The sequence below is a fragment of the Mesoplodon densirostris genome, chromosome 10 (assembly GCF_025265405.1).
Source record: "Mesoplodon densirostris isolate mMesDen1 chromosome 10, mMesDen1 primary haplotype, whole genome shotgun sequence".
In the NCBI taxonomy this organism is placed as follows: domain Eukaryota; kingdom Metazoa; phylum Chordata; class Mammalia; order Artiodactyla; family Ziphiidae; genus Mesoplodon; species Mesoplodon densirostris.
Genome location: NC_082670.1, coordinates 105,967,606 through 106,191,056, shown reverse-complemented (window position 1 = coordinate 106,191,056; position 223,451 = coordinate 105,967,606). Strand labels below are relative to the sequence as shown.

Genomic DNA, 223,451 nt, shown 5'->3' with positions numbered 1-223,451 from the left:
TGTTGTCACGTAAGGTACCATCCATGTACGTAATCCAGTGTTATTTCAATATACTAATTGCAACAATGAATACAGTTCTGTTTTTCTGCAATATCATATGCACAAGATTTACCTCAACTTAAAATGGGGATCTAGATATTTAAAGCCCAAAGTACACATGCTTTAAAAATAATTTGACATTTCACATTTCTAGGGTTATTCAATAATTGACATGTTAGGATGCACACTCAAATATGAGGGATATTTAAGGTAAGTAACCTTGGGGATTCAGCACATTTCTCTCACATAATGAAATAGCTTAGAATTCCTATGATGGATTTATAAATAACCTAAAAATTGATCAATTACTTGCTATTCTCAAACCCTTTATGAATTTACATCCTGTGGTGAAAAGACAAGCCTGAAGGTTATAGTTAACACGTGTCCTATAAGAATGGACAAGAAGTCTTATTTTGGGAAGGAAGCCATCATATCCTTGCCACACCAGTTCCAAGGGGAAGAGAGCACGTGTTCACAGAACACTTCTGTGTCCTGGGGGGTTTGCACCCCCAAGGGAAGGGGGCTATTTCCAGAAGTGAAATCAAGCCTGTGCAAGCAATGCACAGCCCAGGGTGTGTTGCTCATGTGAAGCCAGAGCAGTGTGTTGGGGTGACAGACCACAAATGTACAACCTCCTGCAGCCAGAACCTGGGCCACTTTACCAAGGCTGCCCCCCTTGGGGTACAGCAGGGAACAGCAGAGGGAGAGCTGGCCCTGGGGCCAGCTGCACAGATTCTGTGGCCTGAGACGGCTGCCCCACTGTGCATGTGTGGGTGGCATCAGGCTCTTCCCGTGGCCCACCCCTCTCCTCTGGGGTGCCCCTCTCTAGGTCTACAAGTGCCCTCAGGAAACTGTGGACAGGCAAGTTGGGGATCCAGGGTTGGGAGGGTCTGGGAAGGTTTTCAGAGTAAAAACTTAGTCCGTGGGCAGTGACCTCAGCTTGTGGCCAGGCTTGGAGTCTGTGGTACCAGTGTACAGGGTCTATCTGCAGTGTATAGTCAGATCCTGAGCTAAAGAAAATGAGACCTGAGAGTGTCTGAAATGATGTTTTAGGCACAAGGGCTGTCACTAGTATTGTCAAACAGGAGTGCAAGGCACCTTTTAGAATTCCACGCTGTGCCAAACGTTATCAGGAGGAATATACGACTGAGGTAGTGAACATCTGAGTGGAAGCCAGCCTAACTGAGCCAGACGCCTGACTACAGAGGCAGTGCCCAGCATCACAACATCCCCTTCCTCCAGAACTCTCTCTGGAGAAGCTTAAGGCCCCGTGGCCACCCTCACAATGTCCTGGTGATCATGGAGTGATTTTGCAGACAAGTTCTCTACATGGTCTGGGTCTCTTCAGTGCACAGATGACGACGATGTCTTACAGGGAAGGGCATTCTGTGTTGACAGAGCAGAATGACGGCGAGCCTCTTCTCTACTTTGATCATCTTTCAAGGGTGCCATTAAACTAGAGCCCGTGTAGAGAGCAAAAGAGAGGCTTGGACAAGAGAAAAGCTGTATTAAGAAAGCGCAAGACAAAAGAGAAAAGGAAGAAAAAGAAAAAAGGAAGAAAGCACCATAAATGAGTTTCTTTTATTCTTGTTTTTCAAACTGGACAGTATCCCCCAAGTTCCAAGTGAGTTATGAAATCAATGTAAATGGGTCACAACCAGGACCCGACCCTTGCCCCACACACCAAAGAGCAGAGTAGAAGGCAGCAGAATATTCCATCATCCTTAAGGACCATTTTATGACATCTTTGTTTCAATCATACGTGTATGTATATACTATGTGATATGCTGCTTGTTGATAAAAATGTATTTATACTTATAGATCATGGTCAAAAAATTTTTAAACCACTAGCCTAAGAGTATCAGGTAAGGAAAAAAAAATGAAGAGCACAAAGTTGCGGTCAGACATATAATGAGCCAAAACAGAAAATTAAAGACACATATTCAAATGTAATGACACTTTATTTTTTGAATGCTTCAAAATATTACAAAGAGGAAAACATGTAAAATTCATGGAAAAGCTATCCAAATTCTTTCAGTTATTCTGGAAACTGACTTTACATCCTGTGGTAAAAAGACAGACTTTGCTGATTGAAACTCTGAAGACTTTGCTGATTGAAACTCTGATACGCTCATAAACAATGACTTTCCTAATACAGAGAAATGCTGATTTACCTAAGTCATTTCTGAAACGTCTGTGAACAAGTCAAATTTCATGTTGAAACCTGAGCCTCAAGAAACACCTAGATCATCGGGAAACGTGCATTTCTTGGCTCCTCCCAAAACCTACTAAAAGGACAGTAAATGAATAAAGAGGACAAAGAAATAAAGGATAAATAAATAAAGGACAAAGAAAATCCAAGAGGCATAGGGTATGGAAATGGTCAGCTCATTTTTGGAAGATATAACGTGTGGACAGTGGCAGCTAACTTGGCAGAGGAGAAAGCTAATACCATAGTGCCCCCGGGGAGAGATGCCAGTGAGACATAACAGCCCCTGCCTCCGCAGAGGCTTGGAAGCCGGAGGCACCGTATCTAGGAAGGCCATTGTGGGACTAAAGGCCATGGTGGGACTCAACAGGAGCACCAGTGGAGTCTCTGTAAGAAGTCATGAGACCCTCATCCCCTGACCCCACCCTATAGACAAGTGACTGCCCTGGAAGGAGACAGGAAACACACACACACTTTGGATTCAACTTTTTTTTTTTTTTTAATTTTATTCTTGGCTGCACTGGGTCTTTGTTGCTGTGCGCGGGCTTTCTCTAGTTGGCAGTGAGTGGGGGCTACTCTTCGTTGCGGTACACTGGCTCTAGGCGCGTGGGCTTTAGTAGTTGTGGCACGCGGGCTCAGTAGTTGTGGTTCGTGGGCTCTAGAGTGCAGGCTCAGTAGTTGTGGCGCACGGGCTTAGTTGCTCCGCGGCACGTGGGATCTTCCTGGACCAGGGATCGAACCCGTGTCCCCTGCACTGGCAGGCAAATTCTTAACCACTGTGCCACCAGGGAAGTCCCTGGATTCAACTTCTCAATGGGGGACTCCTGTTTCCTGCCTGCCAAGTTCCCTCTCCTTGAGATGAAAATGTGTGCTCAACAGAAGGAATCAAAATTCTTGAGTTCAACAGTTTTTTTTGTTGGGAGACTACCCCTGAATGACGCTCTAATCTGAAGGTGGCTGAAAAGACCCATTATGAAGGACTTTCATTTGCCCTGACTGAGGAGTTTGGATTTTATCTGATTAGTCCAAGGTCCTAAACTGGTTCTGAGGCCCAGAACCATGCTTAAGAGATGCTGCTTGGCCTGCACAGTTTAAAAACCATTTGCAAATTGCCAACATTTTAAAGTTAAGAAATTTTTATGTTTACAAATCTGGATTTCTGGTTTCTCTTGAGAAATCTGAGATGCGTCATCTCTGGACCACATTCCAGGAGCTGATGAGGGTTTCTACCCCTTTAAGTGGGTACTGAGCTCTCCAGGTGTCACTATTACCATTTAGCACACTAACTGTGTTTGTATCAGTTTATTAACCTCCCTTAGATTGTCTGCCAGACTCCTACACCCTCCCCCAAGGCCCCACCTGAGGCATCTGAGTTTTAACTTCAGCCCTAAGCAATGCAGAACTATTAAAGACCTTCATAAATAGAAGAGGGCTAGGAGAGGCTCTGTTTCAGCAGCAGCACAAAGGGAGCAAGGAAGGATGAATGAATGAATGAATGAGGAAGGCAGCTAGTTAGACTGGTTAGGAAGGCTAGGAAACTACACAGTTCAGTGAGATGAAGATAAGACCTAAACTAGGGACCAGTGGAGGAGGGGCCAAACCTGAGGGTAAAACCAAGGGGATTTGTTGTTTAGACCCTCAGTCTTAACAGTGTACCCAGAGTCTCCTGAAAGACTCCTTTCAGGAGTCTCCTGAAAGGCAGAGGCCTCAGGCAGCAGCCCATCTCTCCCCAAGGGAAAGGGCAGGATCCAAAGCAAAGCACTTAAGGGAGACGCTTTTCCAAGGAACCTCTGCTTCGAGGTGCATTCCTTGGCCTGCAGTGAACGGGCTGTGGGGTGGAAATAATTTCTTTAAGAAACTCAAGGAATGCTACTATTTAACTTCTAGACTTCATCAGTGAAAGGCTGGTAGTCCCAAGTGGGTTAGCTCTTGAGATGGTGCTGGGTTAGTAAAGAACTCCAGACCTAAACACTGAGAGTCCCAATTAGACGACATTTAAAAACAAGACATTCTCCTGAGCATATTCTAAAATGGGACTAAGGGCAGGTGCATTTTTCTGATAATCTGATTTTCCATCATGTTTCCAAGATACTTAAGCCAGGTACAACTTATTAAGGCATGGGAAGCCCCAGGTCAGAAACCAAATGGTCATAACTCTCAATAAAAGCCATTCTGGAGGGGCTCAGGACTCTGGCAGTGTTCCTGTGTTCCAGAACCATCCATCCACCGCAGGGTCGGTCTTTCTCTTCCTGGGAAGAACAAGGGCCATTGATGCAGAGGTTGAGACCTCCGCAAGTAACCTTCTACTGTGACAGAGCCTGACTGTGACAGAATCACGGAGGTGGGCAGAAGAGGGTTTTCTTCCTTTCGAAGTCCCATAGGACAAAAGAGAAGCAAGCAGCAGAAATAACTATTAATAAACGTTCCACCACTTGCTAGCCACGTGACTTTGGAGGAGTTACTCTTCCTCTGTTAAAGTCCTCTGCCTCTTCAGTTGTAAAAAAGAGACAAAAAAGATAACACCGTCTACTTCACAGGGTTATTATGAAGATTAAACAGGATAACGTGTAAGTGTAAGGAATGTGCAATCTGGTATTCAATGATTACGTCTATTCGGATACCAAATTCTTAAAAAAAAAAAGGCTAGTAACAATTACGTGAGGTTTAAAAGTTTATTTTATAAACATGTCATAATTATACAAATGACAAACAAGTTTCAGAAACTGATTACTGTATATAGTAATACAGTATAAGCTATTATAGAAAAATGGACATATAGATGTACGCAAGTACTTACGAAGGTAATTATTGTCTTCCTAGTCTATGAAAATAAAAAAAACATTATTTACGCTATCACAAAAGCCATACCCTTATAGGTAAAAAAAAAAAATCTCTACTAGATAATAGTAATTTTAAAAATTTAGCACATCTACAACTATTGTTTAGTCAAAACTTGATTTTCATTGACTCAACATTTATCATTTAAATGCAAATTCAAAATAAGCTCGGATGGCAAAAAACATTTACTCTGTTAGGTACAAAATGAAACCGCATGATCTAGTTCCTGCTCTCAGTTAATGATTGCAGAACAGACTGCTTAAGTGTTGTGGGAAAAAAGACCTGCCCAGAGGACCACAGAGGGCAGAGGAGGGAACACCTGGATCTCATTCACAAGTACTGTGTAGGGAGCTAGAAGCCCCAGGCTCGTATCTCAGCTCCAGGAAGTCACCAAAACCTTTACAGAGTTCATCTGTAAAAATGGGATGATGATATGAACACTGTTTACCATACACTGTTGCTGTGAAAAGCATTCATTCAATAAATGCCCACTGCAGGACTTCCCTGGTGGTCCAGTGGTTAAGACTCCACCTTCCGACACAGGGGGTGCAGGTTCGATCCCTGGTCGGGGAACTAAGATCCCACTTGTTGCACAGTGCAGCTGAAAAAAAAAAAAAAAGGAAATGCCCACTTCATGCCCATTCTGTACTTCTGTACTAGGTACTGTGTTAAGGGCTGAGATAGAGCAGGACAAGACACATTTCGATACAGGGCTCAGTATGGGTAGGTGCTGAGGCGACGCACACACAAGGGCTGGGTACTGCTGGATATATCATTCCTACTGAGCCACTGGCCCTGTCAATGAGTAATCTTCAGGCATAGTTAAGGAGTTAAAAAAGATTCTTTTAAAAGGTTAAACAGAAAGTTTTGTCTCTTTTTTTTGCCACATTTTTGGAATTAGATCAGTGATTTGGGCCTGTAGTGTGCATTAGAATGATCTGTGATGCTCAGTAGAAGTGCTGATGCCAGACCCCACCCAAAGCTTACAGTTTCAGACCCAACAGGGGGCCTGGCAGTTCTGAAGTACACTCCGCAATTAAGAACACTTTATTTTAAAGGCTGATAAAACGTTAAAAGCACTGTTAACGCAAATGTGGATACATCATATTAACAGTCAAAAAGTATAGCTAGTATAACACAACATGTATATTTTTGTGATTATAAAGTCCATCAAGTGTTACAAAGCCATTTAAGAGTTCTCACTAAAAGCTTCTACCAAAAACACAAAATGGAACAAAAAATAGCACTATGGCAGTGGTGCCCTCAGCTTGCAGAAGCCTTTTACCTGCTGATATCGTTTGCAATCTGTGTGTGTATGTACATGTCCTTCTGTCCTTCAGGGGAAGAAAAGAGCTCAAGCCCATCAAGATTGTGAACTTTGCTATTACTTTTAATATTGAAAAACTAACCTTTTAACCCAGTGGTCCCCAACCTTTTTGGCACCAGGGACCGGTTTCATGGAAGACAGTTTTTTTACAGAAGGAGGGGTGCGGGGTGGTTCAGGCAGTAACGCGAGCGATGGGAGAGCGGTGGAGAGCGGCAGATGAAGCTTCGGTTGCTCACCCACCACTCACCTCCTGCTGTGCGCCCGGTTCCTAACAGGCCATGGACTACTACTGGTCCACGGCCCAGGGGTTGAGGACCCCTGTTTTAACTGGAAATTTTACCGAATACTACTACAAACAGAGCAAACTGATGCAGCATGGTTTACAACATAAACCATAAGGTGAAAAGGACTAAATCAGAGCCCTGGCTTCACTTTCTGCACCTGTAGCACTGGGAAGGTTGCTTAACTTATCTGGGTGTCAGTTCTTGCACCTCAGTAAAATGAAATCACAGTGCCTTGCTCACAGAATTGCTGAGTATTAAATGGAGAAAATTAAGAAAACTATAAACCATCACAGAAACATTAACTATTTTTAGTATTCATTTCAAAATCTAGTACAATTGTAATTTGTTTGCCAAAAAACCCCTTAAAACTCATTTAAGTGTGTATTTTAAAGCTATATCTAGAAGGATTATATAACATTAAAAACAATTTTGAGGGAAAAATGTACACAATTACAAAGCAGTCCATGTTTACAAGGATTTACCATCAAAGTACTGTGTTCCCTCAGGCATATCATTTGACCTCTCTGGTCTCATCTGCCTCTCCTGTAAAATCTTTCTGCCAGAAGAGGATTTAACCATATCATCTCTGAGACCCCTTCCAGCTTCAGGATCTGTGGTTCACCATGACATAATAAATTTAACTCTTTCCTCCACTTACTTCCTTGCAAGGTGAAAACAAGGAAGGAAAACGGGTGTGTTTAAAGCATCTCCTATCAAATAAAAATTTTACAAGATTATGGACAAAATACTCAAATTTGGGGTCACACTGATAAAAGCCCAACTGGCCACTGTTTAAGAAAAAAGCTTAAACGATCCACCTCGGAGTCAGTATTCATAATAAAGATGAAAAGTGCAGGGAAAAAATCAATTAGCAGAGATCTTCGGCCTACAAAGAAAGCATAGTGATCAAGGAGTCTGGCCTAAGCACTTCAGGGCATCCTTGATAAAACAGTGGTCCACACCTTCCAAAGCAAGTCAAAACCACTTAAAAGAGAGAAGTAGCTAATGAAAACCTACAAGCCAAGATTCATAGGCTCAAGAGAAGCAACTGTATTTATATAATTTAAGCAATTCTGCAAAGAGTTTTTTAATAACACACTTAAGCATGGTTTACTCGTTTCAAATCGCTATACTCTTTATGCACTTGACCTGATACTCTGAGAAACTGGTGCCTCCTCGGACCATCTATACCGAGTAGGGCACAAACAGTTCAATACCCACCCAACAAACCACCCGCTTCCTCCGCTCTGTCACTGCTTCCTCAATTAACACAGAGGTTTCAGCTCCGCGGGGGCCGGGGTGGAGGACGTCACAGCAAGAACACAGCCCCTACCCGGCCTCGCGGGCCCCCAGGAGGGGCGGGTTGGCCCCCGAATAACGGTGCCCGGCGTTCCTGGCCTTCGAAAAAGACCAACCAACCCTTTACCCCGACGACCTCGGCCCTACAGCGGTGCGGGCCCAGCCGGGGCAGACACCCCGGCGGACTACGCGAAACCCTGCGCCCTGCGCCCGCCGCCGCCGCCGCCGGGCCGCCAAGGGGCCGGACGAAGCGCGACCGCCGCGTTCCGTTGCGCGCGCGCGCCTCAGCCAATCGCGTGCTCGCCCGCCCCCCGCGGCCGCGGCGAGGCTGGCTCTGGGAAGAGGAAGAAGAACATTCGCCCTCCTCCTACCAGCGCGCGGGCGGCGGCGGCGGCGGCACCGGGGTCACGAACTCTGACCTTTCACTGACAAAAACAATAACAAACCCCTCCTTCCCCGCGACCCCGGCGGCGCCTCCGGGCCCGCCCTTGCCGCCCCGCTCCCACCTGGGCGTCTCGTCTCTCGCCCGCTGACCTGCGAGCCCGCGGCCCGGGGCTCCCGCCATCCGCCGACGCCGGGAAGCCGGCCTCCCCGCGCCCTGCCCTCCGCGCCGGGGGCCGCCCGCCGCAGACACGGGACCTGCTCCGAGGTCGCTTTGGCGCCAAATCCTGAGGTAAAATTGAAAAAAGGCCGGGGCGGGCTCGGGCCGGCGGCGGAGGGGGCGGTCCTGGCGCGCGGACATGGAGGCGCCGCGGCGGCGGCTGAACCCGACCCTTTTACCTTTGCCACGGGGCGGCGGCGCCGGCGCCAACCGCTTTGCATAGTGGGCCGGGCCGCTCCCCTCCCCTCCCCGCCCGCGGCCGGCGAAGCGAGCGGGCTACCCCTGTCCGGCCCGGCCGGCACGAGGGTGGGGGCGGAGGGGGACGGCCGCGGCCCCGCCTCACAGTTGGCCCTCCGCCAACGCCGCCATTTTGTTCTCGGCGGAGATGGCTCCTGCTGGGCCACGCACCTCTCCTCCTCCTCTATCGCCTCCTCTTTTCTGCAGTTCCTCCTTCTCTCGCTCCCCGGCTCCTCTACCCTCCGCTTCCCGCCCGCAGTTGGCGACCGCCGCGGCCCAACCGCCGTTTTTTCCTGAAGAGGAGGGTGGAGGAAAGGGAGGAAGGCGGGTGCGGGGCGCGAGCTTGTGAGCGACAGCTGCGCGGGCCAGTTGGCGCCCAGATAGGAGGGCCGGGGCCCCCCGCGTTGCCGCCCCCCGAGGCTTTGCTGACTGGTTCTGTCGGCAGGGGGCGGTCCCCGCGCGTCGCGGGAGCCCTGGCGGGGTGGAAGCAGAAGCTGGGGCGCGACGTGGGGCCAGGGCGCCGGGGGCGGGGCGGGTGCGCGGCCGGGTGAGCGTGGAGCGCGCGGCTAGGGCCCGGGCGCGTCCTCCGCGTGGAACGCGTCCAGAATGAGTGCTGTGGAACAATAGTAATAAAGGTGATGAAGCATCCTGAACCCAGGGCGCTGGCTCGTGGGAAGGGCTTTTTGGAATCTGGACAGCTTAGGGCTCCTGCCCGTATATTCCCCTTGAGGCTCAGTTTCATCGACTGTGAAATGGGAGGATGGTCGTTCTTGCCAGGCCGGACCTCCCTTCTCAGATCGTTTGAGGGGCTCAACTCAGAAAATGGAGTCTAGGCTACTTTTCGAACCTCAGAGTAATGCAAAAATGGTGTTGTTGTTGAAAATGGAGTGTGGAGCCACCTGGAGTGGAAAGCCTAAGGTTATTGAGGGCTTGAGAGAACAGAGGGGAATCTGGAGTGTTCTCATCTTTCGTTGATTACATACGTATTTGCTTAGTCTGAGGCACTGGGGATACATCCAGAGAACCAGCTAGACCAGGCCCCTGTCGTCCTATAATTGGGGGTAGGGTGAATAGACAATTAAAGAGGTGATTTCGGAGAGTGGTAAATCCTGTGAAGGAAGTGAAGTGAAACTGGATGTGTTGAAAGCCTGAGGCAACTGCGATTGAATGGTCGGGGAAGGTCTCCGTGAGGACGTGATGTTTGAATGGAGGAACCCAAGGAAGGAATAGCGTGAGAGAGAAAACAGCAAATGCAAAGCCGTAGGAGGGAAGGCGTTTGGTGTGAGTGAGGCTGGAGAACTAGTTCGTTGTCCCGTCCATTATTCCCCTCTACTTCCAGGCTGAGGTCTGTGAAATATGACAAAGGTAGTGGAGAATAAATCTCTAATTTAATAATCAACGAGAGAGTCAAGGAAAATATAGCCATGAAATGAATAACTGTTGAATACATGACTTGGTGGAAAGCCTCAGAAAATCACTTTACTTCCAGTTCAAATCCTTTGTCATTCCCTTGTGTTCATCCTCAATTCCTCAAATATTTGCTGAGCCCCCCTATTACCCAGGCGCTTGTTGACTAAGACATTGGTGGGTGTCAAGTATGTGAATATAGTTCCAAACACCTGAGTTCTGTTCTCTCCCTATTTCCCTAGTACATCTGCACACATACACATACCCACACAAAATGTTGTAGGCAGAAGCTAAATAGTGTTGTGGTCAACAGTGCCAGTATTTACTAGCCCTGGAACTTTGAGTAAGTTATTTAACTTTTTTGAGGCTCATTGTCCTCATCTGGACAGTAAATAGAATCTTCCTTCTAGAATTGAGGATTAAATGAGTTTAATGTAAATAAGGAGCTTAGAAAAGTGACGTATAGTAAATGCTCACAATTGGAGTTATTGTTGTCATGAAGCACTAGCTGTCTGGTAAAGACATTGGACTGGTTAAGTGATGCAGACAACGAGATGTTTAGGCAGTGTGGTGTAGGAGCAAAACGCTGCGTTAGAGCCCTGGGGTACTAGTTTTGGCTCTTCTGCTTTCAGCTAGTCACTTGGCATCCAGACCAAAAGTTTACTAGAAAACAAAGAAGTGCAATTAATACTATTAACAAAAGTGTGGGGTGCTTTACAATTTACAGAATTCTCTTGCAGGCATTATAGTGTTAAAGCCCTAGCAGGATATAATGGTAGAGGTCCTTTTCCTGCTCCCTATTTTAAAACCTTTCTAAGACTTCACATCATTTTCTTATCCCTGTATCCCTAGCTCCCTGTGCACGAAACACACTGGCCTGCCTTCAGTTTCCTTGAAAGTGTGGCTTACCTTTACCCCAGGCCCTTTCAGATGATGTTCCCTCAGCCTGAAATCCTCATTTGCCCCCTGCCCCCCCCCCCCGCCCCCATACACCTTAGTCCTGCAGATGTCAGCTTAAGCATCGCTTCCTCAGGGAATCCCTCTCTGATGCCCAGTGCCAGTCTAGATCAGATTCTTTTACTTTACATTGTGTTCTTTTCCTTTTTTTTTTTTTTTTTTTTTTGCGGTACACGGGCCTCTCACTGTTGTGGCCTCTCCCGTGGCGGAGCACAGGCTCCAGACACGCAGGCTCAGCGGCCATGGCTCACGGGCCCAGCCGCTCCGCAGCATGTGGGATCTTCCCGGACCAGGGCACGAACCCGTGTCCCCTGCATCGGCAGGTGGACTCTCAACCACTGCGCCACCAGGGAAGCCCTTCTTTTCCTTTTTAACATTTATCTCATTTCGTAGTTACACTCCATAATGTGATTGTTTGATTGATACCTGTTCCCCTTACCTTATGAGAGCAGGAATCATTTTGGGCACGATTATACTTCCAGCACTTAGCAGAGTGCCTGGCACTACTTGTTGAGTGAATGAATTGTTTATAATTTATGATATCACTGCTAACTAAGTTGCTGCTCATTGATGGTGCCTTTTTATGTGGGCTTGTTAGCAATTCAGAAGCAGTGCCAGCAATAAAATAAATATCTGTTATGGTATTTGGATGAATTCAGGAAGTGGTTCCTCACGGATATGGCACTGCCTGCAGACTTGAATATGGGTAAGATAACCCACATAAGTCCTTTTTTACACACTTAATATGTTGATTTATGGGGGGGTCTTTTTGAGACAAGAAATAGATAATTTAATAATTAGTTGTATTACAAGGTAAATTACATGAAAGTTAATGAGTTCGCATGGAACTCATTAATAAACAGCCAAATATGATCATGCCATTTACTTTAACTGAAGAATCAAAGCACCAGTGTGATTTTCTTGAAATAAAAAATGCTGGTCTTGTTCTATCACAGGGGATCAAAGAACAGAGAAGAAGACTTAATGGGTTTGCAGAGAGTTGGGAGTTCAGCCTCTGTAGCCATTAATTTAAAATAGTTATCTTTCCAAAGATAAATTGATTCATGCAATGGAATTATTGAAAATCACCTTGTAATTGCTTTACCAAGTTTAAAAGCACATTTTGCCAGGTATATATCAAGCTTCTGCTTAAAAGCGTGGTAAATAGAAAATTTTTGTTGACTTATATAATACAGATTTTACAAATAAAGTGTTCTGGTATTTTTAAAACAACAGCCACCCTTTTATTTATTTTTTGGATGTTTCTTTTCTATCCTGTTCAAGGATTTTTTGGTATCACTCGTTCAATCCAACACTTTTGATTCCTTGAACTACCTAATTCAGGGTAACCAAAGAACTGATAGTTTAATGAAAAAGCTAAATATATATATATATATTTATATGTATGTGTATATTATCTTATAACATTAAATTACTTATTTATTGCTTTCAACAGTTGTATTTATGGTGGCCTTGAAGTTTTGTTTTCATGAACATGCCTTTACAGAAAGAAGGAAAACCCTATGTGTAATAACGTCACTTCATGAGGACTTCTGGGAAGTTTTAGCATCTGTCTCCAAGGAGTCGAGTGACAGTGCATCTCCTGTCTCTGGAACCTTGAGTGGGTAGCCTCTCTGACGCTTATACATTCCCTAATTGTAAAATGGGGAGGCCGGGAGCCAACACTGAGATTTGGGTCAGAAACAGGGACCACTTGTTATCCAGATGGCATAGAGAGCAAGGCAGGTGGTCCTGTGTGGATCAACCCACCTTCAGCGTTGGCCCTGAACACTGGCTTCATGTGTCTAGCTGCCTGACTGTCTCCACATATTAAGGGTTTTCATTTGGGATTTTTATCCTTGAGTCTGCTTACCTATGTGCCATATGCTCCTTTAGTCCCAAAGCACCTCCTAGAGCAGATACTAGTCCCCTTTAATCAATACTGCATAGGGGGAATTTGGGAAGGAATCCGTCTTAAGACTCATCAAGTCTAGCCTCACACCTGATGCAAAACTCACCTGTCAGAGGTTAGTTTATCTCTTTTCACTTTATTGCTGGTTATGAGGAGCTTAGACGTAGACTTTTTCCCTCCATGTATGATTATCATCTTTAACCTAATCTGTCACACGTTGAAAAAGATATGCTCTTACCTGTTGGAGTTTCACTTGCCTCAACCTAATAGGCCTGGGGGCTGAGATTCTCTTTGTGACTCTGTCCCATCTCGCCATTCCTTCCCCATATCCCTTGTCATGCACTGCTGCTACTTGCTTCCCATCCTTTCTTCAGGTGCCCTGAGTGCTAGAGCTTTAAGCAGCAGGGGCTCTGTACAAAAAGGCAAGACTCCCTGGGAACAGTCAGCTAGCATAGCTCACAGTCATGGTGGAGGGAGTGGATAGAAGACATTAAAGTTCAGATCAGGGCATTGGCATAGGGCACTGTTAGGGGGATAGAAAGAGCAGATTCATACCCCAGCATCTGGGAGTCTTGGAGCAGAGGGATGGGAAGGGAATTACTAAGGATGGGAAAGGCTAGCTCAGATGCTCAGCTATCTTTCTGATTACCCCTGGGCTCCAGGTAGCCTATAATCATGAAACCCAGCCTCAGGGACAGAGTATGATACCTCTTCCACTCTAATAAGAGGCCTGAAGTCCATAGTAGGAGGTGAAACCTTTCATTCCAAAATTATCGACAGTAACCCTGATGATTCTAATCCCTGGAAGTGTTAACATGTTGATAGGAGGGAATTTCTGCCAACGATAGAAGAGCATATCATTCTCTCTTTGGATTAGTGGAAGGTATGAGAGAAGGTGTTGGGGCCTGGAAAATGAAGTGAATGCTATTCAAAGAGTGGGGAGAGAAATGAGAGGCCGGCAGGGCCAGACACAAACTTGAAGGCTTTATTATTTTACTGGGAGCCACCTTACTTACCTTTATTGTTCATGTTTGAATAGAAGCTATGCCAAAAAAAAAAAAGAAAAGTTTCTTACCTGGCTGCCCACACATGCACCTCCAGTAAAAACTCCAATAACTGCCTACCTCTATGTGGCAGGCAGGTCTCCACTGAGAAGGATAGACAGTTGAGATTGGATGGCTCTTAAGAAGTTAAACAATGCCAGCAGGCTTCAGGATGCATTTCCCCTGGTGGTATTTATTGTACAGTGAATCTGATTATGTATTATTTGTAGAACATTACAGAAATGTCATTTGTACTGCCCTCATTCTCTTTCTCTCCACTCCTCCATTGCTTCTGCAATAATGCTTCCTTCTACTAGGTTGATGAGGTGAATAAGCCTAGAATTACTGAAAAATCACCTTTTACCAAGATTAAAAGCACGTATCTCAAAGTGCATGTCAGCTTTTGGCTGAAAAGAGTGGTAATTAGAATATGTTTGATGACATAATTAATACAGTACAGATTTTTTTTAAGATTTTTTTTTTTTTTTTTTTTTTGCAGTACATGGGCCTCTCACTGCTGTGGCCTCTCCCATTGTGGAGCACAGGCTCCGGACGCGCAGGCTCAGCAGCCATGGCTCACGGGCCCAGCCGCTCTGCGGCATGTGGGATCTTCCTGGACCAGGGCACGAACCTGTGTCCCCTGCATCGCCAGGCGGACTCTCAACCACTGTGCCACCAGGGAAGCCCTTTAAAGAAATTTTAAATTTATAACATTCGTCTCTTTTCTGAAGAGGTAAAAGACAGTCAATTTTTTAAAGTAGGAAAATTTTCAAGTGAAGAAAAGGTAGCATTACATCAAAAGGCACGTACAGATCTTCCTTGACTTATGATGGGGTTATTTGTAAGTTGAAAATATATGTCGAGGGGACTTCCCTAGTGGCTCAGTGGTTAGGAGTCAGCCTGCCAATGCAGGGGACACGGGTTTGAGCCCTGGTCCGGGAGGATCCCACATGCCGCAGAGCAGCTGGGCCCGTGCGCCACAACTACTGAGCATGCTCCCTGGAGCCCACCAGCCACAACTGCTGAAGCCTGCGTGCCACAGCTACTGAAGCTCGTGTGCCTAGAGTCTGTGCTCCGCAACAAGAGAAGCCACCGCAAGGGCAAGCCTACGTACCGCAACAAAGAGTAGCCCCCACTCGCCGCGACTAGAGAAAGCCCACGCACAGCAACAAGACCCAACGCAGCCATTAATTAATTAATTAATTAATTAAAAAAATATATTCGAAAATGCATTTGATACACCTAACCTACCAAACATCGTAAGTTAGCCTTGTCTACCTTAAACATGCTCAGAACACTTACATTAGCCTGCAGTTGGGCAAAATCATCTAACAGAAAGTCTATCTTATAATTAAGTATTGAATATCTCCAGTAATTTATATTGAAAGTTAAAAACAGAACAGTTGTAAGTGTAGCGGTTGTTTAATCACGTGGCTGACTGGGAGCTGTAGCTGGTACTGCCCAGCATCATGAGAGAGGATCGTAACTTTATACTGCTAGCCCGGGAAAAGATCAAAATTCAAAAATCAAAGTACAATTTCTACTGAAAGCATAATATCACTTTCACACCATGATAAAGTTGAAAAATCGTAAGTCAAGCCACCCTAAGTCAGGGACCATCGGTACAGGAGTGTTCATAGGAACACCAGTCATAAGAGCTCCAGACTGGAAACAATCTAAATGTTCATCAGCTATAGAGTGCATAAGTAAATTGTGGCATAGTCATATGTTGGAATACTGTACAGGGACGAAAATGCACTAAGTACTCGTGGTTATCACAACAATGAGGAAAAGAATCCAGACACACAAAAAATATATTAACATACAGCTCAAAAACAAGCAAAACGAATCCATGATAGTGAAAGTCAGGAGAGAAGGGAAGTAAGGGACTCTTGAGGGGGTACAAGGGAGCCTTTTAAGGTGCTAGTAATGTTCTATTTTCTGAGTGAGTGGTGTTCGCATGTTTGTGTTCTCTGAATGAAAATTTATTGAGCTGTTTCATTTATGATTTGTGCACTTTTGTATTTGCATGTTATACTTCAGTAAAAAATTTTACTTTAAAAATGATGGTAGGGCTTCCCTGGTGGCGCAGTGGTTGAGAGTCTGCCTGCTGATGCAGGGGACACGGGTTCATGCCCCGGTCCGGGAAGATCCCACATGCCGCGGAGCGGCTAGGCCCGTGAGCCATGGCCGCTGAGCCTGCACGTCCGGAGCCTGTGCTCCGCAACGGGAGAGGCCACAACAGTGAGAGGTCCGCGTACCGCAAAAAAAAAAAAAAAAAATGATGGTAAAATTGTAAGGGAAAGGTGTGTTCAAGTTCTAAAGGAACTGTCATGTTACTGTCCCGGTGGAGCTAGGTCAGAAATTTCTGTGAGTAATACTGAAACATCAATCACATATTTAAGAATTAGTGGTTATATAAATGAGTTATTAAATGATCAAGCTTATTGATGGAAGCAGTTTGTTCCTTTGGATAATTAATTGGTCTCCTGTCACTCTTTAAAATTCTCTTCTCTTGACTTCCTCTTCTGGGAAACTATTTTGAAGGGCGCTGTGGTGCAGAGGTTTTATTTTTTATTTTATTTTTTTAGAATATTCACTCATTCATTCATTTATTTGACTGTGCCGGGTCTTATTTGCGGCACGGGGGTTCTTCATTGCGACATGAGGGATCTTTAGTTGTGGCGTGCAGGATCTAGTTCCCTGACCAGGGATCGAACCTGGGTCCCCTGCATTGGGAGCACAGAGTCTTAACCACCAGGGAAGTCCCTGGTGCAGAGGTTTTAGAGTCAAAGAGACCTGAGTTAGAATCCCAGGTTTACCTCTTTCCAGCTGGATGACTTGGAACAAGTTGATTAAACTTCTGAGTCTCCGTTTTTTTCTGTCTGCATTGGTGCAGCTAATAATACCTACTCAGAAGGTATGTTAAGGATTAAACGATGCCTAGTTTGATATAAGGCACGTTGTAGGTTCTCAGAAAATCTGTCCTGCTTTCCTTCCATCCGTCTACCCCTGGGTCACACTAATAGAAACAAAGAAGGTGTGTTTCACCCTTACACTTGGGCCCTTGGTGAAACGAGGAAAGCCACCCACACTGTACAATGATATTTTTGGAAAGGTCTCCACACAGAGACCTGTAGCACTGCTCTGGTAGCTAGGAACTCCATGTAGATGAGAGCCACTTCTCTTCCCTGCAAGTCACTACTCACTCATCTCCCCAGCCCCAGCACACACATACCATCGCTGCCCCTTTCTCGTAGCCCAGACTTGTAATATGGAAGAAACAAGTTTCCTGTGGGGGCAGGAAATCACCTTACCCAAAAGGTAAGTAATCTTTGAGTCTAACTAGTGTCAGGGTTTCTGACAGACAGGATGTATATCTCAACTTGACCTTAGAGGCATCCCCGTAAGCATCTTTTATGTTGATGAACATCTACTAAATTATACCAAATCTGTCACTTGGTTTCCATTTCCTGTTTTCAAGTCTTGATCTATGATTTCAAGTCTTGAGCTATGTATTTCTCATTTTTTAATTCTCAGGCTATTTTTATTTTTGTTTTTATTTTCCCATGAGTATAAAGAGACGTCTGACAATCTTAGCATAGTAAAACTTACACTGAATACCTTGTGCCTATCAAGAAGTTCTGTACCCAGTAGTATTTTGCAAATAGTTATTCGGTATTGGTTTATTTTTAAATATTTGTGAGATTTATCCTAATTCAGCCATTTCATTTCACTCAGTTGTGCCGTTTAATAGAATCAGTTATAAATGCTGTATGAGCATATAATGCATATACATATGTAGTTAAATTTCATGTGGCTCTTATGTCAAAATGAGAGCCATATTCCTAATTATGCATTTTACAGTTTGTTGTTGCTTTCACATTTCTTTGAAATTTGTGCTAGTAGAAGCTCCCATGCATTGCATGCCTGCTGTGTGCCAGGCACAGTGTTAGGCCCTTTACGTTGTATTAAGATCTATTCTGGGCTTCGCTGGTGGTGCAGTGGTTGAGAGTCCACCTGCCGATGCAGGGGACACGGGTTCGTGCCCGGTCCGGGAAGATCCCACATGCCGCAGAGCAGCTAGGCCCATGAGCCATGGCCGCTGAGCCTGCGCATCCGGAGCCTGTGCTCCGCAACGGGAGAGGCCACAACAGTGAGAGGCCCGCATACCGCAAAAAAAAAAAAAAAAGATCTATTCTTTTTCCTTATTAATTTATTTTATTTATCGATTTTTGGCTGCATTGGGTCTTTGTTGCTGCACACAGGCTTTCTCTAGTTGCGGCGAGCGGGGGCTACTTTTCATTGAGGTGCGTGGACTTCTCATTGCGGTGGCTTCTCTTGTTGTGGAGCGCGGGCTCCAGGCGTTCAGGCTTCAGTAGTTGTGGCGTGTGGACTCTAGAGCGCAGGCTCAGTAGTTGTGGCACACGGGCTTAGTTGCTCTGCGGCATGTGGGATCTTCCCGGGCCAGGGCTTGAACCCGTGTCCCCTGCATTGGCAGGTGGATTCTTAACCACTGCGCCACCAGGGAAGCCCCATATATTAAGATCTATTCTTAACGATAACCTGATGCAGTTCAGTATCAGAGAAATTAGCTTAGTGCCTGCCAGAGCCTCTAAACCCAGTATATTTGTTCAGAAGAGAAACTACCAATATTTTGAATGTTATATGATTATGGGCCACGTAATACATAAATGAGGATGATGTGAATCAGTTGACTGTGAAGGGAAAGGTAGGCTCACCCATTCCTGTTAGTGAAGACAGAGTTTCCTTGTCCCAGGATTTGTTTATTGTTATTTGAGACATTGGCTTCTCAGCCTGCCCCTGTGGAGAACATAGCTGGCGTGTTCTCTAACTCACTGGGATTCAGGTGCTCCCGGTCCAAGCCCAGCTTTCACTGCAGTGGGGTTTGTAGCCCTCCACTGAAACCAAAGACACTCTGGTTGCAAAGTTTGGTCAGCTGTACACTTTTCATAAGTCTGGAAGAGTTGATTAAAGTCACCATTGTGTTCTCTGTATCTTTGCTGTTAAGAGGGATATTGATCTACTTGTATTTGAAAGAATTTATGTTTTAAAACCTACTGCCCCATGAGACCAAGCAATAATAGTTTTACTTCCGCCATTCTGTGGTCTGTATGACAGTTTTTATAAACTATGCTCTGTTGTCATTTCTGCGCTATACAGCAAAGACTCACTAGTTCACGTTAAGTTTAAGAGTCTGCCTGCATCCATAGTCTTTGCTGCCACCACTTTCTAACTGGCCTCCCATAGACCGCCCTTTTCTATCATCTCCACACTGTCACCCAAAGAATTTTTTTTTTTGAAGATCCAGATGTGATCACTACATTTCCCTACCAAACTTCTGATAGTTCTCATTGTCTACAGTGTCGGCCTCTCTCCTCCCATGACCTCTCCAATAATCCCCACCAGATTGCCTGCTGTTCCTCTACTGTGCCATTCTCATAACCTGCAGTTTGAGCTCTGCTTAGAATTCTCTCCCATCCGCCCTCTGTTTGCTTGCTAAATTCCCACTTTACTTCAGGACCAGTCTAAATGGCTCCTCTCCTGTGAAACTGTCATTGCTCTCAGAGGTGCTTCTTCCTTCGGACACTCTGTAGCATCTACATGGCACAGCTCTTAGTAGTTTCCTTCTTAAGTTCTTCAAGGACAAGGACTTTCTCCTCCTCTTCCTCCTCTTTTCCTTCTTATTGTTGTTACTAATTCTCAGCGGTCAACTTATTGCCTAGTTATTTTTAAAGGGTTGATGGTGGTCGAACTTGATTAGTTTAAAACCACCATAGGAAAATATTCTGTAGTGTTTGTGGTTGTTGTTGTTTTGTTTTAACTTAAGGTACTTGGTTTTTTTTTTTTTTTTTTTTTTTGCGGTATGCGGGCCTCTCACTGTTGTGGCCTCCCCCGTTGCGGAGCACAGGCTCCGGACGCGCAGGCTCCGGACGCGCAGGCTCCGGACGCGCAGGCTCAGCGGCCATGGCTCACGGGCCCAGCCGCTCCGCGGCATATGGGATCCTCCTAGACCGGGGCACGAACCCGTATCCCCTGCATCAGCAGGCGGACTCTCAACCACTTGCGCCACCAGGGAGGCCCTAGGTACTTGGTTTTATAGCTCTTTGGTTAATGAATTGGGAAACATTGTGGTGGTTGGGGGCAGTCCTTCAGGGTTAGGAGCTGAGTGGGTCAAGCGCCAGCCTTTGAAGACTCATGTTTCTGTTCCAAGAGCTACTTTAGTGTTCAGTCCAGAGTACTTATGAATACAGTGCCTGGGGTATAGTAACTACTCAGTAAGTGTTAGTTACTATTTACATTAGCCTGCTTAGCTCTACCAGCAAGGCTGTTTTGAAGTGCTTTGTCTAGTTTGTACTGGCAAAACAATAGGCCACTGTTCCCTGGAGCTTTTCATTCTTGAAGGACACCCCCTCACTGATAACCACCTCCCAGTACCCTTTCCAAAGCTTTACCCTTCCTTCTCACTATGTGTCTCAGCCTGTGGCTGCGGTAGCCAGTAAAGCAGGCTCTCAGGTGAGTCTTACTCCCTGACATCCTGACATCCATAGTCTTTGTTAAATGTTTTCCCTCACTTCTTAACATCACCAGAGGATGTTGTTTTACTTACTTCTTACATTGTGATACCTTAAAACTTGGAGGATCAAGCACCTCTTTTAGGGAAACCCAATAGAAAGATATGCCTTTCTAATACTTTGTTATTTCTGTACTCTAATACTCAGTAATATTTCCCTAACAATATTTTTGTAGTACTCAAGTTCATGTATTTCTTGCATAAAACTGCAGTTAACAGCAATACAAATGCTAATAACGCCTAAAAGTGATAAAATTAATAGTCACAGTTGCATATTTGGGTTATATTTCTTAATATAATCTATTTGCTATCTTTATCCATTTGATTCTTTAGAGAGCTCTTATTTACTGTTTTGAGAAAAAAAGATTAGAACTCTAGACTTTTCACATGCAATAGTTGTGTTTTTAACAACAGTTGATTGACTTTTCTGGTACATGTGAAGTGATGCTTTTTTCCTCTATGCCTTGTTAGTTGGAATCAAACTGTGAGTAGGGGAAAAGACCAGTGTTTCTCTGTGCTTTTTCTTCTAGAAACAAAGAAAAGTAAACAGAAGTTAAAAGTCTTAAATACTTATTAAAAGAATAAATAGCCAGAAACACTGCCTCCCCAGTCTTGGACCTAATCCTGTTCTGTGAAGATGATTCACTGGCACTGGTGACCTGGTATCGTTATAGCAGTTGATAAAGTATGTACGCTTAGAGGATATTGATTCTTGAAGGCAGGGCCGATTTCTTTTATATTTGTCACTCATGGTTTCATGCTCCCATTTCTCTGTCATTACCATTTTGCCAATAAAATAATCTGAAGGGGAATTATGATAATAGAAGTGGCTGCCTAATAGTGGATAGAATAATGTAGAAAGTTACCAGAGAGTGAAAAAGTTTATAGACATCAGTGCTTATAAATATAATACTTTAGGTGAGAACTATAGGAAAGTGTTTTGTAAAGTTGCATTGCAGAATAGTCCAGTTTGTGATTGAGGAGGGGCCAAGCAAATGAACTGTGTGTGCATTTTATGTGTTACACAGTTGGAAGGACTATATAGATTTTATGTATAAATGCTGAAAATAAATTATACAAGAGCTTTAAACTCCTATTAACCATAGGATCTGTACAGTCAATAATGAAGTCTTTGCTTTGTCCAGGAATTAGGTCCAAAGTGGAATCCCTTTATCCTGAATTCTTTGTGGTAGAGTTCATTGGAAAAGGTTTAGGGACTATTCAGGGGACCTTTATGTCATGCCCTGAAGAGACCAGGGGGTCTGTTTGATCAACACTGCTTGCACTCAAGTGATTCTGACCCAGGAGACTAGCATGCTTTTTGGACTTTAGATGATCTTCCTCAATTTAAGGCAAATGATGGCATAACTTTTCTAATAATATAAAGCTGAATTATCTGGGTTTCTAATTTAATGAGGACTTAAAAATATAAATTGATGAATTTATGAGTACCGTATTCTTAGCCCACTTTAGTAATGCAGTCTCCTTACTTCTTTTCTTACTTTGTTAGTGATAGTGTTTGCCTTTAAACCCGTGAGTGAGGTGTGTTAGCACCTGGGCAGGGTTTTGCTCCTTGCTTGGTCACTAGTAACAGAAGTACAGTTGCTGATAGCAATCTAATGCTCTGTATTGAAGTTGACCTTACACCTTTCTCAGATAGCCACCTTCTTATTGAGCACACTGTGACAAGGAGCTATCCAAAAATGTGCGATTCCCACCTGCCTGAGAGGTGAACCAAGCTGTTACAACCCAAGAGTTCCAAATTCACCTTGTCTGTATTTACCAGGGCAAGTCTTGTTTCCCAAGTGAAATGTTACTACTGATTAATATTAGTACCTATAATCGAAGAAGCTGGTGCAGCCTATCCAGATATGCTTAGTCTGCTAGCTCGTTGTCTGTGGAGGGCAAAATCTGCACCAGATGGTACCAAAGAAGAATTTTGATTACTGATGTTTTTCAAGTAGGCTGGTTTCTCTCCACCTGATAGAAGTTGCTACATCTTTCCAAACAGGTTCTCTAATGATCTTGCTTCACCATGGCTACAAATATGGAGGGGCTGGTTCAGCACAGAGTGGGGACCCAGCAGGTGGCTGAGGTGAGTGACAGGGGCTAGCAAAATAGCTGGCACCCTTGCTTTTAAAAGGAAAAGTACATCAGTGTGCGCTGTTACTTTCAAAACAGTCCCAATGAAGTCAGCATGTGAGCCAAATCCAAAGCACGATGCTGCCATTAAAGAAAAATGAAAATGACAAGAACATTTGCTCCTAAAGTTTCTTTGCATGAATAGGGTGGCCTAGCTGCATACAATGAGGTGACTTTAAAAATTTTACTTTGAACAAAAACTAAGAGTCTAATGATGCTTGTCAAACTTGTGAGTATAGTTTTAAGTCAGAGGTTCTTAGTTTCTTGCACATTTGATACTCTGTTAATACTGTGTATGGTGGAAAGCGGATTCTGTGCATTCTACAGTCATTGTTGACCTTCTTCCATGTACTGGGGATTTTGCTAAGTGCTAAGAAATATGGAGGTGAATGAGCCATTGGTCCTTCCTTTAGTGTTCTCTGGGCCTGGTTAAGGAGTAATTTTAAAATGGTAAGACGTGAAAATCCATGTGAGGAAGGTAATCCTGGAAGTGGGTCTTGCATTGCAAGTAATCATTTGTTAGACAGACCTAAGGAAGCAGGGTGGGAAACTGGCAGATGCTGAGGAGGGTATCCTAAGTCAGAAACCTATGCAAAGACAGGACAGAGGCATGAAGTAGCTTGGAATGTTCAGGCAACTCGAGGTGTAAAGGAGGGAAGTAGGGCCAGATCTTTTCAGTCTGTACCAGGTCCTCTGCAAGGGCTTCAGTCCTCAACAACCTTTTGAGGTTTGGTGTGATTGCTATTCCCATTTAATAGGTGAGGAAACCAAGGCTCAAGGACAAGTAACTGGCCAAGGGCACACTGACCCAGTTCTGTTTCACTTCTTCCAGAGCTCCTCCAATAAACCATGCATCGTGCTGCAAACAGAAGCCATTAGAAGGATTCAGATTTGTGTTTTTGAACCAATAATCGTATTTCTAAGGTGAAGACACAGATTTATCAAAGGATGGACATTTAAAGAAAGGATTTTTTAAAATAAAAAATAAGTACACGAATGCCAGTTTATACCAGTAAAATTGGTGAGCAGACTTTTCAGAATTTAGATCAACCATTGACTTTAAGGCAACAGTGTAATAATCATCCCTTTCACCCAGCAAATAAGGGTTAGTGTTAACTGAAGATGAAAGCAGATAGATTTTACAAATTTTTAAATATTATATTTTTGGAAGAGCTAAAGAGCTGTGAAAGCATTGGGGTTAAAATGCTTGTGTTTATATGTTGCTTTAGTTTGTCTTAGGAACAATTACCTTGAAAATCATTGTTGGCTTTTCAAATATTTAGGGTTATTTTGCATTTAATACAGTTTCCAGTTGAGACTGACTTGGAGACTAGTACGTGGATCACTGCCTTAAGAAGTCATCACTAATTCTTTAGGAGAAGAGGTTAGTATAGTAACCTATAGTACTGACCTATAGTAATTTATAGGATAATACAAGTTTTGTGTATGTATTCAGAAAGTTTGCTAGGTAAAATTTTCTGTCAGATGCCTTACTTCCATCAAGAAATGGAATTTCATGTATTAATGTAGTGCAACTATTGTTTCCCATGGCAAAAAGCACATTTTGAGGAGACATCCAAAATAGTAAGAGGCATTATTAATTTTGAAAACAAAATCAATCTTCCTATTTAAAATATTCCCTAGATTTCCATGCTATTATTTTGAAATTTCAAGCTTAATGACTTTAAACTACATGTGGTAGCTGTATATAATACTAGATCAGCCAAATGAGTAAGAGAGCCTACAGTTCATCATGTTGGTGCTAAACAATAATTGAGTGGGAATGAAGTTTTTAAATTAGGGGTTATTAGCAGTCATTTGGGGACAGTTGTTTATTCAGTCAGCAGACAGTGAAGGAACATACCTCTTCCCTGCTTGTTTGCCAGAAACACACGCAGGTGAGTAATAGGACTGGGGATCCACTCACCAGAGCTCTGTGTTGCAGGGATCAGGCATGAGACAGGCTACACCAGAGGATGGGCTCTCCATAGTGGAAAGGGGGCTCTCTAGAGATCAGACAGATTGGGGTTTAAATCCAGGTCCTGCCATTTGCTATCTGGGTGACTGCCTTTTTCCTCAGTTTTCTCATCTAGAAAATGGGAGTAGTAGTAGAACCTATTATCTCATGGGCTTGTTGTGAGAAGTCATTGAAATAAAAACATGTAAGGAGGGCTTCCCTGGTGGTGCAGTGGTTGAGAGTCCGCCTGCCGATGCAGGGGACACGGGTTTGTGCCCCGGTCCGGGAAGATCCCACATGCCGTGGAGCGGCTGGACCCATGAGCCATGACTGCTGAGCCTGTGCATCCAGAGCCTGTGCTCCACAACGGGAGAGGCCACAACAGTGAGAGGCCTGTGTACCGCAAAACAAACAAACAAAAAAACACATAAAAGGAGCTTTAGCAGGTCCCACGCTTTTGCTCCATAAATGAGATAGAGCAACATTGTCAATAGTGTAAATGGTTTTCTCTCAAGTCCCCAGAACAGGCTTTTCCCCTATGGACCAGATAAGTCACATTACCAAAATAAACTACAAAAGTTGGATCATACAAACGAACAACTTGATGTCCTATAATGTGCTCCGTTTTATTCAGTTATTCACAGAGACAGTTTAATATAGTGGTCAAGAGTATAGACTCTGGAGCCAGATTGCCTGGTTTAAATCCTGATCCTGCCACTTGCAAACTGTGTGACCTCTCTGTTTTTTGGAATTGTTTATGAAGAGCTAATATTAATTCTTCTTTAAATGTCTGGTAAAATTCAGCAGTGAAGCCATGTGGGCTTAGGCTTTTCTTTGCAGGTAGTTTTTTAGTTCCAAATTTAGTCTCATCACTTGTTATAGGTCTGTTCATATTGTCTTTTTCTTCTTGAGTCAGTTTCAGTAGTTTGTGTCTTTTTGAGAATTTGTTCGTTTCATCTAAGTTATCTAATTTATTGTCAAAACAGTTGTTCACGGTATTCTTTTATCCTTTTTATTTCTGTTAAGCTCAGTACCAATTTCTCCTCATTCATTTCTGATTCTATTTAGTAATTTGAATCTTTTTCTTGGTCAGTCTAGCTAAAGATTTGTCAGTTTGTTGACCTTTTCAAAGAACCACCTTTTGATTTCATTGATTTTTCTCTATTGTTTTTGTATTCTCTGTTTCATTAATTTCCACTCTCGTCAAAACCACAAGGAGATACCATTTTACATCCACTAGAATGGCTGGTGGGTGGGGAAGGTCCGATAACAAGTGTTGGTGAGGATGTGGAGAAATTGGAAACTTCCTATATTACTGGTAATAATGTAAAATGGTGCAGCCACTTTGGAAAACAGTCTGGCAGTTCTTCAAAGAGTTAAATATGAAGTTACCACATGACCCAGCAATTCCATTCCAAGCTATATACCCAAAAGAAATGAAAACATACGTCCACACAAAAACTTGTGCACCAATGTTTGTAGTAGTATTATTCAAAATAGCCAAAAGGTAGAAATAGTCAAATGTCCATCAGCTGACGAATAACAAAATGTGGTATACCCAGACAGTAGAATCTTATTCAGCTATAAAAAGAAATGAATTACTGATGCATGCTACAGCATGGATGAACCTTGACAGCATTATACTAAGTGAAAGAAACTAGTCACAAAAGACAACATATTATATTATTACATTCATATGAAATGTCCAGAACAGGAAACTCTATAGAGATAGAAAATAGGTTATAGTGGTTGCCTAGGGCTGGATATTGGAAGTGATACCTAAAGAGTATAGGGTTTCTTTTTGAGGGGATGAGATTTTTCTAAAATTTACTGTGGTGATGGTTGTATGTATGTGTGTATATACTAAAAACTATTGAATTATACACTTCAAATGGGTAGAATGTATGGTAGGTGAATTATAGCTCAATAAAAGTGTTTCTTAAAAACAATACATAACAGCAACCAGATGCCACTACCAAAATTAGGAGGTATTTTCCAAAATAAAGGAACAAAAAGAAATGGAAAAAAAAAAAACTAGAGGGATTTGTGACTTCTACTTTTTAATTAGAATTATATACTTTCTAAAACAATAAAGCATGATTACATATGCAGTATATACAGTTTGATTTCAGTTTTGTAAGGTATTTATTTCTCACATGTATCTGTAGCTACATAATACAGTGTGCCAGGTGTTATGCTCAGCTCATCACCTCATTTAATACTTCCTTTAACACTATAAGGAAAGTATTATTATTTTCCCCACTTTAAGTGGGGGAAACTGAGAGGTAGAGAGATTACTTTGCCATATCTGAGTGACTTCAGAGCCTAGACTTTTACACTACACAGTAAGTTCATTTTTTATTTTATTAAAAACATTTTTTCTTCTAGAGGTTTTTTTTGTTTGTTTGTTTGTTTGGGTTTTTTTTTGCGGTACGTGGGCCTCTCACTGTTGTGGCCTCTCCCGTTGCGGAGCACAGGCTCCAGACGCGCAGGCTCAGCGGCCACCGTGGCTTACGGGCCCAGCCGCTCCACGGCATGTGGGATCTTCCCGGACCGGGGCACGAACCCATGTCCCCTGCATCGGCAGGCGGACTCTCAACCACTGCGCCACCTGGGAAGCCCTAGTTTTGTTTTTTTTAATCAGTGTTAGACATTGCCCTTTTTGGGAGAGAGGTGTTTTTTTTAGTTTTAATTGTGGTAAAATATAAAATTTACCATTATAACCATTTTTAAGCATATAGTTCTATGGCTAACTACATTATTCTGTAACCATCACCCCTACCCATCTTCAGAGCTTTTCATCTCCCCAAACTGAAACTCTGTACCCTTTAAACACTAACATCCATTCCCTCCTCCCCTCTATCCCTGCAGTATTTTATTCTTTTTGAGGCTATTGTAAATGGATTTGTTTACTTAATTTTTTTTGAGCATCATTGTTAACAGTGTAGAAATGCAACTGATTTTTGTGTTGATTCTGTATCCTGCAACTTCGCTGAATTTGTTTATTCTAGTCTGTGTGTGTGTGTGTGTGTGTATGTGTGTGTGTGTGACATATTTAGATTTTCCTATGTAGAAGATCATGTCATCTGTGAATAAAGATAATTTTACTTCTTCTTTCCCAATTTGGATGCCTTGTACTTATTTTTCTTGCCTAATCATTCTGGTTGGAACTTCTAGTATATTGAGTAGAAGAGGTGAAAGCAGTCATCCTTGGCTTCCTGATCTTAAAGGAAAAATTTTCAGTCTCTCATCACAAAATGTGATGTTAGCTGTGGGTTTTTCACATATGACCTTTATTATGTTGAGGTAGTTTCCTTCTATTCCTAGTTTGTTGGATGTTTTTATCATAAAGGGGTGTTGAATTTTGTCAGGAATAAACCCCACTTGATCATGTGTATAATCTTTTTAATATGCTGCTGATAACAGTTTGCTCGTATTTTGTTGAGGAATTTTGCATTGGTATTCATAAGGGATGTTGATCTGCAGTATTCTTTTCTTGCAGTGTCTTTGCCTGACTGGTATCAGGGCAATGCTGGCTTCATAGAATGAGTTTGGGAGTGTTCCCTCTTCTTCAGTTTTTTGGAGGAGTTTGAGATGGATGGTGTTAATTCTACTTTAAATGTTTGGTATAATTCACTAGGGCTGGTCCAGGGCTTTTTGAGGGGTGGGGAGGCTTCATTACTGATTCAGTCTTCTTACTAGTTATAGGTCTACTCAGATTTTCTATTTCTTCATGATTCAGTCTTGGTAGGTTGTATGTTTCTAGGAATTTGTCCATTTCGTCTCAGTTATCCAGTTTGTTGGTATACAGTTGTTCATAGTACTCTCTTAAAATCCTCTTTATTTCTGCAAAATCAGTAATAAGTTTCTGCTTTCATTTCTGGTATTAGACATTTTTTTTGCTTTATAACAAATTTAATCAGTTATACATATACATATGTTCCCATATCCCCTCCCTTTTGCGTCTCCCTCCCACCCTCCCTATCCCACCCCTCCAGGCGGTCACAAAGCACCGAGCTGATCTCCCTGTGCTATGCGGCTGCTTCCCACTAGCTATCTACCTTACGTTTGGTAGTGTATACATGTCCATGCCGCTCTTTCACTTTGTCACAGCTTACCCTTCCCCCTCCCCATATCCTCAAGTCCATTCTCTAGTAGGTCTGTGTCTTTATTCCTGTCTTACCCCTATGTTCTTCATGACATTTTTTTTTCTTAAATTCCATGTATATGTGTCAGCATACAGTATTTGTCTTTCTCTTTCTGACTTACTTCACTCTGTATGACAGACTCTAGGTCCATCCACCTCATTACAAATAGCTCAATTTCATTTCTTTTTATGGCTGAGTAATATTCCATTGTATATATGTGCCACATCTTCTTTACCCATTCATTCGATGATGGACACTTAGGTTGTTTCCATCTCCGGGCTATTATAAATAGGGCTGCTATGAACATTTTGGTACATGTCTCTTTTTGAATTATGGTTTTCTCAGGGTATATGCCCAGTAGTGGGATTGCTGGGTCATATGGTAGTTCTATTTGTAGTTTTTTAAGGAACCTCCATACCGTTCTCCATAGTGGCTGTACCAATTCACATTCCCACCAGCAGTGCAAAAGTGTTCCCTTTTTTCCACACCCTCTCCAGCATTTATTGTTTCTATATTTTTTGATGATGGCCATTCTGACTGGTGTGAGATGATATCTCATTGTAGTTTTGATTTGCATTTCTCTAATGAGTAGAGATGTTGAGCATCCTTTCATGTGTTTGTTGGCAGTCTGTATATCTTCTGTGGAGAAATGTCTATTTAGGTCTTCTGCCCATTTTTGGATTGGGTTGTTTGTTTTTTTGCTATTGAGCTGCATGAGCTGCTTATAAATTTTGGAGATTAATCCTTTGTCAGTTGCTTCATTTGCAAATATTTTCTCCCATTCTGAGGGTTGTCTTTTGGTCTTGTTTATGGTTTCCTTTGCTGTGCAAAAGCTTTTAAGTTTCATTAGGTCCCATGTGTTTATTTTTGTCTTTATTTCCATTTCTCTAGGAGGTGGGTCAAAAAGGATCTTGCTGTGATTGATGTCATAGAGTGTTCTGCCTATGTTTTCCTCTAAGAGTTTGATAGTGTCTGGCCTTACATTTAGGTCTTTAATCCATTTTGAGCTTATTTTTGTGTATGGTGTTAGGGAGTGATCTAATCTCATACTTTTACATGTCCCTATCCAGTTTTCCCAGCACCACTTATTGAAGAGACTGTCCTTTCTCCACTGTACATTCCTGCCTCCTTTATCAAAGATAAGGTGACCATATGTCCGTGGGTTTATCTCTGGTCTTTCTATCCTGTTCCATTGATCTATCTTTCTGTTTTTGTGCTAGTACCATACTGTCTTGATTACTGTAGCTTTGTAGTATAGTCTAAAGTCAGGGAGCCTGATTCCTCCAGCTCCATTTTTCGTTCTCAAGATTGCTTTGGCAATTCGGGGTCTCTTGTGTTTCCATACAAATTGTGAAATTTTTTGTTCTAGTTCTGTGAAAAATGCCAGTGGTAGTTTGATAGGGATTGCATTGAATCTGTAGATTGCTTTGGGTAGTAGAGTCATTTTCACAATGTTGATTCTTCCAATCCAAGAACATGGTACATCTCTCCATCTATTTGTATCATCTTTAATTTCTTTCATCCGTGTCTTATAATTTTCTGCATACAGGTCTTTTGTCTCCTTAGGTAGGTTTATTCCTAGATATTTTATTCTTTTTGTTGCAATGGTAAATGGGAGTGTTTCCTTGATTTCACTTTCAGATTTTTCATCATTAGTATATAGGAATGCCAGAGATTTCTGTGCATTAATTTTGTATCCTGCAACTTTACCAAATTCATTGATTAGCTCTAGTAGTTTTCTGGTAGCAACTTTAGGATTCTCTATGTATAGTATCATGTCATCTGCAAACAGTGACAGCTTTACTTCTTCTTTTCCAATTTGGATTCCTTTTATTTCCTTTTCTTCTCTGATTGCTATGGCTAAAACTTCCACAACTATGTTGAATAAGAGTGGTGAGAGTGGGCAGCCTTGTCTTGTTCCTGATCTTAGTGGAAATGGTTTCAGTTTTTCACCATTGAGGACGATGCTGGCTGTGGGTTTGTCATATATGGCCTTTATTATGTTGAGGAAAGTTCCCTCTATGCCTACTTTCTGCAGGGTTTTTATCATAAATGGGTGTTGAATTTTGTCGAAAGCTTTCTCTGCATCTATTGAGATGATCATATGGTTTTTCTCCTTCAATTTGTTAATATGGTGTATCACGTTGATTGATTTGCGTATATTGAAGAATCCTTGCATTCCTGGAATAAACCCCACTTGATCATGGTGTATGATCCTTTTAATGTGCTGTTGGATTCTGTTTGCTAGTATTTTGTTGAGGATTTTTGCATCTATGTTCATCAGTGATATTGGTCTGTAGTTTTCTTTCTTTGTGACATCCTTGTCTGGTTTTGGTATCAAGGTGATGGTGGCCTCGTAGAATGAGTTTGGGAGTGTTCCTCCCTCTGCTATATTTTGGAAGAGTTTGAGAAGGATAGGTGTTAGCTCTTCTCTAAATGCTTGATAGAATTCACCTGTGAAGCCATCTGGTCCTGGGCTTTTGTTTGTTGGAAGATTTTTTATCACAGTTTCAATTTCAGTGCTTGTGATTGGTCTGTTCATATTTTCTATTTCTTCCTGATTCAGTCTTGGCAGGTTGTGCATTTCTAAGAATTTGTCCATTTCTTCCAGGTTGTCCATTTTATTGGCATAGAGTTTCTTGTAGTAATTTCTCATGATCTTTTGTATTTCTGCAGTGTCAGTTGTTACTTCTCCTTTTTCATTTCTAATTCTATTGATTTGAGTCTTCTCCCTTTTTTTCTTGATGAGTCTGGCTAATGGTTTATCAATTTTGTTTATCTTCTCAAAGAACCAGCTTTTAGTTTTATTGATCTTTGCTATCGTTTCCTTCATTTCTTTTTCATTTATTTCTGATCTGATTTTTATGATTTCTTTCCTTCTGCTAACTTTGGGATGTTTTTGTTCTTCTTTCTCTAATTGCTTTAGGTGCAAGGCTAGGTTGTTTATTCAAGATGTTTCCTGTTTCTTAAGGTGGGATTGTATTGCTATAAACTTCCCTCTTAGAACTGCTTTTGCTGCATCCCATAGGTTTTGGGTCGTCGTGTCTCCATTGTCATTTGTTTCTAGGTATTTTTTAATTTCCTCTTTGATTTCTTCAGTGATCACTTCGTTATTAAGTAGTGTATTGTTTAGTCTCCATGTGTTTGTATTTTTTACAGCTCTTTTCCTGTAATTGATATCTAGTCTCGTAGCATTGTGGTCGGAAAAGATACTTGATACAATTTCAATTTTCTTAAATTTACCAAGGCTTGATTTGTGACCCACGATATGATCTATCCTGGAGAATGTTCCATGAGCACTTGAGAAAAATGTGTATTCTGTTGTTTTTGGATGGAATGTCCTATAAATATCAATTAAGTCCATCTTGTTTAATGTATCATTTAAAGCTTGTGTTTCCTTATTTATTTTCATTTTGGATGATCTGTCCATTGGTGAAAGTGGGGTGTTAAAGTCCCCTACTATGATTGTGTTACTGTTGATTTCTCCTTTTATGGCTGTTAGTATTTGCCTTATGTATTGAGGTGCTCCTATGTTTGGTGCATAAATATTTACAATTGTTATATCTTCTTCTTGGATCGATCCCTTGATCATTATGTAGTGTCCTTCTTTGTCTCTTCTAGTAGTCTTTATTTTAAAGTCTATTTTGTCTGATATGAGAATTGCTACTCCAGCTTTCTTTTGGTTTCCATTTGCATGGAATATCTTTTTCCATCCTCTTACTTTCAGTCTGTGTGTGTCTCTAGGTCTGAAGTGGGTCTCTTGTAGACAGCATATATATGGGTCTTGTTTTTGTATCCATTCAGCCAATCTGTGTCTTTTGGTGGGAGCATTTAGTCCATTTACATTTAAGGTAATTATCGATATGTATGTTCCTATTCCCATTTTCTTAATTGTTTTGGGTTCGTTATTGTAGGTCTTTTCCTTCTGTTGTGTTTCTTGCCTAGAGAAGTTCCTTTAGCATTTGTTGTAAAGCTGGTTTGGTGGTGCTGAACTCTCTCAGCTTTTGCTTGTCTGTGAAGGTTTTAATTTCTCCATCAAATCTGAATGAGATCCTTGCTGGGTAGAGTAATCTTGGTTGCAGGTTTTTCTCCTTCATCACTTTAATTATGTCCTGCCACTCCCTTCTGGCTTGTAGAGTTTCTGCTGAGAGATCAGCTGTTATCCTGATGGGGATTCCCTTGTGTGTTATTTGTTGTTTTTGCCTTGCTGCTTTTAATATGATTTCTTTGTGTTTAATTTTTGACAGTTTGATTAATATGTGTCTTGGCGTATTTCTCCTTGGATTTATTCTGTATGGGACTCTCTGTGCCTCCTGGACTTGATTAACTATTTCCTTTCCCATAGTAGGGAAGTTTTCAACTATAATCTCTTCAAATATTTTCTCAGTCCCTTTCTTTTTCTCTTCTTCTTCTGGAACCCCTATAATTCGAATGTTGGTGCGTTTAATGTTGTCCCAGAGGTCTCTGAGACTGTCCTCTGTTCTTTTCATTCTTTTTTCTTTATTTTGCTCTGCAGCAGTTATTTCCACTATTTTATCTTCCACCTCACTTATCCGTTCTTCTGCCTCAGTTATTCTGCTATTGATCCCATCTAGAGTATTTTTTATTTCATGTATTGTGTTTTTAATCGATGCTTGATTCATCTTTAGTTCTTCTAGGTCCTTGTTAACTGTTTCTTGCATTTTGTCTATTCTATTTCCAAGATTTTGGATCTGGGAAATAGAATCTTGGATCATCTTTACCATCATTATTCTGAATTCTTTTTCAGGTAGACTGCCTATTACCTCTTCATTTGTTAGATCTGGTGGGTTTTTATCTTGCTCCTTCTCCTGCTGTGTGTTTTTCTGTCTTCTCATTTTGCTTATGTTACTGTGTTTGGGGTCTCCTTTTTGCAGGCTGCAGGTTCGTAGTTCCCGTTGTTTTTGGTGTCTGTCCCCAGTGGCTAAGGTTGGTTTAGTGGGTTGTGGAGGGGACTAGTGCCTGTGTTCTGGTGGATGAGGCTGGATCTTGTCTTTCTGGTGGGCAGGTGCACGTCTGGTGGTGTGTTTTGGGGTGTCTGCGGACTTTTTATGATTTTAGGCCACCTCTCTGCTAGTGGGTGGCGTTGTGTTCCTGTCTTGCTAGTTGTTTGGCATAGGGTGTCCAGCACTGTAGCTTGCTGGTCGTTGAGTGAAGCTGGGTGCTGGTGTTGAGATGGAGATCTCTGGAAGATTTTTGCCGTTTGATATTATGTGGAGCTGGGAGGTCTCTTGTGGACCAGTGTCCTGAAGTTGGCTCTCCCACCTCAGAGGCACAGCACTGACTCCTGGCTCCTCAATTTGGGATGATTTGTTGTCTATTCATGTATTCCACAGATGCAGGGTACATCAAGTTGATTGTGGAGCTTTAATCCTCTGCTTCTGAGGCTGCTGGGAGAGATTCCCCTTTCTCTTCTTTGTTCTCACAGCTCCTGGGTCTCAGCTTTGGATTTGGCCCCGCCTCTGTGTGTAGGTCGCCGGAGGGCGTCTGTTCTTCGCTCAGACAGGACAGGGTTGAAGGAGCAGCCTCTTCGGGGACTCTGGCTCACTCAGGCCGGGCGGGAGGGAGGGGCACGGAGTGCGGGGCGAGCCTGCAGCGGCAGAGGCCGGTGTGACGTTGCACCAGCCCGAGGCGTGCCGTGCGTTCTCCCAGGGAAGCCGCCCCTGTATCCCGGGACCCCGGCAGTGGCGGGTTGCACAGGCTCCCGGAAGGGCGGTGTGGACAGTGACCTGCGCTCGCACACAGGCTTCTTGGCGGCGGCAGCAGCAGCCCCAGCGTCCCACGCCCGTCTCTGGGCTCCGCGCTTTCAGCCGCGACTCGCGCCCGTCTGTGGAGCTCCTTTACGCAGCGCTCTTAATCCCCTCTCCTCGCGCACCAGGAACCAAGAGGGAAGAAAAAGTCTCTTGCCTCTTCGGCAGCTCCAGAGTTTTCCCGGACTCCTTCCCGGCTAGCTGTGGCACATTAGCCCCCTTCAGGCTGAGTTCTCGCCGCCAGCCCCAGTCCTCTCCCTGCGCTCTGACTGAAGCCCGAGCCTCAGCTTCCAGTGCCGCCCGCCCCGGCGGGCGAGCAGACAAGTCTCTCGGGCTGGTGAGTGCCACTCGGCACCGATCCTCTGTGCGGGAATCTCTCCGCTTTGCCCTACCCAGGTACGTGGGGAGTTTCTTGCCTTTTGGGAGGTCTGGGGTCTTCTGCCAGCGTTCAGTAGGTGTTCTGTAGGAGTTGTTCCATGTGTAGCTGTATTTCTGGTGTATCCATGGGGAGGAAGGTGATCTCCGCGTCTTACTCTTCCGCCATCTTCCCCGGAAGTCAGACATTTTTTGACTTAGTATATAAATAAACTTTAGTTTTCATTCGGTGCCTCACACGCCCATATCTTCCCTTCATTCTCCCAGTAAAAGTATATCCTCTTTGCATAAATTAATGTTCTGTTACCTAACTATGACATTATCACATATACTTCCTAGTATCTCCAATACAGTTGTAGAACCCTCTGAATACTATTCTTCGTACAAATACATCAGAGGAATTTTCAGTTTCCTTTATTTTCCTGTGAAAACATTCCTCCTAAAGTCCTCTGACCTCCTGCTCCAGTCCCTACTGATTGCTTTTTCAGCCTGCTGCACAGCTGTCATCCTTTATTTGTCTCTTGTTTGGGATTCTTTCCTTGAATTCATGTTTTTTTTTTTTCCTTTTTAAAAAAGAATGTAAATAACATGCTCCAAAAACTTCCTAAGAAAGAGGGCATCAGAGATGAATTGTTTTTAGATCTTGCATATCTAAATGTGTCTTTATTTACATCCACATGCTTGAGTGATAGTTTGACTGGTGATAGAAATCTAAGTTGAAAATAATAATTTTACCTCAGAATTTCAAGGCATCATTTTATTGTCCTCCAGCTTTGAGAAGGCCATTTACTTCTTGACTCTCGTAGGTGTCTCTCTCCCTCTTTCTCTCTCTTGCCTTTTCTGTCCTCTACCTCCATTGTTAAGATCTTTTCTTCATCCCTGTTGTTCTGAAATTTCATAGTAATGTATCTTAGTGTAGTTTTTCTTTTATACATTATACTGAGCACTCAGAGGGTCCTTTCAATCTAGAAACTCACGACCTCCTGTTCTACGAAATTGTTTTACAGTAGTTCTCTGATAATATCTTCCCTCAGTATTTTTCCAGTCTCTTTCCAGAACTCCTAATTAATTGGATACTGGAGCTCCTGAACTAATCATTTCTTCATTTTTTTCTCTTCTGTTTCTAGCTCTTTCTGCTGCTTCTACTTTCAGGGAGATTTCCAACTTAGATCTGTCTTCGGGTCTTACCAGTTGCTTGAGCATATTATTTAATCTTGCTGTGCCAGTGTCCCCAACTATCAAATGGGGTTAATGATTATACTTATTGTAGAGGATTATTGTGAGAATTCAGTTAGTGTGTCTAAAGCATGTCACGTAGTAATAATACAGCGTGGCAAATAGTCACTGCCCAGCTTCTGCTGCTGCTGCTGCTGCTGTTGTTTTTTCAACATTGTTTTCTCTTTCCTATCTTATTTTTCATTTTAGGAACTTTTTTCTGTTTTTCTTTTATAGCAACTTTTTCTTTTTTTCTTTTATTTTCCTTTCTTAATTGAAATTTTATTGGTTGTTTTGAGCATCAGTACACAGACATTTCAGTTTGTACACAATTTGTAACGTATGTACCAAACATCTAAAAAACCATGTAGTTGTCTTTCCTAAAGTTATTCCAGCTTAAAATTTGGCAGCAAATTTTTCTGTAAGAGGATATCAAGTACGAGTATCTTCAAGTGTTGATAAACTGTTACACTGTAAGTCCGATTAATTCACAATTTTTAATATCATATACATACTCAAATTTTCAGTCTTTCACAGCACATTAACAAAGTTACTAGGAAGATGGACCAGCATGATGAAAGATGTTACAGAGAGCAGGCAGTTCTAACAGGCAGGGCCAAGATCAAGGGGTGGTTTTCTTTAGGAAACAGTTTTACTGAAAACAACATGAGAACAGAAGTAATTTTAAATGTTCAAGGCGTATTAAATGCATGACTAGGACTCCAAGTTGTCATTTAGTATGATTTATATAGTAGGAAATGTAAAGTACCCCCATCCTTGGCATGTTAAGCTGAACATCCAAGACAATCAAAGCCTCCTGCACTCAATACCCCACTATTTTCTGGTTGTATCGAAAAATAAGCAACAGCAAATGACTCACCTCGCAAAAAAAGAAAAAAAATTTAGTCTTGAAAAATTGGATGTGGTGGGATTTCCTCCTTCTTAGAAATGTTTCTAGATATACTTTAAAAAAACTTTGTGTTTACGAAATAGTTGATAACGTTATTCCTCCGCATTGTACAAGAAGTGAGGCAGGGACCACTGATAAGACTTGGTGTGTGATATTCATCAGACTTGGCTTCTTTCTCTCCTCCTTCATCAGAGGCTGGACTCTCCCCCTTTCAGTTCTCTGTTTTCTGCAAGTAAACCTTCTTTAGTTTCTTGGTTCTTGAGCCACTTCGGCCTGTTTTCCCTTTGATCCCCTGTTCTCGTTTCCCTTTTTGGCTTTGTTTCCACTTTTGCAGGAGCAGGTTTAGCTGATAACCTTGCCCATCTCTTGGGTACCTCCATCCCCACCCCTTGGGGAGAGCTGCCCTTCCTTTGGGTGGAGCCTGGGCCGCTCCAGATCCCGGAGGAACTGGGCCTCCTGCGCTGTCCCTTCCTGCCCTCTTCCGCCCAGGCCTTGCAACCCGGTGTGGAGCGGTGGGAGAACCAGACCAAACCGTGTGGCAACTTTTTGTTGTCTCATGTATGCAGTAGTTTGTCCTCTTTTTGTGAAGGGTGATAATTGCAGTTTTTTGCTGTTTTTACTTTTCTTTTGCTGCTTCCATAGGTGCTGTTTTATCCAAGTTCCTTTTTGTTTCTTTTAGTTCCTTTATTTCATAAGGAAGCTTTTCTCAAGGGGCTAATGATCCTTATTGTTGGTTCACATTTTAAAATGAAGCACTTAAAACTGAAAACAAAAACAAACAAATGTTTTTTGTACAGGAGTAAGGCTTGTCAACTTTTGGTTTCATTTTACTTTGGGGTGACTAGATAGGCACCCACACATTTTGTTTGGAGGGTGCCCCAGGTGTCACTATCCATAGGTTTCTTTTCTGGGGCCATTCAGGTTTTGGAGGCAAGAATTCTTTGGGGGTGGGGGTGATTTATGCCTTTTCTCCAGTATTTTTATTGTTGTTGATTTTAAAGTTATGGCACAAAGTGAGGGTTTGAGGTTCAATATTTAATCTACTCTTGCAAACTGAAGAAGGGTGGCTCCCTCCTCGCTGTGAAGATGTTTTGATGTCTCTGGTCTGGGGCCTGGTACTCTGCACTTTCCCTGCAGGGGAATGAGGAAGTGGTGGTCATGTGATGAGTCACATGGCTGCACCAAAGGTATTCAGCCAGACTCTGGTTTTCAGCCTGTTTCTAAACCCAGCTTTCTGTGGAACTGAGGGATCTAGTACTGAGCCCTTCCAGGGTTCTGGGGTGGGAATTAGCTTGTTTCTCATTAGTAGTCCCCTCTATAGTCATTTGGAGTTCAGCTTTGTTCATCCTGCTGAGTCAGTTTCCACTCCACCAACTACTTTCCCTGTTCCTAGAGTTTGTTAGTATTTGTGATCCACTGTCATCTCCTTGACTATTCTTTTTGTCCTTGTGGATCTGTACATTTTCTTAATCCTTTACTCATGCTTAAATGTGATTTGTTAAAGGAATAGAGATAATAAATGCATGTATTTGCTATATTTAACTGGAAGTAAGGGAAAGTATTACTAGTAAAGCAAATTAAAGTTGTTCTCTGATAGACTTCAAGGTACTTCATAAGTATGCATTTATCCATTCAACGAGTATTTAAGGAGGGCTTATTGTGTGCCATGTGCTAGGCATTGTTCTAGTTTTTAAGATACTCTGCTCTCATGAAGTTTCTATCCTATTGGGAAACAACCAACATCTAAACAAACGAAAAATGTCAAGAGAGCAGTAAGTGCTATAAAGAAAAGTGAAGAGATAGAAAGTGATAAGAGTACTATCTAAGCACATTCAGGGAAGACTTCTTAGAAGGTGACAAGTTTTTTTCAAATTATCATTTTTTAAAATTTATTTATTTTTGACTGTGTCAGCTCTTATTTGTGGCACGTGGGATCTTCGTTGAGGCATGCCGGATATTTTGTTGGGGCACACGGGCTTCTCTCTAGTTGTGGCATGCAGGTTTTCTCTTCGCTAGTTGTGGCGCGCAGGCCCCAGGGCGTGTGGGCTCTGTAGTTGCGGTGCGCGGGTTCCAGAGTACATGCGCTCTGTACTTTGCGGCATGCAGGCTCTCTAGTTGAGGTGCACGAGCTCAGTAGTTGTGGCGTGTGGGCTTAGTTGCCCCGTGGCATGTGGAATGTTAGTTCCCTGACCAGGGATTGAACCCGCGTCCCCTGCATTGTAAGGCGGATTCCTTACCACTGGACCACCAGGGAAGTCCCAGAAGGTGACATTTAAATGGAGACCTGAATGAAGTAAGAGTGATTCAGATATGAGTATCAGGGCGTGGGGTAACATTCCAGGTAGGGGAGAGGGGAGCATGCTTGGCACAGTAGAGGAACCATGAAGAGACCTGTGTGGCAGGAGTGCAGGGGGCGAGGGAGAACGTGGTGGGAGATGAGGTCAGGGGGGTAGGTAGGGCCAGGTCTTCTTGGATTATATAGGCTATGGCCAGGAATTTGTATTTTATTCTGTGTACATTGGGTAGCCATTGGAGAGTTAGAGCAGGAGATTGGCCTGTCTTTGAGGGTTGAACTAGGAGCCTGCTGATTGTGCAAACTGCTACAGTCAGACCCTGACCTGACAGACCATACTCTCTTCATTGAAGGTGGGCAGTTAGAGGTACTCCCCGGTTTTAAACCATGGCTACCCATAGTCCCTGCTGTGGAATTTACCTGCGTGGCCACGTCCATAGCACATTACCCCTGGGCTCCTTCGTCTACAGCTGATTCAGCCAACCTGTATCCCTCATGGACTGATTGAACTGATAAGATTCCTACTCTTAAGAATTGGAAAACAAGCATTTTTGTTTTTACATGAAATACGCGTTTCTGGAAAACCTTGTGTTCTACACACTAAAAATAACAGAGCTGGGCTTCCCTGGTGGCGCAGTGGTTAAGAATCTGCCTGCCAACGCAGGGGACACAAGTTCAAGCCCTGGTCTGGGAAGATCCCACGTGCCATGGAACAACTAAGCCCGTGCGCCACAACTACTGAGCCTGTGCTTTAGAGTCCATGAGCCACAACTACTGAGCCCACATGCCTAGAGCCTGTGCTCTGCAACAAGAGAAGCCACTGCAATGAGAAGCCCGCGCACCACAATGAAGAGTAGCCCCCGCTCGTCGCAACTAGAGAAAGCCTGCACACAGCAACAAAGACACAGCACAGCCAAAAATAAAAATAAATTAACTAACTAACTAACTAACAGAGCTTATGGAAAAATAGCATTCAGGGTGGCCCAGAGCACTAACAAAAATAGCAATCCTAATAAAAATGCTAGTATAATTAAAAAGACATGTTAAATTCCTAATAATCAAACATTAGAGTAAGTATAGGATTTTGTCTTAAAAACAAGGTGAAAGCTTTATGGAAGAAGATATAAGGAAGGGTTAAAGATGGTGAATTATTGAATAAATGCGTAAAGATTAGGGAGAACCATGCAATGAGCTTTTCCAAGACACAGAACACATGGCCAGAATGAGACAAGAGGATGAACCTGGTATGAATAGGCATCGTGCATGACACTGAATTCCTGTTAGCTTAGATGCCGATGTGCTTTGCATTCTGTGGCTCTACACTGTGATACAAAGCATTAAGGAATTGGGAGCAGTCACTTGTAAATCAGTGTGATTTCAAGTGTTATACTGCCATCATTTCTCTGTTTACAACTTTGTAGAATCAAAATCACATTACAGAAATAACCTTGCAACAGAACATACTTTGCTAACAATGATACCTGTTGAACCCTTACTATGTGCTAGGTACTGCACATAAGCTCTGTATCATCTTGCTTAATCTTAACATAATACCTGTGAAATGGTGCTCTCACTTTTCATAGTTAAGGAAGCTAAGGCACAGGAGAGGGTTAAATAACGTGTCTACTGGCATATGGTCAGTAAAAGGTGACATTCGACCCTGGAATTAAAAGATCATACAGTGTCAGGGCTTGAGATGATGCCATGTGTAAGCCCAAGTTGTTGCAGAACGTAGAAGCAGAGAAAGGTGGTCCTCAGAGAGAAGCCGGAGAGTGACTCTCAGACTCTCAGAAAAAAACAAAGGGGGAGTGAGCGGGTGGCCCGAGAAAGAGATAGAGAAGCTGCCTCACAGCTCTCCCCTTCCCAAATAGCACAGTCATACATCCTGAGACTGGGTTCTGTGAGTGTCCTTCCAACGAATTTCCCCTTTCATTTGAGTAAGTTTGAGTGTCATTTGTAACCAATCACTGACAAAAGCACCCATACCCTCCCAATTCTATTTGATATGTATCTGGCATGTCCCATTTTGGGGATATAAACCTCAGTTTTCAGTAAGTAGATTAATTTGACTCATTTTCCCTATGAAATTGAATAAGTTATCTCTTGGGGTTCAAGCCCATGGCGCTCAGATACGCCCATGGATTGGTTTTGGGTGGGGAAGGTGCTGTGGAGAGGGGGAAAGTCAGGAGCAGAGGGAGAGGGCTTGAATTAGCTCCAGTGTTTTGTCTTAGTTTCTCTTTGAAGGGTCAAGTGAAATCTATTCTGAAGTAACAGTGTGTGGCCATCGTCCTGAATTTTATGGAGCTATTTCCTTTTGTCTATGACTTTACCACCTATGTATATATTGCTACATTCTTTTTCTTTTTTAATTAATAAATAATTTAATAAATAATAATAATTAAATAATAAAAATAATAATTTAATAAATAAAATTATTTATTTTTGGCTGCATTGGGTCTTTGTTGCTGCATGCAGGCTTTTCTCTAGTTGTGGCAAACGGGGGCTACTCTTCGTTGTGGTGCTTGGGCTTCTCATTGCGGTGGCTTCTCTTGTGGAGCACAGGTTCTAGGTGTGTGGGCTTCAGTACTTGCAACATGTGGGCTCAGTAGTTGGGGTGCACGGGCTATAGGCGTGCAGGCTCAGTAGTTGTGGCTCACAGGCTGTAGAGTGCAGGCTCAGTAGTCGTGACACATGGACTTAGTTGCTCCGTGGCATGTGGGATCTTCCCAGACCAGGGCTCAAACCCGTGTCCCCTGCATTGGCAGGCAGATTATTGTTTGTTTATTGTTTTGTTTTGCGGTACGCGGGCCTCTCCCTGTTGTGGCCTCTTCCATTGTGGAGCACAGGCTCCGGACGTGCAGGCTCAGCGGCCATGGCTCACGGGCCTAGCCGCTCCGCGGCATGTGGGATCTTCCCAGACCGGGGCACGAACCCATGTCCCCTGCATCGGCAGGCGGACTCTCAACCACTGCGCCACCAGGGAAACCCTGGCAGGAGGATTCTTAACCACTGCGCCACCAGGGAAGCCCAACGTTTCTTTATTACATGAATAAACATGTTCTTTTTTGGTCTTTTTTTTTCACATGCGTGTCATCCAGTTGTAATCATCCTGTGCATACAACTTTGTATCTTATGATTTCACAGAATGTTAATTTCACAGACTAAATGTCATCATCCTTTCCACAGGTTACTACATAGCCTGCGTGACCATCATTTTTCATAGCTACATAATTTTGTATCAAGGGAGCATAGCATAATTTACTAACCCATCTCCTAGTTTAAGACATTTAAGTTGCTTTTGACCTTTCTGTATTATAAATTAACACTGATAAGTATATCCATGCTTTACCAGTCAAGGAATCTAATAGTAAATAACATCAGAAACCAACTGTTGCTGATATAAAGAGAAATGAGATTTTTAAAAAACATTGACTTAGAATATATGTGAGAGGGCTTCCCTGGTGTCGCAGTGGTTGAGAGTCCGCCTGCCGATGCAGGGGACACAGGTTCGTGCCCCAGTCTGGGAAGATCCCACATGCCGTGCAGTGGCTGGGCCCGTGAGCCATGGCCGCTGAGCCTGCACGTCCGGAGCCTGTGCTCCACAACGGGAGAGGCCACAGCAGTGAGAGGCCCGCGTACCACAAAAAAAAAAAAAAAAAAAAAAAAAAAAAAAATGTGAGGATGGATGGATGGATGGATAGATAACTTACTTGACAGAGTTACCAGGAGAGCTGGAGAACTAGCTTTGCATCTAGGAACTGCACCCAGATCTCACTGAAGAGCTGGTCTGAAGCTGTGGCTGCACACCACACTGCCAAGGCCAGACATGGGGCTCCTGCTGCTAGTGCAAAGTCTCCGCATCTGATCGACCCCCTGCCCTCCTCCAAGGGAGGCCAGACCTCCAAGTATCTGGTATTTTCTGCCTCTACAGTTGGAGATGGGCTCTGCCTTATCTGAACCCCTGAGAGAGGAAATTGTAATGTGGTTTCCTGAAAGTAGAATTACCAGGCCAGAGGGCATGAACACATTTTTTTGATGAGAGGAGCAGACCTGTTGACCTCAACAGTTGGGCCTTGGAGCTTTTTGCTTCCTTGGATTCATCTTTTCTTTAACATGTCATTTACTGGCTGTACTTAGTGAATAGAGTGTTATGTTTCTTAGGACTTTAAATAGTTGTTGAGGTGGAAGGACTTTAGTCACTGCTTTAAAAAAGGATAATCATCTTTTTACTCTTGATTAATTTTTCCCCTTTCGGTTGGGGTGCCTAGGTTTGTGCTAGAATCTGAAAAATGGATGGCATATTCTTTTAACTTAGATTGTTTTAAGTTTCCACTCCACATACAAACTTGTGGAGTGGAAATTCATTATTTATGGCAGTGTGAACTTATTTATTTTTAATTTCCTTCCTCTTTCAATTGCCTCCTCCCATCCTACATAAAAGTAAATATCGATATATTTCTTCCTACTCTTCCCCCAGGCTTTCATTTGTTTTGTTTGGTTTAGGGTGATTGACCAGCATTCACTCCTTGTCATACAGGAGGCAAGTGCTCTTATTTCCCAGCCCCACCTCTCTGTGACCTCCCCCAGGAGCTCCCTTTCCTCTGTGGCCTTGGGGAAAGGGGGAGGCTTAGATTTGAAGCCATTCCACAGTCTCTCATTTGCCCTGACGACACGTGTTCATCTTCTCACCAGAATAGGAGGCTTTGGAGGCTAGAGTTCTGACCTGTATTCACATGCCTGTTAAGTGTTGGGTGGATGTAGTAAAATGTTTGTTAACGGAGCCCGGTGCTGTTATTCTTATGGGTGTTTTTATATGTAATGCAGATGGTTATGATGTTGCCTTCCCTTTCAGTGAAGGAGGAACTTGCAAAGACCCCATGTCTTTAAAAATATTGACTTAATGTACTGTGAAGTTGAAAATGCTATATGCAGAATGTGGTATTTCTGAGTTCTCCAAATCTTCCCTTTACTCCTTATAGTTTTAAAACTGTTTTGAGTTGGTTGTACTCCAAGGTAACGTTCTCCTGAGCTGTCAGTTCAGGAAAGGTGGTCTGGGGTGGGGGCCAGCATTTAGTAAAGGCAACAATCTAGGTGAAGGGAGAACTTGGTAAAGCAAAGTTACATCTTCCCTGGAAACAATTAATCATATTATTAGACAGACTGCCTCAGCAGCTGGTGAAACAGCAGGAACATGACAATTTTGCTTCCTTAGTTACAGGGAGTGATAGTGTACTTGACCTTCAGCAGAGCAGGGTCATAGAGAGGGCATCTTTAAACAGCTCTGTCTGGTTTTGGTGAATGGAATCTGCACTGGCAGTTTGAAAGCACATGCCGATGAGTTCCACCACCAACCCTGGCTGTTTTGGTTGGACTCTTTGGCTGGGGAAGTTGCTGAGAAAAAATGTAAATAAAGCTGCAGAGAGCCATTGGCATGGTAAGTGCAGTGTTCTGCAGAAAAATAAGATTAATTTTGAAGCCTTTTCTCGTTCTCTCTGTTTCTGGAGGCAAGTCTCCTTGTAATGCAGTATATTTCATAGGCAATTGTTTTTATAGCAGGTGGTAAAAAGCAGTGGATTTAGATGCCTAATATGTATTTGAAGGAAGTCAGTTTAGTGTCTATTGCTGTGCTTAGCACCTAGCAAATTATTTCTTCATGGGAACTTGTATTTGAGTGTGCTGGGTAGACCCAAGTGGAGCAAGAGCTGTTTGTTTGTGGTTGTTGTTGTTTTCAGTAGGTTAACCTGCCTCTGAACAGAGTATGTGAACCTGTTCTTAAATACCTCTTTGTTTTATATAATTGGGGGTAGTAGTCATTGATTTTGGATCTTTGTTTTTGTGCCAAGAAATTTAGGGCTGTAGTTTTATCTTTTTAAACATACTATCAACTTGAAAATTTTCAAACTGGTTAATCAATTCTGATTTAAGTGAGGTGGATTTATGAATATTGAGGTTTGATTCTTCCACTGGCTTTAGTATAACGAAGAGCTGCCCTTGCCACTCAACAGGAGTAATTCTTTAGGAACATGGACACTGGCAGTATAAGGTTCTCGTCCTTTGTATGAGGTGAGCCGCGAGCATTTCAAGACCAGCAGCCTCCTCTGGCTTCCTCCCTCTGTGGTACAAGTTGCTGAACAAAGAGAGGTTAACTCTTTGCCCATTGACCCTTCACCACACTTATTTGGTGGTCCTTTGAAATAAAAATAAAAGGAGGATGTGGTACATTTCAGTTCAGGCTGGAGGTGTCCCCTGCCTGAAGCCCTTTACCCACTTAGGCAGTTGTTTACATTGTTCATTATTTCACTGGGAATGTTAAGGAGAAGTGGAAGTTCCTGATTGAGATCAGTAACATGTTGAGTCTGCAGGATCTGTTATTTCCCCCACCCCTACAGGGTGTGAACTTTGTTGCCCTATTAATAACCCATGGGAATGTTGCAGCCAAAAATCAGGATCAGAATAAATTATAGATTTAGAAACTTAATTTTTGCTTATTAGCTGAATGCTTTGGGCATTCTGTTCAACCTAGAAGTTCATCCTTTACTGAATGACTGCATGTTAACACAGAAATTTTTCCTAAAAGTTATTCCCCCAAAAATGCTGCCAAGGCAATGTCATGTTATGGTGAAATAGAGAAGGTTCTCACTCCAGGTTAAAAAGGTATGTACTTTCCCATCAGCCACATATACTCGTGTGTCAGTGGAGGCAATATGCCTTGGTTTATTTATATGATAAACTGCCAAGGCAGGTGTCGTACATACCTGCAGGATGTTTAACTAGCAGATAGATACAAGAGTGGAGTAAAACAAAAAGAGGTCTAGGCAGAGTCCCAGCATCAGGACTGTAAAAAAGATGACTTTTTTATTCTTGAAGTTAAAAAGTACTCATTCTCTAACCAGTCATTGTGGGGCCTGATACGTGCCTGGCCTTAGGAGCAAAAGGAACTGTTCCTTCCTGCCCTCTGAGGTAGACTTGAGCAGGTACTATGAGGGCCCTGTGGAGAGTGCTAAGATACAGGCACTCTGGGAGCCCAAAGCAGGACTTGTGCACCAATCCAGGGGGTCAGAGACAGCTGACCAGACGAGCTGGTCTTTCATGAGCTCTTTAGACAGTAAACATTTGTGTGTTGGGTAAAGCATGGTTAACTTCAGAAAGGATGTGAAATGGAAGTGCCGATTTTACCCTTTAAGTGTGAGTCAGACACCATGCCCTGGAAGACCTGTATCCAAATGTACTTTCACACCCTGCTTGCTCATGGTTTAATTGAGTCCTTTGGACTAGCTGTTTCCGTGTCAAAGTGCAAGTGCTCTGGTCAGGTACAATACACACCTGGGTGTTGCTGGGCATTTACACTTCACTGTGAACTAAATGAGCGTGTCCTTCGTAGCTGGAGCAGATTGAAGGGGTAGAAAGTAAGCTAAGGCAGAGGGCCAAGACTTACTTCAGGCACTGAAAAGGTAGGCAGGAAAGGATGGAAAGGAGATGCTTCTACCGGTCAGAAATGCATCTAATATTTTTATGTCATTGAGTTTTTATCATTGTGCTAAATAATATTCAACAGAATGCTTCAGGAAAAAAAGTGGACTTCCTGCTTTGATGTCTGTTCATAATATTAGGCTCGAAGTTCACACAGCTGCAAGAATTTCTGGGAGATCCCATCAAGACATCACTTTGCCTTCAAGGCAGATCATATCTAAACTGCCCGTGGTGCCAGTAGAACACACCTTCTTTCTAAAGGCCACAGGAGTAGGGGATCCCAAGTATTTTCCCATTTACCTGTCACTTCTGGAGTTAAGCATCCTTCCCTTGAATCCCAGGGATATTTAAGACTGTTCACCCAATCTAAATTTATTACTGAGGGACTTCCCTGGTGGTACAGTGGGTGAGACTCCGTGCTCCTACTGCAGGGGGCTCGGGTTCCGTCCCTGGTTGAGGAACTAGATCCTGCATGCATGCCGCAACTAAGAGTTCACATGCCACAACTAAGAAGTCTGCATGCCTCAACTAAGACCCGGTGCAGCCTAAATAAATAAATAAATATTTTAAAAATAAATAAATTTATTACTGAGCCCATCGCCAGCATGACCCTTGCCCCCTCTCAGCAAATCTGTGGAGGTCTTTGGGATTCTCATGTAAAAGGAATCATAAAATTTGCAAGCGTATTCCTTAACGTGGGGGAACCAGAGTCCAGGGGGTTTAAACCGGAGCTCAGGCAGGGTCTGAAAGCTGGCAAATAGTCTTGGCACCCAACCCGCACTTCGTCCCCTGTAGCTGTCCACCCGCCGCTGCAGGTGCTGGAAGGCAGGGCCACTTCCGGTTGCTGTGCACACCCAGTGTGCAGCGCCAGGGTGGCACAGGGTCAGTGCTTAGCAGGTTCCAGTGAAGCGTGGACAAGGGTCACTTTGGCCTACTGACTTAGAAAGCTTCTCTGAGTCCCTGTGAAATACTTTTTGAATACTGTTATTCTTTTAAATAAAGTTTTTATTGTATAACATACATATGTTCACAATTCATAAGTGTGTAACACAATAAATTATCATAGAGGGAACATTCCCATGTAACCACCACACAGGTTAAGAACAGAATAGAATTTCCTGTCCTCTCCCAATCACTGCCCCCACTCTGCTCCCTAAAAGTGACCTCTGTCTTTTTTTTTTAAATTAATTAATTTATTTATATTGGCTGCACCGGGTCTTAGTTGCGGCACGTGGGATCTTAGTTGCAGCATGCATGTGGGATCTAGTTCCCTGACCAGAGATCGAACCTGGGCCTGCTGCATTGGGAGTGTGGAGTCTTACCCACTGGACCACCAGGGAAGTCCCAAAAGTTTTTAATTTTGACAAAGTTCGTTTTATCTTTCGTTTCTTTATTTTGCTTTAAGTGTAATAGCTAAGAAATCATTGCCTAAGGCAAGGTCATGAAGATTTACACCTATGTTTTCTAATTTTTGTGTATCTGCAAGATTTGAGCCTCATCACACCCTCTCTAAAATGGTTTGTGCCTATTCTGCCTATCTCTTTACCAAGAGAAAACTAATATATACAAAGCATTTTGTAAACTAAAAGTCACTATGAGAATATTGCATTCTGTTGTCTTTTTATGGTGAATTTTTTGTTGGTAAAATTAATGCTCATGAAAGAAAAATTTTTTTCAACTACCCCAATAATCATGCTGTGCTTTATAAAATTGAGATATAATTCACTTACCATAAAATTCACCCTTTTAAAGTGTACAGTTTAGTAGTTTCACAAGGTTGTACAGCCATCACCACTGTCTAATTCTAGAACATTTTTATCATTTCAGAAAGAAACTCCAGGGAATTCCCTGGCTGTCCAGTGATTAGGACTCCATGCTTTCATTGTGAGGGCGTGGGTTCGATCCCTGGTCAGGGAACTAAGATCCCACAAGCCACGCAGTGCGGCCAAAAAAAAAAGAAAGAAACTCCATATCTATTAGTAGTTATCTCCCCTTTCCCCCATCCCTTCAGTCCCTGGCACCCACTAATCTACCTTGTATCCCTATGGATTGCCTATTCTGGGCATGTTATATAAATGAAATCATACAATATATGGTCTTTTGTGACTGATTTCATCCATGTTGTAGCATGTATCGGTACTTCATTCCTTTTTATTGCCAAATAATATTCTATTGCATAGACATACCACATTTTCTTTATTCATTCATCAGTCTATAGATATTTGATTGTTTTTACTTTGGGGCTATTACAAATAATGCTGATGTGAACATTTTTACACAAGATTTTTGTAGACATATGTTTATCTTTCTCTTGGGTATATACCTAGGAGTGGAATTGTTGGTTTATATGGCAACTCTGTTTAACCTTTGAGAATTGACCACACTGTTTTCCAAAGATGCTGTACCAATCTGTATTCCCTCCAGCAGTGGATTAGAGTTCCAGTTTTTCCACATCCTTGCCAACACTTGTTATATATAGTCTCATCTTTTTTATTGTAGCCATCCTAGTGGGTGTGAAGTGGTATTTCATTGTGGGCTTAAATTGAATTTCCTTAATAACTAATGATGTTGAGCATCTCCTATGCTACTGGTCATTTGTATATCTTCTTGGGAGAAATTTCTATTCAATTCCTTTGCCTCTTTGGTTTTTTTTAAATATTAGCTTACAATAGTTCTTTATAGTCTATATGTGCATGTCCATGTATCAGATACATGATTTGCACAATTTTTCTCCCATTTTGTAGGGTGTCTTTCCACTTTCTAATTGATGTCCTTTGAAACACAAAACTTTTAAATTTTGATGATGGCCACTTCATCTAATTTTTCTTTTGTTACTTATGCTTTGATATCATATCTAGGAAACCATCACCTAATCCAAGTTCACAAAGAGTTATACCTATATTTTCTTCTAAGAGTTTTATAGTTTTAGCTCTTACACTTAAATCTTTGACCCATTTTAAGTTAATTTTTTCCCATTTTTTAATTGTAATAAAATACATATAAAATTTACCATTTTAACTATTTTTAAGTATACAGGTCAGTGGTATTAAATACACTCATAATGTTGTGCAACTTTCACCACTATCCATCTCCATAACTTTTCATCTTGTAAAACTGAAACTCTATACCCAGTAAACACTAATTCCCATTGCCCACTTTTCCTAGTACCTAGGAACCACCACTCCACTTTCTATCTCTATGAATTTGACTACTCTCAATACTTCATATAAGTGAAATCATACAATAGTCATCTTTTTGTGACTGGCTTATTTCCCTTAGCATAATGTCTTCAAAGTTCATCTGTGTTGTAGCATGTGCCAGAATTTCCTCATTTTAAAAAGCTGAATAATATTCCATTGAATGCATATACCACATTTTGCTTATCCATTCATCTGTACCTGGACACTTGGGTTGCTTCCACCCCTTGAGTATTATGAACAATGCCGCTGTAAATGTGCGTACAAATCTCTCTTTGAGGCACTGCTTTCAACTCTTTTGTGTATATCCCCAGAAGTGGAATTGCTGGATCATATGGTAATTCTAGCTTAATTTTTTAAGGAACCGCAATACTGTTTTTTATAGCAGCTGTGCCTTTTTATATTCCCACCAGCAGTGCACAAGGGTTCCAATTTCTCTGCATCCTCACTAACACTTGTTATTTTCTGGGGTGTGTTTTTTTGTTTTTGTTTGTTTGTTTTTTGATAGTAACCATCGTAATGGGTATGAGATGGTATCTCGTAGTTTTGATATTTATTTCCCCAATGATTAGTGATGTTGAACAGGCTTTCATGTGCTTATTGGCCATTTGTGTATTTTCTTTGGAGAAATGTCTATTCAAATCTTTTGCCTATTTTTTAGTCAGGTTGAGTTTTTTTTTAGTGTTGTTGAGTTTTAGAAGTTCTTTATATAATCTGGAAATTAGTGCCTTATCAGATACATGATTTGCAAATGTTTTCTCTCATTCTGTAGGTTGCCTTTTTACTCTGTTGATATTGTCTTTCGATGTGCAAATTTTAAAAGTTTTTATGAAGTTCAAGTTGTGTGTGGTTTTTTTTCTTTTGTTGCCTGTGCCTTTTCTGTCATATTCATGAAATCATTGCCAAATCCAGTGTGTGATATTTTTCTCCTATGTTTTCTTCTGAGAGTTTTATAGATTTAGGTCTTTGATCCATTTTGAGTTAATTTTTGTGTATGGTGTGAGGTAAGAGTCCAGCTTCATTCTTTTGCATGTGTACCAGTTTTCCAGTTTTCCTAGTACCATTTGTTGAAAAGAATGTCTTTTCCCCATTGAATGGTCTTGGCTCCCTTGTCAAAAAATCAAAACCTTATATGCAATGATTTATTTCTGGAATCTTTTTTCCTTTGGTCTGTATGTCTGTCTTTATGCCAGTACCACAGTTTTGTGACTATAGCTTTGTAGCACGTCTTGAAATCAGGAAGTGTGAGTCCTCCAGCTTTGTTCTTTATCAAGGTAGTTTTGTCTATTTGGGATCCCTTGAGATTCCATATGAAGTTTAGGGTGGATTTTTCTATTTCTGCAAAAAAAAAAATCATTGAAATTTTGATAGGAATTGCATTGAATCTGTAAATCACTTTGGGAAATATTGACATCCTGGCAATATCAAGTCTTCCAATCCCATGAACATGGAAAAGGTTTCCATTTATTCTTTAATTCCTCTCAGCAATGTTTCATAGTTTTTAAGGTACAAATCTTTTACCTTTTACTTCTTCTTTTCCAATTTGGATGCCTTTTCTTTCTTTTGCTTGCCTAATTCCTCTAGCTAGAACTTCTAGTACAATGTTGAGTAGAGGTGGTGAAAGCAGGCGTTCTTGCTTTTGTTCCTTATCTTAGAGGAAAAGCTTTCAGTCTTTCACCATTGACTGTGATGTTCACTGTGGGTTTTTCGTACATGGCTTTTATTATGTTGAGCTAGTCTACTATCCTAATTCCTTGAGTGTTTTTATCATGAAAGGGTGATAAATTTTGTCAAATGCGTTTTCTCCTTCTATTGAGATGATATTGTGGGTTTTTTTCCTTCATTCTGTTAATGCAGTGTACTACAGTGATAGATTTTTATGTGTTGATTCATCCTTGCATTTCAGGAATAAGTCCCACCTGGTCATGGAGTATAGTCTTTTTAATATGCTGCTGATACAAGTTTGCTAGTATTTTGCTGAGGATTCTCGTATCAGAGTTCATGAGGGATATTGGTCTGTAGTTTTCTTGTAGTGTGTTTGCCTGGCTTTGGTATCAGGGTAATGCTGGCCTCAAATGAGTTTGGAAGTGTTCCTTACTCTAAAGTATTTTGGAATACTCTTCAGTATTTTGGAATAGTTTGAGGGGTTTTCTTTATGGGAAGATTTTTTTTTTTATTATTGATTCAGTCTCCTTAGTAGTTATAGGTCTCTTCATGTTTTCTATTTCTTCATGATTTACTCATGGTATGTTTTGTTTCTAGGAGTTTGTTCATTTTGTCTAGGTTATCCAGTTTGTTGGCATACAATTAATCATTCTTATAATGTTTTATATTTCTGTAGAATTGTTAATGTCCTCACTTTGATTTCTGATTTCAGTAATTTGAGTCTTCTCTTTTTTTCCCTTAGTCTACCTAGCTAAAGATTTGTCAATTTTGTTGATCTTTTCAAAGAATCAATTTTTAGTTTCATTGATTTTCTGTTTTCTATATTTCTTTTTTCTCTTCTATAATCTTTATTGTATCCTTTCTCCTGCCAGCTTTTGGATTCAGTTTGTTCTTTTTTTATTCTAGTTGTAAAAGTTAGGTTGTTCATTTGAGATCTTTTTTTTTTTTAATGTAAGTACTTATAGCTCATAAATTTCCCGCTTAACACCACTTTTGCAATGTCCCCTAAGTTTTGGTATGTTGTGTTTTCGTTTCCATTCATCTCTAAGTTTTTTATAATTACTCTCGTGATTTCCTCTTTGATCCATTGGCTGTTTAAGAATGTGTTATTTAATTTCCACAGATTTGCGATTTTTGCAGTTTCCTTCTGTTGGTGATTTCTAACTTCATCCTGTTATGGTCGGAGAAGACACTTTCTATGATATCTGTCTTTTAAAATTTGTTGAGATTTAATTTGTGGCTGAACTTATGGCCTGTCCTGGAGAGTGTCCCATGTGTACTAGAGAAGAATGTGTCTTTGTTGTTTCTGAGTAGAGTGTTCTGTATAGTGTGTTCAATCTAGTTAGTTTTTATTGTGTTAAGTCTTCTGTTTCCTCATATATCTTCTGTCTAGTGGTTCTGTCCATTACTGAGATTGGGCTATTGAAGTCTCCAATTATTATTGCAGAACTGTCCATTTCTTCCTTAAGTTCTATCAGTTTGGGCTTCACATATTTTTCTGGTTATTAGGTGTATAAATGTTTGTGATTGTTATATCTTCTTTCTGTGTTGATCCTCTTATTAGCATCCTTTGTCTCTTACAACCTTTTAAAATTTCAAGTCTGTTTTGTTTGATTTTAGTATAGCTACCTCTGCTGTCTTTTGATTTCTATTCGCATGGTCTTTTCCCTTTCATTTTCAGTCTGTTTGTATCTTTGGTTCTAAAGTGAGTCTCTTATAGGCAGCATACAGTTGGAACAGAGTTTCTCTATAATATTCTGCCGTTATCTCTTGATTAGAGAGTTTAATCCATTTGCATTTAAATATTTACTGATGAGGAGGGACTTCTGTCATTTTGCTCTTCATTTTATATATGCCTTACAGCTTTTTCTGTCCTTCATTTCCTGCATTCCTGTCTTCTTTTATGTTTAGTTGATTTTTTTGGTATTGAAATGTTTAAATCATTTCTCATTTTTTTGTATATATTCTATAGCTTTTTTCTTCATGGTTACCATGGGGATTACGTATAACATCCTAAAGTTACAGATTCACTCTAGTTTGAATTTATACCAACTTAACTTCAATCACATAGAAAAACATTCTTGCTTTACAGCTCTGTCCCCACCCCTTTCAGTTGTCGTTGTCACAGATTACATCTTTATGCGTTGTGTGCCCAAAAACATAAGCTAATAATTCTTTTACATACATGAGTCTCCTGTGTAGAAAACAAGAGTTAAAGTCACAACAGTACTAGCTTTTACACTGATAATTGAGGGTTTTTTTTTCTTTAAATGTATTTGTAGAAAATAAAAAGTATAGTTGTAAACCATCACTACAATAATACTAGCTTTTATAATTGCCCACATATTTACCTGTATTGAAATCTTTATTTCTCCAATGTCCTAGTGTTTTTTCCTTTCACCTTGCAGGACTCCCTTGAGCATTTCTTGCAGGGCAAGGCTAGTGATCACAAATTCCCTTACCTTTTGTTTATCTGGGAATGTCTTGGTTTCTCCCTCAGTTTTAAAAATATTTATTTATTTATCTATTTATTTTAATTGAGGTATAGTTGATTTACAATGTTGTGTTTCTGGCGTACAGCAGAGTGATTCAGTTTTTTATATATATATTCTTTTTCATATTCTTTTCCATTATGGTTTATTACAGGATATTGAATATAGTTCCCTGTGCTATACAAAAGGACCTTGTTGTTTATCTATTTTATATATGTAAATATATGTAGTATATATATGTGTGTATGTGTGTATAGTTTGAGATAAAAGAAATTTTCACGTATTGAGATACAGGGAAGTCATTCTGGCTTATGCATGAGTTAACTTGAATTTTATGCTAACTAAAATAGCCTGTTTGTGGCCTATCAAACATACATTGTACATCTGCTTTAATTATTAAAGAAAAGGGCACACTGACCAGAAGTAAAGAATGTCCATGTCAAAAATAAAGATTCCTCTCTTCCTTAGGCGCCAATGCTGGGCCTTCTTTGATGATAAAACTCCCTTCCCAGGTGCCAAGGCCATGCTGACTTACTGATCTCTGATCTTCTTGGGGTTTTTTGTTTTTAAACCTTGAAGAAATGTAATGTTCTTTGTTCTGACAAGATATAAAACTGTGCTGGAAACCATGCTTCTCCAGAGGAGCTTCTCAGACTAATCTGGGAAGCTGGCTTCTGGGCTCGTCCTTAGTTTGGCTCAAATAAAACTCTTCTTACTATAGATTCTTTATTGATTATTTTCATTGGCACTTGTATCTGCTAATCCCAGACTCCTAATTTATCCCCTTCCCCTTTGGTAACCATAAGTCTGTCTTCTATGTCTGTGAGTCTGCTTCTGTTTTGTAAATATGTTCATTTGTATCATTTTTTTAAAGATTCCACATATAAGTGATATCATATGCTATTTCTCTTTCTCTTACTTACTTCACTTAGCATGATAATCTCTAGGTCCATCCATGTTGCTGCAAATGGGATTATTTCATTCTTTTTTATGGCTGAGTTGTATTCCACTACATATATATATATATATACATACACTGCATCTTCTTTATCCATTCATCTGTCAATGTACATTTAGGTTGCTTCCATGTCTTGGCTATTGTAAATAGTGTTGCTGTGAACATTGGGGTGATGTTTCTTTTCGAATTAGAGTTTTCACCAGATACATGCCTAGGAGTGCGGTTGCTGGATCATATGGCAACTCTTTATTTTAGTTTTTTAGCAAACCTCCATGCTGTTTGCCACAGTAGCTGCACCAATTTACATTCCCACCAACAGTGTAGGAGGGTTCTCTTTTCTCCACACCCTCTCCAGCATTTATTATTTGTAGACTTTTTAAAAAATATATATTTATTTTTATTTTTGGTTGCGTTGGGTCTTTATTGCTTCAGAGGGACTTTCTCTAGTTGTGGCGAGCGGGGGCTACTCTTCATTGTGGTGCGCAGGCTTCTCATTGTGGTGGCTTCTCTTGTGGAGCACGGGCTCTAGGCATGTGGGCTCAGCAGTTGTGGCTTGCAGACTCTAGGGCACAGGCTCAGTAGCTGTGGCGCACAGGCTTAGTTGCTCTGAGGCATGTGGGATCTTCCCGGACCAGGCCTCAAACCCATGTCCCCTGCATTGGCAGGCGGATTCTTAACCAGTGTGCCACCAGGGAAGCCCTATTTGTAGACTTTTTAATGATGACCATTCTGACTAGTGTGAGGTGATACCTCATTATAGTTTTGATTTGCATTTCTCTAATAATTAGTGATGTTGAGCATCTCTTCATGTGCCTATTGGCCAACTGTATGGTCTTCTTTGGAGAAATATCTATTTAGGTCTTCTGCCCATTTTTTGATTGGGTTGTTTGCCTTTTTCTGTTATTGAGTTGTATGAGCTGTTTGTATATTTTGGAAATTAAGCCCTTGTCAGTCACATCATTTGCAAGTATTTTCTCCCAGTCCTCAGGTTGTCTTTTTGTTTTGTTTATGGTATACTTTGCCGTGCAAAAGCTTCTAAGTTTTATTTTTGTTTTTATTTCTATTGTCTTGGGAGACTGACCTCAGAAAACATTGCTATGATTTATGTCAGAGAATGTTTTGCCTATGTTCTTTTCTAGGAGTTGTATGGTGTCAAGTGTTATATATGTCTTTAAGCCATTTTGAGTTTATTTTTGTGTAGGGTGTGAGGGAGTGTTCTAACTTTGTTGAGTTACATGCGGCTGCCCAGCTTTCCCAGCACCACTTGCTGAAGAAAGTCCTTTCTTCATTGTGTATTTTTGCCTCCTTTGTCGAAGATTAATTGACCATAGGTGTGTGGGTTTATTTCTGGTTGATCCATATGTCTGTATTTGTGCCAATATCATGAGATTTTGATTACTGTAGCTTTGTAGTATTGGCTGAAATCTGGGAGGGTTATGCTTCCAGCTTTATTCTTTTTTCCTCAGGATTGCTTTGGCAGTTCTGGGTCTTTTTTTTTTTTTTTTTTTTTTTTTTTGCGGTACGTGGGCCTCTCACTGTTCTGGCCTCTCCCGTTGTGGAGCACAGGCTCTGGACGCGCAGGCTCAGCGGCCGTGGCTCACGGGCCCAGCCGCTCCGCAGCATGTGGGATCTTCCCGGAATGGGGCACGAACCCGTGTCCCCTGCATCGGCAGGCAGACTCTCAACCACTGCGCCACCAGGGAAGCCCTCTGGGTCTCTTATGGTTCCATAAAAATTATAGGAGTATTCGTTCTAGTTCTGTGAAAAATGTCATGGGTAATTTGATAAGGATTGCATTAAGTCTGTAGATTGCTTTGGGTAGTGGCCATTTTAACAATATTAATTCTTCCAATCCAAGAACATGGGATATCTTTCCATTTCTTTGTATTATCTTCAAATTCCTTTATCAGTGTTTTATAGTTCTCAGCATGTAAGTCTTTCACCTCCTTGGTCAGGTTTATTCCTAAGTATTTTACTAAGTATTTACTTTTTAATGCGATTTTTAAAGGTTTTTTTTTTTTTACTTTCCCTTTCCAATATTTCATTGCTAGTGTAAAGAAATACAACTGATATGTTAACTTTGTATCCTGCTACCTTGCTGAATTCACTTATCACTTCTAGTAGTTTTTATGTGGAGTCTTGAGGGTCTTCTGTATCTTAGTATCATGTCATCTGCGTATGATGACAATTTTACCTCTTCCAGTTTGGATACCTTTTATTTCTTTTTCTTGTCTGATTTTTGTGTCTAGGACTTCTAAAACTTGTTGAATAGAAGTGGTAAGAGTGGGCATCCTTGCCTTATTCCAGATTTTAGCAGGCAGGCTTTCAGCTTTTCACCATTGAGTATTATGTTGGCTGTGGGTTTGTCATAAATAGCTTTTATTATGTTGAGATATGTTCCCTCTATACATACTTGGCAAGAGTTTTTATTATGAATGGATGTTGAATTTTATCAAATGCCTTTTCTGCATCTATTGAGATGATCATGTGGTTTTTTCTTTTCTTTTGTTGATGTGGTGTATCACATTGATTCATTTGTATATGTTGAACCATTCTTGTGACCCTGGGATGAATCCAACTTGGTTGTGGTGTATGATCTTTTTTATGTATTGTTGGGTTCAGTTTGCTAATATTTTGTTGAGAATTTTTGCATCTGTATTCATCAAAGATATTGGCCTGTAATTTTCTTTTTTGGTGGTGTCTTTGTCTGGTTTTGGCATCAGGGTGAGGTGGCTTTCTAGAACGACTTTGGGAGTGTTCCCGCCTCTTCACTCTTTTGGAAGAGTTTGAAAATGATAGGTGTAAGTTCTTTTAATGTTTTGTAGAATTCCCCAGTGAAGCCATCTGGTCTTGGACTTTTGTTTGCAGGGAGTTTTTTAAATTACAGATTCTATTTCACATCTAGTAATCAGTCTGTTCAAATTATTTCTTCTCGATTCAGTTTTGGTGGGCTGTATGTTTCTAGAAACTTGTCCATTTCTTCTAGGTTGTCCAATTTGTTGGCATATAGTTGTATCCTTTTATGGTTTTTTTGTATTTCTGTGGTATCAGTTTTTACTTGTCCTCTTTCATTTATTTTGTTTATTGGGTCCTCTCTCTTTTCTTTATGGTGAGCCTGGCTAGAGGTTTGTAGATTTTGTTTACCCTTTCAAAAACCCAGCTCTTGGTTTGATTGTTCTTTTTCTGTTGTTTTTTTAATCTCTGTTTATTTCCTCTCTGGTCTTTATTATTTTCTTCCTTCTGCTGACTTAAGGTTTTGTTTGTTCTCCTTTTTCTGATTCTTTAGATGGCAGGTTAGGATGCTTATTTGAGATTTTTTCTTGTTTTTTGAGGAAAGCCTGTATTGCTATGAACTTTCTTTTAAGGACAGTTTTTGCTGCATCCCATAGATTTTGTATGGTTGTGTTATCATTGTCATTTATTTCAAGGTATGTTCTGATTTCATCGTTGACCTGTTGATTTTTTAGTAGCATGTTGTTTAGTCTCCATGTAATCGTTTTTTTTTTTCTCTCATTTCTCTTTGTGTGGTTGATTTCTAGTTTCATGCTGCCATTGTGGTCAGAAAAGATGCTTGAAATGATTTCTGTCCTCTTAAATTTGTTGAGACTTGTTACGTGTCCTAGTGTGTGGTCTGTCCTAGAGAAAGTTCCATGTGCACTTGAAAAGAATATGTATTCTGGTTTTTTTTGATGTAATGTCCTGAAAATATCAATTAAGTCTAACTGTTCTATTGTGTCATTTAGGATCTCTGTTGCCTTATTGATTTTCTTTCTGGACAATCTGTCCATTGATGTCAGTGTGGTGTTAAAATTTCCTACTATTACTGTGTTCTCATCAGTTTCCATTTATATCTGTTAGTATTTGTTTTATGTATATAGGTGCTCCTATATTGGGTGCATATGTTAATGAGTATAATAGCCTCTTTTTGTATTGATCCTTTTATCATTATATAGTGTCCTTCTTTGTCTTTCTTTGTGGATTTTGTTTTAAAGTCTGTTTTGTCTCATATGAGTATTGCTGCCCCCTGCTTTCTTCTCATTTCCGTTTGCATGAAATATCTTTTTCCATCCCTTCACTTTCAATCTGTGTGTGTTCTTCGCTCTAAAGGGTTCCTTGTAGGAAGCTTATTGTAGGCTCTTATTTTATTATCCAGTCTCCCACTCTGTGTCATTTGATGGGGGCATATAATCCATTGACATTTAAGGTAATTATTGATAGATATATATTTATTGCCATTGTAAATGTTTTCCAGTTGATTTTATATTTCTTCGTCGTTCCTTTTTTTTGTTTTTCCTTTTGTGGTTTGATGGTTTTCTTTTATATTATGCTTGTGTTTTCTTCTTTTTGGTTTTTGTGAATAATGTTTTTGATTTGTGGTTACCCTGTTTTTCAGGTATGCTAACCTATTACTGTTATCTACTTGCTTTAGACTGGTTGTCATATAGGCTCCAGATACATTCTAAAAAAAAAAAATCTACAATTTCTTACTCTCCCACATTTTATGATTTTTATGCCTTCTTTTTTTTTTTTTTTTGCGGTATGTGGACCTCTCACTGTTGTGGCCTCTCCCGTTGCAGAGCACAGCCTCCGGCCGCGCAGGCTCAGTGGCCATGGCTCACGGGCCCAGCCGCTCCACGGCATGCGGGATCTTCCCGGACCGGGGCACGAACCCGTGTCCCTTGCATTGGCAGGCGGACTCTCAACCACTGCGCCACCAGGGAAGACCCTATGTCCTCTTTTATATCTTCATGTTTATATTTTTGCTGTTCATTGTAGTTATCACTTTCACCCCCCCAAATTTTTTTTTAATTTTTTAATCTGTGTACTGGCTTATTTAAGTGATCTACTTTCCTGTTATGTTTTTTTAAGTAATTTATTTATTTATCTATTTATTTATTTATTTATTTTTGGCTGTGTTGGGTCTTCATTGCTGTAGATGGGCTTTCTCTAGTTGCAGCAAGTGGGGGGTACTCTTCGTTGCGGTGTGTGGGCTTACTGCGGTGGCTTCTCTTGTTAAGGAGCCTGGGCTCTAGGCACGTAGGCTTTGGTAGTTGTGGCATGCAGACTCTAGAGCACAGGCTCAGTAATTGTGGCACATGGGCTTAGTTGCTCTGCGGCATATGGGATCTTCCCGGACCAGGCTCGAACCCCTGTTCCCTGCATTGGCAAGCAGATGCTTTTTTTTTTTTTCTTTTGAATTTAAATAACTATTTATTTTTCATGTTCTGACAACTTATATATAATGTGCCATAACTGCATAAACATGTTTTAGAGGTAAGGTTTCTAAGTGGAAAAGAGCAAGTTTTTATATTCAATAAAATCACATGCCTCCAGGTACAGCATCTTACTTCTATGTGTAGTTGTTCACTGTTTGGGAACTAGTTGCTTGTCTCTGTATGAAGTGATTTAATCAGACTTTCCAGAGTGGCTTCAATGCCCAGCACACCCAGTAGGGTTCGGAAGCTGAGAGGAGCAGTTTCTATGACTCCGTTCTTGTCCAGTTCCAGGGCTTGCAGCGGCACTTTGTTGAGAAGATCCAGCTTTGGCAAAACCTTCCCTTCTTCATCTATTTGAATCCTCCAAACGATTACTAGTTCAAACCCTGGTCTACTGGGGCTCCTGATACCCATGCAGCTGGACAAGGCCCCCTCTGAAAGGTGCACAGCCTCTGGGTACTTTTCCTTGAAACGTTTAAATGTGCACTTACGATATTCACACCATTCCACAAAGAAGTGTAGGCTTCGGAAAAACATAAACAGATCTCTTCTTTCTTCTGCTCTAGACACAAATTCACTTAATTCTGAATATTCGGTGGGTTCCATTATTATGCTGAGGTCAGTAATAACAGAAGATAAACTCTCCTTATTCTGGATTTCCAGAAGCTGAAATTCAAGTTGAAATGTAATCATGTGGCAATTTCCTGATAATCTGTGTCTCTGCAGAACTTTCTTTATACTCTTTTCTGTCATCTCAGTGCTCATTAGGTCCTCTGTCTTCTTGGAGTAATGTCTTATACTGATGCCAGTAAGCGTACTTAGAAACTGAAGTTCTGATTCTAAATGTCCAAGATGACTTCTCAGATCTTTTGACAATTCCCATCCTTCAGAGTCTGCTTGGTATATTGCTTGAAATGATTTTTGAACTCGGGAGGTGTCTTCCCCGGGTGCCAGCGGCTCCACGCACGCCCGCCTCAAAGTGATCTCGGCTTCCAAAGCGCGAGCCTCAGCCAGCTGAGAATCCATAGGGCCGCGCTGACAGGAAGCTGCCTACGGCAAGTGGATTCTTAACCACTGCGCCACCAGGGAAGGCTCCAATTGTGGAGTTTGTTTTTTTTTTTTTTTTTTCTTTCCTATAGATTCTTGCTGCTGCTGCTGCTTTTTTCTCTTCTTTCTTTCTTTCTTTTTTTTTTTTTTGCTTCTTTCTTATTTAGAGAAGACTTTTTTTTTTTTTTTTTGCGGTATGCGGGCCTCTCACTGTTGTGGCCTCCCCCGTTGCGGAGCACAGGCTCCGGACGCGCAGGCTCCGGACGCGCAGGCTCAGCGGCCATGGCCCACGGGCCTAGCCGCTCCGCGGCATATGGGATCCTCCCAGACCGGGGCACGAACCCGTATCCCCTGCATCGGCAGGCGGACTCTCAACCACTTGCGCCACCAGGGAGGCCCTAGAGAAGACTTTTTAATATTTCTTTTAGGTTACAAGTTTAGTATTGCCGTATTCTTTTAATTTTTGCTTGTCTGTGAAATTCTTTGACTCTCCTTCTATTCTAATGATAATCTTGCTGTGTAGAGTATCCTAGGTTGCAGGTTTTTCCCTTTTAGGACTTTGAATTTATCTTGCCGCTCCCTTCTGGCCTGCAGCATTTCTGTAGAGAAATCAGCAGATAGCCTTATGGGGGTTCCCTTATAAAATCAACTCTTTGTTTTTCTCTTGCTGCCTTTAGAATCCTCTCTTTTATCTTTAACTTTTGCCATTTTAATTATAATCTCCCTCACTTTTGAAGGATAGTTTTGCCGGGTATAGTATTTTGGGTTGACAGGTTTCTTTTCTTTGAGCACTTTGACTGTATTGGCCAACTGCCTTCTGGTCTCCAAAGTTTCTCATGAGAAATCTGCAAATAATCTAATTGCAGGTCCTGCGTATGTGATAATTTGCTTTTCTCTTACTGTTCTCAAAATATTCTCTTTTTGTCTTCTGAAAGTTTGATTATAATGTTTTGATTTCGGTCTCTTTGAGTTCCTATTACTTGAAGTTTGGTGAGCTTGGATGTTTATGTTCATGTCTTTGATCAAATTTGGGAGGTTTTCAGACATTATTTCTTCATATATTCTTTGCTCACTCCCCTTTTTGTCCTCCAGACTCCCACAATGCTATGTTGGTCTACTTTTTGGTATTCTGTAGGCCTCATAGGCACTGGTCAGTTTTCTTCCATCTTTTTTCTTTCTGTTCCTCAGACTCACTAATTTCTATCAAGGTAACTGATTCTTCTGCTTGTTCAAATCTTCCTTTGAATCCTTTTAGTGAATTTTTCATTTCAGTTATTGTAGTTTTCAGCTCCAAAAACATTTTTTTGGTTTCTTTCTAGGGTTTCTATCTGTTTATTGGTATTTCCATTTTGTTCTTACATCGTTTTCTGAGTTTTCCACATCTTCCTTTAGTTCAGTCTTTGTGTAATATATTTGACATGAGATCTTTTTCAGGGATAACTTATGTTGATTTTTTTTTTCCTTTGAATGGATCATAATTTCTTGTTTCTTTGTATGCCATGTGGTTTTGTTGTTGTTGTTGAAACAACATTTGAATCTGGACATGTAAATCTAATAATGTGGTAACTCTGGAAATCAGATTCTCTCCCTTTCCAAATATTTACTGTTTTTTGTTACTTTGTTGTTTTTGTTGTAAGCTGTTTCTCTTCCAAGGAGCATCCTGACATGTAAACTTAAGGTCTTTTCTAGGGTCTTTTCTAAACCTGTGCCTTTCTCTGAGCATGTGTATTTACTTTCTAATTGTCCCTGTATATGCAGTTAGTTTTGAATGTCCTTGTCTTTAATGTCTGGTTCCCAATAGAGGATAAAGAGAAAAATGGGGAGGGGGGGAAGCAATCCAGTCTTTTAAGTCCCCTGGAAATCACTTCAGCAGAAATGGAGGGGCTTGCAACAGTAGGAGGAAGTACAGAGACCATGGATATCCCTTCTTTGTCTGCACCTCTGGGATCAGAGGAAGCACGTGATTGGAGCACAGATCCCCAGTATTTGGAGGACAAGGGCCCTTTTTGCCCACCCTGGCTCCCACAAGCTGTGTGCAAGCTGCTCCTGGAACATGTGCACAGCTGCCTGTTATAGGGTAGATGTGGGGAATGGGTAGCTGCTGCTACTGTGCTAGGAGCTGGAGTTGACCAAAATTAACTACAATTTATGGTCCAAGGCTTCCCCTGGAAATTGCAAGCCTCCAGTAGACTCCTGAGTTCCAAAATAGTTACATCAGACAGATTCCACCAGTGCATTTGTGGTCTAGGTAGGGAAAGAGATTCCTGGTGCTTCCTACTCCACCATCTTCCCAGAATTCTCTCTCTTGAGTTAATTGTTTTCCATATAGTAGGAGGGAGGGGTCCAGTTTCATTCTTCTATGTTGTGTCCAGTTGTTCCATCACCATTTGTTGAAAATACTGTTCTTTCCCCATTGAATTGCCACGCCACTTTTGTCAAAAATCATCTGACCACATATGGGAGGGTTTATTTCTGGGCTCTTTCTTCTGTTTTGTTGGTCATTGTGTCTGTTTTTATGCCATTGCCAACAGTTTTGATTACTGTAGCTTTATAATAAGTTTTGAAGCCAGGAAGTGTGAGTCCTCCAACTTTGTTCTTTTTCAAGATTGTTTGGCTATTCTGGGTCTCTTGCATTTCCATGAATTTTAGGATGAGCTTGTCAATTTTTTTTTTTTTTTTTTTTTTTTTTTTTTTTTTTTTTTTTTTTGCGGTATGCGGGCCTCTCACTGTTGTGGCCTCCCCCGTCGCGGAGCACAGGCTCCGGACGCGCAGGCTCAGCGGCCATGGCTCACGGGCCCAGCCGCTCCGCGGCATATGGGATCCTCCCAGACCGGGGCACGAACCCGTATCCCCTGCATCGGCAGGCGGACTCTCAACCACTTGCGCCACCAGGGAGGCCCGAGCTTGTCAATTTATGCAGTGTAGGCAGCTAGAATTTTGATAGCAGCTATATTAAATCTGTTGATCAATTTGTGTAGTATTGTCATCTTAACAATATTAAGTCTTCTGATCCATGAACACAGATGTCATCTAGGTCTTCTTTAATTTCTTTCAACAGTGTTTTGTAGTTTTCAGTATACAAATACTACACTTTTGTTAAATTTATTCCTAAGTATTTTCTTGTGTTTGATGCTATGGTCAGTGGGACTGTTCCTTTAATTTTATTTTCTGGTTGCCCTTTGCTAACTTATAGGAAGATAACTTATTTTTATATGTTAATCTTGTATTCTGCAACCTTGAAACTCATTTACTAGCGCTAATAGTTTTTCTGTGGATTCTTTCAGATTTTCTGTGTACAAGATCGTATCATCTGCAAAAAGAGATAGTTTTCCTTCTTTCCAAATCCGGCTGCTTTTGTTTCTTTTTCTTTCTTAATTGCCCTGTCTAGAACTTCCAGTACAGTGTCAAGTAGACATGGTGAAAGCAGACATCTTTGTCTTGTTCCTGATCTTAGGAGAGAGCTTTCAGTCTTCCATCACTAAGTATTATGTTAGCTGTATTTTATAGATACTCATTATCAGATTGATAGAATATCAGTACTTCTATTCTTCTTTAAAATATTTAAAATATTTTATTTTTGGTTGCATTGGGTCTTTGCTGCTGCAAGCAGGCTTTCTCTAGTTGCAGTGAGCGGGGGCTACTCTTCGTTGCCATGCACAGGCTTCTCATTTCAGTGGCTTCTCTCGTTGCAGAGCACAGGCTCTAGGCACACAGGCTTCAGTAGTTGTGGTGCACAGGCTCAGTAGTTGTGGTGCACAGGCTTAGTTGCTCCTCAGCATGTGGGATCTTCCCAGACCAGGGCTCGAACCCGTGTCCCCTGCATTGGCAGGCGGATTCTTAACCACTGCACCACCAGGGAGGCCCAGTACTTCTGTTCTTATTTTCTTGAGTGTTTTTATCATGAAAGAGTGTTGAATTTTGTCGAATGCTTCCTCTGTACGTTGAGGTGATCATTTGGCTTTTGTCCTCTGTTCTTGGGTGTGTTACATTGTTTGATTCATATGCTGAACCAACCTTGCATTCCTGGGATAAATCCCACTTAGTCATAGTGTATGATTCTTTATATGCTTCTGGATTCATTTTGCTAGGGTTTTGTTGCAGATTGTTGCATCTATATTCATAAGGAATATTGATCTGTAGTTTTCTTGTAATGTCTGTCTGGTTTTGGTATCAGGTAATACTGGCCTCATAGAATGAATTGGGAAGTGTTGCTTCCTCCTCCTCCTCCTCCTCTTCTTCTTTTTCCTTTTTTTTGTTTTTTGTTTTTTTTTTGAAGTTTGAAAAGCATTGGTTCATGATATATACTTTTTGTGTGTGTGTGGTACGCGGGCCTCTCACTGTTGTGGCCTCTGCCGTTGTGGGGCACAGGCTCCAGACGCACAGGCCCAGCAGCCATAGCTCACGGGCCCAGCCGCTCCACGGCATGTGGGATCTTCCCGGACCAGGACACGAACCCGTGTCCCCTGCATCGGCAGGCGGACTCTCAATCACTGCGCCACCAGGGAAGCCCCATGATATACTTTTATTCAAGGAAAAATATCTGCTCACTTCAGGTGCCCAAGTGACCATTCAGAACCTTGAACCTTGACTTTAATGGGTGTTGACCTTGTGTTATTGATGAGCTTTTTCCGATTTTATCCCAGTGAGGATGGGAGGTTGCCAGACTCTTTCACAAGTATTAATCCCAGTAATTTCCAGTGTAATTCTGGTTGTTTGCCATCCTCAACAGTATTGTGAGAGCCTGTCTTCTGGAACCTGTCATCTTAAAGGAGTGCTTTATAGCTGGCTTTAGAGACAGTGAAAAAAATTCAAAGATGATCTCTAAGAAGTTATTTTGGTAGCTTTTTATTTTATTGATGCTGTGCAGAGCAGACCTGAAAATACCTTTCATTTTTTCTTGCTTTTCAACATTAGAAACAGCTATTTTAGCTATTTCTCAGGATCAATCTGTGGAAATATCTCATTGATTCCTTTGTCATCGAAAACTATACAATTTTATCACTCAAAGCCACAGTGAAAGCAAGAGGCATGGTCCTCAAACCACCACTGGGCATCTTTCTGAGCCCCCTTGTGATGCAGCCCTCTTCTCACCCACAGGTACCACGTACACAGACTTCTCGGCCGGAATCTCCAGGGATGACCAGCCCCTCCCCGCGCATCCAGATAATCTCCACTGATTCTGCGGTAGCCTCACCTCAGCGAATTCAGGTACCTGCACCAGTCCCACTTGGTTCCAGCCACCTGCCTGAGGGCAGACCTGCCTTCCCTGAATTGTTTCTGAAAACAAACCTGCCTCAGGGTTTCACTAAGGAGCTGTGCTTCTTAGGCATCAAGTATAGTACAATCTCATTTATTTTTTAAAAGATAAAAGGAGAAAGATTTTACATTTACTAAGCTGACTTACTTTTAATCTAAAAGTCTGAACTGTCACTTCAAACTATTGGAATGAAGTACCATTTATTACTTGTGTGCTTCAGAACTGAGAGGTAGTGTGTCTTAGTAGTTAAGAGTGTGGACCTCCACTTGAAGTCAAATCCAATGCCCCATTTTATAGCTTTTCTAATGTCTCACTTTCTTCATTTAGAAAATGTACATAATAGTAGTACTTACCTCATAAGGTTATTAGGAAGAATCAGTGAATATTGCTTGTAAAATGCTTGAAACGGTGCTTGGCATATAATAACATTCAGTATGTACTAATTATCTATAATAACTATTATTGCTAGTATTGTTGTTATTGTTAACTAATTGATGATATTCACTTATGGGAAGTTGAGTCTTCCCAGGGCTCTGAACCTGCCTCTTTCCCACTGAACAAAGAGAAGGTACATGTATCATGATCAACAAGCAAGAAGAAGGGAAAATTATTGATGACACACATACATTAAAGATTCATATACACTACCAAACGTAAAATAAATAGCTAGTGGGAAGCAGCCGCATAGCACAGGGAGATCAGCTCGGTGCTTTGTGACCACCTAGAGGGGTGGGATAGGGAGGGTGGGAGGGAGACGCAAGAGGGAGGGGATATGGGAACATATGTATATGTATAACTGATTCACTTTGTTATAAAGCAGAAACTAACACACCAATGTAAAACAATTATACTCCAATAAAGATGTAAAAAAAAAAAGATTTATAGTTATCTCAAAAGGCCAAACCAAAACACATGAACAGAAATGAATGGCAGAAAAAACTCTAGTTATATAACGTAAGTTTGAGAGAATAGCAGGTGGACAGGTATTTGAGTGAATAAGTAAAAGATTGCTTTCATTTACAGTTTCTTTATTTTAAAACTCACTCTAAGTGAGTAGTATGCTGTAATAACTAGATGACTTCCATAGTGTTCACCCATTCTTAAAAGTGATTTTATGGATTATTATAAACTAAGCATAGAAGAGTTCTAGTAAGTAAAGTGAAATGAGTTGTTAAAAATTATATTTCCATCATGTGTGCATTACATAATATTTTATCATAAATACCAAAGTTCATACACTTCTTCTAACTTCACACCAAGTAGGAAACATATATCTGAATGTCTAGAAATTCAGAAGTAATTGGTCCAATGTTAATGAGATTTTACTATTCCTCAGAATTAGAAACTTTATATAGCTAAGTTATTTTTTTCTCTTTTGCTTTGTTCTTATTTGCTGATTGTGACTTGAAAATGAGTCCTTTATAGTTTTATGTAGCAGGTGTTAGGATCCTGCCTACATAACTCTCCCAACTCTAGCTAGGAACTAACTTTGTACATTTAACCATGGATGTTATATTATGGTTTCACAACCATCTGAGGGTAGATGAGAGCATAGAAAGTTCTTCCAGAAAACTCCATCGGTAGCTAGTTTGTGTTTCAAGAGAGGGTATACAGCCCCCTGTATTTGTATAAGAAGGATCTTTCTGTTTTCTTGAGGGGTATTCAGGCACCCCATTCTGTACACTGGGGCTGTTCCCAAGCCCTGGTGCTTGGCCCATGGTTCCACCACTGTCCTAGCTAAAATGCAGTAAGTTTCTTGAGCAGCAGTCTTGTAGAATAGATCTTTGGTGTTGAGCTTTCAGTTTCTCTAGGGAAGATAACCCATTAGCATGAGTTTTATGTAAAGTAAGTGTAGTTGAAAATCTTTTCATTGTGCACTGTCAATAAAATTAGACATACCTCGGGACTTCCCTGGCGGTCCAATGGTTAAGACTCCATGCTTCCACTGCAGGGGACACGAGTTCGATCCTTGGTTGGGGAACTAAGATCCCACATGCTGTGCTGTGGGGCAAAAAAAAGAAAAAAAAGGGACCTACCTCGGTGCAACAGAACTGACTGTTTTTCAAGGTTTGGTTTTTTAAAGAAAAGTTATTGGTCATAGGTTCGTTTCTGGGTTCTTGATGTTGGTGCTGATGGCTTTGATGAAGTTTTCATTTCTAGCCCTGACTTCAGTGATGGATCTCTGATCCCCTGAGGTGTGGGGAAAGAATACATTTTCTGATATTTTAATGAATAACAGTGCTCTGAACCCAAATAGTGGCTTGTGTGATAAGGTTGGGAGGGAAAGGTTATTCAGTAAGGATGGCAAGCTCTGCAACATTTAGGAGCTTTGGCTCTGAATGGAACAGATTTTAGGGTCAAATCTTGCTTCCACTCAGCACTGTGATCCTGGGAAACGTTTCTATAACATCTATAATTGTAAAGTGACAGCAGTAATAGTACCTGTTTTACAGGATTGTAAAAGGGTTAAGAGATACTGCCTATAAAGCTGTAGGGAGTAGACGTCAATAAATGTTAGCATCTGTGTTATAATTTTTTAATGTTTTATTTTCATATAAGTTCAAACTTAAGGAAAATAATACATACAAATCCTGTGTCCCCTTTACACGGATTCACCAGTTGTTTGCTGTAACATTCTGAATGTATGTATAATGTGTTTTTTCTGAATCATTTGAGAATAAAGTGGAGACATCATGCCTCTTTGCCATGGATACTTCAGCATGTATTTTCTCTTACATAATTACAGTTATCAAAATCAATAAATTTAATATTGAAACATGCCATTATCTAGTCCATAGTCCATATTCTAAAATTTCATCAGTTTTCCCAATTAAATCCTTTATAACTATTTTTTCCCATTCCAGGATTTATTTTTATTGTTTTTAATAATGATAGCAAAAATTAAGGTGTCAGTCAACGCAGGCCCAACATATCTAGTTGTGCAGACCAACAGAGGGCTGATCTGATGATGGACTTGTGTTCATCAGTATCATGTCATCCTAATGGCTGCAAAAGGGCTTTGGGGCCAAGTGCGAAGGGTGGTGGTCCTCAGAGCAGGAGAGGTAGCCTTGTGACTGGGGTTGAGAGCTGTTGTTTTTTGGGGTACAGAGGTCTAGGGCAGAAACTATGGGAGGAAGGAGATGGAGATAAGAAAAGCTGTAGGAGAACACCTGCTTGTCTGAAAATGAGGCTTAGTCGGAGCCATGCCATCACAAAATCTAGCTTCTCAGTAAATTTCATGGGTTTTCATCATATGTAGTCTTTTTAGGCCATTGGTTTTCAAACTGTGTTCTTTACTGTTTCCCAGATTACACAAACATTACGTTCAAATTTCATTTTTTAGTCCAGCTTTCAAAGCAATTAAAGTAGATTTAAAAAAAATACACTTGAACATGTCATATACCAAATTTGACATGCTGGAGGTCACTGGTGCACTCACTTGTAATCTATGTTCATTTTCTTTGGGGCAGATCTTGGCTTAAACCTTCTTTTGCCATCTCCGTGGATTTTAAGGTTTTCCAGAGCTATTCCTCCACACTCCGCATTTCACATTTATGTTTTCGGGAGAGTGTAATTATACTCATTGTGTGACTGAAGGAAATGTTTAAATTTGAGCTTATAAAATACATTTATATAATACAGTGCTTTTTATCTACTTTATTTTTTGAGGTTTCACATGTTACTAGAAAAGACTTCTGCTGTTTATATGTTTTTTACAAGTTTGAAATCCTTATTACGTTCCCCAGGGGACTGCATCTTGGGCTCTTGTAGCATCCTCCTTCCCTAGGTCTCTCTTCCACCAGCTCTTTATTTCTGCACATCCTTCTTGAGCAGCCAGTACCTGTTCTTTGTCCTTTCTCCATCCACAACCATCTGATATTTCCTTTCTTGCTCTAATATTCTAGTGGCCCCTCTCAGGTACTCATAGGAGTTGTCTGTTTGTATGTGCTGACTGGGTAGTAGTTGCACACTGTAACAAAGTTACACCATACAGAGTAAAAGACAAGTCTCCCTCCCTCCCTCTTCGTGGAGTCACTTACGTCTCTCCCAAGAAAAGCCACTGTTACCATATTGCATATTCATTCTTTGAGAGATGGGCTCTGCATCTACACCTGCAAGCATACATGTGAACAATACAGCATATTGTTACACTCCTGTCCACCTTCTGCCCACACTGCTTTGCACTTCACTCTCTTTTGGAGGTATTTCCCTGTGGTACAAATAAGCTGCCTCTTTCTCTTGAGTGGCGGTTTGATATCCCATTTTTTGGATGCTGCAATAAATAACCTTTACCTGCTTAATTTAGGACATGTGAGAATATTTCTGTGGGATCAGTTCCTCAAAGTAGGATTGCTGGAAGAGTGTGTCATGTGTAGTTTTTTTTTATTGTTTTATTGTTTTTTAAGAAGGAATGTTATCTTCTATTTAGTTAGTTAGTTTTGGCTGTGTTGGGTCTTCGTTGTTGCATGGGCCCCCTCTAGCCGCAGCGAGCAGGGGCCACTCCTCACCGCGGTGTGTGGGCCTCTCATCGTGGTGGCCTCTTGTTGCGGAGCACGGGCTCTAGGCGTGCCGGCTCAGTAGTTGTGGCTCACGGACTCTAGAGCGCAGGCTCAGTAGTTGTGATGCACGGGCTCAGCTGCTCCACGGCATGTGATATCTTCCCAGAAGAGGGATCAAACCCGTGTCCCCTGCATTGGCAGGCGGACTCAGAACAACTGCGCCACCAGGGAAGTCCCTTATGTGTAGTTTTTTTTTTTTTTTTTTTTTTTTTTTTTGAGGTACGCGGGCCTCTCACTGTTGTGGCCTCTCCCGTTGCGGAGCACAGGCTCCGGACGCGCAGGCTCAGCGGCCATGGCTCACGGGCCTAGCCGCTCTGCAGCACGTGGGATCTTCCCGGACTGGGGCACAAACCTGTGTCCCCTGCATCGGCAGGCGGACCCCCAACCACTGCACCACCAGGGAGGCCCCCTTATGTGTAGTTTTGACAGTAGTTGCCAGACTGCCTTCCAAAGAGGTTCCACCAACTTACACTCCCACCAGCCTGGTATGAGAGTGCCCGTTTCCTTACACACTAAGCTATATATTTTGATATATATATGTGTGTTTGATACATGTCTTTGTGGCCCAGAATGTGGTCTGTCTTAGTGAATGTTCCACGCAGGCTTGAGAAGAATGTATATTCTACTGTTGCTAGATGGATGACTTTATACATGTCAGTTATATCAAGGGGGTTGATAGTGCTCCTCAGGTCAACTATATCCTTATTGATTTTCTGCCTGCTTGATCTGTCAGTTGCTGACAGAGGAGTGATGATAACTCCAACTATAATGGTTGATTACTCTATTTCTTTTCAGCAGTCCTATCAGTTTTGTTTTGTTTTTTAAATTTTATTTATTTATTTATGGCTGGGTCTTCTTTGCTGCGCACGGGCTTTCTCTAGTTGCAGTGAGCGGGGGCTACTCTTCGTTGTGGTGCACAGGCTTCTCATTGTGGTGGCTTCTCCTGTTGTGGAGCACAGGCTCTAGGCGCACAGACTTCAGTAGTTGTGGTGCACAGGCTTAGTTGCTTTGTGGCATGTGGGATCTTCCTGAACCAGGGCTCGAGCTTGTGTCCCCTGCATTGGCAGGCAGATTCTTAACCACTGCGCCACCAGGGAATCCCCTTAAAGGTCTTTTGGCCATTCACTTGGAAGTGATGATGTGCTGGGACTTGTGTCCAGCCTGTGGCTCTCTGGTCTTGCATTCACTGGGCCCTCAGCCTGCAACCCACTCTGTCACAGCTCTGCACGGCTTCCTCTCTTGCCTCATTTGGGTCTTTGTCCACTGTCACTCCCTAGAGAGGTCTTTCCTCTTGAAGCTGCTCCCCTGCCTCCTTCCCCATGTCATGTTTTGTCCATTACCCTGCTTTTTTGTTTCCTCTGTGGCACTTGGGCGCTGACTGAACTCTTCATGGCAGGGTGCACAGTCTGTCTTTCCTCTAGCAGGCGAGCTCCCCGCCATGTTCACACTTGCATCTCTAGTACCGAGAATAGTGCTGGTCACCTAGTGGGTGCCCAGTAAACACGTGTTAAGTAATTGACTCTTTCCTTGCTTGTGTCATTTTCTTTTGAACCTACCAGCATCGTTGGATTTTCTGTATTGGACTGTTGGCAAAGCTGTAGGACTCTGTGTGAGTTTGCTGTCTGAACCTTGGGATGCCATGACCCAAAGCAGTTCTATCAAGAGGTGTTGCAGATTCCAGACATGTCCATAAATGTTCTGTAGGGAGCTGGGGTCCAACCAGAGACACAGTATGTCTCCCTTTCCCAAGGCCCAGCGCACGCACCCCAAGAGTCCTGTCTGCAGTGAGGGCCTGCTGGGGTCCTCAGAGAAAAGGTGGCCCCATGCTCCAAGTTGGGCACTTGGTCTGGAAGAGAGACAGGAACGGGATAGAACAGCTTCAAAGAACTTCACGACCAGGAATAAGAGAAGTCGCTCTTACATAGCAGCTATCTTAATTGTGACTGATGCACTTAGGCAGGGATGCAGGGAAGAGGTGAGCTATGGCAGTGGGCCTCATGACTGGTGGCCGTCCCTGGAGAAATGAGGATCAGGGCTTCTCCGGAGTCAGCGCCCACTGCCTCCAGGGCTTCCACAGTCTTTTATTCACATCTTCTCTCCATGTGCCAGGCCCTGTGCTGGTCCTGGGGATGCAGCCCTGAAACAGGTGTTATCTCTATGCTTAGAGACCTCAGAGTCAAGAGGTGGGAGAAGTTGGATGTGTGTCAGCAAGGGGCTCCCTGCATTCTGTCACTCCAAGGCAGGATTATTTATAGGACCTTCCCTTCAGAAATAGCCCTTTAAAGCAGCCATTCTCAGGTTTTGGGGTTTCAAAAAGTTAGGGTAGGGAATTCCCTGGTGGTCCAGTGGTTAGGGCTCCACGCTTCCACTGCAGTGGGCCTGGATTCAGTCCCTGGTCAGGGTACTAAGATCCCGCATGCCGTGCAGTGTGGCCCCCCCGCAAAAAAAGTTAGGGTTGCCCACATTTCTTATTATGCCTAGGACAAGGATTTTTTTTTCTTTTTTTTTTTTAGTTAAACCTATCATCTACTATTTATTACTGTCTTCATTTCATAACAGAAAGGGCCTTTCTTTGTCCAGTTTTATTGAACTGTAATTGATATGCAGCACTAAGTTTCAGGTGTAGAACATAATAACTTGATTTACATATATTGTGAAATGATTGCCACAAGTTTAGTTAGCATTCACCATCTCATATACATGTAGAAAAAATAAAAAGGAAATAAGTGTTTTTTTCATCGTGATGAGAACTCTAAAGATTTACTCTCCGGACAACTTCAAGTTGACCACCTTCATACAGTTTCCCTTCCCTCCACTTCCAAAGGGCATTTTAATTCTAAAAGTAGGAGGGATGATATCATCCTAGAATAAAATGAGTTGTATGAAAACCAGTTTCTGAAAAGCTCCCTGTTGTTTTCTCTTTCCCATTTCACCGGCACTGGTGAAACTGTCCTGGACCAGCACTGACTCCGGGCCGGCGTTGGCAGCCACTGCACATGCTCCGTGAGAGCAGCCTCCGTGTTGTGTCTTGTAGATTGTGACAGACCAGCAGACAGGACAGAAGATCCAGATAGTCACCGCAGTGGACGCCTCCGGTTCCCCCAAGCAGCAGTTCATCCTGACCAGCCCAGATGGAGCTGGAACTGGGAAGGTGATCCTGGCTTCCCCGGAGACCTCCAGTGCCAAGCAGCTCATATTCACCACCTCGGACAACCTCGTCCCTGGCAGGATCCAAGTAAGACCTGCTGACAGGTGTTTGTTTCAGCACTTCTGCTACTGCACTTGTTCTTGACTCTTACCTCTACCATGGAGGCCAAATCCATCTCTAGTAGGTCCTTTGGGGACCTCAGACATGGTGGGTTGCTGCCTCGGCTAAAGTAAAAAAACAGCAAATGAGTGGCAAGGCCCAGAAGGCAGCCGCTGCAGTGCTCAGATGGAATGGAATTTGAGCCAGCAAATCAGCGGCCCCACAGGAGACTGACCTGAGCAGTTGGCATGAGCCACTGGAGAATTGTTCTCAACCAAGGCCACGTGGTGGCAGCCCTTGGCCTGTGATGCTTTAGGGGCACTACCAAGGGCTGACCACAGTCAGATGAGGACCGACTTGTTCTAACTCTTACTTCGGACTGGCCCAGCTCTTTATTCTGATCTTGTTCCTGCTGCCTGTGGGCCCCTCCGTTCTGCACTGGTTCTCCCTCCTCTGGCAGGCGGGATGGGCTTGGGGCAGGTACAGGAAGGAGGAGAGCAAGGGCTGGAAGAAGAGCAGGGTTATTGGGAAGCATTGAACTTCCAAGTCCAACACTCAGAGAAGCAGGGACTCAAGGCCAGTGTCCCATGGTGGCCAAGCATGGAGCATGTTTAGTCCAGGTCAGGGTGCAATCCATGGTCTTGTTTGGTTCTGGTTTTTAAGTTTTTTAAAAATTTGTGGTAACATATAAAATTTACTATCTTAATAGTTTTTAGGTGTCCAGTTCAGGGGCATTAAGGACATGCACACTGTTGTGCAGCCATCACCACCACCCATCCCCAGAACTCTTCATCAGCCATCACCACCACCCATCCCCAGAACTCTTCATCAGCCATCACCACCACCCATCCCCAGAACTCTTCATCTTCCCAAACTGAAACTCTGTCCCCTCTGAACAACTCCCGTTCCCCACCCCTCAGCCCCTGGCTACCACTATTCCACTTCCTATGGGTCTGACTACTCTAGGGACCTCACATAAGTTGAATCCTGTAATATTTGTCCTTTTGTGACTGGCTAATTTCACTGAGCAGAATGTCCTCAAGGTTCATCTGTGTTTTGTCTTATTATGTGTCAGAATTTCCTTCATTTTAAAGGCTGAATAATATTCCACTGTATGTATAGACCACGATTGGTTTTTCCATTCATCTGTCAGTGGACACTTGGGTTGCTTCGACCTTTACTGTGAATAATGCTGCTAAGAATCCATGTGTTTTGCAGGGAGTTTTCTACTATGGGGAAAATTCAGGAAGGAAAGGGTTTTTTTGCCTTCCACTGAAGCTGGGTTCAGGACACCAATATGTTCAGCTTCCAGAGCTGTACTTCTGAGACACCTCATAATGCCATTAGTAAATACTTCTTCATCCTTCCTTTCCTAGTGTACATCTGATCCTCTGGAATCAGAGTTCCTCCCTGCTTGCTTCGACTCCTTGTTTTTGAAAGGATGGCTGGTGATTCTGTTGCATGTCTTATAAGAGGTCATTGCACATAATGATTTCTATATATATTCTCACTGTACATAAATCATTTTAAGGCTCATTGTTAGTACATGATTTAATAACAGCTATTTTTCACTTTTTCATGTTGAAGCCAGTTACATTACTCTTCCAAGTGAGCAGCACTGTGGGTCACCTAGAAAGTCACCTACAAATGAAGGAGAAATAACAGGTTTCAGAGGCCACCTATCCTAGTCCCTCCACTCCCAGCTGCCTCACGAGAGAGCTAGTTATTTAGTCAATAAAGCTTAATTATTTTTCTGCCAAGTAAACCTCTCTGTGTACTTTCAAGCTGTTTCATGAGAATAGAGAAGCAACCAAGAAGACCTTGAGTATCTTCATGTTGGAGCATCTGCCGTGAGTCCCCACACGGCCCCTAGTCCTAGGTGGTTGGGGTGGCCAGATAGGAGGGTAGGTCCCTGAAAACCAGTGTCTGACCCTGGACAAGCCCACTGCCACCCACCACCACTGAAGGGGCTTGGTCCAGATGAGCGGCCGTGCCATTCCTGGTGGCAGATTCAGTTGTCACGTGGCATTTTCCCAGTTCTGCCCAGAGTTCTTAGAAACCCGAGATTAGGAATTCACAGTTGAACATGACTTTGCTTAGTGCTTTGTTTTTTCATCAGCACCCTGCTTATTTCCTGATTCTTCTTAGATCGTCACGGACTCTGCTTCTGTGGAGCGTCTTCTGGGGAAGGCCGACGTCCAGCGGCCGCAGGTGGTAGAGTACTGTGTGGTGTGTGGCGACAAAGCTTCAGGTGAGTAACCAAAGGCCATGCTGGGTGCACATCAGGGCCAACATCATGCACCAAATCTGGGACGGGGGAGGCTTGTAGGTTTCAAAACATGAACTCCACTCTTCTTATTGGGGTGGTGATGTAAATAAGCAAATCAGTTTGTCAGATTATAAGAATCAAAAGGAAAAATCAAGAAACTATTTCTGTGATTTGTAAATCTTGGTTGGGTGTCAATTATTTTTGTACTAGTAAGAAAGAAATTGGGACTTCCCTGGTGGTCCAGTAGTTAAGACTCAACGCTTCTACTGCAGGAGGTGAGGGTTCAGTCCCTGGTTGGGGAACCAAGATCCCACATGCCATGCACCTGCCCCCTCCCCCCAAAAAAAGAGCAATCATTTAATTAGTCTGGTTAATATCTGCTCAGTTCTTTGCTGTTTCACAAGATGTGTTTGTTGTCTATCCCTCCCTCGTCCTAACTGTAGCTGCCTCTGTCATGCCCTCACTATAACCCAGTGTGATAAACAGGAGGGGGCATGTGATTTTGGCTGTAGTCCCAGGGTCAGGAAAGGCCTGAAGTCACACTGGTGACCTTGATGGTTGAGTGTGTGCTGTCAGGTAAAGCCAGAAGGGTGTTCCAGCTGGCGGGACCAGGGCCTGGAGAGTTTAGCATCCATACCCACCATGTCTCTGGGGAAGCACTCCTGAGCTTCCATGGTTAGGAGGTGGGTACAAGAAGACTAAAGAAGATGTCTGGCCCAAAAGCTCAGACTTCAGCCTGCTAACAGTGGGAGCCATAGAGGGTAAGTGATGCTAGGGACACTGACCTGAGTCCTGAGATGACCACTTGGTTCTGCTTTATTCTTTGGTCACTACATTCATAGGAACTTTGGATACTTTGTGGTCGTGGTTTAAAAAAAAAAAAAAGGAGCCAAGCCTCTTAAGAGGAAGACAACCCCAGGCAAGCACCAACTGAAGGCCGGAAGCTCCAGCCCCGCCCGCTCATGCCTCAGGTGCTGTGCTCTCGCCCCTTCTCTGAAGCCCTCATCTGCCCCACAGGCAGGGGCCAGCTCTGCCTCTGTCCTCATCACCCTTTTGTTCAGATCTCTGGGCACTGGATGTGTTCTTTTCTAGTTGCTTCCTTACAGGCCTGTCTTCCCCTCCAGAATGTGCTCTTTTTTTAAGAGCAGGAACCATGTCTGACCCCTTCATCTCTATATCCCCATCTTGTTGCTCAGCAAGAAGAGACTTTCTGCAAACTTTCAAACAAGTGAATGAAGCATGAGCATAGCAGAGGCCACAGAATCTGCTTGGCTTTCCCTTCTGGGCTTAAAGCTCATGACAGGCTTGCAGTGCCATTGTCTCCAGATATTAGAGATCACTCTAAGGCCTAGAGAACCCAAGGAAATCCACTGCAAGGAAGGAAAAATGATGTCCACAGAGTCATTTCAGCATGACTCTTCTTAAAGGCACACAGTTGAGACCCTCTAAGTGCAGAGTTGGAGAACGGCTCCATGCGCCAAAGCTTAGGGCCATGGGTTGCTCTGCAGCTGCCGTCCACAATGACCTTGTGAACTCGGACCCTGCAGTGTAGTTACGACCCTGGGTTACATGAGACCAAACCAGGAGAGCATATGCGAGGGCAGTCCCAGCTGGGAATGTGAGGAAGGGTAAACTCATGTGCGGCTCTTTTTATTTTTATTATTTATTTATTTATTTATTTTGCGGTACGCGGGCCTCTTACTGTTGTGGCCTCTCCCGTTGCGGAGCACAGGCTCCGGACACGCAGGCTCAGCAGCCATGGCTCTCGGGCCCAGCCGCTCCGCGGCATGTGGGAATGTGGGATCTTCCCGTACGGGGACACGAACCCGCGTCCCCTGCATCGGCAGGCGGACTGTCAACCACTGCGCCACCAGGGAAGCCCACGGCTCTTTTTAATGTGGGAGGGAACTAGAACTTAGAGACCCCCCCAAAGTAAACAAGCTTAGAAAAAAGAACTGGCGGCCTTCCTTTGGCCTGGGCTCACACAGTCATGCTCCCCACCCTGGGTCAGTCTGGGGCCCAGGACGTGATGCACACAGAGGGAGTAAATGCAGGATGAGACCCTTTGGGCCAACAAAACACGAGCTTGTGTTTGCTCTTTGACACTCTTGACGGCACAGGGGAGCTGAGGGCCTTTACCAGGCAGGTCTGCAGAGCCGTGCCCAGTGAGTACAGCAGACGGTGCAGCCCAGCCATCATCCGCGAGCTACTGCTGTGCACTCGGAGCATTGAGGTCATGCCATTTACCAGCGGCCGCATAACCTGTCTGAGCTTCCGTTTGTCCATCATGACCTCACAGGGCTACTTTAAAGATGGTAGAAAAATGTGAAGGCCCTGCGTGCCGTGCTCAATGCTCAGGCCTGTGGTTGGCCCGTGGTTGCTGGCATCTGACCCTGCACACCAGTCCCCGATAGACTTACCTTTCTCTTTCAGGCCGTCACTATGGGGCTGTCAGTTGTGAAGGTTGCAAAGGTTTCTTCAAAAGGAGCGTCAGGAAAAATTTGACCTACAGCTGCCGGAGCAATCAAGACTGCATCATCAATAAACACCACCGAAACCGCTGTCAGTTTTGCCGGCTGAAAAAATGCTTAGAGATGGGCATGAAGATGGAATGTGAGTAGCTATTAAAAAACCACGTGAGTTAATAAGGAGGGGCGAAAGTGAGGTTTCCATGCCTGGCCAACAGTATCTGTTGAGGCTTCATTTTGGTTCACCTTCAGGGTCAGCTCAGTGATGCGGTGCTGATACCACTAGGGTTGGTTGGTTTCCACAGTGGAAACCTAGTCCAGATAATTTGGGAGGCAGCATGTGGAGTGGGATCAACACAGGCTTTGGGGTAAAGCTGATACCACGTCAGCTCCAGCCCTGCCCCCAGGAGCCGGGAGGCCTTGGGAAGTCATGTGGCCTCTGAGCCACAGGTCCCCATCCATGAAATAGCACCCTTGCCTTCCTTACATGATGCGTCTGGGGTCCTCTTTTCTTTCTTCTGCAAAGGTCTGTTTTCTTCATTTGCTTCTGGCATGTTTTCTTGCTCTTGTACCAGATGATGAAGGAAGAGGTCACTGGTGTCACGTAAAATTGAGCCCCACTGACAGCAGAAGCGGTCCAGCTCGAGTTGGGCATTAGGATGCTTCCTTTTCCACGTGGGGCATGGGCAGATCTCTGTTAAGGGCCCACCTGAGGGGGTGTTTCTCCTCCTGGAGAGAGTCCTGTGAGCAGCAGGAAGTGACAGAATGATACCCACACAAATGCCACTCGGTCCTTTCTCGGCCATGGCACCCGCCATCTTGAGCTCCTTTAGATTTGACAACACTTGGGCTTTGAGCCTTTCTCTCCTTTGGCTGCGAAGTCCACTGTGGAAGTTGAGCCAGGCGTGTCTAGCACTGAGCTTATCCTTACAGCAGTGGGCTTAGTCAAGAGGACTCCTACCTCTCCCGTGAAGGATGTGGTTTTTAAACATGGGTATTTCTGTTGTGATTTAAGCTGTGCAGAGTGAACGGAAGCCCTTTGATGTGCAGCGGGAGAAACCAAGCAATTGTGCTGCTTCAACGGAGAAAATCTATATCCGGAAGGACCTGAGAAGTCCTCTGATAGCCACACCAACATTTGTGGCAGATAAAGATGGAGCAAGGTCAGTCCCTGTGTTGACAAAGGGCGACACTGTAATCAGCCTTTGGAGCTGATTAGGGGAAGCACAGATATTCCTTGAAAGGGGGGCTTATGTGGCTCCCCACCTGAGGGCCACAGCCTTGAGTCTTATCTTGCCTTATCCCACCCTTTTTGGAGCCACTCTAGTCACACCTCTGTCCAGGCCTGAGGATGGTTGATTTAGGATGGGGTCAGAATTTCTCCTATCCCAGGTGCTGGGATTATGTGCTGTAGTTCAGGCATCATTCTTGCAGGAAAACAGTTGTTCCATGATTCAGGATTGGGGCTTTTTTGCAGTAGAGATAAAAGGCCTAAGATCCAGGTGGTCTAGATGGTGCCACAAGTCAATTTATATGTTTTTTTTTTCCATGTAATCTATCAAAGGAACAGAAAGAGGGAAACAAGAAATCCAAAATGTATCATGGCAGGCGCTAGAGTTGGGAATGCCCTGGTGATACTCTGAGATCAGGTTAGCATTACTGGCACAGCAGTGGACGTGGAAGCCCAGGGGGATGTGCGGTCTGTGTCATCCTGTCTCAGGCTGCAGACCCGGCTCTGCACATCTCATTGTAGAGAGAAGGGGGTTGGTGAGTCACTCAGTGGCTGAGTCTAGTTAGCTTTTCTATTGCTCAGCCTTGCAGATGTGGATGGGACAGGTAAACGCAGCCTGATCACACTGTGCATTAAATGTTGGAAGCTACTCTGGGTTTCTTTATGTCTTAAATAGACAAACAGGTCTTCTTGATCCAGGGATGCTTGTGAACATCCAGCAGCCTTTGATACGTGAGGATGGTACGGTTCTCCTGGCCACAGATTCCAAGGTGATGTTCTCTCCTCATGCCTTCTCCACTTTTATGTCTCAGTGCAGGCCGCTTCTCTGAATGTGTGCACTCACCACCTTCTTGGCCTTCAGACTACGTTGAGGCCATGGCCTTCTGCATCTCCATTTACTTCTGATACAGCCGTGCTGTGATTTGTTTCAGGGATGCCAATAGCTTTTTGGCAACTCAGAGCTGGCGGGTCATGGTCACTTAACATGTCAGGGTCTAGAGTTCAATTTGGTGAAAATTCTGTGGTTCACTTCTAAGATTTTTCCTCCCTAGGGATGCACATTGGCAAACTACGGGCAGGAAGAGCTCCTTATCCTAAGATAGCCTTTTGCAAGAGTCCCTGGTTCCTTTTTATTAGATGACCTGCAGGTCCCTAGTTCCTTTTTATTAGATGACCTGCAGGAAGAAGTCCAGCCAGGATTCTGGCAGCTCCAACCCGGACAGAGCAAGTCAGCTACAGGGAATCCAACTTGCGGACAGAGATGTTTGTCACCCCAAGAAAGACAGCTGGCTGCCTCCCATGGAGATACCTGAGGAGAGGCAGTTTTATCCAGGCAAGGGAGCCCATCGCTTCTCTCACCTTATTGTCCCTGATGTAACTCGAGCAACGATGAAGCGGCAGCAGCCCCACTGAGCCCCAAAGTCTCTGCTCTGGAAGGAGCAACTTAGAACAGCGCTGGCGTTGCTGCTGCCCTCAGAGCCAGAGCTGGGCCTGCAGGCTCCCCTCTCATATGCTCTCATGCACATGTGGCGCGTTAAGGAACGTCCTCTTCTGGGAAAGGAAAGGCAAAAATGAGAGCCAGTGGACAGCTGCCCTCCACCCATCGGTCCCTGGCTGGGCTTTGAGCCTGTTGTCCTCGGGCGGTGGTGACGAATCATGCCTGGCTCGTTGCCTTAACCCGGCAGACGTGCAGGACAGTGACTGACCACCTGGTGGGGTGGACACACCATAAGCCTGAAAGTAAGGCCTGAGTACCCTGAACTCCTGATGGCAGGGGGTTGCGCAGCCCCTGTCCCGTGTGCCACCCGCACAGAGGCTGGTACAGAGCCGGCCACCCTGTGTCCTCCCATCCCCACCCCAGCACCCACCAGGCAGGGGTGTTGGGAAACCTGAGTAAGTTAATTTGGTAAAGCATGCAGTGCCCACTCCGTAAACGCTGACTGCTAGGACTTGTTGTGGTCGCTGCATCCAGAAGGAGCACAAAGCTGTGCGGTGGTGAGTGAGGTGTAGTGAAGACAGCAGCTGCGGGTCATAGCCAGGCCCTACCCGCCACTCTTCCAGGACGTGGAAGTGACAGGACCCACCCCAGAAGCTTGTCATGAATAATAGAACATAGCAGAGCCCCTTAAAGGTAGCTATTTTCAGAAGCTGATTTTTAAACTTTTTACTATGAAACAATTCTACATTCAAAATCATTTACTTTGGGGCCTCCCTGGTGGCGCAGTGGTTGAGAGTCCGCCTGCCGATGCAGGGGATACAGGTTCGTGCCCCGGTCTGGGAGGATCCCATATGCCGCGGAGCGGCTGGGCCCGTGAGCCATGGCCGCTGGGCCTGCGCGTCCGGAGCCTGTGCTCCGCAACGGGAGAGGCCACAACAGTGAGAGGCCCGCGTACCGCAAAAAGAAAAAAAAAAAAAAAAAAATCATTTACTTTGAATAAATACAAAGATACCACAGTGCTGCATGCTCCCTTCCCCCAGTCTCTCCCGGAGGCTGTGTCTTGCAGAGCCATAGCACAGGATCAGGACCAGGGCAGGATATGGGGACGGGGGTTGGTATCGTTCTTTTTCTTTTTTTCACCCTTCAGCTTATCTATCCTGACGACCTACATCTTTCACCAGCTGCATGATATTCTGTTATGTGGTGGTTCTGTGATTTATTAACCACATCTCTGTTTACGATCTTTTCTACTGATTCTAGTTTTTCATTTTTTTTTTTTTTTTTTTTTTTTTTTTTGCGGTATGCGGGCCTCTCACTGTTGTGGCCTCCCCCTTTGCGGAGCACAGGCTCCGGACGCGCAGGCTCCGGACGCGCAGGCTCAGCGGCCATGGCTCACGGGCCCAGCCGCTCCGCGGCATGTGGGATCCTCCCGGACCGGGGCACGAACCCGTATCCCCTGCATCGGCAGGCGGACTCTCAACCACTTGCGCCACCAGGGAGGCCCTAGTTTTTCATTTTTATAATCAAGATACAGCAGACAGGGCTTCCCTGGTGGCGCAGTGGTTGAGAGTCCGCCTGCCGATGCAGGGGACACGGGTTCGTGCCCCGGTCCGGGAGGATCCCACATGCCGCGGAGCGGCTGGGCCCGTGAGCCATGGCTGCAGAGCCTGTGCGTCTGGAGCCTGTGCTCCGCAGCGGGAGAGGCCACAACAGTGAGAGGCCCGTGTACCGCAAAAAAAAAAAAAAAAAAAAAAAAAGATACAGCAGACATGTTTGTATACGTATCTTGGTTTGTTTGTTTGTTTGAGTATATCTTTGGCTTTCTTTTTTTTTTTTTAGTTGAGATGTAATTCCCATACCAACAAATTTACCCTTTTAGTGTACAATTCAGTGGTTTTCAGTATATTCACAAGATTGTTACAGCCATCCCCACTATCTAATTCCACTCTCTAATTCCAGAGCATTTTCATGACCCCAAAAAGAAACCCTGAACCCATTAAGCAGTCACTGCCCCTTCTTCCCACTCCCAACCCCTGCCAGCCACTCACTTTCTGACTATGGTTTTGTCAATTCTGGACATTTCTTATAAGGGTAATCATACAATATGTAGTCTTTTGTGACTGGCTTCTCTCTTATCATAATGTTTTCAAGGTTCATCCATGTTGTGGCCTGTATCAGTACTTCATTCCTTTTTATTGCCAAATAATATGCCATTGAGTAGCTATATCATGTGTTATTTATCCATTCGTCAGCTGATGAGCATTTGAGTTGTTTCTACTTTTTCCCTATTAGGAATAATGCTGCTGTGAACATTGTGTACAAGGTTTTTTGTGCACATATTTTTTTTTTTGTGGTACGGTGGCCTCTCATTGTTGTGGCCTCTCCCGTTGCGGAGCACAGGCTCTGGATGCGCAGGCTCAGCAGCCATGGCTCACGGGCCCAGCCGCTCCGCGGCATGTGGGATCTTCCCAGACCGGGGCACGAACCCGTGTCCCCCTGCATCGGCAGGTGGACTCGCAACCACTGCGCCACCAGGGAAGCCCTGCACACATATGTTTTAATTTCTCTTACATATGTACCTGGGAATGGAATTGCTGTTGTCATATAACAACTCTACGTTTAAACTTTTGAAGAATCGCCACACTGTTTTCCATAGCGCCTGCACCATTTTACTTTCCTTCCAGCAGCATATGAGAGTTCCAATTTTTCCACATCCTCGTCAACACTTGTTGTTATCTGTCTTTTTCACTGTGACCATCCTAGTAGGTATAAAGTGATATCTCACTGTGGTTTTTATTTGTATTTTTAACTAGCTTATTTGTCTTTTTCTTATTAAGCTGTAAGAGTTCTTTAGATATTCTGGCTACTAAATCATTATCAGATGTATAATTTTCAAAAATTTCCTCCCATTCTCTGGGTTGTGTTTTGTGTGTGGGGAGAGAGAGATTGTCTTTTTACTTTCTTGATAATGTCTTTTGAAGCACAAAAGTTTAAATTTTGGTGACATCCAGCTTATCTGTTTTTGTTCTGTCATTTTATCGCATGTGTATGTTTGTGTAACTACCATCACAATCAAGATACAGAACTGTTTCATCACCAAAAAGCTCTTCCTCTCACTGCCCCATCATATCCATACCCCCATAGAAGCTGTTTTTAAAGCAACATTAAACCTTCATTGCCCTGAGAGTCTTGTATGTGTGTTCATCTTTAATATTATTATTTTCTGATTAACAGGCTGAAACAAGCCAGGGAGCCCTGGGCACACTGGCAAATGTAGTAACTTCCCTTGCCAACCTAAGTGAATCCCTTAACAATGGTGACACTTCAGAAATGCAGCCAGAGGACCAGTCTGCAAGTGAGATTACTCGGTATGAACCCATGAGGGTGGAGGCCCCTCCTGACATACACACAGGTGCGGTGTTGTGAGGGTGGGTGGCAGCATTTTGACACCCACCCTGTATTTAATCAAGGATTGCAAAATTGTCCCAGTGCCCCTGTCTGTCTTCTTTCAAATTTTAACTATGGGAATGTGGACCTATTTTATTACACAATATAAAACAGTCTAAAAATTCTTTTCATTCCAGATAATAAACTAAATTGAGTAACTCAGTGGAAGCAGGGGAAGAGATGTTACTTGTATTGGTCACTGCTTATGGTGCCTAAACATCAGTAGTGCATCCCCTTTCCCCCTTCTGTTTATCTTATGTATCTTTTTTTCCAAGTACTGAGTTTAGAGCTTAAATCGATTCATCAGGGTAGACAGAGATTAGCTGTTAGATGGCACCAGCTGGTCCAGACACCTGTGCCCGCTGCCAAGGGTGTGTTCTCTTTGCAGCTGGGCCACTAGGTTTGCTCCTTTCCTATTGGACCGGCCACTCCTGCCCCTCTTGCCAGGCCAGGCAGGTGCATGGCCGGGGCCACTCAGGTGCACCAGTCCTCATGTTCACTTGTGGTCTGGTAGAAAATTAAAATCTGGATCCAATGGAAAGAGGATGGGATTTGAGTTAGGTCGAATTCTGGTTCTACCACTTACTAGTTGGGTGGTCTTGGAAAAGTTAGCTTTCACATCTGTAAGATGGAGAGAATTCTACCTTGGAGAGTAGTTGTAAAAAACAGAAATTATGTGTGAAAATAAATATCTAGCTTAGCACCCAAGGCACCATGGAGACAGCATGTGGAAGCCGCTGCCCCTCTCAGCAAGTCACAGTTAATTATCTTTTCCCCAATGTGTTGTTCCCTAAATTACGTGTCAGCTAGAGCTCTTCTCATAGAAGCTGTGGACTCACAACGCTTGCTACATTTTTGCTTGCAGGGCTTTCGACACCTTAGCTAAAGCACTTAACACCACAGACAGCTCCTCACCTCCAAGCCTGGCGGACGGGATAGACGGCAGTGGAGGAGGGAGCATCCACGTCATCAGCAGAGACCAGTCCACACCCATCATTGAGGTCGAAGGCCCCCTCCTTTCAGACACTCACGTCACATTTAAGGTGAGTGTGTGTAGCTGGGAGAGGAGCTCTGTGCCCAGGCTGGTCTCAGTTAAAAAAATCAAACCTTGAAGTGAGCTCATTTTTCATACGGTTGTGTTTGATCAGGATCTTGTGTTCCAGAACAGTGTTCCCATTATGAAGCATTTTCACTGTCTTGCTCACTTGGCTGTTTGGCTTTGCCGGTAACCCTGAAGCAGGCGTGGCCACCTGTCACTGCCAAGACAGGCTGATGCAGGCGGCTCTGCCGTCCGCCTTCCCATGATGACCTGGCTTCAGCATAGGCTCAGGCAGGCCCTGTGTCTGTTCCAGCAGGCTTTCCCAGCCATTGGGCCTGACCGCTAGAGCCACAGAAAGTAGATCTCAGATATACTTGAAGACTGGTCAGGTCCTCACGGTCTTCCCTGCACTCACCTCCCCGGCCTCACTTCTCCAGGACACTGCCAGGCTCCCTGAGCCCTTGGTCTCTAGGTCTGCAGATTGAGTCTTCAATTCCCCTCGTATTCTCCACTAGAGAGATCTGGCCAATCACTTAGGAAGACTGAATCCCTGCCCATAGTTGTCCAAGGGTGCCAAGAACACAGGTCACTAGTGGGATTCCAGCTTCAGAGGCATTCAAGCCTCTTCTAGACAGTGGGGCTCCTGGAACCCAGCCCGACATCCTGGTGGTGGTGTGTACTCCTCCTGCCATCAGGGCTCCTGCTCGGCTCTCATTCACTGTTCCCTGAGGCCACCTGCCAAATCCCTGCTAACCTGTGGAGCTGACCCGTCCCTGAGTTTGAGTTAGACTTGAACCTGTGGCTCAAAATGGAATTGCCTTAGAACAAGTACCAGTGTAGTTGAAGCAGAGTTGAGATGTATGTTTTTGTGTGGATAAGCTGGGAGGTCCCCATCCTCCCACATTCTAGGGACCATCAGACCCTAGTTCACTGGGCAGGACCCCACAGGGAGTCAGTGCCGGCCCCCCTGCAGAGGACGTATGCTTCACAAGGATGCTCTGCACGGGGGCTTCAGTGTCAGAGACTGGTGTTGACAAGCTGCCCCCATCATTTGGTCACCCCAGTGCTGTGTGCTTTCTCTCCCAGCTCACGATGCCCAGCCCGATGCCCGAGTACCTCAATGTGCACTACATCTGCGAGTCCGCGTCCCGCCTGCTCTTCCTCTCCATGCACTGGGCCAGGTCCATCCCGGCCTTTCAGGCACTTGGGTAAGTGGCTTTTTTCTCCATGTGTATCCTTGGGCAGGGCTTTTCCTGCTCTAGGAATGGCCTGGAAGATCTCTGAGGGCCCTTCCAGTTTGTTCCTTTGCCCCGATTTGCTTGTTAAATACAGTTGGTGGAGTGGTAGCAAGGGGACAACCTTGGTGGCCAAGGCTGCAATGTTCCTCAGACCTTTATCATGCCTTCTCCATGTGCCTTGGACTTGGTGCTAGGAGCAGGGGATGGAGTGGAATGGAAGGCAGGAGTCGTCCTGTGATCTTGAGACAAATACGGGGTACTGCGTCTGGGGGCTTCTGAGATGAAGACAGATTGTTTCGAGGTACATCAGCCGTGCTGTCCTGAGTGTAGATTCCCCCCTCCTCCCTGCTGCAGCCCCAGCTCCTCCCTGGCAGGCTGGGTGTGTCTGTACCTTTCGGAGCCCACCCTCGGCTCTCAGTCCTTTGATCACTGCAGCCTTTTGTGACAGAACCACACCAGGGCTGTTAAGGGAATAGTTTCTCTTCAGAGGGACTTCAATTAAGGCAGTCACGGACAGTGGTGTTTGTGAAGAACAATCCTGGGCATTCCATAGGCCTTCGGCAAATACATGGTGACACGACTTGTTTGGGACACGCGGGGGCTTGGAGGAGTGCCACCGGCCCCCGCACCCACCACGCCTCTGTGTCCCCAGGCAGGACTGCAACACCAGCCTGGTGCGGGCCTGCTGGAACGAGCTCTTCACCCTCGGCCTGGCCCAGTGCGCCCAGGTCATGAGCCTCTCCACCATCCTGGCCGCCATTGTCAACCACCTGCAGAACAGCATCCAGGAAGGTAGGGCGGGGGCTGTGGGCAAGGACGGCTCGGTCTCGGCTGGCCCGCCGCTTAGCCAGCCTGTGTCCCACAGCGTCCCTTACCTGTCAGAATGTTTAAATTTCTACCCGACTGCCTTCTTTTCACATAATGAAGAGGAAAGGAAAAAAATAATTGGGAAAAGGTGCTGATTTCCGACATACAGACATTGAGTGATGTTTTCAGAATAGTCACAGCTTCTGTTTTCAACTTCATTGACAGGTTGCCCTTTCATGTATCTCACAAATCCTCACAACCCTGTAAAGTAGAAACTGTTATATCAGGGTTACATATGGGAAGACCAGGTCCCAGTAAGGTCCCTGGCTTGCCTGGTATAAAGCAGCAAGTGGAAGAGTTGGGGACTGGGGCACAGACCTGGGTCATGTGACCCCCTAGTCCAGGGCATGAATGAACAAGTGAGTCTCTTATTATGAGATCTGTGCAACCACCTGACATCGGGTGGTCAGGTCCCAGCCGTATCAGGACTGGGGAGTAGCCGGGGCGGTCTCCACAAGCTGCACATCCGTGGCACACTGAAGACACTGTCAAGGGAGCCCACGCTGCCCAGGGTCTAGACTATCCCTGCAGATCACACTTGCATCTGAGGTGGAGTTGAATTGCTCTTTTAATCAGGCATCCCAGTGTTTGAGACCTAGGAGTGTGAGTCACCTAGTCACACCTTCGTTTTTCTAGTTATTCCTTTGGAATAGTTATATAATGGTGATTTTTAAAACCCTGTAACATTTTATTGAATTTTAGGTTTGTTCGCAAACGAGCTTTAGTTTTATTTTTAACTGAATATAATAATACTGCCTTCAGCAAGATACTGTCATGAAGACTAAATCAGACAACAGATAAAATTATTTTGACAACTAAAAAATGCCAATGTGTTCAGGTTGGCAAATATTTATTCAGTGCCTGCAGAGACTTGGAAAGAATTGACCTTGATAAGAACTGGCATGTGGGCCTTCAGCACCTGCAGGCCAAAGGTGCTGCCTAGGGTGGGGCCGGGGAGAATCACTGGTCTCGGAGGTCGTTACTGAGGCAGAATATTAACAGAGTGGAATCTGGGTGCCTGTTGTCACTTCACCTATAACTGGAAAATGAGGCTCTTGAGATAACTGGTTTTTCATTTAAAAGTGAAACTATTCTCTCATTTTTTTCAATCTGTGGCCCCTCAAAGCAGCTCATGTTATTGCTCTCATTAGCCTTTCTCAGAGGATCTGTGATGTTGATTTCTAGATAAACTTTCTGGCGACCGGATAAAGCAAGTCATGGAGCACATCTGGAAGCTTCAGGAGTTCTGTAACAGTATGGCGAAGCTGGATATAGACGGCTATGAGTATGCATACCTTAAAGCTATAGTTCTCTTTAGCCCCGGTAAGATATGCAGTGGTCACAGTCACTCAACGACTGTTTTCCACCTGTGTCTACTGGTATTTCTGAACATGAGCATGTTTGTCGGGTTGTCAGCAGTGTAGAGAGAGCCCTGCCACACTGTGTGTGACTGAATGTTCCCATAATATATGTGCTTTGCTAGCTAACATAAATACATACATTCTTTTAAAGTCCTGTCTTTATATTACCAAAGAAATATGCTGTAGTGCCGGGTAACTTCATATGCTAAATAGATATCATCTGTATCCTAACTAAGCCATTGGCTAAATAAGACTACGGCAAACAAAGTTGAGTACACATTTGGCCCTCTGTGTCCACGGGTTCCGTATCAGTGGATTCAACCAATCGTGAATCAAAAATATTCAAGGAAAAATATATTCCAGGAGTTCCAAAAAGCAAAATTTATTTTGCCATGCACCAGCAACTAGGTACAACTATTTACATAGCATTTATAATGTATTAGGTATTAGAAGTAATCTAGAGGTGATTTAAAAGTATAAGGAAAGATATGTGTAGGTTATATGCAAATACTATACCATTTAACGTAAAGGACATGAGCATCAGTGGATTTGGTATCCATGGGGGGTTCCTGGAACCAATCCCCTGTAGGTGCCGAGGGATGACTATACTACCACCCAGTGTCCTTTTTTTGTTTTGTTCTGTTTTGCTCTTTGCTAATTTTTAGGTATGTTAGCACTTATAATCCAGTACAGATCGAAACTGCACAAGTTTACCCACAGTCTCTGTAGGACAGTAGCAGCAGCAGCTGCAGGGCATGCCAAAAGGTGTGGTCACAGCAGATGAAGAAGAGGCAGCGAGACTGTTGGTGGAAAGTAAGAGTCGACTGGGCTGGCCTCACTCACTCCCCGTCAGCTGTTCTCTCTGAGCCTCCTGAGAGGCCACTTGGTGACTGTTGTCCTCGACAGCAGGGGTGGACGCAGCTTAACCTCTCTGTCCCGCTGCCCCGGCCCCCTGCTCATGAATAACAAAATAGCTAATAAAAGTGGGAGACACTATGTGATTAAATATCTAGAGAGCAGATGGTAATTTCTAATTTCATGTGGTATATGTTGTCTGGAGTAAGGAAGGAAGCCACAGGTCTAGAACCAGCCCCAGTGGGGCTGCTGAGGCTGGTGTGAGCACCCAGGGGCCACACCTCTCCTGGGAACCTTCAGGTCGTGGCAGAGCACAGAGGAAGAGCCAGTGTTCTAGCAAGAGTATGCAAACTAGACCAGCCTTCAGAGCTCAACCTATTGCACTTGAGAAATTTGTCAGAAGTTTTACTAAAAATAAGTACTGAGAAGTCTGCAAATGAGGCTTTCCAAATACAGAAGACAATTTGGGGTACTTTTATTTTTTCAGATCATCCAGGTTTGACCAGCACAAGCCAGATTGAAAAATTCCAAGAAAAGGCACAGATGGAGTTGCAGGACTATGTTCAGAAAACCTACTCGGAAGACACCTACCGGTGAGGCACACGGGCACGATGGGGCGAGGCTGGATCTGTAGCTGCAGATATCAGTTACATTGGCCTTCCCATTTCTGGCAGCCTGGTAGAGCCTCCATTTGATCACACTTTAATTCTTGCATTTTACGGCTGAAAATGGAGTGGGGAGGGTCAGGAGTCCCAGGCCATCCCAGTGTTGCTGGGTGACTGGGTGAGACCTTGGGTTGTTGCTCTTTAATTTGAGGGGTTGAGAGCCTTGATCTCCTTTGGGGCTGATGTTGTGTGTGAGATGAGTTCTCACGGAGACTCCGCTTGTCCAGAACAGTCGGCAGCCCTGCCCTTCTGCCCCACATTCACTGAGGAGACGGTGCTAGACAAAAGGGTTTCCTTGACAGAAGCCAAATCTGACCCCTAGAAAGAGTGACTGGGTTGGACAAAGTAGTAATTTAATCCTCACGTAAACTGATTTTTTCAAGTTCCTTTATTTGGGTGAAAATTTATAATGTTTGGGCAGCAGGGAAAAACTGTTATCTGTACGCCTTTCTCATGCAGCTTTGACCAGGAAAGTTGTTCTGAAATAGGGCAGAATGTGCTGGCAGGCTTTCCCTCCAGCTGAGGAGTGGGAGAGCTCTTTGCTCGTGACCTCTTCTAACCCACTGGAGGCTATGTGAACTTCTGGGGCCTGTCAAGCATAGTGTTTCCCTCCCCACCTTCCCCCGATCCTGTACTCTGCACAGACAGACCTCAGTCAGTAGGTGCCCTGTGGGCCTGAGTGCCCCAGCCCCAGGGGGACAGTTTCTCTGGTGTGACTGGGGGCCTGTGGCAGGCCCGGCTGGCAGAGAGCCTGCCTCTGCTTTAGGCACGCCGCCATGGCCAGACACAGCTTTTGCCAAAGCAGGATCCATTTTCTACTGGAGTCACTTAAGACCTCACAATGAATCTAGAATGGCTTCAGCCTCAACGCATACAAAGTGGTAACACACCCACACCAGAGCTCATACAGCCAGGCGTGTGGGCATGCTGTCCCCTGAGGAGGCTCTGGGCCCAATCCACACCAGAAGAGGCTGAAAAGGCTCCTCTGGGGCTGCTGGCAGAGCCCCAGCACACGGGAATTGCCTTGACGATGGCAGCTCTCTGGCCTTTGAAAGTAGATGTTTCTGAAAAAGTCCTGAGTCACTACTCCTGGTCCAGTCAGGGACCCTGGGGGAGAAGAGGGCAAGCCAGGTAGGTGATTTGGGGCCAGAAATGAGAGCTGGGGGTGGGGGCTCTCTCATAGCACTCAGAAACACTCAGTTCCCAAAGAAAAGGCCCTGGAATGGTTGCGTCCTCTTTATACAGTCATGGCTTTAGTCTGTCCCATCCTTAGGCCTTTTCTCACGCTGTTTGTTCCTCCTGAAATCCTCTCCCATCCTTTGCATCTCTGCTGACAGGAACCTTAGCCAGCGTCTAAGGCCCAGCTAGATGTCCTCCCTGACTGGCCTTTTCTGACTTCCCGAGACCCTTCAGCCTGTCGGCCCCTTGGCACCTTTGGGTGCGCTGCCAGACACCGTGGCTGGGCAAATGGATGATTGTGCTGGAATACTGCTTTCATAATACAAAGATATTTTCCCCTTTTAAAAATAACGTTCACTGTAGAAAAAAATTAGAACATTCTGGAAAGCAAAAAGAAAACTTTTAGCTCTTTGTAAATACCACTTCCCTGTTAACATTTTATGTATTTACTTCCAGTAATTTCTTAGTATGTGCAATTGGAACCAGAAAATAGAAAACAAGGTTTCATGACCTTTTTTTCACTTAATATTCAGTGAGCATGTATACATTCTTCTAAATCATTTTCCATGGCTAAGGAGATGCCATAATTTCATCATTTCCCTACTTATGAAAATGCCAGTCGTTTCAAGACTGGGCTGGCCCTGCAGTTTGCATCCTGGTGCCCACCGCTCTGGGTGCTGGCTGTGGAAATGGCCCATCCACGAGATGCTTCAGATAGTGTCCAGTGACCTGCCAGGACAGGGTCATGGTGTGCCCTCCTGGGGTTGGGTTCCTTCCAAATAAAAATCTTACTGCTTTATTTTTAATTACAATGCTAAAAGAACACTGGAAATTAGAGCAATATATAAAAAGTTTTAATTGATGTAATCACTTCCAAATCCCAATATACCCAGAGGTCAACCATTAGCATTCTGGTAACCATCCTTCCAAGTACTTTATTTACACACATACATACAAATGAATATACGCAAATGAGGTCACGCTGTACTTGCTGTTTCACATCCGCTTTTTTTTTTTTTTTTTTTTTGGCTGCGTTGGGTCTTCGTTGCTGTGCGCCGGCTTTCTCTAGTTGTGGTGAGCGGAGGCTACCCTTCATTGCGGTGCGCGGGCTTCTCATTGCAGTTACTTCTCTTGTTGCGGAGCACAGGCTCTAGGCGCGCAGGCTTCAGTAGTTGTGGCACGTGGGCTCAGAAGTTGTGGCGCACGGGCTTAGTTGCTCTGCAGCATGTGGGATCTTCCTGGACCAGGGCTCGAACCCATGGGATTCTTAACCGCTGAGCCACCAGGGAAGCCCTCACATCCTCTTAAGTTTTTATTCAGCTATATGTCATGGAATTCTTATCAATGAATATAGACCTTTATTATCCTCTTTAATAAGCATGTAGTGATTCATTATATGGAGACACCATAGAGACACCATACTTTATTTTAACCTACCCTCCTCTGACAGGTTTCCAGATTTTTCTTTTTGGTGGGGCTGAGGAGAGTTGTTATAAACAATGAAGGGAACATATCTGTACATAATCTTTGTGCTCATGATAAATTCCTACAAGAGGAACTGTTGAAATCAGAAAAGCGAGGGTGGACAGTGAATGTTTTTGTTTGATTCAGTTCCGAGCAGAGTAGACAGGGCCCTTGGGAGCCTATCCAGGGTGAAGTCTGAAGTGCAGCAAACCCCCTTCTCTAATGACCCTTCCTTTTACAGGTTGGCCCGGATTCTTGTCCGCCTGCCAGCACTCAGGCTGATGAGCTCCAACATAACAGAAGAACTTTTTTTCACTGGTCTCATTGGCAATGTTTCAATAGACAGCATAATCCCCTACATCCTCAAGATGGAGACAGCAGAGTATAACGGCCAGATCACCGGAGCCAGCCTATAGCGCGCACCTCACACCTGCCGAGGAGCACAGGATCCACCCAGGACCGCTCAAATACAAAGAAAATAAAGTAGTGGTATTTTGGTATGTGCAAATATTTCTAGTATCTTAGCTATTTCCTACCTGGTTTCTTCTTATCTGTTAATCCCAGACAGTAGCAACTAAAAGACTAGTAGGATCCTTTCTTGCCATAAGAAATGTTTTAATGCCTTTTGATGAAGCAGCAGATTTTGGAACAATCTTTTAACTCAGTTTTTATTTAGAAATTCTCAAAGGGCAAAAAACAAAAGCAAAGTTTTATAATGTCAGAGACTAGTTAAAGAAAACGAAACCTAAGAGAACAGTATGTGTGTATATATTAAAAACGTCCTTGGAAATTAATAGCTACTAATTACCAGGGTAATGATATTAGCACTTTCTAAGCACTTCTTATCAATGTGTAATGTTAGCAACATCTTGCCTATGTGCAGGGCAAATGGAAAACTGTGTATGTCTTTTGCCGAAATACTAACGATTTCTGTGAAAATGCAATAGGGTTACAGGAGACAATCATTTATGCTTAAGGAAGGAAGGCATCATTCCTAACTGTACGCACATATTGCTGGTGTAGAGCTAAACTCCCGGGAATGAATGAAGATGCAGCTTATCTGTACGTGCAGTCAGGGGGAGTGTGGTGGCACAATCGTGGTGACCCGAATTCGAAGCTTCCTCAGCCAGAGCTGATGCTTGTCAGGTTCCCTGACCTCTGGTCCTGGTCTGTGACGGGCATCTGCAGGCTCCTCTGAACTTGGGGCTCTTCTAGTGACTGGTTCTCAGAATTGGATTAAACCAGTCAGATGTTAACTGCCAATTCCTGCAGTAACTGAAAACATCCCCGAATCACCTCCACCACTCACAGCAGTTGGAGCGTTCTGACCAAAAAGTGCAAGGTGAGCATTCTGAACCCTTGCCGGGACCTCCCGACTACAGTGTGGGGTGGTTGCATGTTTTCCAGGTGGAGTGCGAGGGCTCCCTTCTCAGCAGTTTCCATCCCAAATGCCCCTTGGGAAGGGCCTGTGTTCCTGCACTTGCGGTCCGAACTGGGAGGTGGACTGTGGTCTTGCTGCCTGCCCAGGCAGCAGCTGTGGTGGAGCTGAGTGGCATGTTTCTCAGTGTCTCCAGGCTCAGCACCTCTGTCGGCAGGTTTCTCAATGATCCTGGCATACCATGTACGCACTTGGGTTCCCCCGGTTGTGCCAGCAGACGAACTCTGGAGCATTTTACATGATGGATGCAAACAACCTTTAATCCCCAAAGTTATCATCTTCTCCTTGTAAGTGATAGCGACCACTGTTTACAAGAACAGAATGCGGTTATTGGGAAGTTTAGTCGGAGAAAAGCGCCCATAGTTCCCCTGGTTGTGAAGAAGCAGCACACATTAAGGCTGCCTCAGGTACCTGTACTTTCTTTCTGTGTAGCCCAGATTAAGAAAATACAGTGTGAGGCTAATTGTATTTCTTGAACCTTTTGATCAGATGATACCCCAAAAGACCCCAGTGCACTCACTCCCCCGCCTCCAGGCATCCATGGCCGTGTAAAGCTGAGGAGAGCAAGGTGGGTGCCTCGTGTGCTGCGCGTGGGTGCTGGGCCGCCGCCACGGGCTCACGGCAAGATGGGACTCTATCTGAAGCTGTCGGCGGCACTTACGGAAGTCACTAGTGGGAATTACTGGGAACAGTGTCTCCAACTTGGAAATTCCTGTTTGGATCTAATTATATCATTTATCGTTCATGCCTTGGGAGCAAATTTTGGAGAATAGTTGGGGGGGGTACCCGCTATAAAATAATGGGAAGGATTTAATTTTGACAGCTTAAATTTTTGGTTTTCTAACTTTGAAGTGATTTAAGTTTCAAAATTAAGGCAAAAAGTGGCTAAGGATTTTCGCAGAGGGCATTTTGTAGCACTTGTGTGCATCTTACATAGCGAGTTGCCTATTTTTCTGTTCGTTTGACTTTGGATGTAAGCATGTCTGTTGATCCTGTAGCAGCTCCCTGGGAACACGTATTGTGTCACATCTTTCAGGTCTGAGTTCTCGGTGATGGTGAAAAGGTCCACACTGGCTGGCTGCCCTGGGCGTCCTGTGTCTGTGAGGCTTTTACACTCAGGTTGCTTTAAGGTATGAGGGCAGCTTAGCCAAGACCTAGACTGAAGTCTGTGCTGGGAACAGAAGGTGGTACCAGCAGGGAGACAGTGAATACCTGGATAAGCACATGCCCCACTCCAGCAGGACGGCCCGGGAGAAAAGCCGATTCTAAGCCGGTCCTGCTCCCTGAGTCCCTTCGCTGCTGCTGGCTGATTCTAGTGGACCATGTTGGGCTTTGAACACTCCTCATTAGTTTCCTAGATCCCCTTGGCCTTACTTTGAAGTGGGCTTTTCCTTAAAAATCAGCTCCACACGACCTGAATTCTCGCCGCTCCAGATCATCTCAGGCCTTTGACAGCAGGTCCATTCTCTCGTCAAACTGGTTAAAAGAAGCCCAGAGTCAAGAATTATTTAGAGATTGCAAGTAAATATTTGGGCTCAACTTTCACCAGGCTTTTAACCCTTGTTAGTAGTTTGTGAAACTCTGATTTAGTGAAGTGAGACCAGCCCTGAGTAGTCTGCATCTGAGTGAAATAAGCCAGGGTCAGGATTCTTTGCCACGAGAATCCTGGCCCAGCCACCCCTCCCTCCCTCTGTGAGGAGAGTACGTAAGGGAGGTGGGGACAGACGTACACCACTGCTTCTTGATGAAGTGGGCTCTTTTCCATCGGTATTTCAGATAACGTTGGACAGTTATGTATTGAAATTTGTGGAGTTCATTACATATAATCATAAAACAGGGCCGGAAGAGACGTAGAGAAAGACCAAATTACTCAAGCAAATATTTTCCATGTTATTCCTTGAAAGTATTTTTAAGGAAGTATGTTACTTACCACACTTCTGATTTGTGTGTGAGTGTGTGTGTGTTTGGGGTGGGGTGGGGAGGCTACCTTATTTATTGTCTAACCTCTGCCATGAGGCTGTGGTCAGGGTTCTTTTGTTGTTTGGGTTTTTATATTTAATTTCAGGTGTAGTCACTTGTAAGATGTTATGTAATTGCTCTCAAGAGGGATCGTTTTCTAGCCTGTTGGCGTCAGTATTAAATGCAGACTCTCTCCCGAGGTGGTGGCAGTGGACACACCCAACGGGCTCCCTGATCGATGTGGCGGCAGCACCCTCGCTGGGGCACAGGGCTGTAGCCACACTGCATGCTGGTTCTCTAGCTTGTTTGGGGGTAGCCACAGCAGGGAGCCAAGAACTAGAAGGGCTCTCGTTGTACCTAGTGCTCTTAATCCTGATCCTTTGAGGGAACACCAAGCAGAGAAGTCTTGCTCCCAGCCCTGCCTGACAAGCAGCCTTTGGATGGAGATCCAAGTTCCAGGGCCTGATCAGATTAGAGCCTGGAAACGCGTTGCCCACTCTCCAGTGGAAGTGGCCTTATGTGCAATGGGGCTGAAGGTGACATTACAACTCTTCTGAGTCCAGGTCATGAAAGGCGGCATCTTCTGATGCTCACCTTTATTTTTGAGGATGGTGCCCTTCAAAGCCTAGAAAGGCCGGAGAAAGCAGGGCACACACCCACATCCTTCACTGTCCCACTTCCATTCTCCATAGATTGTGCGGCTCTTGGAAAATGTCTTAACTTTGATGTAAATTTGCAAAGCTAGCCCCTCATCATGACTGAGTGGGATGAGTCTTTTGTACACAGAGTCCTGGGCCTCCTCACCTGTGCCTCCCACCAGCGGGCACTTCTGTGTGTTCAGCCCTGGGGTCCCTTCGGCGGCATTGTGTGTGTACAGATTTATAGGCTTGTGTGACTGACTGAATGTACATGTGTTTATACCTTCTCTATATGTACAGTGTATATAGCGTATGTGTACATAGATGTACATTATGTATACAGACATGTAGCCACATATCCAGACTTTCCTTTTGTTTTACAGAGAATCTATGATAGAGTTTTCACAGTAAATTGATGTGGGTGTTCCATGGTCCCTCAGCAGGATGGATTTGCTGAGACTTTTTAACTCCATTTTCCTTTGGGTGAGCCTGGCTGGGAAAGGCCCTGAGGTCAGTGTCCACTCTGCACCAGGGCAAGTTCCAGACACAAAGGCCCTGGCAGGATGACATTGCTTTCTATTCTCTAGGAAGCATGAATGTTGATGGCTGATTTCTATGGTATACAAATTACAAATCTTAAATTCTGTCTCTAACTATATATATATATATATAGCATGTGAATGAAATCCACTGACCTTATTATTCCTTTCTATAAATTATGATTCTAAAATTTTTTAATTTCAGATAAAAATTGCATTTTTATACAGATGTATACCCTTAAAGCTACAAATGCCAAATTTTCCTTGTCCAGGTCTATTCTGAGGAATTTTCCCATTAATCAGGCTTTAAACTGAGATACAGCACTCAGGAGCCAGGGCCCAGCCCAGCAGTAGTTGCTCATGCACCTACTAAGCAGAGACCTGAATGGTGGGAAGGTTGAAAGCTTGCCTGCTGAAAGAATTCACTGGATAACTGCAAAAACTCACATAATCCACAGGTTACTTTTTTTAAAAAAATAAGCTTACTGAAATGTTTGAAAATACTTCATTGAGACCACAGTACTCGGTGCCTTTTGTGAGATGGTGGGTCGTTTAGCCTTCAGCTTCCCATAGCTTTGATGTGACGAAAGCTCCTGCTACTTCACTGGCCTCATCCCACAGTGATTGTTCGACCTTTCCCATGTCCTTGCCTGTCGTGACAATCACACTATTGAACGTGGCTCTCCAGTTAAAACTCAAGTGGAAGCCTGACAGTCTCTAAATGAATCTTTAAAAGTTTTCTTCCTTTGGGGCTATTTACCTTAACTGTAATCTAAGAATAATTAAACTGTGAGTTTAAAAAAAGTATTTTGGGGGTGAGGAATGTCTGAGATATTTTTAATGCCCAGCTATACTTTCAGTTAAGAAGCCAATAATAATTTTGAAATGCTGGGGAAAAAGGCTCAGCAATATTTATCGATTGACAGACTGTGATAAAGCTTAACACTTGGGTAACAATTAGAAATGGTAGTCTTTACATTAAAAATGGCTTTTCTTTAGGAAAGTGTAGTCAATTACCATTTTAACCACCAGAGCTCTCATGGATTCAAATGCCGCTGCCACACACAACTCAAGTGCGGGAGTATTTTTCTACACTCTCTCCGTTCTCCCAATTATCTTGTAAACCAGTGTTCAACTAGTTTTATAACTGAAAACTGCACATTTTTCATAGTACAAACCATAGTTTTTACCTGTAGTTTGGAGCTGTCTGTTAAAATGTAGCTGCACTATCAGCCCTTTTAAAAGAAGTATGTTAAAGGAAAATTGGGGTGTTAGATTTTTGGGACCGTTTCTGTAACCTCTGCCCTTCACAATATAGAAAATATTGTTTATGCCATCACATTCTAATTCCAGGTTTAAAATCTGGTGAAAGCTGTATAGCTTGAAATCAGCTTTTTTTTATGCGATGGCATTTAAAAAACAGCATGTTCTTTTTAAACTGAATTTTGTATCTACTCAATGTCTTCAGTCTCGAAGAATTTGCATTGTTGTGTTTGTATATAGAGTATTGCAGTGCATGAATTAGCTTTATGCATTTTATTAAATGCTGTTTCAATGTGGCATTATTGTTGTGGCTTAATACTACTACCTAAAAGAGGTTTATACTATTAAAGTGAATTAAAAACTAATAATGTGCATCCTGCTCATTTCTCCTCGTAATAGTAACATCGGTAACGCCTGACCTCCAGAGGCACCCAGAATGCTCTGCCTGAACCCCAGGTAGGTGGCAAGGAGGCACCCTGGTCGTCAGACCCCCTACAGCTCGCACCCCACCTTAGCCTTGCCCAGAAGTGACTTAGCCCTTGATAGTCCACTGGATTGTAAATACCTTTAACGAAAATGTCGGCGGGACCATCCCCTCTGCATCCCTCCAGTGGAGCCACTCCTTGGTGTGGTGTCCAGAAGCCACGCAGACCTCCCTGGAGCGGAGCAGAGCACAGCTTGGGCCGCCGGACACACAGATCGCTGGCACCAGACAGATAGACGTGCACAGAGCCAGGCCTCAAACCGGCAGATGCTTCCTGTAAGGATATTTGCTCTCCAGGGTAAAAATGTCTTCTTAAAGTTTCAGAACTTTAGAACTTGCTCATTATGTCACCTGACCTCTCATTTTACAGATGAGGATTCTAAGGTCCAAAGTCAGATGCATGGCAGAACCCACAGGCAGCCAAATAGCTTTAAGTGGCTTTGCCAGGTACAACTCAAAATGAGAAGCAAATTGGTCACTTCAGGAGAACAAGGCCAAAAACCATCGGATGAACACTGCTTATGCGGATAAAATTAGAAAATGTCAATTACAAGATCCTCATATGAGAGGATTGCGATTGACATATACACTAATATTCAAAAAAAGATCCTCATAGCAATCTTCGCTACTAATTTCTTCCCATTTTTGTAAATTTAAACCCATCTTTTTTACCACTAATGAAGTAGGAAATAGATGGCAAAGGAATAATGCCCCCCAGTGGTGTTTATCTATCTCCACGCATGGTACCTGCTACCTATAAAATAGTCCACGCAAACAGTAACAGCAGCGCCATCGTGTCAGGCACTGGACATTTATTCTCTCTCTAAAGAGGCGTCAAAAACTAGCTCAGTTCAGGGAGATCCTCCTAGTTAGCAACCCTGGGGGCGCCCCTGTGGGCCATTTCTGTAAGTCCTTCTCTTTCTGAAAAGGCCACTCAGCCACTGTGAAGGCCATGGCTGCCACCAGCTGGGAGCAGTATCAGAAACATGGCGGGAACTGAGACCAGCACCCAGGGAGGGATTAGAAGGGGGGACAGGTTTTTCTAGCCGCCCTCGGAAATGGTGCTGGAGGAGAGAGCACCAAAGTGTTGAATTTCAGTTAAACAACCCTCGTAAGCCTGTGGTCATTCAGGACAGCTACCCATTACACATCAGACCCACACACCCACCTCCCCCCAACCCCGACGTTTACACCATCACCCTGAACACAGGTCTGGTTCAAAATCACAGTATACCATAACCTGAGCACCATATGTGAAAGGAGCCAAACTTCCCCCAATTTCATGAAGTACGCTGCAGCATTTATATAAAACATCCCAGTCGCACACTGGGATAAGGACTACCTTTCTTCCCATCTCACAGGGAGCTTTCGGCTTCAGTCCAAGTCCTTCGCTCTTGACCAAGTAAACCTAATCTTAAGGTGACCCTAGAGGGCCCTGGTGTCTCCTGAGGACTGAAACCAACACAACTGAAGTGACAGCAACATCAGTGTCCTGTGAGGAAAGAACTCCCAGGCAGACCCCCAGTGACACCTCACACCCTCTTCCAAACCTCAGTAAGTGAAGGCTGACCAAGCCAGAGGGTAGCGCCCTCCACCAGGGGGCGCCCTCTCCTTGCCAGGGAGCCAGGTCTGGGCCTCCACTGGGACCTCTTGGCCTCTGGCACAGCCTCGCCCCAGTGGTCAGTTGGCTTTAGTTTAACATGCGAGCGCTGCACACAGGCTTGCCCTGGGATTTCTGAAAAATTCCAAAGGGACTGACTGGAGAGGACGTCTATACCACCAGCCAGACAGCTCCGGCCAAACCCCCACGCAGCAGTTCTTCATTATTCTCCAGAGCAAGGCCTGGAAGAAGAGTCGAAGCTACTAGAGACCAGGAAAGGGCTGCAGGACTGAGACGAGATGTCACCAGGCTGCGGCCTTACACCTTCCCGACCCCAAAGCCCTGTCCCTACGAAGGCCTATCAGACCGGATTCATGCCACACTGCTCAGTGATTCTGAAGCACTTATTGCCCTGATGGCACAGGGTGTTCCCTGGGCAGTTTGGCTGCAGCCCAACTCCTCCCCTCCCCCCATGCACTTTTACACAAGTGTGTAAAGGAGACCCTTTTATTGCAAAGAGATTTTCAGTCTCTCGGGGAATAGGACCAGGGGCTTTTCTGGGGCCTCAGTCTTGGGCACTGGCTTTCAGAGCTGCTTTGTACTTCCCTGTCATTTCCCTGGGCAATGGCACCAGGCCCGGGCAGGGCACCTGCCCCTCCACCTCACAGATGCACTCCCGCAGGCAGTACTTTCGGGGACCGAAGTGGGCTGGGTGAGAAAGCTGTTTTTTCTCCTGCTCCTCTCTCTCGAGGGTTTTCCTGCCAAAGAACACAGACAGCAACAAGGCGTGGGTGACACGGCTCCAAGCCGCTGGGAAGTGGGAGACTTCTCAGCCGAGTGAGCCCCAGCATCTGCCAGGGAGACCTCCTACGCTGCTCCCTACTCCCCCCGGGCCTCCGGGGCTGGGGGGTGCACAGGAAGGCCTGCAGCCCGGTGAAGGGTAGCAAGGGGTGACCCCAGCTCTGAGGACAGGCAATCAGGACCAAGGGGCCTGGAAGTGCCTTTGTGCACTTTCTCAAGACAGACTTTCCCATCTTCCCTGCCTCCATTCACGGGAAGAAAAGCAATGTGTCACAGCAGGCTCTGGGGTTGGTCACCCACTAGCTCCAAGCTGAAATTCCCCAAGAGGGACATGGTCACAGCCATAAGGGTGCGCGTTTCAGATGCCTCTCAGCTCCCCGTGGACCCAGGAGGAAAGGACCATCTTTATCTTCACGGTGCAGGGAGCTGCAGCTCAGAGGTTCAGGCGCACAGACTCCGGCCCGCTCTCTGGTCTGCATCCGAGGCTCCTGCCAGAGTCCGCCCTCTCAACACCCCTCCCAGCGCGCCCATCTCCTCCCTCTCACATCTCTGGGCCAAGACGTTTGCACCCCTCCAGATCAAGCCCAACAACTCACTCATTCTTCCCCAGAATCTTTTTGATGTGCTCCATGATCTCCTTATTGCTCTTGGTCTCCACGTCCACAAGGACTTGCTCCCCAGAATCTGGAAACAGGAGGAAAGGGGGGGAAGAAAGCTGAGAACACAGCAAGGCACTGCCTGGCCTCAAATGATGGTGATTTGGGATTTGCTTTTAGAGGAGAAACATTTTAACGGTCAAGTAAGTGTTTATGTAACCAATTATGCTGCCCTTTTTCCGTATTTCTTTAGATGTGAGCATACATAAACTTTAGGTATGTAGAAAAGCATACATACTATTTTAAATAGAAACTCCATGTTCATGGATAGAAAGATTTAGTATTGTTAAGATGGCAATCCTACCCTATCAGTCTATGGATTCAGTCAATCCCTACCAAAAATCCTAGCAGGTGTTTTTGTAGAAACGGAAAAATTGAGCCTAAAATTCATGCAGAGGACCCAAAACAGCCAAAACAACCTTGACAAACAAGAAAAAGGGAGAACATTCACTTCCCAATTTCAATTTTACCACAGGCTACAGTAATCAAGTCAGTGTGGTACTGAGCAAAAGAACAGCCTATAGAGATGGAACTGAACTGGGTCTAAATTTATGGTCAACTTATTTTCAGCAAAGATGACAAGACAACTCAGTGAGGAAGAAGAGCATATATCTGATAAAGGACTTGTATCCTGACTAAAGAACTCTCACAATTCAATGTCAAAAAGACAATCCAAAGAAAAAAATGGGCAAAATATCTGAATAAACATTTAACAACAACAAAAATTGATAATAATAAGCACATGAAAAGATACTCAATATCATCAGTCATTAGGAAAATACAAAATAAAACCAGTGAGATATTAAGGTAGCTAAAATTTTTTTAAACACAATACCAAGTGTTAGTGAGGATGCAGAGTAACTGGAACTTTCCTAAATTCCTGGTAAAAATGCAAAATCTTACAGCCACATCAGCTAGTGAATTAAGACACACAAAAAAGAAATTAAAGGATTGGAAAGGAAGAATTTTATTTGCAGATGTAATGATTGTGTATGTAGAAAATCCTAAGGAATTTAGAAAATAAAAACTTCTAGAAATATGAATTACCAAGATTGCAAGACACAAGGCCCATGTACAAAATCAGCTGTACTTCTACAAAGTTGTTTGGTGCTGACCAAAGAACTGAAGAATGAAAAATTTAAAAATACCATTTACAGTAGTCACAAAACATACTCAATATTATTAAAATGTCCAGGGACTTCCCTGGCAGTGCAGTGATTAAGAATCCGCCTGCCAATGCAGCGGACATGGGTTCGAGCCCTGGTCCAGGAAGATCCCACATGCCACGGAGCAACTAAGCCTGTGCACCACAACTACTGAGCCCGCGCGCCTAGAGCTCATGCACCACAACTACTGAGCCTGCGCGCCTACAGCTCGTGCACCACAAATACTGAGCCCGCGCGCCTAGATCCCATGCTCCGCAACAAGAGAAGCCCCCGCTCGCCCCAACTAGAGAAAGCCAGCGCACAGCAACAAAGACCCAATGCAGCCAAAAATAAATAAATTTATTTTTTTAAATGTCCATTATCCTCAGTGATCTATAATTCTGAACAAAATCCCAGCAAGCTTTTTTTCTAGAAACTGGCAAGCAGATTTTAAAGTCAATATGGAAATGCAAAGAACCTACAAGGGCCGAATTAATCTTGGAAAAAAAGGGGGGGTGGGGAACAAAGTTGGATTTACACTTCCCGATCTTAAGACATATTATGAATTACAAAAACCAAGACAGTGTGCTATTAGCATAAGGACAGACATATAGATCAGTTAAAGAGGATGAAGAGTTCAGAAATAAAATCGAATAGCCAAAACAATCTTAAGAAAGAAGAACAGAGCTGGAGGAATCATGCTCTCTGACTTCAGACTACACCAGAATGCTACAGTATTCAAAAACTGCAAGGTACTGGCACAAAAAAACAGACACATAGACCAGTGGAACAGAATAGGGAGCCTAGAAATAAACCCACACATTTATGGTCAATTAATCTACCAGAAAAAAGGCAAGAACATACAATGGAGAAAAGACACTCTCTTCAATAAGTGGTGCTGAGAAAACTGGACACCTACATGTAAAAGAATGAAATTAAAACATTTTCTAACACCATCTACACAAATAAACTTAATATGGATTAAAGACCTAAATATAAACACTAGCTACCATAAAATTCCTAGAAAAAACATAGAACACTCTTTGAAATAAATCGTAGCAATATTTTTTGGGGATCTGTCTCCTAAAACAAAGGAAATAAAAGCAAAAATAAACAAATGGGACCTAATTAAATTTAAAAGCATCTGTACAGCAAAGGAAAACATAAAACAAAATGAGGGACTTCCCTGGTGGTCCAGTGATTAAGACTCTGTGCTCCCAATGCAGGGGGCCCAGGTTCGATCCCTTGTCAGGGAACTAGATCCCCCATGCTGCAACTAAGAGTTCGCATGCCGCAACTAAAAGATCCCGCATGTGGCAACAAACACCTGGCACAGCCAAGTAAATAAATAAATACTTAACCTGATTAAAAAATGGGCAGGAGAACTGCATAGACATTTTTCCAAAAGGAAATGCAGATGGCCAACAGGCACATTAAAAGATGCTCAAGATACCTAATCATCAGGGAAATGCAACTCAAAACCACAATGACATATCACCTCACACCTGTCAGAATGGCATTCATCAAAAAGACCACAAATAACAAAGGTCGGTGAGGATGTGGAGAAAAGGGGACCCTTGTACACTGTTGCTGGGAATGTAAATCGGTGCAGCTACTATGGAAAACAGTATGGAGGTTTCTCAAAAAAACTAAAAATAGAACTACCACATGACCCAGCAATTCCACTCCTGAGTATATACCTGAAAAAAAACACACTAATTCAAAAAGATACATGCATCCCAATATTTATAGCAGCATTATTTATAATTGCCAAGATATGGAAGCATCCTAAATGCCCATCAACAGATGAATGGATAAAGATGTACTATACACACACACACAATGGGATATTACTTAGCCATAAAAAAGAATGAAATTTTGCCATCTGCAGCAACATAGATGGACTTGGAGGGCATTATGCTAAGTGAAATTAAGTCAGAGACAAATACTGTATGATAGCACTTATTTGTGGAATCTAAAAAATACAACAGACTGGTGAATATAACAAAAAAGAAACAGGGCCTCCCTGGTGGCGCAGTGGTTGAGAGTCCGCCTGCCGATGCAGGGGATACGGGTTCGTGCCCCGGTCTGGGAGGATCCCATATGCCGCGGAGCGGCTGGGCCCGTGAGCCATGGCCGCTGGGCCTGCGCATCCGGAGCCTGCGCTCCGCAACGGGGGAGGCCACAACAGTGAGAGGCCCGCATACCACAAAAAAAAAAAAAAAAAAAAAAAAGAAACAGACTCAGAACAAACTAGTGGTTACCAGTGGGGAGAGGGAAGGAGGGAGGGGAAACATAGGGGTAGGTGAGTAAGAGGTACAAACTATTATATATAAAATAAGCTACAAAGATACACTGTACAACATGGGGAATATAGCCAATATTTTATAACAACTATAAACGGAGTATAACCTTTAAAAATTGTGAATCACTATATTGTACACCTGTAACTTATATAATATTACTGTACATCAATTATACTTCTTTTTTTTTTTTGCTGTGCCATTCGGCTTGCAGGATCTTAGTTCCCTGACCAGGGATTAAACCCGCTCCCTTGGCAGTGAAAGCACGGAGTCCTAACCACTGGACCTCCAGGGAATTCTCCCATTTTAACCAGCTTAAAGTGTAAAATTTGGTGGTTTTTAATGCCCCCACAATGTTGTGCATCCATCACCACTATCTAGGTTCCAGCACTTTCTCATGACCCCAAACAGAAACCCTGTACCCATTAAGCAGTCACTTCCTATTCCCCACACCACCCCAGCCCCAGCCCCTGACAACCACTTCCTATCCCTATGGCTTTGTCTGTTCTGGACACCTCACACAAATGGAATCACACACTATGTGGCCTTTTGCACCTGCCTTCTTTCCGTTGGCATGTTTTCAAGGCTCATCCGTGTTGTAGCATGTGCCAGTACTTCATTCCTTTTCATGGTTGAATAATATTCCACTGAATGAATATACAGATTTTGTTTATCCATTCATGGTCAATTTTTCTGACAAAGGTGCCAAGGAAACTAAAATAAAGGAAAGGATTGTCTTTCAACAAATGGTGCTATAACAGCTGAATATCCCAAATCTAAAACACCTAAAATGAACCTCAATCCTTATCTCACTTAATACACAAATAACGAGATCATAGACCTAAATGTAAATCTAGGACTCTCCCAGTTTTGAAACACAGGAGAAAAATCTTTGTGACTTTGGGGTAGGCAGAGATTTCTTGGACAGGACACAAAAAGTACTAAACATAAAAGTAAACAACTGAGGGCTTCCCTGGTGGCGCAGTGGTCGAGAGTCCACCTGCCAATGCAGGGGACACGGGTTCGTGCCCCGGTCTGGGAGGATCCCACATGCCGCGGAGCGGCTGGGCCCGTGAGCCACGGCCACTGAGCCTGCGTGTCCGGAGCCTGTGCTCCGCAATGGGAGAGGCCACAACAGTGAGAGGCCCGTGTACCGCAAAAAAAAAAAAAGAAAAGAAAACAACTGATAAGCTAGAATTCATCAAAATTAAAACTTCTGCTCTTCAAAAGACACCATTAAGAAAATGAAAAGGCAGCCATAGACAGAAAATATTCACAATACATCTGACAAAGGAACTGAATCCAGAATATATAAAGAACTCAGCAAGAAAAGAGCCCCCGCTTATTTTTTAATGGACAAAAGATCCAAACAGACTCTTTACAAAAGAAATAAATGAATGGCCAATAAGCACATGGAAAGATATAGGGAAATGCAAATTAAAATGTCAAGGAGATATATAGGCACTGGAATGGCTGAAAAGACGTATGTGATGAGAAGAATGGCCCCCAAAGGTACCCCCTAGTCCCCCAGAATTGTGAATATAACACCTGACATGGCCAAGGGGCCTCTGCAGATGAAATTAAACCTAAGGACCCAGAAATGGGGAGATTCTCCTGGATAATCTGGCAGCCCCATTAATCACAAGGTCCTTAAAGTTGGAGACCCTCCTGGGCTGTGGTCAGAGGAACGTGTGACTGTTGGAGAGGGCCAGACACGAACGCAGCTGGCTTCGAGGATGAAGGGACCACGAACCAAAGCGTGTGGGGGTCTCGGGCCTCCCTCGTGGCGCAGTGGTTAAGGATCCGCCTGTCAGTACAGGGGACATGGGTTCAAGCCCTGGTCCGGGAAGATCCCACATGCCGCAGAGCAACTAAGCCCACACACCACAACTACTGAGCACGCTCTACAGCCTGCGAGCCACAACTACTGAAGCCCGCACTCCTAGAGCCCGTGCTCTGCAACAAGAAAAGCCACCGCAATGAGAAGCCCGCGCACCACAAAGAAAAGCAGCCCCCACTCACCGGAACTACAGAAAACCCACGCACAGTAACTTAGACCCAACACAGCCAAAAATAAGACAGAAAGAATTTAAAAATAAATAAATTGAGAACGTGGGGGCCTCTAGAAGCTGGAAAAGGCATGGAAACGGATTCACCCTAGTGCCTCCAGGAAGGAAGGCTCTGTGAACACCTTGATTTTAGCCCATGTTGGACTTCAAACCTACAAAACTAAGATGAGAAATCTGTATTACTTTAAGCCACCAACCTCGTGGTGATCTTACAGCAGCCACAGGAAATGCAGATGAGCAACAGGACCCGTTTGGGTGACGACGGGGGGCCAGCAGGACCCCTCACCCTGCGGACTGCAGGGACAAATGGCATAACCATTTTGGAGGCCTGTCTGGGTGGTTTCTAAGAAGGTCACGTGCCTATGCTGTGGCCCAGCAAGCCCATCCTGAGCCTGTGCCCAGGAGAACTGAATACCTAGGTCCACAGAGACATGCACCTTCCCAAAACCACCCTCGGCAGGCAGCCGCTAACAACCCCCCTCGAGCAAGACCCTCCTTGGAGGAGTCTCTGGGACCCGCTGCAGCAGCAGAGCTAAGCCCACCCGGCTCTCCCAGGTCCCCGTCCAGGACCTGCCGCTTCTGCCCAACACGCAGCCAGAGCTTCCTACCGACCGGCCCCGACTTTCTCATCTGAGGCGTCTCCTGGCCAGACCTCCTTCCAGAGATGTCAGACGTGCTTTGACATCTGAAGACTCTCCCTGCCTGCCCCCCATCTCCAATAAACCTCATACTTGTAACTCTGTCTTGGCATCTATAGAAAACCCAAATGTTCATCCACAAGTGAATGGATAAACTGTGGTATGTTCTGATAATGGAGCACTACGCAGCAATAAAAATGAATAAGCTACTGATACACATAACATGGATGAATCTCGAAAAGACAAGTGAAAACCAGACACAAAAGAACATATGCTGTGAGATTCTATATTAGGTTCTGAAAAAAATAAAACTAACTAGTCTATGGTGAAAGAACTGCTAACAGAGGGAATTCCCTGGCGGCCCCAGTGGTTAGGACTCTGTGCTCACTGCTGAGGGCCCGGGTTCAATCCCTGGTCAGGGAACTAAGATCCCACAAGCTGTACACTGCGGCCAAAAAAAGAAAAGAACTGCTAACAGTGGTTGCTCCCCTTGGGAGTGGGAACTGGGAACTGGAAAGCAGTACTGGGAGACTTTTTGGGTCTTCACCAGGAAACAGTGACACAGGCCCGTCACATCTATCAGAACTCATCACTCCACGCACGTAAGACCTGTCCATTTTATTATGGGTAAATTATACCTCAATAAAGTTAATTTTTTAAAACGCCAACACGAAATATATACACGAAATTGCCAACCACCACCATTCTCCTTGCCTCCACCTTGCTCTAATTTTCTTTTCTCCATAGCACTCATCTTCTAACAAACCATGTAATTGAGTTTCTTGTTCATTCTATCTCCTCCTGCTGGAATATCATCTCTACAAGGCTAGAGATCTTTGTTTGTATGGCTCCCTGACACCCCAAGCACCTAGAACAGTGCCTGGGTCCTAACAGGAACTCGATACATATTTGCTCCTAACAGGAACTCGATACATATTTGCTGAATGAATGAAAGAACATCATCATTTTCCTTCCTGACGAATTTCCCAGTCTATACTTCACTTGATTCTCGTAACCGTGTAAGGAAGATGTTTGGCCTTCCCCTAGAAATATGTAAGTGGGAACATTACTCGCTCAGGATCAGAATGACTGAGTAGAGAGTTGGGCTAGAACATATGGTCTTCTGACTTCCAGGCACTGAGCCCAATTTAACTGAATAAATCTTCATGTTTGCTCCTCACAGGGACAGGAGAGCATCATGTAAATGCATATGGTCCACAGAGGACACACGCAGACACATACACTGTTCAAGAGAATGTGGCCAGCACTGAGAGACGTGCCCTGAGAGAAGGGAGAGGCCAATCTAAGGTGCAGGTAAGGTTTCCTGAGTGAAATGGTGCCCAAGCTGAGTCCCAAAGGATTTAATTTTTAATTAAGCAAAGAAAAGTAGAAAGGGGATTTCCAGCAAAGGAACCGACATGAGCAAAGGCAACAAAGCACAGTGCGGCAAGGGAATCTGGGAAGACTAGCCCATGTGACATGAGGCGTATGTAGGAGATGTGGCAGCAACAGGAGATGCGGCTGGAGAGGGACAGACCAGATCTGCGCAGTCACTGTGTGCCAGGTATAGGAGCCAAGGTGACAGGACCAACGTAGGTTTACAAGTGCTCCCATCTCAGCCCCCGCTGACTGCCACACAGGAGGAACATGGGAGGAAAGTCAGGCCTGGGTCACGGCAGAGGGTCCTGCACTCACCTAAATAGAACCGCAGAAAGGGTGTTGGCGTCATGTTCTTAAACATCATGATCTGTACCCAGGGGTTCTTGTACTGGATCTGAGGTATGTTGAAAAACACGAATTTCCTGCAAAACAGAAGAAATTAAACCCATGAGAGTTTTTAACCGAAAACTGTATGCACCTGTGTATTCTTCTAAAGAGAAAGTCCAGAACTCATCAGATTCTAAGAGGACCCTGCCCGCCCCCGAAAAGGTGGAGGTAGGAAAAGCAGGTCTCAGGAATCCACTAACGTGTTGTCTCAATGTGGGTGTTGGGACTCTTGGTTTGTCATTTTAGGGAAAAGAAATCTATATCCCTATCTCACGTTGCATATTAGCCTAAAACTCACCAAAACAGAAGTATAAATATAAAAATGAAACCATGAAATGTCCTCAGTCTTGACTGGTGTGACAGCTGCACAGTGTGCTCACATGAGAAGCTGTGTATCTACAGGTGAGCACTTTATGTAAATTATACCACAAGTTAAAAATAAAGGAAACCATGAAAACAAACATGGGGAATACTTTTACAGTCTAGGAGTGGAGAAACCTCTAAACTCAGAAGGTTTAAAACACAGATAGGGCTTCCCTGGTGGCACAGTGGTTAAGATTCTGCCTGCCGCTGCAGGGGACACGGGTTCGAGCCCTGCTCGGGGAAGATCCCACATGCCGCGAAGCAACTAAGCCCGTGCGCCACAACTACTGAGCCTGCACTCTAGAGCCCACGAGCCACAACTACTGAGCCCACGCACCTAGAGCCTGTGCTCTGCAACAAAAGAAGCCACCGCAGTGAGAAGCCCGCGCACCGCAACAAAGAGTAGCCCCAGCTCACCGCAACTAGAGAAAGCCTGCATGCAGCAACAAAGACCCAACGCAGCCATAAATAAATAAATAAAACCTCTGCAAGGCAAACTTTACCAAAAACAAAATTAACATTTGCCAAACAGGAAGAAAAATGTTTGCAAAACACAAAACAAAAGGTTAATTCCCTTGATATAGAGTTCTGCACATCATTAACACCATTTATAATGCAACACTAGAGGCAAAGGCCACAGACGGGCAGAAACCCACATGGCCTATCACAGGAAGGATCCTCAGTATCTTCCCAAAAAAGTCATAAATTGCATTTAGGGTAAGATGGCGGAAGAGTAAGACGCGGAGATCGCCTTCCTCCCCACGGATACACCAGAAATACAGCTACACGTGGAACAACTCCTACAGAACACCTACTGAACGCTGGCAGAAGACCCCAGACCTCCCAAAAGGCAAGAAACTCCCCACATACCTGGGTAGGGCAAAGCGGAGAGATCCCCACACAGAGGATCGGTGCCGAGCGGCACTCACCAGCCCGAGAGGCTTGTCTGCTCGCCCGCCGGGGCGCGCAGCGCTGGAAGCTGAGGCTCGGGCTTCAGTCAGAGCGCAGGGAGAGGACTGGGGCTGGCGGCGAGAACTCAGCCTGAAGGGGGCTAATGTGCCACAGCTAGCCGGGAGGGAGTCCGGGAAAACTCTGGAGCTGCCGAAGAGGCAAGAGACTTTTTCTTCCCTCTTGGTTTCCTGGTGCGCGAGGAGAGGGGATTAAGAGCGCTGCTTAAAGGGGCTCCACAGACGGGCGCGAGTCGCGACTGAAAGCGCGGAGCCCAGTGACGGGCGTGGGACGCTGGGGCTGCTGCTGCCGCCGCCAAGAAGCCTGCGTGCGAGCGCAGGTCACTGCCCACACCGCCCTTCCGGAAGCCTGTGCAGCCCGCCACTGCCAGGGGTCCCGGGATCCAGGGGCGGCTTCCCTGGAAGAACGCACGGCGCGCCTCGGGCTGGTGCAACGTCACGCCGACCTCTGCCGCTGCAGGCTCGCCCCGCAATCCGTGCCCCTCCCTCCCGCCCGGCCAGAGTGAGCCAGAGTCCCCGAAGAGGCTGCTCCTTTAACCCTGTCCTGTCTGAGCGAAGAACAGACGCCCTCCGGCGACCTACACGCAGAGGCGGGGCCAAATCCAAAGCTGAGACCCAGGAGCTGTGAGAACAAAGAAGAGAAAGGGGAATCTCTCCCAGCAGCCTCAGAAGCAGCGGATTAAAGCTCCACAATCAACTTGATGTACCCTGCATCTGTGGAATACAGGAATAGACAACACATCATCCTAAATTGAGGAGCCCGGAGTCAGTGCTGTGCCTGAGGTGGGAGAGCCAACTTCAGGACACTGGTCCACAAGAGACCTCCCAGCTCCACATAATATCAAACGGCAAAAATCTTCCAGAGATCTCCATCTCAACACCAGCACCCAGCTTCACTCAACGACCAGCAAGCTACAGTGCTGGACACCCTAAGCCAAACAACTAGCAAGACAGGAACACAACGCCACCCATTAGCAGAGAGGTGGCCTAAAATCATAAAAAGTCCGCAGACACCCCAAAACACACCACCAGACGTGCACCTGCCCACCAGAAAGACAAGATCCAGCCTCATCCACCAGAACACAGGCACTAGTCCCTTCCACCAGGAAGCCTACACAACCCACTAAACCAACCTTAGCCACTGGGGACAGACACCAAAAACAACGGGAACTACGAACCTGCAGCCTGCAAAAAGGAGACCCCAAACACAGTAACATAAGCAAAATGAGAAGACAGAAAAACACACAGCAGGAGAAGGAGCAAGATAAAAACCCACCAGATCTAACAAATGAAGAGGTAATAGGCAGTCTACCTGAAAAAGAATTCAGAATAATGATGGTAAAGATGATCCAAGATTCTATTTCCCAGATCCAAAATCTTGGAAATAGAATAGACAAAATGCAAGAAACAGTTAACAAGGACCTAGAAGAACTAAAGATGAATCAAGCATCGATTAAAAACACAATACATGAAATAAAAAATACTCTAGATAGGATCAATAGCAGAATAACTGAGGCAGAAGAACGGATAAGTGAGGTGGAAGATAAAATAGTGGAAATAACTGCTGCAGAGCAAAATAAAGAAAAAAGAATGAAAAGAACAGAGGACAGTCTCAGAGACCTCTGGGACAACATTAAACGCACCAACATTCGAATTATAGGGGTTCCAGAAGAAGAAGAGAAAAAGAAAGGGACTGAGAAAATATTTGAAGAGATTATAGTTGAAAACTTCCCTACTATGGGAAAGGAAATAGTTAATCAAGTCCAGGAGGCACAGAGAGTCCCATACAGAATAAATCCAAGGAGAAATACGCCAAGACACATATTAATCAAACTGTCAAAAATTAAACACAAAGAAATCATATTAAAAGCAGCGAGGCAAAAACAACAAATAACACACAAGGGAATCCCCATCAGGATAACAGCTGATCTCTCAGCAGAAACTCTACAAGCCAGAAGGGAGTGGCAGGACATAATTAAAGTGATGAAGGAGAAAAACCTGCAACCAAGATTACTCTACCCAGCAAGGATCTCATTCAGATTTGATGGAGAAATTAAAACCTTCACAGACAAGCAAAAGCTGAGAGAGTTCAGCACCACCAAACCAGCTTTACAACAAATGCTAAAGGAACTTCTCTAGGCAAGAAACACAACAGAAGTAAAAGACCTACAATAACAAACCCAAAACAATTAAGAAAATGGGAATAGGAACATACATATTGATAATTACCTTAAATGTAAATGGACTAAATGCTCCCACCAAAAGATACAGATTGGCTGAATGGATACAAAAACAAGACCCATATATATGCTGTCTACAAGAGACCCACTTCAGACCTAGAGACACATACAGACTGAAAGTAAGGGGATGGAAAAAGATATTCCATGCAAATGGAAACCAAAAGAAAGCTGGAGTAGCAATTCTCATATCAGACAAAATAGACTTTAAAATAAAGACTACTAGAAGAGACAAAGAAGGACACTACATAATGATCAAGGGATCGATCCAAGAAGAAGATATAACAATTGTAAATATTTATGCACCAAACATAGGAGCACCTCAATACATAAGGCAAATACTAACAGCCATAAAAGGAGAAATCGAAAGTAACACACTCATAGTAGGGGACTTTAACACCCCACTTTCACCAATGGACAGATCATCCAAAATGAAAATAAATAAGGAAACACAAGCTTTAAATGATACATTAAACAAGATGGACTTAATTGATATTTATAGGACATTCCATCCAAAAACAACAGAATACACATTTTTCTCAAGTGCTCATGGAACATTCTCCAGGATAGATCATATCTTGGGTCACAAATCAAGCCTTGGTAAATTTAAGAAAATTGAAATTGTATCAAGTATCTTTTCCGACCACAATGCTATGAGACTAGATATCAATTACAGGAAAAGAGCTGTAAAAAATACAAACACATGGAGACTAAACAATACACTACTTAATAACGAAGTGATCACTGAAGAAATCAAAGAGGAAATTAAAAAATACCTAGAAACAAATGACAATGGAGACACGACGACCCAAAACCTATGGGATGCAGCAAAAGCAGTTCTAAGAGGGAAGTTTATAGCAATACAATCCCACCTTAAGAAACAGGAAACATCTCGAATAAACAACCTAACCTTGCACCTAAAGCAATTAGAGAAAGAACAAAAACATCCCAAAGTTAGCAGAAGGAAAGAAATCATAAAAATCAGATCAGAAATAAATGAAAAAGAAATGAAGGAAACGATAGCAAAGATCAATAAAACTAAAAGCTGGTTCTTTGAGAAGATAAACAAAATTGATAAACCATTAGCCAGACTCATCAAGAAAAAAAGGGAGAAGACTCAAATCAATAGAATTAGAAATGAAAAAGGAGAAGTAACAACTGACACTGCAGAAATACAAAAGATCATGAGAGATTACTATAAGCAACTCTATGCCAATAAAATGGACAACCTGGGGCCTCCCTGGTGGCGCAGTGGTTAAGAGTCCGCCTGCCGATGCAGGGGATACGGGTTCGTGCCCCGGTCTGGGAGGATCCCATATGCCGCGGAGCGGCTGGGCCCGTGAGCCATGGCCGCTGGGCCTGCGCGTCCGGAGCCTGTGCTCCGCAACGGGAGAGGCCACAGCAGTGAGAGGCCCACATACCGCAAAAAGAAAAAAAAAAAAAAAAAAAATGGACAACCTGGAAGAAATGGACAAATTCTTAGAAATGCACAACCTGCCAAGACTGAATCAGGAAGAAATAGAAAATATGAACAGACCAATCACAAGCACTGAAATTGAAACTGTGATAAAAAATCTTCCAACAAACAAAAGCCCAGGACCAGATGGCTTCACAGGTGAATTCTATCAAGCATTTAGAGAAGAGCTAACACCTATCCTTCTCAAACTCTTCCAAAATATAGCAGAGGGAGGAACACTCCCAAACTCATTCTACGAGGCCACCATCACCTTGATACCAAAACCAGACAAGGATGTCACAAAGAAAGAAAACTACAGACCAATATCACTGATGAACATAGATGCAAAAATCCTCAACAAAATACTAGCAAACAGAATCCAACAGCACATTAAAAGGATCATACACCATGATCAAGTGGGGTTTATTCCAGGAATGCAAGGATTCTTCAATATATGCAAATCAATCAACGTGATACACCATATTAACAAATTGAAGGAGAAAAACCATATGATCATCTCAATAGATGCAGAGAAAGCTTTCGACAAAATTCAACACCCATTTATGATAAAAACCCTGAAGAAAGTAGGCATAGAGGGAACTTTCCTCAACATAATAAAGGCCATATATGACAAACCCACAGCCAGCATCGTCCTCAATGGTGAAAAACTGAAACCATTTCCACTAAGATCAGGAACAAGACAAGGCTGCCCACTCTCACCACTCTTATTCAACATAGTTGTGGAAGTTTTAGCCACAGCAATCAGAGAAGAAAAGGAAATAAAAGGAATCCAAATTGGAAAAGAAGAAGTAAAGCTGTCACTGTTTGCAGATGACATGATACTATACATAGAGAATCCTAAAGATGCTACCAGAAAACTACTAGAGCTAATCAATGAATTTGGTAAAGTTGCAGGATACAAAATTAATGCACAGAAATCTCTGGCATTCCTATATACTAATGATGAAAAATCTGAAAGTGAAATCAAGGAAACACTCCCATTTACCATTGCAACAAAAAGAATAAAATATCTAGGAATAAACCTACCTAAGGAGACAAAAGACCTGTATGCAGAAAATTATAAGACACGGATGAAAGAAATTAAAGATGATACAAATAGATGGAGAGATGTACCATGTTCTTGGATTGGAAGAATCAACATTGTGAAAATGACTCTACTACCCAAAGCAATCTACAGATTCAATGCAATCCCTATCAAACTACCACTGGCATTTTTCACAGAACTAGAACAAAAAATTTCACAATTTGTATGGAAACACAAGAGACCCCGAATAGCCAAAGCAATCTTGAGAACGAAAAATGGAGCTGGAGGAATCAGGCTCCCTGACTTCAGACTGTACTACAAAGCTACAGTAATCAAGACAGTATGGTACTGGCACAAAAACAGAAAGATAGATCAATGGAACAGGATAGAAAGCCCAGAGATAAACCCACGGACATATGGTCACCTTATCTTTGATAAAGGAGGCAGGAATGTACAGTGGAGAAAGGACAGTCTCTTCAATAAGTGGTGCTGGGAAAACTGGACAGGGACATGTAAAAGTATGAGATTAGATCACTCCCTAACACCATACACAAAAATTAGCTCAAAATGGATTAAAGACCTAAATGTAAGGCCAGACACTATCAAACTCCTAGAGGAAAACATAGGCAGAACACTCTATGACATCAATCACAGCAAGATCCTTTTTGACCCACCTCCTAGAGAAATGGAAATAAAGACAAAAATAAACACATGGGACCTAATGAAACTTCAAAGCTTTTGCACAGCAAAGGAAACCATAAACAAGACCAAAAGACAACCCTCAGAATGGGAGAAAATATTTGCAAATGAAGCAACTGACAAAGGATTAATCTCCAAAATTTATAAGCAGCTCATGCAGCTCAATAGCAAAAAAACAAACAACCCAATCCAAAAATGGGCAGAAGACCTAAATAGACATTTCTCCACAGAAGATATACAGACAGCCAACAAACACATGAAAGGATGCTCAACATCTTTACTCATTAGAGAAATGCAAATCAAAACTACAATGAGATATCATCTCACACCAGTCAGAATGGCCATCATCAAAAAATCTAGAAACAATAAATGCTGGAGAGGGTGTGGAAAAAAGGGAACACTCTTGCACTGCTGGTGGGAATGTGAATTGGTACAGCCACTATGGAGAACAGTATGGAGGTTCCTTAAAAAACTACAAATAGAACTACCATATGACCCAGCAATCCCACTACTGGGCATATACCCTGAGAAAACCATAATTCAAAAAGAGACATGTACCAAAATGTTCATAGCAGCCCTATTTACAATAGCCCGGAGATGGAAACAACCTAAGTGTCCATCATCGGATGAATGGATAAAGAAGATGTGGCACATATATACAATGGAATATTACTCAGCCATAAAAAGAAATGAAATTGAGCTATTTGTAATGAGGTGGATGGACCTAGAGTCTGTCATACAGAGTGAAGTAAGTCAGAAAGAGAAAGACAAATACTATAGGCTGACACATATATATGGAATTTAAGAAAAAATGTCATCAAGAACATAGGGGTAAGACAGGAATAAAGACACAGACCTACTAGAGCATGGACTTGAGGATATGGGGAGGGGGAAGGGTAAGCTGTGACAAAGTGAAAGAGCGGCATGGACATATATACACTACCAAATGTAAGGTAGATAGCTAGTGGGAAGCAGCCGCATAGCACAGGGAGATCAGCTCGGTTCTTTGTGACCGCCTGGAGGGGTGGGATAGGGAGGGTGGGAGGGAGACGCAAAAGGGAGGGGATATGGGAACATATGTATATGTATAACTGATTAAATTTGTAAAATAAAAATAAAAAAAAAAATTAAAAAAAGAAACAGGAAACATCTCGAATAAACAACCTAACCTTGCACCTAAAGCAATTAGAGAAAGAAGAACAAAAACATCCCAAAGTTAGCAGAAGGAAAGAAATCATAAAAATCAGATCAGAAATAAATGAAAAAGAAATGAAGGAAACGATAGCAAAGATCAATAAAACTAAAAGCTGGTTCTTTGAGAAGATAAACAAAATTGATAAACCATTAGCCAGACTCATCAAGAAAAAAAGGGAGAAGACTCAAATCAATAGAATTAGAAATGAAAAAGGAGAAGTAACAACTGACACTGCAGAAATACAAAAGATCATGAGAGATTACTATAAGCAACTCTATGCCAATAAAATGGACAACCTGGGGCCTCCCTGGTGGCGTAGTGGTTAAGAGTCCGCCTGCCGATGCAGGGGATACGGGTTCGTGCCCCGGTCTGGGAGGATCCCATATGCCGCGGAGCGGCTGGGCCCGTGAGCCATGGCCGCTGGGCCTGCGCGTCCGGAGCCTGTGCTCCGCAACGGGAGAGGCCACAGCAGTGAGAGGCCCACATACCGCAAAAAGAAAAAAAAAAAAAAAAAAAAAATGGACAACCTGGAAGAAATGGACAAATTCTTAGAAATGCACAACCTGCCAAGACTGAATCAGGAAGAAATAGAAAATATGAACAGACCAATCACAAGCACTGAAATTGAAACTGTGATAAAAAATCTTCCAACAAACAAAAGCCCAGGACCAGATGGCTTCACAGGTGAATTCTATCAAGCATTTAGAGAAGAGCTAACACCTATCCTTCTCAAACTCTTCCAAAATATAGCAGAGGGAGGAACACTCCCAAACTCATTCTACGAGGCCACCATCACCTTGATACCAAAACCAGACAAGGATGTCACAAAGAAAGAAAACTACAGGCCAATATCACTGATGAACATAGATGCAAAAATCCTCAACAAAATACTAGCAAACAGAATCCAACAGCACATTAAAAGGATCATACACCATGATCAAGTGGGGTTTATTCCAGGAATGCAAGGATTCTTCAATATATGCAAATCAATCAACGTGATACACCATATTAACAAATTGAAGGAGAAAAACCATATGATCATCTCAATAGATGCAGAGAAAGCTTTCGACAAAATTCAACACCCATTTATGATAAAAACCCTGAAGAAAGTAGGCATAGAGGGAACTTTCCTCAACATAATAAAGGCCATATATGACAAACCCACAGCCAGCATCGTCCTCAATGGTGAAAAACTGAAACCATTTCCACTAAGATCAGGAACAAGACAAGGTTGCCCACTATCACCACTCTTATTCAACATAGTTTTGGAAGTTTTAGGCACAGCAATCAGAGAAGAAAAGGAAATAAAAGGAATCCAAATTGGAAAAGAAGAAGTAAAGCTGTCACTGTTTGCAGATGACATGATACTATACATAGAGAATCCTAAAGATGCTACCAGAAAACTACTAGAGTTAATAAATGAATTTGGTAAAGTTGCAGGATACAAAATTAATGCACAGAAATCTCTGGCATTCCTATATACTAATGATGAAAAATCTGAAAGTGAAATCAAGGAAACACTCCCATTTACCATTGCAACAAAAAGAATAAAATATCTAGGAATAAACCTACCTAAGGAGACAAAAGACCTGTATACAGAAAATTATAAGACACTGATGAAAGAAATTAAAGATGATACAAATAGATGGAGAGATGTACCATGTTCTTGGATTGGAAGAATCAACATTGTGAAAATGACTCTACTACCCAAAGCAATCTACAGATTCAATGCAATCCCTATCAAACTACCACTGGCATTTTTCACAGAACTAGAACAAAAAATTTCACAATTTGTATGGAAACACAAGAGACCCCGAATAGCCAAAGCAATCTTGAGAACGAAAAATGGAGCTGGAGGAATCAGGCTCCCTGACTTCAGACTATACTACAAAGCTACAGTAATCAAGACAGTATGGTACTGGCACAAAAACAGAAAGATAGATCAATGGAACAGGATAGAAAGCCCAGAGTTAAACCCACGGACATATGGTCACCTTATCTTTGATAAAGGAGGCAGGAATGTACAGTGGAGAAAGGACAGTCTCTTCAATAAGTGGTGCTGGGAAAACTGGATAGGGACATGTAAAAGTATGAGATTAGATCACTCCCTAACACCATACACAAAAATAAGCTCAAAATGGATTAAAGACCTAAATGTAAGGCCAGACACTATCAAACTCTTAGAGGAAAACATAGGCAGAACACTCTATGACATCAATCACAGCAAGATCCTTTTTGACCCACCTCCTAGAGAAATGGAAATAAAGACAAAAATAAACACATGGGACCTAATGAAACTTAAAAGCTTTTGCACAGCAAAGGAAACCATAAACAAGACCAACAGACAACCCTCAGAATGGTAGAAAATATTTGCAAATGAAGCAACTGACAAAGGATTAATCTCCAAAATTTATAAGCAGCTCATGCAGCTCAATAGCAAAAAAACAAACAACCCAATCCAAAAATGGGCAGAAGACCTAAATAGACATTTCTCCACAGAAGATATACAGACTGCCAACAAACACATGAAAGGATGCTCAACATCTCTACTCATTAGAGAAATGCAAATCAAAACTACAATGAGATATCATCTCACACCAGTCAGAATGGCCATCATCAAAAAATCTAGAAACAATAAATGCTGGAGAGGGTGTGGAGAAAAGGGAACACTCTTGCACTGCTGGTGGGAATGTGAATTGGTACAGCCACTATGGAGAACAGTATGGAGGTTCCTTAAAAAACTACAAATAGAACTACCATATGACCCAGCAATCCCACTACTGGGCATATACCCTGAGAAAACCATAATTCAAAAAGAGACATGTACCAAAATGTTCATAGCAGCCCTATTTACAATAGCCCGGAGATGGAAACAACCTAAGTGTCCATCATCGGATGAATGGATAAAGAAGATGTGGCACATATATACAATGGAATATTACTCAGCCATAAAAAGAAATGAAAAAAAAAAAAAAAAAAAAAAAAAAAAAAAAAGAAATGAAATTGAGCTATTTGTAATGAGGTGGATGGACCTAGAGTCTGTCATACAGAGTGAAGTAAGTCAGAAAGAGAAAGACAAATACCGTATGCTAACACGTATATATGGAATTTAAGAAAAAAAAATGTCATGAAGAACATAGGGGTAAGACAGGAATAAAGACACAGACCTACTAGAGCATGGACTTGAGGATATGGGGAGGGGGAAGGGTAAGCTGTGACAAAGTGAAAGAGCGGCATGGACATATATACACTACCAAACGTAAGGTAGATAGCTAGTGGGAAGCAGCCGCATAGCACAGGGAGATCAGCTCGGTGCTTTGTGACCGCCTGGAGGGGTGGGATAGGGAGGGTGGGAGGGAGATGCAAAAGGGAGGGGATATGGAAACATATGTATATGTATAACTGATTAAATTTGTTATAAAGCAAAAAAAAAAAAGGTCATAAATTAAAATGGTCCTTTTTAACCTCTTAGATTGCTAAAATAAATAAATAAATAAATAGTTTTAAGTTATAAAGTGAGGAAACGTTTCCTTAAATATATCAACTGGTTTAACCTCCCTGAAGGTCAGTTTGGAACTAGCACAGATCTTGACTCAATGTTTTCACCTCTGCCTTTAGTTATTTTCACACTTGAATACAAAGACATGTGTGAGGTTTACTGCAGCATTATTTGTTACAGCAAAGGAACAGAACAACTTAAATGCCGGGCTGATTATATAAACTATGACACAACTGTATACCGGGGTCCCTCTCCACCTGCTCTCCATCCAGAGCAGCTAACAGATATGGGCTAGGAAGTGGGCTTTCCTGCCCTCTGGCTTTGTGCTGGCTTCAGCCACAGGGAGCACTGGCAAAAGAATGGAAGGAGGAGGAGAGTCAAGGTATTTATCTCCCTGGCTCGACCCCAGGCTCAGTCCCAGCTCCACAGGCTCCTGTCAGGCAGCCCTCTTCATCTCCAGGTCCCAACAAACGTTCTCCTCACTTTTGCAGCCTAGACCCGGGGTCTTGCACTGTTCCTTGTGGTTTCTTTTCCCATCCTTACCACACCTTTGCAATTAGTCTCTTGATTAAAGCCTCCCCAATGACCCAAATTTAAATGCATTCTCTGCTTCATGCTGCCACCCCGCTCCCCACACCAGACGATGGAAAGGTGCAAGTGGTACGCGGGTAGAAGCGTGGCTGCCTGGCTTCACCACTTCCCAGTATGACCCAGAGCAAGTTACTGCTGTGTGCCTCGGTGTTTATGCCAACATGATGGCAATGCAGGACAAGTCCAGATAGCAGCTTGTAGTTTATTCTCAAGAAGAAAAAGATAGGATCAACAGAAGGCCTGACTGTGTGCCATTTGCTTGGGGAGACAGCCATAATTGGGGCAGAATCTGCAGTTAAAACAAAAGCAGTGACAATAACCCCAGGGAAAACAAAAAACTGCAAAAACAAAAAGGAAAAATAATCGAAGTGTTTGACTCAGTTGTGTACAGTGTTTACAAAGTCATAATAATTTAACAGTGAATACTGATTTATCCAAAATTCTTAAATGACTATATTGGGAGGATGGGGGGGGTCGAGTAGTATGCATGTGCTGGGGTAGGGAACGGCAATGCTTCTGGAAGAGCTAAATTCTTGCCTTCCACAGTGGCAAGTGAACAGATGAAGCCTAAAGCTAAGAAAGTAAGGAGGAGCTCTCTGAGATGGTATTTAACTATATGGGAGTAAAATTGTAATCAAATGGTTAGAGTTGAAAGTTGTTGCCTCTGGAGGATATACAATGGAGAAAAGACAGCCTCTTCAATAAGTGGTGCTGGGAAAACTGGACAGCTACATGTAAAAGAATGAAATTAGGGCTTCCCAGGTGGAGCAGTGGTTAAGAATCCACCTGACAATGCAGGGGACACAGGTTCGAGCCCTGACCCAGGAAGATTCCCACATGCCGTGGAGCACCTAAGCCCGTGCACCACAACTACTGAGCCTGTGCTCTAGAGCCCGTGAGCCAAAACTACTGAGCCTGTGCTCTAGAGCTCAAGTACCATAACTACTGAGCCCGCGTGCCACAACTACTGAAGCCCGTGTGCCTAGAGCCCGTGCTCCACAAGAGAAGCCACTGCAACGAGAAGCCTGTGCACCGCAACAGAGAGTAGCCCCCGCTCACCACAACCAGAGAAAGCCCATGTGTGGCAACTAAGACCCAACGCAGCCAAAAATTTAAAAATTAAAAATAAATAAATTTATATATATATATAAAAGAATGAAATTAGAACACTCCCTAACACCATACACAAAAATAAACTCCAAATGGATTAAAGACCTAAATGTAAGACTAGGCACTATAAATCTCTTAGAGGAAAACATTGGAAGAACACCCTTGGACATAAAACACAGCAAGATCTTTTTTTGCCCCTCCTCCTAGAGTAATGGAAATAAAAACAAAAATAAACAAATGGGACCTAATGAAACTTAAAAGCTTTTGCACAGGGCTTCCCTAGTGGCGCAGTGGTTGAGAGTCTGCCTGCCGATGCAGGGGACGCGGGTTCGTGCCCCGGTCCGGGAAGATCCCACATGCCGTGGAGTGGCTGGGCCCGTGAGCCATGGCCGCTGAGCCTGCGCGTCCGGAGCCTGTGCTCCGCGACGGGAGAGGCCACAACAGTGAGAGGCCCGCGTACCGCCAAAAAAAAAAAAAAAAAAAGCTTTTGCACAGCAAAGGAAACCATAAACAAGACGAAAAGACAACTCTCAGAATGGGAGAAAATATTTGCAAACGAATCAATGAACAAAGGATTAATCTCCGAAACAGACAAACAGCTCATGCAGCTCAATATAAAAAAAAAAAAAAAACAATCAAAGAACGGGCAGAAGACCTACGTAGACATTTCTCCAAAGAAGGCATACAGATGGCCAAGAAGCACGTGAAAAGATACTCAACATCACTAATTATTAGAGAAATGCAAATCAAAACTACAATGAGGGGCTTCTCTGGCGGCACAGTGTTTAAGAATCCACCTGCCAAAGCAGGGGACACAAATCAAGCCCAGGAAGATCCCACATGCCGCAGAGCAACTAAGCCGTGCACCACAACTAGTGAGCCTGCGCGCCTACAGCCCGCGCACCGCAACGAAGACCCAACGCAGCCAAAAATAAATAAATTAATTAATTTTTAAAAAATGGCCAGAAAAGTAAACTGCCCTGGGTCCCATGACCAGTAGGTCAAAGAATCAGGGCTGTGAGCATTGGGCTCCATCATTATCAAATTCACCTGGATCCTGAGGCGCAAGGCTGGACAAAGAACTCAATAAATTCCAGCAGCTGTTACTTCTCCCATTGCATCTTAAAGGCAAGAACACCTGGCAGAGGTGAGGAGGAACTTAGCTCTCAGACTCTGAATAAGGCAGCTCCCCACACACCCAGCAGATACCCTAAGACTTGCTAGCCCGGTGCTGTACTGGCCACTGGCACTTGGGATGCAGGGCCAGATGAAGTGCTGAGGGCACACGAACAAGCAAAGAAAGGCCGGTGGGGCTACAAAGAGCAAATCTGACAGGCTCAAACCCAAAGGGCACCAGTGGGACAGCCAAGCCCTTATCACTAGGAACAATGAAACACAGAATGGCTGTTTGGCGCCTATTTACCCAGAGTATTAAAATACTTGAGCATGCGAGTATGTGCAGGCCTATTTTGATTGGCCATTTAAAAACCAGAGATTTACATTAAAATCTTAACTTCTGGCTCCTTGATAAGTCAGAAATTTTCCATGGAGCCCAAATAGTTAAGATGTAGCCAAGCAGTGAATGGCCCCGTGAGGCAAGGCACGTTTTCAGTTTACTGCAGGCCCATCCAGACTGTCTCCCTCCTTTGTTTGTACCTGCCTGGCCTCTGCCCTGTGACTCCTGGTGCAGATGGATGGATGGATGGATGCAAAGTTGGTTATGCAGGAGTATCTGGGTGCCCATTCAGCCCTAAGACTGAGTCTTCTAGGAAGCCCTCATCCCAGCTGACCCCACGCAAGTAGGTTCAAGTTCTTGCGTTGACCTGTGGAAAGCAAACGGCTAAGGGGTACCTGCTGGCTCTCCTGAACAGTCCTGCACTGAAGGCCCCGCCATAGGGGGGCCACCCTCCACAGGGAGTTGCTCTCCAGTCTCACTCTGATCCATCCCACACACCCAATCCCACAGTTTCTGAAAGACAGGACTTGAACTCCCAGGAACAGCTCGGGGCCCAGCATCGGCACCCGGTAAATGTATGCCTAACACCTGAAAAGCCCAAATCACTGCTGCATTTCTCAGGTTCACTTCAAACCTTTCACTTGCAAGTTCCATTTAATGAGTCCCGACTCTCCTGCGGGCTGAAAAGCATTAAGGAGTTGAGGTGGGGGCCGCTGCGCAGCTCACAGACAGCCCCTTCACTCTAAGGGTCATGAGTCCTTCGAGAACGAAGCCCCCTTTCAGAACCGCCCCCTCACCAGCTGACTATGGTACCCTGGACAAGCCAGTTCCTTAACCTCCTGCGTTCCTTCATCCCTGGAGTGAAGAGAACAGTGGGGTTTCTGTAGAAATCAAACGAGCTAGTGCACGAGGAGCATTCAGAAACGCGCTGCACGTACGAGGACTCAGTAAATGCCAGCTGCTGTTACCCCTCCCACTGCACCCCCATATCGGCCCTGGGACATAGGTATCACCCCGGTCGCAACACTGAGGAAAAGCAACTCTCCCAAAGCCAGCAGGTGGAAGGGCCCGGACCCCAGCGGGTCGGTCGCCCCAGGCTGGGCTCCACCCGGACCGCGCGCCGCCCGCGGGGCACGGGTGGCTGAGGAGGCTTCGGCCTCCCCGTCAGCGCGGCCCCCACCCGGCGCGACGCGGCCCTGAGGTCCTCTTCTGCTGTGGAACCCGGGGCAGATGCCCGTCCGTGCAATGGGGGCCCTGGCGCCAGCGCAGCGCCAAGTCTCAACGACTCTTAAGTTATTGGTGCGACCCGGCGGCTCGGACTGACCTGGCGCCCTCGCCCAGTTCCCCGTGCGTATTGTAGTTCACCGTCATGACCTTCACCGAGTCCTTGAACACTACGTCCCCCTGGCCCAGGTACTGCAGGGTGCGGCGTATCGGGAAGCGGCCCTTCATGGACATGGCGGCTGCGGCGGAGGGACCACACCGCCGGCCGCGAGCCCAGCAGCGCGGAGACCAGACAAACTGACGCCGCCCAGGCGGCCCTCGCGCCGCTTCTCCTCCGCGCCGGTTTCCACTTCCCGCGCAGACTCACAGGAGACGCCTCCCGGCGGGCAGCGCGCGCGCCGCGGAGCGGCCTGGGACTTGTAGTACTGCCTGGCAGAGTTTTCCTTAGGCGGGGGCGGTGGGAGCCGGCACGTTCGCCTAAGCGTTAAAGCTCCTGTTGGAACGTTAAGGTTTTCACGATTTGTGAATCAAGTCTTTCTCCCCTCCTCCAAGGGAAAATATTTTATATAGGCTCAAACTCAATCATTCAGAAAACAAACTTACAGTAGGAAATAATTCAAGAGAGCTGAGTTTGAACACCAAGTCGACTAGTAACTTTCTGTTCAACCTCAAATATGTCAGTTTTGCTCTCTCAACTTCTCCAGTTTTAAAGTGAAGGGTTAGAACTGCGTAATTTCTAACATTGACTTAAAAAAAAAAACAAAATTAAAAACCTGACTTGCAAAAGGGAAAAAAAAAAAGAAAAAAGGAGATTTGGGGATCTACTTGCTCCTTTCTAGTTTAGCCACTTGAGAGCTCTGGGCCTCAATTTCTTGAAAAGCAAAAGGTGGATGAGATGCATTTCCTACTGATCTGAGAACGTTCTCCTTCACTTTTGAAGGATAATTTTGCCAGATATAGAATTCTAGGTTGGGGGTTGGGAGGCATCTTTCAACACTTTATTTCACTCCACTCTCCTCTTGCATGGTTTCTGATGAGTAGTCAGCTCTCTTTTTTCCACTATAGGTAAGATGGTTTTTTCTTCTGGTTTCTTTCAAGATTTTCTCTTTGTCTTTGATTTATAGAGTTTGAATAAGATATTCAATAAGATATATGAATATGATATGAATAAGATATATAGGTGTATATTTTTGGTATTTATCCTGCTTGGTGTTCTCTGAGCTTCCTGGACCTGTGGTGTAGTGACTGTCATTAATTTTGGAAAGTTCTTGACCATTATTACTTAAAATATTTTTCTTTATTCTCTCATTTTTTTTCTCCTTCTGGTATTCCAATTATGCATATTTTACCTCTTCTGAAATTGTCCCATAGTTCTTGGATGTTCTATTCGGTGTTTTTGTTGTTTTTCATTCTTTTTTCCCTTTGCTTTGCAGTAGGGAAGTTTCTATTGACCTATCTCCAGACTCACTGATTCTTTCCTTGGCTGTGTCAACTGATGAGCTCATCAGAGGCACTGTTTGTTAGTCTTTTTTATTTCTAGCATTTCCTTTCAATCTTTCTTAGAGTTTCCTTCTCTCTGCTGACATTACCCAGCTGTTCTTGCATATTATTTACTTTTACCACTAGACTCTTTAACATATTAATCATTTAAGTTTCCTGATAACACCAACATCTGTGTAATATCTGAATCTGGTTCTGATATGTGCTCTGTCTTATCAGACTGTGGGGTTTTCCCTTACCTTTTTTAGCACACTTAAAATTTTTTGTTGAAAGTGAGACATTATTGGCTGTATTAGGTAATAGGAACTGAGGTAAATAAGCCTCCACTACGAGGGGTTATGTTATTCTGGCTAGAAGTAGAGCTGTGTTTGTTTGCTGTAGCTATAGGCCCCAGAGGCTTCAAATTCCCCTAGTGTCTATTTTTGTCTCTCTTGACTTTGGGGCTTCCCTAGAGTCTGTGTTTTGTAGCTCTTTTAGCTGTAATGCATCCTTATACTGGAGTCCTGTTGGTGTGGTAGTAAGGAAGCATTCTGTAATTTTATGGTGAGATTTCAGTATTTTAGTGGGTCTGTGTCCTTGGGCTGTGACCTTCCTGTTTCTTAATCCCCCTCTGTGATACAGAATAAGAAATATGTTTGGTCTTTGTTCCCAGCTCCTGGCCAGAGCTCCTAAAACTCGTAATTTCCTTAATGGTAAGAGTGATAGGAGCTTCTTTTGTCCTATCTAATTTTTGTCCCTGTTCCTGAAATAGCTCTGGAAAGATGAAGGTGAAAGGAGTGGCTTTTGTTATTCATAACAAGCCCCTTTCAACCTCTGACCTCCAGGAAGGTAACAGGGGCTAAGGGTTGAGTTAATCGCTAATGGCCAAAAGATTCAATCAATCATGCCTATGTAATAAAGCCTTCATTATAAAAACCCTAATTTAGGGAGTTGGAGAGCTTCCAAGTTGGTGAACACACCATGGTGCTGGAGAGTGATGTGCCCAGAGGGGGGCATGGGAGCTCCACACCCCTTCCTATACCTTGCCCTATGCATCTCTTCCATCTGGCTGTTCCTAAGTTGTCTTCTTTTACAATTAACCAATAATCTAGTAAGTGAACTGTTTCCCTGAGTTCTGTGAGCCATTATAGCAAATTATCGAAACCAAGGAGGAGCTGTAGAAACCCGATTCACAGAAGGTCAGAAGTACCCGAGGCCCGCACTTGTGATTGGCATCTGAAGTGGAGGGGCAGTCTTGGTGGACTGAGCCCTTAACGTGTGGGATCTGATGGTAACTCCAGGTAGACAGTGTCAGAATTGAATTGAATTGTCCGACACCCAGCTGGTGTTGGAGAATTGGTCAGTGTGGAAAAACCCCACCGTATTTAATGTCAGAAGAGTGTGTGAGTAGAATGTATAGAAAAACATGAGTTTTCAATTTTACTCTCCCCACACTTGGATGAGACAGGAAGGCTAGAGGGGACTGGTGTGAAATGCCCTTCCCCAGGTGGGCTTAGACTCTGGTAAACCTCCCAGCCCCCCAACAGGCCTTTGTTATGGAGAATGTTCTGAGTTTATTTTACAAAGGTAACTCTTCCCCCTTTCCCTGCCAAAGCAATTAGTTATGAAAACCAGGTGGGGTTCCTGGACATAAAACCCCTGAGAGCGTGGGGTGTCCTTAGGCTGACCCCCAGGGGTTTCTCACTCCCATGCTAGTCCACACTCAGCCTCCAGCAATTCAGCAAGTATTCCTAGCAGCTCGGGCTCCAGTGGCTTCTGCTTCAGGTAAGCAGATCTTGGCTGCGATCCTGCATTCACCTCTCCACATTTCTAGGTGGCAGTACGCCCTGCAAACTCAGTTCTCTGAGGGATCCAAAGAGTCATTGACTTTCAGTTTGCCCAGCTTTTCCTTGTGGTAAGGACAGGAGTGACAACGGCCAAACTCTTTGCATGCCTGAGCTGAAGCCAGAAGTCCTTTCTGAAGTATTTTTTAAAACCATGCTAGGCTACTGAAGAGTTTTAGTCAGAAGAGCTTTTGACCTTAAAGTCCAGAGGAGGTGCTTCCTGTGGATGAAATATCCTACCCCATGTGAGAAACCTGAGTGTCCATACACGAAGCAGGCCAGGGCAGCTTGGGTTTTGGAGGCAGAAAGACCTGGGCTGGAATCCCAGCGGTGTAACCCCGAGCAGGCTTAACCTCATCACACTCATTTTTTCATCTGTAAACTGGAGCTGTTGGGAGGATTAAATGAGGTACGCATACATAATACTTGGCATTCTGTCTGACCCACAGTGAGCGCTAACTATTACCTCCTCCTGGTTTAGTCCTGGGAGGTCTCAAAGGTCCAAGTGATGGCAATATCAGAGATCCACTCAGCAGCTTCCAATCTCTTTCCCCATCACCCACTTCCGCTACCTTTGGGCCACAAACCTTGCTTGAGCGCTCCCACTGTACCTGACCCACGTGGAACCCTCCTTGCTACTTAGGGCAAGCGAGTGAGGCAGACTGGGCTTTAAATCCTCCTTCCACCACTGACCTGCTTTTTGACCCCAGCCAGGCTCATCTCTCTCAACCAGTTTCTTCATCTGTCAGCTGAACACCTGATTAACCACCTCAAAGGGTTTTGCACGACACCTGTCTAAGATAGTTCATTTAATCAACACTGCAGGAATAACTAAAGACAAGGACAGACCTTGAACCCATACTTAACCCCTGTTAAGAGCCCAGTGACCTTGATTTTGTCCGGAGGCCTTAACCACACAGGTAACACAGGAGCTGGGCTGTCTTCTGATACTCAGAAGTTATTAAGAAAGGAGGGGAGAGATGTTATCTGGTAATTCTCACTCGCAACATGTGTGCACATACTCACACACACCCCCAACCACTAACATGCTATTTTATTTTTTTAAAAAAGGTTCCAATACAAGGCCTCAGAGTAGTGCATGCAAATCAATGACCTTCAAACTGTCTGTCACTGTCAGATGACCAGCACAATCTACTACCACAGTCTGTGACCTGATAAAGAGACCAGCTTCTCACCTTGAGTCCCATCACCTATGCCAACGTCCAACCTACCACGGGGCTCCTGATTGATTCAGGTCCATTTTAGTATCTGAACAGAAGAGACACATGGAGCAGCAAGCATAACGAGTAAGCGTCCTTAGTGTATTAGACAAGGGAAAATACAGACAAGGCATAAAAGGGAAAAGCCAGCTTCATTTGATGCCTGAATCCCCAAAGTCTCTTGCATACATGATCTGTGTCTAGGGACATCTGCCAACGCCGTATCAAGGACTTGCCCATTTTCCGATGAGATGGAGCTGTTTGCGATGAAGGACTGCAGGACGGGGGAACTATTCACACGAGGTAAAAGCCTGAAGTTGTGGTTGCAATTCATAGGCCATCTCTTCCCTGACGTTAACCCATCCCTGTAAATCCAACTTTGTGCCCGTGTGAATTCCGAGGGATAGAGAATTCTAACACCGGTCATGTCTGTGATTATAGGAGAATATAGCCATGGAAGAATTAAATGGAAAAATACAGCTGTGGGAGAATTCAATCACATCAGAGGGTTTTAGTTTGATTTAATACATTCAGTTAAAAATTTTTTCTTTTTTTTAGCTTAAAAACATGTTTCTTATATTAGTGGCTCTCAATGCTCTTAGTTACTTATTGCCACCTGCAATTGATTTCAGAGAAAGGGTATGCTTGGTAAACTAGTCTTAATTGAAACCACCAGCTAACTAAAAGAGATGTTCTCATTAGAAAAGTAATCATGAGGGAGAGCGGCATTTAGCTTTTGGAACTACCTGCTTTTCGGCGCAGAGAGCTTCCTTCTCTTCAGTCAAAGAGAAAAGACAGACTGAGCAGGGAGGAGCATGCAGCCATCCATAAATCCCTCCAGAGTAACAGCATGAAGGGCAATGACCTTGAGGAAGAAAAAATGCCTGTACCGGGCAACATTTTATATGCCTGACGGCCAACTTCCCAAAACCATGACAATCAGCAAGGTTGGTAACTGGCTGACCTCAAACCCACTCACATTCCTTTGTGAAGAGAATCCAAACTCAAGGGGTCCTCCACACACCTTCCACCCACCCACTCCCCATTCCCACATCCCCCGTACAGGACCTCCTCATTCAGCCCAAAGATCCAGCAGGTGCTAAAGAAATGTGAATAGTGTCAATACAAAAACAGATTACCTTTACACCACAATGTTTTTCAGACCTTCCCAAGATCAAGAGAGGTCTTCCCAGAATGTAACAAAGTGAATTTCAACCCTCACACCATTAACCATTGAGAGTATGACCCAGAGTTAGTTAAGGGGTATAAAGTGACTAGTGGTCAGTTATTGTTCAGTAGTTAGCAAGCATAATTGCAGGAACTCTACCCAGAGCTGAGCACACTTGGGTATCACGATGTCAGATGTCAGTTAAGGGTTATGTTCCTGTAAACCTAAGCACCAGAGCTAAATTAACAATTTCCCTTTTTGCCCTTAATTGGTGAAGAGTTCAAGTACTGCGATTCTACCAAAATGATCCTGGGTTGTGCCTCTTTCAAACATTTGTTTCTTTTTTTTTTTTTCCCAGCCACGCGGTGCACCGTGCAGGATCTTAGTTCCCTGATCAGGGATTGAACCCGTGCCCTCAGCAATGAAAGCGCCAAGTCCTAACCACTGAACCATCAGGGAATTCCCCATTTCAGTTTCTTAATACTAAACATTGGTAAAAAAATATCTCACCAGTGTCCACGATCAGCACAAGATGAACCAAAAGGGAAGAAGGCTCACCAAGTAGCCTTGGAAGTTATTTTAATTGACCTTCTGACTCAGGGGAGCTTTAACTCTTCTGACAGTGTTCCACAAGAGCTTCCTGGTCACCAATCCTAAACTATGAAAAAGTCTGAAAAAGCCCAGCTCAGAGTTATTTTGCCAAAGCTCTAGAGGAAGCTTTCTCTGGGGACAGACAATTGTCCCAGCGGTCATTCAGTTCCACAGAGCCACACTTGGATAGACTCTCTTCTCCCAAATTATACCAACCTCCATCAACCAAAAAGTTACCCACTCCCGTTTTGTAAAAAGCTCATTATCAGACTCACAGTGACACCCCTGCACTGGGAGTTTAACTTCCTGAAAGAGACAAACAAGAAGTCAAAGAGGGAAACAGACCCTGGTGAAACCTCACCACCATTACACACTCTTAAGAAGAGGTGCTGGGCTTTCCTGGGTCTAAACTAATGCCTTCATAGCAAGACCTCCCCCTTCCATTGCACAGGCAGAATGTGCCCAGTAGGGTAGTGGAAGTCCCAGGTAAAGGGAGCATAATACCCTAATGGGGACAGACTGCCTCCAGAGCCGAGTACAATTTACAGGACTCTTATCTTGTCTGTCTCGGCTAAAGGAAGGGCCCTATATAAGGCTGCCCTATAATACTGCATAATGACCAAACACTGGGCAGGAGCAAATGGATGCAAGAGGTACAAAGTAGCCATTTCTGCCCAGGGCCCAACAGAAGTGCGCTTAGTTATATCTCGGCAGTGAAGTTTTAAATTCCCTTCTAAAGGGAAAACCCAATTATATATATATATATAAAAAAAACAGGAAAAACAGCAAATGCATGCTGATTCTTCCTGTTCTAGTTCCCATTTTATTATTCAACTATCATGGAAAAAGCTCCAAGTGCACAGCACGAAACAGCAGATTCCTCCCCCCCGACCTATGTGCAGCTTAAATCTCGCCCTTCCTCCTTCTCCATCAACCCCAGCAGCCCTCCCTCCTGCTCCCCTGGCTCCTGCCAGGCCCCAGAGGCGCCCTGCCCACCACGGTCAGTCGGCGCCCCCCTTCTGTTTGGCCAGGGTGTGCTTCAGCTCCCTCAGGTTCTCCGTCAGCACCTCCACCTCGTCCAGGCGGCCGCACTGCTTGGCATCGAAGATGTACGCCTTGATGTTGTCGATCTGCTGGAGGAGCAGCTCCTCCTCTATGGGCTCCTCGCCCTCCTGCCCGCTCTCACTGTCCACCTCGAACGGGTTAGTACAGGGGGCCTCCTCGAAGGGGCTGCCAGGAACAGGAGGGCCTGAGGGTCTCTGAGGGGGATGCCCATCTTCCTCGTCAAAGGGGCCGGGGGCTGGGCTGTCTGGGCTAGTGAAGGGATTCCCCGCCACTGCCTCCTCTTCCTCCTCTTCCTCAAAAGGATTGTACTCCTTGAGGACACGGGCTGGAGGGCCGAGGGGAGGCTCTGCAGCAGGAGGGCTGGCCGTGCCCTCTGCTGCAGGGCTGGAGAGGTCTTCCTCATCAAAGGGATTTAGGGAGGGCACCTCATTGTGCTGCGACGTGGTGCTCTGGGGGAAGAATTCCTGGCCAAGGGCTGGGGCCCCAGACCACACTCTGATGGGCTCGAGAGCCGAGCTGGGTGAAGGGGTCTCGGGTGCCGCACTGCTCTGAGCTGGGGAACAGCCCAGATCCAAGGCATGAGCAAGGTGGTTGCGAGGCTCTCTGCCTGGCTCCAGCTGAAAAGGCCTGATTTCTCGGAAGTCCAGGGACCGAGTCCGCGTGTGCAGAGATGCCACCTGGAACTGCTCCCGTTCTCGTTCCCGCTCCCGTTCCCTCAGCATCTGCAGCTGTTCCCGCTGCAGGTCCTCCTCCTCAGCCTGCCTCCGGGACAGCTCAATGGCCTTCTCTGTCTGCTGCTGGTCATACTCGTCCTGCAGTTGGCGCAGGTTCTCCTGCAGCGTACGCACTTCATCCATCCGGCCCGCGGCCTTAGCCTGCCTGATAAAGGATGTGATGTTGTGGATCTGCTGGAGGAGTGGGTCCGAGTCTTCGACCTGCCCCTGACCTCCTGAGAGCGGGAGCCAGCCCTCAGCCTTTCTCAACGGGGCAGGGCCCCCGCGAAGGGACACCACCTCCCCGTTGGTCGCATGAGACACCAGGTCACTGCGCCTTTCCTCAAGCCTTCGCTGGGATTCCAGGGCAGCCTGGGGAGACACCAAAGCCAAAGAGAAGAAACACGGTCACCAGGCCAAGAGCCACACCGCCAGCCACCCTCTGCGGTCCCGCTATCCCTGTGTCAGTGAGACTCCAATTCTCCACCTCAGGACTACGATATCCAACTGCTAAAATCAAATCAGGCTTTTTTATCAGAAGGGAAGAAGGGACAAACCCTGATTTTCAAAATTACAATAACAAATAACAGTAAGTTAAGGAATAAGCTTTTCTCAATCTTAGATTCACTGGCCATGCACTTGTCTTAAATCTCTGAGGTCTATTACCACTCATCTACACTAGAACCTCACACAATCTTAAATACACATATTATTCTGTTTAATATTGCATATTCCAAAGTGTTCTACAAAGAACTCCCTGGTGTCTGGGTCCTCTGCAGCTTGTACCAGGGGGAGGATTGCCAGTCTCTATGGTATTCTGGACAGGAGAAAATCAGTAGAACCTCTGAAAGAAAAATAGGACCTGGAGAGAAAAATAATTATTCTGACCTCTGAAGATGAGAGAGGCCAGAAACAGAACAAAAGGAGAATGCAAACTGGAGAGAGTGAGAGGTTCTGACTTAACAACAACCTCACAGGACCTCCTGGGAGCCTGAGGAGGCCTCTGCGCTCAAGGGAGCCGCAGGGGAGAAGCCAGGACGCCAGCATCCCTGAGCTTCACTCACCCGTCTCTCCAGGATCTTCTTCCTCTCCACTTCCTGCTTCCTTTTCTTTTTCAGTTCCTCAAACTGTTCTTTGGTTGGCAGTGACATCAAACCAAGCAACTTTTCCTGCAGAGGGGTCACAGGCAATTTTACACTTACACCGTTTTAGGAAAAAAGTGAACCTGAAGCCCTCTAGGGAGAGCCCACTTAAGCTAAGCTACCCCACTCTCGGACAATCACGTGAATGAGCAGAGCAGGGAAGGACCTAACGCTGAAATTGGACCAGAGACAACTTCCAAATGGGCCAGCCTTTTCCTGATGAAATGATCAACACCAGACATCCCAGTTATTTGCCCTCTCAGTGGGGCCTTTTCCTGCCCTCCCTGTCTACATCCGTAAGCCTCCATCCGAGCCCCAACCCCACGCTCTTTACGTTTCTCCACAGCGCTCTCCACCCTCTTAAGCTACACTTTTTAGTTGTTTCTTATCTATTCCCCTCTCTAGAATACAAGCTTTATGAGAACAGGAATGTCTGTCTTTACTCATGGCAGGATACCCAGCACCTAGAACACTGCCTGGGACTCAGCAGGCACTTATCAAACGACTGTGGAATACAGCCACTAATCAAAAGCAGGAAGGGCCTCATTCTCTGCATTAGGATGTTGGGAAACTAACCCAACAGGACGCTTAGATCTCTGTCAGGAGCCCCATAGGGGATTGACCGTGACTCTCACAAGGGCTTTCTGAGGTAGAAACAACTTAGATCCAACCACCTAGGTCCAGTGCGCCCTTGAATAATCACCTGTTTCCTCCAAACCAATGGCCCAGGAAGAGTGCCGTTGGAGTTTATCTCAAGGAGGAAATGCTATGTGCAAGTATGTCCATCAGGCAATCCTCAACAGCAAAAAATGGGAATCTATCAAATGCCCAGTGAAAGGGGAATAGTTAAAGGATGGTGTACACAGAGCACTATTCTGTAGTCATTCAAACAAGAGCTGTTTGAGGACTGCATAAAAAAGTTCTTATGGGACTTCCCTGGTACTCCAGTCATTAAGACTTGGTGTTTCTGCTGCGGAGGGCATGGGTTCGATCCCTGGTCGGGGAACTAGAAATCCTGCATGCCGTGTGGCGCCGCCAAAAAAAAAAAGTGCTTATGATATAAAATTCAGCAATAAGAAGGCCTAAACTTGCAAATATGCTACTTATATAACTATAAGTAGCATATATAACTACTTTATATAACCAGTGCAAATGGAATTAAAAAGAAAATATATCAGAATGAGGCAGGATGGTGTTAAGGACATAGGACTAAAAGGAATATTTACTTTTCTTTGACATCCAGATTTTTCTCTAGATATGGCTGACACATTTATAACCTTAAAAAGTAATAAATGTACACACAGAAAATAAACAAGCCATTGGCCCAGTCTGCCTTCAGAGTGGTAGAAGAGCACGGGAGGCGAGTGCGGTGTTTCTGCCACCCAGGATGGCTTTACCTGCACAAAAAGCGTAGCTGAGTATCTGATCATCCTCTGCAGCCGTAAAGTGTTTGGATGTGGTGGAGGGTCCTGCTTCAAGTCTAAGGTTAAGATCTTCTTACTGAATTGGAACAAACACATCACTGTAACAGGCACTGCCAGCCTCAGAAACATGGGTGAAAAGTCCCGAGTCACCAGGCTTGCATGCCAGCAACATGTGTAGAGAAATGGGTTAGAGACTCCACTGAAATGTCCTTGCAGGCAAAGCCCATTTCTTACCCTTTGGCTGTACCCAAGGCCCCAAACAAGCACAGGGTGAACGACAAACACTCAGCCATCGAGGCACTGACCACTGGTGCAGGGCCAGCGTTGTGGGTGAGTGACCAGCACAGCAGAAGGGCCCTGCGCTTGGTTTCATATTCTGCTATCACTGTCTTACAATCCTTAATTTTGAACAAGGGACCTGAATTTTCATTTTGCAGCAGACCCTAAAACCACGTAGCTAGCCCTGCACGTACGGATGGACAAGGGTTCCCTATCTCTGTTCTGAGTCACAGTACTTCCTACACTGCAAAGGGCTGATGTAACCCCAACAGCCAATCCACAGTTAAAAAGCAGTGACTGGGACTCCCCTGGTGGTCCAGTGGTTAAGACTCGGCACTTTCACTGCCATGGGCCTGGGTTCGATCCCTGGTCGGGGAACTAAGATCTCACAAGCTGCACAGCACGGCCAAAAAAAAAAAAAGGCAGCAGTCAACTTGAAGAAAAGAATCTGGGTTTCCATCTGGGCTCCAGCACTTCTTTATAGCTTCCCCTATAAAATGGGGATGTTAATCTCTACCTCACAGGGTAACTGTGGTATAATAGAGGAGCTACTCTGTGTGGAAGCAGTCAGTGACTGGCACACAGCTGGTGTCAATCAGCCCCTATTCCTTTAAGAATCATGAACAGTAGAAATCCTTAACCGAAAGTTACTGAGAGGCACTGAGCGCCAGAGCTGGCAACTCCCTCAGCCTCCTCCTCACACACTCCCACTACCACCAGGACTGGGTGAGCTCAGGTATGCTGGCCGCCCACCACTCATGAACGCAGCACCTCCTCCACTCAAGGCAGCACGTGAGACATCACCTAACAGACCTTACCTTAAAGCGTCTATTAGCTCATACACTTTCTGCACCTCCACTCGAAGGTCACTGGCATGTTCCAGACTGTAGGTTGTCTCTCCAGCACTAGGGAGAAATCACAGAAATGTGTGATCTAAGTGTCAGCTCACTGAACGGGCAGTGTGGTGTAAAAGGACTCACAGAGGAGTAGACAGTTAATTCTCTCCAAGTGGCATTTCAGACTCTTGTATATATTGCAGTGCTCACTCCTTTTCAAAATATAAGTGCTAACCAACTAGAAACTGCTTTTAATTTGCAGACAACATAGGGACACACTAGTGCCGAGGTCTTTGAGGACCAGCTCCTAAGCTCATTGCCAAAATAAATGTGACTGAATCTACTTCAGCCTACTTTCCCTGAAAAGTTTCAGTGCATCTAGTAAGACGGATGAAGTGGTTTACTAAATGAGTTGGTTAGACCACGTAAGAGGAGAAGGCACTTTCTTTTCGCACTCAAAGACTACCCAGGGAGCGGAGGAATGATAGGAAAGCTGACGAAGGAATCCAAGCCATGGCCCACGTGGCACTGTCAGTTGCCCCATGCTCCTGGGTCTCACAAACAATGGCTCCCTGTGTGAGAAAAACACTTGGACTCCAACTCAAGAAAGGAGGTGAGAGGGAGTAACTCTGCCCAGGGTGGAGGAGGGGACATCAGGGAAGGCCAGAGGTGGCTTAACCCCAGTCTCAGAGGAACAGCAACAGTTATTATGTGGTCTTAGAATTATTCCTTTACGAGTCTGCCATTCCCACCAGACTGCTGAACTCCAAGTGCAGTGATTATGGCTTTTCATTTTTATACCCCTAGTAACTAGCACATGGGACAAGCTTAAACAATGTTTACTGTGAAGAGAAACATTTCAAATGATCTCCAAGCTATTAACCCAGCCTCAGCAATGGCCACTCAACTCTCTTCCTGAGGGAGCAGCAATTTAAGTTAAATAAGCAGAAAGAACTGCTGTGTTTACCTGTTTTCCATCTATAAGGCAGCCCTAGCTGGAAAAATCTTGGTGTGTGCTGTAATCTGCAGGTTCAATAAAGTTGTTTCATCATCTCTAACTGCACAGTTTGCAAAAAGAACATCAGATCAGAACTCAGAAGACTTGCACTTTGTCTTGATAATGCCAAGTCATGTGGAAACTAACAGGGTTGGCCCAAATCTGAAATCACTGCCCTGGTCTCAGTCACATCAACCAACTGTATTCTCCTCAGAGCACCTATCATGCCTGGCATTATTATCACGTGCGTTACTTGTTCACTTGGTTATGGTCTGCACTCCCATGATAACGAAGCTGTCTTCACTGTCCATTGCTGCAGCCCCAGCACCCAGAACAGCACTTGGCACGTAACTCGTGCTTGATAAATATCCACTGAGTGAATGAGTGACAGACTGAAAGGCACTTACTTAAAGCACTTCAGAACTGGTCTTTGGAGGCGTAAGAGTTAGACACCTGGAAACACGCTCAGCAATGGTAGCTCCCCCCTGGCTACGGAGGCCCATAGAGTCTCTGTTGCAACTATTCAACTCTGCTGCTGTAGTGCAAAATCAGCTACAGTAATCAAACAAATGGGCATGGCTGTGTCCCAATAACATTTTATTTATAAAAAACAAGAGACAATAATAAGTGTGGGCAAGAATGTGGAGAAATTCAAAGTCTCATACACTGTTGATGGGAATGTAAAATGGTGCAGTCATTTAGGAAAACTGTCAGGCAATTCCTCAAAAAGTTAAACACAGAGTTACCATATGACCCAAGAACTCTACTCCTAGGTATATATCCAAGAGAAATAAAAATATATGTCCACAAAACACCTATACATGAATATGGATAGAAGCATTATTCCCAGTAGCCAGAAGTGGAAAAACCCAACTGTTCACCAAGGGACTAATGGATAAACAAAATGTGGTCTACCCATACAGTGCCTTCATACAAAAGAAATGATGCACTGACACATGCTACAACAGGGATGAATCTTGAAAACTTTACATTATGTGAAAAAAGCCAGGCACAATAGATCATATAACTATGATTCTATTTACATGAAATATCCAAACTAGGCAAATCCATAAACAGAAAGCAGACTAGTGGTTGCCAGAGAAAGGGAGAAGGAGCAGGGACTGCTAACGGGTATGGGGTTTCTTACTAGGATGATGAAAGTGTTTCAGAATTAAGACAGTGCTGATGGGTGTACAATTTTGTGAATGTTGTACTAAATGTGATGTGATGGTTGTACGAAAACCACTGAACTGTACACTTTAAAAGGATGAATTTTATGGTGTGTGCATTAAATCTTAATTTTAAAAGAAGAGACGGCACACTAGACGTGGCCCGAGGGCCAAAGTCTGCCAAACCCTGACCTAAAGTAAATGTCTGCTCTCAGCCCTGACACCTCAGTGTCACCTTGAAGTGGCATCTACCCAGGCACAAGCATGAGGCACAGTGCCCTTGCTCACCTCCGGATGCTGCACTTGGCAGTGGTGCTTATCGTCCAAGGCCCTTCCTAAACCCGCTCAATCAGAAAAGCTGGGGTCACATGACTGAACATGACTACACAGGACTGCAACATGCACCCCAAAGAAATACAGATATGACGAAGATTCTCTGCAGTCGGGGGCAGAAGAAAAGCCTGGGCAGAGTTAGGAATTTCATTTTCACCTACTAAAGAACTGACCTAAAATGCCAGAAAACAGTCACCACTAAATTAGTGAAACAGAGAGGAATAGCTTACTTTAAGGATGCTGCCATCCTGATGTATTCAGGAGCTTTTTGGTCAACTTTCTCCATGCAAAGTCGTAATTTCTAAGAACAAAAAAGAAGAGGTGAGTTGTGCTCTCAAGGTACAAAAAAGCCTACCCAGAGGTTATGCTAAATCAACAGAGATGTATTTAAAATGTGCAGTTTTATAAAATGAAAAAAGTACAGAGAGTGGTTTTTAGTTGTTTTGTTTTGTTTGTTGTTATCAATTTCCTGATTTAGACCTACTCTACAAGAAAACCTTGCAGGATGGAAAGAAAGCGAGGGTGAACGTTGTTTTTTTTTTTTTTAACAAATTTATTTATTTATTTTTGGCTGCGTTGGGTCTTTGTTGCTGTGCGCGGGCTTTCTCTAGTTGTGGCGAATGGTGGCTACTCTTCGTTGTGGTGCATGAGCTTCTCATCGTGGTGGCTTCTCTTGTTGCAGAGCACGGGCTCTAGGTGCACAGGCTTCAATAGTTTTGGCATGCGGGCTCAGTAGTTGTGGCTCGCAGGCTCTAGAGCACATGCTCAGTAATTGTGGAGCACGAGCTTAGTTGCTCTGCGGCATGTGGGATCTTCCCAGACCAGGGCTCGAACCCGTGTCCCCTGCACTGGCAGGCGGATTCTTAACCACTGTGCCACCAGGGAAACCCGAGGGTGAACTTTTGACTGGATGTTTCTGAGAGGAGCAAGGCCTTCCAGGACACAAGTCATCTGAGTGTACCAAGGTAGAGAAAAGAAATTAGTTCCTAGGTCCTTTATCTGCCAGGTGACCCTAGATACCAGCACAAGGCACTGCCAGGGCTCATTTCAAAAACGAAGGAAGCCAAAAGCACGGCAGCTATTTACAAAAATGAGTTATCAGATCATGAGCTCCACATAAAGGATGGACAGGGCCTCCCTGGTGGCGCAGTGGTTAAGAGTCCGCCTGCTGATGCAGGGGATACGGGTTCGTGCCCCGGTCTGGGAGGATCCCATATGCCACGGAGCGGCTGGGCCCGTGAGCCATGGCCGCTGGGCCTGCGCATCCGGAGCCTGTGCTCCGCAACGGGAGAGGCCACAACAGTGAGAGGCCCGCATACGGCAAAAAGAAAAAAAAATAAAAAAAAATTAAAAAAAGGATGGACAATGGCTACACCTGCAACTCAGCAAGGGTTTAATTAACACCATTTCTAGTAGTCTGAGTATTTTCATGGTGGTTTCAGAAATACAGCCACTGTGACCTGCAGAACTGCTACCAGTGACCATTCAGTGATCATCAGACAAAAAAAAATCCCTCCTTGGGGCTTCCCTGGTGGTGCAGTGGTTAAGAATCCGCCTGACAATGCAGGGGACACGGCCCTGTCCCAGGAAGATCCCACATGCCGCGGAGCAACTAAGCCCGTGCTCCACAACTACTGAGCCTGAGCTCTAGAGCCTGCGAGCCACAACTACTGAAGCCCACGTGCCACAACTACTGAAGACCGCGCGCCTAGAGCCTGTGCTCCGCAACAAGATAAGCCACCACAATGAGAAGCCCACGCACCACAATGAAGAGTAACCCCTGCTAGCCGCAACTAGAGAAAGCCCACGCGCAGCAATGAAGCCCAACGCAGCCAAAAATAAATAAATAAAAAAATAAAATCTATTTAAAAAAAAAAAGAACACACCCCTCCTCTGCTCAGTTTTGCACAAACTGCTTCCGATGCCCGGGCTGGTTTCCTCCTCCCTGTTTCCTACCACCTCCCTGCCCAACCCCCACCTGGCTCATCCTTCTCATCTTGAAGGCCTCACCTGGCCATTAGGAGGCTGAGCCAAGCTCACACCCAGTCTGACTCTAAATCCCAGCTTCTGGCACCACACTCTGCTCCTTTAAAGCAGCATCTACTGAAGGCATTCCAGGGTTGCTGGTGGTAATGAGAGCTGAGGCATTTGAATGGACTTAAAGGAGGAAGCTCTAAGCCTCTGGGCAGTTTCTCAAACTCCCAAGTGAGTGTGGCAGGACTCTTCCAGCCCACTCTTCACCACCAGCTCCAGCTCCTGCCCACCCACAGAACTTGTCCACACTGCATGGCAACCACCCTTCCTCCTCCTGCCCCTGGGCCACAGAAGCCCCTAACCCCCACACACACCCCCACCGCTGTCAAGTGGGCATGGAAGGGCGAGGGAACAAGTTTGTTGCAACATAACCAGTGACTCTGCGACTCACCCAGGGCCCTAGCTAGTGCCCTTTGACAGACACTAAAAATGATTCAAGGGAATGACTTCCCAAAGCGTTCTCCAAAATCTGCAGGCATGTATATAACCAACAGCCAGATCTCTCGAATCAGACTCAAGGGCACACACGAATCACCTCGTAGAGCTTCACGATGTCAGGGGTGTGCTCCTTCTCGTCGATCTGCTGCTCTCTCTTGAGTAGTGTGTCCTTGCAGTGTGTACAGCAGCGGATCCGGTCGTCATCCTTCTCGTCCAGGACAGAGCTCACGCTGCTCACGCTGCTGATACTGGCCCGGCGGGAGCCGTGGACACTGTTGGGTGACTGGCTGGGGCTGGTATGAGTGCTCAGGGAGTCCTTGCTGGCACTGGTGAGCTTGTCTGTAAAGCACAACACAGGACAGGCAGCAGTGAGCCCGCAGCCTCCAATCACCCCACCAGCCACGACAGTAGTGGAATCCAACGGTGGGGGCGGCACGAGAGCAGGCTCTGCCTACAGGCGAGAAGCACGCACACCTCTGCCTTCCCGGGCTTCGGCTCTGAGGTGGGATGGACGCCCAGTGCAGCCACCAAAGAGTCAGGCAGCCTTGGACAGTGTGTCTCTGAGGCTCTGAAGCCCACCCCTAACCTGGCCTTACCACCCACTGCCCTGCTCCATCTGCCCCGTGCCTGAGACACAAACCAGGCTCTCCCTGGGCTACCCTCCACGGCCTTCCCCCACACCCAGATGCCCGACTCCTACCCCTTCCAGAGCTCAGATCAAATGGCACATCCTCCCGGAAGCCCCCCCCCCCGCAATTCCTTGAGGCAAAAACAATCTGCCTTTCTATCAGTTTCTACTACGTCGCCCCTCGTGGAGCACTTCCCACTTTTCCCTGTAGTGACAGCTCTATGTACAGCCCAGAGCTGCCCTAGGAATCTGTGATCCTGAGGGTAGAAACTGTCTTATTCATAGCTGCACCCCTATATTTTTTCCAACAGGGCCACTTCATAGCAGCTACCCAGTAAATGTCAGTTAATTAGCTCAAAAGAAGGAGGGTGAAGAGTGTCCCCAAAACATAGCTTATAAAGTGTCAGGTAAGACAGGGAGTCGCCTCAGGGAGAAAGGGGAAGTATCTAGGTAACGCGAGCCCGCTGGACATCAGAGCTCGACAGAGGAAGCATCTGCTTCTGTCCCATGTTATCCAGACATCCTGCAGCCAACGGTACATGCAGAGTCAGCAGAACTCTCCAGGGTTGCAAAATCCCCCCGAAAGTCCCAGAATTAGCCAAAACCCCATGAGATCAGCTTTAGCAACCTTTAACCAGCTGAGGTTCAAAGCTCTGGACCATTGGGACCACTGGGTTTCACCTAACCTTTACAGCCTCATTCCCACATTCTCAAGCAGTGTTTCACACCCCCAACTACTGTACCTGCTCTTCTACTAACCTTCCCCGGGCCTTTCCACACCCCACGCCTGCACACCAGCTCTTCACTCTCCCCAGGATGCCAGCCTGCCCCACCTCTCTGCAGGCCCAGTTGGGTTTCAGGGCTGCTCTCAAACGTCACCTCCTGACCCTGAGCACCCACACTCTCACTCTTCTTCAGCCTCTGTGGCGGCCTCAGCAGCACTCAGTGGCTCTCATATTACGACATTACAGCCTGTTCTATATGACAGTGAGCTGTCTGTGACTCTTTGCTCAAAGGAAAGGACAAGCCCGCTGCTCATTTTAAGACCACCTCCTACAGTCTCCTCGCAAAGCCTCACCTGCCACTTCAAGCAGAGCTGACAAAGATTCCATCAACTCGGGACTTCCCTGGTGGCGCAGTGGTTAAGAATCCACCTGCCAATGCAGGGGATATGGGTTCCAGCCCTGGTCCGGGAAGATCCCACATGCCACGGAGCAACTAAGCCCATGCGCCACCACTACTGAGCTTGCACTCTAGAGCCCGCGAGCCACAACTACTGAGCCTGCTCACCAGAACTACTGAAGCCCATGCACCTAGAGCCCATGCTCCCTAACAAGAGAAGCCACCACAATGAAAAAAGCCTGCGCACCACAACGAAGAGTAGCCCCCGCTCGCCGCAATTGGAGAAAGCCCGCTGGCAGCAATGAAGACCCAACACAGCCAAAAATAAATAAATAAATAAATTTATTTTTTAAAAAAAGATTCCGTCAACTCTCCCACGTGCCTGACACAACTTCTCTCATCATACTTGTCTCTTTATAAAGCACTTGTTTGTCAGTGTGTCTCCCCTGCTGGATGCTGGACTCCCTGAAGGAAACGATGATGCTTATAGACCAGACGTGGGCAAACAACAACCTGCAAGCCAAGTCCAGCCTGTTTTTGTATGGCCCTCAAGCTACATATGGTTTTTACACTTCAAAAAGGTTGTTTAAAACAGAAGAAGAAATGTGACAGAAACCGTATGTGGCCCACAAAGCCTGAAATGTTTACTACCTGATCTTTTATGGGAGAAGTTTGCCAACCTCTGTTACAGACCATTGAATCACCGGTCCCTAACACAGGGCCTAGGCTGTCATGGGCTTCAAGGAACAAACAAGTAAATGAATGAAGATCCCATGGGCCATTAATTTTTTTAAAACGTCCCCCAAATCACCCAGTGGTAATTAGTAAACAAGTTAGTCTCAAAAGGAGATCAGGGTCCAGGGCCCGCCCCCCCATCACCTACTTGCCCAGGGAAGGCTGACGAGCTCCATACACTTCTTGCACATAATAGACCCACAGAGGCGGCAGTGGTGGCGGCGGTTGCGGATGCTGAACTTATTCCCACAGTCTGGACAGAAGGGGACATCCTGGTCGTTGACCCAAGGCACCACGGACTTCTCTATTGCTTTGGGAAGAACAAAACAAAAAGCAAACAATCATAAATGTAGGCCATTTTAAAAAGGAGATCTGGTCAAGAAGAAAGATAAAGAATAGAAGGAATGTGAGCAAAGGTGTAGAGTTACCTCGGATCTTCGCAGACTCAGTATTTGTTCTGTCAAATGCAGTGAGCTGACAAGGAGAAAAAAGTGCCAGAAGGAATTAATCTGATGGTGTATACACTTTCTACAGGCAGAAGCATCAAGTGGGAATGAGCACACCAGCACTGCTCAAGTCTTATCTGTCGTCTCCAACCCCAAAATGTCACAAAAACAACTTTGTGGGGGATAGAGTATTAGCTTTGCATCCAGAAGGTACCTCCCTGCGCATGACCCATTCCAATCTCTTTATTGTCAGTTACCCGCTTAAGCAATAACCAGGGGTAGGCAAGGGCACGGTGGGGTGGCTACTGAAAGCAATGGGAACCCCCCGATTCACCACAGTCCTCCTGGACAATGAAAGTGGTCACATATTTCTGCCCTACGAAGTACCCATAAAGAATTGAACCCGTGGGGTTGCTGCCATGCCCACCACACAACCCAGCTTATACAAAACAAGCATTTCCAGGGTTAAAGTAAACAGAGCGATCGTGGTATTGAAGACAGACTCTTAAACCAACCACAGGACGAGAGGTTCCCACACTGCACACTGGCCCTGGCAGGGTACTCCTCACACGCCTGGTTACTAGCCTCTCTGTTTGCCATCACATGGTATCACACACTATGCCTCACTGCGTGATTGTCCCTGGGACACCCAAACGAGGAAAGGATCTAAAGGCAGAAAGGCTGTCCAGCAGCCAAGTGGGCTTCATAGGAAGAAAAAGGGAAGCCGGATATGTGGCCAGTCATCAACCTGGGCCACTACCTTCAGTAAAGCCAGCCCAGGCTAGAACCATCCACCACGTCCTCAGCACAGCTCTAGGTGGGGCGCTTCCTTGCCAGCATCGGACATACACAATACACAAGACATATGCTACAGAAATGTAATTCTCCCCCCAGAAGATTTATACTTGCAAAAAAAAAGTGTTTTAAAACAAAAGATTTACCTTCTCTAACCTGATTATTAATTTATTGACTTCAACGACATAGTGGTCAATTCTGGCAGCTCGGTGTTTTTTGAAGTCGGAAAGATGGCTTCTCACAGCACCTAGGAGGGGAGGTGGTGACATAAACGACTTGTCGTTTCCCTGCGGGAGCCTCTCTACCTTGAATTTCAAACATTCTAGGATTTTATTATATTTATCTATTTATCTATCTATCTATCCATCGATCGGCCGCACCATGCAGCATGTGGGATCTTAGTTCCCCAACGAGGGATTGAACCTGGGCCCCCTATGTTGGGAGCGCGGAGTCTTAACCACTGGACCGCCAGGGAAGTCCATTAGAGTCTTACTAAAAATTAAAAAACTAGAAAAGCAAATGGAAGGAAATTTGCTAAAATGTTAACTGTGGTCACCTTGGGGCCACAAAGTATGATAGGAAAGACCTTAAGGACAGAGGTTGAACTCTGGAGCCAGCCTGTGCTCAAGTTTCAGTTCTGCCACACACTATGTGACCTTGCACAAGTTCCTTAACCTCTCTGTAACTTGGAGTACTCAGCCAGAAAATGGGGAAAACAGTAGTACCTACTCCACAGGGCTGTTATCAGGACTAAAGAAGTTAAAATTTATAAAATCCTTAGAATACTGCCTGGCACATGAATTTTTGTTAAATAAAAAGGCAGTAACATTATGGGCGATTTTTAAACATCTCAAACTTTTCTGGACTTTTCAAAGCTGGTACAATATGGTTTTTCATCAGAATAAAAACAATCCTTCTCAAAATAGCCTCCCAAATGTAAACGCTAATAGATGCCCTTGGAGGGGGCTAGTTAAACTGGTAACTTCTCAGTCCAGCAGCCAAGACCCAGGACAAACCTCCTCACACAAATGGAACCAAGTAGCCTGTTGTCTCAGTGCATCTGAAATATAACCTGCTCAATCCCACCTCTTCTGAAAGCCGGCCCTGCCCCCCCCAACCCTCCCAGCACTCAGTTCATTTCTTCCACCCAATGATGGCGTATTCACTTAGGTACTTTACCACAGGGGTCCCCAACCCATGCCACACGGCAGGAGGTGAGTGGAAGACAAGAGAGCGAGCAAAGCTTCACCTGCAGCTCCCCATCGCTCACATTACCGCCTGAACCATCCACCCTCCACCCCCGTCCATGGAAAAACTGACTTCCTCGAAACCGGTCCCTGTTGCCAAAAAGGTTGGGGACCACTGCTTTACCATATCTAGATCTTTACGCTACACTCTTAAGCATCCATGCTTTTCTTCTTCCCTAATCAACTTTAACACCTAATTAAATTTTAGTTTCGAATTTTTAGGACTGACAATACACATTAACTTTTAAAATTTGCCATTCACTTGACCTTTTGTAATTTGTGACTTCCTTCAGTTGCTGAAACAGGCAAGTTAATCAGTAAATCACCTTGATAATTTAACAAAGGCAATCATGAAATAAGCTATCAAAAAGCTAATAATTCATATGCTTGAAAAGTCTCCTTCATGTTTCTAATTGTCTTTCATATATAACTAATATATGTGTATAGTCTTATTTTTAAGCCATTTTTCTCCTGCCATAATGAAAATAAAATGCTTCCACTCTCCAACATGGTAGCCCCTAGCCACACATGGAGACTGATAACTTAAAATGTGGCTAATGTGTGGTTGTGGAACTGACTTTTAATTTTATTTAACTTTAATTTATTTAAATTTAAATAGCCACATATAGTTAGTAGCTATCATATTGGATAATGTAATTCTAGGACTTTCCTCTTCCAAAAAGACACATTCTGGGATTCCCTGGTGGTGCAGTGGTTAAGAATCGGCCTGCCAAGGCAGGGGACACGGGTTTGATCCCTGGTCTGGGAAGATCCCACATTCTGCAGAGCAACTAAGCCCGTACGCCACAACTACTGAGGCTGCACCCTAGAGCCCGCAAGCCACAACTACTGAGCCCGTGTGCCACATCTCCTGAAGCCCGCGCGCCTAGAACCCGTGCTCTGCAACAAGAGAAGCCACCGCAATGAGAAGCCCGCGCACCACAGGAAGAGTAGCCCCGCTCGCCACAACTAGAGAAAGCCTGTGCACGGCAACGAAGACCCAACGCAGCCAAAAATAAAAGTAAATAAAATAAATAAATTTATTTTAAAAATAAAATAAAAGACACATCCTGCAGCAGCACTATTTGGTAGATGACCCCAGGGTAAATATCACTTCCCTTCTTAGAGCCTGTTTTCTCATCTATAAATGGAATGAGCATCACTTCCCTTTCCACCTCACAAGGCTTTTGTGCAAGGTGAACAAGATAATGAGTATCAAAGTATAATAAAGTACTATGGGACTTCCCTGGCAGTCCAATGGTTAAGACTCCGCACTTCCAATGCAGGGGGCGCAGGTTCAATCCCTGGTTGGGGAACTAAGCTCCCACATGCCATGCAGAGCGGCCCCAAAACAAAACAAAGTATAATAAACTACTACGAAAGAATCATTATTTACCCATCGCATGGAGAGAAAATACTATATTAATGATCACTATCATTCAACAGTTAAAGGACATGTAAGATTAGCTAGTTCAACTCCATGTGGCATGATCTTTTTGGTAAAAGCTTTACTTGAGTTATCATTCAAATACATACAATTCACCATTTAAAGCATACAAATTCAATGGTTTTTAGTATATTGACAGGGTTGTGCAACCATCACCAAAATAAATTTTAGAACATTTTCATCATCCTGAAAAGATGGTAATTTTGAAAGTAAGTAGATGATACCACAATTACATGCTTCAGAAAATTAAGGTGCATGAACCAGTGCTTCTCAGTAGGCAGTTAATCAATGTCTACACAAGAAGAGACAGCCCAGTCAATGGACTGCACCTGGGCTGATGTCAGAGACCTGGATTCCTACCCCAGTTCAGCAGTTTCCTAGCTGTCTGACCCTGGGAGGTCCCCATGGAGTTCAGTAAGGATTAAATGAGAGTCCACAAGTAAAAGATTTAATGCAGTGCCTAACACAAAGCAGAGGTCCAGCTCATTCTTGTCCATTTTCTCCCCCCACTAGAACACAAGGTCCAGGAGAAGCTGACCACCATTCTGATTTACTGGTGTCTCTTCAGCCAACTCTTAAAACATACAGATGTTCAATAAATATTTGCTGAATGAATGAATGAACGAACGAATGAAAAGAATTTCTTACCAAGCTCCTGCGGTTCCCACATGTAAGGATCAACCCCTCCATAGCTGAAAGACTCATAACCTTGGGTCCCTGATTCAGCTCGGTCATCTCCTTCTCGTTTCAACAGCCTGTTCTTTGCTTTCCTAGCCTTCTGGACAAGACCTTGAAAAATAGAACAAACACCATATGAATCCACGAAGATAACCCAGTAGAGAGTCAAGGTCCTATAGGAAGAGCACTTAGATTTCACCTATCAACAGGGTCCCAATGCATTTCACGGCTTCTCCTGTATCAGGGTTCTTTCATTTTCTGAGGACATAAGTAATATGAGGGAAGGAGGAAAACTTCTAGAATCACTGTCACAATCCTATTTACTGGTCCAATTCCATCCTCCAGCCCATATACATTACAGGGATCTTGCTGCTTAAATCAATTATAAAGTTAAGGAGAGACTCAACTGCAGGCTGAGGAACATCAGCAAAACCTACCAGTAAATCAGTTCTGAAGTAGAGATTCTTTAATTCAAAGATCTGTATTTTAGATATGTAGTATGGAAGGGAACTCTTGGGTCTGGGGTCCCATAAGAAAGCTGCAGACTGTGATTTCAGCGTATTATTATGATTAACTCTAGTCTAAAATCCTAGGGCCATAAAAGATAAGAGACACTTCAGACAAAATTAAAGAATTTCGGGCTTCCCTGGTGGCGCAGTGGTTGAGAGTCCGCCTGCCGGTGCAGGGGACGTGGGTTCGTGCCCCGGTCCGGGAGGATCCCACATGCCGCGGAGCGGCTGGGCCTGTGAGCCATGGCCGCTGAGCCTGTGCGTCCGGAGCCTGTGCTCCACAACGGGAGGGGCCACAACAGTGAGAGGCCGGCGTACCGCCAGAAAAAAAAAAAAAAAAAAAGAGTTTCAAGGACTGTAACAGCTCGGGGACAAGGAAGTACACAACAGGAACTATGTGCTTCTATGAGGACAAAAACGCCAAGTCAAGAGCTCTAAAGGTAAAGAGAGAGAGCTAAATAGCAGGAATATGAGGACATTATGTTTTTATTTATTTATTTATTATTTGGCTGCATTGGGTCTTCGTTGCTGCACTCAGGCTTTCTCTAGTTGCGGCAAGCTAGGGCTACTCTTCATTGCGGTGCACGGGCTTCTCATTGTGGTGGCTTCTCTTGTTGCGGAGCACCGACTCTAGGCATGCAGTCTCAGTAGTTGTGGCACGCAGGCTCAGTAGTTGTGGCACGCAGGTTCAGTAGTTGTGGCACGCAGGCTCAGTAGTTGTGGCACGCAGGCTCAGTAGTTGTGGCTTGCAGGCTCTAGAGCTCAGGCTCAGTAATTGTGGCGCTCGGGCTTAGTTGCTCCGCCGCATGTGGGATCTTCCCGGACCAGGGCTCAAACCCACGTCCCCTGCATTGGCAGGTGGATTCTTAAACACTGCGCCACCAGGGGAGTCCCAAGGACATTATGGATAGTATAGTCTATCCCCTGGTAAGTCATTCCCCAGCCTTGGGTCTTGCCTCCCAAATTCCAGCAAGACAAATGGAATCAGAATCTTAATGAACACCAGAGTGCCTCCCAGATTTCAAGCTTCCTAAAAAAGAGGCTGATTAAGAGGAACAGAGAGAATGAGGAAAGTTAAATTCAACTGACAGCCCTTGTGTCCTGAAAAAGCTTTGTTAAAAAAAAATGCATCTCTGGGCTTCCCTGGTGGTGCAGCGGTTGAGAGTCCACCTGCCAATGCAGGGGACGCGGGTTCGTGCCCCGGTCCAGGAGGATCCCACATGCCGCGGAGCGGCTAGGCCCGTGAGCCATGGCTGCTGAGCCTGCGCGTCCACAGCCTGTGCTCCACAACGGGAAAGGCCACAACAGTGAGAGGCCCGTGTACCGCAAAAAAAAAAAAAAAAAAATGCATCTCAGATAAGGCAGATGTCCTAGACACAAAATGGACTAGACACTGAAACCTTCCTGAAAGGTTTGGATGGCTTTTTTATAGCAGAAGGTAGCTATAAAGTAAGCCTAGTGAAGGCACCAGGAAGACAATGGGCTATATACATAAATAGTTTCCCTCTGATGTGAGATACTGTGAGTTAGGAGAGAAAGTAGCCCATAACCTGCCCTTGTCAGGGATGGTGAGGCTAGTTTTAAGAGATTATGCTAGAGTTAGAACCAAAGCTTGAGCCAACCAAAGAAGGTCCTTCTTGCAGCCTTCCATTGTAACGGACACTAAACAGAGAATTAGAAATGCCCTTCCTAATAAAAGCAGGCTTTAGTGCTTGCAGCCCAGCCCCTTAGCTAACATCATCTTTTTTTTTTTTTTTTTTTTTTTTTGCAGTACGCGGGCCTCTCACTGTTGTGGCCTCTCCCGTTGCGGAGCACAGGCTCTGGACTCGCAGGCTCAGCAGCCATGGCTCACAGGCCCAGCCGCTCCACGGCATGTGGGATCTTCCCGGACTGGGGCACAAACCCGTGTCCCCTGCATCGGCAGGCAGACTCTCAACCACTGAGCCACCAGGGAAGCCCTGACTTTGTCATATTTTTGACAGAAGTTATAAATGTTAATACTTTCAACGACTCTTTTTTTCTGAACTGAAAAGTGAGACATGGAGTGAGACTTTGATTACAAGGGGCATGTGACTCACACGTGTGGAGGCCAGAGTCTGCTTAGGAATACATGGATCATTCCTTTCTCTCCCACCCAACAAAGAATTGTGAATACAGCAATAGACCTTTTTAATCTCATTGCCTTCAGAAATGTGGCCAGCTATTAACTGAATCACTAGGAAAGTGAATTCCAGAGCACCAGCATCATGCTTAGGGGTTAGAATCTAAAGTCCGGGAAATGAATAATCTGTATAGCAAAAATTACTTTGAAAAATTCTTTCTGCAACCCTCCAGGACCTGAGGGTCCTCGGAAGCTCAAAAACCAAGTTTTAACTTTTTGGGTTTAACTCCTTATATTTCAACCATAATCTTCCTTTTCCTGTGCTGCAGAGGACAAGGTCTAGTTGAAGAAGTAAGGATGGCAGGAAGGCCTGAATTTGTGACAGGTAAATGGGTGTACAATGTGCCTCCACTTACAGAGCGAAGGAAAGGAATTCCACCCCAAACCCTCTGAGGCTGGCAGTTAGGTCATTCAAACATCCTAGCAAGAGACAGCAGAGGACAGTAATTACACTTAGTAGGTTCAAAGCCGGGCTCTACCTCACTTGGCAGCTTCAGGCAAGTTACCTCTGTGTCTAATCTCCTCATCAGTAAGACGGGGCTCACAGTCACATAGTTACCGTGAGAATTAAATGAAGTTAATACACTGGAAGATTGTGAATAATGCCTGGCACATGGAAAGCACTAGAAATATGTTCTCTATTATTATTATTAATTTCGTATTGTTTATCCTATTACGGTGGCAACCTGGTAGCTGATGAAAACCATCCCACGAGTTAAAGCTCCCAGTGACAGAATGAGGTAAGCAGAAAATCCCTGCCTCTTACTTTTAATTTGCCCTTTGACATCACGGTCTTCCCCGGAGTGTTCTTCCTCATAATGTGACTGCAGCTGATAGAAAGACTGCAGGTCCTTCAGGCACAAAGGGCAGAGGAAGCCCTCCCTCACTTCCCCTGGGTCATCCAGAGAAGCCATGGCAGTGTCACTCTCAACCCCCGCCAGGCAGGGTCCTCATGCCAAGAGTCAGCTTGATTCCTCCACAAGAGACAAGGGATCCGCAGCGTTAGCTTAACCAAGCAGCACACAGGTGATGGGGAAGTGGCATCATGGCGCTGGATGAGGTATCCTCTCTGGAGTAGGAGTCCTAAGAAAGGAAAGAAGCGGGGGAAAACCAGTTCAGGCAAATTAGCAGCAACTGAGAATTTTCCTTGTTCTTTTCACAGTTCAGGAAGGGTACTTAACATTTTTCAGTGCAAATCTGAGAACACAAACTGCTTTCTCGAATCCTTAAGACTAAAACACAAAACTTTCTAAGATATGAGAACATCACTGGACAATGGCAACTCAGTGAAAGGGAAAGCACAGATTCTTGAAGATAAGAAAGGAAAATACAACTTCAACAGTAAACACAATACCAAGGCAATTCACTAACATTCATTCCAATGATCCAGCTTCATAATCTGTATTCCACTTTAGCCGCTGCGGAAATGTCTGAAATAGTTATCAACAAGCACAAATTTCTATTTGACTCTCTTTACCTTGACCATTTATTCAACTACATATATGGAGCTCTTGCACCTCTGTCAAAAAGGCACTGATATAAAAGGGATAGTGCCTGCCCTAAAAATCAAACCAAACCAAATCAAACAAAATTCCAGCTTCAGTCTAAGGAGGAGCATTAGAAACCTAGTGATCAAAAAGAAAAATCTATTCTGTGTCTTACGTTTGTAGGGTACTTTTTCTCCAATAAACTTACTAGACTTTATAAACCAGCAAGCCTAACGCTCTCACTGCTTCAAAAATAAAAGAAGCTGATGCTTATACAATTCAGGGCTTAATAAGTTACATTTTCAGTTTCATCCGGCACACGGCAAAGTCACTTCCAATGTCATCTCAGAAAGATGCACAGCCACAGGAAAACGCAGACAAAACCAATCCACAAAAGCAGAAAAGTTTCTCCCCAAGAACCTGAGGCCATAAACCACAGTACAAAGTGAGGGGGAATGTACGACCGTCAGCTTTGAGCTGTGGATGGACCTGCTAACAGGGCCACGGAGAAGGAACTGCCTAGCCCTCAAAGCTGAAGAGTGGCAGTGACCCAGGAAATAAACAAATGAAACACGAGGTCTCTGTTTTCTTCCTCTAGCTAAAAAGCCCAATGGCTATATACATTCAGATCTCAGCCCCTTTTCCAGACGGTCGCTGAAAAAGCAGCTCCCGGCCCCTCCCAGCCAGTGGTTCACGTTCACCCGAGCCCCCTTCCTTCCCACGCACTCACGCTACCAACACACACTCCCCGCATCTCGAGACACCCTCACTTCCTCGAGAATGCCTTGCTTGACGCATTCTCCCATCGGGCAGCCCTGCACCTCTCCTCATAGCATTTATCTCAATCTGTAATCACAGGTACACAAAGCGACTTAATCCAACAGCCTGTAAGCTGTTTGACAGCAGAAGCCACGTCCTCGTTCCCAACACCACACCCCCCGGGTCAGTGCCCGGCACAAACCACCGAGAATCTCAACAACGCTCCAAGGGTGAATAAATGAATGAACGGACGAACCCTACAATCATATAACCAAATACCCAACACAAACCACCAAGCCAGGCCCCACGTCCACAATATATGAGAGACCCTCACACCCTAAATCACGTCCAAAATCCAAATAAAACCCACATCTCCTGCAACTCCACGTCCAGCGTGAGTGCTGCCGGCCACACGCCGCAGCCACCACACATCCCCCGGCCGCCCGACCACCCTCCACGTAACTCAACGTGACGTGCACGCGCCGCATCACCGCACCCACAGTGTGGTGGGTGAAAAGGCTCATCCCCACAAAGCACACACGACAACTTCACATAGGCACCACACAAACCCCGAACCCAAACGTCTAAACCTCCACAGAAGACCCAAAAAACGCTCCTGGGAGACAGCCCCCCGCCGCCCCAGCCGCGTAACGCTACAGAGCTCACACAACCCCAAGCAACCACAAAGTAAAAGCACCCCGGGCACACGAGCGAGACGCGCGGCCCGAGAGTCCCAGCGCCCACCACGCACGTCACACCCACCACACACGGATCCCACGCCCGCACGGCCCGCCCGCCCGCCCGGTTTCTGACAAGAACCCTGCAGGCACGCCCAGCCCTGTGTACCTTTCCCGGTCCCACAGCCGCGAAGGCCTGTCCAGTTCTCCGACACGAGCTCGGGGCCTCCACGACCCCTCAAGCGGTCGAGGCCACCATCTCCATCGACTGCTCGGCGCTCGACAGTCGCGCCTGCGTCGACGCCTAAAACGAAAGAAAGGCAGACGGACCACGGAGGAGCGCCAAGTCTTCGAGGGGACAGAAGGGAATCCCCAAGCGCAGGCCAGCGGCGGATTCTGCGCAGGCGCAGGAAAAACCGGCCAGGCGAGGCTGGGTAATTTTGCGACGTTTTGACGACTCTGGTAGTTCCGCCAGCGAGGTTGAACCACGCCCCTTGCTCTCTACACCACTGTTAAGTATGGGAAAACTGAAGCCTATGCTTTTTTGCTCCTTGACCGAGGTGCGCAGTGAATGAGGCAGCGAACGGTTTTGAATGCCTCCTCCCTCACAGCCAAATGCACTTCTAAATTAATTAGAGTCAATTAAACTTCCTGAGCGCTAGAGAGTAAAGGAATTATTTGAGAGGCTTGGAAGATGTGGGGAGTCTGGAATATAACAGCATGAGAGTGGGCTTATAATGACAGGAAGTATACATCCAAAACAGGTACAGTGTGCTCAGGAAAATCTGTGAAGTTTTCCAATACAAACAAGACTGTAATGAGATATCACTTTACAACTGTTATAGTGGCCGTTAACGAGAGAAATGTATTGGGGAGGATGGGAATGGAACACATGTAGACTATCGCTGGGAATGTAAATTTCTGCACCCACTACGGAAAACACGGAGGTTCCTCAAAAAATTTAAAAATAGAGCTAACATAGGACTCACTAAATCCGCTTCCGGGTGTTTATGTGCAGAACAGGAAAATGCTAATTCAAAGAGGTATCTACATCCTCTTATCTACTGCAGCATCACTTACAGTACCCAAGATATGTAAACAACCTAAGTGTCCACCAACGGATGAATGGATAAAGAACAATGTGTGGGGCACACACACACACACACACACACACACAAGAAACCCCAACGATATTCCCCACAGGCCTCGGTGACTTGGGCTGGTGTCACATCCCTGCAGCCTGAGCAGCCTTGTGCCCCAAGGCTGGACTGTGGCGGAGCTGAGGGACCTAGGGAGGATGGGCCAGCAAATGAGCCCCCCTTGCACCTGCAGAGCCAGGTTCCCTGGGGATGGGACCACCATCTCCAGATCCAGGCGGGCCGTCGTACAGCTCAACCAAGCCGAGTGCACCCAAAGCCCGGTGGACCTTACGGCTGTAAGAGCTTTGATAAGTCACCAGGTCTCCAAGTCTCCTGGTGTTGGGTTCCCAGCGGCAGCCCCCTTCCTCGGAATCCCCCCACCTACATACGACAGTATCCTCAGCATTGCCGTGTGGAAAGGGGTTGGATTTTCCTGGGGCTGAAGGGTAAGGGGGAAGCAGCAATGAGACGCCAGCCCTTAGCTGTTTCTTCTGGCACATTCCACTGTAATAGCTAACCCAGAAACAGGACTTTCTCTATGGCGCTGACTGCCCAGTAACCAGACTTGGGCCTGAAGAAGTGCTGCCGCCTAGTGTACAACTCCTTGAACAACAACTTAAAAACCGGTACTTCAGGGAGATCAGATCTATGCTGTGTGAAAACCTAGAGGGGTGGGTTGTGGGGGGTCGAAGGGAGACGCAAGAGGGAGGGGGTATGGGGATATAGGTATACGTATAGCTGATTCACTTTGTGATACAGCAGAAACTAACACCATTGTAAAGCAATTATACTCCAATAAAGATGTTAAAAAAAACAAAACAAAACCTGTGCTTACCGGCACTAAATATACAAAGGGCTTGCAGGGGCTGTAAATGACAGCAACCTTCAAGGAACATCCTAGGGTAGGTAATCGAAAAATATTTCAAGATACGGAGGACTTGCCAGAAGCCATTTCAAGAGGGAAATTTAACAGACACCTTTTTGTTTAGTTTCGTTTTGTTTTGTAACCACATGGAAAGAGGTCCACGTTGCCAATGATTACAGAAAGTAAGATCAAAATCAAAACGAGGTATCACCTCACACCCATCAGAAGGGCCATCATCAAAAAGTCTACAAACAAGAAAGGCGAGACAGGGCATGGAGAAAAGGGAACACTCCTGCGCTGGTTTTGGGAAGGTAAATTGGTACCAGGCACGGGGGAGAACAGTACGGAGGTTTGTTAAAAAACTTAAAGCTACCACATCACCGGGCAACCCCACTCTTGGGCCTCTATGTGGAGAAACACCAAAATTCAAAAAGACACATCAACCCCCTGTTCACTGCGGCAGTATTTATGGGAGCCAAGACGTGGAGGTAACCAAAGGTCCAAAAGCAGACTGACGAATAAAGAGGATGGGGTACATATACAGGACAGAATATGACTCCACCACAATAGCAATGAAATAATGCCTTCTGCAGCAACATGCATGGATTGGAGATGATCACACGAAGTGGAGGACGTCAGACAGTTAAGGACAAATAGCATATGACAACACTTAGAGGTGGAATCTAGCAATCGACACAAATGAACACATTAACAAATGAGAAACAGACTCACAAACTTAAAAAACAACTTCTGCTTACCAGACGGGAAAGGTGGGCGGGGAAGGGAGGGAGAAAGGGAGGGATGAATATATATACACGAATATATGTAAACTCGATAATTACCAAGGACCTACTGCTTAGCACAGGGAACTCTAGTCACCAACCAGTTATAACGTATATGGGAAAAGAATCGGAAAAATAATAGATATCTGTATACGTATAACTGAATCAGGTTGCTGTACAGCCAACACAAGCACAACACTGTAAATCCACTCTGTTCCAATATAAAATAAAATTAAACTTAAAAAGAAAAGAAATCCGAACGATATTCTCCACAGGGCTCCGTGACTTCTGCTACTATCAAATTCCTGGAGCCCGAACGGCCTTGTGTCCCAAGTCTGGACTGTGGCGGAGCTGAGGGACCTGGGTAGGATGTGCCAGCAAAGGAGCCACCCTTGTGCCTGCAGTACCAGCTTCCCTGAGGATGGGACCACGACCTACAGACCCAGGTGGACCGAGCTGCAGCTCAGCCAAGCCGAGTGCACCCAAACGCCGGCGGACCTTCCCGCTGGAAGAGCTCTGAAAAGTCACCTGGTCTCGAAGTCTTCTGATTGTGGGTTCCCACCGGCAGCCTCCTTCCTCGGAATCCCCCCACCTACGAAGGACAGCATCCTCAGCACTGCCGTGTGGGAAGGGTTGGGATTTGCCTGAGGGTTGAAGGTTAAGAGGGAAGCAGCAATGAGGCACCAGCCCTTAGCTGTTTCTTCTGGCATATTCCACCCTAATCTACAACACGGGAACGCGACTTTCTCTATGGCTCTGGTTGCCCGAGTAACCAGGTGGGCCTGAAGAAGTGCTGCCCCCTTGTGGACGTCCCCCATAACAACAACTTGAAAACGGGTACTCAAGGACACTTCATATTCAAAAGGCCTGCGGGGGCTGTAAATGACACCTGCTCTAAAAAGAGATCCTCGGAGAGGTAATAGAAAAAGAATTCAGGGGCTTCCCTGGTGGCGCAGTGGTTGAGAGTCCACATGCCGATGCAGGGGACACGGGTTGGTACCCCGGTCTGGGAAGATCCCACATGCCGCGGAGCAGCTGGGCCCGGGAGCCATGGCCGCTGAGCCTGTGCTCCGCAACGGGAGAGGCCACAGCAGTGAGAGGCCCGCGTACCGCAAAAAAAAAAAAAAAAAAAAAAAAGAATTCAAGACAGAGCCGACCTTCACTCAGCGAATTCGAGAGGGAAACTGTGCTCACACCATTTAAAACAAAACCACCTGAAACGAAGCGCAAACTGCTGGTTACCAAGGGACAGGTATGGGGGGAGGAATCAGTTAGGACGTTGTGATTCACATATATCCTACAATATGTATAAAACAGATAACCAACCAGGACCTACTGTACAGCAGAGGGAAATCTACTCAACACTCTGATATACTCTATACGAGAATAAGATCCACAAAAGTATACATGTGTGTATATGTATAACTGTATCAGGTTGCTGGACACCTAAAAACAACACGAAATAATTGTAAAGCAAATATACATCGACAGAAAACAAAAACTAAATACAGAAAAAGAAAGAAAGGCCCGCTCTCTTCCCCTCAGGCCTCTGTGACTGGGGCTGGGCTCACATCTCTAAAGCTTGAGCTGACCTGGGTCCCAAGGCTGAACTGTCCTGGGGTTGAGGGACCTGGAGAGGATGTGGTAGCAAACCAGCCCCCTTGGACTGTAGTGACGGGTCCTCTCTGCATGGACCACAATCTCCAGATCATGGCGGGCCCTCCTACACCTCAGCCAAGCCTAGTGCACCCAAAGAATGGTGGGCCCTCTGGGCTGGAAGAACTTCGAAACGTCACCTGGTCTGCACGTGTCCCGCTGGTGGGGTTCCCACGTGCATCCTCCTTCCTTAGAGTCGTCCTCCATCTACATGTGACAGGAATAGTCTGAATTTGAGGGGAGGGCAAGGGGGAAAAAGAAATGGAAAACAAGCCCGTGGGTGATTCTTCTGGCACCTTCCACTCGAATTCACAACCCAGGAACAGGACTTATGCTAAGGCTCCTGTAGCATTAGTAACCAGAGTTGGGCAGGAGGAAATGCTGCCGCCTTGTGGCCCTTTCCCATAACAACAACTTTAAAGCCTCTGCTTCTTCACAAAACTGGCTGGGGTGTAAAGGACACCTTCCCTCAGGAAAGATCCTCGGGGAGGTAATCGAAAAAGAATGGAAGACAGGGTCGACCTTCACGCAGCCAATATCGACAGGGAAACTGTACTCACACCGTTTAAAACAAAACCACCTGCAACGATGCACAGCATCGCTAATTCTTAAAGAAACGCAATTCAAACCTACAACGAGCTGTCACCTCGCAGTGGTCAGAACGGCCATCACCAAAAAGTCTACAAACAATAAGTGTGGGAGAGGCCGTGGAAGAAACGGAACCCTCCTCTGCTGTTGGTGGAGATGTAAATTGCTAACAGGCGCTATGCACAGCACTACAGAGGTTTTTTTTTTTTTTTTTTTTTTTTTTGCGGTATGCGGGCCTCTCACTGTTGTGGCCTCCCCCGTCGCGGAGCACAGGCTCCGGACGCGCAGGCTCCGGACGCGCAGGCTCAGCGGCCATGGCTCACGGGCCCAGCCGCTCCGCGGCATATGGGATCCTCCCAGACCGGGGCACGAACCCGCATCCCCTGCATCGGCAGGCGGACTCTCAACCACTTGCGCCACCAGGGAGGCCCACTACAGAGGTTTTTGAAGAAAAAAACGTAAAACTACACAGAACAAGTGATCCGGCAATTCCACTCCTGGGCCTATATCTGGAGAAACTCATCATGCGAAAACGCACATGCACACCAACATTGCTCGCAGCACGACATACAATAGCCAAGACTTGGAAGCAACCAAAATGTCCTTCGACAGATGAGTGGCTAACGAAGATGTGGTACGTATATACAATGGGATACCAGTCAGCCATATAAAAGGATGAAATCATGTCAATTAGAGCAACAGGGATGCACTGGAGATGATCATACTTAGCGGAGGACGTCAGACAGAGAAGGACAAATAGCATAGGAGACCAATTAGAGGTGGGATCTAACAAGCGATAAAAATGAATTCATGGGCCTCCCTGGTGGCGCAGTGGTTGAGAGTCCGCCTGCCGATGCAGGGGATACGGGTTCGTGCCCCGATCTGGGAGGATCCCATATGCCGCGGAGCGGCTGGGCCCGTGAGCCATGGCCGCTGGGCCTGCGCATCCGGAGCCTGTGCTCCGCAACGGGAGAGGCCACAACAGTGAGAGGCCCGCATACCGCAAAAAAAAAGAAAAAAAAAAAAAAAAAGAATTCATTTACCAAAGAGAAACAGACTCACAAACTTAGAAAACAACTTATGGTTACCTGAGGGGAAAGGGAGGCGGGGGGGAGGGAATGAGAAATTAGATTATTGAGATTAACAATACACAATAATATGTGTAAACTCGACAATTACCAAGGACCTACTGCTTAGCATAGGGAACTCTAGTCACCAATCAGTTATAACGTATATGGGAAAAGAATCGGAAAAAAATGGATATCTTATAACCGAATCAGGTTGCTGTACAGACAACGCAAACACAACCCTGGAAATCCACTCTGTTCCAATATAAAATAAAACTAAGCTTAAAAAGAAAAGAAAAGAAAAGCAATCCCAACGATATTCCCCACAGGCCTCGGTGACCTGGGTTGGTGTCCCATCCCTGCAGCCTGAGCAGCCTTGTATCCCAAGGCTGCACTGTGGCGGAGCTGAGGGACCTAGGGAGGATGGGCCAGCAAATGAGCCCCCCTTGCACCTGCAGAGCCAGGTTCCCTGGGGATGGGACCACCATCTCCAGATCCAGGCGGGCCGTCGTACAGCTCAACCAAGCCGAGTGCACCCAAAGCCCGGTGAACTTTTCGGCTGGAAGAGCTTGGATAAGTAACCAGGTCTCCAAGTCTCCTGATTGTGGTCCCATCGGCAGCCTCCTTCCGCGGAATCCCACCACCTATGAATGACATAACCCACGGCACTGCCTTGTGGGAAGGGTTGGGATTTGCCTGGGGGCTGAAGGTTAAGAGGGAAGCAGCAATGAGGCGCCGGCCTTTAGCTGTTTTTTTCTGGCACATTCCACCCTAATCTACAGGCCGGAAACAAGACTTTCGCTATGGCTCTGGTTGCCCGAGTAACCAGTTGGGCCTGAAGAAGTGCTGCCCCCTTGTGGACGTCCCCCATAACAACAACTTGAAAACCGGTGCTGAAGGGCCCATCATATTCAAAAGGCCTGAGGGGGCTGTGGATGACACCTGCCCTCAAGTGAGATCCTCGGGGAGGTGATGGAAAAAGAATTCAAGACAGAGCCGACCTTCACTCAGCCAATTCGAGAGGGAAACTGTACACATTACACCGTTTATAACAAAACCACCTGCAACAAAGCGCAAACTGCTGGTTACCCAAGGGACAGATGTGGGGGACGTTGGCATTCACATATACACTACAACATGTATAAAATAGATAACCAACCAGGAACTACAGTACAGCAGAGGGAAATCTACACAACACTCTGATACACCCTATATGAGGATAGGATCCACAAAAGTACATGTGTGTATATGTACAACTGTATCAGGTTGCTGGACACCTAAAAACAACACAACATAATTGTAAATCAACTACACGTCGACAAAAAACAAAAATTAAATAAAGAAAAAGAAAGAAAAAACGAAAGAAAGGCCCACACTCTTCTGCTCAGGTCTCTGTGAATGAGGCTGGGCTCACATCCGTAAAGCTTGAGCTGACCTGAGTCCCAAGGCTGAACTGTCCTGGGCTTGAGGGAGCTGGCGAGGATGTGGTAGCAAACCAGCCCCCTTGGACCTGTAGTGACGGGTTCTCTCTGCATTGACCACAACCTCCAGATCCTGGCGGGCCCTCCTAAACCTCAGAGAAGCCCAGGGTACCCAAAGAATGGTGGGCCCTCTGGGCTGGAAGAACTTAGAAACGTCACCTGGTCTGCAGGTGTCCCGCTGGTGGGATCCCACGTGCAGCCTCCCTCCTTACAGTCATCCTCCATCTACAGAAGACAGCACCCTCTGCATGGCAGTTTGACAGGGGTTGGGAATTGTCTAAAGTTGGGGGGAGGGTAAGGCGGAATAAGAAATGGAACAGAAGCCCGCGGGTGATTCTTTTGGCACCTTCCACTCTAACTCACGACCCCGCAACAGGACTTTTGCTAAGGCTCCTGTAGCCTTAGTAACGAGAGATAGGGAGGAGGAAATGCTGCCGCCTTGTGGCCGTTTCTTGTAACAACAACGTTAAACCCGCTGCTTATTCACCAAACCGGCTGGGCTGTAAAGGACACCTGCCCTCAAGAAAGATCCTCGGGGAGGTAATCGAAAAAGAATTCAAGACAGGGCTGACCTTCACGCAGCCAATTTGGAGAGGGAAACTGTACTCACCCCGTTTAAACCTAAACCACCTGCAACAATATGGGACATCGATAATTCCTAGAGAAACGCAGTTCACACCTACAACGAGGTGTCTCCTCGCAGGTGTAAGAATGACCATCACCAAAATGTCCACAAACAATAAGTGTGGGAGAGGCCGTGGAAGAAAGGGAACCTTCCTCTGCTGTTGTTGGGAATGTAAATTGCTAACAGGTGCTATGCACAGGGGTACAGAGGTTCCTGAAGGATAAGAACGAAAACTAGAGCTACCCAGTGATGCGGCAGTTCCACTCCCGGGCCTATATCCGGAGAAGGCACATGTACACTGACATTGCTCACAGCACGATATACAATAGCCAAGACTTGGAAGTAACCAAAATGTCCATCGACAGATGAGTGGCTAAAGCAGATGCGGTACGTGTATGCAGTGGGATAAAATTCAGGCACATAAAAGGATGAAATCATGCCACTTGCAGTAACATGGATGGACCTAGAGGTGATCAGACTAAGTCAAGTACGTCAGACAGAGAAAGGCAAATCTCATACGATATCACATACAGATGGAATCGAACGCTGATGCCAACATACTAATTTACAAAAGGGAAATTGATTCACAGGGTTACTGCACAAACTGCTGGTTGCCAAAGGGAAAGGTGTGGGGGGAGGAATCAGTTAGGACGCTGGGATTCACATATACACTACAACATGTATAAAATAGAGAAGCAACCAAGACCTACACTACGGCAGAGGGAAATCTACTCAACACTCCGATACACACTATATGGGAAAAGCATCCGCAAAAGTATACATGTCTGTATATGTATAACTGTATGAGGTTGCTGGACACCTAAAACAAACACGACAATTGTAAATCAACTATAGGTCGACAGAAAATAAAAATTAAATTAAAGAAAAGAAAGGAATGTCTGCTCTCTTCCCGTCAGGCCTCTGGGACCGGGGCTGGGCTCACATCCCTAAAGCTTGAGCTGACCTGGGTCCCAAGGCTGAACTGTCCTGGGCTTGAGGGAGCTGGCGAGGATGTGGTAGCAAACCAGCCCCCTTGGACCTGTAGTGACGGGTCCTCTCTGCATGGTCCACAATCTCCAGATCCTGGCGTGCCTTCCTACACCTCAGCCAAGCCTAGTGCACCCAAAGAATGGTGGGCCCTCTGGGCTGGAAGAACTTCGAAACGTCACCTGGTCTGCACGTGTCCCGCTGGTGGGGTTCCCACGTGCAGCCTCCTTACTTAGAGTCATTCTCGATCTACATAAGACAGCACCCTCAGCACGGCAGTTTGACAGGGTTTCGGAATTGTCTGAAGTTGGGGGGAGGGTAAGGGGGAATAAGAAATGGAACACAAGCCCACGGGCGATTCTTTTGGCACCTTCCACCCTAACTCACGACCCCGGAACAGGACTCTTGCTAAGGCTCCTGTAGCCTTAGCAACCAGAGATGGGGAGGAGGAAATGCTGCCGCCTTGTGGCCGTTTCTTGTAACAACAACGTTAAACCCGCTGCTTATTCACAAAACTGCCTGGGCTGTAAAAGACGCCTGCCCTCAAGAAAGATCCTCGGGGAGGTAATCGAAAAAGAATTCAAGACAGGGCCGACCTTCACGCAGCCAATTTCGAGGGGGAAACTGTACTCACACCGTTTAAGCCAAAACCACCTGCAACAATGCGCCACATCGATGATTCTTAGAGAAAGGCAATTCACACCTACCACGAGATGTCACCTCGCGGTGGTAAGAATGACCATCACCATAATGTCTACAAAGAATAAGTGTGGGAGAGGCCGTGGAAGAAAGGGAACCTTCCTCTGCTGTTGGTGGGCATGTAAATTGCTAACAGGCGCTATGCACAAGTGTACAGAGGTTCCTGAAGAATAAGAAAGAAAACTAGAGCTACCCAGTGATGCGGCAGTTCCACTCCCGGGCCTATATCCGGAGAAGGCACATGTACACTGACATTGCTCACAGCACGATATACAATAGCCAAGACTTGGAAGTAACCAAATATCCATCGACAGATGAGTGGCTAAAGCAGATGTGGTACGTGTATGCAGTGGGATAAAATTCAGGCACATAAAAGGATGAAATCATGCCACTTGCAGTAACATGGATGGACCTAGAGGTGATCAGACTAAGTCAAGTACGTCAGACAGAGAAAGGCAAATCTCAAACGATATCACTTACAGATGGACTCGAACGCTGATGCCAATGTAATAATTTACAAAAGGGAAATTGATTCACAGGGTTACTGCACAAACTGCTGGTTGCCAAATGGAAGGGTATGGTGGGAGGAATCAGATAGGATGTTGGGATTCACATATACACTACAACATGTATAAAATAGAAAAGCAACCAACACCTACACTACGGCAGAAGGAAATCTACTCAACACTGTGATATACACTATATGGGAAAAGCATCTGCAAAAGTATACATGTCTGTATATGTATAACTGTATCAGGTTGCTGGACACCTAAAACAAACCCAACAATTGTAAATCAACTATAGGTTGACAGAAAATAAAAATTAAATTAGGGCTTCTCTGGTGGCGCAGTGGTTGGGAGTCCGCCTGCCGATGCAGGGGACACGGGTTCGTGCCCTGGTCCGGGAGGATCCCACGTGCCGCGGAGCAGCTGGGCCCGTGGGCCATGGCCGCTGGGCCTGCGCGTCCGGAGCCTGTGCTCCGCGACGGGAGGGGCCACAGCAGTGAGAGGCCCGCATACCGCAAAAAAAAAAAAAAACAAGAAAAATTAAATTAAAGAAAAGAAAGGAATGCCTGCTCTCTTCCCCTCAGGCCTCTGTGACCGGGGCTGGGCTCACTTCCCTAAAGCTTGAGCTGACCTGGGTCCCAAGGCTGAACTGTCCTCGGGTTGAGCGAGCTGGCGAGGATGTGGTAGCAAAGCAGCCCCCTTGGACCTGTAGTGACGGGTCCTCTCTGCATGGACCACAATCTCCATATCCTAGGCGGCCCTACTACACCTCACCCAAGGCTAGTGCACCCAAAGAATGGTGGGCCCTCTAGGCTGGAAGAACTTCAAAACGTCACCTGGTCTGCACGTGTCCCGCTGGTGGGGTTCCCACGTGCAGCCTCCTTCCTTAGAGTCGTCCTCCGTTTACATAAGACAGCACCCTCAGCATGGCGATTTGACAGGGGTTGGGAATTGTCTGAAGCTGGGGGGAGGGTAAGGCGGAATAAGAAATGGAACACAAGCCCGTGTGTGATTCTTTTGGCACCTTCCCCTCTAACTCACAACCCCGGAACAGGACTTTTGCTAAGGCTCCTGTAGCCTTAGTAACCAGAGATGAGGAGGAGCAAATGTCGCCGCCTTGTGCCCCTTTCCCGTAACACAACTTGAAACGCGCTGCTTCTTCGCAAAACTGACTGAGCTGTAAATGACACCTGCCCTCAGGAAACATCCTTGGGGAGGTAATTGAAAAAGAATTCAAGACAGAGTCGGCATTCTTGCAGCCATTTTCGAGAGGGAAACTGTACTCACACCGTTTCAACCAAAACCACCTGCAACAATGCTCAACATTGCTAATTCTTAAAGAAACGCAATTCAAACGTGCAACGAGGTGTCACCTCACATCGGTCAGATCGGCCATCATCAAAAAGTCTACAAACAATAAGTGTGGGAGAGGCCGTGGAAGTAACGGAACCCTCCTCTGCTGTTGGTGGAAATGTAAATTGCTAACAGGCGGTATGCACAGCAGTATGGAGGTTTTTGAAGAAAAAAGCCTAAAACTACAGAGAACAAGTGATCTGGCAATTCCACTCCTGGGTCTATATCTGGAGAAACTTATCATGTGAAAAGGCAGATGTCCACCAACATTGCTCGCAGCATGACATACAACAGCCAAAACTTGGAAGCAAGCAAAATGTTCTTCGACAGATGAGTGGCTAACGAAGATGCGGTACGTATATACAATGGGATATCCATCAGCCATATAAAAGGATGAAATCATGTCAATTACAGCAACATGCATGGACTGGAGATGATCACACGAAGTGGAGGACATCAGAGAGGAAAGGACAAATATCATACGAGATCACAGAGGGATGGAATCTAGCAATCGATACAAATGAACTCATTAACAAAAGAGAAACAGACTCACAAACTTAGAAAACAACTTCTGGTTAACAGAGGGAAAGGTGGGTGGGGGAAGGGAGAGAGAAAGGGAGGGATGAATATATACACAGGAATATATGTAAACTCGAAAACTACCAAGGACCTACTGCTTAGCACAGGAAACTCTAGTCACCAATCAATTATAACGTATATGGGAAAAGAATCGGAAAAATAATAGATACCTGTATACGTATAACTGAATCAGGTTGCTGTACAGCCAACACAAGCACAACACTGTAAATCCACTCTGTTCCAATATAAAATAAAATTAAACTTAAAAAGAAAAGAAATCCGAACGATATTCTCCACAGGGATCGGTGACTTGTACTACTATCAAATTCCTGGAGCCCGAACGACCTTGTGGCCCAAGTCTGGACTGTGGCGGAGCTGAGGGACCTGGGTAGGATGTGCCAGCAAAGGAGCCACCCTTGTGCCTGCAGTACCAGCTTCCCTGGGGATGGGACCACGACCTACAGATCCAGGTGGGCCGTGCTGCAGCTCAACCAAGCCGAGTGCACCCAAAGTCCGGCGGACCTTCCGGCTGGAAGAGCTCTGAAAAGTCACCTGGTCTCGAAGTCTTCTGATTGTGTGTTCCCACCGGCAGCTTCCTTCCTCGGAATCCCCCCACCTACGAAGGACAGCACCCTCGGCACTGCCGTGTGGGAAGGGTTGAGATTTGCCTGGGGGCTGAAGGTTAAGAGGGAAGCAGCAATGAGGCACCAGCCCTTAGCTGTTTTTTTCTGGCACATTCCACCCTAATCTACAACCCGGAAACAAGACTTTCTCTATGGCTCTGGTTGCCCGAGTAACCAGTTGCGCCTGAAGCAGTGCTGCCACCTTGTGGACGTCCCCTATAACAACAACTTGAAAACCGGTGCTCAAGGACACTTCATATTCAAAAGGGCTGCGGGGCTGTAAATGACACCTGCCCTCAAGTGAGATCCTCCGGGAGGTAATGGAAAAAGAATTCAAGACAGAGCCGACCTTCACGCAGCCAATTCGAGAGGGAAACTGTACTCATCACACCGTTTAAAACAAAACCACCTGCAATGAAGCGCAAACTGCTGGTTACCCAAGGGACAGGTGTGGAGGGAGGAATCAGTTAGGACCCTGGGATTCACATACACACTACAACATGTATAAAATAGATAAGCAACCAGGACCTACACTACGGCAGAGGGAAATCTACTCAACACTCTGACATACCCTATATGGGAAAAGAAGCTGCAAAGGTATACATGTCTGTATATGTATAACTGTATCAGGTTGATGGATACCTAGAAATAATACGACAATTATAAATCAACTATACGTCGACAGAAACTAAAAATTAAATTAAAGAAAAAGAAAGAAAGGCCCGCTCTCCTCCCCTCAGGCTTCTGTGACCGGGGCTAGGCTCATGTCCCTAAAGCTTGAGCTGACCTGGGTCCGAATGCTGGACTGTCCTGGGGTTGAGGGAGCGGGCGAGGATGTGGTAGCAAAGCAGCCCCCTTGGACCTGTAGTGACGGGTCCTCTCTGCATGGACCACAATCTCCAGATCCTGGCGGGCCCTCCTACACCTCAGCCAAGCCTAGTGCACCCAAAGAAGGGTGGGCCCTCTGGGCTGGAAGAACTTCGATACGTCACCTGGTCTGCACGTGTCCCGCTGGTGGGGTTCCCACGTGCAGCCTCCTTACTTAGAGTCATTCTCGATCTACATAAGACAGCACCCTCAGCACGGCAGTTTGACAGGGTTTCGGAATTGTCTGAAGTTGGGGGGAGGGTAAGGGGGAATAAGAAATGGAACACAAGCCCACGGGCGATTCTTTTGGCACCTTCCACCCTAACTCACGACCCCGGAACAGGACTCTTGCTAAGGCTCCTGTAGCCTTAGTAACCAGAGATGGGGACGAGGAAATGCTGCCGCCTTGTGGCCGTTTCTTGTACCAACAACGTTAAACCCGCTGCTTATTCACAAATCCGGCTGGGCTGTAAAAGACGCCTGCCCTCAAGAAAGATCCTCGGGGAGGTAATCGAAAAAGAATTCAAGACAGGGCCGACCTTCACGCAGCCAATTTCGAGAGGGAAACTGTACTCACACCGTTTAAACCAAAACCACCTGCAACAATGGGCGACATCTATAATCCTTAGAGAAACGCAATTCAAACATAACACGAGGTGTCACCTCGCAGTGGTAAGAATGACCATCACCAAAAAGTCTACAAAGAATAAGTGTGGGAGAGGCCGTGGAAGAAACGGAACCCTCCTCTGCTGTTGGTGGAGATGTAAATTGCTAACAGGCGCTATGCACAGTAGTATGGAGGTTTTTGAAGAAAAAAACGTAATACTACAGAGAACAAGTGATCCGGCAATTCCACTCCTGGGCCTATATCCGGAGAAACTCATCATGCGAAAAGGCACATGCACGCCAACATTGCTCGCATCACGACATACAATAGCCAAGACTTGGAATCAACCAAAATGTCCTTCAACAGATGAGTGGCTAACGAAGATGTGGTACGTATATACAATGGGATACCAGTCAGCCATATAAAAGGATGAAATCATGTCAATTAGAGCAACAGGGATGCACTGGAGATGATCATACTTAGCGGAGGACGTCAGACAGAGAAGGACAAATAGCATAGGAGACCAATTAGAGGTAGGATCTAACAAGCGATAAAAATGAATTCATTTACCAAAGAGAAACAGACTCACAAACTTAGAAAACAACTTATGGTTACCTGAGGGGAAAGGGAGGCGAGGGGAGTGAGTGAGAAATTAGATTATTGAGATTAACAATACACAATAATATGTGTAAACTCGACAATTAACAAGGACCTACTGCTTAGCACAGGGAACTCTAGTCACCAATCAGTTATAACCTATATGGGAAAAGAATTGGAAAAAATGGATATCTGTATACGCATAACTGAACCATGTTGCTGTACAGACAACACAAACACAGCCCTGTAAATCCACTTTGTCCCTATATAAAATAAAATTAAACTTAAAAAGAAAAGAAAGGAAATCCCAATGATATTCCCCACAGGCCTCAGTGACCTGGACTGGTATCACATCCCTGGAACCTGAGCAGACTTGTGTCTCAAGGCTGGACTGTGGCGGAGCTGAAGGACCTAGGGAGGATGGGCCAGCAAATGAGCCCCCCTTGCACCTGCAGTGCCAGGTTCTCTGGGGATTGGACCATCATCTCCAGATCCAGGCGGGCCGTCGTACAACTCTACCAAGTCAAGTGCACCCAAAGCCCAGTGGAGTTTTTCGGCTGGAAGAATTTTGAGAAGTCACCTGGTCTCCAAGTCTCCTGGTGGTGGGTTCCCATGGGCAGCCTCCTTCCTCGGAATCCCCCCCTCCGTACCACAGCATCCTCAGCATTGTCCTGTGCGTAGGTGTTGGGATTTGCCTGGGGCTGAAGGTCAAAGCGAATTAGCAATGAGGCACCAGCCCTTAGCTGTTTCTTCTGGCACATTCCACCCTTACCTAACCCAGGAACACGACTTTCTCTATGGCTCTGGTTACCCGAGTTACCACAGTTGGACTTGAAGAAGTTCCGCCCCCTTGTGGGCATCTCCCATAACAACACCTGGAAAACCGGTGTTTATGGGCACTGCAGAGTCACAAGGCCTGAGGGGCCATAAATGACATGTGCCCTCAAGAAATGTCCTGGGGGGCGACTTCTCTGGTGGCGTAGTGGTTGAGAATCCGCCTGCCAATGCTGGAGACATGGGTTCAAGCCAAGGTCCAGGAAGATCCCACATGCTGCGGAGCGATTAAGTGTGTAAGCCACAACTACAGAGCTGGCACGCGTAGAGCTCATTCTCCGCAACAGGAGAAGCCACCACCTCAAGAAGCCTGCTCACTGCAACGAAGACCCAACGCAGCCAAAAATTAAGTAATCAATTAGTTAATTAAAAAAAAAAAGAAATATACTGGGGGTAGGTAATCGAAGAAGAATTCAAATCAGGGCCAAATTTTTGGAATCCAATTTCAAGAAGTAAATTTTATGCACACTTTTTAAAAAAATCAAATGAGAACATGCTGAGCATCACTTATTATTAGAGAAATGGAAATCAAAACTACAAAGAGGTGTCACTTTGGGCCAGTGAATATGGCCATGATTAATACATCTGCAAACAGTACATCCGCGAGAGGGCTCAGAGTAAAGGGAAGTCTCCTTCACTGTTTTTGGTAATGTAAACTGATAACAGCCACAATGGAGAACAGTATGAAGGTTCCCTCAGAAACTAATAATAGAGTTACCATATGATCAAGCAATTGCACTCCTGGGCCTATATACGGAGAAAACACCAAAATTCAAAAAGACACATGCACATCGATGTTCACTGCAACAGTATTTACAATAGCCAAGACATGGAAGCATCCAAAATGTCCGTCGACAGATGGATTTATAAAGAAGATGTGGTACATATATACAATGATATATTACTTAACCATGAAAAATAATGAAATAATGCTTTTTCCAGCAACATGGATGGACATGGAGATGGGCATGGTACGTGAAGGAAGTCAGACAGAGGAACATAAATAGCATTTGATGTCACTTATAAGTGGAATGTAAACATAGGCACACACAAAACCGAGCTCTAGATATAGAGTACAGATTGGTGTTCCCTGGGTAGGGGGTAGATATGAGGGAAGGGTGTCAACATGTACAGACTTCCACTTATAAAATAAATAAGTCCTGTGGTTGTAGTCTGCAGCACGGTGACTAAGTTAACATTCCCGTATTGCATATTTGATAGTTGCTTAGAGGGTAGATCCTAACAGTTCTCAGCATAGGAAAAAAATTTTTCATAAATATATATGGTGACAGATGTTAATTAGATTTAGTGTGGTGATCATTTTGCAGTGTATGCAAATATCGAATTATTATGTTGTACACCTGAAACTGATATAATGGTATATGTGAAGTATACCTGAAAAAAATGAGAGTTTTCTCAGTCAGCACCAGTCCATGCTCTGTACTGTCCTGGGTATCCCAGGGTATACAGGGGCAAAACCTCATCCCAGCTTTTGGTAGCTATTTGCCTTGTACTCTGCCTAAGCGCCAGCCTTCAGCACCAGCCTGGGCTCCTGAAGAAGAGCTAGAGAGCATAATCGGAAGATCCTGAGCTTTGGGGTCAGAAGCTGACCTCGGTTCATATTCCAGCAGTGTTACTTGACTGCTGTGACTCCTAGTATCACAGTCCGTAAAATGGGGATAAAATAGTTTCCACCTCATAGGATTGTGAAGACTGAGTGAGGTTATGTGGGGTGGGGGGAGTATGGGGAGTGGTCTTAACAGTGGCTCCAACTCTGGACAGGAGCACTGATTCTGCAACTAGCAGTTGGCCTCCATAGCCTTCTGTTTAAGGACATGAGTCTCCCAGCATGGAGAACATTGAGCTTTTGGAGGGTAATCACCAGTGGAAGGGCAGTTAAGTAGGTGTCCAGAGCCCGGGCTACCTCATTACTTTGTGACTTTGATCAAGTCCCATCTCCTTACTTTGCCTCAGTTTTCCCATCTGTACAGATAAAATGGATTCCAAAGCTCTTGTATTTTTTCAACCTGATGACCCCATTTTTTTCACTTTACGGGGTTGGGAGGCGTGGACAGGGACTTCCCCTTGTGTACTGGCACAGACAAGGAAGAGACTTGCCAACCTGTCAGAAGCAAAGCAACAGACCCAGATCTGCCTTTGTTACTGGCCTCTGCCTTGGGTCCTGGTAGCCAGGACTAGGGAATGAAAAAACTTATTTCATGCCTGGGTCAGAGGAGTCCCAGCACAAGCCATGCTCCCAGGCAGGACTATGTCTGGGGTCAGGCGATAAATCTTTTATTAAACCATCATGATTTTGCCTGTCATTCTAACATTCACAAAAGCCAGTGTCACATTCACCATTTCATTTTCTCAAAAAAGCACTGACCGCGTGGCCCCTTAGTGTCTAAGTCCATCCCTAGCAGCACGATGTTTTGGCATCACAGTGAAATCGCTGAGCAGGAAAGGGAGCTCATGATGTGGGCATTGTACGTCAGGGCCAGGTGTGTGGCACGTCATGCAACTCCCCAAAGACTTGGCTTCCCTCCAGGCTGGCCCAGGCCCCAGTTCCCAGGCCTCTGCCACCTGCCACTGCGGTTGGGAGCGAGTGGGTTGAGGGCTGGCACACCCCGTCCACTGGCACAGGGAAATGAGAGCCGTGACAGAAGATCTGGCAGGGCCACAGGAGGGCAGGGTCTGGTCTGGAGAATCGGCAGAGATTGTGCCAGTCTGGGTGGTGTCCAGGGGAAGCAGATGACGGCTGCTCTAGGTCAGGAAGGACGGAAGCAGAGGGAAGGAAAGGGAAGAAAGAGAGAGACGCAAGCAGGGAAAGAGGGAGAAAAGAATGACAAGAAAAAACTGAAGGGGTAGTGAAGCATCGTAGTTGTCAGATGCCAGAGCCAGTGGACCTAGATTTGAATCCCAGCCCTGTAATCTGATCCCAGGTGGGTCACTTAGGTTCTCTGAGCTTTAGTTTTGTCATCAGTAAAATGGGATCATGATTGTACCTCCCTCCTAGGTTGGAGGATTAAATTGGTTAATATTTGGAAAGTGCTGGAACAATGCCTGATACACAGGAAGGACAAAGTAAATGTTTGTTAAATAAAGAGAAGGGGGGTGTCATTCAAATGCCTTGGCAGTTGTATCAAGCTGTGCCATAGGAGGTGTGAGGATCCAATCTGGTTCGTGGCAATATTTTTGAGACTCATGGCCCTGCCAGATGGGAACTCAGAACAGAATTAAATAGTAACCACATTCATTGAATCCCATGAAGGGGTGGGGAGTGGCAGCCTCTGCAGACCTGAAAAGTAGGAAATATGGAATTGACTTGAACTGCAAGGCCACCCAATTTGCAGGTCATGGACCGGCATCTCCTTTGACAAAGCAGAGCCACCACCCACCCAGAGGGACCTTTGGCGAATGAGAAAGATGTCCCCCTCCCTCCAGCAGATGTAGCCCTGTGCCAGGACTCAAACCCTGTGCTTGGCGAGTGGGGCGAGGCCTGGATTTCTGCTCCCACTCAACCCCTCGACTGTGCTATACACAACCCGCACTACAGTCCCAGGGACAGAGGCGAGATTAAAGGTCAACATGGTCCTCAGGTTGGGGAAAAAATGACACTTGTTGTCTGCAGTTTCAGATCTCATTCCTCTGACCTAAATCTCTGGAGATATATATGCTCGGGCAGTTGAGAAATTAATCCCAATTTCAGCCCAGAATTGAAGTAATCTGTATATAATATGTGGTATTTTAAGTATTTGAGGTATTTAAGAGAGTATGGCATGTAGAGCATCTAACACATTAGACCTGTGCCTCCAGTTTGAAATGTGTAACTCAGAATTGACTTAGGATTGAGATTTTAAGTTTATTCAATAAACTATTTATTGAGTACCTGTCCACATGTTGCTTGAGATACACCAGACTGACAGTGATTCTTGCCCTCCTGAAGCTGACATTCTAGTGGACAGACACAGACACTAAATAATAAATATATTAAATAAGTACATTATGTAGTATGTTGGAAAGTGATGAGTGCTATAGAAAAAAGAAACAAATAGAGTAAAGGGGATGGGGCGGGCCAAGTCACAGTGTTTAGTAGGGTGCTTAGAGTAGACCTCACTGAGAAGGCACAGTTTGAAGAAGAAAGAACTGAAGGCAGTGAGGAATGAGCCACATGGATCTCTTGGGGAAAAACATTCCATGCAGAAGGAATAGCCAGTGCAAAGTCCTCAAGGCAGGGTGCGCCTGGCAGGTTGAAAAAAGAATGATGAGGCCAACACCCGTGCTCATAGCAGCATTGTACACAGTACCCAAAAGGTGGGAAGAACCCAAGTGTCCATCAGTGGATGAATGGATACACAAGAGGTGGTCTAGTCATACAATGGAATATTATTTAGTCATAAAAAGGGATGAATTTTTGACATATGTTATAACATGGATGGACCATATTCTTTGTGAAGTAAGCCAGACACAGAAGGACAAATTCTTTATGATTCCATTTATATGAAGCCCCTAGATTAGACAAGTTCATGGAGACAGAAAGTTGAATAGAGGTGACCAGGGGCTGGGGACAGGGAAGGAGGGGGAGTTTCATGGGTGCAGAGTTTTTGGGGGGTGATGAAAAAGTTCTGGGAGTAGTTAGTGGTGCTAGTTACACTAAATTGTAAGTATATTTAATGCCACTGAATTGTACACTTAAAAAGGGTTGGGCTTCCCTGGTGGCGCAGTGGTTGGGAGTCCGCCTGCCGATGCAGGGGACACGGGTTCGTGCCCCGGTCTGGGAGCATCCCGCATGCTGCGGAGCCGCTGGGCCCGTGAGCCATGGCCGCTGGGCCTGCGCGTCCGGAGCCTGTGCTCCGCAACAGGAGAGGCCACAACAGTGAGAGGCCCGCGTACCGCAAAAAAAAAAAAAAAAAAAAAAAAGGGTTAAAATGATAAATATAATGTATATGTTTACCATAATTTAAAAAACTAGAGGCCAATGTGGCTGGAACAGACGGAACGAGGGAGACAGTGATAGGACTTGGGTCCTAGAGCTCCAGGCGAGAGGGCAGGTCATGGTTATTATGGCGACTTCTGCCTTTACTCTGAGTGAGGTGGGGGAAAGAGGAGGGTTTGGAGCAGGAGAGGGACAGGATTTGACTTTTGGCTTCTGTCCTGGGAAGAGAGGCAGAGGACAGAAATGCCACGTGTGTTTGGCACATAGTAAACCCTTGATAAGTGTCAGTGTAAAGGATGCATGCTGAGAAATAGAGACACTGATGTAGAGAACAAACGTATGGACACCAAGGGGGGAAAGTGGTAGGGCAGGTGGTGGTGGTGGGATGAATTGGGAGATTGGGATTGACATATATACACTAATATGTATAAAATAGATAACTAATAAGAACCTGCTGTAAAAAAATAAATAAAATTTTTTTAAAAAAAGGATGCATGCTGAGTCTCTGGAAGGAAGCAAATTCTGGCAGTAGTTGCCTCTGGGGAGGGGCGCTGGGTTGGAGACCTTTTCACAGTGCATGCTTTTTGTAGGCTGTGCGTGCAGGGTGAGCAGAGGGCTGCGAGGAGCCGAGACAGCCACCAGGGGGCGCCATACGGCCACCTCGAGCAGTGCAGACGGCCCAGGTTGCCAGCGTGGGCTGGTCCCCATCTTAGGCCTTCCGAGGCTACCCCCTGCTGCCCAGCAGAGGAGGGTGAGCACCCCAGTGGCCTGGTGCGGGAGAGTCAGCCCCCCTCCTGCTCCGCGACCAAGCCCGTGCACCGCTGAACGTGAGGCCCCTTTCTCTTTGCAGGGGCTTGACTGAGCAGCTGACGACAGCATGGAGCTCAGACGGCACGTCGCACAGCGTGTTCTGGACCATCCCTGTGCCTTCACCAGAGCTCATGGGTTCTTTTCTCTCGGGGACCCCACCCCCAAATCTATTCTTTCTACAGCCTGTCAATGGGAGTAAATGGCACCTCCGTTCAGCCAGGTGCTCCAGCCAAAAGCCTTGCAGTCGTCTTTGACCCCTCTTCTCTCACACTTCACTCGGAATCCATCAGCCAGTCCCGTGGACTTTTGCTCTGAAACGGATCTAGAATATGCCCAGTTCTCCCCACCTCGCTGCCACACCACCATCTCTGGCCTGGATGACTGCAGCGGCCTCCTCCCCGCCCCTCCTGCCTCTGCTCAGCCCCAGGCACCCCTACAGCCTCTGCTCCCCTCGCAGACAGAGGCATCCAACTGAGGAGAGCTCTGGGAACCACTCACCTGTCCCTGGTGGGACTTAAAGAACTCTGATGCTTGTCCGGAACCCTCAGGTTGATCTGGAACGCATCCTGGACTCTGGGGTTTTTAACACTTCCCATGTGATTCCAATGTTCAACCAAGACTGAGAATCACAGCTCAGGACCTCTGCCTCCCTCTCCCAGCCTCTGGGTGGGCTCATTCTAGGCACGAAGCATCCGTCTCACTTTCTTGAGTCACCTGTTATAGGCAGCAGCATTTCCAAGCTTCTGAGCTGTCCCTGTGCCTCCTGTACAATTTCACCCCTTTTACAAATCGCCTGTTATTTACCTTGAAGACAAGGTAAATAAATTTTATTTATTTATTTAAAAATTTAACCACATTTTAGGCAGATGTGAAATTATGAGTTGGAAGTACTAGTCTGTTTTCTTTAATACACATTTAAATAAAAGCTAAACTATTAAAACTTTGAGCCATATACCACCCCAAATCATTTTCTTCAGAGCCAGAGGCACACTCACCATACCAGGAAGGGAGCAGAGAGAGGACACCCAGGGCATGTGGGATCACGGAATAGAGGCTGCCTTCCAGGCTTGCACGGAGAGGGAGAGGAGGGGAGGGATAACTCCCAAGTCCAGGACAGCACAGGGATGTTGAAAATGCTTAAAATATCTCCAGAGGAACACACAAGAAACTAGTAAAAGTAGCTACTTCTGGAACTTCTGGACTTTTTTTTTTTTCACTTTTAAAAATAAATCTTTTTGTAGGGGATCCACACCACATGGCATGCCAGAACTTAGTTCCGCGACCAGGGACCGAACCTGTACCCTGCCCTGCAATGGAAGCCCGAAGTCTTAACCATTGGATCACCAGGGAAGCCCCAGTAAATCATTATTTAAAAGATACAGAATAGGTTAACAGAAAGAAGTGTCCAAGATGGAGACGCCAGTGCCAGAGCCCTGACTTTGGCTGAGAATGTCCAGCCCTGTCCAGGCAGGAGAGGCACAGAATCAGGGTGGGGACGCCTGGTGTTCTAGTCCCCAGACACCCACTGCACTTTAGATGGGACATGTAGGCGTCCTCAGGCCTCAGCCAGGGCATGACTGTCCCCGCGAAGGAATGTGGGGAAGGAGCCAGAGTAAGGTCACCAGGTTGAGCAAACAAAAAGTACAGGACACCTACTTAAATTTGAATGTCAGAAAAACAATGAACAACTTTATAGTAGAAGTACGTTCTATGCAATATGTCTATTAAAAATATAGGGACTTCCCTGGCGGTCCAGTGGTTAGGACTCTGGGCTTCCACTGCAGGGGGCACGAATTTGATCCCTGGTAGGGGAGCTAAGATCCCCCATGCCACACAGTGTGGCCAAAACAAACAAATAAAATAAAATGGCTCAAGAAGCTGAGTTAAAACAAATTATTCATTGTTTACCCGACTTTTAACTGGGCGTCCTGTACTTTCCCTGGAGGCAACTGGGAGAGGCATCCGACCACAACGCAGGTCTCACTCCCTTGGTAAGGAGAGGAAAAGAGGGCAGGTGGGTAATGCGGTTGGCTGATAATGGCCCCCCAAAATGCCCAGAACCTGTGACTGTTACCTTATGTGTCCAAAGGAATTTGCAGATAGGATTGAGTGGAGGATCTCAAGGTGGGAGATGATTCTGGATTATCCAGGTGGGCCCTAAATGTAATCACAAGGGTCCTTAGCAAAGAGAGGCAAGCGAGTCAAAAGAGGAAGTAAAAGGTGTGGCCACCAGGCCCTTGGGGTGCCCTGTCCCTTGGAAAGGGCCTGCTTCTCTCAGTCACTGGCTGGAAGCAGCCCATGAGAACCTGGTCTCCGAGGCAGTGTCTTGTGTCCTTCCTTCAGTGCAGGCAGCTGAGGCAGTCAGTGACACACCCCATCCTTGGAAACCTCAGGGGCGCATTTTTATGGCTACCATCTACCACAATCTCTTTTTCTCATCCTACCACAAAGAAGCCAACACACAGAGAAGTTAAGAAACTTGCCAAGGTCACACAGCCTTCAAGTGTTGTGACTGGGATTTGAACCTAAGTGGTCTGATTCTAGAGCCCTCACAACTTGAGTCCGATTCTAGAATGCTTCCTCCACCATATCTTTGAGTAAAAGCTGCCTTGAACCACTTTGGGAATCAAGTAGAATGCATACTAGAAATAGGTTAATTTTTAAAATATTAGGAACTTCCCTGGTGGTGCAGTGGTTAAGAATCCGCCCGCCAACGCAGGAGACATGGGTTCAATCCCTGGTCCGGGAGGATCCCACATGCTGCAGAACAACTAAACCTGTGTGCCACAACTACTGAGGCCACATGACACAACTACTGAAGCCCATGCACCTAGAGCCCGTGCTCCACAACAAGAGAAGCCACTGCAATGAGAAGCCCACGCACCACAACGAAGAGCAGCCCCTGCTTGACGCAACTAGAGATAGCCCGCGAGCAGCAACAAAGACCCAATGCAGCCAAAAATATAAATCAATTAATTAATTAATAATATTAGAGACTGATAATATCCAGTGTTGGAAATGGTGAAGGGAAATGAGTACTCTCAAATCTCCTGCACTCTTGTGGGAGTGTAAATTGTGTACAGCCTTTTGTAGAACAATTGGCAGGATTTACAAAAATCGTATCTGTCCATGACTTTTGTCCTAGAGATTTCCCTTCTAGGTGTTCTATCCCACAGAAACTCTCACGTCTGCACAAGGCTGCTCATCACGGCATGGTTTGTCATCAGGAAGCACTGAAAGTAACCTAGATATCCAGCAATAGGGGAGTGCGAAAATGAATGATGGCGCCTCCATACGTCAACCACTGCAGTGATTAAAAAGAACAGGGGATATCTCTAATGGCACAGTCATGTGGTGCTAAAAGCAGCTGAGGACGAGGAATAGAGTAGAGGGATGATACATTTATGCAAAATAAGAGGAGACAAGGTGTGAGAGTGCGTGCGTGTGTGTGTGAGCGCGCATGTGATGTGTGCCAATATGCAAATGCAGGGGCTACTAAGGCTAGGATTTGTGTTTCTTTCCAGAGACTCAGTGGGTATCCTTTCTTCTTTTTTTTTTCAGCAGTTTATTTATTTTATTTTTAAATTAACTTCTTTATTTTATTTATTTTTAAAATTTTATTTATTTATTTTTGGCTGCATTGGGTCTTTGTTGCTGCACACGGGCTTTTCTCTAGTTGTGGCGAGCAGGGGCTACTCTTCTTTGCGGTGCGTGGGCTTCTCATTGCAGTGGGTTCTCTTGTTGCAGAGCATGGGCTCCAGGCGCACGGACTTCCATAGTTGTGGCACGTGGGCTCAGGAGTTGTGGCTCGCGTGCTCTAGAGCACAGGCTCAGTAGTTGTGGCACACAGACTTAGTTGCTCTGCGGCATGTGGGATCTTCCTGGACCAGGGCTCGAATCCATGTCCCCTGCATTGGCAGGCAGATTCTTAACCACTGAGCCACTAGGGAAGCCCTAATTAGCATCTTTATTGAAGTATAATTGCTTTACAATGTTGCGTTAGTTTCTGTTGTATAACGAAGTGAACCAGCTATATGCATACATATCGAGCATCCTTTCAACTGACACTTACCGAGGGTTTATTATATGCCCAGCACGTTCGGCATTTTTGCCCCCGGGAGGGAAGTCACAGCCGGCAATGAGCACATCCCTCTGGGGCACATCCTGTCCCAGATGGCGGATTGGTCACAGGCCCTGGAAGTGCGGCCCCTCCCCCTTGGCCTACCAGCCTCAGGCCCAGAGTTTCTGGCTCCTCCTGTGCCTTTTACCTTCTCTGATTTCTGATGCTTTCTTTGATCTCTGGGGCCTTGCCGGCTTTGGAGAGGCTGTCCCTCCCAGGGTAGCCAATTCCTAGAGATAGTAAAGGATTACCTGGGAGAATGACTTTTAGATGCAAACTAACCCATCCAGAGATGACACCCCCATCACCTCCTTTCTGGAGCTCTTATACCCTGAACCACTACCGCCCCCCAGCCCCCGTACCCTAAGCACCCCAGGGCCAGGCACCAGACAGCTAGGGATAGCCCCTCCTCCCCAGAGCCCACTGGAATTATTCAAACCCACTTACGCTGCCTCGCCCGTTCCTTCCTACAGAAACCACAGTAAAGGCTCTTGCCCACATTTTCCCTCTTTCTGCCTTCCAGCAAGCCTGGTGCTTCCCACTGGGTCCCCACCTGCAATGGAGTGGTGAGTCCCCTCCACTCAGGAGCTGTGGGAAACAAACTGTCTTCTTTCTTCCTTTCTCCCTTCCTTTCTCCCTTCCTTCCTCCCTTCCTCCCTCTCTCTCTCTCTCTCTCTCTCTCTCTCTCTCTCTCTTTCTTTTTCTTTCTTTCTTTCCTTCTTCCTTTCTTTTTTTTCTTATTTCCCCAACCAGGGATTGAACCCAAGCCCTCGGCAGTGAAATCACCGTATCCTATCCTAAGCACTGGACCACGGGGAATTCCCAAACTCTCTTTTTAATGGCTGTGGTCTCCTGGCCCGTGGGCCTCACCATACCTGAATAATAACAAAATCTATGTTTAAAAACCTTCCCCCGGGTCTTCCCTGGTGGCACAGTGGTTGAGAGTCCACCTGCCTATGCAGGGGACACGGGTTTGTGCCCCGGTCCGGGAAGATCCCACATGCCGCTGATCGGCTGGGCCCGTGAGCCATGGCCGCTGAGCCTGCGCGTCCGGAGCCTGTGCTCCGCAACGGGAGAGGCCACAACAGTGAGAGGCCCGTGTACCGCAAACAAACAAACAAACAAACAAACAAAACCAAAAAACCTTCCCCCACCTCCCTACCTGAAAGGCCACCCCTCTGTGTGCTCTGCAGTGACTTCCAGATACTCCAGATCCCTCCAGGCTTGTAGTCCGTCTGGAGATATTACCCGTGAAATGGTGGCACCTGTGAGCAGTCTGGGAGGATTACCATGAAGCAATGGCCACAGGGTCGCACACCCTCCTCATTACCTCCCTAGGCCCCTCCACTTCCTGGCAGCAATGCCCTGGGCCAGCTACCTCCAAACTGTGAACTGTGATCACCTCTTCAGAGGGATGCAGGGAGGTGGGGAGTTATAAAATGAGACTCTAATTTTTGCTCTGCAGATCTGTATGTACCTGAATTTTTAAACAATAATGTATTAATTTATGCCAATTGAAGAATGTTGCTTGCCATCCAGCTCTACAAGGATTAGGTCACTAGCCACTACAGTCCCTGACCTTCAACACACCCTGAAAGGAGTTCAGGGTGGAGATCAGGAATGAGGCTCTCTGTGCTCTGGGAAAACTGGCAGAACAGGCCTTCAGATAGCTGGATATTTTCAGGAGAAAATTTTATGAACCTAAACTCTTGCATCTTCCCACACTTTGAGAAAGCACTAAAACCATTAACTAAGCTATCTGTTCCTGGTACTGAGATGTGTGCTCGGTTGCCTGTACCCACTTCGCCAAAATCACATATATACTGGCCTCCCCACTTACCTCTTCCGGACAGTTCCTCAGCCTGAGAGTCTGTCTCCTGGGCTGTAGTCCTCGGAGAGGCACTGAACAAACTCGACTCACAGCTTTTACATTGTGTAGTTTTTTTTTTTTTATGTCGACATTTGTTACTTGAGTAAATTTTAAAAATTAAAAATGATGGTAGGTTTGGGGGAAAGAAAGAAAGAGGCACCTTAACTCAACAGCCACTTGTTTTGCCCGGGTGGTGGGGAGGCATTGGAGGGGGCAAGCTCTGTCTTTGCTGCTTGCCACTGTTTGTCTGGTTTTTTAAAATTTATTTATTTATTTATTTATTTATTTATTTATTTATTTTGGCTGTGTTGGGTCTTCGTTTCTGTGCACGGGCTTTCTCTAGTTGCGGCGAGCGGGGGCCACTCTTTTTTAAAAAAATTTATTTATTTATTTATTTTTGGCTGTGTTAGGTCTTCGTTTCTGTGCGAGGGCTTTCTCTAGTTGCGGCAAGCGGGGGCCACTCTTTATCGCGGTGCGTGGGCCTCTCACTGTCACTGCCTCTCTTGTTGCGGAGCACAGGCTCCAGACGTGCAGGCTCAGTAGTTGTGGCACACGGGCCCAGCCGCTCCGCAGCATATGGGATCTTCCCGGACGAGGGCTCAAACCCGTGTCCCCTGCATTAGCAGGCAGATTCTCAACCACTGCGCCACCAGGGAAGCCCTTGTCATTGGTTGTGAAGCTTTGCTCTAACAGGATCCCCAGCCTTGTGCGAGGAAAGGGGCCTTTTTCTCAGACCTGTTGGCACTAGCTGCCTAGATGCCAGCATCTCCCCCACTGCTCTCAGCTCCTGGGCAGCTTCCTCCTCCTCCTCTTCCTCCTTCCAGCTTCAGAAGCCTGTCATCAAAGGACAACTACGGGGGGCTTCCCTGGTGGCGCAGTGGTTAAGAATCCACCTGCTAATGCAGGAGACATGGGTTCGAGACCTGGTCCGGGAAGATCCCACATGCCGTGGAGCAACTAAGCCCGTGCGCCACAACTACTGAGCCTGCGGTCTAGAGCCCGCGAGCCACAACTACTGAGCCCGCATGCTGCAACTACTGAAGCCCGCGCGCCTAGAACCCGTGCTCCACAACAAGAGAAGCTACCACAATGAGAAACCCGTGCACCGCAACGAAGAGTAGCCCCCACTTGCCGCAACTAGAGAAAGCCCACGCGCAGCAGCAATGACCCAACACAGCCAAAAATAAATAAAAATAAAATAAATAAATTTATATAAAAAATAATAAAAGGACAACTACGGAACTCATTTGTCTCTGCCTTGGGCCTTGCCCTCCTCATCCTAAATCTCCAGAGGCAGGATGCTTCCTTCGACAGCTGCCCCCCTGCAAAAGAAACACTCAAGGGTCTATCCAGGAAGCGAGCCCCCAATTGTGCAGTTAGTTCACCTGGGTTCAAATACAGGTTTTGTCACAAAATTGCTGTGTGACCTTACACACGTTGTTTAATCTCTCTGAGCCTCGGTTTCTTCATACGTAAAATGAGAATAAAATAATATCTACATCGTAAAGTTGTTGGCAGAGTGAATAGATCTGAGACACTTAACATAATGTGCAGAGTAAATGTTCATTTGCTTTTTTTTTTTGGTACATTCATATGTGTGTATGTATATATGTATGTATTTATGTTTTTGGCAGCGCCATGTGGCATGCAGGATCTTCGTTCCGTGGCCAGGGATCGAACCCGTGCCCCCTGCAGTGGAAGCCCAGAGTTTTCACCACTGGACCGCTAGGGAAGTCTCAGATGTTCATTTTCAATCGTCAAATTTTATTATTAATCTCCCCCTTCACTCATCTTATAAACAAATAAAACATTTATTGAGTGCTCACTGTGTGCCTGGCCCTTTGCTAGTTTCCAGAGCTGTAACATGGAGATAAAACTACTTGTTCCTTATATATCACAGGCTGGTTTGGAGCCAGTGACAGCAAGAAAGAGTTGGGTTAGGGCTTCCCTGGTGGCGCAGTGGTTAAGAATCTGCATGCCAATGCAGGGGACACAGGTTCGAGCCCTGGTCTGGGAAGATCCCACATGCCACGGAGCACCTAAGTCCGTGTGCCACAACTACTGAAGCCTGTGTGCCTAGAGCCCGTGCTCCGCAACAAGAGAACCCACTGCAATGAGAAGCCCGCACACTGCAACGAAGAGTAGCCCCCGCTCGCCCCAACTAGAGAAAGCCTGTGTGCTCAACGAAGACCCAACGCAGCCAAAAATTAAAAAAAATAAAATAATTTTTAAAAAAAAGAAAGAGTTGGGTTAGACACCAAGAAGAACTTGAGGTTAGCAGATTCCTGAAGTGGAGGAAGGAGATTAGATTGAGGGAAATGACTCTTCTGTTGGGAGAAGAACCTGGTGCAGAAAACATCTGGTCTGCTGAGACCTTCCCAGCTTTCTGAACCACACTGGTGGGGTGTTGGGCAAGAGAAGAGGAGAAAAGAAGTATTTTTCCAGACAACATTTGGTGTGTCTGAGAGGATCCACGTGAAATTGACAACATTTTCCTGAAGAGGCAGCTGACCGGTGGTTTGATTCTCAAGCTCAGCAGGTCCCAGCCTGGCAGGATTAGGATGGAAGAGAAGCTGATGAGAAATAAATGAGACAGGTGCTGAAATTTCTTCTTTGCCAATAAAAGAAAGTTACAATTTGAAATTGGTTGACGGTGTTCAGGAAGTGGAGGAAGGGGACGTGATGGGGAAAATTCTCATCCCTAACAATTCCATGAGCTGGTGGCACCCTGGGGAGATGACCGCTCGGCCTGGGCCTCCCCCTCTTGCAGCAGGTGCTGGAGTCGGGACCATGTCATGAGGCACTTCAAACACCGAAATATAACAGGTTGCAGAGGCCTGGATTAGACTGGTGGTTCTCAAACCTGAGCGTCAGAATTCCCTGGAGGGCTTTTTACAACATAGATTGCTGGGCCCTGCTCCCAGTTTTGATTCAGAAGGTCTGACATGGGGCCTGAGATGTCACATTTCTCACAAGTTTCCAGATGATGCTGGTCCACACTTTGAGATGCACTGTTCTAGATGGACCCCAGGATCCTGGGGCCAGGTCTATCTAACTCTGGCAGGTGGGATCCCAGAAGAGTTGTGTGATGCAACATGGGAGGAGGTCACAGAAGGCTTCCTGGAGGAGGAGGTGCCTGAGTTGAGTCTGAAGTTGGGATTTTCCAACTTCAAAAAGAGAGGCAGGAAGAAATCATTTGGTCTGTACAGTGTGATTGGATGAGGTGGGTGGTAGATGCTGAGACAGGAGCAATGGGCAGGGTCCGGCTTACAAAGAGCCTTGAACGGCAGGCCGAGGAACTGGCCTGTGTCCTGAGGGGCGGGGTTAGCATTGCTAAGGGATGTCAGCAGGAGAGAAACGTGAACAGAGCTGACTTGTGAAATGAGTTGTCTGCAGGGTAGGGGAGTAGGGGTGCAGGTATGATTATTCATCCCCTTCTTACAGATGAGGACACTGGGGTAGAGAGAGTAGAAATGATTTGCCTAACACCACGGCTGGAAAGTGGCAGAACCAGGAGCCACGACGTTTGCCTGACATCAAGTCTGCCCCCCGCTTCAAGGGTTTGGAGCAGAGACACGGGGTCTGAATCCTGGCTCTGCCCCACTCACTGCAGCCTCATGTTCTGATTCACCCTCTCTTGGCCACTAGGAGGACCAATTAGTAAAGAACTAGTATATTATAAAGGCGGCTTCCGTGCTGCAGCTGTGGCAGCTTAGAAAGTGGGCTGGAGAATCGTGGGTGGGGAGGAACAGTGCTGGTCCAGAGGGCCGAAGCCACTGCTTTGTGCTGACAATAATGTCCTCAGAAATGCGATGTTCCCTGAGTCATCAGGCCCAGACACAAAGGGACTGCAGGCCCTGCCCACCCTGCTGTCAGAGCTGCTGCTTCCTTCTGCTCTAACGAGGGGCGTGCTCCGCAGAGGCCACGGCAGCCCCCCTTGTTGGCTCTGCTCTCAGCAGGCGCTAATGAGGCATTTGGAGAGCTCTGAGGTCACAGGGACTAAGGCCTTGGGGGAGGGATGATAAAGGCGGGGGACTCATCCTGGCTACCTCGGGCATCCTGACCCCACAGAGGCAATCACACGGCGCAGTCCCGACGGACTTTACAAAGGCGAGACGTGCACATTTATCATAATATCCCCACCCCAGCAGGCAGACCCATGCTCCTTTTATTCCCAAACCAACGGTTCTTGACCTTCCTGGATTGCAGACCCCTTTGAGAATTATATGAAAGCTCAAAACTCTTCCCCCAACCAAAACAAATACAAACTAATAAAGTGGTAATACCAAGAGCTGGCATTTGTGAATAATTTACTATGTGTCAGGCCCTAAATTAAATGATGTACATGCCTCATCTCATTAAATCTTCACGACTCCCTAGGTTTTGCCGTCTCCACTTGGCGGTGGGGGACTGAGACACAGAGAGGTTGTTAGCCATCGGAAGCCACACAGCTGGTTAGTGGTTGAGGTCGGACTCAGAACCAGGTCTGCTGGATTCCAAAGCCTGGCTTTTAACCAGCTCATTCTACCACATAAACACATAAACACGAGCATAAATTTGGAGGCAATTTCCTCTTACCGCAGAGGAAATGAGAAGCATCTTTCCTGAGTCCTAGGGACACAATTCTTCACCCCCCCTCAAAGATCTCACACCTCAATGTGGAATAGACATGCTCCCTGGTGGTCAGTGGTGTGAAGTGGGAGCTGGAAGCATAGAGGAGGGTCATCCAACCCAACCAGGGGTGTTAGGAACATCCCAGAGGCAGTAGTGTCATTGAGTCGCTGGATACTAAAGGATGAGTAGGCAAGGGCATTCCCAGCAGACAGAATGATGGGGGCAAAGATTTAGAGGCAGGAAAGAGTGTGGCATGTTTGGGGACAGGGCACAGCTAAGACAAGCGACAGCAAAGGGTGGGGGAGCACGAGAGCTGGGACGTGGCAGATGATGAAGCTAAAATGTCAGGTTCTGTAGCAGTTAGGATGTTTTGGGCCACAAGTAAGAGAAGCCCCAAGTAGAAGTGGTTTAAACAATGAGTCAGTTTTATTATCCCACATAACAAGATGTTCGGAGATGTGGTGCCTCCAGGGTTGTTTGATTCTACGTGACTCAATGACATTGTCAGGGACTCAGATATACCCATCTTTCCTCTCTGCCATTCCCGGTGGGTTGACTTCTATCTCAGGCTTTGCCCTCATGGTCATGAAACGGCTGCCAGAGTTCCAGATATCACTTGAGAACATTATGACATTAAGCAGAAGAAGAGGGCTTATTTTTTCCCATGGTGCATCTGTTTCATCAGCAACAAACCTTTTTCCAAGGGCCCCATTTTTTCCCCACTGACGTCTCATATTTCATTAAGTGACACAAACACCCCTGAACAGATCACTGGCAAGAGACTGGAATTTTCACGATTGGCTTAGACCAATGAAGAGGCACCTCTTTGGAGACATGTGGCTGCTTGACACCTGAACAAGACCAGGAAGAAATGGGGGAAATGTCTGTTGAGAAGGCAATTAACAGTGTCTGCCACTCGTTCTGGACATAAATGACTTTTAAAAAAATATATTTATTTATTTATTTATTTGGCTGCATCGGGTCTTATTTGCAGCAGGCAGGCTCCTTAATTACAGCACGTGGGCTCCTTAGTTGTGGCATGCAAACTCTTAGTTGCGGCATGCATGTGGAATCTAGTTCCCTGACCAGTAATCGAACCCAGGCCCCCTGCATTGGGGGTCTTAGCCACAGCGCCACAGGGAAGTCCCATGAATGACTTCTATTATGAAGGAAATGAAGACTCATCAGAGTTTTTAAGCAGGGAAATATAATGAAGTCCATGTTTTTAAAAGATCACCCTGCTGGCCAAAAAGAAGGATATTCAGCTGTCAGAAGAGATGAAGAAATAGCGACAGCAACAGACCAGGTAAGGGAGGAGAAGAACAGCCCTAGGTTTAGGGCAGGGGTAGTGGGATTGAAGAAAAAGATGCATTTCTAAGAGGTTTAGCAATCATATTTTTAATTTCCGAGTTTTTTCTCATTCCCCGACTGATCCGTTTCTGTACCATCTTGTACTCGTTTTATGGATGCTGTATTTTATTTTATTTATTTATTTATTTGGCCGTGCCACTCGGCTTGTGGGATCTTAGCTCCCCAACCAGGGATTGAACCTGGGCCACGGTGGTGAAAGCGTCAAGTCCTAACAACCGGACCACCAGGGAATTCCCTGGATGCTGTATTTTGTCTTCTTTCTCCTTTTCTGTTGTCAGAATTATCTGTTTCCTCTGGGGTCATTTTTTTCTGTTTCTCTTAGTCTCTTGTTTAGCTTGCACATTTTCCTGAAATGTTAGATCAGGGGTCCCCCACCACCACCCCCGGCCCGCAGACTCCTCAGCCTGTTAGGAACGGGGCCTCACAGCAGTAGGTGAGCGGCGGGCGAGTGAGCAAGTGAAGCTTCGTGTGCTGCTTTCCCATTGCTCCCATCGCACTACCGCCTGAATCACCCCACCCCAGGCCCCCCACCCACCGTCCATGGAAAAATTGTCTTCCATGAAACCGGTGCCTGGTGCCAAAAAGATTGGGGACCACTGGTTTAGAACATTCTTGATTATTCATTCAGGAAGGAGAGGAGCTAATTGTGCGTCAACTGTCCATCTTCAGCCAGAAATCTCCCGAGATCTTTAAAATATAGAATCGCCAGGAATTACTGGGTTTGAGGGAAGCACAGACATCCAACCTCTGAAGAGCTGCATCCAGGCTGTCTTTAAAACTGTGCTCAAAGAGGGTGACATTCATAGATTATGTTAAACTTGTGTTATACTTGAAACACAAATGACTTGAGAAAAAATGGAATTTATTGGCTCATGTAAGCGAAAATGCCAAGGGTGTAAGGCAGGGCTGGATCCGGGTCTCAAAATCACCAGACATCTGTCTGTCTCTCCAGTGCTTGACTGTCTTCTGAGTGGTGAAGATTCTCAGCCAGTTTCTTGCTTTTCCCTGGCCAGGTGGCCTCCTGCAGCCCCAGGCTAACATCCTACCAGTTTAGCAAGCTGTGAGGGGAAAGAGAGCCTCTGGACCAAAGTTCCTACAGAAGCCCTGAAGCCTGCTCTCATCGGCCTGGTGTGGCCCATCCCTGAGCCGGTCACTGTTGGGGCAGTGAGGAGGTGGGGCCTGGGGCTGGCTCAGAACTGGGGAGTCAGGAGCACCCCCCTGCCCCCTTGGCTGTGTGATCCAGGCAAAGCGCTGTATCTCTTTGTGCAGAAATGTCCTTATCATGGGGAACTTAGGATGATGCCATTGAAAACAGTAAGCCCTGAGCTCCATGCTGACGCCCCCTGTCAGGGTGAGCAATGCTGTCCAGAGGTAGGGTGCAGAGCCATGGCCAAGAGCTCAGACCTGGAGCCTGGAGACCTAGGTTGGCAGCTGGGCTCTACCCTGTCTTGGTTGTGGCCTTGGGGCAAGAGATTTAACTGCTCTGTGCCTCAGTTTCCCCATGTGGATAATTGTAATAGTTACCTCCCGGGTGTGAAGACTAAGTAGGTCAAAATACATAAAGCCCTTAGAACAGTGTCTAACGCACAAGAGTGCTAAGTCCAGCTCTTCTTTTTTATTTTTTATTTTTTTGCGGTACGTGGGCCTCTCACTGTTGTGGCCTCTCCCGTTGCGGAGCACAGGCTCTGGACATGCAGGCTCAGCAGCCATGGCTCACGGGCCCAGCCGCTCCGCGGCATGTGGGATCTTCCCGGACCGGGGCACGAACCCATGTCCCCTTCATCGGCAGGCGGACTCTCAACCACTGCGCCACCAGGGAAGCCCCCAGCTCTTCTTAAGATAGTATGTGTGTATCAGTGTGTCTCAATCTCATTGCTCTCAGCAACCCTTCATGCACTTAAAACTTATTGACACCCCCCCAAAGAATTTTGCTTATATCTATTGATATTTCCCATATTAGAAATTAAAATGAGAATTTTTTAACATTTGTTTGTTTTAAAATAACTGGTAAATCCATGACGTGTTAACATAACTAAAATGTTTTCATGGAAAACATAGTTTTGTGAGAAAAGTGGCATTGGTTTACATTTTTACAAATTTTTTAATTGTCTGACAATAGAAGACAACTGGATTCTCTTATCTGCTTCTGCATTTACTCAACAGATTAAATTTTGGTTGAAGCATATGAAAGCCTCACACAGATATGTAGTTAGGAAAGTGAAAACCTCGTGGTTCCCCTGAAAGGGTTTTAGGACCTGAGGGGTCATCAGAGCAGTGTCGCATGAGAGCCTGCATTCTATCCATCGCTGTTCAGCTTGGAAGCAGACTGGCTGGGTGTAAATCTCAGATGTGGGGCAAGTGGCCTAGCCTCTCTGTGCCTCTGTTTTCTCCTTGAGAGGGCTGAATGCCCTGCTTCCTGTGGAGTGGTTAGAGCAGTGCCTGACACATAGTAAGTGCTCAATAAACACTGACCGTTATGATTATTAGCTCAGAGCCCGGCACTAGCAGGGGCTCCCTTTTCTTCCTAGGTTGGGCATCTCCTCAGAGATAATGTTCAGCCTCCCAAGGATGGCCTGGGGTTCCATGTCCTCCAGGGTTGCCCTGAGATGCCACACTCCTCCCAGGGGGCACCGGACTGAGCCTGACATGTGCCCTGTGCCACCTCTCTGGCCATAGGCCTAAAGCGGCCACCACCCCCGACACGGGCCTGTCAGCCTGTGGCACGTCAAGCAGGGTGTACCTGCGTCGGTGCCGGGAAGCTCTCCCCCTCAGCAGCTGGCGATTAGGAAGTCACTCCCCACAATGGACAGGGTCTAATCAGCCTGCCGATAATCACCAGGCCTAGAACGTGGCCGCGATTCAGGAAAGATGATCCCCAAAGACTAGAGCCACTTAAATCCTGGCATTGACCACAGGTCCCCTTGGTAACCCATAACTCTCAGCACAGTTTAGCCCCTGAGCTAATTGATGTTCTCCAAGGCAGTTAGCTCATACCCGGGCGATTGAAATGGGCTCTAATTGCCAACATCCTTCAGGTAAGAAGCCCCACATGTTCCACCACCCAAGAGGCCTGAGCAGGAACTGAGTCTCTCAGCAAACCAGTCCTCTGACTGCATCTAATTAATCAAAATAAGGTTCACAGAGAGAATTAATTAAAGAACATATCAGAGGAAGTCGTGACATCGGGATGGTTCACAGCAAAGCAGGACAGGAGGCTTCACTGAATTTGTGAGAGGCAGCTCCTTGAAAGAATGTTCCCCGGCTTTTAAAGCTGCCTGAGCGAGGGACGGCAGGGGTAGAGAAAAGACCGCTGGCCTTGGAGTCTACAGAACTGGGGTGAGCCTGGTGGGCCCACCCACGTGAGATGTGTGGCCTTGGGCGAGTTGCCTCACCTCTCCAAACCAGGCATCTCTCACCCATAAAGTAGGGGTGTAAATCGTGAGTGGAAAGTCCCTGCACAAAGGAGGCTCTTGGTGGCACAGTGTAGAGGTAAAAACTGGCACCTGCAGAGGGCTGTTAGATGTCCTCTAAGGCATTTTAAAAGGCAGAGTAATTGGGCAGATGTTACACTGGGTCACAACATAAGCTCTCAGCTCCGGGGCCATCCTTGAGGCCAGGCTCACACGTTTGTAGTGACTGCGTAGCACCCTGCAACATTTGGGTTTGCCTCTCCAGCTCCCGCTCAGGCAGGCCTGATCTCAAATCCCATCTCCACCTTCATTCACACATTCGACAAATGTTTGCTGAGCACATGCCCTGTGCCGGCACTGTCCTCGGTGCTGGGGGTACAGGAGTGGTCCCTGCTTCGTGGAGCGCAGAGTTTGGTGAAGGAGGAGGCATTTATGAAAAAACCGCCCAAGAAGACTGGCAGACGCTGCTGGTCCCTGACTCCATCCCCTCAGCGCTCACCTTTGTGGTACCCACAAGAGCATGCTAAGATTCTTCACCTAAGGGCCTCTAGTGGTCAGTGCTTGGGGCAAGGTGGAAGTGCCAGGGAGTTAACATCCCTAGGAGCAGCCCTCAATCCCTGATCAATGGGAATCAGAAGAAAATCTCCAGCTTCCTCATCCTGTCAAGTGGGAGACTGAGGCCTCTTCTACAGTTTCTCAAGGAAACCCTGCTCACTAATGCATCTACATTCACTTCCTTCCCTTTCCCGAATCCCTCCCCCACTCCGAGACCATTGCTTCCTGGGATCCCCCTCCAAGTAAACCACTGGCACTCAAGTCCTCATCTTGGGCTCTGGTACTGGGGGAACCAGCCTAAGACAGATATAATTACAAACTGTGACAGCTGCAAGGAAGAAGCGAGACGCAGTACCACATCCCAACAAAGTGCTGTCTGAAATGACAGCTGAGGAGGAGGAGTTACCTAATGTGAATCATCAGGAGTCCGCAGAGCAAATAGATATCGCTCGCTCTAGGGAAGTTAAGTGGAAAAGTTAATTTAACACAACAGAGCTGGCGTTCAGCTAGTTGCACTGCTGTGGCCTCACAGGTTTGTCAGAATCCGTCCATTCTGATTGGACATGCGCCCTGATTGGCTGATGCCTGTCTTGTACCAGTTGTTGAATATCTTGAATATCACTCTTGGAATGAAGTGCTTACGAAATTGTCAGAGCTTGGGGAGCAGTCCTGCAGAAAACTACCACAGAAGTGCCTGCCAGGGAAGGTGTTTCCCAGTTTTCTAATCAGGAAACTGGGAAATGAGGAGGCTGCCATTGGAATCATCAAGTTAAGAAACCACTACTTGGGGGCTTCCATCGTGGTCCAGTGGTTAAGAAACCACCTTCCAACGCAGGGGGTGCAGGTTCGATCCCTTGTCGGGGATCCCACATGCTATGGGGCAGCTAAGCCCGTGAGCCGCAACTAGAGAGCCAGTGCGCTGCAATGAAGATCCCCGCATGCCGCAACTAAGACCTGACACAGCCAAATAAACAATTAAATATATTTTTAAAAAAGAACCCACTACTTGAAATACTATTCAGCAATCAAAAAGAACAAAGTAACAAAACATGTTACATCATGAATGAACTTCAAAAACATTACACCCAATTGGCAAAAGCCGGGCATAAGAGACCATGTATTATAGATTCTATTAGTATAAAATATCCAGAAAAGGCAAATTGATAGAGAGAAGGTATATTAGTAGTTGCCTGGGGCTGAGAGTGGGGAGAGAGATTAATTGTAAATGGACACAGGGATTTTATTGGGCGTCTGAAAATGTTCTAAAACTGATTTATGCTGATGGTTGTACCACTAGGTAAATTTACTAAAAATCATTGAATTGTATTCCTGCAATGAATAAATCTTATGATATGTAAAATATACCCCCAAAAAAGTTGTTTAAAAGAGAAAATAACATACAACCACAGCTATGAAGCTGGCCAGGAAGCCACTATCAACAACTGTCTCTAGATACTTAAGAGCTGGAGTTTAGACAGCAGGAAGCTGCTGCAGAAACAAACCATTATCACCTTGCTTTCCAGCAGGAATCGTCAAAGTGGCCTTCCCAATCTCACACAAGACCTTACTGTGCTTCCAAAACTCTAGCTGCAAGGGAGCCTTGGAAATGCAGTTTTTGCTTTCCAACCTCCACAGCTCAGGAAGCCCCCTAGGAGGTGACCCGGGGAATGTGAGGAGTAGGAGAAAAGGAGGCTCCAGACAGAGGGAACAACATGGACAAAGGCCCTGATGTGTGTTCAGGAAACAGAATGGGCAGGCCATGGTAAGGAGTTTGGATTTTATTCTAGGTGAGATGGAAGCTGCTGACAGGTCTCAAGCAGGGTGGTTGCCATGGACAGATCCACTTCCTTCTGGCTGCTACATGGAAAATGGGCTTGGGGGCAAGGGTGGAAGCCAGAGGCCAGCAAATGATGGTGGCCAGGATCCAGGTGGTGGCAGAGGAACTGGGAGAAAATGGGTGGACCTGAGATATATCCAGGAGGTAAAATTTATAGGACACGGTAAAAATTGGATGCTAGGGGAGGAGAGGCATAGAGACGACCCCCAAGTTTCAGACTTATGAGCTGAGAAAAGTCACCTTACTTCTCTCTTAGTTTCCTTTTCTCTGAACTGGAGTTGATTATGATGAGTGATTAATTCATTCAACAGATATTTACAAATTACCTACTATGTGCTGGGCAGTGGGATAAAAGTGCTTTTCCTGATGTCTGGCCCCAGAGTAAGTGCTTAGGAAAATGTTCCTTTTTCTTTCATCCTTCAGAGCTCACCTCAAGTGCCCCTTCCCCCTGGAAGGCTTCCCTGATTCCACCCCAAACTGCACTGCTTTCTCACACTTCTAAGGGATGGCAATCAGGGCTAGAAGATAGGGTGAAGGAGGAAAGGAATGGGCCCAAACACCCCAGATTTCCAGTGTTAACAACTCTAAGAACACTGATTTCTTCCCACGGAGCCTTTGTTCATGCTTTTCCTTCTCCCTGAAATATCATATCTCTTATTTATCCTTTGACTCAGCTTGGATGTTTCCTCCTCCAGGAAGCCTGCTTTGCCCAGCCAGACCAATTTGTTCTGCCATCTGTGTCTACCTTGCATGCTTTGTTAACTACGAAGTGGTCGTCTGTCTCCCCATTGGATGGGGAGCCCCTTAAGGGTTGGGAGTCACTCTAGCAAACTAAAATGGAAGTGACGTGAAGCTTTCAACATCCATTCAACAAATATATATTGAGCACCGACTTCATGCCAGGCCCTTATTTAGGCAGCTTTGATAAAAGTAGACACATATGAGAAGGGAAAGATGGGAAGGATTTCAGTGAAGAGAGAACAAGGCGGAGGCATCTGTGTTAGTCAGAATTGGCTAAGTTTTGCTGTGGTAACAAAGAAACCCTGACATCTCAGTGACTTAATACAACACAAGTTTATTTCTTCCATGTGAGAAGTCTGATCTAACTTCCATCTGGTGACGCCAGGGCTCAGCATCCCTCCCTCACATGCTCTGCTCTCTCAACCGGTAGCCTCCCAGGCTTCCTTGGCAGGAATAAAAGGGTTAAGGGGCTCTAACTGCCACAGCCCCAGATTGACACTCCAGCTCACAGCCCATTGGCCAGGACTAGTCATATGACTCCATGCCAACTGCAAGGGAGGCTGGGAAATGTAAGGAAGCACATGCAGCAGCTCTGCCACAGCATCCTAGGCCAAGCAAAAGGCATGTGTGTGAGAGGGGGAAGGACAGAGGTATTTGGGGAGCAGCATGCAGACTTTCTTAAGGATAAAGCCCCAGTGCCTGACAAGAACTCGCAATAAAGCCCCCGTGTCTGGGTTTTTACTTTTTTTCTTTTTTGTGTATGTGATTGGAGAATGAACGAAGGAAGGAACAAGTGTGTCTGCAAGGCTCAGTTTTGAGTCCCTTCTGGTCTTGGAGCATTAGAGCTAAAGATACCATTTATAAGGGTTTACTTGGTGCTAGGCACTATGCTTGGAGCTGGACACCTATTGCTCCATCTCATTTACTCCTTTGAACAACTCTGAGAAAGGTATAGGGATTACTGTGCCCATTCTACAGATGGGAAGACTGAGGCTCAAATTGGTTTAATCATTTGTCCAGAACTGAAGCCAACGCCCAGACCCTTTCCACCATGCTGCACTGGTCTGATCGCTCTCAGGGGCAGAGGGGAAATGTTAAATGGCTGGGGGAGTGGGCTTCTCACTCTTCAAATTGTCCCATATCTGAGGAGGTAACAAGAGCAGCCACACCAAGCAAGTTTGGAAGGAGGAGAGGGTAGGGTGTATTCTTGGGCAAGTACTTCACTTCTCCACGCTCAACTGCAACTCAACTTCAGAAGGACATGACAGCCTTTTGGGGTGGCCATGGGATTGGATGAGAAAGTGTCTGTAAGCACTGAGCGTTCAGGAAGTGTTCTGTCAGGGGCCCCTGTTACCTGTATTGGAGCGTCTGCCTTCAGGGGGAGTCTGTGAGCAGAGGGTTTCCTGCTAGGGCCCTGATTGCCTTGATGGTGCCAGTGAAGAAAGCCAGACGGCCTAGAGGAAAGGCCAGCTCTACCTTCAGGCACCTCGGGGCACCTAACCTCTGTGCCGGGTCCCCCATCAGAAAATAGAAATATCCATCAAATGCTCAATTTTTCAGCAGGCTTCTGAGAATATTAATGGAGATGGTGGGTGTGAGTGTATTTTATAAGCCCTGAGTCTCCCTCCAACCCCAACTCACCTGAACTGTAGTTCCCTGAGGAGAGGTGCAGAGTCTCAGACACTCTTCCAACCCCTCCTCTCCCTCCCCAAGAGGGTGACCAAAAGCTATTTGCAGAAAAGCCAAATAGCCCATCTGCCCACCAAAAAGCGGGTGTCCAATGCAGAGTCTAAGGCCTGAGGAAATTTCAGAGTTTGAGTCAGAGGTAGCGAAGTGGAAATGAGTGAGCCAAACTCAGCCTCAGACAAGTCGCTTAACCTTTCTGTACCTTGGTTTCCTTGTTAGGAAATTTGGCATAATCATAGTAATGCCTAGGATTATTGTGAGGGGCAGAAGAATTAATATATGTAAAGTGCATAAGAACTGCCTGACACATAATAAGTCTTGGCTATATGTTACTATTATTATTATTATTATTTGATTCACATGATGTTCAAGTTTTTGGATTCAAGTGTCTTCAGATGGCCTCTTCATGTTAGCCCAAGTCTCCACCACTCCCTCTTATCCTACACCCTGCCTGCCTCCCTGCCTGGCCCCAGAAGGTCCCTGGTTAGAGTTGCCAACCACAGCCTGTTCCTTTGTCCTCATTGTGCCTGCCAGATGACACAGGCTGTTGGTTCCTGCCACAGAACAATGACGATTACAAACCTGAGCCACACCAGCCCTCTAACAATCAGGCAAACTCAAGGCAGGGGCATGAGCTGCTTCTCACACCCATGGCTCTACCTCAGCTAGCTGTGTGTCGTCTGGCAAGCCCTTCCTCATCTCCAGGCCTCAGTCTCCCCCGGTGTCAAATGGGCTCCAGATCTCCAGTCCACCTCCCAAGCTTGTTCTGAGATGGGGACAGTGAAGAGGACCTTTCACCCTGCCAAGGTCTCTGATTCCCTTGTCAGCAGAGCTGGGGAGCTCTCAGCCTGTCCCCTCTCAATGCTGAAAAGAGAAATCCCACACCAGCTGAGACAGAACTGCAACAAACGGAGATTATCCAGATGCAGGTTTTATTATCATTGATAGGGGAAAGGCGCCTAGAGGGTTACATACAAGCCGTGACTTCCAAGGTGATGTTTACAAATTCCTGCACATGTTTATTCCCACAGCCACCACACAGCACAGCAGCACCTACAATGCTTCCCCCAAGCAGAACACAGCTGTGGGTCAGGGCTCTTCCCACCCACAAAAGGATGCCCAAGAAGAGGAGGAGACCCGGATACTGGGAGTGAAGTTTACACACGGCAAACCCTGACACATGGGCAAGGGATGGAAGCTGGATTTGGACATCATGGCTTCAATCCCACCCACCCTCACTGCCTGTTCACACCAGAGGCACCCTGCCCCACTCCGGGGATCCCTTAGAAGACACAGCAGGGTCATCTTAGCCAGGGCTAGGGAGGGGAGCAGGCCTGCAGGGGCGGGGGTGAGAGGGACTCTGGGATCTGCCCCATTGCCAGTGGCGCAAAGTGGAGTAATAGGAAGTTTTAACTCATAGGCTGGCTTTCTCACATCCCTGAAGTAGGCGGGTGAGGCCAGGGGTTTGATGTGTATGTATACCAGGGGCTCAGGTGTGTATGGTCAGGCATCTAAGGAGGAGGGAAAAAGGGGGTCACAAAGGGGTAGGGTATACAGGGCTCAAGACATTCTTAGACATTCAACCCCAAGTTGATTTTTCAGGAAACGGGGCTCACTCCTCCAGGGGCTCCCTGGCCTAGGCCGCTCGCCGCCCAGGGTGCTGCCGCTTCTCTTCAGCCCCCTGGCCCCTGCTCAGGTCATCCAGGAGGCCCAGCAGAAGGCTGGCTTGACCACAGGATCCCTGGGGCCCGCATGGGCTTCCTGGGGTCCTCTTTCCTGGATGTTGGCGTTTCTCAGGCATCAGCTCTCCCTCCTCCTCCTCCTCTTCCCAGCTGCTTTGGGCCTGGGGGTCCACCAGCCGTCTGCCTGGGTGCTGCCTCTTGGTGAAAGTGGACCCAAGCCAGGAGGAGCGCCGGCCAGGGTGCTGCCGCTTCTGCTGGCTTATATCCTCTGGCCATGCAGCCACACCGTCCTGCCGGCCAGTGTGCTGCCGTTTGTGGGGTCCCACGGCCCCTCCTTCTTCCTCTTCCTCTTCAACTCCCTCTTCTGACTCCTCCCCCCTTTTGCCTGGATGCTGACGCTTGGAGAGCCAATGCGGTTGAAAGATCTGGGACTCTGGGGAAGGAAAGAGGCCAGTGAGGGACCCCCTGACCCCTAGATTCCCACGTCAGCCTTCCTCCCAGTCAAGGCAGATCCCCACAGCATTCACCCAGATTCGTGGCCTTGCACCTGCCTCTCAGGTCTCCCAGACACAGAGACACTCACACAGATGGTCAAGGGCATGGCCTCTGGTTCCAGTCTCAGCTCTGCCACTCCCTACTGTGTGACCGTAAGCAACTCACTTAACTTATTTGAGCCTCAGTTTTCTTCTGTGTAAAATGGGGTGTGGGAGGGTAATAACAGTACCTATCTGATGCTTAGGAAGGTCCTATCGTGTGATAAGGTGTTTGAAGTGCTTAGAATAGTGCCAGGCATATGCGTGCCTAGTAGGTAGTAATTAACGCTGTCACACACAAAAAGACTCTCTCTCCCTGGCACAGAATCTTTCCTACTGAAGGTCTGCCCTCTGAAATATTCCCGGTACTGCGATGGAAAAGGAATCTGGTCCCAGGAAAGGGTCAACTCACCACCTGCCGAGGGTGTGGCCAGTGGGAGTTTCTGAGCTTCTGAAAGGCAAGAGGCTGAATGACCAAGTCGCTCCCTCCCCTTTGCGGCCGAGTTTCCCCTAAACCTCTCGGGCGTCCTCCTCTCAACCCGCAGCCCCACACAATCCTGCCCCTCACCTGATTCGCTATCTTCCTGGTCCTCTCGGAGTCGCTGGAGGTCTTCCCGGAGGAGGAGGAGGGGCTCCGCCTGCCGCAGGAGGTCGTCCAGGCCCAGTTGCTCGGCCGCCATAGCCGCCTCCTGCTGGGCCACCTCCGGCTGTGAGCGGCCGCCGGGGACACCGGTCAGGGTCAGGGTCAAAACCACGGCAAGCAGAAACCAAGGGCCGGACATCGCGGCGCCTGGGGTAGGGAGGACAGGGAGAGAGCATAGGTGCACCGCGCTCCCCTCCCAGCCCATTCTATCGCCCGTTTTCCCGTCCTAGCGGAACCCCGAGGCCAGGGGGAACCAACCGTTCAAACACCTTCCGGAGCAGGACCACCTGCCACCTTACGGGGGGGGCGGGGACAGCCGGAGGGTCTGCCTCGGGTCCTGGGCGTCCTCACCTGTAGGGATGCTTGGAGAGCCTGCCCGCGTCCAGTTCTGCCTGCGCGAGCCTGGAAGCCGTGGGAGCCCCATCGCCACCGCCACTTCTCAAGGCTACGCGGAGCTGGGGAAGCCAGCGCTGGGGCTGGCTCTCCAGGAGTGTAACCACCAAGACTGCAGCGCGGGCCCGACGGCCAGGATGCTAATTGCAGCATTGCAGGCTAAAATTCTCCCCAAGTTTCCCAGCGCAAGGCTCTCATTCCAACACTCCTTCTACCACGTTCTGATTGCAACGCTGACTCTATTTCTAATGCTAAGATTCTATGGCTAGGCTACGAATCTAATTCTAACGCTAAAATCCTAATTTCAACGTTAATTCCACCTCTAAAATCCTATTTTAGCGCTGAGAGTGAGATTCTAAAGCTGAGATTCGATTCCACCGCGAAAATTCTGTTTCTAACGTCCGGATTCGAATTCTAACTCCCAAGATCTCCCGCCGATGTCCTGCCCAGCGCTGCCCCAGCTGGCCCCCCGGCAGGGGCGACGCGCTGCGCGAGCGCTGCAGAAGCCGGGACGTGCGTGCCCACCCGGGAGGGACCGCCACCACTGTGCCCGCGCCGTGCCACCGTCGGGCCCCGGCCTGAGCTGTGGAAGAGCCTGGGGTACGAGCGCAGCGCCCCTCCTGGGCGCGCTCCGGGCTCGAAAGCCGCCGCTTTCCGCGGGGCGCACCCGAAGGCGGGCGGAGGGCCCCCTTTCCAGGGCTACAGACGCGGCCTGCGGGGGAGAAGGGACGGAGGTCGTTACCTGCCCGGCGCGAGCTCCGCGGACTGGTCCGGGATCCTGGGCTCCAATCCGGAGTTTTGGGGTCTGGAGTGGGCAGGTCAGGAGTCGGGGAGCGCTCGCAGGACCCGGGACGCCGGCTGCCAGCTTCCCTGCGGGGCCGCTGCTTATATCTGCGCGAGGCGGCGGCGCGGGTGAGGTCAGCGGGGAGGGGTCGCGGCCGCCGGGAAGGGACGCTGACGGCAGCCGGCCCCGTGGGTACCCCGCCCGCCCGCCTGCCAGCCAGCTCCGCCGGAAATATGGGTCGGGGACGGCGGGGGCGGCGGGGGCTGGGAGGGGGAGTGAGGAGGCACAAGCGGCAGAATAGGGGGCTGGTGCCGGGTGGTTTCTGCACCCAGCTTCGAAGTGTTCGAGAACACTCGTGTAGGGAACAGAGGGAGAGTTGCTGAGAGAATCACACAATTACAAAGATGCACACAGGAGAAAATCGGAGATAGAGAGAGACAGAGACCGAGAGATGCATACAGAGAGAGATACAGAGCAGTCACACACCAGAGAGACCGAAAGACACAGAGACAGTCAAGACGGAAGGTGGCGAAGGGAGAGAGAGTAAGGGAGAGACTGAGAAATGAAGAAAGTGGACAAGTGGACCTGGGCTTTGATCTTGACTCTGTCACCTCTGGAAGATGCCTCCCCCTCTCTGGCCAAATTTCCTCATCCGTACAGTGGGGGAGGGAGACAGTTTTCAGAGTTCCAAAGCTGATGGCCTATGGGCTGCCACTAGCTCATAGCTGGTTTTGTTTGAGTACCATAGTGTTTTTGAAAACAAAAATCTAAATAACCAACATTTTAAAACCAGGAGAACTCAGGAAAAATATGGATTTATGGCTTCTCTTGAAAATCTCTTGGAAAAATGTGGTCTTGCATTTCCTCCTGGCAACAGGCAGCTCAAGCTGAGCCTGGCCGATCCTGGTCACTACACTCTCCACCACTTTCTACTTCCAATGTGTGGCTCTAGTCACGGAGGAGGGACATTGGAGTTGGTGACTCCGTGATGAGAACTTTTTTTGGATCTACCTCACCCAGGTAAAAGAGGGAGAGGATACAGGGAAGAGAAAAGCATAGATGCCGAGGAGCTTGTCCACCAATCAGTCCCCAAAGTCGGATGATGCGTTGGAGGAGAGCGTTGCCACATCTAGTACTAGGCACAGCCTCCGTACTGAAACATTTAATGGGCACCCACAGTGTGCCAGACTCCTTGGTCCCTCCTGGAGAGACAGAAGTGTGCCAGGCATACTTAGAGGGAACCACATTTCAAGCAGAGCGAACAACATCAGTGAAGGCATCTCCTACCTCTGGACAGTCTCAACATTATTCTCTCTCCCCATACGATATGTCTTCAGCCTAAAACTTTCAGTACCTGTTGTACGTCTCAGGCCACGCCGGTGGTTTGACAAGGAAACCCAAAGTGTTTCATTGTTACTCCTTTCCTTGGCAGATCACCCAACTTTCCAGGTACCTCCACCATCTCACTGCATCCTTAAATCACCCTTACATCATCCTTACCTCTCAAGATAAATGAGGTAGGGACTATTAGTCCCAATTTACAGATCTGGACACAGAGGCCTGGAGAGGCAGAAAGACTCTGAAGGCTAGAGGTGGAAGGGAACTTTCAGATCACCAGCTATAGTCTGCTCCTTGTTTTTAGATGAGGAAACTGAGGTCTGGTGAGATGGCCTGATCACCTTCCCAACTCCCAGGCACACTTCATGTCCCCAGGCTTGATCTCACAGCCAGACTCCAGGATTTGAAGAATTGCCATCCTAGCTAAGCATTAAATCAGACAGACACATAGACCTGTTATCTTTCATATACAGTGGTGGAGGTGTAAATCGATACCATCTATTTGGTTGGCAACCTGAAAATTTAACACATACGTACCTTCCGCAGGACAATTCCATTTCCCAGAATTCATCCTACAGATACCTACACCTGTGCATGGGTTGTATACACAGGGTATTCAGTGCAGCATGACTTATAGAAGCCAGAACTGCAAACAGCCTGGTTGTCTGTCAATCAGGAGAGGTTTGCTTAAATCAGCTAGGGCCCATCCAGAACTATGGGGTACTATGCTGTTTTTAAAAGAACGAGGGGGCTTCCCTGGTGGCGCAGTGGTTGAGAGTCCGCCTGCCGATGCAGGGGACACGGGTTCGTACCCCAGTCCGGGAAGATCCCACATGCCGCGGAGTGGTTAGGTCCGTGAGCCATGGCCGTTGAGCCTACGCGTCCGGAGCCTGTGCTCCGCAACGGGAGAGGCCACAACAGTGAGAGGCCCACATACCGCAAAATAAATAAATAAATAAATAAATAAAAGAACGAGGCAGTGTCACATGTGTGGATGTGGAATAAGCTCCAGGATATATATATATATATATATATATATATATATATATATATATATATATATATATATATATATATTAATTTATTTATTTACATTTTTGACTGCGTTATGTCTTTGTTGCTGCACGCGGGCTTTTCTCTAGTTGCGGCGAGCGGGGGCTACTCTTCGTTGAGCTGCGCAGGCTTCTCATTGGGTGTCTTCCCTTGTTGCGGAGCATGGGCTCTAGGCACGTGGGCTTCCGTAGTTGCAGCATGTGGGCTCAGTAGTTGTGGGTCTCGGGCTCTAGAGCGCAGGCTCAGTAGTTGTGGCACACGGGCTTAGTTGCTCCATGGCAAGTGGGAGCCTCCCAGACCAGGGCTCGAACCTGTGCCCTGCATTGGCAGGAGGATTCTTAACCACTGCGCCACCAGGGAAGTTAAGTGAAAAAAAGAGAACAATTTGTATAGGAGATGGCCTGTGTGATGGTGCAGGAGATGGACCTTGATGCTCTTATGCAGAGACTCCCTCCAGAGGGATGCAAGAGTACAGTGCCAGCAAGCTGGGGAGCCGGAGAAGGGGAAGGCAGTTGGGGGCTTGCTTTCACTGGCAGCCCTTAGTGGTGTTTGGATTTTTTCTAAGTGCAGAATTACCTATCCACAAACCAACAAACAGCACCAAAAAACAAAACAACAAAATCTCGTGTGAATCTGAGACTGGAAAGGAGTGATGCGTGGATGGATAGAAAAGCTGCCTCTCGGAGGGTGAAGTGGCTGGAATATTGCCCCCTGGTGAGCCCATTCGAAGCATTTCTATAATCAGGTATCTGAGATGCTTGTTAGGAGGAGAGTTCCTGGATGGCTGGGGCATGGGGAAGGAGTTCCCACATAGCCCAAGGAACCAGAGAGGATAGTACAGGCATCTGAGGTGTCCTCAGCAAACCAACTTTCTCCCTCCCTTCCTCCTTCCCTCTCTTCCTTCTTTCAGCAAACATCCACTGAGCCCTTAGTACGTACTAGGACCTACTGTTCAAGACCTTGGGCACTGTCTTAATGATATGTTTCTGATGTTTTGACCTCTGGGGTCTTGCTGACTCTGGAGAGCCTGCCCCTCCCTGGGTAGCCAATTCCTAGAGATAGTAAAGAACTCCCATGAGAACACCTTTCACATACAAACTAACCAATCCAGAGCCCTAATCCCCCAGGGTCAGGTGCCAGACCGGTAGGGACAGCCCTGATGCCCCAGACCTCAATAGTATTATTCAGACTAGCCAATCCTAAACCTGTTTACCCCACTTCACCTGTTCCATCCCGAGACACCACAGTAAAGGCTCTTGCCCACTTTTCCCCCACTCCCTGGTCCCTCTGCCTCCTGATGGACCCTGGTGCTTCCCCTTGCGGCCCTGCATGGTGTGGCCTGCCCCCCTCTTAGGAACTGTGAGTAATTCAATGACAGTCGTCTCCTGATCTATTGGCCTTACCATACCTGAATAATGATAAAAATTACATTTTAAAACAGGGACCCACCAGGACAACAAGTTAGGGACCTCCTCTCTCTCTCATGGAACTAAGAGTCCAGTTGATATAGTGCATATATTTTTCTAGCTTGCTTTATTTTTTCATCTGATGATAAAAACGTGCTTGATTTCAAAACTGTAGCTACTTATCAAATTAATATGGCTATGCTTGTGAAAATGAATAATGGGGTAATATAATGGTGAGTTTGTGCGCTATTTCTGAATCCCAATGCCTACAACTACCACCGCCACCCACCCCAACACACACACATACGTCTTCCTGAAGGAGGGCTATTGAGTCCCTGGGAGGGTTTAAAGCAGCCTCACTCAAAGTTAAAAGTTCATTAAAAAATGAAAAGGTAGGCTGGGTGAGGCTGCTTCAGACCTTCTTCAGCTTAGGGTTGATAAAGACCCTGCAACATCTGTGGGACATCTCTGAACAGGGAGCAGAGGGATTTTGAGAGAGGAGGACAGAGGAATTCAGGGAAGGCAGGGTCTTGAAATCAAGCACATTTTTGTCATCAGATGAAGAAAAAACCAAGTTAGAAAAGTATATGCAATATAATGACTGGACTCTTAGCTCCATGAGAGAGAAAGGAGGACCCTAACTTGTTGTCCGGCTGGGTCGCTGCTTTAAAAGGACCTCTTCCTCCCTTTCTCTTATTGTGTACAACCCTCTCCCCGCCCCACACCCGCTGTGTGCCTGGGCTGGAACTGTGCTGGACACCTGGGTATATACTGGAAATACTTGTTGAATAAAGAAATAAATCCATGATTGAATTAAGAACTGAAAAGTTTGCAGTGGATTCATCATCAACAAATTCATTGATCAACTGGGTCAAAAATCTCCAATGGAATCTGATTAGGGAGGTTTCTGGAGTGAATTTATATGGAGAAAAGACAGACACTAAATGGACTCTTCTTCCTGGAATCCTTGAGATAATTTTTATGATCTTGGGGAAGAGAGGACCTTTATTATTTTGACAGCAAAAGCAGAATTCAAAGGAAAGAACTGAATATATAAAAGGTACCATTTTCTGTAATTAAAAAGCCACCATGTGGAGGATACAAAAACCTACACAGGATAAAATTGCATAGAACTGTCTGTACACATGCACACACATGAATACAAGTAAAATGGGAAATCTGAAAAAGTTCAGTGGATTGTATCAGTGGCTGGAATATAGTACTATAATTTTACAATTTTAACCATTAGGGGAAGCTGGGGAAAGGGTACCTATGACCTCTTTGTATTATTTCTGAAAACGCAGGTAGGGAATTCCCTCGTGGTCCAGTGATTAGGACTTGCCGCTTTCATTGCTGAGGGTCTGGGTTCATTCCCTGGTCGGGGAACTAATATCCCACAAGCCATGCAGCGAGGCCAAAAGAACCCCAAAAAACAAACAAAAAACACATAAAAAGACAACACAGGTCTTCTGTGTCCCCATTGCACAGATGACAAAACCAAAACTCAGAGAGGGGAAAGGCATACCTAAGTCCCTCAGTGAATTAGCAACAACCTCAAGACCAGTGTTCTACCCAGTGTCTTTCCTCCACGCTGCCTGGGTCAGGGTTTTCTCTAAAGGAGCTGGAAATGACCAAACTCTGGCTGGCAGAGTGGGTTCAGCCTTCCACCCCACGCCCTACCCCACCCCCAGGATCTTGTTCTGGTTTTTTTTTTTTTTTTTTTGCTGTATGCGGGCCTCTCACTGTTGTGGCCTCTCCCGTTGCGGAGCACAGGCTCCGGATGCGCAGGCCCAGCGGCCATGGCTCACGGGCCCAGCCGCTCCGCGGCATATGGGATCCTCCCAGACCGGGGCACGAACCCGTATCCCCTGCATCGGCAGGCGGACTCTCAACCACTGCGCCACCAGGGAGGCCCTTGTTCTGGTTTTGTTGACAGCAAATTGCCATTAAAAGAGTATCATCTACTCTGAACTCAACAAAAACAATGTTGAGAAAGACCAGGCCAGCATTCTACAATGAGAACCATACAGCAGAACCTTCTAAGGAATGCATCATAAAATCCATAAATGACTTTTTATTTTTTAAATTTATTTATTTATTTATTTATTTATTTTTGGCTGTGTTGGGTCTTCGTTTCTGTGCGAGGGCTTTCTCTAGTTGCGGCAAGCAGGGGCCACTCTTCATCGTGGTGCGCGGGCCTCTCACTATCGTGGCCTCTCTTGTTGCGGAGCACAGGCTCCAGAGGCACAGGCTCAGTAGTTGTGGCTCACGGGCCCAGTTGCGCCACGGCATGTGGGATCTTCCCGGACCAGGGCTCGAACCCGTGTCTCCTGCATTGGCAGGCAGATTCCCAACCACTGTGCCACCAGGGAAGCCCCATAAATGACTTCTTAAAAATATTTGTCTATTTTGTTCACTGCTCTATCCCTAGCACTGAGAAGAGAACCTGATATATATAGTAGATGTTCAATAAACACTTTATTGAATAAAAAACATAAAATATGAGTATCATCTTTTCTGGAAACTTTGGGGATCCCAGCTCCCCCAAAACATTAAGCCCCTAATAAATGACTCTCTAATAGAGGGATTTCAGACACCATGATGGGAAAAGAGTTGTATTTCAGTGTCAGGAGGATTTCTGGCAGCTGCTATTTTTATTCCACTTAAGCCACCCTTGGTCACTGCCCAGTTGCCGGCAAAGAAGAGCTACCTCAGTCCATTCTGTCCAGAACCCTTCAATTCCATACACATTTATTGAGTGCCACCTCCACGTAGACAATGCAGGGAAGGGTAAACTTTACATGGTTCTCTCTGTTTGTAGGGTTAAATTCTTAGCCTGGCATTCAAGACCCTTTATAATTTGGGCACAATCTAAGCTCCTCCCCTGTCATCTCTCCTTTTGTTCCACATCCAGACACCGCCCACCACATCAAGCAATGGAACCCATTTTACAGATACGTTGTGCAGTTTCACACCTCCAAGTTACCCCTTGCCACCTGTGGGCCACTTACTTAATCTTTAGCGCCTACTGCAAATGCCTATTCATCCATTCATCCATTCATCCATTCATCCATTTATTTGCTCATTTAATAAACATTTCCTGAGCAGGTCATGTGTTGAGTGTTAGGGTCACTGAGAGGATCCAGAAAGGAACACTGTTCTGAAGATATTAGCAGCCTGGGAGGGGAGGAGGATGTGTCCACATAGATTGCATTGCAGGGTACCAAGTGCTCAGAAGCCCTGGGGTGGGGCCATAGATCCGGCCCATAGGGTCAGGGATGGCGTGTTGGACAAGACTTGGAGTTACTTTGGATGAAAGGACCTTCCAGAGGCTTTCTCTGGCCACCCTAGCTGAAACAGGTGCCCACCTCACTTTCTCTTCCTTGCCAGCTTTTACCTTTAAGTGTCACCGGGTATTTATTTCCTTGCCCCTTGTTTATTGTCTGCCTCCCATACCAGAATCTTGCTTCATGAGGACAGCTTCTTGTTCCCTGCTGTTTTCAGTTTCTGGCACAGAGTTGGCACTTGGTAAAGAGTTATTGGGTGACTGACTGCATGAATGAATGTGTTCAGGCCAGAGAGAGTGAGCACAAGCTGCCTGGCCCTGTCTTTTGAGCCGAGGTGGCACAAAGGCAGCCTCCCTCCATCGTCTCTGGACACGCATGAGAGGGTCAAGACAGAAGGAGGAACAAACATGGTGGGGAGCAGTTTTGGAGGTGACCCGAAGGCATGAGCAATCAGGGAAAGCTTCCTGGAGGTGGATGGGCAGGAGGATGGGACAAGCAGAACTGGAAACAGGTAGGCCCACGCTGTTCGGGACCTGCCTTTCTTCCCTTCCTGAGCAGAGACATCTTATCCCCAACCTCCCCTCGCCAGAACAGCATGGTCCAGATACGGATAATGTCCAGGGACTGTTGAGGTTTCCCACTCGCTGTGAGATGCCAGGCAGAGTCTGTCCTGTCTGGGCTCAGGGCCAGTCCAGGAGTCTGCACTCACAGTCTAGACTGACAAGCTGAAGGCTTGAGCCCCACCAACCCAGGCCCTGTGCCCCTATGAGGTCTTACATTCATGCCGAGAGGCCAATTGCAGATCTGTGTGGTCCAGATTGTTTCCAAAGAGCAATTTTCTGCCCAGCTGGAGCTTGCTGAATGGAGCCTGTGCTCAGGGAGGGCCCGGTGGTTGCTGAGATGCCGCCAGCGACAGAGCTGGCATGGAGCTGGATGCACATGGGCGGTTCTGGAGAGTGTTATCTGATGCATTTAGGTGACATGGAGCACATACACATATGTGTTTATGCACATGTCTCTGCATCACACGTGCACCTTGAGCATGTATATGTATATATGTGCAGCCCTTGTCTGTATGGTGTGCATGTATGCATGTGTGTTTGTGCCCAGGTGTACCGGTCAGTGTGCACATGCGTTGCACACCTATCTGTGGCTTAGTCTGGGACAGGGTCTAGTGATCATCCTAGGGTCCAGCTGGTCCCTGGTGAGTCCATCCAGTGAAGGCACAAGGCTCTAGATCCAACGTTCTTCCTATGAATAAGCCACCCTTGTTGCCTCCTTCAGCACTGACCTGTTTACTCTTTCATTCTCTGTTCTTTGCTAGCTAGTCTGGTAAGTTAACATGTGTTAATGTAACAGAAGGAATTTCCTTGAGGACAGAGTGTGTTCATCTCCCAGAGAGCTTAGCACACAGTGGGTGCTGAGGAGGAGATGAATATGGAGGGGGACAACAGAAAGAGATTGTGTGTAGGAACCAACTCCTGGGTGCCCTGCACACATTTTTTCTCATTTAATGCACGCAGTCCTATGAGGTCAAAGTTATTCTGCCTGTTTAAAGAAACCAAGGCTCGGAGAGGTGAAGTGACTTGTTCAAAGTTACACAGCCAGGAAATAGAGGAACATGGATTTGAACTCAGGTTTGCGTTATTCCAAAGATTTTCCACTTTATCCCACGGGAGGGGAGTCTACACAGATGAAAATAGCTAGAGGGCTTCCCTGGTGGCGCAGTGGTTGAGAGTCCGCCTGCCGATGCAGGGGACATGGGTTCATGCCCTGGTCCGGGAAGATCCCACAGGCCGCGGAGCGGCTGGGCCCGTGAGCCATGGCCGCTGAGCCTGCGCGTCCGGAGCCTGTGCTCCGCAACAGGAGAGGCCACAACAGTGAGAGGCCCACGTACCACACACACACACAAAAGAAAATAGCTAGAGTTAGGATGATGACGAATATGGAGAATTTTTCTTCCTTTTACAAAATTTTCTTTGATGTTTTATTTACCTCTTCTCCTCACCACATTAAAGGGAGTATTATTTGATGTCTCAAGGCCCATAATAAAGAGTGAGACTCTGACTTTTGAAATATTGTGAAGCTTATCTTTGGATCCTCTCAGGCTGCTGATTCCGATGAGGACGGAAGCGCTTTGGGCAGGTTGGGGTGGGGATGGGTGATAAACCGCATGCTGTCTGTGAGCCACAATCACTGGTGGATGAGACAGCTCATCATCCATCAGGCCTGCCAGAGATAACAAGCCCCCACCCCTGCCATCACTTCTCTTATTACAGGAGAAAAATGAAAACCAACTGCAAATCACCTTCGCCATTTAGGTATGTTTATCTTGCTATCAGCCACAAGCAGGCTCTATCCCAATGTTCTTGGCTAATTAGAGCTTGTCCTCAAAATACATGGAGTCTGAACCCTGAATATTGCAAGTTGGGGAGCAGGTATTAATCTACTACTAACACTAGGCCATGAGTCAGGGTGACAACAGACGGAGGGGGGCGCCCAGCAGATGCTGACGGACACTTCCAGTTACTCTGGCCCAAGGAGATGCCCATTGTCCCTTCTAAGAGTCAAGTGTTCCTTTTCATTGCCCCATGAGAACTCACTTGTGAGTCTGGAGTGGACACCATTGAGCTTTGGCCTCCTGTATCCATCCATCCTTTGACTTCCAGTAAGCAGAAGGAGCCATCTTTCCTCCTGGGGAGTTGCCTTATCCCCATCCAGTGTGGCCTTGATGGGATACAAGCCAAACCACCCTGTCTCAGTGCAAGGGGTAGGCATGTGGCCCAAGCTTGGCCTGTGGAACCCACTCTCTCCTGGGACTTGGACTCTTGGGTGGAGAGATGGCAGAGTTGTTGTGGGGTGGGAGGCATTCATGTTAGTAGCAGCGACAGTGCTGGGAGAGGATGTTTGGAAAGTCTCTGCTGCCTGGACCCTCCAAGGCCCTCCTTTTTGCTTCAAGCCTTTGGTCTTCCTGCTGAGAAATAAATCCCCCTTTAGCTAGAGTTGGGGTCTGCTGTTTGCAATCCTGACTGATAAGGCCTCCTCCTCTGTACTAGGATCTCTTGAGATTCTGCTGTGATTTCAGGAAAGAGAGCTAGAAAGAGGGAAGAGGAATGCTGAGGATTGGGAAGGGTAAGGGGATACAGCTGGGTCAAATGGAGGTCGAGGACAGCAAGAGAACAAAAAATCCCATGCAGGGGCCCAAAGGTGTGCCAAAAATATTCTCAGCATGATCATAAATAATTCTCACAAACTTGAAAGAAAGTCTTCTTATTTCATTTGTATAGGCGGCTATTATATTCATCTGGTCAGCTCCGGTCCCCTTTTTTCTTATGACAGGACCCCAGGTTTGCAGGGGAGAACCACCCTCCTCTGTCCTTGGGCCTGTTGGTTTGGGTAGGGCTAGCACCACATTGAGACCCACATGACCAAGGCCTGGCCAATCAGGGTGTGAATCGCCCCAGGTTCAAGGACAGAGGTATGGCCAAGCTGGGCCAATGAGACTCAAACATGAGACTTTTACTGAAACTAAAAGTAAGAGGTGTTCTTTTCAGGCTGGGGGTGTGGGACATAAGCCCAGAACTGCTGGGAGCCATGCTTACCACCTTATGGAAAGATTCTGCTTGTGAATGTTGCCACCACAAAGGTAGTTGAACCAAGAACTGGGGAGTAAATTGGTGTCTCATGACACTGTTTGAACATATCACTGGAAGAGCCAAGAAGTTCTTTTTCTGTTTTGGTCAGTCTGTGCTGTCCTTTCTGTCACTTGCAACCGAATGACAACAGATGAAACTCAGAAAGTAAAGGGGGGCATCCCTGGTGGCGCAGTCGTTAAGAGTCCGCCTGCCAATGCAGGGGACACGGGTTTGTGCCTCGGTCCGGGAAGATCCCACATGCCGCAGAGCGGCTGGGCCCGGGAGCCATGGCCGTTGAGCCTGCGCGTCTGGAGCCTGTGCTCCGCAACGGGAGAGGCCCGCGTACCACAAAAAAAAAAAGTAAAGGGATCCCAGGACAGGAAAGAGGGACCATGTTGCACTAGAGCAAATTCCCCGTCTTAGCCTTTGCCTCAGACTCTGGAGGCCTGCATTCAAGTACCAGCTCAGCCACTGATCCACTGGAGGGGAGGGGGTTTTAGGTACACTACTTAACATCTCTTGGGCTCAGTTTTCCTTCTGTAAAATGAAGATGAAAATAATGCTTGAGCACTCATAATAATAAAAAGATTTCAGCCAACTAATTGATTACTACATGCTAGTCCTTATGCAAATTATTTTTCCCATGCATTATTACGTTAAATCCTCATAAAAACTGAATGATGTGGGACTTTCCTGGTGGTCCAGTGTGTAAGACTCCGTGCTCCCAGCATGGGGGGCCCAGGTTCAATCCTTGGTAGGGGAACTAGATCCCGCATGCATGCTGCAACTGAGTCCGCATGCCACAACTAAGACCCGGTGCAGCCAAAATAAATAAGGAAATAAATACTAAAAAAAAAAAAAAAAAAAGACCCTGTGCTCCCAAGGTCAGGGTCGTGGGACTCAGCTTGGCCCTGTGGACAACGTCTGACCGGGACTTTCAAAAGATGGGTCATTTCCAGTGGTCTCATTCGTATGTAGCCTAAGGGACACCAGAAAATTTTAAGGATAATAAAGTTTTAGGTGATTGAGTGAATGAATGAATGGGTGAGTCAAGGAGTGAATAAATAAGTGAGTAAATCTGTGAATGAGTAAGTGAGTGAGATAGAAGTAAACTGGTTTCCTGCCTTATGGAGCTCCTAGGGCAATTGGGAGATAAGACAAAAACAGTATAAACAACTAGAGAACAATTATGTGCCAAGACACGTAGCACCGATGATGTGTCTCATGGGAAGATGCCCCTATGGACTGGAGATGTTCAGTCAAATTTGAAGTGTGAGATGGGGCTGATTGTGGTGCTGAAGAATGGGTAATATTAGAAAAGCTTGAGAAAAGACGGTAAGGCACCAGGAGAGGTCACCTTGTGCAGGTGGGGAAGTGGAGCTGGCCAAGTGCAGGAGACTTGCCCCCTCCCTGCAGACCCACCGAGCCCTCAGCACTTCTGATGCCTCTATCAACACTTATCCAGGAGGAATTTGTGGGTGCAGATCTAGGACATGGGTTCTGGGGGCAGAAATCACAAGGAAGGGCTTCTCATAACACTAGCCCACAGCTGGGGTGGAGAGGTGCGCCAGAGTCATCCATAAAAAGCATCCTGGGTCTGGCCATACCAAAGACCGAGACTGCCCTCATCTCCAGGGCTATTCTGAGGACTCAGCTGGCTGCAGCAAATAGTTTTCCTTTATTGGTTTTGGGGCCAGAGAGCTATTCAGGACACTTTGAATGATGCTCAGATAAACAAGGGCTGCTGAGGAGGGGAGCAGAACTACAGAAAGCACGCTGGAATATCACAGACCTGGTTTCCATTCCTCAGCCCACTACTACCTTGCTATGTGACTGGGGCAAGTAGCATCAGCTCTCCAAGCCTCAGGGTCCTCATCTGTACAACAAGGGTAGTAAAACATACCTCATGGAGGTGATGTGAGGAAATGTGGAATGTTCCTGGCACCATGTTTGCCTGAAACAGAGCAGGTATTTGGAAAATGATAGTTTTTTATTTTCTGACTTTTCCCCAATGGGCACTTCTATCATCAGAAAAAAATATAGTTAATTTTTTTTAATTTAAAACAACAAAAGTGTACCTGCTTATGGTCTGGGTAGAAAAAGTGTATTGGTCAGAGTTAAGCCAAGAAATAGATGGCATCTTCTAGTTGTATAGTTTGAGGATAATTCAATAAAAGAAATATTTATAAAAATATGGGCAAAGTGTACGTGGGATAGTGTTGCACCCAGGGAAGGTGGAGGACACCTGATAGCACCTCTGAGCCTAAAAGGGGAGAGTAGGCAGCAGTCACCAGAGCCCAGAGAAGGAAGGGGCTGGATGGAGAGGGTCTTGGCAGGAGTTGTAGCCGTCAGTTCAGGGACTCCACAGAGAGAAGCCAGGGGATTAGGCACCACGGCCTCTTTCTTCTCCCAACCTCTGATCTTCTCTGGGACTCACCGTTGGCTGAACCCAAAAGTAAACCAGGGGCCAAGGAAGCCATTGTTGAAGGCTGGCTTCCCAAGCACGGAGCGGAAGCGGGGGAGTAGTTGGGAGAGTGGAACCAGATGGTCAAATAGAGAGATCCAGTCAAGGGGGTTCGGAATGCCCTGCTGATAAGAAACTTGGAGACCCCTCCCCATAAACGTGCTCTCAAGCCCCCCTCTTCTAATTGCAATCACAGTCAGTGTTCCTCAATGTGGAGAGAGGAATGCAGTGATGAGAACATTCTGATGAAGGATAAGCTCGGTCTTTTCAGGGATGCAGCCTGAGAATGGGGACGGGACACGGCGCTCCCTGCTCTGCAGGAATGGGCAGGGCCGGATATCGAGTGGGAACACTGAGGATGCACTTCACACCGAAGACGTCCCGTGATTGATGAGCCGCTTGAGTTCAACTGGTAGGGAAATGAAAAGAAGTTGTAAGAAGAACATTTAATAAATTCTAGCTGGCGTCTAGAAGAAAGAGACGCCCTCCTCTCGCAATTATCGCCAGTCATTTTTCAGTCCGTGACCAGAGAGTCACACAAATCAGCTGTTAGGATGATGGGGGCTTGGGTTTCAAGCACCCTTTACAAAGTCTGACACTTCCACTGGGGTTGGGATGGAAGACTGAGTGCTGAGACTGGACAGGTCACAGCCACCAGATGGACAGAAGTCCATGGGGGACAGAGGTCAGGGTTGCCAGCTCCTAAGATGGGATAGAGTGGACAAGGAGGTGGGGCGTGAGTAAGGTGGTGGAGAAAATGTCACACGTTCAGAACGCACAGATGTACACGTGTGCAGACTAATACAGAGACTCAGACACACACAAGGACACAGAGACATGAAGACAGACACACAGGAACACTCGATAGGGACACACATAGACATGCAGAATCACAGACACCAAGAGGTCCAGACACCCACAAGTACACACTGAGGGACATAAACAAGGACACCAAAGACATACAGACACACACAGGGACACACACAAGGACACAGAGAGACATGAGACCCACACACAGGAACACACATCAAGGATACACATGGACACACAAAGTTGTACATTCAGAGAAACACACTGTGAGGACTAACTGGGACAGTGATATCAAGAGCCAAAGTAAGGGGTTTAATGGGCAGGGCACCCAACGTCTGCTGGTTCCCTAAAACTAAAAGGAAGGGTGGTCCATTAACAACATAATGGACTATGTATTGGGTTGGCCAAAAAGTTTGTTCCGTTTTTTTCCGTAAGATCAATAGCAAACTGTATTTTAAACAAAAGGGTGTCTACTGGTCCAACAAGGACTATCCCAGGAGAGGCACTTGTTGGATTACAGCCCATTAAGCAAGGGTCAAGCCCAAAGTGGGGTCATACTTACAACTCAGTCAACCCCACCCCCCAATCCTCTGTCTCCAGGCCCAGAATTCAGAGCCTCTTGCGGTCGTGCCCCTTAACCGCACCCCACCCCATCTCGACCACTTCTCTTGGAGCCTCAGCTCCAATCCTGCAGTGTTCCCACTTCCCCACGATGTGCCACGTCGTTTCTGCCACCAAGCCTTTAGCCGTGTCATCTTTTCCATTGAGAGTGCCTGCCTTCTCCCTCTGCCTCTGCAAACCATACCCCCTCCCCCGCACTTGAGCCCTCCTAGTCCAGGAGGTCTTTCCTGACACCAGTGACCTCTCTCTTTCCTGTTCTACAAAGCTACGTTTTCCTTTCCTTCCTTCATACCTGAGGCTCAGACAGGTGAAGTGACTTGCCCAGGGTCACATATCTCAACAGTGATAGAGCTGGGATTTGAACCCAGGTCTATCTGAATCCAAAGCCCAGTCTCTTTCTGCTATACTCTCTAAGGCCCTAGAGATCAGGGGTCACATTTCATGCACATTTCATGCACATTTAAATAGTTTCCAGCGCTTCATTATTCTAAGCAATGCTGCCACAAATATCTTCATGTTTTAGATTATGTCTTTAGATTAATTCTCAGGAGTGAAATTAATGGTCAAGGCATGTCTCAGTCTGTTCGGGCTGCTATAGTAAAACACCACAGACTGGGTGGTTTATAAACAACAGAAATTTATTTCACATGCTTCTGGAGGCTGGAAGTCTGAGATCATGGTAGCAGCATGGTCGGGTGAGGGCCCTCTTCCAGACTGCAGACTTCTCATTGTGTCCTCACATGGTGCAAGGGGACACGGAAGCTCTGTGTGGTCTCTTTTATGAAAGCACTAATCCCATTCACGAGGATTTCACTCTCATGACCTAATCAAAGGCCCCACGTTCTAATACCATCACACTGGGCATTGGATTTCACCATATGAATTTAGTGGGGACACAAACATTCAGACCATAGCAAGGTATACGAGCATTCATTCCCCCAAGAGATACTTCTCATCACCTCCACTGCTACCACTCTGGTCTGTGTCATCATTATTGCTCAGCTGGATGTCTGCAGAGGCTTCTCAACTGGTTACCCTACTTCCCACTTCCTCCTGCAGTATGCTGAGAATTGGTCCCAATTCTTCTCCCCTTCCTCCAGCCACACCTTTGCCAAGGCTTCATCATGGATGGAATGGATTTCCCTGCCCCTTAACTTTGGCCTTGGCCATTGACTTGCTTTGGCCAAAGGAATAGAGCAGAAGTGGGTCAGTTCCAAGCCTGGGATCTGCCCTCTTGTGCCTCTGCCATCAACATGAGAACATCCCTCAACTCCACTGCTCCTGGGGGATGAGAGGCATGTGGAGCAGTGCTGCCCAACTGAAGGCCTGTGAGAATACACGATCATTGTTTTAAGCCATTGAGTTTGGAGGTGGTTTGTTATGCAACGTTATTGTGGCAACAGCTGACAGATACACCCTCCTCTAATCTATTCTCCACACACTGATGGAGTTATCTTTTTAATATTTTCTTTTATAATTTGTGCTTTGTGTGTTGTAACTTTTTACCATTAATCTGCCTACCCACACCGAGGCCATGCCACTTTCTGCCCCAGGACCCCATAAATGAACCGCTGAAAGTACAGGAAGCAGCGGTGGCTGATTAGGCCATAGTATGCTCAGATCTCTTCCAAGTTCATGAGGGTCGACCAAGGCCAAGGTGGCCCATACAGAGGAATTAGAAGAGGCCTGCAATCCTCACTGGAAGGGGAAGACGATGAGCCAGTCCCAAGCACTTGCCAGCTCTCATTTCACCTTCCCAAGTATCTCACCATGGACCTCACCATCCCCATTCACCAGGGCGGAAACAGAGGCTCAGGGCGGTGAAGTGACTTGCCCAGGCTGCAAGGTGAGGATGTGGCAGTAGTGGGATTGGAACTGTGGCTGGTCTGGTGCCAAAGTAGTTCCTGCTCTCTGTGCTTTGGCTGGCCTGACCCTGGGTCATCAGATGGGACTTCTCCCCATGACCTCCTCCCCGCTGCTTCTGGTTAGCCCACAGATATGGCTACTTGCAGGCTGTGTGACCTCAGACTAGTGACGTCACCTCCCCGGGCTACTAGATTGCAAATCCTGTGAGGGCAGGGAGTTCCTTTTGTTTATTGTTCTATCCCTTCCCCTGAAACAGAGCCTGGTACTTAATAGGCCCTCAAATAAACAAATAGGTCTGTCTGCCTATCTCTTCATCAGAACCACAGGATTTCTTCCTTTGATCTCTGGACAAGATGGTGCTTGAGTTTGGAGGCTATTTTGATAGCCCTTGAGTGTAGGGAGCCTTGGGAGTCAGACTGGCCTGATTCTAGCCAACTGCACCACAGGAAAATTGACTAATCTGCTCCTCGGTTTCTCCTCCATCAAATTGACCTCATCATAGTGCCTACCACAGAGATTCAGTTGGGACTGATCGATACATATTTATATATATATATGCACAGCTGATGCTCAATAAACAGGTTTTGCTATCCGGACTAATGGTAAATGTTTAAACTAAATGACCAGTGGGAGAGGTAACTGGCCAGAAGCCTCAAAATCCCCTAGAAGGTCTATGTCTCCATCCAAGCCCTGCCCTGGCACAGGGGGCCAGGATAAGCAGCCAGGTCTCTGGCTCTGGGCAGATGGGGTGGGGGGGATGGGTGAGAAGCAGATTTCTAGTTGTTTTATTTCTGCCCTGAATCAGGTACCTGCTGAGATGGAAAGGAGGGAGGCAGAGGTGGCAGGCCCTTCTAACGAGCAGAGAACTCATCCAGGCAGGTCTGGCTATCGATCGCCTGGCTCACAGCTCACTCCAGCACCAAGGGAAGCAGGAGGGGGAGTGTGTGTGTCCCCAGGAGCAGCATGGCCTGAGAGTGGAGATGGAGGGTGGCAAGGGAGATGTACAGGACACCCAATCCCCCGTGGAGGTGAGAGCAGGGATGAGCACACATGGAGAGCCAAGTGAGTGCCAAGCACATCATGTCCTTCATAAACTTGAAGCTCAGAGAGGGAAAGTGACTTCCCCAAGGTCACACAGCTGGCATGAAGGATATGACTTCTGTGTCTAAAAGCCTAAAAGCTAAATATGCAAAACTTTTGACTCTCCAGATTGGCACTTCATTTCCATCGCAAGCTCTCTTTCTGTTAAGAAGTGGAAACTTAATCTTAGTAGTTTCAAAATCTCCCACCCCTACTACTCAATCCCAGGAGTCCCCATCTGTGCTGGTATTCTCTCTATTTTTTAAAAAAATATTTATTTATTTGGCTGCGCCACATCTCTGTTGTGGCATGTGGGATCTTTTTAGTTGCTGCATGCAGAATCTAGTTCCCTGACCAGGTATCAAACCTGAGCCCCTTGCATTGTGAGCGCAGAGTCTTAACCACTGGACCACCAGGTAAGTCCCTGAGCTGGTTTTCTATCGTTGCACAAGGAATCATCCCAAAAGTTAGTGGCTTAAAACAATAACTGACAGAATAACAGAATAGTCTGTTATTCTCTGGACAGTTCTGGGGACAGACTGGGCTCAGTTGGCTGGTTCCTGCTCAGGGTCTCTTGTGCTCTTACAGTCAGACAGTGGCTGAGGCTGGAGGTATCTTGAAGTTTCCCTCAGTTAGCAGTTGTTGCTGGCTGTTGGTTGAGACCTCACCTGGGTCTGTGGCCCAGAAAACCTACACGTGGCTTTTCCAAGCCCCTTGGGCTCCCTCACGGCAGGATGGTTGGGTGCCAAGAGTAAGTGACCCAAAAGAACCGGGCCGAAGTTGTGCCACCTTTTATGATGGGCTTGGAAGTCACAAAGCATGCTTGTGCTATAGTCACACACCACACTCAAGGGGAGGGAAGCCAGGTCCCCCTCTCCATGAAAGGAGTCGACATCTTACAACATAAGCCTGGGGGATGGGCCGGCCTATGGCCGTCTTGAAGAATCCTCCACACACTCTCTCCCTTGCACCAGCCTTGTCCCCCTGTGCTCTGTAGTCACCGTCTACATGGTCTGAGACCCCTGAGTCCTCACTGCAAGATCCCCTTGCCTGGGCCTCTTGGGCTACACCATGTCTCTTGGAATATGGACATCGCTTTGCTGCTTCTCACACCACACAGGAGCACCCAGGGACCTCACGAGGTCACCTCAGAACCCAAACCCCTCTCCCCATTTCTTCCACTCCCTCCCCAGGCTGGAAAGAGTGGGGCCGGAAGGCCTGTTGCAGTGACAGTCCAGACAGGAATCAGAGGCCCGGCATACAGTAAGTGCTCCGTAAGTGTTAGCTTCTGCTCATAGGATCCCTGTAAGTTACCATGGGAGCACGGGGAGGGCAAGCTCCTCCGCTGGGGGTGTGGGAATGGTTACAGCAAATCTTAGAGAGGACGCTGGATTTTATCAGCTGGGGGAATGAGAGGAGGGGCTGCCAAGGGACAGAGACGGGCAAAGGTGTGAGAGTGTGAGGGCGCATGTAGCAGAGCACGCAGGGCATCTTGTCACTCAGCCCAGGGGGGGCTCATACCTCAGGCTGGGGCTGCTTGGGAAGCCCCCAGCTGCTCAGCCATGGTGGTGTTTGTGCACAAAGCCAGGAAGGAAGGAAGGCTGGAGAAGAGTCCACTGTTTCCATGGGTCCACTTTGAACTCCCCACACCCCAGTCCCCTCAGGGCGAGTGCTCCAGGCGGGTTCACCTCGGTGAACAAAGCAGGCAGGCAGGCTTTGCTGAGCTGCCTTCTAGCTTCCAAGCCCCTTCCTTCTGGCAGGGTGCGGGTGGACCACACTCCCATTCTCGGTGCCTTCTTCGGGTGGCTGAGTTAATTAGAGGCTTTGCCAGGAGGTAGCGGAGTGTGTAATAACTCTTATTGTTTCATTAGGAGCAATGTGTTTAATTTAGATAACTGTACAGCTTGGCAAAGGAGAACTGTCAAAGAGGTGGGGGTGAGGGCTGGCAAGAGGCGAGTCTACTTGGCTTCCAGCGACCTTGCTCATCACCATCTCTTCCCACTGCCCAGTGCTTTCTGCAGACTGGGGCTCCTCAAACTCCATGACATTCTGACTCGATAGGTCCAGGGTGGGGCCCCAGGTGATTCGGACGCAGGCGGCCCAGGAACCTGCTTGGGAAGACCTGCTGAAAAAGGACGTGAGGCTGAGGTCACAAAGGACCTTGAATGTCACTTAAAGAAGTCCACAAAACTCTAGTCTACTTGTTCTGTACTGGCTGGATGTTGGACAACACTTAATTTGAAAGGAGGAGTCTGGAACCAGAACTGACCAGCTCCAGCCCCTGTCTTACCAAAACACATGGTCATCAACACCTGCTAAGGGCCAGGCCTTGTTCTGTGGACCCCAAGGGAGACAGACATGGGAATAGGAACCTGAACTGTGACAGAGCTGCTCCGAGTGCTGCCACAGCCCTGGAAATGCAAGGATTAACTCTGCTTCCCAGAGGCAGGGATTTTTGGTCTGGATCTTGAAGAATGTATAGGAGCTTACCAGGGGAAGCTAGCAGGAGGGTGAGGATGGGGTCAAGGTAGGAAGTTGGACTTCTTTTCCCATGAGGTCTGGTTTCTCCCAGTGTGGTGGCCCGCCTTGTGCCCCTCCCTCACAGAGCCTCATGGTGGCCTGGGTGGCCCTGGTTTCTGCAGGCTCCCTGGACTCACCGTCTCCATGCCTGCCACCTCCCCACACACACCTAAAGGTGCTGCCTTGAGTCACCTGGCAGAGTGCGAACATCAGGGTGACAGCTTTCCTCATTGTCACAAAGTTAAGGGTTCCAGCTACCACAGAGCCCTGTGAATGGATTTCTTTTCTTTCTTGGGCTTTACAATTTTTTTTTCATCTCTGGGTCTGTTATTCTCACATTTAATTAATGTTCCACTTGACTAATAAGATAAAAAAAAGCAGCTGGGATTGTCTGGGGGTTGGAGGCTGGGATAATTGCACATCTTGGGAAGCAGGGGGAGAGATTTCTGGGGGCTGGCAGCCTTGGTGCAGGGGGTGGTTAGATGTGGACGAGGCTCAGCTTGAGAGATACGCAGCAGGTGAACCGTCGCCCTGGGTGCACCCTCTCAGGGGCTGCTTCCCTCCTCTTCAGAGTCCCACCACCTCCGTGGTCTCTTCATCCTGCCGCCTCCCAGGATGAGCTGGGGCAGTGGTTCTCAAAATCAAACAGGGGTCAGAGACTCCCAGGGTGTGTGCGTAAAATGCAGGCTCCCGGCCCCGCTCCAGGAAGCAGGTGAGTGCAAGCCCAGGAATCTGCACTTCAACATGATCGATCCAAGTCCCTCTGATACAGGTTGAACT

General features: G+C 45.8%; 5 protein-coding genes across 8 annotated transcripts; 1 reads left to right on the top strand and 4 right to left on the bottom strand.

Moving 5' to 3' along the window:
- The first annotated feature begins 8,325 nt into the window (after nt 1-8,325).
- On the top strand, nt 8,326-100,368 carry NR2C2 (nuclear receptor subfamily 2 group C member 2). 4 transcript variants are annotated; one of them, XR_009533638.1, is made up of 16 exons: nt 8,326-8,669; nt 22,760-22,843; nt 66,699-66,809; nt 74,452-74,652; nt 76,813-76,915; nt 79,367-79,546; nt 80,417-80,564; nt 81,309-81,402; nt 85,305-85,438; nt 86,383-86,560; nt 87,643-87,764; nt 88,447-88,586; nt 89,847-89,984; nt 91,365-91,470; nt 94,427-96,030; nt 96,113-100,368. XR_009533638.1 is itself a non-coding variant. In XM_060111296.1 (15 exons), the coding sequence occupies exons 2-15, from the start codon at nt 22,784-22,786 to the stop codon at nt 94,599-94,601; spliced, it is 1,890 nt and encodes a 629-aa protein (XP_059967279.1). In that variant the 5' UTR covers nt 8,326-8,669; nt 22,760-22,783; the 3' UTR covers nt 94,602-100,368. The 4 variants fall into 4 exon arrangements, 3 of the variants coding, with proteins under 3 accessions (XP_059967279.1, XP_059967280.1, XP_059967281.1); XM_060111296.1 differs by having other exon boundaries at nt 94,427-100,368; XM_060111298.1 differs by lacking the exon at nt 8,326-8,669 and adding an exon at nt 24,196-24,274 and having other exon boundaries at nt 22,798-22,843; nt 94,427-100,368.
- Nucleotides 60,717-61,580, bottom strand: LOC132497571 (centromere protein P-like). Its single transcript, XM_060110851.1, has one exon. It carries the CDS (start codon nt 61,578-61,580, stop codon nt 60,717-60,719), a length of 864 nt encoding a protein of 287 aa, XP_059966834.1.
- A 2,229-nt stretch (nt 100,369-102,597) lies between the features above and the next one.
- On the bottom strand, nt 102,598-127,679 carry MRPS25 (mitochondrial ribosomal protein S25). The gene is made up of 4 exons (XM_060111299.1): nt 127,429-127,679; nt 111,414-111,520; nt 103,504-103,591; nt 102,598-102,864 (listed from the first exon to the last, which is right to left on the bottom strand). The coding sequence occupies exons 1-4, from the start codon at nt 127,560-127,562 to the stop codon at nt 102,672-102,674; spliced, it is 522 nt and encodes a 173-aa protein (XP_059967282.1). The 5' UTR covers nt 127,563-127,679; the 3' UTR covers nt 102,598-102,671.
- A 6,741-nt stretch (nt 127,680-134,420) lies between these two features.
- Nucleotides 134,421-157,120, bottom strand: RBSN (rabenosyn, RAB effector). The gene is made up of 12 exons (XM_060110638.1): nt 156,921-157,120; nt 154,595-154,911; nt 151,129-151,269; nt 147,933-148,033; nt 146,974-147,019; nt 146,694-146,855; nt 144,158-144,399; nt 141,819-141,889; nt 139,072-139,158; nt 137,948-138,050; nt 136,473-136,577; nt 134,421-135,780 (listed from the first exon to the last, which is right to left on the bottom strand). Exons 2-12 carry the CDS (start codon nt 154,740-154,742, stop codon nt 134,632-134,634), a joined length of 2,355 nt encoding a protein of 784 aa, XP_059966621.1. The 5' UTR covers nt 154,743-154,911; nt 156,921-157,120; the 3' UTR covers nt 134,421-134,631.
- A 43,072-nt stretch (nt 157,121-200,192) lies between these two features.
- Nucleotides 200,193-201,553, bottom strand: TRH (thyrotropin releasing hormone). Its single transcript, XM_060111304.1, has 2 exons — nt 201,340-201,553; nt 200,193-200,671 (listed from the first exon to the last, which is right to left on the bottom strand). Exons 1-2 carry the CDS (start codon nt 201,551-201,553, stop codon nt 200,193-200,195), a joined length of 693 nt encoding a protein of 230 aa, XP_059967287.1.
- Between the last annotated feature and the right edge of the window lie 21,898 nt (nt 201,554-223,451).

Excerpts from the sequence above, each read along its gene's own strand:
- NR2C2 (XM_060111296.1), top strand. The coding sequence starts at position 22,784 with ATGGCTACAAATATGGAGGGGCTGGTTCAGCACAGAGTGGGGACCCAG. Across the intron at positions 86,561-87,642 it reads ACACTCACGTCACATTTAAG|CTCACGATGCCCAGCCCGAT; the intron begins GTGAGTGTGTGT and ends TTTCTCTCCCAG. Across the intron at positions 88,587-89,846 it reads GCAGAACAGCATCCAGGAAG|ATAAACTTTCTGGCGACCGG; the intron begins GTAGGGCGGGGG and ends GTTGATTTCTAG.
- LOC132497571 (XM_060110851.1), bottom strand. The coding sequence starts at position 61,580 with ATGGATTCTCAGCTGGCTGAGGCTCGCGCTTTGGAAGCCGAGATCACT.
- MRPS25 (XM_060111299.1), bottom strand. The coding sequence starts at position 127,562 with ATGTCCATGAAGGGCCGCTTCCCGATACGCCGCACCCTGCAGTACCTG. Across the intron at positions 111,521-127,428 it reads GAACTGGGCGAGGGCGCCAG|GAAATTCGTGTTTTTCAACA; the intron begins GTCAGTCCGAGC and ends TCTGTTTTGCAG. Across the intron at positions 103,592-111,413 it reads CTTTCTGCGGTTCTATTTAG|ATTCTGGGGAGCAAGTCCTT; the intron begins GTGAGTGCAGGA and ends TCCTGTTTCCAG.
- RBSN (XM_060110638.1), bottom strand. The coding sequence starts at position 154,742 with ATGGCTTCTCTGGATGACCCAGGGGAAGTGAGGGAGGGCTTCCTCTGC. Across the intron at positions 148,034-151,128 it reads GTGGGAACCGCAGGAGCTTG|GTGCTGTGAGAAGCCATCTT; the intron begins GTAAGAAATTCT and ends CTCCCCTCCTAG. Across the intron at positions 138,051-139,071 it reads GAGCTAATAGACGCTTTAAG|TAAGAAGATCTTAACCTTAG; the intron begins GTAAGGTCTGTT and ends GTTCCAATTCAG.
- TRH (XM_060111304.1), bottom strand. The coding sequence starts at position 201,553 with ATGTCCGGCCCTTGGTTTCTGCTTGCCGTGGTTTTGACCCTGACCCTG. Across the intron at positions 200,672-201,339 it reads CCAGGAAGATAGCGAATCAG|AGTCCCAGATCTTTCAACCG; the intron begins GTGAGGGGCAGG and ends TTCCTTCCCCAG.